Genomic DNA, 240,443 nt, shown 5'->3' with positions numbered 1-240,443 from the left:
AAATAAATTCTACTCTCTGAACCAATGAAGTTAGAAGTCATAAAATAGAAACTTTTGTCAGGTTTCAAAAAATAAATAAATACCTGATTCTAAAATATTGATTGAGCACCAACCATTTGCAAGATGAAGTGCTACAGGAACTAAGAAGAAAGATGAGATCAGCTTCAAAGTCAAGAATTCAGAAAGTCCTTTTCTGACCAACACACAGTCATCCCCTTCACATATCTTATTTTATTTTCACCATGGAGTTTATCACTACCTGACATTTGCTCCTTTATTTCTTTATTGGTCTCTCTCCCCATGAGAAAGTAAGCTCCATGATTATTGAGACTTTGCCCATTTTGTCCACAGCTATAACCCCAGGGTTCTGAACAGAGCCCAGCATGTCGTAGACTTTCAGCACATTTTTGTCAAAGAATGAGTAAATTCCCAAGCCTCAGAAGGAGCGTGGACTCACAAGGGGCAGAAATTGAAACCCCAAATACAAATAATATTCATTTATGTATTCATTTAAAAAGAGAACAAACAGCAATAAGACACAAAGAATTGAAGGATCTTATGGAAAGAATCAAGTTTCCTAGAGGAACTAATGATATTGGGCTTCAATTCCCTGGGCTAGTGTGGGGCTGGGGGACAGGGCAAAGTGTGGAGTATACACAGGGAATATTGGTTCCATGCCTATAACTTCATATAAAAAGAAGGATTGCTAGCAAAGACTTTATGATAGTCAACCAATTATTAAGCCTTTGTTCAGTATATTTCCTGTACCCTACATCATGTGTTAGTCAGTCCTTCCTAAATATGGGTGTCCAGATGATTCCTGGTTCTGCTCTCTCAGCTTAGGTCACACCCATAGCATCACCAAATAAAAAACCCAGTCTTTAAAAGGAAGGCAATCTGTAATCTTTAAAGAGGCCTCCACCTGGTATGAGCTCCCAAGAGCACATTTTAAGTATGTAATCTACATGATTTCAGGTTACTCTGTGATTGTCTTGCTAGGGCCTTAGGGACAGACCATATGCCTGTGGATGGGTGGATGAACACTTCCTAGAAGGGAATGAATCTTTCTTTTCACTGTCGTTCTAGAAGTTATCAATACTGGGCAGAGAATAAGGGCTCTGGAAGTGGGCCTTACACTTGGGTCAGAGATTATCTTTCTCCTCTTTTATGGGGGGGAGTGGGTAGTCATATTGTCCAAACTCCAGGAAGTAGAGCTTCTCTTGGCATCTGGAGGCAGGTACCCAGCCCCAAAGGGGACCCTGAGGCCAGTCCGGGATGTGTTGTTCTATTTCTCTTCCATTCACTTCCACCTTTCAGTAATGTCTTCTTGTATTTTATCCTGGTGTTAACTGTCTTGGAGATAGAGGTGGGACTCTGTCTCACATTGGTTGGAGTGACAGAAGGGAGAAGAGCGCCCCTTCCCTGTTACCCCCAGTGAGGTTGTCATGGGGTGAGCTGCAGTGGTCACCAGCAGACGACTGATGAGTTCAGAAACATCTCGTGAAGGTCACTTGTAGCAGTGACAGCTGGGTAGAGAGAACAAAAGGAGGCTCTGCCTGCCTTGCTTATGCTTGAGATGGCCTCTGAAAGCACCTGGAAACCTGGAGGAATAGCTGAGGGACAATTAGAGGAAGAATTATCCCTGGCAGTCAGTTTAGTCACTAAAATTAATAAACTTGTTCCAGATAAATTCTTAGTAAAATTGAAATTTCATACATAACTTTTTTTTTAACATCTTTATTGGAGTATAATTGCTTTACAATGGTGTGTTAGTTTCTGCTGTATAACAAAGTGTATCAGCTATATATATACATATATCCCCATATCCCCTCCCTCTTGCATCTCCCTCCCACCCTCCCTATCCCACCCCTCTAGGTGGTCACAAAGCACCGAGCTGATCTCCCTGTGCTATGCGGCTGCTTCCCAATAGCTATCTATTTTACATTTGGTAGTGTATGTATGTCCATGCCACTCTCTCACTTTGTCCCAGCTTACCCTTCCCCCGTCCCGTGTTCTCAGGTCCATTCTATAGTAGGTCTGCGTCTTTACTCCTGTCCTGCCCCTAGGTTCTTCATGACCATTTTTTTTTTTAGATTCCATATATATGTGTTAGCATACGGTATTTGTTTTTCTCTTTCTGACTTACTTCACTCTGTATGACAGACTCTAGTAAGGAATTATCCATTCTAATTTTTTTCCAAGGCAGCATCTTGCTCAATAGTGAAATACAAGGTTTCCCTTTAAAGTGAAGAAAAGGCAACATTGGTAACGTATTTCACATATAATATTGTTCAAGTACTACCCAATTGGATAAGAGAAAAATATATATAAATAATTGAAAAAGATGAGCCCCAATGATAACTATTTATAGATGATATAATCACATAGTTAAAAGCGAGCCACATGGAAAACTACTGGAAATGATAAGATAATCCAGGAAAACTGGTTATAAAATGCAATAATCTATAACCAGTAACTTTTCTACATAAAAACAAGTTAGAAAATGTAATGAAAAAAATTCCCATTTACAAGAGTGCTCAGAATAGTAAAATACTTTACAAGAAAAATAACAATAAATGTTCAGGATGTTTATGACTTGGAGGAATCTTGAAAGAATAAAATGGCATTTTCAATGTTTAGATTAAAAATTAAGTATTATAATGATGTCAACTTTCTTTAAATTAAATTATTCATTGAATGTAACAGCAACAAAAATGCCAAGAAGTTTTTTTGGTTATTGTTTGAAATCACATGTCTCAAATAAAGATATTCATTACACAATTATTGTAGTTGCCATAGCCTGGAAACAATATGAATGTACATCAATAAGAGACTGGTTAAATTATAGTTTATTCCCAGAGGATACCATTATGATATCCTGCTATTTTAAAAAAATAAGGGAGGGAATTCCCTGGCAGTCCAGTGTTAGGCCTCTCTGCTTTCACTGCCGAGTGCACAAGTTCAATCCCTGTTCAGGGAACTAAGATCCTGCAAGCTGCATGGTGTGGCCAAAAAAAATTAAAAATAAGATAAAATGAAATGAAATGAAATGAAATAAAGTAAAACAAAATAGTAAAGTAAAATAAAATAAAATAGAATAAAGGGAAATCTGCAGGCCTGGATGTGGAATAATCTCTAAGTGTATTGTTAACTGAAAAGCTCAAGTTGCAGAAATACATACACACACACAAATGACATACTATATCTATACATGTGTAGATATATAAAGATATACACACATAGATATACATACACATATATACATAGATATATTATGATGTCATGTGTAAACACACACACACACATAACACGTGCTTCAAAGAGCACTCAAGAAGCTTTGCCACTGGAGATAAGGAATGGGGGAAGGTGTAGAAAAGACTTACCTTTTTGCTATATATCCTTTTTATGCCATTTGGTGTTTTTACTATACGTATATCTTAACTTTTCAAGAGAAAAAAAAGTTTTGTTTTTTTTTTTTTTTAATTTTATTTATTTATTTTTGGCTGTGTTGGGTCTTCATTTCTGTGCGAGGGCTTTCTCTAGTTGCGGCAAGCGGGGCCCACTCTTCATCGCGGTGCGCGGGCCTTTCACTGTCGCGACCTCTCGTTGCGGGGCACAGGCTCCAGACGCGCAGGCTCAGTAGTTGTAGCTCACGGGCCTAGTTGCTCCGTGGCATGTGGGATCTTCCCAGACCAGGGCTGGAACCCGTGTCCCCTGCATTGGCAGGCAGATTCTCAACCACTGCGCCACCAGGGAAGCCCGAAAAAAAAGTTTTTAAGCAATAAAATGAATAAAAGCATAGACCTGAAAAAGATACTTGTTCAGGTTAACGGTATCAAATGTAAATGGGCATTCCCATCTACCCGCTGTCAACTTCTACTCATATCCTAGAGAAATTCCTGCCCATGTGCACAAGTAGACACGTACAAGGAGAGAGGGGCATGGCATGGAGGGGGCAACTAAAACATTATCTACCTCTATAGTATCTATGACTTAGAATGTGAATACATATTCATAATAAAAAATTGGAAACAAATATCCATCAGTGGGAGATATTTAATAAATTTTGGTACAGCTAAGGACTATGCAGATGTTAAAAGGAATGCAATAAGTCCATACATAACATAGAAAGTTGTTCATGTTATAATGTTATTAAGTGGAAAATCAAATTGTAGCACTATGTATGTAGTAGTAGTAATTTTTGTGTGTAAGCATAAAAAGTGTATGGAAGGAAAAATATCAAACCATAAATAGTAGATGCCTGAGTGCAACAGTATTTTATCCACTTCCTCCGAGCCAAGCCTGCTCCTCTGTATTTCCTTCCAAGCTGCTTCCTGAGAGAGTAAGAGGTTTCTGGTCTGGGCTGTGAATCCTGGTGAGCTGGGTCACTGATATAGTCCTGGTTCCAATCTGGCCTTTAGCAACTCTTTAGTGGGGTGCAGAGCTCTCTTACAGCCACCAGCAACATTATACTCTGGTTCCTAATCTGCAGCTCCTTGTGCGTATTGGCTCCTGGGGGATTTTGCATGAGGGGGGAATGATGGCGTTGACGTGTTCCTGTGGCTCCACCATAACCCCTAAGAGATACCTCCAGGCGTCTCTAGAGGGAACTTTCCCTTTTCACTTTTTACAATTGGCATCCATGGATTTTTGGAAAAAAAGTTTATAAAACTGTAAAGCAAACGTAAATTGCAAAAAAAAAAACTTTGACATTCCTAAGAATAAGCTTAACCTTAAGCTTGAACATAAAAATAACACACGTAAAATGATATATCTTTACTGATGCTTCTCACCATCATGTGCAAAGGATTTGTGACCACAAGAGGATTAATAACCACTCTACTCAACCTGTTTAGTTTATTTTGTTTGTTTGGTTTTTGTTATACTCATTTTTTCTTTTCCAAAATGGGTAATATACTATTACTTGATATGTATTTAGTTAAAAAGAATATTAAATAAGTTTGATCAAGCTACATCTTTACTAGATAAATTTTAGTTTACACTATTAACATTTTATTAAGAAAAAAATTTATTACTTTCCTTTAAGCATTTTATTAAGTTTATTAAGTCTTGATTTATTTACACATTCATTTGGAATCACATGATCTCCTCTCCCTTTCTTTTCCCTTCTCCCATGAGAGAAATTCTCTGAAATAATTTTAGAAAAGAAAATATGATTACTGAGTCAAAAGCTACAAAAATATTAATGCCTCCTGATGCAAGTTTTCAGTTTGCTTTTTATAGCTTAACTTCTTTGATTTTGCAATACCTTATAAGGTATAAATATATTCATTTAATACAAGCCTCAACAGCTTTAAGCAATACATATAATTTTTTAACTGCTAGTTAATTTACACCAAAGTTTCCCTCTTTATTCCTAAAATAAGCCCATCCTCTGAGACATATCTGTTTGTTTACTGATAAACATTATCAGATTTAGAATCTCTCGCTGGAAGTCTTCCCACTTAAGGAAACATGTTTGTGAGACATCTTTCCTGAACATCACTATCACATAATGCTTTATCCTTACCAGGTCCACAAATCATAAGATATTCAGTGAAAATGGACATTGTAGGATATCACTTTGACGTACAGTCAGTTCAAGGGCGACTGAATGGTAGCTCAGGTGTGTGGCGTGTGACACATGCAGGCCCCACCCCCAGGTGCGGTGAGTCACTCAGCTGGCAGAGAGCTCCCCTGGGATAATGGCACCATCAGAGAATCTCTTGACACTAATCTAGGCTGATAGCGTTGTTTAGACAAACTAAGAGCCAAAAGAATGCCAAGGTCAGTGTTTTTGTAGCAAGAATTAATTTTTATTAATTTAAAAGTGAAAATGGTAAATAACATTTAAGACAGTCTTAGAGAAATCATATCATAGTCCAACACTATGAACTATACAGCTATTTTCAGTTTTGCATATGGCCTTCCATTTCTTATAGATAGTTAGCTACTCACAATCATAGGTATTTTATCTTCTGTTTCTCTCAGTTAACTTTATATCACAAGCATGGTTCCATGTTTGTATAGAGCTTTCATAATTATTATTTTTAATGGCTGCATGAAGGCCATTTGATTAATTTTATTACTCTGTCTATTCCAGTGCCTATTATAATAGGCACTGATGAGAGCATAGGATGATGTTAGTCTAAGTGCTGGTGCCAAAACACCTCAGTTCAAATGTAAGTTTATTAACCTCTGTGCCTTAGTTTTCTGGTCTTTAAAATGAGGTTGATGACAATTCCAACCACACGGGTTTGTCATGATTAAATGAATTAATTTGCATAAAGTACTTAGAACAGTGCCTGGTACATGGTGAGCAGTCAATAAATGTGAACTCTTATTATTGATGTATAAATGACTTTGGAGCCTTCAAGTCATCTCTTGCTTTTGCTATTGCAGACAGCAGTGCAATGAACATCTCTACTTATCAGATGTTTTGCTTCTGTATAATTATTTCCTTATATTAAATTTCTAGGAATCAGATTGCTGGGTCAAAGAGTTTATCACAGTGATTACTTTTAAAGAAATTCCTTGAACCTTTGCCCTTGAAGAAAATGTGATGGCATGGAAAACAAATACTAGTTGCTATAAAAGAGATGATCAAGAAGAGAAATCATGGCTTTATTTGATAACAATAGTTTAGTAAAACCCCATTTTATTCATAAAACTGGGTAGGTAGACCTTATACAAAGAGCCTGGGTTCCATTCAACTGATTTAAGCCAATAAGTATTTCCCAGTCTGCTCTATGCTTGTTCCATGCTAGGTGTTAAGCAGAGTATGGAAGGATATGAAGTGGCCTTTGTCCTTAAAGAGTCAAAATCTATGTAAGAAGGTAAGATATGAAGGTAGTATAAGACTATAGAATTAGGGGCCAAATTACATGTTTTTTCATCCAAAATCTATGGTACAGACACCAAATATTAGGCATAGTCAGCTGGCAATAAAGAGACAATATTCAGTTTCTGGTGAAGAAAAAAGTGTGTGGGGGAGAGAGGGGCAATGATACAGATGAACTTGTATACAAAACAGAAACAGACCCACAGACATAGAAAAACTTACGGTTACCAAAGGGGAAGGGGGGGTATGATAAATTAGGAAGATGGGATTAACATATACTCACTACTATATATAAAACAGATAACCAACAAGGACCTACTATATAGCACAGGGAACTCTACTCAATATTTTGTAATAACCTATAAGGGAAAAGAATCTGAAAAAGAATATATATATATATCTGAATCTCTGTGCTGTACACCTGAAACTAACACAACATTGTAAATCAACTATACTTCAATAAAAAATTAGTTCATTGATTAAATATACAAAGGGAAAAAAAAAAGAAAGAGAAAAGTGTGTGACCATCCAAGTGATAACTAAATTGAGCTCCACTTTTTTTCTCAGAATCTAACATTTTATAATTGCTTTCAATACACCTCAAACCAACAGGCCAGACCTGCATTTGAATATCAGCCACAGAAAATGTTTGCTCTTGCTAAAACACATTCTTATCCCTGCCAGTTAAGATAAAAGCACTCAGACTTCAACTGTGGGCTTTAGCCAAGGGGGCCCAAAAGGGGTGCTGAGGAGTGGAGATGGCTTTGGTGGAGAACTGGGTGGGTGTGTGTCTGTTTAGGAAGGGCCTCTGCTAGCTGAAATAACAAAATCATCTCTATCTCGCCTGTTTTTAGGGAGCAATGCTAACGTGCCTGAAACAACCAAAATCTCCCACCACCACTCTGCTGTCCTCTCTCTTTTGTCTCAGTGTCGAAGGAAAGGGGTCCAACTGCGTCTCCTCTCTGAGATGAGCAAGATCACTGATTTCCAGGAAACCAGACCTGAAATAGAAGCAGAGCCTTTTCTTGTCATTGAGGAAGACTTCCCAATCACTGTAAACCCTTTCCGTAGGGGGCAAGCCCCATATAAAGGGTTTTACGGTCTTTGAAAATGGCCTGCCAAACACCATTGTTGTGCCTTATCCAGCAGTTATCAAACTGCCTACTATGTACAGATCCTCTCAAACTGACAGGTACCAGATGCCCCCAGAAGGCTTAAGCCTCTGCAATGTCCAGAGAAGGAGCTGCTTTGCCCAAACAGGTCCCGAAGCAGACAAGTGAAACTGTCTTCCTTATATGGTGAAAAGTGCCCTGTCGCTTTAAGGCCAAGAGACTTGGCTGCAGATGGTCCCTGGGAAGTTTGTGGGCAGCCCCATCCTGTGTCTGAGCCTCGCAGCTGTGCAGGTGAGTTCCCAAACCTTCTTTCCCCAATTTGCCCCCTGCAGTCTCTCTCCTGGCGTGGCTGTTACAGAGGGCTAGGGAAATTCAGGGTCAGTAGAGATGGTGTGGTTTGGAGAAGTTTGAGTTGAAGGGAAAAAACAAGGTTACTAGGGAAATGTGCAGTGATGCAGCCAGTCAGGAGGCTTCTAACTTCCAGTGGGGAGGAAACATCCAGGTTACCAGAGGCCCTGAGGCTTTTCGGGACAGGGCAGGGGAAACAAATTCAGCAGTGGAAGAGGGACAGAGGCTAGGTAAGACCCCACAGGGCTACGTTTGGAATTCTGAGCTATAGAACCTGGTCAGATGCAAGTTTAAACCAGACATAGGTGGGAGGAAATAATGCTTCTGCAAATGCTGAAGGCTTTGCAGAGCTGCAGGGCTGACTGCAGAAGAGAAAGTGGACGCGAATGTTTGCAGCATCTACTGGAATGGAAGGCTGCAGCCTTAACCCTTCGTTCAACCTAGCTGATTAGCAAGTAGGCTTTGACAGCACAGAACACAGGGTGAGGGTGGGGACGCCTGCGTGGAGTATTGTGGTAGAAGACTAAAATAAATGGATAAGACTGTGATCGTGGTATCGCATCTCTGGTATCCCCACAGTCCCACCTGCAGAGAAAAGAGATTTTTCTAAGCTCAGAAATTCTGTGTCATCCACAAGCAAAGAACTGGAAGAAGAAGTCTCATTTAAGCTGATTACTGCTCTGTCATTTACTAATTCAGTTTCCTGACTTATTTTATCCTGTGGCCTGGAGCCTCCTAAAATATTAATTTGGAATTAACGAATAGAACTTTTTAAAGGCTAAAGATGCGCTAGCAAAGCCCTTTGACTGAGCCCACTCATCAGCTACAACCAAAATAGAAGTCCACCCAGGAATTTAAAAAGAGAGATGCCAGATTATAGGACTGGGCTTGTTTTCCCTCTTGGTTGAGTCTGGGGCCATTCATCATTCAGAGGCCAGTGGTTTCTCTACAGTTGTTGTGTGGGGAGTGAACACGGAGGCTGGATTAAAATTCCTTACATACCCCATGCCTTTAAAAAATATTCATTCATCTGGGTAGTCACTGAAGAATTCGTTTTATTATTAACTAACAAGTGCTCTATCTACTTGTTTTCTGAAGACAGAATGTTCATGAAAAAAGATTTGTTTTATCAACAGGGATTTGTTAGTGCAAGGGTTCCCCTTTTCTCACTTCTGATGGCTGGGCCAAGTGGGGATTATAGCTTGCTGAATAGGAAGATCTGTTCTTGACTCTAAAAACAGCAAAGGGCTCTACTTGGGCCTTACCCATTCAGAAACGCGGATGTTCTGAGCAAAAAGTTAACTTTTGAGTTCATAATTTGGAAGAGAGCAGGGTGCGTGGGTATAATTTTGCTTCCTTTGTTTCAAGTTAAATCCAGAAAACGGTGTCAAATATACTGCTTTCAAATATGAATGCTGCCAAGAAAAATAAAATCCAATCCCCAAAGCTGGAAAATCTCTAAAAGTAGCAGACTGTGACCTTTTATAAGCTAAATCAAAGTGTTTAAAAGGAAAAAGGATGTGGCTTCCTGAACATTTCACATAGTGACCCTCAATCACATACTGACTGCACAACATCTCTTAAGCTATCTCTTATTTATTTTATCTGTGCTTCGGTTTCCTCACCATTAAACTGTGCATTGTTGGGAGGGACTTTCCAATGAAGTGGAAAGATCCATTGGAGATGGAATTGAGCAAATCCGGGTTAAATTTTCAGTCCCTTCATTTATTCCATAACCTTAGACAAGTTACACAGCCAGTCTGAACCTCGGTTTCCTTATTTGTAAAGAGAGTAAATAATTAACAATGTCATTAGAATTAGAGGAACCTACCAGTACACAGGCTCAGGCCTGCGTGTCCTTGGACTTGGAGAGCAGGATGTCCTGATCACAAGCAGGAACCTTTGTATCTTGCATGAAAAATGGACGATCTAAAAATGGGTGATGTTGGGACTTCCCTGATGGTGCAGTGGTTAAGAATCCGCCTACCAATGCAGGGGACATGGGTTCGAGCCCTGGCCCGGGAAGATCCCACATGCTGTGTAGCAACGAAGCCCGTGCGCCACAACTACTGAGCCTGTGCTCTGGAGCCCGCTAGCCACAACTACTGAAGCCCGCAAGCCACAACTACTGAAGCCCGCATGCCACAACTACTGAAGCCCGCGCGCCTAGATCCCGTGCTCCACAACAAAAGGAACCACGGCAATGAGAAGCCTGCGCACCACAACAAAGAGTAGCCCCTGCTCGCCACAACTAGAGAAAGCCCGTACACAGCAACGAAGACCCAACGCAGCCAAAAATAAATGAATAAAAGTAAATAAATAAATTTATTTTTTTAAAAAAAACAAAATAAAAAATAAAAAAATAAAAATGGGTGATGTTGAGAAGGGCAAGAAGATTTTAGTTCAGAAGCGGGCCTAGTGCCATACCATGGAAAAGAGAGGCAAGCACAAGACTGGGCCGAATCTCCATGGTCTGTTTGGGCAAAAGACAGGTCAGGCCCCTGGATTTTCTTACACAGATGCCAGCAAGAACAAAGGCATCTCTTGGGGAGAGGAGACACTGATGGGGTATATGGAGAATCCCAAGAAGTACATCCCTGGAACAAAGATGATTTTCACAGGCATTAGAAGGAGCTGACTTGATAGCTTATCTCAAAAAAGCTGCTAATGAGTAATAGTTGGCCATTGCCTTATTACAAAACAGAAGTGTCTCATGACTTTTTTTTTATGTGTACCATATTTGAATCGGCCTCATACACCAGAATTCCAATCATGAATGGCTGGTAAGATATTTCTTTTGGACGGCCCTGATTTATATAGATTGACTCCTAGTTAAATTAATATGATCAGCTTTTTGAATTTTGACACTAATTCCAGCTCAGCAAGTGCTATCCCTGTTTTCCCCTTCTAAAGATATGATTGGACTTGATGTTCAACTCTTCACAGAGATGGTGAACGCCATCTCAAAACCTACAGGAAATTGGTTTTATATTTAAATTTATATAACTGGTTATATTAATACATTTAAATACAGAGGATATCCCTTCACTGTCTCATAGAACAGTAAGACTCACTTGCATTTCACGTTGTGTTCATTAGCCTGCTAAAGGCAAGGGCTGAAGATAAGCTGGCAATGTCCACTTTATCTTTTTGGTCTTAACTATGCCAATTAAATTAAAATTCCCTGTATCTAAAATGTTGTCTTTTATTTAATGAAAGGCATTTTAGTGTGGTTTATGTATAATATCAAATAAAGAATATTTAATACTTCTCACATTTCATAGGTGATCTATAAGATCAAATGCTTTTAAATTTTAGCATCACAAGCTATTGCAGCAAACTTTGCTTATGAATTCTTTACCAAGTCAAACTAAGTTATAATTCAGGATTGTCTTTTAAACAGCTATTCAAAAACACATGCAACTGTAGAATTACCATATATGCATGATTGGCAATGGTGCTTTTGCCAACTCGTTAGAAAGATTAGAGGAGATATACCATCAGCACAAATTTGTAAATTATGTGATCCTAAGGCTGGAGATAATTAAAAACAAAGTCACGGATCAAAAATAAATAAACAAATAAATAAAGAAGAAAAATTATTAAAGGAACTTTAGAATCCAGTAGAGTCTCCATAAATATTATTTTACAGTTCCTTCTTTTTCTTTATGACTTAGGAAACTATATTGTTCCTTGGGGGAGGAAATGAGTTTTGAGAGTGGAAACCAGCTCTGTAGCACAACTTTAGAACCACTGCTAGTTCACCCCCTTCTCCCCACCCTCCTTCAAAAAAGGATGCCCAACTCCCTTGGAAATCCATTCCTAGTTATTAACCAGGGTCATTGATCAGAAGTCCTTCTTAAAGCAAACCCACTTCTACCTATTTTGAGTTCAGAAATACAAAGAATTGTTGGTTTTCTTCCTATGGTATAGTTATTCCATATGCGTGAAGAACAATAGTAAGCCACCTCAGAATCTCAATAAAGGTGGGCTATCCAAAAGCAAATTTAAACAGCATTTTTAAAGGAACTTTTTTTTGTTGTTATTAGAAGCCGCCTCTTACAAGTGGTTCAATAATAACTAATTGCTACCTTTCTGTAAAATCTCCTAACATGTTCACACAGCTATCTTTAAGAACGTGGTTAGTGCTACTCTCAGAATTTTCATCGTTCACTTCAGGCCACTGTAAGAGCAGGGTTGCCATACCTGCAACGGGGCTATGTGTAGGACACATTTTTAATCTGGAAACATTCTCTCCACCAGCTTAGAAAGGTGGTGATAAATTTCAGCAGCAGAAACATTCCATTGGAAGCACAAATCGCAGCACATGCATCAGCTGGGAGTTGAGAGCTGTCAATGACAATGACAGCTGTCAATGACAATGACCTAAGGGTAGGTCACCCCTGTAGCCAATCTTCTAGTGGTGGATTAACACCGCCTCTGTCAGGAGACTGGTGTTTAGGATCCACACTTGGCCACTTAAAGTAGCTGTGGGACCTGGCTTAGTTCCTTTATGTGTCTGAGCCTCAGTTCTGTGGTCTGCCTCATGGGAATGATAACAATTCCCACGTATGTGGTCATGGGAAAGACAGGAGAATTGGCAGTGCCGAGCTCAGTAATTATGTTGGATCCAAATGCCTGATGGTCTCTAATAAGGTCCTTGTTCTTTACTAATAAGACACTGGCCATAGACCTTGTCTACACCCTTTAGACCAATCTGCAAGTATGAGTATGTGTCCAAGAATGTGTGACTTAAACTTTTAATAAAAGTTAAGTTTCAAGTTAGGTGGAAGCAAAGAAAAGTAGGGGCTGAGGCCATTCTACATCGTACTGCAGGGGTTAACTTTGGAAACAGGTTTAAAATCTGCTGGGTCACATAGGGCTTTGGATTGATTACATTCTTTAAAAATATTTTATAATTTTTGACCCCATGGGAGGTACTTCTGTGTCTGGTACACTGGAAGAAAGAGTCGGAATGGGGGAACACGATGGTCTAGATTGAGCACATAGAGTAGAGAAATCCTGGTGGAGCTGAATCTCTTGACACATCTTTGATGCCCCCTCCTCCCCACTGCCCCCATGCACGTTGAACTTGTCAGATGCAGTCCTTTCATGAATTCACCAAGCTGGGGAAGCTTGAGAAAGTGTCTAGATCGGCTTCTTTTGCCTTCAGTCAAAGCTGCTCTTGAAACAACCAAGAACAAGGGCCACCTACCTCTGCTCAGGGAAGGAGCCTTTCAAGTTCCATCTGTTGTCTACTTGCACTGGGGCTGCATTTGGGAAGTTATCCTTATGCCTTGTGCTACAAGCCCATTTTCTCCTAACGAGCTCTGGGTCTGTCCTTTGTTGCAGCAAATTGCTATCCTGCCTGTGGAAGCGGCCACTAGGGTGGGGCATGCTCATGGTCACAGCCTCTGCGAGGGGCGGCACTTCTTGTTTCCTCTCTGATTAATCACCAGGTGAGCAGACATGCTTCTGCCTTGATTTTGTCACCTCTATTCCCCCTCCACCTTCCCTCTCCCTACTGCAGTGCTTCCCAAACTAGAGAGAGCGTGCATCAGGAAGGCTTGTTAACACACACAATGCTGGGACCCATCCCCAGTGTTCTGATCCGTAGGTCTGTGCTGGGGCCTGAGTATTTGCAAGTTGTAATAAGCTCACAGGTGGTCTCAGAACCACACTTTGGGAACCACTCATCCAACACTCAGTCTCACTCTAGTGTTTCCAGTAACTTGCACCGCCTCCTACATATCAAGATAATACCTCCTCTCTGTTCTTGGGGACGGGGATGGGGGTGTGAAATAGAGCCTTCTCCTTACCACTGTTCCGTGCGACTATTCAGTGAATTCTGATTGTAACAAGCATGGTACTAAATACTTTACAGACATTATTTGCTCTTTCCCAATAACCCTACAAGTTTGATGTTATGAAACAAACGGAAAGAGTGTGAGAAACCAAGATCTCACCAGTGACAAAGAGCAGATATGGTATTCAAACTCAGACTGATCTGGAAAGATTTGCTCTTTCCAGTATTCCAGGTCTGGCACATAGATGTTTAAGTTGTATGTCAACTCCGGTTCACTGGTAGCTGCTGCCTGGAGCACTGTGTGGAGAGTCCCAGGTGGAATGGGTTCTCAGCAAGAGGAAGGACTAGGATTGGTGAGCTGTACCTGCCGAGATGCAGGAGTGGAGAATGAGAACCCAGGTGCTGTGTATTTGCCATCCCCACATGATGCCTTGTTCGTGAATCAATTTTGTCAGCTACTGAAATCAGATGAGAGATGGGTATTCAAATTTGTTCCACAGAGAACAGTAAAACTTATTTCCTTTTTCATCCCCTTCTCTAAAGGGTGAATCTAAATTTTTTTTAATTAATTAATTTAATTTATTTATTTATTGGCTGTGTTGAGTCTTCGTTGCTGCGCGCAGGCTTTCTCTAGTTGTGGCGAGCGGGGGCTACTCTTCGTTGCTGTGCACAGGCTTCTCGTTGTGGTGGCTTCTCTTGCTGTGGAGCATGGGCTCTAGGCACACGGGCTTCAGTAGGCGTGGCTCGCGGGCTTTAGAGCGCAGGCTCAGTAGTTGTGGCGCACGGGCTTAGTTGCTCTGCGGTATGTGGGATCTTCCCAGACCAGGGATGGAACCCGTGTCCCCTGCATTGGCAGGCGGATTCTTAACCACTGCGCCACCAGGGAAGCCCCTGAATCTAAATTTTTGAGGCTAGACTTGAAAAGGTATAATAACTTGTAAAGTAAAATGAAATGCAGCTAGTATATAGATAGTGGACATTTAGCCTTAAAGTGACAGGGATGAGATAATTTATTAATTATTTATGTCTCTGTATGTTATATGTCTTTCAGTGTGACCTAATAGATCACCTTATACTGAAATGATCCACTGTGACTTAATAAGGAGGCAATGACATTTCTGGTTTTGTTTCTCCCTCCATCACTAATATTCAGTGTGAAATTTGTTATTTTTAGTGTCTTAGTGCTTTATCTAAAAAAATGAGTTTCACAATGCTTTTCTGCTTCTTCCTAATATGTATTATGTACATGATTAAATGAAAAAATAACTTTATGGCATCTATTATTCAATCAACAAATATTTATAAAAATTTATCCCCAGGCTCTGGGGATATAGCAAAAACAAACAGACTGCTCTCATGGAACTTACATTCTGGAGAAGGGAGACAGACAATATACAAGTAAACAAAGAAGAAAATTGTGTATTGTGATAAGTATACATAGTGAGAGTGACTCTGTGTGTATGCGTGTATGTGTGTATGTATTGCTATTTTAGATGGGGTGGTCCAGGGAAGGGCTTTCTGAGGTGGTGGCATTTAAGCTAAGACTTGAATGTGGAAAAGGAGCCAAACTGGGTAGTCTGGGAGTGCTTCTTTTCCAGGCAGAGAAAAGAACCCATGCAAAGATCCTGAGGTTGAAGATAGGTAAGGGCCAAATCAAGTAGGCTAGGAGGGATTTTCAGCCGGGGGTGATGCAACCCTCCTTCCCCTACCTAGGTGGTGTTTGAAGATGTGCAGCTGGTGATTTGGGTGCAAAATATGGAGTTGAGGACAGAGCACTATTGGCTTTTGTGGGCAGGACCAGGGATGCTAAACATCTTGTACTGCTTTGGATGGAGGCACATGAGAAGACTTGTGCTGCTCATACTGTCCTGAAGATATTGTCTCTGTTGAGAAATCCTGAAGGATCTCCAAGGCCAGGGTAAGAAGTTTGAATTTTATCCTGTGTACAGTGAGAAGCTCTTGGAGAGTTGTAAGCTTTAAAAGATGATCTTTAAAAGATCATTTTGGCTACTGAGTGGAGAGTGAACTGTAAGAGACAAGGGTGAAAGCAGGGAAATTCAACAGGCAGCTATTTCAGTAATCCAGAGTAGAGACAATGGTGGCCTGGGCACGGGGGTCATGGTGAAGGTTTTGAGAAGTATTTCTACCTTCAAGAAGAAGGCTGCTTAAATAAATATAAAATGCCATTTCTCATGACACCCTATGTTATCGTTTGTTTCCCTTTAAAGATTTTACAGTTTCGGAATCCACTGGTTTCCTCTGCAGCCGTTTAAGAGAATCTTTGCGGCACCACAGACCTCGCTCTTTCCAATGCAAGTCCTTATCCTCTTTCTCTTGAACCTCACAGATCTGTGTGCATTTCAAGTTGTTCATAGCTCGGGAAGGTAATCTATTTGATATGGGCTTGTAAAAAGAGAGAAAATTACATGCGCTTCTTGAATAACAATATGTGATTTCTCTCTCTGAAGGGTCAATAGGAATTAGCCTACATATATCATTTTAGGAAACCGGTTCCTAATCACATGAATAACAGGGACCAAGTCCACATTTTTTCTGCTGAAAGAGGAACGTGAAGTGAACATCAAAATCTCTTGAAGAGATCGCAGGCATCTCAGTACTAATTTTACTCGGGCATTAAAGCCTTGTCAATAGTTTTCAGGTGCATCAGCTACTCCCCAACAAAGGCAATTCAGCTTCCACAATTTCAGAGAATCCTCCTCGCTGCTATCTTCCTCTCTCATCGTAGCCATCTCTTCTTCCTGTCCCCCCCACGGAAGTGCCCCTACACTGTCCTCGGAGTGTCCCTGCCAATGCAGAGATCCACAAAGCAACAATGTGGGAAGCTATTAGCTCACCTGCAGAAGAACCCACTTCTCAGATTCCTGGGGGGAGAAGCCTCCTGGCCCCCAGGCTGAGCTGCGGCGGTGGCAGGAGATGAAGAGAGAGGAGACAGCTGGCTTCAGGCCACCGCGCACGGGTGAATGGTCCCACTGAGTGTGGAAGTCAAGAGGTGGGTCTTCCCACCAGAACCTTGCGTCCTGAGAGCGGAGTGGGGGTAGTCACCAGAGAAACGCCGGGGACTGGATGCAGGCAGGCGAAACAACACACCACAGCCTCCAGCTAGAGCTGGTGGAGCCAGGTACACACCCAGCCACATCCCGCCTTCCAATTTCTAGATAAAGCTGAAGAAGAGACACAGAAAGTGGATAGGACCATCCCCCCCAAGACAAATTATTGAAACCCATCACCTAATCTATGTAAGCCAAGCTCCCAGGAATTAAAAAAGCAAGTGGTCTCACTGAACTGTAAAAACCAAGGAAGAGGAAGCTCTGCCTTCACCTCTGGGCACAGGTGTGGTCCAGCAAGAGGTGGGTCACCTCACTGCTGACCGCAAAGGGGGAAACCAGGACCACGTATTGGAAGGGAAGGAGCAAACGTTTCGCATTAGCAGATCCAGCTACCAACTAGCCATGTGAATTTGGACAAGGTCACCTTCTTGGGCTTCCAAAATAGAGTTGATCAAAAGCTCTTTCCGACTCTGATGTGCTTTGAGGCTGTAATTCATAATTCAGCTCAAGGTCTTCATGGCTCCCCTAAAGCCTCTTGCAAAGCAAACCTCCAGCTCACCCAACTCCTATTTCTCTCTCTGTCTGAATTAATAACTGTCCTCATGCTGCCCCCGTTGGGTCCTTAGAACGCTCCTGTTAGCACACCTAGAACACTACTGCTTTTCTTTCTTTCTTTGCATCTCTCTCTCTCCACTAGCTCTTCAACGCCCCGCCCTCAAAGGGAGGTACCAATGTCAGGTTTTTTCTTTGAATCTCCAGGGTTTAACGCTATACCTGACACTCACTTACTAGATGTTCAATAAATGTCTGTTGTTGAATGAATGGAAAGGGAGGATATAAAAATAGAGAAGAACGAGCCCGAGCCAATTCAAAGCTCAAGAGCCAGCTTTTGCTAAAAGCCATATATTCTGCCCATAAGATCTTGGACTTCTTGGAATTAAAAAGAGAGAAGAGGGAATTTTAGAAATTATAGCAATAATTTTCAGACCTCACAGTTTCTAATACCCTATGTCTCCACCGAGATATGCCAATTTCACAGGATTTTAGAAATACTAGAGTTTTACCTAGCCTTTATGGAATGTCTTATATTTGTAAAAACCTAGTATAAAATTGCTGAGTAGGAATTTCCAGATCCCTTACTTCCTGACTTCATGCCTCTTTAAGCTGTTCTCGGGGAGAAAAAACAATCAGAAAGTTTAAAACTGACTACGTCTTGTCTTCATAAACTTTGATCCTTTCACTTATTTAAAATTCATAACCACGCTGGCCTAATAATTAGAATTGCTAAAGTACGTAGGGAAGGCCACGAGGGATGAACCCCCTGGTCTGTCTAGACAAGTCACCAGAAATGGTGAACCCTTGCTGGTATGGTGCTGGGAGGAAAGGAGGGGCCTGAGGCTGCCAGCAGAGGTGGCCCAGAGCATGACAGACCCAAGCTGGTCCAGTTCCAGGAGTTTGGATTTGAGGGGACTGAGATCCGGTGCAGCGTCAAAACTTTTGGGCAGCGGTCAACTGTTTGATGAGCTTTGGCCTCATCAGGGAGGACCACGCACGAGTGATTCCAGACTCAGGAAAGGGGTCAAAAGGAAAAGGGAAACACAGTTGACCGTGCCTCTTCCTTGTACCAGGCCTGCTGCTGAACGGATGCTTCCGCAGGGTGGGGGCAGGGAGATGCTGTCCCCAGAAGTGTGGGTTCGCCAGTGGTGTCCCCGAGGGATACTGAATGAGGGTTTCTTCCAGAATGTTGCCCACAAGCAAGAACAAAGTACATCTCCAGCTTCAGTGTGGTGATGTGCGATGTATGGTTCATCCATCCATTTGTCTAAGCAACTTGAGTAGCCAATGTCATGAACTCAATTATTTTTAGTTTTTCTGTTCACTGTGTAAAGAAGTGAGTCCCTTTGGCCCTCATGAGTGCTGTCCTGAGACCGGAGAAAAGCATACCATGAGACCATGATACAACCAGAGGTGTAATGACAATAATAAACCTTATTTGAACCAAAAAGAGCAGGGTTTTGGTAGGCTCCCAGGGGTCTTATCTAAGGGGTGCACAAGGGGAAGGCCCTGGGAGGTGGGAGAGACTATTTATCACAGGGCTGCCGGAGGAGTTATATCAGGAGCTCACATTTGCTGTGACTCCGCAGGCTGTTATCTAGGGCATGTGCTTGATAACATGAGGGGCTGGCATCAGTTTAAGTACCCCACAGGCCTCTTGGCCAAACACATTGGATGCTGAAGCAGCAATACCATGGAGTAGCTTAGCTAAACTCTCGACTATACCTTATTGTAAAACTTTAAGGAAAGGCAAGGGGTTAAGCTAAATTTTAGGATAATGTTGAGGAGTCAGAAGGAGAAACAGAGGGAGAAATGTAATTAGGGTGAGACACCCAGAGGGCTTCAAAGGTACCAGAATAATCTGACTTTAAATGGAGAGGTGGGAAATGCTGGTGTTCATTTGATCATTATTCTTTAAACTGTGCATTTATGTTTTTATACCCTGATTTGTATGTATGATATATTTTAAAATAAAAAGGCGTTTAATTCCCTCCCAAAAACTAAAGACCCAGAGCCTGAATGAAAGCAACTGATCAAGAACTAAAAAAAGTTGCCAAAATAAGGCCACTAAGACATTAAGTGAAAATTTAATCTCTTTCTCTCTCTCTCTCTGCCTTCACTGGTAAAATTTTTGCTGACTGGAAAAATCTCTGTGGGAGTGAGAAGCATTAGAACTTATCTATGAATTACATTTGAGGGAAAATACTTTTTCCCCTCCCTTCCCATCCTGCTTGTCAGGGCAGGATTGATTCAGCACACGTTCTTTTCCAAAGTTGAAAGGTTAAAAATAATGCCCACCCTCTGGAAGCCATTGGACAGAAGCCCGCTTGACGTCAGAATGTGTTCAGCTGGGCTGTCCCTCTGTCCTGCCCTCGGCGGCTGCCTTTCCCTGGGTTTGTCCGAGGCTCTCCATTATGCTCTGTGCACCAGCTCAATACTTCTTATTTTGCTTCACTCTTTACACGCCTTGAATAGCTCTTTTATTTTTTTGCTGAGCCCTGGCTTAGCCAAATTCCTTATATTTGGTTTCTTTGATCTTTCTGATCAAATTATTTTCTGTTCCACTCCTCTGAGCCCCTTCCAGTTCCCTCTATTTCTCAAGAAGCCAGGTGTTTAATAAAGAATCTGGATGAGGCTCAGGCAGAATCGGGTGTGTGCAGCTTCTTGCCCCCAGGTCACTTGCTGCTTTCTCCTTAAGCAACGAAGATGGTTTACTAAAGGCATGTGACATTCCGGAGACACCACAGTGCCCTGCACATGGCAAGTGCTCAGTAATTACTGAGTGGAGGAACTAATCAGGATCTCTTTTAAATGAGCTAGCCTATATTCCAATTTACACTTAACCTGTTGCCCCATCCCACCCTCGGACCAGCTTTCTTTCTGCTCTCAGGTTTTCCTTTCCAGTCTAATAGTTATTTCATACCTTATTTCCTTGATGCTTTAGTTTACACATTTTTAAACTCAATTTTCTTTTGTTTCCTGTTCATATATTTAACCCCATTAGTTTAATTCATGTCGTAGGATTTTGCTAGTAACTTTGTTTACCAGATTAGCATTATTTCTAAATTATTGTTTTACCCATTTCTCTAAATAACTGAAAATCACGTTCATATTGTCTTATTAATTTCTCTTTATTAGAAAGTAGACTTTACTTACATATTTATGACTTTTCAGTGTTTTTCTAATTGGCCACAGCGCAAAGTTCATTATATCCTATGATTCTGACACAGGTTTGGGTTAAGAGTAAAGATCATTGTCTTAAAATGATATGATGTCTGGGATTTGCTTCAAAATAATCTAGTAGAAGGATTATAGGTGAAACAAGATTACCGTGGGTTGATAGTTGGCCGAGCTGGGTGATGGATACATGGGGTTCATTGTACTATTCAATTATGTAAATGTTTGAAGTGTTTCCACATTAAAAAGTTTTTTAAAAAAGAAAAATATAGATATATAAATAAAAGTTGATCCAATGGATTATCTTAAGATACACAGAGAGGGAATGCCTCCATCATTCTCCAACCTTCCCTGTCATTGTTACCTACTGGAAGTTCAGCCAATCCTCTGCATTCATTGTGAAGTTTAGCACTTGCTCCTCCCCTTCCTTTCTTTCCAAACTCTTGTTCTCACCTGGGAGATTTCCTTGTGCTGGTGTGTGGCTCTTCCAACACCTCACATCTGCAATGCTAATCGTCTGCACCTTCACGCCCTTTCAGCAGCCCACTATCCTATCCCTTGATTTAAATGGTTTCTTACATGATGCAAATCTCTATCTGCTTACTGTCTAGCACTTTGGCTAAGGCCTTCAGGTTATGTTTTGATACAGAATTTACTTTTTCTCAACATCAGTCAACACATAAAACACATGTATAATCCAGCCACTTCTGGCTTAAAATCTTTCAGGTCTCTCTCTGAACTTCAAATTCAAGTCCAGTAAACTTCGCATCCAGTTCATGCTTTCCTACCATTTCCAGACTCTTTCTCTACCATCCTCCAATATTCACTCTCTTTTCCAGTTATATTAAAGTGTCTCATTTGTGGGTAACAGATCATGCTTTCTTAACCTCTCTAAACTTTGACCATACTGTTCTCTGAGATTCAGATGTCCTTCTGTCATTCGGCCTCCGGAGGACTTCAGCAACTTTTGTTTATACCTCAAGACTCAATTCAAGCATCACTCCTTTTGGAAGACTTCCCTGAGCTGTCCACATTGAGTTAAATGCCCCCTCCAATACTTTTTTCCATTACACTCTTTGACTACGCCCACCCTAATACTCTGAAACCCAACTGTGATCACTGATGTTCTTCTTTTCCTTTCTAGACTGTGAGCTGTTTGACCTCTTCCAACTCCTTCTTTCCAAAGCCCAATCCAGTGCCTGGCACAGGTATTTTAATGAATGAGTAACTGAATGAACAGAGGAATGGAAAAATGAATGCTGTTGTCTTCTTGAGGTAGCACCTCCCTACCCAAGGGCCTTCTCTAGAGGTCTGGGTCAATGCTCTTGGTCCTGGGCAGCCCCTTCAGGCTTTGCTTCCTAACTGCCTTCTTCAACCTACCTGACCCACCTGGTTCTAGCTGTAACCCAACTGTCCCTTTCTCTACTGAGTCCTTCATACTTGGTGCTCCATCTGGACAAGTGTTGCCCAAAGTGTGATACCCAATAATTTTTAGGTGATACTCAGACAAATGTATTTTGACAGTCTTGTATTTACATTCATATATCTGGCAGCAGAGAATGAGCACATAAAACCTGTAATTTCATAGAGAATATTGCTCAGGATGAGACAAATGTAGTAGTGCCATGGTAATCAACCTTACCTGGACCTCATAAATCAGGGGTGGGATGCTCAGGTATAATCATAAGTGTTCCAAGCCCTCAATAACTGAACCATTTGAAGCACAGACAGCCAGGACTCACACCAATAGGGAAGAACTCCCATTCACTGAATTCTACAGGCACCTCTGTGTTTTATTCAGTGATATGTTGAAATATCACTTCCTGAAGTTGAGTATGTAATATACATTTAAATAATACAGATAAAACAGTAAATATCTTTTGAGCTATCTAAATATATCCTCATGGGAGTTCAGCTTTTTAGTGGGTTACTATAGAAACTGACAGATTTGTCTCATTGATGTAGATCCTCATCTTTGTCTGAAACTATCAATTAGAATTTCTAGCTATTTTGATCCAAAAGTTCCATTGTCATCAACAAGAAACTTATATTCAGCCATACATTTTATACATTTTGATTTATTATATTTTTCATTTTTCATTTTTAAAAGTTTAATAACTTTGTTTTTTATAGAATTTACTATATTTCATCAAATCTAATATACCACTGATAAGTAAAACACATCATTATTTCATGTGCTACTATAATATGATGATGCCAATTACAATTGCAAGATGCCATTGATTCTAAGATACATCCAAATTTCAGAGGCGTTAAATTATTTTTAAAATTGATAAAATGTAGTTTGTGTATACTTCACTTCTATTTTAGCAGATAATACTTATATTCCATTTATCATAGTGATATGAAGCTTCCCCTTCGAATGAATTTAATTTAAAAACAATTCATTTAAAGAAAAATATTATGTAAATAGGAGTAGAGGTGGTATACAGTATGGCAAAATCCTGGAGGTGGTAGCCAAGTGACTGTGACTTGGACAGAAAGCCTAGACCCAGATACTGCCCCTTGCCCTACCTGCCAGCTCAGGCCAACCCGACCACCCTCCAGCACTGTGCCCAGATCCACCTGAGGGAGAGCCTGGGTCCTCCACTGAGAATGGGAGAGGAGTTTGAGGTGATCCCTATGCTCAGGTTGAGGAATATGGCTATCATTCATTGAAGGTATTTTATGAGAGTGAAAAGAAATTCCTAGGAAATAGACTCATTATAGGTACTGGAATAATGTGGACTTGCCTCTATTTAAATAACAGCATACTCGGAGGTTTCTGTTTTGTTTTCTTTTGAACCCAAGAAATAAGTAAGGAGGGGAAAAGGGCACTTTAGTCTCTGTTGCTTGGCAATTTATTCACTGATCATGGCTACCTAAACCCTAAACACTCAGTTTCAGTGATTATCAAACGAAAGAATGGTCAACTTAGTTCTTCATAATAGATTTATCAGTTGAGAATAACTATGAATAACTTGAAGCAAAATGTATTTCATTGAGAGAGTAGAGAAGTAGCTGATTTCCTTATTTCAGAATAGGAAAAGTGAAGAGAAATCACTTTAGAGGGAGGAGGGAAAAATGGTTAAGTTTCCATTGGGGAAACTCTATGTTTTGTACAGCAGCTACCTGGCTATTGCAGATTTGTGTTCATCATGCTTCCAGCTCTCACTCTGTGCTAGATCCAGCCCTTGGACTGCTGTACACATTTCTCTGAGAGCTATGCACAGAAGGAACCCTATGACTTACTCAGTGCTTATTTTTGAAGATTATTATGAATTATTAACCAGATGCAATAGTGCATGAGGTCACAAACCATATAGGTGCTACGGCTCGCCTGTTTTTGCAAACTTGATTTTGAAGTTTTTAATGTAGGTGTAATTGAGAAGATAAATTGAATACATATGCATATTCTAATAAAGGTATTCTTCCGAGTCAGCAAATAATCACATCATAGTAAGCATCAATGAACCCATTACAGTATAATAAAATGGGAAAGTCTTATAATAAAAGATTATTTATAGCCTATTGGTTATTAGTATAATTTTTTAAATGTAATCAGAAACAATTAGCAAAATTGATAATATTGGAGATGCAGCTGTTTCTACTCACTAACACAAATAATACTAGCAATAATTCTATATAGTAATGTCAATTGAAAGCTAAATCTCTTCCAAGTTCTTTGTTTATCTTTATGGGTGTTTTTGTTTATCAGATCATTGCTGCATTTTTTTTTTTTAAGACTCTACTGAGTCAGTTTTATTTATTTATTTATTTATTTGTTTGTTTATTTATTTATTTATTTATGGCTGTGTTGGGTCTTCGTTTCTGTGCGAGGGCTTTCTCTAGTTGCGGCAAGTGGGGGCCACTCTTCATTGCGGTGCGCGGGCCTCTCATTATCGCGGCCTCCCTTGTTGCGGAGCACAGGCTCCAGACGCACAGGCTCAGTAATTGTGGCTCACGGGCCTAGTTGTTCCGTGGCATGTGGGATCTTCCCAGACCAGGGCTCGAACCCGTGTCCCCTGCATTGACAGGCAGGTTCTCAACCACTGCGCCACCAGGGAAGCCCCCATTGCTGCATATTTTACAAGAACTACTTCCTGGTATTCATAAAAGTTACTGACATCATACAGTAAATTTTGAAATTTATTCTAATTTTTGAAATTAGAATAAAATTTTAAGAATAATCCAGTCCTGTATCCTTTCTCCAAGCAGATGTAGTGGTCAGAAAGCCAAATATATTTAGAAAGTAGAATCACTGGGATTTGGTGTCTTAGGTCAGGTTCCCTAGAAGCAGAGCCTGAGACAGGGATTTGGGTGCAAGTGGTTTATTAAGGGATAGGCCTGTAAGGAAGTGAGAGAAGCAGGATGGGACAGGAGAAATGTCAAGTAGGATGTGAATCAGATGGTCTTTCCATGGCCTGATGAAGGTGGAGGGATAAATTGCACTGTAGAGGATAGCTGTGAGCCTTCATAAGCCAATATTCACAGCAGCTGGGGGGTGGGTGTAGTGGCCAGGAACAGGGATCTGCTTGGAATACTAACAGCAGTAAATACATCATCTGGTGACTGGAGGCAAGGCCCAGGTGGGGAGGGACAAAGATGGCTCCCAGGTTTGTGGCTTGAACAAGTGAATGGATTCTTGTATATAACAGCAACACTCCCCCCATAATACCAAAAATCTAAGATTATAGAATTGTGAAAAGATTCTTCATTTGTAAAGAAATTTTCCTTTAGCTTTTACTTTCTGGGTAAAAATAACAACTTCTTGACATATTTGCATAGGATCAGTTTTCCATTAAAAAATATATAAACTTTTAAAAAATGTTTGCTCTTTTAGAACTTTTCCATTTATTCTGCTTCCTGTTGAAAATAGATCCCAACCGGTTCTAGGACTCTAATAATTGAAGATTCACCTAGGTTCAATCCCAGTATTATGTTAGCTTTTAATGAAAAAGTAGTTATGTGTTGTTCTTATGTATTCATCCTTTACTCCAGAGGTCATTGAACTATGGTCTGTGGGCCACATCCAGCCTGCAATCTCGTTTTGTATGGCCAGAGAACTAAGAGTTTTTACATTTTTAAAGGGTTACTTAGGAAAAAGAAAAGAATATTCAACATAACTGTATGACTCACAAAGTCAAAAACATTTACTACTTAGCCATTCACAAAAAAAGTTTGCCGGCGCCTACTTCCCATTCATTAGGACCTCAAACTTTTTTCAGAAGTGTGCTGACTCAACCTATATTTTAAAGGAAAATCTGTTATTCAGAAACTTTAAATTAATAAGTGATTTATGGAACCATAAAATTATTTGTTATAAAAGGATTCATCACAGAATATATATACATTCTAGCCCATCTGAAAAATTATCTTAATGGACTTCTTTAACAAATTTAGAATCATTCATTTTAGGTAAAATATATATGCATAATTTGTTCTCTGTTTTATAAAATATTCCCACCTGTTTTGTGATGATCGTAAAGAAATTGAAAAATACAAATAGATACAAAGGTTAAAAAATCACCTGTAATTTTGCCATCCAGAGTTAACCACTGTTAACATTTGGCTACATCTTTTTCTAGGCATATAACCATCTAATTTTTTAAATGTGGATCACATTGTATGTATAATAATATACCCTCTTTTATTCATTTAATGTTATAATTTTCAAAAGCATCTTATTTGACTGCATTTATTCCACAGACTGAATATGTCACAATTTATTTAAATGTCTTCCCATTTTTTGACATTTAGGTTGAAGCTAATTTTTCACTATCGTAAATTCCACAATGAGCATCTTTATGCATAAATCTAGATCCTCATTTCTGTGTCCTTAGGCTACACTTTTAAAAGAGTAACTATTGTCTCTCTTCCCATTCTGTTCCTTGTCTTCCTTATAAACACATTCTTCTTCCTCCTAGATCTATACATGATAGGGCTCCTCAGGGCTAGAGACTTGGCCTTCTCTTCCCACTCTATTTGTCTCCAGAGGATGTCACCTATACCCAAGCTTTCAAATACCATCTATATGCTGAGACTCCCATGTTTACATCACCAGCCCCAGATCATTCTCCTAAGCTCCAGACCTATATATCCAAATACCTTCATGTCATCTCCACTTGTATGTCTTATACCACCTCAAACAGAAAATGTCCAAAAAGGAGTCAATATTTCCCTTCCTTCTGCTCCCCTGCCCAAACTCCCTCCTAATTGTCCAATTCAGTAGAGAGACATCACCTTTCCACTAAGTTCCCTACAATAACAACCTGGAAACCATCAGTGACATCTCTCTCTCCCTAACCACCCCCATCTATTCAGTCTCCAGGCCCTGTTGAGTCTACAATCTAAATATATCTTTAATATTTCTATTTCGCTCCATCTCCCCAACTCTCACCTAAGCCACAGCCATCTCTTTCCTGGACCACTATATTTGCTTCCTAATCAGTCTCTCTGCATCCACTCTTGTCCTGCTCTAGCCTCTCCCCACGCAATTCTCCACCATGGAGAAAGTTTCTAAAATGTCAGTCTGCTTTTACAACCTCTAAGTAGCTGGTAGGATGAAGATCTTCATGGCAACCTCTCCTCACCTTTCCACCTTCATTTTGCCACTTTCCCTGAACTCTTTTGCTCCAACCTAGTGGTTTCCTTTCAGTTACTCAATTGTGCTAAGCTTTTTTCAGCCTCAAAACCTTTGTCCAAGATGTTCCTTCTGCCTGTAAGACCCTTCCCTCCCTCTTCAGCTGACCAATCCATCTCCTGACCTTCCCCCAACACACAACACTACCTCCATGTGCCTCTCGGTGTCATATCTGTCTACTTTTTGGTACTTATTATAAATTGTAATCTAAATTGTTACATATTTTTTTCCTATGTAATGTCTTTTTCTCCCATACAATGAAGTTCCATTTTGGGGCAAATAGTATTTGTCTCTTTCACCTCTATATCTCCCAGTGCCTGGCATGTAATAGGTGCTCAATAAACATTTGTTGAATTAACAGATCATGGAGTATGAACTTTGTAAAGACATTTAAAAGATATTTCACATAGTATTTCAGAAAGGTTGTATGAACCAATTTATAAGCCCACCAACAGTGTATGAGTGTTCCTGCGATCACACCCATCCTGACACTGACTGTTGTAGTTATAAATAATTTTTAAACATTTTTACAGGCAAAATTTTACCTCATTATGATTGAAATTGCCTTTCTTTGATTACTAGTGAAGTTGAACACTTTACACAAATTGATAGCCTCTCATATATTTTCTGTGATTTTTAAAATTCATGACATAATGCTTTTATTGAACCATTTTTGTTACAATATTTTGGAAACTTATTTAGATTAATTATCTTTCTACCTATAAAACAGTGCCACCAAACCTGCTTATCTTCATCTGAAGGTCTGGACAGATCTAGGAAATACTCCTCCACAAGGTTTATGTTTAGTCATTGATGATTTCCCCTTACCTGGGATGCTCATGTAATTTATCATGGAAACTGGGACACTTTTGAGAGTGAGGGAGGGTGCCATTAATAATTATGCCAAGACAACAGGTATAAAGCAGGACTGTCCTGTACAAGCCAAGATGTTTGGTCTCTCTAACTCATTTTCATATAGACTTAGAACTCTAAGGACATAGGGCTCAGAACAGAGGTCCAAGTGGTGATCCAGGGATAAACTGAGGATAAACTTGCTTTTTGTTCTGGATTTTAACCCAGATGGCCCTGTACTGTGCTGTTCAGTGATTCAGTGGCTCACCCTGTGACTTCCTGTTGTCCCTGCTGCCAACTTCACTCATTTACCTCACCTACCTGACCCTTGGAGGCATCTGATAATTTCATACAACTCTCCTTTCATGATGAGGCCAGTGGCCCAAAGAGCTACAGGGACCACCTTGCCCATAAATGCAGAGCTGGTCAGAGGCAAAGCCAAGTCTCTTGGAAGAGTTCTCTCCTATCCCACCTCACCGCCTCCTTCTTCACTTTGAATGAATTCCCCCTGCTCACATTGCACTGACAATGCCAGCAGCTATTTTCTAATTTTAGAGTGCTTCCAAAGTTATGTCAAGAAGTGACCAGAATAGAGTTTTCACCTCCTAGAACATCCTGCGAGGATGTTCCTCTTTGACAAGCATAACACATCAAAGTACAAGGCACGCAGTTTCTGAGCACTTCGTCCCGTATCGGGTAATGTGCACGTGCGCTTCAGTTCCCATCACTTGTAACGCTTCCCTGAGCTCATGCAGTGCGTCTACAGACTTTCCCAGCTTTTCCTAAACGTCTTTTTATGTAATTTATACCCTTCAATAAAGCTCAAAAAATAAATTCAGAGTTGCTTGCAGACTTGCATTTTCAAGAATTGTGAGGAACTTACGGAAAGTAGAACCTGATGACAGAAAACTTCTGGAAAAAGATGGAGAGTTTAGACAAGTTGAATTTGTGTCAGTGCCATCCAATCTGAGGTATGACTTGATTAGTAAAAGAACAGCAGCCTTCCTCTTCCAATCTTGTCAACAGAGAACAAATTTCCTATCAGTGGAGTTCCTAATAGAGCCTACGTGTACTGCTGTGCACTGAACAACTCCAGGGGGCATCATTTACATTGTCATCTATGCAAATGGTGCCAAGTGGTCCCTCCTGGCAAGGACCTGTGGTGCAGTTCACAATCCTCCTGGCACTGTACAGGGCACATTCTGTGCGGCCCTATGCTAAGGTCCTGACTGACATCCTCTGTGTGACTTTTCTCTGATAAAGATGCTGTCCCTTTGTCACAGTTAGAGTTGCTTTCTTCACCAATGCCTACAGATTTTTCAGGGTAATCTTCATTTCAAACATGCATTCACCTAGTTTCTGTAAGTGCTGTAGTATTTGTCAAGCCAAGTGTCCTGGTTTCAGGTTTAGAAAATAGGTCATTGGAACTCTCTTTTAAGGGCTGAGTTTTGCCCACATTTTGCTATTTCATTTATATTGAGGAAAACGTAGGAAATAAATGCAATCTCATGGTTTGCTAGAGAATCAAAACATTTCAGATGTTAATGTTTTTTTAAAGTTTGTTTTCATTAAAATATAGCTCTATAAATGGAAGAAAGAAAAAAAAATTATTTTAGGTGTGTATAGGATCCATCTCCAAAATATCTACACATACAGACTAATAAGTTAAGATCAACCCATTTGCTCTACAGAAATAAAGGAGAAACACCATGTATTCAACCTACCTAAGGGAGATAGACCTTGGTTTTGAACTAGTAGAGGAACGAACTTTGTATCTCCCAAGAAGGAACATGATAAAATGACGCAGAGACATTTCCAAAGGGTTTTTAAGCTGGAAGAAGCCTTTTAGTGCATTCACTTATTCATTCATTCAATTAATTCTTACTATTTGCTTAACACCCTGATCATGAAATCCAGCCCCTTCATGAGGAAACTGAGGTCACAAAGGCGGTTAGAGACAGGGCTGGAAAGAAAGCCCAGATGTTCTATATCAAGGACACTTCACCCCATAGTCCTGTTAAATATTCCCATGTAGTTACACTCAGGTGATGAAATAGGAGAGCATCTGTGTACTGCGTGTGACTTGCATGTAATTCATGTAATAAAGATAAAATACAAACCCCTCTGCCAGCCATTTCTTTATTACTCTAAATGCCACAACTTAGAGAAGGTTTAGCATTAAGGCTAATATCTTCAGAATTCGTTTGGGAATTTTGCAAATATAGTAAATCTTTTTTTTTTAACATCTTTATTGGAGTATAATTGCTTTACAATGGTGTGTTAGTTTCTGCTTTATAACAAAGTGAATCAGCTATACATATACATATATCCCCATATCTCCTCCCTCTTGAGTCTCCCTCCCACCTTCCCTATCCCAGCCTTCTAGGTGGTCACAAAGCACCAAGCTGATCTCCCTGTGCTATGTGGCTGCTTCCCACTATCTATCTATTTTACATTTGGTAGCGTATATATGTCCATGCCACTCTCTCACTTCGTCCCAGCTTGCCCTTCCCCCTCCCCATGTCCTCAACTCCATTCTCTACGTCTGCGTCTTTATTCCTGTCCTGCCCCTAGGTTCTTCAGAAACTTTTTTATTTTTTTTTTAGATTCCATATACATGTGTTAGCATACGGTATTTGTTTTTCTCTTTCTGACTTACTTCACTCTGTATGACAGACTCTAGATCCATCCACCACACTACAAATAACTAAATGTCATTTATTTTTATGGCTGAGTAATATTCCATTGTATATATGTGCCACATCTTCCTTATCCATTCATCTGTTGATGGACACTTAGGTTGCTTCCATGTCCTGGCTATTGTAAATAGAGCTGCACTGAACACTGTGGTACATGACTCTATTTGAACTATGGTTTTCTCAGGGTATGTGCTCAGTAGTGGGATTGCTGGGTCGTATGGTAGTTCTATTTTTAGTTCTTTAAGGAACCTCCATACTGAACTCCATAGTGGCTGTATCAACTTACATTCCCACCAACAGAGCAAGAGGGTTCCCTTTTCTCCACACCCTCTCCAGCATTTATTGTTTCTAGATTTTTTGATGATGGCCATTCTGACTGGTGTGAGGTGATACCTCATTGTAGTTTTGATTTGCATTTCTCTAATAATTAGTGATGTTGAGCATCCTTTCATGTGTTTGTTGGCAATCTGTATATCTTCTTTGGAGAAATGTCTATTTAGGTCTTCTGCCCATTTTTGGATTGGGTTGGCTTTTTTTGATACTGAGCTGCATGAGTTGCTTGTATGTTTTGGAGATTAATCCTTTGTCAGCTGCTTCGTTTGCAAATATTTTCTCCCATTTTGAGGGTTGTCTTTTCGTCTTGTTTATGATTTCCTTTGTTGTGCAAAAGCTTTTAAGTTTCATTAGGTCTCATTTGTTTATTTTTGTTTTTATTTCCATTTCTCTAGGAGGTGGGTCAAAAAGGATCTTGCTGTGATTTATGTCATAGCGTGTTCTGCCTTCTGCCTATGTTTTCCTCTAAGAGTTTTATCATGTCTGGCCTTACATTTAGGTCTTTAATCCATTTTGAATTTATTTTTGTGTATGGTGTTAGGGAGTGTTCTAATTTCATTCTTTTACATGTAGCTGTCTGGTTTTCCCAGCACCACTTATTGAAGAAGCTGTCTTTTCTCCAATGTATATTCTTGCCTCCTTTATCAAAGATAAGGTGACCGTATGTGCATGGGTTTATCTCTGGGCTTTCTATCCTGTTCCATTGATCTATATTTCTGTTTTTGTGCCAGTACCATACTGTCTTGATTACTGTAGCTTTGTAGTAGAGTCTGAAGTCAGGGAGCCTGATTCCTCCAGCTCCATTTTTCGTTCTCAAGATTGCTTTGGCTATTCGGGGTCTTTTGTGTTTCCATACAAATTGTGAAATTTTTTGTTCTAGTGCTGTGAAAAATGCCATTGGTAGTTTGGTAGGGATTGTATTGAATCTGTAGATTGCTTTGGGTAGTATAGTCATTTTCACAATGTTGATTCTTCCAATCCAAAAACATGGTATATCTCTCTCTCTGTTTGTATCATCTTTAATTTCTTTCATGAGTGTCTTATAGTTTTCTGCATACAGGTCTTTTGTCTCCTTAGGTAGGTTTATTCCTAGGTATTTTATTCTTTTTGTTTCAATGGTAAATGGGAGTGTTTCCATAATTTCTCTTTCAGATTTTTCATCATTAGTGTATAGGAATGCAAGAGATTTCTGTGCATTAATTTTGTATCCTGCTACTTTACCAAATTCATTGATTAGCTCTAGTAGTTTTCTGGTAGCATCTTTAGGATTCTCTATGTATAGTATCATGTCATCTGCAAACAGTGACAGCTTTACTTCTTTTCAGATTTGTATTCCTTTCATTTCTTTTTCTTCTCTGATTGCTGTAGCTAAAACTTCCAAAACTATCTTGAATAACAGTGGTGAGAGTGGACAACCTTGTCTTGTTCCTGATCTTAGAGGAAATGGTTTCAATTTTTCACCATTGAGAACGATGTTGGCTGTGGCTTTGTCATATATGGCCTTTATTATGTTGAGGTAAGTTTCTTCTATGCCTACTTCTGGAGGGTTTTTATCATAAATGGGTGTTGAATTTTGTCGAAAGCTTTTTCTGCATCTATTGTGATGATCATATGATTTTTCTCCTTCAATTTGTTAATATGGTTTATCACACTGATTGATTTGCATATATTGAAGAATCCTTGCATTCCTGGGATAAACCCCACTTGATCATGGTGTATGATCCTTTTCATGTGCTGTTGGATTCTGTTTGCTAGTATTTTATTGAGGATTTTGCATCTATGTTCATCAGTGATATTGGCCTGTAGTTTTCTTTCTTTGTCACATCTTTGTCTGGTTTTGGTATCAGGGTGATGGTGGCCTCGTAGAATGAGTTTGGGAGTGTTCCTCCCTCTGCTATATTTTGGAAGAGTTTGAGAAGGATAGGTGTTAGCTTTTCTCTAAATGTATGATAGAATTCACCTGTGAAGCCATCTGGTCCTGGGCTTTTGTTTGTTGGCAGAGTTTTAATCACAGTTTCAATTTCAGTGCTTGTGATTGGTCTGTTTATATTTTCTATTTCTTCCAGGTTCAGTCTCAGAAGGTTGTGCTTTTCTAAGAATTTGTCCATTTCTTCCAGGTTGTCCATTTTATTGACATATAGTTGCCTCTAGTAATCTCTCATGATCCTTTGTATTTCTGAAGTGTCAGTTGTTACTTCTACTTTTTCATTCCTAATTCTATTGGTTTGAGTCTTCTCCCTTTTTTTCTTGATGAGTCTGGCTAATGGTTTATCAATTTTGTTTATCTTCTCAAAGAACCAGCTTTTAGTTTTATTGATCTTTGCTATTGTTTCCTTCAGCAAATATAATAAATCTTTTCCCCACTTCTTCTTACTCTTTATGATTTAAATATTTCAGTCATGCCTTTTCTCAAATGTTGCCTTTACAGATTAAAATCCTATAAATAGCACTGACCCCTAAGGAAGATGATCTCATCCATACCTTTAGACTATTATTCCAGTTTCCTATCCATGCCAAAATGAATACCCCTATCTCAGGGTGGCTACCTTCTTAAAGGATTTGTTTTGGGGGGAACTTAAGTCATCTAATTCATAACAATGTGAAATTCATTTTCTGAGGTGTCTATACTCTTCCTTTAGACAATGAAATCCCTCAACTTGCTGATTATTGCTGAACTTGTTGACAGTTGAGGAGGTTGACTGGAGTACCTATGAGCAGAGGGGAACAGCTGCTCTTGCCAGCTGCCTTTTCCTCTGCATAGACATAAATACTGCCCAAAGAGGCTCTGCAGGGCAGGAGACAGAGAACTCATTGAGGTTGCTGCAAGGAGACCCTGTCTGATATTTTTGCTTAGTCAGTACATCTGTATGCATCTGGACCAACGGATGCTGAGCTCTTAGCTCAATGACTAAGAGCAAGGATTCTGAAGCCCATCTACCTGGGTTCAAATCCTGGCTCTGCCACCCGGCTTTGACATTAGTTACTTAACCTTACTGTCTTCAGCTTCCTTACCTATAGATGGAGATACTATTTTTTTTTATATATACATATAGGGTTTTTGAGGATTAAATGTTACTATTAATAATTCCAGCAACAAATATCAAGTTCCTATTCCATTCCAATTACCATGAACAAGATAGAAATGGCCCCTTCCTTCATGGAATTTAGAGTACTTTTTCATACTAGGAACCCTGACCCATTTAAGGTTGTGAAGTCAATGGTGAAGTGTGACCACATTTTGTTTTCAGTGACTTAGGATAGAATTTTACAAAATAAGAGTTTTAGGAAACTTTAAAAATATTTTTATATGTATGTGTGGCCTGGGTCTTGATATAAAATGGATTTCTTGATTCTAGTAAAGAAGATAAGAAATTAAACAGCAACCTGGATTCAGCATATGTGATAAGTTCAGTGAGTGTCATGGTGACACAGGAAAGTCACATGATCCCCTTTGGGTGGGTATGAAGAATCAGTGAAGCCTTCCAGGAGGAAGTGGCATTGAAACTGAGACTTAAAGGATGAGTAGAAATTAACCAAAAGAAGTTGGGGGAATAAACAAATACTTTTTTTTTTTTTTTTTAAACATCTTTATTGAAGTATAATTGCCTTACAATAGTGTGTTAGCTTCTGCTTTATAACAAAGTGAATCAGTTATACATATACAATATGTTCCCATTTCTCTTCCCTCTTGCATCTCCCTCCCTCCCACCCTCCCCATCCCACCCCTCTAGGTGGTCACAAAGCACCGAGCTGATCTCCCTGTGCTATGCGGCTGCTTCCCACTAGCTATCTATTTTACATTTGGTAGTGTATATATGTCCATGACACTCTCTTACCCTGTCACATCTCACCCCACCCCCTCCCCATATCCTCAAGTCCATTCTCTAGTAGGTCTGTGTCTTTATTCCCGTCTTGCCACTAGGTTCTTCATGGCCTTTTTTTTTTTTTCCTTAGATTCCGTATATATGTGTTAGCATACTGTATTTGTTTTTCTCTTTCTGACTTACTTCACTCTGTATGACAGACTCTAACTCCATCCACCTCATTACAAATACCTCCATTTCATTTCTTTTTATGGCTGAGTAATATTCCATTGTATATATGTGCCACATCTTCTTTATCCATTCGTCTGTCGATGGACATTTAGGTTGCTTCCAGGTCCTGGCTATTGTAAATAGAGCTGCAATGAACATTGTGGTACATGACACTTTTTGACCTATGGTTTTCTCAGGGTATATGCCCAGTAGTGGGATTGCTGGGTCGTATGGTAGTTCTATTTGTAGTTTTTTAAGGAACCTCCATACTGTTCTCCATAGTGGCAGTATCAATTTACATTCCCACCAACAGTGCAAGAGTGTTCCCTTTCCTCCACACCCTCTCCAGCATTTATTGTTTCTAGATTTTTTGATGATGGCCATTCTGACCGGTGTGAGATGATATCTCATTGTAGTTTTGATTTGCATTTCTCTAATGATTAATGATGTTGAGCATTCTTTCATGTGTCTGTAGGCCATCTGTATATCTTCTTTGGAGAAATGTCTATTTAGGTCTTCTGCCCATTTTTGGATTGGGTTGTTCGTTTTTTTGTTATTGAGCTGCATGAGCTGCTTGTAAATCTTGGAGATTAATCCTTTGTCAGTTGCTTCATTTGCAAATATTTTCTCCCATTCTAAGGGTTGTCTTTTGGTCTTGTTTATGGTTTCCTTTGCTGTGCAAAAGCTTGTAAGTTTCATTAGGTCCCATTTGTTTATTTGTGTTCTTATTTCCATTTCTCTAGGAGCTGGGTCAAAAAGAATCTTGCTGTGATGTATGTCATAGAGTGTTCTGCCTATGTTTTCCTCTAAGAGTTTGATAGTGTCTGGCCTTACACTTAGGTCTTTAATCCATTTGGAGTTTATTTTTGTGCATGGTGTCAGGGAGTGTTCTAATTTCATACTTTTACATGTACCTGTCCAATTTTCCCAGCACCACTTATTGAAGAGGCTGTCTTTTCTCCACTGTATATGCTTGCCTCCTTTATCAAAGATAAGGTGACCATATGTGTGTGGGTTTATCTCTGGGCTTTCTATCCTGTTCCATTGATCTATATTTCTGTTTTTGTGCCAGTACCAAACTGTCTTGATTACTGAAGCTTTGTAGTATAGTCTGAAGTCAGGGAGCCTGATTCCCCCAGCTCCATTTTTCGTTCTCAAGATTGCTTTGGCTATTCGGGGTCTTTTGTGTTTCCATACAAATTGTGAAATTTTTTGTTCTAGTTCTGTGAAAAATGCCAGTGGTAGTTTGATAGGGATTGCATTGAATCTATAGATTGCTTTGGGTAGTAGAGTCATTTTCACAATGTTGATTCTTCCAATCCAGGAACATGGTATATCTCTCCATCTATTTGTATCATCTTTAATTTCTTTCATCAGTGTCTTATAATTTTCTGCATACAGGTCTTTTGTCTCCTTAGGTAGGTTTATTCCTAGATATCTTATTCTTTTTGTTGCAATGGTAAACGGGAGTGTTTTCTTAATTTCACTTTCAGATTTTTCGTCATTAGTGTATAGAAATGCAAGCGATTTCTGTGCATTAATTTTGTATCAACAAATACTTTAAAAAAAAAAAAAAGAAGAAGTTGGGGGAGGTTGGGCAGGAACAGTTCCTTTAAGGGCAGTGAGGAGCCCTGGTGTGGGAGGAGGCGTGGGGGGTGGCAGTTGGTTAATGAAGCAAGGAGAGACTTGCTCAGATTTGCATTTTAGAAAGGCACTCTGGCTGCTTGCTGAGAATGGGCAGAGAGAGTAGGGAGACTGTTTAGTAATTTCAGGACACAGTGGTCTAGACTAGGGTGGGGACAGTGGGTATTGAGAGGGACAGGACCTGGTGATTGATGGGGAAAGGTGCTAGTCTGGGATGACACCCATCTGACTCACATGTCTGACACCTAATTTACAGAGGTTGCAGGGGACAAATCTAAGTCTGTAAGCCCCAAGCCCCTGACTTGAGGAACTGTTCCTGTAAACAGGAAGACAGGGCCTTTCAATCACTTTGCAAATCATTTCTCCATCCCGCTGGACATATCTGTAGACTATTGCTGGCCTAGCAGTTGGCAGGGCTTCCTGTTCCAAAGTGGGACGGTTCTTGGCAGGAGATGGAAAGCTGGAAACAGAATGCGAACTGGGCTAGCCAGGCACCTTGCATAAAGAGAAAAGAAAAGAAAGGAAACCTGGTACTTACCCATCTGATCCAGAATATCTGGTCAGAAAATAATTTAAAAGGGCAGATAATTCAAAGATGTTTCTATTTGGCTTTGAAATGCCATGCATTTTTGGCAGTGGATTTACCTTGCCAAATGTTTTTCTAAGGCGTCATTTTGCATTCTCTGAACACAGACCATCTGGGCAGCAAAGGGCTGAACCAGAGCCCAGGAGGGAGTCTGGGTGGCTGGCTGAGGAGGTACTGATACTTGAAAATTGGACGGAGACCACAACTCTCCCTTATCACCCCAGTTGATCAATACTTGTCTGTCTACCTCTGTCCTGCCACAGAGCAGGGAGCTTTTTCTGACCTAAGCCTTGCCAAGTCACGTGGTGACTTGAAAAGCAGCTATCTAGTTCCCAGGACGCACCCAATGCTTTCTTCCCATATCTCTGAACACTCACAGGGCCACCTCTATTCCACAGGGGGGCAGCCAGCTGACCCAGGGCTCCACAGCAACCTCAAAATCAAACCATATTTGGAGCACGGGGCAGGCTGTTTACAGATGTCACCATAAAAGATATTTTAAGTTATAATCAGTCCTGTTTTATAGAAGGGCTGTAAAGGGGCCAGACCAGAAGACCCCCTTTCCTGTTATTCATAAGATAGCTGCTTCCAGACAAGTTAAAAGATTAGTTTATCTTCCCTGGCTCAAGCCTACCTAAGAGAGGAAAGGGACGCACTTCACAGAAATCACTTGAACAAAGGGTCTCTCCCATTTAGGACCTAGAAGAAACGTCAGGGTGGCAGCCACTCCCTACTAAAGAATTCCAAGCATTCCCCCATTCCTCCATCTGGAGGGTGCCAAGCCAGGGTGGTGGCCTGGTCCAGACTAGAATTCACTGGGAATAATCAGTAACAGGCCCAAATCTGGAAGTTCAAGGAAACTGGTTTTCCCCAATCTGTAGTAAAATTAAGCGGATTTTGTTTTCCCTTCTTTTTCTTAAAAAAATTTTTTTTGGCTTTATTGAAATATAATTGACATATAAAATTGTAAGATATTTAAAGTGTCCACTATGGTGAAAAAATATACACACACACACACACACACACACACACACACACACACACACGTATATATGTTGTGGAAGGATTCCCCCCATCTAGTTACATCCATCACCACACATATTTATCATTTTTTGCCTGTGGGAGGACATTTAACTTCTAAGTGCTGTTTTTCATAACCAGAGAAGAGAGCATTTCCTACTTCCCCAGGGTTGGGTAACAGTTTCTTCACAGTAAAGTCTTAATCCTTAAAAGGTGCTCTGCGACCCATATCCGTTTTCCAAGTGTTGGTTATCTTTCCCTTCATGGAACCTTGTTCCTAAAGCTGCCAAACTAAGGCCGTCGCTGTGTTTTGAAAAATCCAGCAGAGGTTTTTTTCGACTCGGTTTCCTGAAAAATTTAAGGAAGCCAAGCCAGCGTCTGTGCCAGGAGCTTGTGACCTGACACCCACCTCTTCCCCTCCTTTAATGTCCCCTTGATTGGAGGTGGCCAAAGGGGACTTTGGAGGCTCGCCCAAACCTTTAGCTCAGATTCCCCACCTCCATGCCAGACAGCAATCGCATCTCACACTCCTCCATTCCTCATACACACACACCTCTCATAGGTCATCCTCGGCGCGCAGCCGGGAGGGGAAAGAAAACGTGAGCTAACGCAACAGGTTCCACCCACAGCCTGAACTTAACAAGGGGAGACGGCCAGGCGACTGGAGCTGGGCGGTGGAGGGAGAGGAAGCGGCGAGGAGGAAGGTGGAAGGGAAATGATGGTGCATGACCACCGAGCACACGTCACTCGGACTCCCACATGGGCTTGTGTATGTGCGCATGTAGCGGGAGGGAGGTCCTGCAAGGGGTCACTTGGGGACTTCCGCGCGGGTTTGGGAGGCACCGGGCCTGCGCTTTGGGATGCGCGGGGGTTTAGGCTGGGTAATGAGCCCCGCAGAGAGGGCTTGAGGCTCTCCCAGGAAATATGAGTGTGTCTGGGGGTTAAAATTCACCACCCTCCCCAGGGCGCCGCCCCTACTAAGTGGTCCTGTCTGCGCCCCTAAAGCCCCGAGTCCCCTTCCCTCGGGCCTTTTCCCGGCCCCTCCAACGCGATCCCCGCCCGGCCTCCCGCCCCAGCCTGCTTCCGAGAAAGCCGGGAGAGCGGACTGCGCCGCGCCCGGCAGCCTCTGGGCATGCTCGGTGGCGGGACCGGCTCCGTGCCGGCAGGGCGCGTCCTCCCTCCCCCAGGGCGGCGGCGGCGCCTGCAGCTACGGCCGCCGCGCCCCGGCCCCGCACACCTTTGGGGGCCGCGGGGGCCACCCTGCCCGGCGGGAGCCGAGAGCGGCCCCCACCCCGAGCCTTCCGGCGAGCCGAGGAGGGGCCGGCCGGGGAGGCGCGGAGGCGGGAGTGAGACCTCCGAGCTGCCTGCGGTTCCTTAGAAAGTAAAGCTCGGCTCGCCAGCGGAGCCGGGCTCCCGGCCGCCGGCGGGGGCGGGGCGGGGCCGGGTAGGGGGTGGTCTCGGCGCCCTGCGCGAGGTGCGAATTTAGTAGCCGCCCACCCTCTTCTCGGTCCCCGCCCCCAGGGAGTTATAATTCTCTGGGAAAGTGTCTGGTTCTCGGAGAATCCCTGGGGCGGGGTGCGGGGGCGCGCCCGGCGCAAAATGGTTAAAACAAAGTCCATGTGCGCCCCGGGGTGCCTCTTATGGAAAGTCTACGTGCCGGTGGCTGGGCACCCCCTTTGCTGATTTGAGGGTTAGTTACCCGGAGGAAGTCTGCCTGTCGCAGGGGAGGGGATGGGATGAGGAAAGCCTCAGGCTGGTGCCGGCTCCCCCCCCCGCAGGCCTCTTTGGGGGGCGCACCTCCAGCCAGGCGGGCGCGGGGCCCTGGGCCGGGGCGTTCGCGGCGGGCGGCGGGCGGCGGCCGGAGCAGGCTCGGCCCGGCGGCTCACTCTTTCTGCCTCCTCCCCCCAGGATTACCGAGAGGATGGGATGGATCTAGGCAGTGACGCCGGCAGCAGCAGCAGCAGTAGCCGCGCCAGTTCGCAGTCCAACTCCACCAAAGTGACCCCTTGCTCCGAGTGCAAATCCTCGTCGTCGCCGGGGGGCAGCCTGGACTTGGTGTCTGCCCTGGAGGACTATGAGGAGCCCTTCCCGGTCTACCAGAAGAAGGTGATTGATGAGTGGGCGCCGGAGGAGGACGGGGAGAAGGAAGAAGAGGAGGAGCGCGGCGAGCGAGGGTACCGGGATGACCGCTGTCCTGCCCAGGAGCGGGGGGACGTGAGCGCCAGGACCCGCAGCGGCGGCGGCAGGGGCGCCACCACCGCCATGCCGCCCCCCGTGCCCAACGGCAACCTCCACGCGCACGACCCCCAGGACCTCAGGCACAATGGCAACGTGGTGGTGGCCAGCCGGCTCAGCGGCTCCCGGGGCCCCCGCCGGGCGGTCCAGAAGCCTCAGCCGGCGGGGGGCCGGCGCGGTGGCCGGGGCCCGGCGGCCGGGGGCCTCTGTCTTCAGCCCACGGACAGCGGGACGTGCGTCCCGGAGGAGCCCCCGGTGCCCCCTATGGACTGGGAGGCTCTGGAGAAGCATCTGGCTGGGCTGCAGTTCCGGGAGCAGGAGGTGCGGAACCAGGGCCAGGCGAGGACCAACTCCACCTCGGTAAGTTGCCCGGGGTGCGTGCACACACGTACACACCCCGCGCACAGCCCGCACGCGCCCTACCCGCGCTCCCGCCCAGCGGCGGCCCCATTCATCCTGCCCCGAGGGTGGGTGCCGGGCAGGAGAGCCTGACTTCTGCTCTCCTGGGGTACCGTTGCTCAGTCTCTGAGCTGTCTGGGTTTGCAGGATGGGCGGGGAGGAGGGAGGGGCAGCCAGAGGGCAGCGGAAAGTCGGGTTAGTGGAACCAGCGACTCATTTTAATGGAATTACTTATGGAGACGAGGTTGTGAGTCACTTGCCTGGAAATAAATCCGGGGAGATTTTGGCACCGAAGTCGGTGGCCTGTGTGTGGGTGATATCTTAGGTCGTAATAGTTGTGGCTTTGTCAGCCGTGGTGGGTGTCCCTTCGTTGCCACTAATGTCTCATCCATATACAGGCTGTCCCTACGCACAAGCACGCATTCGCCTGCCCACACCTCCGGTGAGGCAGCAGGGATTGTTCCCTCTTGGCGTCTGAGCGGATGCTCCTGAATTGTAATGGGTTGACCGCCCTCCTCTGAGATTTTTTCCTTTCTGAAACCCGATCTATTGTTGACCTGAGGGAACGGGTGAATTGACCTGCTAGGATGAGGGAGTGGTTCTTTCCTCTGTGGGCTGACTCACCCCCTCTCCGCTGAATCCCGCCTAGTTTTGATAAGCAGTTCCTTACCGGAGGCTTGCGCCTCAGTTCAGGAAACCCAGAGAGGGAACGGTGCTGGAGTGGAAAAGAGAGAGGGAGGGAAGGAGGGATACATCTATAATAAGAAGCTCTGGCAGGTTCACACTTGTCTCAACATCTTTTTTGCCCCTGAGAGGAGAGCAGATAAATGACTTAAAAGAAAAGCGTCATGAATGTAGCTCCCCTATTTATCACTGTCTTGAGATAAAGCAACAGTTGTAATTTGAAATCATTAATGAACAGATCCTAAATGGGGCTGAAGGGCATACAGTTTAAATGAGCTGCTTTCTGTGTGTGGCAGTGTGGGAGAATGCCTGCTTGCAGGTGTAATTTTTCGGCTCCAGGGCCCTGGGGCTACTGGAAATTGGGCGCATGCACTTCTGACTTCAGGGGTAAGGACAGTTGATTGGCACGGTTTCTATCAGAGGGAGCCCTTGGCTGACAGGGCCCACTGGTTAGTGTCCCTTGAGAAACTACCTATTCAATTAACACACTCATTTTAATACCAGCTGTTTACCGTGGCCACTCGCAGACACGGAATCTTTCCATTACAGGTAGTACTCTGTCTTGTACCTTGCAATTCAAAACATACTTTTCCCACCTAGTGCTGAGAAAAATACCTGATTAAGCTCCCTGGACTTAAACAATGACTTGAAGATACATAAGATTCCTTTACTATGGCCAGACATTTTTACATTCCAGGAAAATGTAATAATTGGGTATACATACAAAGTTAGGGTTTGATGATGACAATGAGTTCCATTATTCAAAAAGTTCTTGAGCGCCCATGTGCTCTGTGCTAAATTCAAGGTGTGATTCTCAGCGCTGCAGTTACACATCTGACCACATGGGCCTGGAATTACGGTGAGCGAGGTAGGGATGCAGACTGACTCCCCGCCCCCCACCCCAGGAACTTACAATTTAATGGCTAACCTAACAGACCAGCCTACCCCAACACACACACACACCTTCTTCCTTATTGAAGAATAAGGACTGAATCTTTCCTTCTTGGGCCATCTTTGAAACCTGAGGGTGTCTTGTCTCCTCACCTAGTGAACAGTTTGCATTGTGGGTTCCTCCCCTCTCCTTCCCTCGCCCTCCTGAAAATGTCCCCCCCTGGGCATTTCCTCCACAAGTCACACCGAATTTTGGGTTCCATTGCTTCAAAGTAAGTATATGTACAGGAAAAACGGGAGAAGGAAGTGGCCTGTGAGGTTGTTTAATATTGAAATTTTCCATATTTTGGTTTGTATTGAAACAAAATTACTAGCTGCTGTTAGTTTAGAATAGTGTTTTTCAAACTGCAAGTTCCCCATGATATCACCTTATCACTTTTTAAAAAATAAGATAGAATGTACTGCAGTGTGTTGCAGGTAGTCACAGTAAGATTGTTTTTTTTAGAAAGTTTTGTTTCAGTTTTATGTAGACGCTGGGTTACAGTGTAAGATTTCTTTCCCACTGTGGGTCGCTGTCATAGAAGTTTGGAAAACACTGGTTAAAATCCTGTTTACTCCTGCCTGGAATAAGTGCAAGAATTTACAACCCTGAGGACAGAAGTTTGAGAGTAACAAAGGAGTTGGTGTAAAAGAAGAAGTCTGTCCTGAAGGAGTTGCTCAAATCGAGCGGTATTTTTGCTCCTCCTTAAAAAGTTGTGTGTAAATACATTTAGGTGAAATTAATACATAGTACTGGGAGGAGGGGTATAAAATGAAAAAGGCAGGTACAGCTCCTTCACCTGTGAAGAGACCCAAATAAGCTATTCCCACCACATGACTTTTGCCCGTGCTGTTACCTCTGCTTGGAATCCAGTGGCTGGTTCCTCCTGGTTCCTCCTCATCATCCCAGACTGTGCTCAACTCACCTCCTGAGAGAGGCTGTCCCCGGCCCCCCTCCCTGATACAGAGTAAGGCACTCCACCACCTACCAAGGCACTCCTCGTGTATTAGTGCTTATCACTGCCTGACATTATCATGTTCAGTTCTTCATTTTTGGTTCTCTAGAATCGAATTGGAGTGCAGGGGTCTTGCCTGTGTCGTTTCATTGTTGTAACCTAGAGCCTGCGACAGTGTCTGAGAAGTAGTAGGTTCTCAAATACTGAATAAATGAAGTGTTTATAAGACTCACACGGCCCAGACCTAAGCCAGCCCCCTAATTGTACAGTTGAGAAAATTGAGGCCTAGAGAGGTTAAGAGATTTGCCGAAGATCCCAGTAAGAAAACTACGAAAGGGTTTTTGTCCTTCCTTCTGATGCCAGACTAGGTTTTTTTCCTTTTGATGCTCAAAATTAGTTGAAACAAGAGGAAAGGAAAGAGCTTCCATGTTCCTGAAATAACTTAAAGGGTTTCCTAATGACAGGTCCTCTCTTGGATTTCCTTAGTGTTAAGGACAGAAGTAAACTAGGAAATAATCAAAATCCCATGACTTTACGGGTCTCTTCTCACAGACGGGGTTTGGTGTGAATGGAAACACGTTGAGTTCTGCCCAGCAAAGCAGCAGCTGCCTTCTCATCCCTGTCCAACGCCCCTTTCTTCCTCTTGGCTACAGCGATACACTCCAAACGAAAGACTGAGATCGCAAAGATGTGCTGACGATCAGCTGTCTCCAATCCAGGGAAGATTTAGAGGCATATTTAAAAACACGCAGCGTTTGGGTAGGACGTTTGGGTAGGACTTCAAACCTAGGGCTGACCTTTACCTTGTGAAGCTGTGAGCAGCTCATTTCTCCCTTGGTGCCGGTGGAGGGGCATGAGCTTGGATGCTCCTGGGAACCACCTTTGGTGTCAGAGCAGGAGGTGCCTGGGGAGTCTTGAAGGAAGCTCTGGTCGCCTGACTTCCTGCTGTCTTCTCAGGGCTGCTCCATCACAAACCTGCATCGCCTCAGGTGGCCCACCCCCTCCTCAACGTCCCAACCCCTCACCTTGACGTCAGAGCCTTGAGGGCAGCGAGGTCACTTTATCCCACTGCCTTATCCCCAGTAGCTCCCTTGTGCCTGACACACTCTTTGGGGGGGGGGGCGGACGGGGAGGGGAGAGGTTTCACCCAACAACCAGAACTACTCCTGGAAGTGCCCCCTCCAGTTGGCCAGACCCCTCCCCGCCTCCATCCCGTGTCCCTGTGTTTCTCATGGTCCTGCCCTGGGCCTGCAGGTGTGTGAACGCCACTGGTAAACTCAAGGGCCACACACAACCCAGGAGTGAGATTTAGAACCAGGGTGCCAAGTTACGTGAGTCCTGCCCCCATATGTTCGCATTCATCCTAAATTCTCTTCTCCCTGCCTGCTCTATGGGAACTGGCGCAGACAATCCTGAGGGGCGGTCCTGAGGGAAACCTGGAACTTCTCTTCCCGTTTCCCTCTTCTGAGCGCAGCCCCAAGGCTCTGTCTTTCTCCTGCTTCGCCAGGACCTTAGTGTGTCACAGTACCATTCTTCTGCCTCCCCATCACCAAGTGGAGGGGGGTACCCACTGCCTCAACCTACTCCTCTTCCTAAGTGGAGTATAACTTCACCCTTTTTTCTCCCTCCTACTTCTCCCTCCTTTTGATTCTTTATTTTTTAAAAAATAGCTCCATTGAGGTAGAATTGACATACAATTAACTGCACATTTAAAGCCAAGGTGATGCGTCTATCTCTCACCCGCAACAGTATCCTCTTGCTGCTTTGCAATCCTTCCCATTCTGTTCCTTGGCAACCACTGATCTTATTTCTATCACTATAAGTTAGCTTGCATTTTCTAAAACTAATGTAAAAGGAATCATATAATATGTACTCAATTTTGTCTGGCATCTTTCAGTCAGCATATAATTATTTTGTGATTCATCTGTGTTATCGTGTATGTCAATAGCTCATTCCTTTTTATGGCTGAGTAGAGTTCCATTTTATGGATATACCCTACTCCCTGGTTGATGGACCTTTGGGTGGTTTCTAGTTTTTGTCTATTACAAATAAAAGTGCTGTGAACATTCACGTACAAATCTTTGTATGGACATATCCTTTCATTTCTCTTGGGAAAATACCAAAGAGTGGAATGGCTGGATCCTATGGGAGCTGTGTGTTTAACTGTTTGAGAAGTTGCCTGTTTTCCAAAGAATTTGCACCATTTGATGTTGGTTTCCTCTCCCACCTGTTGGTGTATTCCATCTGTGTCCTTGGGGATTTGCAGGACATCTCTCTTCAGGTGACTGGGGTGACTGATCCCCTATCTTTTAAGAGAAAACAACAGCAAAGTACCAGGATCACATCTTATAGCCAACCGAAGTCATTACACCCATTGCTCAAAAAAAGGAAAGGACTCTTTTTTAAATTAGAGAGGAGTTCTAGTTGTAGACCTGACACATTTTCATTGCAGTTTTATTATTTTTTACTGCCTGTGACAGGTGCATTTTCCTCCATTAATGAGAAGATAAGAATAATTTTAATCAACATGTTAATTGAAAACAAGTGCTGATGAAGTTATTTTCAAAGTACTTGAAAGCAATTTGTCTTTTTATTTGTTTGTACTATTAACTAGTAGCAAACTTTAAATAGCCTACACTTCTTCCTAGAATGGTACTAATTACAGGTTATTTTCAATGTATTATTCTGTAAGAATTATAGCCCAGTTACTCCTTCTCCGTCAATGACACTACTAAAGTAGCTTGAATGGCTGAGTAGTTTGTTTCCTTAGTTACTCAGGCTATGTTTAAATTGCATGAATTCCCATTTTTACAGACTGAATTAAGAGGTCTTTATTATTCCTGCAAAATATAGTAAAGTTTATAAGTTTAATAAGTTATGTGATTCATCAGCCTGGGATACTACAGTGAAAACATTCTGAGTGGTTTGCAGTTATCACTTATCCCTCTTAGAGAGCACGACATGACAGTGTTAAAATCACTTTTTTTTTTTTTTACCATAACCAGAAATTACCGGGCTAGCTATATTCTTTGCTTCAACCTTTACCTTGAAATGTTTAGTGTCATCATCGTCTGCTTTTCTAATTTATGTTGATTTCTGTTTGAGAGCTGCAAAGGCTGCTCTATGTATTAGCATGTACTCAAGACTTTAAAGAAATATGGTTGGGTTTTCCAAAAACTTAGGTTGCAGGTAAACCACAGGTTCTGAGGCTCTGTTTGTGTATTTCAGCTACCATCAGATAGTTCATCCTACTGCAGAAGAGCCTTTTGAAAATATTGTAGTTGGATTAAAGGAAATCTTTGCCCACCAAGTGGTTTGTACATAGTGGTCCTTTAGAACATTCTAAGGATCACTGTCGTGCCGCAGATCTGAAAAACAGATACAGATATTCTCACCACACATTCATTGAGCTGTTTGAACATCTCACCGCCGACATCACGTCACCATCCTCCATCCCTTTCTAGCTCAGAATGCACTTTCAACTCTAGAACCTTTGCCTGGCATTCCTTGTGACTTCACTCCCAGGAAGGCCCAGCATGAGCCCTTTGCTCTGTAGCAGGTCCCGACGCTACTGTCCACCAAACCGCCCAGCACTCTCTTCCCCAAGGCGTGCTCTGATTCAGCTTCTTTGGGAAGCTGTACCTGATCATCTCGGCTCTAAGCAACCTCTCTTCCGAACTTCTTACTCCGCTTGTGTTCCACTTCCTCATTCTTAGGTTTTTAAAAGGCTCATCCCTGGCAAAACTCAAACCAGACCTGTCAATCTCTGGTTTCAGGCTCTTTCAGTGACATTGTTTGCATTCTCTTTTTGTGGGTATGTCTCTTATCTGCCCAACTATTTTAAATCCCTCCTCCCTTTCAAACACATACATATACAGGCTCGGGCATTTCCTGAGGACTGGACATTTGATGAATGCTTGTTACCTGGTTAATGTATTTTGTACCACGTTTCTGTTTAGTTTTTAAATTTGCTCAAAGCCGGTATACTATGAACTTTATTAATACTAATAATAGTAATTACAGATCCTTCCTTAAAAGTTTATCTGAACTCTGTGACATTACATTTGCATTTTAAAATAGAAATTTGTTTTTACTCCTGGACCTTTGCCCCTGAAGACATGAATGGTTTTGTTTTCTTACCTCTGAAACTCAGTCCTAAGTTTTTTTTTTTTTTTTAACAACAAGGACCTTTGCAAATGCTTTTCTTTAGCTGCTTTATGTTCCCTGAGCTGTTGGGACAGATGACACTTTATACTGTTGCTGCTTTATACTGTCAGTGACTGGGAGATTATTTTGCACACAGCTTTTGTAGAAATTCAAGTGCCAGTTATGAAACTGAGCATTTTTCATAGAAAAGTAATAGGATTTTAAAGATAGAAAGGATCTGAGAGGTCATCTCATCAAACCCTCGCCACTTTCAAAGGAGGAAGCAGGCTTATGAAGATTAAACGTCTTCACCCACCTTCCTCAGCCCAGGTCTGACCCAGCCTCAAGTCACCTGACTCACAATTCCCACTTTTAATGAACTCGGCCCCCTTCAGCTACCTTTTTTAAAAAGAGTCTTTTCACAACTTAACTGGAGGATAGATCCAGCCTCATCACTTAAGAGCTTCAAGACTGGAAGTAGATTCTAATTTTTATCACCTGATAGAAAAGTTTCATTTTATTGTTTATTTCTTTTTCTTTTTTTAAAACCCATGTTGGAATACAATCATAAAATTGCCTCCTTCCATTCGGATTTCAGCTCATCACCGTATTTCTGCCAGCAGAAGAGCACTCTCCCTGGGTTGACAGATTTTTTTTTTCTGTCCTTTCTCCTTCGCCATCTGTAAACACCTTTTCCTGGCTGTCCACACTCCTTTCCAGCACTGGGCAACACGCAGTCCTCTCCTCTCACAGGTTCAGGGCCCACTGGCCCTTGCGGACCGTGCAAGGAGCCGCCTGAGTACCAGGAGGCAGAGGAGGGAGCAGCGAGGGTGAGGGCTGACCGTTGTGCACTCCCCTTCCATTTACAATCCGTCCATTGACTGTCAGGCTATGAGTCCGTGCCCGGGTTCAGATAGACAGGGCGGAGAAGATTTCCATGTGGCTCACCGCACAAGGGGAAACATTTTGTTCTAACTAGACAGAGTTTTAAGTGAATCGTTTATTATAAGCCCAAAAAAGAGCAAAATAACAAAACCAAGAAGAGACTAGAAAGAAAGGCATTTGTGGAGTTCAGGAGAGGCCCATAAAGTAGTCCCTATTAGGACACTGGCTTTGTTAGAATATGGATGAAAACTAGGAATAGAAAAATGGACGTCAGGGAAGGGAGATGTGTTTGGGTTTTTACGTTGCCTGTATGGCGTTTCTGAGTTTCCCAGTTAAATCTGTAGAAGTGAATCATCACTCTTTCTTCTTGTCAGGTCCAGGAGAGTTGTAATAATCACTCTCCTTCACTTACCAAGTCTTATCAAATCCATAAGAGCGCTCATTGTTTCAGATGTTCTGGGTGTGTTTGTTTTGGTTTGGTTTGGTTACTGCTATTCACTTTTGTGAATGATTCTGTTATTTTCCTTATATATTTGTTAAATAATTATGTCAAGCATGTTCTATCACTAATTTTCATCACTTGTTTTTCTCTGTTTTCATTCATGCATATATTTAACCTAATTTTATTCTCTCCACCTGACCTGTTTTTCAATATTTGTGTTATTATAGGTTATTCCCATTTTTTCCTACTTTTGTGGTATTTTCTCTATAAAGTATCAATATATGCGATTCAAAGGTGATGGTTGGGAATTCCCTGGCCGTCCACTGGTTAGGACTCTACGTTTTCACTGCCAGGGCCCGGGTTTGATCCCTGGTCGGGGAACTAAGATCCTGGGAGCTATGTGGCAGAGCCAAAAAAAAAAAAAGAGAGAGAGAAAAGGGTGATGGTTTAGACTAGGAAACACCCAGGTGATAGGAATGAACTCGACCACTGCTTGTTCAGTACGAGGTTGATGGTTTTTAAAGTACTTGTAAAATATTTTTTAGTTATGTTTTACTGACATGAGGTTATACTTAAAGCAAAGCTTACTGCAAGTGAAAAAGTTACCAGTTTTCTTCAGTCTAGCTTTGTATATCAGATTTCCTAATAATTGCCTCTTGTATCTGTACGTTTTACTGATACCTCTGTATCTCCATCCACATATTTTATATTTACTTGTAATTGAGTGAACTTTTTGGTGTATCCATCATCAGCAATATCATGTCACCTTTCTCTCTCTTTTTTTTCCTTCCATTTCTCGAAGTCTCTCCTTAATATTTGTGGCTCATGAAAGTGATTGTGAATCTTCCTTGGGATACTAGCATAGTATACCAAAAAAAAAATTTCAATTTTTATGGATTACAAGGAGCAGTGCATTAGTCAGCAGCTGATTTCTGCAGATTCATCAATTCAAGAGTTTTATTACCCGTGTCCTAATAGAGATGATTGATTCTTCAAAACTCTTCCTCGTAGAAATAAATGTCTTAGTTATTCATGAATTTTTTGTTTTGTTTTGTTTTGTTTTAAATGTTACTAAAAGCTTCTATCCAGAAAGTGGTGGCGGCGTGGGGTTGGGGGCTTTTCCAGGTGATGCTCCATTTGCCCAGGTGGATGGGGTTGTTTTCACGGTGCTTGAGGAAGAGCAGAGAACAAAGCAGCATCTCTGCAGCCTTACAGTCAGGCCTGCAACAGGCAGATTTTCTACTGGCGCCTTCTGGACACACACCAGCCAGGCTGGTAGGTCGTTGTCCCCGTGGCAGCACATACCCATTGCTTCCTCCCCTCGGATCCCCCCGCTGTGATCCGCAGCCTGCCTCTGTTTCCCGTTTCACTCCTGTGTGGGTGACCTGTCTGTGAAGAGAACCAATACAAAGTCCATAAGACAGTGGCTCCTCTAGTACTGGGCATCTCTGGTGGCCAGAGCCCCTGGCCAGGCTCCCTCGTGGACCTCTTAGTGATGGAGAGCTGAGGACAGGCACTCTTCCGAGGCCAGCTAGCTGTGGCCAGGGACCACTCGCTCACTAATAGGCTGTAGACATGCCCTGAACAAAACAACAGGTAAGTCTAGACAGCTACTTGGTTCTGTAACTTGATTCTGTTTCCTTCTTGGTCTGCCATATATGGAAAGAACTTCGCTGTCTAAAAAAGTTGAAAGGGAATGAGGTAATTTCCTCGTAATTCCTGAGATCTCCAGCCGTGTTTTAAATTTAGATTTGAGGTTAGAGCATTAAAAAAATAAAAACAGAAAAGCTGCTGTGTTATGAAATGCTAGGGCATTTTAAATGTCAAGTCCGTCAGCATGATAGCTTGTACCCCCATTTTCTCCATCCAAAGAAAGAGTAGTGTTAAACTTCTTTCTAAAATAAGAAGGGGCTGGACCTCTGGGAACCTGGCACAGTGTCTTCTTAGAAAAGAACGTAAAGCCTAATCTCCACTCCTATAAAAATAACATGTTTTCAAATAGTTTCAAAACCAACTTAGCCTTCTGTTTTTCTCCTCATGGCACCAGTGGCTAAAAATTATGCCACTTATGAAAATTACAATTTTTTTCTTTGTGCAGTCTTACAGAATTTTGGTCCATTTTGACCAGGTCTGACATTTTATTATAAGCAACGACATCTTAAGTGCTCTGTCCTTTTTTTTTCCACTGTAAAATTGCTTCTGTGAGGAGTAAGAGAAGACCACTGGGATTTTATTTTTCAATACTTAAATTATGTAAATTATGTAATCAATGATCTCCTATTAGAGTTGTTATCCGGCCAACAGTGACCCCACCGTCTGACCCAAATAGCCCTTAAAGTAAGATCTTGTTCTAGAAGAACAACTTTAGGCAGCAGTAATTTTAAATTTTTCTGAATACTGGCTCTACTATGGTATGGTGATTTCAGTATTAGATGTATTTTTCTTGTGTTTCATACGGAAACTTTCAACAAAGCAAACAAACGTACAATGGTTGTGCTTAAACTAACATGCAAGACCTCTGCAGAAAGTCCAGTGCACTGGAAGCAAATTAAAATTCTCTTTTACTAGTAAACAATCACACTGAGAATGTGAATATTAGAGCTGGAAGGCACGCCATAGCAAGGGTGGCAAACTCAGATGCTTCCAGAGGCCACGGAGGAAGCTAATGAGAGGAGTGGAGGACAGGTCCCAGGGACAGAAGACAGCTGTTCTTTCATACTACTGACTTGTTGCTGTTCCAGAACGGAGTCTCAGAGTTACGATATGTCAGGAGAAGCCCAAGACCCAGGTTTTTATGAGAAGTATCTTGAATACTAAATGCACTGCAAATAACTTTAAATAAATGCAGTTTTGTGGAGCTAAGAAACAGGTCTGTGGTTCAAAAGATGGTCTTGGGCTACCAGTTTTCCATCCCACACTTAACCCAACCCCTTCATTTTACAGGTAAGAAAACTGAGACCCAAAGATGTTAGATCACTTACCTGAAGTGGGGATGAGGTGGGATGACTTGCTAAGAGGTTTGGTAAGAGTCTAGAAATGAGAGATCTCAGGGAGGAAAACACCTGAAGGAGTGTTGGTCTTATTTACTGACACCAGCATAACATTTTTCCCCCTTTCAATGCTTAAAGTAATTTGAAACAATAACATCCAGAGGAAAAAAATAAGAGATGCCTTACATACACACCTTCCTCTATTTCACTTTATTTTTTTATACATTCCATTACTTAGAATTTAGTTTTCTGTTTCATCTTCAAAGCAGTTCAAAAATTGATTTGTTATTTGGATTTGGGGTATTTCGTTATTTATGAAGGATGAAAAGGGAAGGGCTCTTTAAGAACAGATTGTCTTAAACATAAACATGCGTGTGCACACAGACACACACACACACACATACAGTGCAGGATATGTGGCCTCAGTTCTTTTATCTGCTGGAAACTCATCTGAGACCATTTAATTCCAAGGGGTGGTGGTAGGGGTGAGTTCTAATAAAATTTATTGTTATATAGAATCTAATGAAACTTTAATATTGATGAATTGTATTGTTTTTATTTAACTAAATATATAGTATTTAGGAGGACTTATTGAAAGTATAGAGATTGGGAAGTTTTTTTTTTCTTCTTTAGAACTATTGGCTATAAGTCCAAAGTCAACAGATTTCAAATAAATGAGACAAGTTTGGGGTGTTAATTCACTTTCCTTTGGAAAAATGGGAAACGTTCACTTAGCTTTTTTTAAAAAAAACTTTTTATCTGGGAATAACTTTAGATTTACAGAGGTGTTACAAAGATAGTACAGAAAGTTTCTGAATATCCTTTACCAACCTCCCCTGATGTTAACATTGTATATAATATGTATATTATATATAATATACACATATATAATTATTAAGGGAAATATACTTGTTTTCTGATATTTCTTCAAATATAATAAATAGTTTGAGTATATGTAAATGTGTGTGTGTTATATATAACTGTGGTACACTTGTCAAAACTAAGAAATGAACGTTGGCACAGTATTATTACCTAAACTGGAGGCTTTAATTGGATTTATATTAGCTTTTAAAATTAAGAAGGTTGTATTAAAACTACCCAACAAAGGTAATAAATAACACACAGGTTGTGGCTTTTGAAGAGAGGGGAGAGTTGGATCCTTCGTGCTGTCTCTCGGCTCCCCCAAAGTCATCCCAAGCGAACTTGAAACCAGAACAGAAATTCTGCTAGTGTGTTTGCTTTGTAAATGCATTTTGAAGACTGCTACCTCCTCTTCCGACGAGGCTGGCTTCCCTCAGTCTCTCCCCTGCAGGAGGAAGCGTGTGTTGTGAAGGGGCAGGAGAGGCAGGTGAAGAGAGAAACTCCACAGGCCTGTGGAGGGAAGGCTCCTCCCAGCAGGAAGGCAGGAGTCAGGGGGCTGTGTTTTGAGCCATCGTCTGCTTTCACGGGCTGCGGCCAGCCACAAATTGTCACTGTCCTTTGGAATGATGTTTGGCTTGCCAACATCTGAACCATTTGTTTATTTGTTTTTTAATGATTTTTTTAACATCTTTATTGGAGTATAATTGCTTTACAATGGTGTGTTAGTTTCTGCTGTATAACAAAGTGAATCAGCTATACATATACATATATCCCCATATCTCCTCCCTCTTGTGTCTCCCTCCCACCCTCCCTATCCCACCCCTCTAGGTGGTCACAAAGCACCGAGCTGATCTCCCTGTGCTGTGCAGCTGCTTCCCACTAGCTATCTATTTTACATTTGGTAGTGCATATATGTCAATGTTACTCTCTCACTTCGTCCCAGCTTACCCTTCCCCCTCCCCGTGTCCTCAAGTCCATTCTCTACATCTGCATCCTTATTCCTGTCCTGCCCCTAGGTTCTTCAGAACCATCAGAAAGAGAAAAATAAATACCATATGTTTATTTGTTTTTTAGTGAGGAAGCAGCATTTTGGCCTGGGAGTCTCCTTCTTTAAAGTTAAGGGTCTGGTGGAATTGTGAAGGCTCTGTGAGCCTGTGGCGTGAAAATTCCCACAGAAGGGAGTAAGTTACAGTTGACTAGAAAGAGGTGTAAGTGGCCTGGGGGACAAAGCCCACTCAGGCTGTGAAATGAGGGCTAAGTCATGAGGAACACATTTGGGAGACTTCACAGACTAGAAATGGTGAGGAAAGAGGTTTGAGACTCTCGTGAAAATGGAAAAGGAAAGGAACTTGGTATATCAGAATGTTCAGTATTTGCTGACTGATTGAATAATCCAGATTTTCAAAGCTAAACTGGTTGTGGGCTCCAGGCATAGTTTTATCAGCAATAGAAGGATGTCCCCATGACTCAGTGACTTCTCATAAGGAGCGTTCCCGGTTACCCATTCCCTGCCTTTGGGTGGCCTGGTTTGGCTGGCGGGATCAGTGATTTCCTCTTAGGACTTCTTCAAATTTCCCAGAATTCTTTTACTAATTACATGTTCAATGTATTGTGGATTATGATACTACTAAGTAAACGTTTCTTTCAGTAAAACCCATATAATCAGGTTGAAAACTGTGTGTTCTCCAGACCAAAATGTTTTTTTTTCTTTTTTTTGTATTGAAGTGTAGTTGATTGACAATGCTGTGCCCATCTCTGCTGTGCAGCAAAGTGACTCAGTTATACACATACAGACATTCTTTGTTTTATATTCTTTTCCATTATGGTTTATCACAGGATATTGCAGACCAAATGTTTTGACTAGCTGCTTCAATTTATATACGCCTTTGAAATTCACTAGATGCTATGCTCGAGGATGGGACGTATGCACGTCACTGACATCTATACTCTTAGGTTCTTCCTCCTGTGGTGGATGTGCATGGGGTTTCTGCCCAGCATGGGTTTACCCTTCCTAACAGCACCCGGGTTCTTTTTAGGGAATTACCTCTTTTCTGCTGTGTGCGATTTTGGTGGGAGGGCAATTGCAAGTGGCTGACTCCTGTTCGGGCAACCTTACCCCAGGTTCTCCCTCCCCTGACTCTGCCACAGGTGGAAGAGCTCCCCTGGGACTTTGGGTCTAGAGCGTTCCCTGCGAGGCCCTCAGGAGCAATGGGAGGCCTCCTCGCGGTGGTGACTGCTGCCGAATCCTTCCCATGAGGGGACCACGGCCGTGGCTTCTGCTTCCCAACCTTCCCTGCCTCCCCTGGTTTCTCAGTGCCCACCTCCTGTTGATTCTCTGAGCTTAAATCAGCCAGGGTTGGTTTTATTGCTTTCAAAACAGGAACCTTAACTAACAGCAGGCAGTCTCTCGACTTATGGCTCAGATTCAAACATGACAGTTGTAGGCCCAATAGCACTAAATAGAGACCTTTAAGGTTTTTCGAGTCTTTCACAGAATCATTGAATATCAAAGGTGGAATGGGGACTTCCCTGGTGGCGCAGTGGTTAAGAATCCACCTGCCAATGCAAGGGACACGGGTTTGACCCCTGGTCCGGGAAGATCCCACCTGGCGCAGAGCAACTAAGCCCGTGCGCCACAACTACTGAGCCTGCGCTCTAGATCCCGCAAGCCACAACTACTGAAGCCTGTGCTCTAGAGCCCGCAAGCCACAACTACTGAAGCCTGTGCTCTAGAGCCCGCAAGCCACAACTACTGAAGCCCGCGCGCTTGGAGCCCCTGCTCCACCACAAGAGAAGCCACCGCAATGAGAAGCCCGCGCACCGCAACAAAGAGTAGCCCCTGCTCGCCGCAACTAGAAAAAGCCCATGCGCAGCAATGAAGACCCAACGCAGCCATAAATAAATAAATTTATAAAAAAAAAATAAAGGTGGAATGGACCTTAGAGCTAGAAGGGTAACTCATGCTGGGTACAGTCCCCTTCTTTTTTATAGGTGAGGAAATAACCACACAAAGTGAAAGTGACTTTCAAGGTGTCATAAACAGAACATGCCACATTGACACCCTACACTGAGATCTCATGAGTCCTCTGCCCAGGGCATCTTGACCTCACACCCTCCTTCTACTTCCCTGACCCTGTGAGCCATGGTACCCATTTATAGGGTGACTGGCCAGAAGTAAAGACAGCCATCTGTGGCCTTGGAGAAGATCAGTGGCCTTGGAAAGGAGCAAAGCTAACTGGACCACATAGGACCTCAACCTATGGCTGGTGGTGTTATAAACAATATTCAAACGCTGAGCTGAAAGGTGCCCTCGGATGCCCGTCCAGACGTGTTCTCTTGATGCAGCTCAGACGTTGCATAAGGAAGTGATTATCAGCAGCCTCCGGAATCGGGTAGACCTGGCCCAGAACAGCAGTAGTGGCATCCTTATGATTAGGGGCGCAAAAACAACCAATGTTATGGTATAAATCTCATGTTTTTAATGTGGATTAGAGATTGTCTTCTAGACATCCCTTAGTTTATAGAAATTGTGCTTTTATGTTGTAAGTGTAGCAAGTCTCCGAGCTTTGAGAGGGTAAATTTTCTGAATTCATTTTGGAGCAAAAGCTATATTTTTAAAATTGCTTATGTGAAAGTTTTCAGCAAAGTGAAAAGTGTGCAATATGATGTCTGCCAAGACTTTCCTTAATATATGTCATTATTTTTTCTTCTTAGCTTTATTCAGTCAGTGACTATATATTTGCATATCTGCTGTGTGTTAGGGATGGCGGATAAAGATGAGCAGAAGCCCATGTGCGGCTGTCATGTCGTGGGGCTTCTTGCCCTCATGGAGCTTGCAGTCAAGCAAGGGAGACTCACATAAATCATATAAGGACACAAATGTGCCAGGTGCTGCTGAAGAAGGCCATGATGCTGTGAGAACTGCAGAGACATGCCCTAAACCTGTTTTAATGAGAGAAACAAGCTGTTGCTTATTGAGTGCCTACTGGGCACACACTGATCTGGCTGCTTTTCATTTATTTGCCTAATGCATGATAGGGCAAGTTGCTGTTACTCCCATTTTATAGACAAAAAAACTGAGGTGTGTGGTGGGATCACAGAGCTAGTGCAGGTCCCTCTGGCTCCAAGGGCCATGTGCTTTCCACTTCTACTAGAAACCACTACACCAACTATTTGGAATTTAGCCCCTCTGACTTTTCATCACACAATAACTGCTTATTTTTGCTGGTGGCTATGGCCACATCTGAATATTTGTGATCTCTTGATATATAATATCCACTTACACCCACGTGGTTCTATTTGAGAATTTTTCATAAACAGAAACTTTAATTAATAATTAGAAATTCACTTGACCTTAAGTGCATGGCTTTCTGTTTGTTTTCTCTGTTTTGGAGGTCCCCGTCACCACCCCTATGCTTACTTTTAATCATCAAATCTATCCAGTTGTTAAGGCTCAGTCAAAAACTCACCCTACGTATTGGCTTGAAGGGAACATAATGATCCTCTGGTTGGGTGGAGGCACATGGAGATAAAACTGTGCATTCTCACTCCCTTGACGCCCAATCTGGAGCTGGCTGCACCTCGTAAACTGTTTTGTGCATAGAATGGGACAGTGGGTCCCTGAGGTTCCAGGCAGCCCTGAATGGATGGAGCATGCCTCGGGAGCCCTTACCATCCAGTGGGCAATGCACTCAGAGAGCTTTCCCCCCAAAAGTCCTGGGACCACATTCAGCAATGGCTTCATCTGTGCCAGTAGGTCTAACAAAAGAGACTGTCACCTGAGGGACCAGGAAGAGGGACAAGGTTGGGTAGGGTGAAGCAGAGGGGCTCAAGCTGCAGCTGAACCCACTGCCTTCTGTGATTTTTATTTTTATTTTGCCCATTCATGTACTTACTTAATAGTCATTCACTCAGTAGCTGCACTGTGCTAGACACTAAGGAGACAAGATAGCTGTGATCTTGCCCAAAGGGCATAGTTATTCTGGTGAGGGAGGTGGACATTTAACAGCTTCCTCGGTTATTTATTGAATGCCCGAGGTAAGTGCTGTGAAGGAGAGGTCCAGGAGGCAGAGGCAACAGGGGGACAGCGGAATGGAGATCTGGAGAGGAAGGAGCCCGGCGCAAGGTGGGATGGCAACAGTTTCCTGGAGCGGAAGGGCCATGGGGCAGGAGGGAGTTTGGAAAAGTTTGTGGAAATCAGCCGGGGGATCCCTAACCAAAATCACTCTCTTTCTCAGCACACACATCCCAGGCATTTGAGTCTGTACTTCACTTTTGGAACTTTCTACCACCACTCTTAAAGCCATCTTTTTCACAATAAAATCACCTTGCAATTTTCCTATAGTAAATTTTAAAAATGTTTATGCTGCAAGGAGTTTAATAATAGAGGCAATGCTTGAAATGCCATTTCCTTGTACCCAGAGAATTGGGGTACAGTGGGGAATAGAGCCTTTTAGGAAAATAAGAGGGAAGAAGCTATTTGAATTCAGAAATGAATTCATGTTAAACTTCTCAGGCGCCAGGAACTTCTTGAGTGTTTTGGTTTAAAGGAGTTGGCATATTTGTGGGGTTTTCTGCTCAGGTCTCCTGGATGCTGTGGGCTGGGAATATGTTAAACCCAGAAGTCCCAGCCTTTTTCCTAATGAGCTATTTGTGCTTTAGACACACTAACCTAGGATGGGGCAGAGATGTCGAAATGCCAGATGCTGACAGGATTGGGGACAGAGCGTCAGGCATTCTGATGCCGGCCATGTGAGCGTTCCATCCGGGGACTTCCTTTCAGAAACACCCACAGTGCTCTGTGGGCAGGTCCAGGGAGGTTAGAGAAACCCCTCACCTCCCCCATCCATCCAATTCGAGATGATTGGATCTGAAGTCTTGGTTAGGAGCTAAAGGGTAGTTTCTGGGTCAGAGCAGGACCAGTGAATTGTATGAGCTGAGGTAAAGCTTAATCCTCTCTTCTACCCACCCACAGTGAAAAGATGTTGAACGTCAAATAGGGTTGGCAACTTTGAAGTGAAGACATTTCCTGCCGCATATCATCGAGTTGAACAAGTCCACACCTGTTGGTCTGGTCGTTGGTTAGTAGAAGGAGTGAAAGAGAAGAACTGTGTGCCTTTGAGTTAAGGCATTTTAGATACTTATTACTCTGATTCACTTTCTACCATTCCCCTTCACTGCAGTTTTCCTTTCATCTTGATATTGTAAGTAATGCATCAGCCTTCCCTATGGAACAGTGCAGATCTCATTTAAATGGTAAAAACGTCTCCAGCTCAGGCCCATTTGCTACACAAGAAACGGGAAATATTTTTCTCAGGTTGGAGCCTAAGGATTCCCTGTAACGTGGGTACCTCCCATTGGTTTCCATCACTATATTCCTTTAACCAATGGTTTCTGTTCTTTCAGTTATCCTGTAGACGAAGTGGAAAAATAAACGGCTTCATAGCATTGTGCTGGGTCTGAGAAAATTGTTTATACATCTCTATCAAAAACCAAACTGCAAATTACTAAGTAAAAGTCGAAAAACCAATCGGAATTTCCTCCTTAGTATGGCTCCTTGGCTTTATAACCTAGAGACTGAACTAGGGCCTAGAGGTTATGAACTAGACAAGTATTGCATGTTTTTTTTTCTTTTTCCAAACACCCTTACCCGTTAAAAAAGAAAAAAGGCTTTAGGGTGAACTCTAAGGTCTGTATTACTTTTTAAAAAAATCACAACTATGTATTATTCGGGTCATCCACCTACCAAAGGCAATACACTTAAAATGCCATATCAGAGCGGTTGTGCAACTTCTCAATTTGATAGCTTTTCTGAAAAGCGTAACCGTGCATCCATAAATGTAATGAGAGCTTTTTTCATATTAAAGGCATGTTATTGGGAGATGGAATGTTTCCTTCTACCTACATAACTGCACAGTGATTAAATATTGACTAAGAGCCAGGAGCTGACAGCCCTCGGCCTCACACTGGTAGATGCTGATGTGTGAGGCTGAATGTAAATACAGAGCCATCCCCAGCAGGGCCACCGTCTTCTGTTGGGAAGTGGGGAGCAGCAAGTTGTGAGTTATGCACGTCATGCGGTGTCAAAATTCAAGTGCTCAATAGAAGGATGCAATTTGAAACAAGTAATTCTGTAAAAAGCAACCCAACTCTGTCAAAAGAAAAAGATATTTTCCTAATCAATCTGAATAATAAAGAGGATGTTAGTCAGAAGTTTTAACAAAACATCCAGGGTATCCACTGAACACTGCTGTTTGCAGAAACAAAAGAGCTGTCTGTCACTGGAACGGCTTATTCTTTCACAGACAGTGATTACTTGGTTTCTATGAAACAGACTGGTTGAAATCATCAGATTTATTTCTGTGATACTCACTTGATTAGGAAATTTCAATACATCGTCTGTAGTTTTCTTGTGTGTATATTTTCTTATTTATTGTTGTTTTAAACAGTCTGACCATTTAACACACACAATTAGCTGTTTCTCTCCTTCTGTGGGGGGACGGGAGGGGAAATACGATGTTCTGCTTGGTTTCTGAAAGAAAATAGTTTTCATTCCATCCTTCTGTTAATAGGATTCATTATATATCTAATTATTTTTAGTCTAAGACTTTTAAACGCTGCAACAAATACCTGGAATTTGTTTCAAAATAGCTCCTGTCCAAGCTGAAGGTAGAATATGAGCTTCAGCCTAACCTCCAACCCGTTTTGTTTGTTTTGGTTTGGGTTTGGGTTGTCTTTTAAGCACTAGAAGTTTCTGAGGCACCTTCCTCAATTTTGCAATCCCTGTTCATCCCTCACACATTCACACCCACTTGTCTGAGGCCTGTACGTTCCGACTGCAGAAGCTGAATGACAGTGCCTGCCAGGGCCTTGCCCCAGAGTCTGCCCCTCGCTGAGTACTTAGTGTGCTGAATGAATTCATGGCGAAATGATGAAATCCCCTTCCTCAAATTCTGTTTTTAAGGTGAGTGGAGAGCAAATCCAACAGACTAGTTCTTAGTGTTTTTCCCCTCCGAAAAAACACCTTTGTGGTTGAACAGGGCTTTCAAAGATCCAACCCAAGGACTGACTGCTGTGTTGGAGAGGTCAGCTGTCAGCCTTGAGTCCTCCTTTCTGCCGGCCTCTGCCCCTCCACTGCACTGGAACCAGCTCCCCTCAGCCCTGCCTGAGCCGGTCAGCCAGCACAGAAAATCGGCTGTGGTTTCCACGAAACTTGACTTGGGCTTCAGTAGGTGGAATGGAGAAGGTTAGCCGAGGAATGTTTATTTTTTCCGATTTCGTGTGGCAGATAGAATGACCATCCCTGAGGTTTCAAAATAGCTTAGTGAAGATGACTTGACCCATGCTGAGAGCAGTCGCCTCCACCTGGAGACCAATCCCTGCCTTTGTTCTTCGTTAGCTGCCCCACTGAGTGGCTAACACGGAAGGGAAGGGGAGCGTCCTTGTCCCTGAGTTCTGTTTCTGTCACCCAGGAAAGCACATTTTTTTAGATTTTTTTAGATTACCGTATTGGGGCAGACATTAAAATAGATAATGTTTGAGACTAAGTTTTCAATTTCACTCTTTCCAGAAAAGCAGTGTACTGATAACCGAAGTGACAAGTTGCAGTCACCATGCTCATGACACTTAAACCAGTGGGTCCTGTGGATAGAACAGAATCTTAAGAATGGCCTGCTGAGTGCTGAGCAGGCTTTCACTTGTAAGAAATTAAATTCAGAAACACTAAACACAATTCCTTGATGTGATTTCCTGTTGGTTCATCTATATACTCTAGAAGATTCCTGAGGAGAGGTTTATTGCTCACAGGAATTTAGTGCAAGTGTCCTCCAACAGTGTTGACTGTTTTCCAAGAGCCCCCTCTCAGGGCCAAATTATCCACTTCCCTTTCTTAGTGAGTTTGCTGCAGATCATACATTTACCAAAAATATAGAGAGAGCCTATTATATCCTGGGCGCTGAGCATACAGTACTGGAAGAAACCGGTAGAATCCTAGTCCTTATGTAGACACATACATTAAACCTTTGAACCCACCTGTGTTAGTGAGGGTTCTCCAGAGAAGCAAAACCAATAGGATGTGTTTGTGTTTGCCTGTCTGTCTGTCTGTCTATCTATCTATCGAGAGAGATTTATTTTAAGGAAATAACTCTTGTCCAGGCTGGCAAGTCTGAAATCTACAGGGCAGGCCACCAGAAGTTGATGCTTCAACTTTAAGTCCAAAGGCAGTCTGGAGACAGAGTTCCTTCCAAGTCAGGGGACCTCAGTTTTTTTCTCTTAAGGCCTTCAGCTGATTAGATGAGACTGACCCACATTGTGGAGGGTAATCTGCTTTACATAAAGCCTATGTAAAATCTTAGTCACATCTAAAAAAAATATCTTCACAGCGACATCTAGACTGGCATTTGACCAAGCAACTGGGCATCATGGCCTTGCCAAGTTGACACATAAAATTAACCATCCATCCCCTACCACCACCCCCAAATAACTATGTCATTTCAATTTAATGGCTCTCAAACGTAAGCAGGTATCAGAAACCCCTGGAGTGCTTGTTAAAACAGAATGCTAGCTCCTGTTCCCTTGACTCAGGAGGTCTGGGATTGGGCCCAAGAATTTGCAATTCTAACAAGTCCCAGGTGACGCTGATGATGCAGGGACCACACCTTGAGAACCACTGGTCTGTGTAATCCAGGAGCTGTCCCTTAGCCTCATGGCTCAGAAACTGATTTTGTGATCATAAGAAAGGTTGTTTTATTTCTCAGGGATAGACGCAAACAAACCAAGATTACAAAGCTGCTGTGTAAAACATCAATGCAAATTTATAGATTTATGTTAAGAACTAAAACTACCACAAGTGAGCAGAATAATCGTATCAGCTTGGGAGGGATCGTCTCCCCTAGGGCCACGCCATGGAACGCTGAGCCACGATCAGAAGCAGCTGGAGAATCAGAGCCAGGGAATGGGGATGATTGACTGTCTTCTGCAACTACCACACCACAAGGTCGGTCCTGTTCTCAGGGGCCCCTGGCCAAGGCCCTCTCTCCTTGGACTTTGTACATGGATTAAGACAGGGCTGTTGTTTGGGGGATGGATGCTCTAAGTGGACAACTTGTTTGTACTGCTCTGAAAGAATGCTTCTCTCTGCACTGCAAACTCTACTCAGCAGTGGGGCTCAAAGTCCACAGAGATTGGAAATACTTTCAGTGAATCATTTAAAGTTTAGTTTTTATAGTAACTTTTCATTAGGTGTAACACATACCGTTTTTATGAAAGCAGAGATTGGGCAGCATTAGAATTTGTTAGTGTGTGCCCTTTATATGCTGGGTATCCTTTCTTGGTTGTAATTTGAGTGAATTTATAATCTCCCCTTCAAAGGCTATTTTCATCTTTCTTTGCACATTAAGGGGATTTGGCTTTGAAAAAAAGTTATGCATTTCATATTTTCAAAATGTTCCATGTCCGTTTAGAAGCCATTTTTCTCTGAGTTTTAGCTTTCTGCCTCCATTGGGCTATTTTTAGATTTTTACATTAAGAATGGGATTCTTAATACAGACCTTTGAAGCAAATTGTGTTGCAAAAAAGTTATATTATTTGTTTCAGTGTTCTCTTTTTAAGAATCCTGCAGTTGCCTTCCTCAGTGTGAAAAGTTTGGCCTTTTGAGTAAAGATAGACCCTTAAAACTGGTTCTGAGAAATCTGTGGGCTGTCTCCGTCACCCCTCCCATCCGGCCTGCCTTGAACTTCTCGTGAAAGACAATTGAATAAATAGCCTTCGGACATAGGGATAGGTGGCCGTGGAGCTGCCCCTGGGTTACCGTACCCGGACCTCAGTGCCGATAAGAAGTAGATCTACACCGGTCTCAGGGACACGGCAAAGGCAGGTGCGTTCTCACGCCTAACCTTCCAGTCTCATTGCCCTACCAGTGCAGGGTCCAGTCAGCAAACAGAAGCCATTCTAGGAATCTCAGGGAGCTGATTTAATATAGGGAACTTGTTACACGAGTGAAGGGAGGCTGAACGAGCCAAAAAGTGGACACGGAGGTAACCTAGAGACATGTAACTGTGCAAGAAGCAGCCATCACCCCTAGAATTGAGGCAACAAACGGGAAGAGATGATATGACCAGACTCTTCCTGGGAGGTGCCTCGGGTGGTCAGGGCACAGCCCCTGGAGGACATGGCAAAGCTTGGGGAGCATCCTGGGGGGTGGGCATCTGGCAGCCACAGTCAGGTCACAGAAGGGTCACCCCAGGGCTGGCGCTCTCTGCAGCTGCTGAAGGAATGGACCTCCCAGAACACATGCCTCTCCCCTCCACTGGCCAGTCTCCCACTGGTGCTTCCCATGGGCAGGGTCTAGCGAGGAGCCAGGTGGCAAAGGAGCCTGAGTGTGGTTTGCAGAGTCCCAGCCTTGGCATCGTAGAGCAGAGGCCTTCCTTGGCTTTCTTTGCTTTCCTTCCTTCCTATGTTGGTCTCTGCTCTCAGTTTTATTCACTTATTTCTATAAAAAACTTAGTATCTCAAGTGAGGGTAATGTCAGTGATAAAGGGATCTCTAAGAACAAGGGAGGAGATCTATTAATCCATTCAGGTGATCCTACAAGGTGCTTCCCCGGTCGTTATTAGGAAATACTTCTGTGTTAATGAGGGAAAGACAAATTTCAGCTTATTTTTAATATTACATTTAAGTTTCCCAGAGACTAGAATGACTGTGTAATATTATCATTTCACTTTTGAGATTTTAAGTCTTGTTTTTATTTGGGGATAAAAGTACGTCCTCATAATAACCATTCTTATGTGCATGCCTATCTTGCATCTAGAAAAATTGATTCATTTTTCTCCTAAAGATCAGACTTTCATGGGCATGACTTTTTGCTACAATTCTTTTATTTGTTCATATCAGAGATAATGGAGTTGGCAATGATAATGCCCTCCTTGTATTGGATTCAGCTCAGTTCAAGGAGCCTTTTGAAGGGCTTGTCCAATGCCCGGCTGTTCCCCGAAGGCAAGGGGGAGAGCATGGCTTTGGGCTTAGGACAGACTTGGTTTTGAGTTCCAGCTCAACCACCTAAGTTTCTTACCCTGTCAAGCTCAGTTTCCTCATCTATGATATGAGGATAAACACGAGTGTCGCAGGGCTGTTAAAGGATTATATATGACAACACTTGACATCATGTCTGGGACATAGTAAGTGTTCTATAAATGGTAACATGTTTTTACTGTTATTATTATTATTGGCAATGATTCATAGTTTGGGTAGGCTTTGTAGACATTGTTAAATTTAATAGTAAATTTTTCATTGCTTAGATATTTGTGTTTCATCTGTACAGTTAATCAGCATTTTAGTTGTCATTGGCCTAGAAGGGAATTCTTCTTTTAAAATTTCTATAATTTTAAAATCTTTAAACTCATAAGTTTGTTTAGGATTTATACAACACACTTTCCTACCTCCAGAAAGGATTTTAGGTGGCTGGCTTGTCATTTATAAGGTTTTAATAAGAGAATTAAAAATAAATAACTCACATGCTTAAATCATATTTTAGGTCTTTGGCTTTCATACTTACTTACAGGTTGACTGTTTGTTAATCAGAATGGAGATTTGATGTGGACTTGGGTGGGGAGATGTATTCTATTCCAGTGACTAGAGCACTGAATTGAGATTTTAGAAAGAACTTGGATTCTATTTTTAACCATGTCAGAGATTTGCCCATAACTGCAGGCAAACTATTTTATTCTCTCTGCTTGTTTTCATTTTGTATTCGCCATCTTCTTCACTTGATCTTAGCCAAAAGGCCGAGAAGCGATCGCCATCTTCTTGATTCACAATGGTCTTGAAAGAATTAATGAGAATGTTTATAAATAGTATATAGCATATATTTACCTTGGATGAAAAGGGCTGTGTACAAACTATATCTTACCCTTCTTTTGTTGGTATGGGGCAAGGTTCTTAGCTCTCCCTGAGTATCAAATCCCTTAGAGCCTTCAATATATTCAGATCCAAGGCATCACCCACCCTACCCTAAGATTCTGATTCAGTTGGGACCCTAGCATTAGAGTGTGTGTGTGTGTGTGTGTGTGTGTGTGGTCTATCTATTATCTATTTATCTATCTATCTATCTATCTGAGGAGGTTCTGACATGCCACCAGGGTTGAGAAACACTGGTATAAAGGATCAAGCCAACCTGTGTGCTTGGTTCTTTCTCTTATGTTATATCTATTGGCCATTTCATTGCTTATTGCATATGGGCAGATGCATTAGTTTCCTCCTGCTACTATGATAAATTACCAAAAACTTGGTGGCTTAAAACAACACATATTTATGATCTTACAGTTCTGGAGGCCAGAAGTCAGAAATGGCCTTACAGGGCTAAAATCAACCTGTTGGCAAGGCTAATTCCTTCTGGAGGCTCTAGAGGAAAATCTATTTCCTTGCCTTTTCCAGCTTCTAGAGGCTGCCTGCACTCCTTGGACATCATTCCTACCTCTGCTTCTGTCATTACATCTCATTCTCTGACTCTACCTGCCTCTCTCTTGTAAGGGACCTTGTAATTACATTGGGACCACCTGGATAATCCAGGGTACTCTCCCTATCCCAAGACCTTAACTTAATCACATCTACGAAGTCTCTTTGGCGTGTAAGGAAATTTATATTAGGACATGGACATATCGGGAGAGACCATTATTCTGCCTACCACAGCAGGAAAAAAATTCAAATCCCCCCATTTTTCTTGAGTACAGAAATCTCTGAGTTAGCCACAGCTTGCCTTCTCTACAGTTTTGATAGGCAAGAAAAGAACACTTTGCAAAGGCTGGAAGAGATGACACCATGTTCAAAAATTTGATTTTATTGACTTTTTAGAAGGCTACCAATTTTAAAATTTTCAATTGCCTTAGGAATTGTTTCAGAAATAGATTGCATAACATTTGAATTTCATCAGCTCTGAAATGGTGCATTGCTAATGTATCCCTCAGGTGGGGTACTTTCCTGCTACTAAAACAGTGCTTCTCAACTTATTCTTGAATTTATTCCTCCAATGAGCAATTATTGAGCCCCAAGTGTGTGTTTGATCTCTAGACACAAGAAGACTGCATTCCTGACCTCAAAGTCAGGGTCAAAGAAGTCACCCCAAGTGGTCAATATTTTTGTATTTTAATGTAATTGATTTCTTTGTAATCCTATGGTTTTTTTTACTATATGCATGTGAAAAACATTGTTCTAAGAGGGGGTCCACAGGCTTCGCCAGAGTGCCAAAGGGGTCCTCTTGACATAAAAATGATGAGCTCCTATGAGAGGCCAACAAATAGGATTCTGATAGAATGGTAGTTCTCACCAAAAAGATGATCATGAGACACAGGAAGCTGCCCAAGGGAGGGGGAAGCTCCTGGAAGTGGTTTTCAACTCTAGCTGCTTATTGGGATGATGGTCAGAAGGTGGGTGGGTGGTGCTGCTTAAAAATACCAGTGCCTGGGACCCACCAACAGAGATTCTGACTTCCAGGGAAGGCTCCAACATCTGACCCAGAAGTGATGTTGAGTTCAGTCTTGTAGAAGTGAAGCAAAACGGGAAGACCTGGAGAGTGTGGTAGAAGTCAAGGGTAAAGGCTCTGTAAACAGTTCCATAGAACTGAGACGTGGACACGGCCAGTAAGTCCATTAGCTCATCCCGCCACCAGCCCGACACCCCCCTGCCCGGCCCAATTCTTCTGCCAAACACTGTCTGCTGAAGGCTCTGTGACCTTGGAGCAAGACAGAACCAAACTTAGACACTTGGCAGCTCAACAGTCCTCTGTTCCCCCCTTCGCCAGCTCATTTGGCAGCTCAACAATCCTCTGTTCCCCCCTTAGCCAGCTCATTTCCTTGTAGGGAAGACAGGTTTCCAGTAGTTAAGAATGTGGGCATGAGCCAGACTGCTTGGAGGCTAATCCCAACTCCTCCACTTAAATAGCTGTGCGATCTTTGGAAATTTACTTAATCTCCTTGCCTCAGTTTCCTCACTAATAATAACTTCCTAGGATAGTTACCAACAGCTGAGTGGGGTAGGTACTTTTATTGGCTCTATTTAACAGATGAAACTTTGAGATATTAAGTAACTCGTCCAAGATATCACAGCTGCTGTTATGGCCTGAATGTTTGTGTCTCCTAAAAATTCATATGTTCAAGCCCTAACTCCCAATGTGATGATATTAGGAAGTGGGGCTTTGGGGAGCTAATTAGGTTTAAATATGGATGAAGCCCCAGTGATGGGTTTAGTGCCCTTATAAGAGGAGTAATAGAGACCAGAGCTCCTTTCTCTGCCATATGAGGACATGGCAAAAAGCCAGGAAGAGGGCCCTTCAAAGAATCAAATCTGCTGGCACTTTGATCTTGGCCTTCCCAGCCTCCAGGATCATGAGAAATAAATGTCTGTTGTTTAAGTCACCCATTCTATGGTAGTTATAACAGCCCGAATGGGCTAAGATAGCTAGCAAAGGGGCAGAGCTGGAATTGGAGACCGTACCTTTGATTCCCAAATAGAGATGCCTCACAAAGAGGCTAGTCAATGTGATAAAAGTATGCACTAGGCACAGTGGTGGCCCAGAGGAAGGATTCACTTCATCTGAGTAGGTTAGAGGAAAAGAATCTTTAGCTGGGTCTTGAAACAAATGAATCCTCCTGGATTTACCGGAGGATATGGGAGAAGGCATTCCAGGAAAGGGAAGAGCACATGGAAGATTATGGACACATGGAAGCGAGGCTGTGTTGGGGAGCATTTGGCCATGGAGTAGGATATATGGAGGGAAGGCAGCAGCAATAGGGAGTGCTGTGGAGCAGGGTTTCTCCAGGGTTGTGCTGCATCAGGTATATATATTAGAAGCACTGGATATGCAGAATCCGGGCCTCTCCCGGGAATAATGAATCAAAATCACTGAGGTTAGAGCCTGGCCATCTGCATTTTAAATGAAGCATGTCCTATGCATCTAAGAAGACTAAAGTTTGGTGAACCACACACAAGGATGTAGGGGAAAGATAAGTCATAGAGGGTCTTCTGTGTCATCTGAGGTGTTTGGACTCGGGCAGAGCCACTGCAGGTCAAATTTGAATTTTTAGGAAGATCAGTCTGAACACAGTGTAGAAGAGGAAGCTGAGCGCTGTGCAGGGGGATGGCATCTGGTGTGGCGGGAGTGCATTCTAGCAGGGGGATAATGGTCCTAAGTGAAAACACTCCTGAACTAAGATAGCGGATGGCAGCGGAAGAGAAAAGGGCAGAAATAGAATCCATATAAAGCGTGGAGGATCATCGGAACGTAGTGAGAGGTGGTCTCTGTGTGGAGGCGGATGGGAGAGGGGGTGGGGGTATCAGAGAGGAGTCTGGATTGTTGGTGGGCACGAAGTGACTGCTTGGAATCCACTGAGTCTTTGATGTGCTACTTCTTGCAAAAGAGACCTGCCAGGGTTGAGTGTCATGCACCCATCCTCCCCAGATTCCCCAGAGGAAAGCAGAGATGGAAACAGAGCATGACCAGGTGACAGCATCTGGAGGTAACGGGGAGAAAGCCATTTGTGTAAGCACCGTCCTCCCTCTGTGTGACACTTGTAGGTAATGATAACCATAGTAAAGGAGATTTGCAGTTTTGATTTGGGATAGAAGCTGTGATGCAAAGAGTTGAGAGTCATTGTGCTAAAGCAAAGTGCTGATCTAGAGAAATACTTGGTGACAAAGAAGCCTTACATTGACCATGGAAAAGAATCACTCTGAGAGCATACCAAGGCCATGAAATCATGAAAGGGAGCTTAAAAACCAAAACTATGCACTCTGTATGTCAGGGAGGGAGAATGACTGAAAGTTTCTGGACAAGCACCACTGTGTTTTTCTTCCAGATGATGTCATTCAGTTAGAACAAGGACTTAACGACCAGTGACTGGATTATCTATTTTTCCAAGGCTAACTGGCTTCTCCCGTTGTGTTTGGTGTTTGGATTTCTGCTCCTCGGGAGATCCACATATACTATTTCAACCTCATACCCTTCAAAATTATTGACATGAATGGCTATTGTTTAATACCTCTAAGTTGATGGGAGGCAATGGGGTACCACCCATTTCTGCAGCATGGAACTGATAAGTGGTAAGGTCATTGTATGCTTTTGACCCTGGATGTTTATTTTGCCCCTGTTGGTAACAATTTCCAGCAGGTCATTATAAAACTTGATTTTATAAGATGTCCTTAAATTTCTCTTAGGTTAAAATGTAGAGTCCTACAGCCCCTTATTTCTTAAGACCTTCCTTCAGATTTTTCCTCCAAGGGATTTTTCTCTTTCTTCCCTTCCATTGTTACCTTAAAAAAAATTAAGCATTATATCAACTTTGCGAAGTTTCTTATTGTAGACAACACATTTATAAGATACAAATTAGTATTGAAGTGTTTTTAAAGTAATTCTGTACTACATTGTTCCTAAAAAGGTAAAACTAAGTATTACAAAGTGTAATTTATATTAGTATTACACAAACTAGAAAGTTGGTATTGCCTAGAGCAAGTTTTGGAGGCAGCTGGACTGGGTCTAATCCTTTCTGTCCCATCTAGCTGTGTGACCTTGAGCAAATCACTTGACCTCTCTGTGCTTTGACGTCTGCATCTGTAAAATGGGGGTATTGATAGTACCTAACTTCAGGACTGTTAGAGGATTAATTTGTGATGTGTATACCTGACCCATAATTAAGGTTAGTTATTTTTCTTTATCACCATCATTTACTCCATTTTCATAATAGCTAAACAGGACATATTTTTCCAGGGACCTACTGCAGTTTTCTATACCTGGTTGGCTCTTAACAAATGAACGAATCTGAACTTTTGAATTAGAATGATCATGAGATGAAACAGAAAGTGATTTAAAAATCTTTCCTGGATTTCACGAGCCTTTGTTTTTAATGATAGTCACAGAGCTCCTGGAATTTTCCATTTAGCTATCTTCCACTTGTGGCTTCACATATGCAATGAGAAAAGTTGGGTAAAAGAGGGAGACGCTGGGCAGGGCAGTTATTTGACCTACATTCCTTTGCTCTGGTGTTCAAGAGGCTTTATTCACAGTCTTGAGTAACAGCAAACATTCCATCTTCTGCGGGCGGCATTCTTTCTTGCTGAGGTAATAGATGCAATCACCGTGGTGGGCTGCTCAGACACAGGTGAGCTGCCTGGGCTGCTCTCCAGGAAAAGGAGGTGCCAGGTGCCACCACATGGCACCATGCAAAGGAAGCAGGTTCGGGGCCACAGACTTGCACTTGAACCCTAACCCTGGGCAATGACTTAGCCTCCCTGAGCCTCAGCTTTCTCATCCATGAGATCATGAAATGGAGGATTACGAAGAGCACGGCACCAAACCTGGCACAAAATAAAGCATATTTATCCAGTGAAAGTCTCCTCACTGCCTCCTTTGTGCCAGGGACACAGGTGACCCAGGTCACAAGACAGACAGTCTGACAGTGTTAACTGGCCAGCAGACAGACTGTCCAACAGAGAGCCATAGTAAGCGCAGTGTGGGAATAAAGGATGGTGGTGAGAACACATGGAAGACAGAAACTGAGACCTGATGGATGAGTTGGGAGTGTGCCACCCAACCTGGTGGGAGATGGGAAGGAAGGGTGTGCAGGAAAGTGCTGGGCACACAGAGAGGTTCAGTAAGGCTAGCCAGGGCCAGAGGGATGGGGCGGGTGGGGTCTCATTTAAAAATTTGGACTTTATCCTAAGAATAATGAGAAACCTACTGCAGGGTTTTAAGTGGAGAAGTGATCCCAGAGATTTGGATTCTAGAAAGATAACTCAAGGTCGAGATTGGATTTGAGGGGGAGCTGTGCTGAGGTCTGGAGTCCAATTCAGTTGAGAGGCATTCGAGGTCTTCCAGGTGAGAGACGATGGAGGCCTGGTCTTGGAAAGAGGAGGCTTCCAGGGAGAATAAAGTGGTGCTTTCATTCAATCACTTACTCCACACGTATTAATCGATTATGTACCATGTACTGTTCTAACTGCCTAGGATACTGTAGTGAACAAAGTCTCTTGCTCATGGAGCTGCGTTCAGCACATAACACAAGTGAATATAAATGAAATGCATATAACACTCTGATTTTATGACCAAGTTGATACCCACCTCCCTGATCCCACTTTAAGAAGGAGAGGTCAAGCAGAGCTGAGCATGTTTCAGGCCAGCCTCCCGGTGCACAGGATTAGTGCACATCTCTGACCAGGAGAATGGCACACCTGAGTCCCAAGACCCAGAGTCTTCTGATCTCCTCCGGGCGCCCCCCTTGCAGCTGCCCCTCCGCCAGTAACAGATACAGAAAAGGGACCAATTCAAAGCTACTGAATACCAGCCAGGGTCACAAACTCAAATGCCTTCAGGAGCAGAATATCATTATTGGCTTTATGTTACACAGATGGTGTCTGGTGCTAGAAGGTGAACTTTGCAACGAGTCCGTTGGGTCTGAGGAGCACAGACCGCCATAGTAATTGCTGCTGTGAGGCTGTATGGCAGTGGTTCTCCAAGTGTGGTCTTCAACAACTGGTGGGCCAAGAGGGTCCCAGTGACAGACGGAGAACTGAACATGCCAGATCTTTCTTTTGTTGCTCTTGGCCCATGACCTACAGCTGCATGACGTTCCATTTTTACACAGGGCAGAGGTGCATGTGCAGACCCAGACACCTTAAATCATATGTGCAAATTCATACGTCTTCAATACAGGCCAGGCAGGTCTCTAACTAAGGGAAGCTCCCCACAGGTGCCGAGAGAGTAGACTTCATCTAAGGGGGCCCAGATAGCGCTGTACACGGCCAGCTGTGTGTGGCTATGTAGAAATGCCGGTCATGGGATTTTTTTTTTTTTTTTTTTTTAATTTATTTTTGGCTGCGTTGGGTCTTCGTTGCTGCACGCAGACTTTCTCTAGTTGTGGCGAGCGGGGGCTACTCTTCGTTGCGGTGCACAGGCTTCTCACTGCGGTGGCTTCTCTCGTTGCAGAGCACGGGCTCTAGGCGTGCAGGCTTCAGTAGTTGTGGCACTCGGGCTCAGTAGTTAGGGCTCACGGGCTCTAGAGCGCAGGCTCAGTAGTTGTGGTGCACGGGCTTAGTTGCTCCACGGCATATGGGATCTTCCTGGACCAGGGCTCGAACCCGTGTCCCCTGCATTGGCAGGCGGATTCTTAACCACTGCGCCACCAGGGAAGTCCCTGGTCATGGGATTTTTATGTGAAAATCCTCATTTTTATTTTTATTTTTTTTCAGAATGTAAAATAAGTGTCTGGAAGAAAATCCTCATTTTTCAAATGTTGGCAGCTGAGTCCATTTTGTAAGCATGCAATTTGTAATCGTCTGTGGGCTGGATACTCCCTTGATCTTTTCCAAGGCTGCCCTGCGGAAACCTCCACTTCTGGCAGCTACTTTTCTACCCTTTTCACTCCCCACTGAGTCCTTTAGTCCCTCATTATGTCCAATAGGAGTGACCCCAAATTGGCCAAAATATTCTTGCATTTATACAAAAGTTATATACAAAAAGAAGTTTGTGTATACAAGGATTTTATATAAGAAGGAATTTTCAGTTGGGGGAAGTTAGGTGGTACTGTTGTAATGTTGTAAATGTTGTTTCTCTAAGGGGAGAAATTTCTGAATTCTAGTCAACTTACAAACACATGTTATGGAACACAAACATTTATTTATAAATAAAAGAGAGAAAGTGCATGCAGATGTGTTCAATATATATTAACACACACTACGTGTAAGTACATAATACATTTTTCTTAGGAATTGTCAGATACTTTTTCCTGAATCAAATGAATCAAAGGCCTACTTAAAGTAAAAAAGAAAGAAAATCAATATATTCTGTATGGATATTTTATCAGTTTTATGGTGAACAATTAGGTAAATAGGTGCCTCTATTCTGGCCTTACGTAGCTTTAGATTATTTTTTAAATTAAATACAAATTTTAGGAAGGAACAGATGTTTTGCACCTCCTTTTATGATTGAAATCTTTTTCTTTCTAAAATTAAGGTATTTTCTTCTAAAAGAAATAATCCATTTGATCAATACTACTACTGTATTTGTGTGCACCTTACAACTTTATAAATTTCTTTCATGCACAGTATGTTTACTTTTATTCACATCCTTAAAAACATCTCTAGGAGGAAGAAAAAACAGGTTTCACTGAAATAATAATAAAAAAAGGTTTAGTGCAGTGCCTAACACTTGATAATCATGCAACATGCCAACAGTTGTTATTGCTACAATTAATATTATCCCTCTTGTTATAAGCCTGATTGACAGTCGAAGAAACTGAGTCTTGAGTAACAAGTCCACTAGGGTTATAAAGCTAGGGAGTTTTAGAGACTAAACTTATTAAGATATGGTTCTACTGATCTAAACTTTATAGACTTTCATTTATAACAAATAAAAACTAAAGAACAAATGAAAAGAAGCTTTTGTTACTAGAGCACCTATTTATGTCCTGGGTGCGTTGCACATATTCATTTGTTTGATTTTTTTTTTTTTTTTTTTGGCATGTACTGTTTGAGGTTTCATTTTATAGATAAAGAAACTGGAGCTAGTAAGGGGTTAAGTTACTTACCAAGGTCACATTGCAAGTAAGTGACAAAGCCAAAAAGTGCTCCTAGGTCTGAAGCCAAGGCCCCTGACCACCTTCCAGAGCACACTGTCTCTTACTACATTGTATCTAATTGATGCTTGCAAGTAACAAGTATTTTATTTTTAACTGATAGTAAGCATTTGTGTCACTACGAAAATAGTCTTCATGTCATAAAATTGCCAGCTAAAGTAGGAGAAAGCAGTCATCTTGAATAGATAGGGTTTTCTGTAAAATAAACGAAAAGGTTTTGTTCTTGTTTTTTTTTCTTTTTTTAAAGAAATCTTTATTTCTTTCCCAGTCTGGGAGATGACCTTTCCGATGTTATACCGTGGATAGAATTCATTCTGTAGGATGTGAGTGGGATTTGGGGAGTATGACGGAAATAACTGATGAATCCATATCCCATTTGTAAGTGGCTTGTCACGTTAAAAACAGTGCCATTCTGATATCACAGATGCATGGAGAAAACATAAACAATGGATATAGGGAAGTATCCATTCAGATTAGGTTTTGCAATGAGTAACAAAACAAAACAAAACAAAATGCCAGTGCCTCAGATAAGATAGAATTTTATTTCTCATGCATGGAAAAGAAGTGTGGAGGTCAGGAATCTCAGGCAGTTTCAAGATGACTGAAGATTGTTTTCTGTTTTGCTGCTCCATCCATCCTTAATCCTCAGTACAAGGCTTTCTGCCTTGTGGTCCAGGCTGGCTGCTTAAACACCTACTACCATGTCATAATCTGGCCAGTGGGAAGGAAGAAGGGCACGTCTCCCTACCTTTAAGGGCACTTTCCAGAAGTCATACATGACATCTTTGCTTAGATCCATTTAGCCAGAATGTAGTCCCATGGTTGTGAACGCACACACCTTGTTGCAAGGGAGGCTGGAAAATGTGGTCTTTTGCGGGAGGGGGCAGGGGGATGCGGGGACATATGTTATCAATCAGGAATAGGGAGAGAACAGATATTGGTGGACTAGTAAAGTCTGCCACAGAAAGAATGGAAAAGAGATATAGAGAAAGATTGACTCTGATCCAGCCTCTGTTCTAGAATACCTTATGTGCACTTGCCTTAGGACAGGAATCCTAGAACAGATGTGCAGATGTGGGTCCTAAACTTTTACTCTTTGAATGAATGATAGAAATCTTTAGGAGCCCGTGTCTTAAAAAAAGAATCAAAGATGACAGTAATCTTTATTTTTTTAGTAGCTCATTTGCACACTGCTTCACCACAAATAAGATCTGCCTGGGGAATTACATCATTAATGAATCCCTAGCTCCAAACCTACAATGAGTATCTGAAGCTTTCGACTTCCATTTCAAAGTCTCTGCTGCCTGACACAGATACAGACTGTGGACAAGGGACACGGATTTCAAAGTTCTTGGCCCACTGCTCTCATCAATAAACATTCACCCAGGGAATCTCATCATGGGTGGGAAGTAAATACAGTTGTTCCTCCATATCTGTGGGGGATTGGTACCCAGGACCTGCCACGAATACCAAACTCTGCAGATGCTCAAGTGCCATAGCCATTTACAGTGAATCATAAACATAATACAAGATCCGAGGATGTGGACCCCATGGATGTGGAGGGCTGACTGTAAATACACTGGGGAGAATGTTAAGGGAGCTGGCTGCTTTTCTGCCAGAGTGCTCCTTTCCTCTCAAGGAATATTGAAATAATAATGCTAGCAACTATTCTTTGAATGCCAAACCCATTACATGTTACTACACTTAAACTTCAGAGCAACTCTGAAAGGTAGGGTTTTATTCATTCTCACTTTACAGACATAGAGGCTCAGAGTCACGTAACTAATATGGGGAGTTACTGAGATTTGAATTTGGGTCTGATGGACTCCAAAATCTATACCCTTTATCACCAAGAAGGAACAAGGACCCCTTCAATGTTTTTTTGGTGTAACAGCCTAAGGAAAGTAGGGACGTGCAGTCAACTTTTCCTGGTCCCTGGAGCTGTGTTAAGGCTCCCTCGACCCTCTCATTGGTCCTTTACTGAACCAGTGGGCTATAGGTAAAACCGCAATGCAGTCAACTGTAGGAAATGCCACTGTTTTAGAGCTGTGAGGGTAGAGATTGCTTAGGGCTGAGCAGGTGAGAAGGTCAGTAGCAAAGAGCTGGGGCTCTGTCTGTCCCCATTTTTTTGCTTTTCAAATGTATACTTTCACCACTGTACTCTTTTTTTTTCCAGTCACCTTCGTCTTATAGCTGTTCCTCCACACCTGGTGGTTGCCAGATGACTGTCTATATCTCTAGAGCTTTGGGTTTCTTCATCCTAATCCTTGGAGAGAGAGGGAGAGGGAGAGAGAGCGAGATTTACAGAAGCTCTCCCAGAAGAGCAAGGAAACAACTTGCTGCTATCCTCAGAAAATTTCTTCTCAATCTCTATTGGCCCACATAGGGTCACCTGTTTATCTCTGAGCCAATACTGTGGAGTGGGGTGGGGGGGGGTAGGATAATGCAAATTAACTTAGGTGGAGCCACAAATCCCACTCCCAGATCAACTTCCCCCAAGAACCTGGACTTTTGCAAGAGCAGCTGAGGGTAGCCAAATAAAAGTTAAGGCTGTTATTAAAAGACTGGGAGTGGGGTTTGGGAAAGCATCCACGGTGTCTTCTAGACTTTCCCTGTTGTGAGAATCATCCCCCACCCACCCCTAGCAGCACCCCAGGAACTGGGGCTCTTAGCTGACTCTCGACTTTTGGAAGGCTGCTGACCCCTAGTGTTTGGAGTAGAGCATTGGAGGGGGAGAATCCAGAGATTTGAGTTAAGCTGCAAAATGAGAATCACAGTGCCACCCGCTCCCCTTCTCACACAGTGAGGGTGTGAGCAAAACGAAACTTCTAGAAGTAATTTAATGAATATGTGATTTTAGTTAGAACCCTTCCAAAGACCTTCGAGACCCAGTACACAGGCCCTCCCTGACCTTGCAGACCTGCGCCTTCAGAGCACACTCTGGAACCCTTGTCACACCTGTGAATAGTCACCCAAAGTATTTCTTCCTCCCTCAGTGGATGCTGTGCTCTCTGAGGTCAGACCTGGCTGCGAAGACCCCAGCCCTGAGCACCCAAGCCTCGAGACTTAGTGAAAACTTGTGTAAGTAAATGAAGAGCCCAGATGTTGCTCAGCTCTCCTGTCCCCTTTCCCAGCCACTACTTTCACTTATAAAGATCCAATAGATCAGCCTAATTGTACTCACAATAATAAAAAGTAAATAAATAAGCAACCCATTGTGTTTGGAATATGTACGTATAAATATGAAAATATGCCAACAACCCAAAATACACGTGCTTTGTGATGGTAGGATAGCAGACAAGACTGATTCGACTTCTGTGCAAATCAGCAGGCACCACTGCTGTCAGCTCTCCTTTGATCTGTAGACAAGCCGTGTTAGATGGGGTCCTTCTTTGGTCTGTGCATTTGGGGTAACAGGACTTTTCCTGCGTTCCATGCTTTGGGATAAGGGTGGAAAGGAAAAGCAAGAACATGGTAATGATAATATAGGATGGCTTTCAAGAAGATAGAATAAGGTTTGGTTTGGTTTTGCTTTTAATTGACTTCTAATTCAAGCGTAAATGTGACAGCTCTCAAGATAAGAGAAATTTTGCACAAACCCGTGAGTAGAATGAACTGCCACTAAGCCGTGGAGGGCACCGAAGGGCAGATAGGATTTCTCAGTCGGAGTTCAGGGAGAGAGTTCTGGGAAATGGCGGCAGCCACAGCTGTGGAAGCCCTAACCGCTGTTCGGTTCTGTTTGTCAGGGCCAGCTGCTGTGCAGGGAAGGAGCTGTGCTGGCCCAGTGCAGGGCCCTCTCCTGACACACAGCCTGCGAGGTCCCCTCCGGGAGACGAGTCCCACACCGACCTTCTCTTCCTTCCCCTTTTCACACGGAGAAACAAAATGGGAAAATGGGTTATGGGATGGGGAAAATTAAATCACTGATACAAAGTGACTGGAAAAACCGAACTATATCATCGTGTCCTAAAGTATTATATCCGTTTTGCTAGCCTGCTCTTATCTCTTAATTAAGTAAAGGAAATGCTGTTCATTGTCAAGACTGTTACCATTAATACAATTTGGTATTTTGGAGAGAATGAAGATAGGTACTAAATACTAATTCTGGTGTTCAGTTGACAAATTTCACCATTCCGCTTTGGATTCATTCTTCTCCTTTGAGATAGATACTTAGTGTTCTTACAGAAATATGGGTGTTATTCAGTCAGTGTTTAACTGACTTCTAAAAAGCCACTAAAGTTGCAAACTGATCCCAATCAGCTAGTTTGAGCAGTCTCCTATTTTACACTGTATTTGTGCTTCAGGGAGAAAGTAACGGAAAAGGGTCCATGTTGGCTTTGTCAAACCGATGTATGAATAATGGACAAGCAATGGATGACGCGGGGCTCGTGCCTGCGGAGCCACTTGCACACCTGCTTTCCCAAGCACTTCACATGGTCCCACACTTTTTAATGTGCCAAGTACATAAATTTAGTTGGTGTGTTTTTCTAAGTGCTGGCTCTAAGTCTGTATGAATTACATTCCTAATTCTGTTAGGAAGGTTGCAACACTTTGGGTAAGAAAAGAGAAGTATTTTTAGAAATTTGTTCTCTACAGGTTAACTTTTATCTCCAGGGTGTTTTCTTTGGTTTTGTTTTTGTTTGTTTTATGTGTGTGGTTTTTTGTTTTTGTTTTTTTTGCTGTTCCCCTCCCTTTCCCACCCCCCCCCACGCCCTGCAGTTATAATTGTGTGTGTGTGTGTGTGTGTGTGTGTGTGTGTGTGTGTTTTGAATAGATGGTATCTAATTAGGAATTCTCTTGAGAAAAATTTTCAGCCTGAGAAATATGGGGAAACCATGGCTGAAGAACTCTAAGGCGGCTGTTTAATTTTGGCAAGAAAAAAATTAGGTCTTAATCTTCTTTGTTGGGTGTGTGAGGCACCGTTGTGCCACTCTGCAGTGTGATCTGTGAGGAGAGAGGCTAGTGGACAGGCAAGTGCTTTACACCTGCAGTCTCGTTACATCCTCCCAGTAGCCCTTTAAAGCAGGTATTATCATTCTACTTGAACAGGTGAGGAAATTGAGGCTTAGATAAATTATGGGATTTGCCCAAGGCATAGGCGCTAAAGGGTGTGGCCAAGTGAATCCACGCGTTTGCAAACTCAAGAACTCTGTTCTTTCTACTATTCCAAGTGGCTCAGCTCTCAAATTTTTGTTTTAGAAATAAAAATACAAATAACAACAAACATTTGTTCAGCTTTAGTGTTTCTCAACAGAGTAACAGACAGTTTCTCTGGGACCCTTATGTTTTCACTGAGAATTTGATTGTTTTTGTTTTCATTTGGATGAGAAACCATAAGCATACTCTGGATCATCCGGATCATCCCTTTATAGCAGAGTACTCCTCTATTACGTAAGCAGTGCTGGTTTTATTTGTGTTTCCATTGACCCCAAGAAGTGTTTCTCCACCCCAGAGATTGCTAGCTGCTTTACCCAATATCCACTCTTTCTTTCTTCCTTACTAACAGGACCCTGATTTGACAATATTCCTACATTTCCCAGCCTTCCTTGAAATTAAGAATGGTCACATGACACTGTTCTAGCCAATAATATGCAAGAGAGTTATTGGGTGGGGCTTCCCAGAAAATTCCTTAAAGGTGGCCGATTTAGCAGGCCTTTTACACTCTGTTCTTTCTCCTTTTGTAGCTTGGACGAAAGTCAAGCTATGACCAAGAGGGCAAGAACACGTGCTAGGGATGGCTGAAGATGGAAAAGGCTGGGTCTCTAATGACTACAAAAATCATCAAAACAGCCCTGGACTTGGCTATCTACAGCCACCTTATTATATGGGAACACTAGCTCCCTAATTTTTAAAGTAGCTTTATTGAGATATAATTTACATACCATAAAATTTACCTCTTTTAAATGTACAATTCAATGATTTTTAGTAAATTTTCAGAGTTGTGCAAATATCACCACAATCCAAATTTAGAACATTTCCATCACCCTCGAAAGATCCTGCCTGCCCATTGACGGTCAATTCCCAGTCCCACTCCCAACCCCTGGCAACTACTGATCTGTTTCCTGTCCCTATAAGTTGGACATTTCATATAAATGGGACCATACAATATGCAATCTTTTGCATCTGGTTTCTTTCACTTAGCTTATTGGTTTTGAGATCCGTCCATGTATCAGTAGTTCATCCCTTCTTATTGCTGAATAAGGTTCCATTGTACAGCTGTCCCATGTTTCGTTTATCTCTTCACCAGTTGATGGATATGTGATTGTTTCCACTCTTCTGATATAATGAATAATGCTGCTATGAGCACCTACAGGTCTTTTGTGAGATACGTGTTTTTATGACTCCTGGGTAGATACTTAGGAATGGGATTGCAGGGTCATACGGTAAATTTATGTTTAATTTTTTTTTAAGAAACTGCCAAACTTTTTCATAATGTTTGCACCATCTTACATTCCCATCAGCAAAGTATGAGGGTTCTAGTTTTTCCATATCCTCACCAATAATTATTTTATCTTTTTGATTCTACCCATTCTATTGGGCATGAAATGGTATCTCATTGTTGTTTTAATTTTCATTTCCTTAATGACTAATGATGCTGAACCTCTTTTCATGTGCTGATTAGCCCATTTTTAAATTGGTTTGTTTGTCTTCTTATTGACTTGTAAGAGATCTTTATATATTCTGGATATCAGAAATAATATTTGCACATATTTTCTCTCAGACCGTGGTTTATCTTTTTTATTATTGGTAATTTCTTAAGCACAACAATTTTAAAAAATATTTATTTATTTGTTTGTTTGTTTATTTTGGCTGCTCTTGGTCTTAGTTGCGACACACGGGATCTTCGTGGTGGCATGCGGGCTCTTAGTTGCGGCATGCACGCGGGATCTAGTTCCCCGATGAGGGATCGAACACAGGCCCCCTGCATTGGGAGCGTGAAGTCCTACCCATTGGACCACCAGGGAAGTCCCTAAGCACAAAAATTTTAATCTTGGTGAAGTCTATTTTTTCTTTTTTTTTTTTTTTTTTTTTTCTTTTATGGATCATGCTTTTGGTGTTGTGTTTAGGAACTCTGTCTAACCCAAGTCACAAAAGATCTTCTATATTTTCTCCTAGGAGTTTTATAGTTTTAGCCCCTACATTGGTCTGTGATCAATTTTGAGTTTATTTTTATATATGAGTGAGGTAAGTGTGTAAATTCATCTTTTTGCATGCAGATATCCAGTTGTCCCAGCACCATTTGTTGAAAGACTGCAGTTTCCCCTATTGGGTTACCTTGGTACCTTTGTCAAAAATTGGTGGGCTATAAATGTAAGGGTTTAAGACAAATATCGTATGATATCACTTATATGTGGAATCTAAAAAATGATACAAATGAACTTATAAACAAAACAGAAGCAGACTCACAGACATAGAAAACAAACTTATGGTTACCAAAGGGGAAGTGGCGGAGAGGGATAAATTAGGAGTGTGGGATTAGCAGATACACACTACTATATATAAAATAGATAGACAACAAGATCCTACTGTATAGCTCAGGGAACTATATTCAATATCTTATAATAAGCTATAATAGAAAAGAATCTGAAAAAATATATATATATTATAACTGAATATATGTATGTATATGTATAACTGAATCACTTCTCTGTACACCAGAAACTAACAGAACATTGTAAATCAACTATACTTCAAAATAAATAAATAAATTAATTAATTAAAGGGTTTATTTCTAGATTCTCAATTCTGTTCCATTTATCTATATGTCCATCCTTATGGCAGTGCCACACTATCTTGATTAATGTACCTCTGTAGTAAGCTTTGAAATTGGGAAGTGTAAGTTCTCCAACTTTGCTCTTTTTCCAGATCACTTTGGCGTTTCTGGGTCCTTTGCTTTCCCGTATAAATTTTTGGATCAGCTTGTCAATTTCTGCCAAAATCCTATTGAAATTTTAATAGGAATTGTGTTGAATCTATAGATCAGTTTGAGGAGAATTGCCATTCCAACCCATGAATATAGAATGTCTCTCCATTTATTTCGGGTTCTTTAATTTCTCTCAGCAATATTTTGTAGTTTTCAGTGAATAAATCTCATACTTCCTTTGTCCCTTAAATTTTAAGGTCATTGTTTTATGGACTTTTCTTCTGCTAAATTGAAATCCTGCTGTATGTCCTAATGGCCAAATAAAATAGAAAATTAAAGGAATAGAAGTGGACTTAACATACATAAATGATTTTTTGTTGTTGTTGTTACACTTTATTTATTTATTTATTTATTTATTTATTTTTGGCTGTGTTGGGTCTTTGTTTCTGTACGTGGGCTTTCTCTAGTTGCGGCGAGTGGGGGCCACTCTTCATCGCGGTGCGCGGGCCTCTCACTGTCGCGGCCTCTCTTGTTGCAGAGCACAGGCTCCAAACGCGCAGGCTTAGTACTTGTGGCTCACGGGCCTAGTTGCTCCGCGGCATGTGGGATCTTCCCAGACCAGGGCTCGAACCCATGTCCCCTGCATTGGCAGGCAGATTCCCAACCACTGCGCCACCAGGGAAGCCCCATAAATGATATTTTTACGTGAAGGTCAAATGATGTCATGGTTCATTGTATAAATGACAGGTTTCACAGTGGATAAAATGGAGACAAGTGTTGAGAAAATGGAATTATTGCATGGCACACAGAATTTAGGCATCTCCAATCCATACGAACCTTTGCCTTAAAGTTAGTATTGTATGTGTAAAAGCTAATAAAGCAACATCACCTGTCACAACTCCATATTTGTTCATTGAAATTGATTGTATATCATTTTTATTTATATTTGTTTATAAATTTGTTTGTATTTTATGTGTTATCAGCATAAAAAATTTATACCTAGTTTTACATTTATTGGCCCAATATTTTTTCCCTTTAATAAGTATCTAGTATGCAACACTGGAAAGCACTGGTTTTAGTTTATTAGTGTACAAAGCATTTTCAGTTCACCATCTTACTGTTCTCACAGCAACCCTGGAGCTTGGGTAAAATAAGGATTCTTAGTATCCCACATTATAAATGACTAAACTAAGATTCACAGAAATTAAGTGACATGTATAATTTTATACATCTATACCTGGCAATTCTGGGATTTAAAATTAGCATTTCAGGCTCCAAATCCCTTACTCTTTTCGCTACATATATCATTGATTATTGATCACTTTCTTAAACCCTGCCAAGGATACAAGAGAAATATAAAATTTAGGTAGGGAGGGAGATAAAACCCATGAAACATGCTAAAAGTAAAGTTAGTATAACAGAGCCCACAGTGCAGACACAAAGTTGTTTTGGCAGCTACAGAATGCAGACAGGTGCATGGACCTGAATAATTGAGTAGGAACAACGCAGAGGATACCTTCAGGCAGCCCAGATCCATGACACCATGCACCCCATTCAGAAGTGAAGCAGTCATTCCCTGCCCACCCCCCGACACTGCTGGGAATGTTGGCGGCTGACAGATCTCATCAGAGACTCTCTTTGAGGATTGCCCTAGGTGCCTTTGCCCGAAGAGAGCTGCCTTGCCCAAGGTCATACCTTCCTTAGGGCAGCCCATATCCAGCGTCTGGTTGAAGCTGAGAGCCGATTTTCCCAGCTTGGGTCAACTGTCAAGGGCCAGCCTCGCTCCGAGCTCCCTTACAGGATCAGTGAGGCCTTTGCTGCAGCTGTGTCAGAATTCAGCCTCTCCTTCTGCCCTGTGTTGCTGCCTTTATTCCTTCACAGGGGTTGATCCCCAGAGTATTCCTCAGTAAAGGTCCTTCCTGCTGGTGATCTTCACTTCAGAGTCCGCTTCCTGGGGAACCGACCTGCATCAAACGATCTCTTGAGGTTTCCAGGCAGCAGAAACAACACGAACAAAGGCCTAGAGGCCGCAATTCCTCTCGAGGATGTAGCAGAGAGAAAATGGAATAGTGTTTTTAAAAGCCTAGAAAAAAATGGCCGGATGGTGGAGGACTTTGAAAAACACGGTGAAGTGTCAGCCTTGATAGAGAACGCTCCAGAAAGCCTGGTTGACCCACCCGCTATAGATGTTGCTCCGTGAGAATATTGGAGCTCACCCTGACATTCCTTTTGAAAAGTGAATGCGTAACCCAGATACATCAGCGCTGGCCTTGGGGCAATAAGCGCTAATCCATCAGTGATCCTGTGAATCGGGCCCTGAAGCTGGAGAGGAAGATCTGAATTTAAGATCTCCCTTGCCAGCTTTCTACCTGTGTGATTTTAGAGCTTCTGTTCCTCATTTGGAAAATGGATATGCTGTGAGGATTGAAATATTCCTAATTTCACTGGCATTTCATTGGTGTCATGTGACAGGAGGCTTCCCTGGCCAAAATAACTGGATGCTACTAGGCTAAACTTCATTCAATGGATTTCTTTACTGTAAGATTTCTCAGTCTTGAATATGCTGCTGTGCCTTGTGATCTCAGAGATGGGGATGAAATTCAAATCATCTTACCTTAACTTAACAGAAAGATCTTTCCACACTCCTGACACTTTCCAGGGAGCATCTAATAGGCTTGTGTCCTACTGAAGTCATATTGAGAAACTGGCCCGTCACAGAGTAGGCAGTTAATAAAAGATAAACTGGATTCTATTGATCACCATAGTCTGCCCTGCCTTGGCCTTAAACTAAGTTAGGAATCTCTCAGGAATATGTTAAGACTTCTCAGTGACTCTGATACTCAAGATCAATGTGGTCTTGCTTATTTAAATTTGGTAAGGTATAATTCACTTCAAGGGTACCTCCAAATCATGACATGTATCTTTTTAAGAATGATACTCTCTCAAGCCTTTAGATTAGGGGGATTCATGGGTTTCCAATGCCTGCACTCTCCATTGGACTGGCAGTGGCCACCATGCTGTGCTGAAACATATGGCGGCTGCCTCGTGGGGACAGAGCAACTTGTTGAGAAGGATGCTGAAGCTGTGTCTGGGCTGTGTGAGCAAGGATGCTCTGATGGATTAGTGATGTCATCTGCTGTCACAGCCTTAGTTACCTTTATTTCAGACCATAGTTAAATTTAACTTACACATCCCTTTACTTTCGGAAGACAATGGGAGAATAAAGTATACAAACTATCTCAAGTGTGGCATGTTCAAAACCCAACTCATCATCATCTTGTCCTCTAACTTGAGTCAGTGCCAGTACCTTTCATCTCAGCTCACGGCAATGGCCACCACCAAGGTACACGTGATTCCTCCCTGCTCTCCATTTCCTATAATCAATCAGTCACCAAGTCTCGTCAATTTTACCTTCTAAATGTGTCTCAAATCATTACCCTCCCCATTGCAGCTACTGCCCTAATCCTACAAATGCTATTATCTCTCACCCCAACTGCTACAGCTTCTTCCATCCGGTCTCCCTGCCTCCAGCCCTGCACCCTTTAAATCCTCCCCCAATCTACCTGTCTACCTGTTCAGGTGGGCCTCCTTCTCAAATCCTTTAATGACTTCCTCAGGGTAAAGCCTAACCTAAATGTGGCAGTAGAGGCCCCCCATATCTGGGTCCTTCCCTGGTCTCATTTCATGCTACTGTCTGATGCTCTAAGAGAGCAATCTCTCTGACCTGCCTGATTCACATTGTTTCTAGCTTCCATGCCTTTGCTTCTGCTGTACCCTCTGCCTGAAATGTTTCCTCCACCCTGTTCACTCTGCCCGTTACTTGCCCAGTTAATTCCTACTCATCGCTGAAACTCAGCTCAGCCATCGCTAACTACAGAAAACCTTTCCTGACCCCTCCTTCCTCCAGACTTGGTTAGGTGCCCTAACCTGTGACATCTATTATGTATAAATAGTATAAATCTGTAATGTATAGTATGATTGTCTGTTTATGTGTCTGTCTGCACTTTGAAAATGGGGTTTGTGTTATTTCATCTCTAGTCCTTGCACCTGTTAACATAACTGCTTTATCTAAAACATTCAATAGATAATGTGTGGACCAAGTGAAGGAATTAAATATCTGTGATGAATAAAACTAAGCTAACAGCAGCCCATGCACATCAAAAATATAAGCCATACTCAGGTAAAAAATTTTCTTTATGAATTAAGAACGATTGCCATGCCTGGCTGGTGAGGTTTGAGAGAGGAAAGCGAGCAATGGGTTTCACGAGTGAGAGTAGCAGAGTCTCATACATTAAGTGTCACATAAAGCAACGTGGACACTGAATTGCATCTGGTTTCCAGGGAAAGAAAGTCACTCTGAGAAGTGCTTAGCCGGGTTTAAAGTAATTTTCCCACTTTTGTGTGGCCGTTTTGGTGTTGGACCCTATCTGTACTTCGTGGCTGACTTTTTAAAAATGCCTACAATTCGGCTCATTTTTCTCGTGGATTACTGTAAAAAGAACACCTTCTTACTACTGATTAGATCAGATTTAAGTTAACTCGTGTGACCCTATGGTGAATGACCGAGTGGATTAAAACGTGTTTTCAACTAAAGCATTTTTTATGACAACAGAGGAGGAATTGAGTGTAGCCTGTCACCTTCTGGTTAAATTCCTTATTGTACTTTTGTCACTGTATTTTTACTATGGCCAGGATTTCTGCCAGTGACGGCCTCTAAGCCTTGATTTTTGAATGGCCCAGGGAATATGGACTTCCAGACTCTCTCTAGCGCCCTCATTTGTTTTGATTTTCCTTTTTATACGCATACACCCACAATATGCCACAGTCCAGGAACTCGAATTTAAAATAAACATGCAGTCCCCTCACACTCGTCTGATGGTGAGACCCTCAGCAACTGTGGTCGACTGAAGCCTAGACACACATCCTAAACTCAGACAACCCACTGAATGGTCAGCAGCAAAAGAGGGTTTACAAAGTCGTATATGTCACACTCAAGTAGGACAGGAGTGTGTAAAGAGGTAAGCTACAATTGTGTGGCAATTTCACTCATCCTCAAATGACGCTAAATGAAAAACACACTTTACACCAAGGTAATAGTTTCAGTGCTCTTATCGTGTGGCCCCCAGGCAGAGCACTAGTGTCTCATGCTAAAGTTCTAGGGATAAAAAGCAATTGAAAAGCTGTAAACAATAGCTGGGTATACTTTCAGCTGGAGACAATAACACTCTGAGATTCAAAATCAAAGTGGACAGAGTGTGCAAATAGTGCAGCAAGTCTGAGCACTCTTACGCCTCCCGAACATTTTGTCATCAGCATCTCTCCCTGCTCCCCTCTTGTTTCCTAATCACCTCAGGTTCGTGTCCTCTTCCCCAGGAAGGGGCAGCATGGCGCCGTGGGCAGAGCACTGTCTGGGAGTCTGCTGGGCCTTTGTGTGTCCCTAGGGCAGCCTGCGGTGGGGGAATCACTGCCACCACCATCAGCCTCCTCAGCGCCAGGAGCTGTGCCAGGTGCTTGGCACTTGCAATTTTGTGCAGCCCTCATAACCACACTGCAAGGAGGCACTGAGGCTTGGAGGAGCCAAGCTACCTGCCCAAGGACACAGAGAGAGGATCAGGCATGGCTGGCCCAGAGGCCTGCTCTGGTCTGTGCTAACATCATAGATCCTTTTCCTTCCTGGCAACTGAAGACTTTTTTTACATCAACAAAATTATATGTTATAGGCTCATAATTTAAACATGAAAAAAGTTTAATTGTGTGGTCCTTACATGTCCTTATTTGTCTTAGTTATCTATTGCTTTGTAACCATTCATTATAAAATTTAATAGTTTAAAACAACAAACATTTGTTATCTCACAGTTTCTGATGGTCGGAAATTTGGGAGCTGCTTAGCTGGGAGGTTCTGGCTCAGGGTCTTTTGTGAGGTTCAGTCAGAATGTCCGTGGGGCTGTAGTCATCCAAAGGCTTGGCTGAGGCTGGAGAGTCCTCTTCCCAGATGGCTCACTCACATGGCTGGAGGCTGGAGGCCTCAGTTCCTCACCATGTGGCCCTCCCCATAGGCTGCCTGGGTGTTCTTGCAACTTGGCTGCTAAGTTCCCCCAGTGCGGGTGAATGGGGAGAGAGAAGAGACAGAGAGAGAGAGAGAAAGCAAATGTATCTTTTTTAACCTAGTCTCTGAAGTAGCTGGTGTGTCACTTCTGCTTTTTTTTTTTTTTTTTCTATTCTATACTAGAAAGTCACTAAGTTCAGCCCACACTCAAGAGAAAGAGAATAAGGCTCCACCTCTTCAAAGGGAGAGTATCAGACAATTTGTGGACATATTTTAAACCACCCCACTCTCTCTAACCCATATCCATACATCTTTTAAGCCAAGCAAAACAGAAGAAACCTCCATCACTAAAAAAGCAAATTGCTTTGCTCTTTCTCTGTTTGACTTTGTCTTGCATGTTCTGACCACCCAGTGCCTCCAGTTTCCTATCCCTAAACTGCTATCTAAGGAAATGGTTGTTTCCATAGCAGAGAAATCTTTACTTTTCCAAGGAATTTACAAGGACTGGGAAATACGGAGATACAGCTTATCCTCTTGATTAAGCCCTGACTCTGGGGGCTATCTCGAATCTGTCTCCCACTCTTTGTCCTGCAGGCCAGTGGTGTAAGGGGGGCTGAGCTGGTGCCTGGGGCACCCCACAGATTATTCCCCACATGACTTTCTCTTCCTGTCTCCTAGGTGAGGCCTGGGGCTCAGGGTGGGGCTTAGTCACACACCCCCCACCATGACCTGGTACCCCCCCACCCTCAGGGCAGATGGGGCTCAGGTAATCAGGTCCTGGGAGCCATCTCTCTCTGGGCCAGTTGGTCTTAGTTGGGATTGGTCAGTTATTTCCAGGTTTGAATGAAGGCTGTGTTGGTTACCAGGGTCACGCGCCAGGCAACCTGCACAGCTCTCTGCCCAGAGTCCAGGTGGACCTTCCATAAGAAGACTTCAGTGGTCCTAGAAGGGAAACCCCACGGTTAATTCTATATTTTAAAGTGATTTTCTCAGAGTAAGAGAGCAGAACCAGTTCTAGGATCAAGTTGTTTTTACCTTTCCCCTCTGCACCTACCTTAATCAGAATAAGTATTAGGAACTTCTGCCACTTAAAGGTAAATCAGACACCAAGACTAAACACTTGAAATTATGATTTCTTCCTGTGAGAGGAAATGATTAAAATTTCTTAAAATTATAATTACAGACAAGTTATTCTTAAAGAAACATGTATATGTATATATATTTTCAAATGAATTTATCAGTAGAGTATAGCCTGTTTTAAAATCTTTAGCTTTCATTCCGTCTGAAATTAAATGAATCTTACCCTAAAGCAGTACAGGCAGTTACTAGAGCAAGGTAAATGAAACGTGAAGAAAAAGAAGAAAAGAAGGAAAGTGTGTGCCTCTGTTGGATCATTCATTCAAGAAATGTCTATTAAGGTGACTGCTATATGTGAGGCAGTTTTCTAGGTGCTGGAGACAGCTATAAACAAAACAGTCCCTGCGGCCCTAAAGCTGAAATGATACCAGGAGTTAAACAATAAACAAATAAGCACATATATAGTATTTTCAAAGTGGTAAAGTACTATGGAGGAAAGTAAAGCAGAGCTGGGGGTGGGGAGTGCAGGGGGCAAGGAGAGGCATCGAGGTGGGATTACCACGACTTCAGACAGGGTGGTCAGGGAAGGCCTCGCTGCTAAGGCAGCATTTGAGGGGAGATCTGGAGAAAGTGTGGGAGCAAGTCACAGGCTGTGTGGGGCAAGAGAGTTCCAAGCATGAGAAGCAGAGTGCTTAACTTGATCAAGGGCTAATGAAGAGGGCTTTGTGGCAGGAACTGAGTGAGTAAAGGGAAGAACAGGCCCACGAGTGCTGGGAGGCCGATGAGAGGTCTTTGTGGGCTCTGAGCAGGGATCTGGTTTCCTACTCTGACTGAGATGGAGGCTATGAGAGGGTTTTGAGCAGACCTGAAAAGTGATGCAATCAAATTATCTGTTAGAAGAATTAACTCTGTCTATTTTGTTGAGGGTAGACCAAGGTGGAAGAAATTGGAAGGACAGAAGCAGAACATCTGAGTAGAAGACCTTTGTATGATCCAGGTGGGAGATGGTGATGGTTCACAGTAGAATGGTAGGAATGGAGGTGGTGAGAAGTGAGCAGATTGTGGATATATTTGAAGGTCCAGCCAAAGAGGATTTGCTGGCGGGTGGTGGGATGTGAGGGGCAGGGAAGAGTCAAGGATGATCCCCAGAGTTTAGGCCTGATGAACTAGAAGCATGGAGCTGTCAGTTACTAAAATGGGGAAGAACAGGTGGAAGAGTTGCAGGAGTTCAGGGTTGGGAGAGATCAGGAGTTCGTTTTAGGATTGATAAACGTAAGATACTTATGAAACGTGCAAGTGGAAATGGCGAGTGGGCAGTCAGATAAAGGAGTCTGGAGTTCAGGAAATGGTCCAGGCCAGAGGTGTAAGTTTTGGAGTCACCAGCCAAGAGACTGGTTGACATTTCCAAGAGAGTGAGTTCAGATAGAGAAGAAACCCAAGGACTGAGCCTTGGGTATTCTAGTTCAGCACTGCCCAGTAGAACGTTCTGTGATGATGGAAATGTTCTCTATCTACTCTGTCCAGTACAGTAGCCACTAGATGTGGCTATCGAGCACTTAGGAACAAAGGAACTAAAACTGTAATTTAATTTAATTCAAATTTAAATTGCCACACATAGCTAGTGGCTACCATATTGGACAGTGCAGCTCCAGTAGGTTAAAGTGGAAGAAATGAGGAGGGATCTGCAGAGGACAGGCCTTTAATGTAGGAAAAGAACCAGGAGAGAATGTTGTCTAGGAAGCTGGCAGTGTTGACTATTGTTCATAGATCTAGTATGAGAAAGACTGGGACTTGTTCTTGGGATTTAGGAAGGCGTAGCCATTTCAATGGCATGGGGGAGACGAAAGCCTCCTCGCTGGAGGGTGTTAAATAGGAAATAAAGGGCAGAGAGAAATTGTAGACAGTGAGTCTGGACAGCTCTCTGAAGGAGTGTTGTGGTTGTCTAGGAGAGTGTGGGAGTGAATGGATGGAGAGATATAGAGGAGACCAGGCAGCGCTGAGGGCGCCCTTGGGGTTAGTGGTCATGAATTTAAAGTGAGATCAGTTAGTATGGTTGTGTATTTTTCTCCAGCCGAGCATATCAGCCTGGGAACAGGCACGGAGTAGCAAAGAGCTGAATTATCCACAGTTGGACCTTAACCAGAGGAGTGTGAAGGGAGAGGGGCAAGTGAGAAGCAGAGAGAGAGTTGGTGGTTGCAGCGATGGGCCATGGAGTCTTCGATGTTGTAGAGAGAGAAGGGAGGACATGATGGGAGAGAGGGATGGTAGAAAGGTGGGCAGGAAATGGGGTATAGGGCCCAGTGCAGTTGAAGAATTGTTGGAATTAGAATACTAGGGAGAGTTAACCGGAGTGATGAGGCGAGATTGATGGAGAATAGGAGGCTTGATCAGTGATGGCAAGGTCAGGAGAAGAGCATGGGAGCAGGTATAACTGAGATAGAATGGAAGAAGAAGGAGTCAAGGAATTTACAGGCCAAGGTATTAGAGGGATTGTCTAGCAAACATGGAAACTCCTTGGAATTGTAACAGGTCTCACATCGGAGAGGGACTCCTCAAGGCATGAGGCAGAGTAACCTGGGGAGGAATAGGTGACTAACTAGGAGGGCTAGCTAGGGGTGACTGAGGGCTCTGATGGTGGGAGAGTCAGAGCAGGGTGTTAGGGAGAGCAACAGTGGTCTGCAAGCAGGAGATGAGTAGGGAGACGCCCCCCATCCAACAGGCCCTTTAGCAAGAGGGAGGTGGGAAGGAGAAGAGCTGTAGGGGAGACAGTGCCTTCAGGGACTGTTAGAGCAAGACAGTGAAGCGGGCCCCCTGGAAACGCTGTGGAGGACTTTGGGAGCCGGAGGGGGGTTTACAGAGCCATTGAGGGAGCGTAACTAAGGGTGAAAAGACCTTGCGGTAAGGTTGATGATGTGTCTCCAAGACAGACAGTGAGGGGAACGCTGCTAGTGTTGGAAGCAGGGGGACGGTTCTTGCCCAGAGCACACAGACCTCTGGGGTCTTTGGGCTGATAGCAGTGGAGGATGAGTGGTCTTAAGCGGAGGATGTGGGTCAGGAGAGAAATCCCCTCCAGAGTTACAGGACAGCCCCAGGTGTCCTGTGGTGTCTGCATCCCTTACCCCGCTCTTTCTAAACTTAAGGCAGTTAAGCTTAAACTCATCATTGACCTCAGTTAGCTTCTGCTTCTTCAGTGTGGACTTAATCCCACGCTGGAGCAAGAAAGAATAGCGCCAGTGTCAGGGCCAGCTCAGGGCCCGGCAGCTGGCATGTGGTGGGCGCTTGGTAAAGGTCATTTTCCTCTTCTCCTCAGCAGACTCTGAAATTCCATTTCCTCTCCTACTGAGGGAAGTTACGTCTTTCCATTGATATTCGCATGCCAAAATCAAAGATACTTTTTCTTTGTATCTGAGAACCCATGTAATTCGCAAAGGAAATGTCTGTATGTCTGGTTCTCTCTCCTCCCCCATCTGCCACCCAGGACGGGTGTCGTGGGCATGTAACCTCTGCAGTTAGCAAAGGGCCCTGGACTTCAAGGGGACCAGCTCTTGGCTTCACGCTCTGCTGCTGCCATCCTGAAATTCTTAAAAATTTTTGAACAAAGGGGCCCCGTTTTCATTTTTCACAGGGCCCTGCAGAGTATGTCGCTGGCCCTGTACTTATTCCAACCCCTAAAAGAACAAATAACAGGTAAAAGTGACCATAGAGGGGTCAGGCCATTGGATTTATCATGCCGTCCACATGTTAACATTTCAGTGATGAAGGGTCATTTGCAAATAATGAAAACACCCTAACCGAATCATTTGTAAATAAGAAAATAATTGAGTGCATCTGAAATCTTATGAATGCCTAATTTTTAATCATCTATTTTTTTCAACATTAAGAACCAGCATCACTTTCAGAAGGATTCTTCATTTATTGTCATTACCTCCATGTATTAATACATTAAAAATCTGAAAGTTATTCTTAACTCCAAGTGAAGCATGACTGAATTATTATCACGCCAAACAGAGCATTGAATCCTTCCCTTGGAGCCTTTCTTACCTGCTTGTAGGAACTCTCTTGTCTTTACAGGAGACATCCATTTCCTATAGTGTGTACAGTCAAGAGCAATAGCCTTTGGGGAAGGAAAGAGATAACGGGGCAGGGCAGGTATGCATACCAGTTATTTATCTGGGGATAGACGCCATACCTGCCTCATCTTCTCACTGTCTGGGAAAAGCAGAGTCCCTACATAGGTTAAGGCATCAATCCTGGATTATGGTGACTTGTGCTAAATGAAGAGACCTCTCGGGTTCCCCAGATTCAGCAGTGCCAGACCTGTGCTCTTTGCATCCTTTGACCGGATTCATGATTAATTTATCATCGAGACAAGGCAAGCGAGTGCCTGGAGTCCTAAAACTTGGGTAGCTCCTTTACTGTGGAGATCACCATCAGTGATGGCGCTGTGCTGTAGAACAGTAAGTATTTTCTATGGAGATCACGCATTAGGATTAGAGAGACTCCAGCCACATCCAGCATTTCTTCTTCAAACAGTAGAATACTTTCTGGAAAACCACAGCCTAAATTGTAGCTTATTGCTTGTTTTTAAGCTGTCATTTTTGTTTGTTTTCCTCTAAGAAAACAAATGTGCTAATTTTTTTCTTTTTATGCCTTTTTTTTTTCCAGCCTAAATCTCCGTGGGAGGCAGGCAAATTTTTAAATGTCAGTCATTCACAAACCCAGTTCATCTTCCTACCGGTCATTTTGCATCTTATTCTTTTGATTAGAAAACTAGTTGGGACTCTCTATCATCCTTAAATATAAGAATTCTGACTTCGTACTCTTATCAATATCCTTTTTTTTTGGGTGTACAAGTTGCCGGTGGTAAATTGAGAAGGGAGGAAAAAACCCCACTAGGCTGTTTCCTTTTTTTTCTTACTAATTTTGGATTCAATTGGAGGCGGCAGTCTAGTGAATGCACTTTAGTATGTGTTAACCTTACATGGGGAGCTATAAATGATTATTTTTGCCCTCAGGTCCAGCTGACAGTCAGTCCTGTCTCTGAGGCAAATCTACAGGGTGAGGGGCCCCTCTGAGCCTGCCAGAGCCACAGTTCATAGCGAGGAGGGAAATGCAGCCAGAAGGCCTCACCCGGCTGACAGACTGGCCATCACCCACTTAGCTGTCCAGGTGAGGCTTCCCCTGCTGTCTTGAGATGAGGAAGTGGCTACTTGACCAGCTTTGGCACAGTGATGAACTAATAGCCGCTGATCGCAGGCACTGTCCTGCCCTGGGTCCCAAGGCCTGATATGAAAGAACTTCAAGGATTTCATTCATTCATTTCTTCAAATATTTGTTGGACACCAGCTATATTCCTGGCACTGTGCTAGATGCTGGATGGACAACAGTAGACATGATGGATGAAGCATACTGTCTAGTGGAGCAAAGCAACATTATACATCCCACAAATTAACAGACACACATTGTGGTAAGCGCTAAGAAAGAAAACGTAGTGTGATAAGTGAACCTGAAGCAGGTCCTTATTTAGCCTGGGGGCTAAGGAAAGGCCTCCAACTTGAAGCCAGAGATGTTACTCCCTCGAGGGGCGTCCAGGTTGAGAAACACCTCCTAAGAAGTCCCTGAGGCAGCAGCAATCTTGGCTTTTCTAGGAAACTGAAAGGCAGCTAGTGTGCCCAGAGCTAGGTAAGCAAGAATGTGACAGGCACAAAGGAAGCCTAGAGGGTAGAGCAGAAGCAACGTTAGGGAGTTAGGATTTCAGCCTAAATGTTGTGGGAAACCACTGAGGAGTTTTAAGCCAAGATGTGACATAATCTGACTTATGTTTCTAGAAGTATTTTTCATTCACAAAAGGGAAGCCTGCCAGCGCTTAATTTTGTATAACAACTTGGGAACTAGATCGAGAAAGCATGCAGCTACGGAGACTATCAAATCAGGGGCAGCTGCGTGAGTGAACGAGGCTAAATTTCTTTTAAAGTGACATTTTATAAATTTATGCCATCTAAAATTAGGGTCATAGGTCTGATTGCCTCAGTTGTAGTGACAGCTCTGCTGAAGAAATCACTTCGTCCTTTGGAAAACGAATTTGATTTTAAAGCCCTCAAAACAAGACCCAAGTAGCTTAAACCATCTGTATAAACTTCCACCACTGTCTGTCTGCAAAGCAGACGTGAGCGTTTTCAGCGGGCTGCTATTCCTCAAGTTACACTGGTGGTCAGAGGCGATGAGAGGAGAGGAAGCATGGGCGTCTAGGCAAAAATGGATTGTGTTTATTTTCCTTTTCTTCCTCCTCTTTGACTGAATGGCAGGAATGAGAGCAAGTGAACTCTACCTTCTCATAGCATCATCTCTGATGAGGGGAGAGAGGGGAGAGGAGTGAGGTAAACAGGTATTCTAGGAGGCACCAGACAGCAGAAGGACTGCTAATTTCTCTCTTGGCTTTCTTAGTAAATAATGAAAAAGCGCAAGCACTTAACGAGCAGCGGACGTTTGGTTGACCCAGCTTATGTGTCTGAAAGAGGCTCTCTTTGCTATTCCCAAAGGAAAACTGGTTAAATTAGGGAGTTTTAGAACACTTGGGATTAATGTGCAGATTAACTTTACTGCTTATGAATAACCCACGACTGATCTTTTTTTAAAAAATTTTATTAAAATATAGTTGATTTACAATGTTGTGTTAATTTCAAGTGTACAGTAAAGTGATTCAGTTATACATATATATAAATATATATTCTTTTTTACATTCCCTTCTATTATAGGTTATTATAAGATATTGAGAAGAGTTCCCTGTGCTATACAGTAGGACCTTGTTGTTTATCTATTTTATATATAGTAGTGTGTATCTGTTAATCCCAAACTCCTAATTTATCCCTCTCCCACCCCTTTGGTAACCATAAGTTTGTTTTCTATGTCTGTGATCTGTTTTGGAAATAAGTTCATTTATATCTTTTTTTTTAGATTCCACATATAAGTGATATCATATGATATTTGTCTTTCTCTGAACCCATGACTGATCTTAACCCTTAACGAGTTCACGCCTTGTCCACTGTTTGGAGTAGCACAACTTCCTAACCAGTACCTTTATATTGTGAAAGAATTTATTTCTAGAAGATGAGAAACTTTCTTAATTCAGTAGCTTTAAGATAAAGCAAGTTAATGAAAGTATTCAATAATATTCTGACATTTTTATTATACTTCAAAATACTTTTTAGACTAGTGTTTTATCTCCTGCCTTTTAGCAACTAAAATCACCTCTTTTGAGGAGCGAGAATGAGAAAGATTATAAAACCATTCCAGATTGCTGTTTAACTGGCCCTGGGAAAGCTGGTTAGAGAATTTACCTGAGGAAGCTCTTAAGTACTAAATCCCATTATAACTAGTTGCATTTCAACACTGCTCTTGTATTGAGGGGGGGAAAAAAGATTTAAAGGCCACTAAAGAATTTTAATAGTTCCTTAGAGATTATGTTGAGTTTAATCCTAAATTATTATGCCTCTGACCTGTGTTCAGTGATAAAGTAGGAATATATGTCAGTTGGTGAACAGGTAGTTTTCAGAAGAGATATATACTCATAAATTATGATGTTTCCCTTCTTGTCATTATTTTTGTTTTCTATGAAATAATTTTTGAAAATAGTAGCTCTAACTTTCATAATAAACTAAAATTTCATAATAAACTCATAATCTATGTGTTTAAGTTTTGAAATACTTTTTCCCACAGTCAATGTAAAAAGAAAAGTTGAAAATCATTGCCTTTCATTACATTTATATTAGGAAAGACCTTAAGTTGAAAGCAGATAGTTTTTGTGGACCTACCAAGTGCTAATATATAATGTGATATTTTGCTTTATGGTTGATGTTGTTGCTGATTTGGAAGCCTCATCATGTAAAATAAACTTGATTTTAAAGGACAACCATATGGTAGCCTGAAAGAGGGGGGCAGAGTGGGGGTTACAAGGAGATGATATTTTGTGAATAAACCCATTTTATAGATTAGGAAATAGAGGCTCTTACATATGAAGTTGCCCAAGAGAATACATCTAGTCAGAGGCACAGTCGAGCCCAGAACCCAGGCCTATGAATCCTGGTTCAAGGCTCCATCCATTCTGGAACCATCAAAGATGGCCTAGATTGTAATTTTGGATATATTAGCATTAGTGTGACTTTTATACTCTTTTATTAATGAAGACTTATGTATTTATATTTATAACTGGTATTAAAAATATCATTGAAATGTCAGTAGGACAGTGGAGCATATTTTTAACATTATTATTGTTCTCTAATCCTATTCATAGTTTGAACTGATTGCAAAACGCAGTTGTCCACTAGAGGTCACCTTTCTTCAAGATGAGGGTCGGTTCCCTTCCCTAATACTCTTGAGTCTGGTTTTAAATCAACCACCACCTGAGAGAGATAAACAGCCTTTACTGTCGTCAGGGATTTCATGTGTTGCTTTAGCTAAATGCACTTATATTGGTAGGTAAGGCTATCAGTGGGGATGAAGGGGAGGTGTGCTCCCTTCTTCCCCTATACACACACACACACACACTTTGTGTGAGGTCTGGCTTGGCCCCTCTTGACAGACCAACTTATGTTTCTTTGGAAACTCTTGTGTTAGCCCTGGCAGGTTTATACTACCTTCCACTTTTTCTGCCACTGCTCTCTCTGACTACAAAGCCAGAGACTAAATGAAGACTAAAAGAAATGGTCCTTAAACATTGGCACAATTGGGGATGAAACCATGTAGACTTCACCCAAACTTATCTATGAGTCAGTTACTATTTTTCTGCAGTGTGTGAATTTCAGTCAGGGTTAGCCAGAGAGTACTATGGGGAGAGGGCTAGGACTGTGTCCAATAAACAAGCACTTTGGCAGATTCTATTGAAATATAAACCATCTCAATATTCTGGAGGGAGAGGGAGGCCACGGCTACAGCACTGCCTGATGCATCAGGTTTCAAACTATCTGTAGAAACCCAGAGCTGCTGGAGGTATTTTTAGAGGTTCATTTGCACCTATTATATGAACTGCTAAACACCTCAGCCCCTAAAAAATCAAAGTGGAAATTAAAGAGTTCTGAGATGTGAAAGCAATTCAGAATAGAGATGCAAATGAGATTGTGAGGCTCTGGGCATTTGGAGAAGAGTTGTCCTGTAAAGCCGTGGTGAGAAGCGTATAACAACATTCCAGCCCAAATGGTAGGGGTTCATTCCTTCATATCTATGCAAAGAACTTCTCTCTGCCCCCTTTTCTGACATCAGCATATTAATTTATCCTGCCAGGTTAAGTAGTCTTTTACAGTTCTCAAAACTGAACTTGTAAATATGTCATTGACCGTGGAGGTGGTCGCTCTGTACTGGTCTTGCTGAAAGTTCGTGCCTGTGCATGTCCAGGTGGGAAAAATGATCTGGGCTGTCCCAGAGGCCCAGCGGGGTTCAGTGCCAGGTTAGGGGCGGCACATCTGTTTGGCACATTCCACATCAAGCCTAACAGGTGGATTGTGCAAATCACAAGTGAATGCCCAATGTATCAAACGAGGAGGTCTGGTTCCTGGTTGATGACGTATTGTCAGTTTCGGTAGTCTGTCTTTTCTTATCTTGTTTTTAATAAGAAATGTGAGCAGTTGCTGTATGTTATTAGTAAACCAATTTTGAACTAAATTTCTTGTGACTTTGCTTTCAAGCTCCCGGACATGTTTAATGAAGAATATCCGGAGATTGCAGCATAAGCTATTATAAAGGACTGTTACCATTTCCAACCACTTATCTGTGCGAAACAGGATTCTCTTGGTGTGGCACAAACAAAATGAAGACATAAATGTAAAACTACAGTGGGTATAAGACTGTAACTGACTTCTGTAAATTCTGTTTTCAAGTGTTTGTGTATAACAAAACAGCCTCATGTTCCCTGTGAGGGATTTAATAAGTAAATAATATCAATTGGAATGAAAAATAATTTTATTTTGATTAAAAACAATTTTGATTGTTTCATACATTAGTTTTCACTTGAAAAGCAGAGTCTAATACTTAAAAAGTGCCAGCCATTGACTCACAGTTGACTCAGGCAACTATTTTTTAATATCTGAAAGGATAAACACAGGTGCAACCGTCCGTAGATTGGTCAAAACTTCTGAGTAAATTAGTTGACACATACACTTGTAAGATTCTCAGGTAATTTTGTTATAAGGATAAAAAATTACAACCTATTTTTACCCTTCTCTCTCTTTCCATTTCTGGGGCTCAGATTATGTGGGAAGAAGCTGTGGGACTATACAAATACCAAGCATCCTTTTCTGTGGGAAATGACCTTGGTGCAATAGTAGCCTCCGAGTCCACTACCAGGCACTCCTCCGAGAAGTCTCAGACCAAATTAAGATACTCAAATCACAGCTGATTAAATCAATTTAAAATGTGTATCAAGATGCAAGGGAAGGAGATGGGATGAGCTGCCATACTTAGTGTGATATTGTGATGTGGTCTTCGTGCCTGCTTCTGTCACAGAGCTCCTAAAACGCTTGGAATTTCCTAAGTGATAGGAGCGATAAAGGTGTCTCTTGCTATGTTAGTCAGGTGACTTTTGAACATACCTCAGGATGGGGACCAGTTGCCTGAAGGGCCAACCAAGGGATTAGAGAGTTGGAATTTTCAGTCCCACCCACCCCTGACCTCAGAGAGGGGCCAGAGGTTGAATCAGTCGCCAGTGGCCTGTGATTTAATCAGTCACGCCTATGAAATGAAGCCTTCATAAAAATCCAAAAAGGACAGGATTCCGAGAGCTTCCAGGTCGGTGAGCACTTGGGGGTTTAGGGAGAGTGGAATGCTCAGGGAGAAGGCATGAAAGCTCTTTGCCTTTCCCCCATACTTTGCACTGTGCATCTCTCCCATCTGGCTGTTCCTGAGTTATGTCCTTTTATAATAAACCAGTAATCTAATAAGCAAAATGTTTCTTTGAGTTCTGTGAGCCACTCTAGCAAATTAATTGAACCCAAGGAGGGGTTCGTTGGAACCTCCCATCTATAGCCTGTTGGTCAGGAGCACAGGTAACAACCCGGAGTTGCAGTTGGCATGTGAAGTGGGGAGGGGGGACAATCACATGGACTGAGCCCTCAACCTGTGGAATCTGATGCCATCTCCAGGTAGAGAGTGTCAGAACTGAGCTGAATTGTAGGACACCCAGTTGGTATCCAAGAACCTGTGTTTTCATGTAGGGAAAACCCCACCTCCACATGAATTGGAATTGGTGCCAGAATCCTACTTGGGATATGGTCCAGGAATGTGAAGGACCGCACTACCTGAGTCTTGGGTTATGCAGTATTTACATGTCCAGCCTTTCTGCCACAGCCACCTTCCCTGTTGATGATATGGTTACAAGTCAGCCTTGAGGTTGTAGAAGGGAAGCCCAGTTAGACAGAAGGTGTCTGCCAATGACACACAACCTGCTTTATCAGAGACACAGGGGCAAGTCCCTCAGGCTCCCTCTGTAGCTTACCCCCTCACCTGATGAGCAGCTATGGAATTGTATTTCTTGGGCAGAGGACACATAGGGCCAGAATGGGTGTCACCAATGGGCAGTCAGTGTACCATCTAATGAATATTGAGTGCCTAAGGGTTATTTAGTGTGTCATGAATATTAGGCGCTTCTTTAGTCTTTCCATCCCTTTCTATGCTCAGCTTGATCTAGGTCTAACACATCCAGTTAACTAACTTCCTTTTTTTTTTTTAATTTTTATTTTATTTATTTTTGGCTGCGTTGGGTCTTCGTTGCTGCGTGCGGGCTTTCTCTAGTTGCGGCGAGCGGGGGCTACTGTTCGTTGCAGCGTGCAGGCTTCTCATTTCAGTGGCTTCTCTTGTCGCAGAGCATGGGCTCTAGGCTCGCGGGCTTCAGTAGTTGTGGCCCACGGGGCTTAGCTGCTCCGCAGCACATGGAATCTTCCCAGACCAGGGATGGAACCTGTGTCCCCTGCATTGTCAGGCAGATTCTTATCCACTGCGCCACCAGGGAAGCCCCTAACTTACTTTTTAATACTTCACATCTCATGAACTCTGCTTCATCGTCTAAATCTTGCACATTTCACTTGTGTCTGACAAGCCACTACATATTCATTATCTATGCTTAACACAGCTTGTAAGTTTCATCTAGCCCATTTGTTTTTCTTCTATAGCATTAATCAGCATTACTCAAATATTCTCAAGTAATACAGCAACACCTTCTACAAAATATCTTAGAAGAGCTTCCCCCACACTGCTCCGCCTCCCTGATTCCATTCTAGCCAGCCTCCCAGTCCTTGAGGTCTTCACCATCCTTCCTCCTTCAAGGACCCAATCAAGATACTCACCCATGTGTGCTCCTGCATCTTTCCCCATCTCCACTAAAATCTCCTCTTTCCTCAACGTTCCTTTATAATTTCACTGCCCGTATCTTCAGTTCCAAGGCTGAATGAAGCCCTGTTACGTGATCCTGATCTAACTTGTCCAGGACCTGGCCCTTCCAGTTATTTCCCACCCACCATAGTCAGTTTCTCCCGTCTTGCTGGCTCCTTCCCTGATGCCCACACAGACGTTTGGATCTCCTTATCTTAAAGACCAACCACCTCTCTGATTCCATTATACACTCAGGCTACCACCCCAATGCTCTAATTCATCCACAACCTTCTTTACAGACTGCTCTCTACACCGTCCCTCAACTTCTTAACCACTTGTAACTCGGCTTCCACCCCTAACACACTAGTATTCTCTCAAGGGAAACTGATGACTTCCTAATTGTCAAAACTTATGGCTTTTGTTTGTGTTTCCCTTTCCACCTGTTAGTCTTTTCTGCTTCCCTGCGGTATTTGAAGCCTTGACCCCTCACTCTGTTGGTTTTCCTTCTCCTCTCACCTTGTTGGCCACACCCCCTTTGCTTCCTCTTGCCCTCTGAATGCTGGTTTTCACCCAAGGGGATTGTCATTTTCTATTGCAGCTATAAAAGATCACCCCAGGGCTTCCCTGGTAGCGCAGTGGTTAGGAATCCGCCTGCCAATGCAGGGCACACGGGTTCGTGCCCCGGTCCGGGAAGATCCCACATGCCGCGGAGCGGCTAGGCCCGTGAGTCACAACTACTGAGCCTGCGCGTCTGGAGCCTGTGCTCCGCAATGGGAGAGGCCACGACAGGGAGAGGCCCGTGCACCGCGATGAAGAGTGGCCCTCGCTCGCCGCAACTGGAGAAAGCCCTCGCACAGAAACTAAGACCCAACACAGCCAAAAATAAATTAATTAATTAATTAATTTAAAAAATGTATATATTAAAAAAAAAAAAAAAGATCACCCCAAACTTAGTGACTTAAGTCAATATACATTTATTATCCTACAATTCTGGACGTCAGAAGTCCCTAACGAATCTCACGAACTAAAATCAAGGTGTCAGCAGAGCTACAATCCTTCTGGAGGCTCTAAGGGAAAATCCACTTCCTTGCCTTTTCCCTTTTCTAGAGGCCTCCCACATTCCTGGGCTCGTGATCCTTCCTGTGTCTTCAAAGCCAACAACGCTGGGCAGAGTCTTGCTCACACTGCCATCTCTCTGATTCTTCCTCTGCTGCCTCCTCTTTTTACCTTATAAGGACCCTCGTGATAACATTGGGCCCGCCTGGATAACCCAGGATAATCTCCTCATCTCAAGGTCAGCTGATTAGCAAGCCTAATTCCCCTCCCCCACCCCCAGCCCCCGTGGGGATCGATGTGCCCACCACAGTGGTGTCTTTGTTTCTGATCAGTCCTTTCTCTACAATCTCTCCCTTCATCTCATCCATTTCTGCAACTATCCTCTCCCCGCAAAAGACCCCCACGTTCTATCTGTTGACCTGACTTCTCTTTTGAGCCCCAGTTGCTTCCTGCACCTTCAACTCAAAACTTTATGGTGAAAAATAAAAGACCTCATTACTGCAACCCAATCCCTCAGAATCAGTTCCTCCTTCTAACTGCCTGTTTCTTTTCACAGCACCAAGTTTACTCTGGCAGTGGTCTCGAAACCTCATGACCCCGTGTCCTGTTCACTCTTCCAGGTCGGATCACTGGCTAGGTGCTGTCAGTTTATTTTTCACAGTCTCATGGAATACCTTCCTCTGTCTTTAACTTTCCATTCCCACTATCATCTCCATCCTTCAGGCCTCTCTTTATTCCTCGGACTGTTGATATTGCCTTTAATTAGGAGAAGGGGAAAAAAATCCATTTCTGTTCCTTTCCAGGGCACCTAAGAGCTGTTTTACATGTTATTCTCATTTTATCCTATCATCAACCCAATAAACCAGGAATTAACATCCTTAGTTTATAGATGAGGAAACTGAGGCTAAGAGCCATGAAGTAACTTTCTGAAAGTCACAATCATGTATTCATTCATTTAAAAATATTGAGAGCCTATTATATGCCAGGTATTATTTCAAATGTTGGGGATAATAGCACTGAATTAGCCAACCACGATCCAAGTTCTAAGGAAATTTACATTAATCTAGAAATAGAAAAGACAGACATTCAAGAAGTAAACAACCAAATGAACAAGATTATTGCCGTCTCCTGGCTAACCTAGCTAAGAGTTCTCTTGCTCTCCTGAATTCCTAGTGAGCAAACAACAAAATCTCTTTGGTAGCACTTTACTCATTCACCACTCTATGCAGTCATTTGTATACTGCCTTATTTCCCTTACCAAACTCCTTGGGGGCAGAAACACTTCCTCACGTGGCACATAATAGGAATTTCTTTCAACCACAAGGTTGTAAGGGTCAAAGGAGATGTTGGGGAAAGTACTTTGTAAACTGTAAAGCCATTTTCTAAGGTTTGTCATCATTGGTGACGCTGACTGTGATCTTCTTTGGGCAGGTTATTCAAGGACCCGATTCCCCTTGATGTGAACAGGATTAATTTTCCTCATAATTCCTTTTCCTCCCTTGCCTGGTAAAGAAGCACAACATAACGCTATATAAAATGTCTACCTGCTTTCCACAAATTCCTAAGGAAAAGTTTAAAAGTTATTGCTTAAAACAATGACTTTCTTGCTCATCTTCCCCACCCCCAATAACTTCATTTTTCCCCAATATTTCATTACAAACTGTTTCAAACTGAAAAGTTTTTAGGCGAATCTCCATTTATGCACCATACAGATTCTGCAATTACTGTTTTACTAAACTCCCTTTGTCAACAGCTTTCCATCTATCCATCCGTCAATTCATCTCATTTATTTGATGCATTTAAAGTGAGTTGCATTGTGACCACCTAGAGGTGTGGGATAGGGAGGGTGGGAGGGAGGGAGATGCAAGAGGGAAGAGATATGGGAACATATGTATATGTATAACTGATCCACTTTGTTATAAAGCAGAAACTAACACACCATTGTAAAGCAATTATACTCCAATAAAGATGTTAAAAAAATAAAAATAAAATAAAAATAAAAAATAAAATAAAATAAAGTGAGTTGCAGACATCCCTAAGCTATCCGCTAAATACTTCAGCTGCATATCATTAACCGGATCTTTTTTTATTCTTTTGAGGTAAATTTTACATACAATGAAATGCACAAATCTTAAATGTATTATTCAATAAGTTTTGACAAATGTAAACTCCTCTGTAAACCAGGCCCTTTCAAGTCATACAGCTTGTGCCAGAAAGTTCCCTATGCCCTTCCCAAGTCAGTCCCTGACCCCAGTAATTCATTTTTGAAACTGTATTCTCAGAGGACCTGCAGATGTGACTTTTTAACCACTATATTTACTACCCCCCGCAAAAAAACCCCTTCATTCTGTTGCTATTTCAAAAATTTATTTATTTTAATCTTTTTTTCCAGCGTTTTTGAGGTATAATTGACAAAATTTGTATATATTTAAGGTGTACAATGTGATGGTTTCACATTAATATACATTGTGAAGTGATCACCACTATCAAGCTAATTAGCATTCATTACCTCACATAGTTACCTTTTTTTTTCTTTTGACCCCTCGCCCCCTCTCCCTGGCAACCACGTGTTTGTTCTCTGTATCTGTGAGTCTGTTTCTGTTCAGTTATGTTTGTTCATTTGTTTGTCTTTTAAATTCCACATGTAAGTGGAATTTATGCCATATTCCACAGTGGAATACTGCAGTGGAAATCATGCAGTATTTGTCTTTCTCTGTCTGACTTATTTCACTTAACATAATACCCTCTAGGTCTATCCATTTTGTCGCAAACGGCAAGAGTGCCATCTTTTTTTATGGCTGAGTAATATATATATGCCACATTTTCTTTATCCATTCATCTGTTGGTGGACACTTAGGTTGCTTCTATATCTTGGCTATTATAAATAATACTGCAATGAACATAGGGGTGCATATATCTTTTCAAATTAGTGTTTTTGTTTTCTTGGGGAAAATACCCAGAAGTGGAATTGCTGGATCATATGGTAGTTCTATTTTTAATTTTTTTGAGGAATCTCCATACTGTTTTCCATAGTGCCTATACCAGTTTACATTCCCACCAACAGTGCACAAGGATTCCCTTTTCTCTACATCCTCTCCAACACTTGTTATTTGTTGTCTTTTTGATGACAGACATTCTGATGTATGTGAACTGATATCTCATTATGGTTTTGATTTGCATTTCCCTGATGATTAGTGATGTTGAGCATCTTTTCATGTGTCTGTTGGCCATCTTCATTCTGTTGCTATTAATTGCCACAAATGAAAAAATATTTTTCTGGATTTAAAGACATAATAGTTTGCTTGGTGGCAGAAATAGGATCATTAGCTTAATGAGGAAATGCTCTAATATTTCTTCTTTTAAAACATACCTTGGATTCGGATTTAGGTAGAACCACACTGCAACCTCCCTCTTACCTTATGATGGATTTTGATTTCAAGGCCAGCCTACATTGGCTCAGTCAAAGGGGGTTTATTTCTCCAAGTCTAGTGGCCCTCAATTTAGCAGTTTTTATATGAACACACTCACAAAGAAAATCTGGAGGGTTTTTTTTTTTTCCTCTTACTTTGAGGCCTTTTTGCTGCTGTTGGAGGATTTACGTTCTTGGGCATGTCACAACTCTCTTAGGCCTCAGTTTCCATATCTGGAAAATAACAGTTTATCTCTTGAGGTCCCATCTAAATCTGAAATCCAATACTTTTTATGGGAAGAGAAGTTGTGAAGACCTGAGAAGAAAAAATAATCTCTATGCTACATAGATCACACTACTTAAACAGTTCATCAATATTTTTTAGTCCAAAAATAACAAATGTCACTGTAGCTTGGTAAGTTATTCTAGCTTAAATGTTCTTGGAACAGCTGGTTTCTGTTTAAAGTTTTTTGTACTAGCAAATCATAATTTAAATTATAACACAAAGTCCTTTCCAATGAATGACTATAAAGGGAAGCTTGCTTGACATATTCCTCTTTTTTTTCTTTTTATCTTGTTTACACCTCTTGAGAGGTTTTTTGACAGGATTTAGGATACAATTGTCAGAAGTCTGTTCTCCCCAGAGCCAGCTCTGAGTCACTTCCACTATTTATGGAACAGCAACTGTGAAGAGTGGGATCATGTTTAGGCTTTTTTTTTTTTTTTTTAAACAACACATGATAAATGTCTTTAGGAGTTTATGTAATATATCCCAGAGCCTTCAGTTTTCAGAAGAGAACAGAGTCCAGGAAGCAACTTCTTAGACCTTGTATAGCTTGAAAGCATGCTCCCAAGCCTTAAGGTCATAGATTGTCAAAGTAGTAACTTGGATAAAGTTTTAACAGCCTTTCAAGTAAAGCTGTTCTGTCTTGGAAAGTTGGGATTGTGTTTTATGTTTGGCATAAAATTTCCATTTGATCTTATTTGCTACCTTGCAAAAGGAACTTTTACTTCGGCTTACTTTTCCTTGCACATACTTCGGATTCCAGAGCCTTCATCTGGGCAGTTGTATAGCAAAGCACTCCACAAAGAAGTCTGTCTCTGTCTCTGTCCTGTACGGATTACTCAACAAGGAGGGATGAAATTTTGGATGGGGATATGTTGCATGTTATTTCCTTTCACTGAAGAGTTTCTGTCCTCTTTTCTTCATCATCTTTTTAAGAAGACTCATAATCTAGCTCAGGCTTCTGCTTTGTTCATCAAGCTCTCATTGTGCCACCCGCCAACGAACAGGCCTCAAAAGTCTTGCACATGTTAGGTGGCCTAGCTCTCTCCTAGATTCCAGGGAGAAGGCCCGTGAGCTTTGCAGGGTGCATGTCCAGAGTGCTTTTTCCTTTGAACCCATTGGACCAGTGCTGAAATGCCAGCCTGTGAGATCATCAGCTGGGCCTTTCCTGCCACCTTTCCACTGTCCTAACCAGGAAGCTGAAGCCAGGCTTGTGAGTGTGTCTCTGGGGTTGAACTCAGAGGGCCAACTTTTCTCCTGTCAGAATCTCAAATCACGAAAATTAAGAATATTTAGAAAAATAGGTTTGTTTCTTTCCAAGAAGCAGAGATGTTATAAAATTAAAAATATATCACCAAATATTCCTAACACAAATTCTCAGCATTCCTTAAGATCGAGCTGGATATGAAAACTTGTCAAACATGTTGACTCCATTCATCGGGCAAAAAGTACTTGTTTTTCTCGATTAATAGCATAATGAAGACTTTGCAGTTATTAGTAAGATTATTTAAGAAGATAGATATAGCTATATCAAAATAGCTTAAGAATAATATCTCTATTGAATTTTTTTTATTTGATGGTTTAAATTCAGTCAAGATTTTATTGAATACCATTGACTTGCTCAGAGCCATTTTATTAAGAAATAGCAAGATGAGTTGCCCTATGGCAACTAAGAAATATAGATAAGAAAATTTTATTGTGTTTAGTTTTTAAATTATCTATCATTAAATTAGCTTCACAAATTTATAAGCCTAGTCGTTCCTCTTTATATATCCTAAAATCCTAGAACCACCCTGAAGTATTTTAGAAATTCGCTCCTCTTTTTACCAGAGACATGTATGGTCCAACTTGTATGTCCTTTGATTACTATCTGAAAGCCCAGAATCCTTTCCATTACTGTCTCTTAGGTGGAATGGTCTGTCTCTAGAATCATATTGTGCTATGTTGGGGGTGTCTATATATTCAGGTCACAGCATTGGGCCATATATATATATGGCCTTACTGGCAAAAAAAAACTTGCAGTTTCATTTCATTTTCATGAAATGAATGAATTATACTGACTTTAATACTTTAATAAGCTCCCTCCCTAAAAAATTATAGGAAAATTATTTCATCGTATTTCTGTTTGACTTAAAAAACATGCTGATAAGAGCCAAAAATAAGTGGGAAATCAAAAGAATTACAAAATAATATTTTTTGAAAGAATGAAGGCCCTCCTTTTAGTTATAAAGTTGACAAACACTTCAGACACTCAACACAGAGAACATCCCTTCAGTGTCAATATTCAGAACGGATTGTTTTCCCTTTCGCCTGTTAAAAGTTATGAAATGATCCTTAAGGCCTCTCGTTTCATAAGCACCATGCAAGCAGCATCTGCGGGCAGGAAGGATGATGCCGGAGGTTAGAAATGTTCAACTGCAACATTGATTTGTGTCTGTCTCTCTCCTTCTCCCTCGCCGGCCTTTTTCCCTTTAATGAGGACTAGAATGTTTCCACATCAGTTAACTGCCTTCATAAAGCACCAGAAGGTCACACCAGCCCCAGACTGATCCTTTCCTTTGTGCCTATAATATAATTGGCTGATTGTGCCAGTGATGAGCGCGCCCCCTCCCCCAGCCCGGTCCTAGCTCCATGTTTGTAAGCCTCACTGCTGCTTTCCGAGGAGAGCAGCTCGGCTCGCTGCGCGCTTCCCGGCACAGGCAGTGCCACTGCGCAGGTTGATCAGCGAAACAGCATCCATTTTAATCTGCGGGGAGCCCCTGCCTTCCCAGGGCTTGCTCTCCGCCAGTGGGTGCTCCGCGCTTTCCCTCCGCAGCTTCGCTGAGCAGTCCTGTTTGGGGTCTGCGCCCTAGGATGCACTGAGATGGTACATCAGGAGAACTGTTCGTATCAGGTAAGATTTAAAGCCTGATTGTGAGGCCGGCATCCTTTGGGAGAGGAGGCCTTCCTCTTCCAAAGCAGCAGGTTGCCTCTTTCCGGATTTTCAAGGGATTTTGCTATCCTCCACTCCTGGCCTTCATCGCATACAGTATCTGAATTGTAATTAGATTTTCTGGGGAGTAATGGGGCAGAAAACACTGCTTCTTTGGCCTTTAAAGCATATGTGAAATCCACTGAGGTGATCTGTGCTTTGCACATTCTGTATGTCTGTGCAAATGAGACGAACTGCTTTGAACTCTAATTGAATTTCAGGGGCTTTGGAGAAGGAAAATCTATCTGGAATTTCACGTAGATAACAATGAAAAATACGATTTTTGCTCATTGCGTAGGGTTGCGACTTGCTTCACATACAGTTTTTAGGATTGTCTTGAAGGATATTAAATAGGAAGTAATAATTGATGATCTAAGAATTTTCAAAAATTAGCTGGCATGCACTTGACGTTTAAAGTTGCACTTGTATGTCTCTCCAAACTTATTTTTACTAGTGTGTTGTTTTAAATGACTAGTAAATAAGAATTAAGGTACCAACATGCATAAAAAACTCCAAATAGAAAATTTTGAGTAATACATACTCATCTGTGTGCTAATTTGCTCTCTGGAGTTTTGAAGTAAACACAGACGATTTCAGAAGACCAGTTCTAGAGTGTGACTGGACTGTGGAGGCAACATTGAAAGTATCCTCGTTGTCAACAGACAACGAGAATGTTCTCAGAGAAATTGCTCTTTGCAGCAGCAAGCAATGGCTAGTCCAAGTCCTGGATAGTTAATATCAGGGTATCACTCAACTGACCGAGTTTAGACGCTCTAAGGGACCATTTCTCTAATCTAACAATACCTCTTCCTTGTGTGAGGTAGGTTACCTGAGACCAGCAGGTGTTTCTCATAAGGTCGGGTTTCACAGTGGTGAATATATGCAGGCAGAATAGTACATCTCACAAGACTCAAGGCAGTCATTTCTCAGCCAAGTATTGTGTGCCTAGAAAGTGTATTTATCCACTTTTTCTCTGCTTAATAATTGGAATTTTGTAACTGTAGACGTCTTATAGTATTTTTATTTTATAGTACATTTAGGGCCATAGATCCTAAATATCAAGATTGTGCTTCGTAGGAGCTCTTTCCAAGAGAAAAGGGTCATGATCTGAGGAAACAACCAAAACTTACACAGAATACCGTTTGGGAGCGTAGTGTCAACATCCATGGAGAGCCTAACCTACTTATGGCCTGGCTCCAGGTGATTAAATTACTATAATAATTAAAATCATTTTTCTGCTCAGTTTTCAAAGATGCTATGTAATTTAATTTTTGAAAGGCAAGATACTATAAGATTATCCCCTATATCTTTTCATTAGGTTGAGCATGGAATCACTGGTTTTACAAGTCAAAAATTAGTCAAATATCAGCAGTTTCATCTGGAGAGGAGAGATTTTTTTAGCCTACTGCTTCCAGAGGAAGACAAATTGATTTTATTTTATATGAACTACAACATATAACAGTCGTTATGTGTTCGATAGTTTTGAAGTATTTATTGCTTATTTTCACAATAAAATTACGTGCATTAGGCAGATAATAATAGGCAATAGATTCTGCATCTCCATGGAGTTTTATAGGACTATCTTCATGTGTATGTTCTTTTGAAATGCTCTACCTTTATTCATAACTCAGCATAAACAAAAACATTAACCTTGAAGCCACGTCTCAATCCTACTTAGAAACCTTAGTTTTAGAACCCACTGGGCACCATGTGCGTTTGGATTCAGAAAGGGCAGTTTCTCTAAGTGCTTGGCTTGATGTTGTCATGGTCACTGGTGATATCTACAGTTCGATGTTTTTCAGAAACTTCCCCTTTTCTGATGAAGGCTTATTTATTTATTAACTTATTCTTAAGGATGATAATGTAGTGGTTAAAGCAAATTCCTCAGGGTTAGCATCTCAGTGAGTAGAAGGAATTTATTTGTAGGACTGATTTCTTTCCTCCATAAATGTGTACCAAGGTTTCTTAATGGAGAGCCCGTGAATGGGGCTTCGGAGGCCATTCCCCTCAAACTTACTTGGACATTTTGGTGCACATGTCTAGACATATGTTGTTATTACTCTTGTTCCATCATCGTCGTCATCATCAGAGCAGTAACGGCCTCCTGACTGGTACTGCTCCTGCCCTTGCCCCCATTCCGTAGTCTGTTTTCAACACGTATCCAAAGCGATCTTTCAAGACCTAAGTCAGAGCCTGTCACCCATCTCAAAATTCTCCTCCTCGACATAAAAGCCCATGTCCTCCCAGGGCCCCCAGGGCCTTACATCACCTCACCCCTGATTCCTCTCCCACATCCCCCTCCCTCCATCCCTTCCTCCCCTCCCCCCATGCTGGCCTGGCCCTGCACTTGCTGCCCCTCCTGCCTGACGTGCTTCCTCCAGGTACCCTGTGTAGGGTTGCAGATTTAGCAAACAATCTGCAGTGTTTGGGGCATGTTTATATTAAAAAATTGTTCACTGGTAATGTGAAATTCAGATTCACGCGGGCATCCTATATTTGTCCTGTTGGTAACCCCCATGGCTTTCTGTCTCACTTTCTTCAGATCTTTGCTCAAATGTCACCTTCTTGTGAAGGCCTTCTCTGGACTTACTATGTCAACTTCCAACTCCCCAGTTCTATCCCAGTATTTCTGTTACACTTTATTTTTATATTTGGCATTCATCACCAGCCATGAGACTTTTACTCATTTGTCTATTTTCTGTCTCCCTCTCTCCATGGAAGCTCCATGAGGGCAGCGATTTTCAGGTTTATGTCCATCTGCTCTCCCAGTGCTAAGAACAAGCTCTCAAATAAAATGGATGGATGTGCCTACTGTATATAAAATTGACTAAGTAGAAAGACACTGTTAACATTCCATAGCATTGTGGTTTATTACATTTTGATGGCCATTGGGGTGACTTTCAATCCTATTCTAACCTCCTACCATTAATCTGCCCTGGTTTCAGTGTTTGTGGGTCAGATTATCCCCTTAATTCTTGTTCCTTTTCTCATCTGTGAAACGGGATTTTTCCTAGTTAACATCCTGGCATGAGAGTTGGCAGGTCCCTGCCAGAGGCCACCTTTCTGCATCAGCAAGTCAGTTACTGTGAATTAAGAGACACCTTCTCCCAATGCACATAAAGGGCTCAGTGAAGATTATAAGCAGCCCAGGAAAACCATGCATCACTTCACTTCCCAATTATTTATTACTAATATGTAGAAATATAGCTGATTCTCATGTATTGCTTTTCCAAATAGATGACTGTTTTGAAAAAAAGAGTGTCACTGCTTCCAAGAGCTTGAAAACCACTGCTTGAGGTGGATGGATGCACTGTGCTTTGAACAACTTAATCCAAGGAGGGATGATCAGAGAGAAGTTCTCAGGCAGAATTTTTCATGGTTGTTTTGTTTTAAAAGGTTCTCACATTGTCATCATCTTCGTGTACTTTCCTCCCTCCCAGGGTTTACATTAGCACAGAGGTTACTGCGGCATGTGTTGTCATTTTCAGTTGTAGCCGTGTTAAAAGATAGAGCTATCAACCTCCATTTTCCAGTCTTGGGAGGAAGCCAGTCTCTTCAGGAAAGAGGCTTGCCCACAGCTTCAGTCCTGGCAGCCTTCAAGAGGTCAGATTCTTCTAAACGATCTCTGATAGAAAGCTTTGAAATATCGTTAACTTGAAAGTACACGCTTAGGTCAAAGGGTCCATTTTGCTTAAAAACTCCCAAATATTTTCTCCTCTCTCCCTGCAGTTCATTTTGGAGATTGATGTGAATGTAAAGCCAATGACACGCTTTTATCCCTTTCTTTCCGTTGCTTAAATTCCCTTATCACCACCCCAGATACAAACCACACCCTCACGTTCTTAGCTACCATAGGAATAGAGGAGAAAGAAAGTAAAATGGTATGTGAATGACTCTCGTCCTTTTCCTCCCTTGGGAGCATAAAGAAACTCTTCTTCAAATACACACCTGGTCTTGAAAAAGCAGAGTAGAAATCTTTGATGCTTCCCCATTTTCTTTAGGATAAATTTCCAACCCCTTTGTATGGCAGTCAAGGCCTAACCGTGATCAGAACCCTGGGCAGAAACACTCCTCCCTCCAAACCGCTATACTCCTGCCCCCAAATTGCCATCAGTCCTTTTTCTTTGCTGTGATGCCTCAGCCTACAAAGTCTGCCACCCACACACCTGCTTCTACCTGTTGCAAGCTGATGTACTCTGAGGCTCAAATGTCACCTCCTTCAGGAAGCTTTCTCCTTCTCAGTGCATTTTGCTTTTACTTCTGTTAGAACCCATTTACAGCTAGTGACATATAAGTCTGTCTCCCCCATTAGACAACAGGCTTCTTGAGAACAAAGACCTGATTTTCATTTCCTGCCCTGCAAACATAGTATGTGTTCAATAAATGTGTGTTGGACTGAATTGCATCTTCTACAGTTGGTGCTGTTCCGAGTCCCCAGGACGAGGCTTTTGCATCATAATACCAGAGAGAAGCTCAGATCTGTGCACTGCAACAGGGAGTTGGTGAAGCTGATCCTGGTATTCCGTATACCTGGCTTACGAGCCTCTTTCCCAGTTGCCAGCATCCCATATGCCGAGATGGGAGACACAGTGCAAAGAAGAAAATGAAAGAGACAGACACCCCCCCCTTCCCAGAGACAATGCATTAAGAACACACCTCCATACCTACTTCTCCTTCACCAAGAGAATTTTCCCAAGGTGAACCTCATGGTCCATCCCCAAGTACTTTTTCAAAATACCTGTGGTCAGTTGAGGCAAATACTCATCCTCAAGCCACCTTTCTTAATATATTGAATTTTGCGAAGTTTTCAGAAATCTTTTTACCACATAGAGGGATAATTTTACTGGCTCCTGAAACACCAAATACCTCTTGGACAAAATGTTTCAGCCCAATTGAAGTGTCATACCCAGCACATAAAAGATGTGGTATTGTGTATGTATGACTGATTCACTTTGTTATGGAGCAGAAGCTAACACACTATTGTAAGGCAATTATACTTCAATAAAGATGTTTAAAAAAAAAATAAAAAAAAAAAAAAAGATGTCCTATATTGGTCTCAAATGATAAAACTAGGGATTATATCAGTTTAAATAGTACATTAAAAATTCTTGCTGGAGAAAGTAGTAAATAGCCTTTCATGCCCAGATTCTAGTGGGTTATTTCATGGTTAACAAAGGAAAGGAAATATAGTCTGTCCCTATTGACACCAGGGCAAGGGAGGGCTCATTTCCCAATTCCCTCTTCCTGTGAATGAGAAAACAAGGTATCAAATTTGACTTCATTTAAGATTCCACTCAATTTAAGCCTGGTTTCATCCATAGCAGGGAAAAAATATATTGACCTAATGGAGAGGGGAATTTCAAAGCATTTAGTGCACTCTTTGATACAGGCTTTTAAATATAAGTTCAATGAAAAATAAATAAAGTTCAATGAAGTTATTTTTCCATCTTGTTCTATAGATTTTTATTTGATTGGGAAATTTTTTTCCCCATAGTTAAGTGCTGAAGAATACTTGTTTTCATTGTTTTGCCTGGTTGGGGTATAGTTGTGTTTTGCCTTGTTGAGATGCGGTGTGTTTGTCTGAGGAGAGAGTAACATGTCCATCACCTTAAAAATTAAGAAAATAGTTCTGGATGTAAACTCGTCTGCACTTGTTTTTAGGCTGTATATCTGAAAATCTAATGTTGTATATTTTTTACCACAAAAGGAGCACAGTGATAGGTGCCCAAATGGGGGGAAAAATCATGGATTTTTTCAGTATTCATACAGGATTTCAGTATGGGCCTGATCTGAAATAGAAATTTAGTACAAGCACATCATTCCTATTTAAAGTAGCACTGGGCGCCTCAAACATCACATTTTAGACATCAAGCGATTTTAAGAAATAAATATGCATATGCATATTTTAAGCCAAAAGTCTAGTATTTTCTCTTGGAAAGGGGCTGGGGATAGAGGAGGGGAAGGAAATGGAAACATCACTATGATACATATCAGTGCATGCATGATTTTTGGAGAGTAGAGACCCCACCTTCACACACACACACACGCACACACACACGATCTTAAACTAAGATTTCACATGCAGAAGCTCAACATCAATAGCGCCGTATTCTATCATTTATTTATATTCTCTATACCAAGGGAAAATTTGAAACCTTGGTGTACTTAGTATTCCCCTGGGCACTATCTAGAAGCATCAGAAATTACCAAGCTTCCTGAAATAGAAAGTACTTTGATAAAATTGCTTGAATTCAGAAGAAAACAACCATCCAAAGGCCTAGTGACAATCAGCGTAGGAGAGCCATTAAGGGGGAGAGAATGCTAAGAACACAGAAAAACATAATGAGGGCATTAATCCTGGTCTCCCTCGGAAGCTGTGCCGCCGTCGTCCAAGTGACTGCAGTTGAGTTTCTTGTACTCAGTTCTTCAGCTGGGCAGAAAGCTTGACGTCTGTGGTTCTCAGTTTTTCTGATGTGGGTCAACGACTGGCACTCTGTCTCCTCCCAACATTTTCACCTCCTCCACTCCATGCTCCCAATGCCATTAGTTTAACTTTTTAAACCTACACTGAAAAGTCCACTGCAAAATTGCACGCATATGTTCGTGGTTTATCTAGCTATCGGAATACCTTAATTGAAAAGCAAAGCAAATTTAGACGAACATTGCACAGAAGAAAATAGTTTATTTGAAAAGAGATTATAAATCAGGTGTCGGTTTGTATAGCACATGGAATTTGGATATTAAGGTAGAAGGAAAGGCGGTAGGAGGCTAAAGGGTTAATCAGGATGAAATAGTTTCCATCAATAGGAATAGGAAAATCTTTTGACAATGCATAAGTGATTTCCCAGTAATGCGGTGGGTGTTCGCACAGTCAATAATTTCCACCAGTGGCCGATAATGATCATTTAAAAGCATTAGCTCACGTGAGCAACGCACCTTGCAGTTCAGATCATGGCTTGACAGGAAACTGAAGCTCTCCGTTCTAGTCCTTGAATTTCAGGGCAGTGGGGTGAGCAGAGGCCCTTTCAACCTCAGGGACTGTAAGTGGCTCTGTGTACATTTTCTAAGGGGAAGCATTAGTATCTGGGCCCATGTTTTGCCAGCACAGTTCATTTTAGAGAGGGCAGCAGTAGAGGAAGGAACCAGGAAAAATTCTCTGTAGGAAAGACATGAGTGACTGTTATCCCCTTGTTTGTGCGTAGCTGCTACAAAACCACCAACCATTATGTTCAGCTCAAGCCTTTTGAGGTCGTGTTTTGTTTTGTTTTTTCCTTTCCTGCGTTCATTTGGACCTCTTGGAAGTGAAATTAATTACAGCGTTGATCCCAGGCGTCTAAAGTCAAGATCTTGCTACCATGCCTAGAAATATGATCTAAAATAATATAATCTCTTATAATGAATTTTTTCAAGGTCTAGAGCTGTGCTTCTAAAATTTAAAGCGCACTCAAAAAATCCTAGCGCTCTTGTAAAAGTGCATTTTTTGATTCAGTAGGTCTGGGGTGAGAGCTGAGAGTTTGCGCTTGCAGTCTGCTCCCAGGTGATGTGCGTGCTCTGGTCGGAGGACGCACTTTGAGTAGCAAAGCTCTAGAAAGCATCGAAGATCAGTTCACATGTTAGGAAAATAGCAGGTATTTTAAGCCGGCACAAGCCATCCAGATAGCGGTGGTACAGCTCCTTCTGGAAAGGGTCTGGTCTACGAGTGTATGTGTTGAGCACTTCTTTAGGGAGGGTACAAAATAAATTCATCACCACTGGGGACCAAGTTTCAAGAGGAGATGTTTTATCACTTGTCTCTATATTAGTACTTATTAGAGAATCACTTATGCCAAGAAAAGATGTAGGGGGTAGAGGAGGGGAATGATCTTTAGTACTTTCTTAGTACTAATCCTTGCTGCTGTTGTATGGCTGGGGAATTTCCATCTTGGATTTTGAGGTGCCCTTCTCCAAAAGGTAATATATTATTAATGTATATGCATATGCATTTATATGTATGTATGTGGTCAATGTATTATTGGTGTATGTAAATTAATTTGAATATGTTTATACATATACGTAGTTAATAGTGAGGGTTCAGTCATTTTAACTGTATATTTAAGACCACCCTGTTAAAATTAAAGTCAAAAGGTATTAGTAATTAGGCTTATAGTTTTATGTACCTTACTAAGTCTTGTACTCTCTAAGTTTTTATTGGGAATTCCCTGGCAGTGCAGTGGTTAGGACTCAGCACTTTCACTGCGGTGGCCTGGGTTCAATCCCTGGTCGGGGAACTAAGATCCTGCAAGCCGTGTGGCACAGCCAAATAAATAAATTTTTATAGCTGCATCCGTGTTAGCTCTTGATTATAGACTGCTAAGTGGGCTAGGATGCTAGCCTAGGTAAGAGGCTGAAATCACTGAAGTTCACGGTAGGCCCCCTCCTTCAACCTGAGCAGACCCGTGTTTACCTTCTAAATGTATGTGGTTTCCACAGAAGATTTCGGTTGAAAAGCACTCATATGAACTATTAATGTTTCCTTCTGTGGACAACGTTCCAAGGACAAGGGAGATCTCTGCTAGAGAGAAGCCCTTCCCAAAAGCAAGTGTGGCTCGGGAGATACAACTTCCGTCAAACTGTCTGACAAAGGCACAAGACATTCTCTTGGGAATTGAGGTGGAGGATGAGGGTGGATGGAGTTAAAGGGGTGTTTGGATGTGGGTCATGGGGTGCAGGGAAAATATTTGTTTTAAGGAAGTAGGGCTACTACAGTGAGACACCTTGATGCTACAAGTCTACCACGAATTGAATTTTTTTTAATTTGTGGAGAGGAAGGGTAGACAAGTGAATGTGAGCATGTCAGCAAAGGTTCAGATGCCAAAAGCTGTCTTGAACAGCACTTTTGCTTTAGAACTCTGTTCTTTTTTTTTTTTTTTAATGCTATTCTTGTCTGCTTACATTCTTTTTTTTATGTATGTATGTATGTATGTATGTATGGCTTTGTTGGGTCTTCGTTTCTGTGCGAGGGCTTTCTCTAGTTGTGGCAAGCGGGGGCCACTCTTCATCGCGGTGCGCGGGCCTCTCACTATCGCGGCCTCTCGTTGCCGAGCACAGGCTCCAGACGCGCAGGCTCAGTAATTGTGGCTCACGGGCCGAGTTGCTCCGCGGCATGTGGGATCTTCCCAGACCAGGGCTCGAACCCGCGTCCCCTGCATTGGCAGGCAGATTCTCAACCACTGCGCCACCAGAGAAGCCCTAGAACTCTGTTCTTAACAGCATTGAGGTTGGTCAGGAATTCACACTGGAAGAAGTATTGACTGGTACATTTGCTGCTTTCTGTCGAAGCATGTCAGACTATAAGACTGTGCTGCTGAACGGAGCCTTGGCCTTTGAATTCTTCTTTGGTCCATTTCTCCCACACACAGTAACTTTTAAAAAATACTGGATATAAGTTTTAGTTTATGGCAGTAGTAATTCGATAACAAGGAGTGTGTGTGTGTGTGCACTTCTGTTTATCTGCTTCTTGCATCAAAACATCCTCCAGCTGTGGCCCTTTTCCTTCTCTGTATGTAAAGCCAGCAAACAAAACCAAAGCCATGGGAAAAGGGTAAAGAGAGCAGCAGAAAGGAACGTCCTCTTTTGTGAAAAAGCCTGCCACCGGCTTTTAAAGAAAAGTTGATGGATCTTTTTCTCTTGCCTACATTAATAGAACAAAGCAGCGATCCTGGAGCAGAAATGAATTTGGAAATGTGTTGGAAATGAATTTCATTCTTGTGCTGGGGTTTCTCCCTGAAGATGAGACTTTTACATCTGATTTTAAGGAATGATTGGTTATGGGAAAAAGGAAAAAAAGGCAAGCATCTGTCTTACAGGTTAACTTTTAAATTATACTGTTCGGTTTTGGCACGGGAGACCCGGCTTTTAACTTACCAGTGAAGTCTGCGAGGCTGGGCTTTGCATCTATTTTTATCCCATACACTCTACCCCTGGTTCAGAAAAAGGTTGCTGGATTCCTTACAGAACTCCTACCCACATTCAGCCCTGAAGGGGGGAGTTGGGGAGTTGAATCAGCTTTTCCTTGACTTGGGGTAGAAAAGGTGCTGGGGAGAGGAATCCAGGCAGGATCCGTCAGGGTAAGGTGACAGCAGACGTGGGAAGGCTGAACTCAACCAGCTGAGTGTCAGGGCAGAGTTAGTCAAGGAGAACAGCAGCTGCCCCCGTGCTGGAGCGCAGGACAGACCAGGGAGGCTGGGTGGGGCGGTGTCTCTGGGACAGAGGGGGGCAAGGTTACGTACAGCCGGACACAGACTCTTAGCTGGCTCTCCATGTCAGCATGAGCGGTAACCAGGGTCCTGGGCAACTGCACGTCAGCCTATCAGAATTCATGGGAGGTTATTTCTTAAGTGAAATTCTAAAGAGTTAAAGGATGAATTTGGACAGTGATGGAATGGATGACATCATCAGTCAAGAATCCCCATTGGATCTGGAGGGGGATTATAAAAAGGTAAGGGGGGCGAGCTCTTTTGTTTGTAAACAATCGGACCATTTTTCTAACCGGGAGAAAGATCACCCTTGAGGAGTGGCCAAATTCCACACTCAGTGGCCATTGCCATAATATATTCAGGAAGGCTAAATGCACAGAATCGAATGCATTAAGCTGGGAGAGTTCTTCTTTCTGTGTTTCCCAGTTTGTATTCATTAATATATTATAGCAGTAACTGGAATACACATGTTGTTATTCTGAAGTTGAAAGACATTCTATTATGCATATAGTTTCTAGGCAGGCTTTTTATGTAAAGGAATAATTTTTAAATTACTGACATGTTGACAGTTCACCTGCAAGAAATAATTACTAGCATGTTTAATCTATCTTTCTAAGTTTGGCTTTTTTAAACAATGAAAAATATAAAGTTTTACTAACAGAAGTGTGAGGTTTTAAAAAAAAACTGATACAGTATCTTCTAATTCTTTGCTTGCCTTTTCTTTTGAAAGTCAGTAAATATATTTTTGGTATGTTTTTTATGGTAATTGGTAATAACAGCCCCAAGTAAAAATAGCTTTAGTTATATGTGTGAGGTCATGAAATTAAACTACAAGCGTGTGCTTGTCTGTCCACAGAAGGCTAAACACTATGTCCTTCCCCCTTATTATTTCCTATAAGTCAAGTGTAGGTCACAACACAGCCCAGTATGAAGAATCAGGGACCTTCCGTCATGGACCTGGAAAGAAAGACCTGTTTTCCCTCAAAGGCAAATATCCTAAAACAGTAAAACTTGCTCCTAAATTTTTAATTTGATCAAATACGTCACTAACTTTTTTTCCCCTAGATTGAGATAGAAGCTTCTGTCTTGATAGATCTTTACGTATAATAATGTAAAATATGGCAATTTAAATCTTATATACATAATTGTGTGTATGAGGCCTGTTTTAAGGACATACTTTATTTCTTAGAGCAGTTCACAATCGTTTATGTTCTTTCTCCAGGAGTTGAAACTTAAATAGGTTTAAATGACCTGCCTTGTTGCTCTGTGTGTTTTTTGTCCTTTGTGATCCCCAAGAAGGAAGTGAGGGCCCGAGGGGATAAGTGCTCAGAGTCTTGAAACCCTGACACCTCTCCGATGTCCCCTCCTGCCGGAAGTGGGTGTGCAAAAGATACTTGGGACACTCAGCAATCAGAGTCGGGCACTTACCCAACCCAGTAGAACAAGTGCACAGTTCTCATATTGCCTCTATTTTCAGTGCCAAAGGACTAGCCACGGTTTTCTTTGTCACAGCGTTTCTCAGCTAGGAAAGTGCAGGTCAGTTTGCACTTAGGAAAATGAAAGACATACCACTGCTAATGCAATAACAATAAAAGTAATGACCACTGTAGTTTCATCCTACTTAGAAACAGAGAGAGCCCAGATGCCTGGAATGACTGAGCCATGGTATGCGGGCAACCTGATACAGCGTTGACTAAAGTGACAAACATGTAAGGCTCAAGTAGCTTTAAAACATCAACAACAACAAAACAGAGTTGAATTGTACAACCCTTAATCTCACTAAGGCAGTAGAACACCACATGTGACTTTAAGAGAAATAGTATCTGAGAGGTTAGTACCAAAGACCACTAGATGAAACTTTTAGATGTGAAGGATGCCCAGATATCAGTGTATATTGTTGTGGACCCTAAACATGGAAGTCGTTCTGTTGTCATTTCAGCGTTTAACAATTTTTCTCAGGCAAAGTGCTTTCAAATGTATGCATATCATGATAACTACAAAGGCTTCCTTATTTTTTTTTTTTTAATTAATTAATTTATTTTTATTTTTGGCTGTGTTGGGTCTTCGTTTCTGTGCGAGGGCTTTCTCTAGTTGCGGCGAGCGGGGTCCACTCTTCATTGCGGTGCGCGGGCCTCTCACTATCGCGGCCTCTCTTCTTGCGGAGCACAGGCTCCAGACGCGCAGGCTCAGTAGTTGTGGCTCACGGGCCTAATTGCTCCGCGGCATGTGGGATCTTCCCGGACCAGGGCTCGAACCCTTGTCCCCTGCACTGGCAGGCAGATTCTCAACCACTGCGCCACCAGGGAAGCCCAAAGGCTTCCTTTTTGAAAAACCATTATTGATCATTTCATTAAGAACTTCTAGTGAAACAGGGCAACATATGCTTTCTTTAAAATACAAAGGATAGAAAATAATTAGCTAATATAAAAATCACTTTTCCTAAGTAGAATCTTTCTTTTCTAAGTTTTTTTTCTCTGTTTTGTTTTTGCTGTTTGGCTGACTAACTAGAAAATTAAATTAGATGCCATAAAGCAGTGGTCTGTAGGTTTTTTCACCTTGTATTCATCAGTAAAATGTTTTTGAGCCCAAGCCTTTAATATACATATATTCTATTCATAAATTACACATATATACCACTGTAAAAATACATCTTGTATGTATAAAACATATACAGTCGTCCCTTGGTATCCACAGGGGATTGGTTCCAGGATCTCCACAGATACCAAAATCCCAGGATGCTCAAGTCCCTTTTATGAAATGGCATGGTATTTGCATATAACTCACACACATCCTCCTGTATACTTTAAATCATCTTTAGATTACTTATAGTACCTAATACGGTGTAAATGCTATGCTATGTAAATAGTTACTGGGTACATGGCAAATTCATGTCTTGCTTTTTGGAACTTTCTGGCATTTTCCCAAATATTTTTGATCTCTGGTTGGTTAAAGCTGCAGATGCAGAACCCAGAGACATGGAGGGCTGACTATATATAAGTAGATATTTTTAAGAATAAGAAGTTTAAAACGTAAATAAAAATAAAAGTTTTAATAACTTCTTCTTTCATCTCCTGTCACTCTGAGGTCAGTTGTCCAAAACACTTGGAAAATTGGTATATCCCTGCCTGGGTACAGTAGAATTTTTTATACCAGTTGCACTAATAAATACTGCATGTATATAGGGATTATTTTACAAGGTTGTGTTAAAGTCAGGCAAACAGCCTTCAGGGGAAAGGTCACTTTATGATGACTAAAATTAGATTCCACCCAGGCAAAGGAAGGAAAGGAGTACACATCTGTTCCATTTCCTTGGGGAAGGTCCTGATGTTTCATTAAGGACCTCTGGTTTGTTTAGGAATAGTAGTAAGACTGTACTCAACCGAAAGCACATCTTAGTATCTAGGAAGGAAAGCCTGCACCTTGGCAGAATCCTAGGTGTGTAAGTCCAGTCTATCATGGCCCTGCCTTGCTCTGAGCAACCTCTGACCCTCTGGGTCCCACAGCCCATTGTCTTCAGGACACGGAGGCACATAGCCTGCCAGTCAAAGTCCTGATCCCGTCAGCCGTCACTCACCAAGAGCCTTCCTGTGTCCCTGGCATTGTGTGCGGGGCCAGGATCACAAAAGGGAGGCTGGGCTTTCCCTCAAGGAGCTCACAGTCCAAATGGGGAGGCGTACAAACAAATAAGCTGCCATGGAATTGACGCCACCTGGAAGGACGTTCAGATGGTCACTGTGGCCCTAGAAAACGCACAGCCTGCACCATCTCAGGGCTGGGGATAGATCCACATTATAGCAGTGGAGAGAGAGAGGAAATCAAGAATATTTAACATGAAGCACAGTAGAGGACTGGTTCCCACTTTGTCCCAGAGCAGAGCAAACACCGGCAAGCTGGCCTTGCCTTCTGTCCCCAGGCTACTCCTGGCAGGAGGAGCTGCGGACAGGGCCGTGTGTGGTCGGAGGATGGGCAAGCCCGCTTGCCTGGCTTTGTTTCTCCGGGGTGCTGTCTCTCGTGTGGTGCATCCAATTATGGTGAAAGATTAGGGAGGAGCCCGTGAAAAAATTAAAAGGCTGGAAGGAACAATATTTAAAGTGAAGCCACAGCTGCGCCTCATGTTTTTTTAAAAAGGTGAATGGAAATGACTGCTTGAGATAAACTGTAATAAACAGGAACACAGAATGCCAGCTGCCATTCCAGACAAGAGCTCTGCCCTCCCCACACAATTACTGAGGAAAAGCAGCCGTCGACCTCCGTGAACCCTCCCGTCTTCCTGTCTGTAAGGGCTGAATATGCTTGAGGAACTCCGTTAAGTTACTGAACCCCGGAGCCCAGCCCCACCTCAGCCCCCCGGGACAGTCTCTTCCTTTTCTTTCAAGGGAGGAATGGGCCCGGTTGGTTTTAGGTCTTGTAAATATGAAGCCTCATAACTCCCAGTTCAGGCCTCTTTGCATCATATAACCCTGTTGGCGCACCTCGGTAAGCCAGCGTGGTAGGGAGTGGGTTCTTTCAGATAACTAGATTTTCCAGATACATGGTATGTGAATTATACCTCAATTTAAAAAATAAACACACACACATTTTGGGGGGAGGGTGCGGTTTATTTTTTAATTGAGATATAATTCACATACCATAAGATTCACATGTCCAAGTATATACTTTGATGGTTTTTAGTATATTCATAAGGTTCTACAAACCACTAGTATCTAATTCCAGAATATTTGCATCAGCAGCCCCCAAAAAAAGCCTGTCCCCATTAGCAATTACTCCTGATTCCCACCTCCCCACCACAATCATCAATGTACTCTCTGTCTTTCTGGATTTGTCTGTTCTGGACATTTCTGTATCTCTTTCATCCTTTTCTCTACTCTTCTCAGCAGGTTACCCCGCCCCTACCTTTAATATTAGCAACAAGACCATTTCATGAATTTCTCTGTGGATCAGACACTGTGCCAAGTACTTTCTATATAGTATTGTATTTAATCCTTAAGACAACCTAAAAAATAAGGTATCTTTATCCCTTTTTTCAGAAAAAGACACTGGGGCTTAAACTGTTTCCGTAACTTGCAGTAGTAAGTGTCAGAGTGAAGAGGTTAACTTGGGTCTTCTCGGCCCCGATTGCCCTGCGCCGGGCTCCTGCTCTCCTTCCTGGTCACACACCTGTGTTCAGCTCCCCCAGATCCTCAGCCCACCTTGACATGGGAGGCGGGGGACACCAGCTTCCTGGTGGTTGATTGTGGTTTGGCTGTTGCATAACCTTGCAGTAGGTGTTTTGGACTGTTGTGTTCTGACAGTGATACTGAATGACTGAGATGGTTTTACAGACTTGCAAAATGGCACCTGTTAAAAATAGAGTCCCCAGATAACACCGTCCTGTGATAAAAGTAGTCTCTGAAGGCAATCGTTTGAGAACCCGAGAGAGCTCAAGATGCACCCAGCAGTTCATGTTTTGGCTATGCTGCTCAGAGGTGAGGAAAACTTTAATTTTCAACTGTGTCCCTTTAGGATTTGACATTGAAACACTCCCACTACAGAAGTCATCCTTGTAGATTGCACCCTGGGCTCCTTTACCTCCACCAGAGTTCCCATTCAGCCAGGAAATGGCTACTGAACTTCAACCCTAGGGGTTTGTTAAATACTTTTGCTCCGGTCCTTAACAATTAGATGTTCAAGTGTTAGGGACTCTGCAGGACAGCACTTCTGTCTGCCTGCTCATGTTTATCTCCTCTCCCTATAGCGTGAGGAGAAGGAATGCAGTCGATAGGCCAAACAAACCATCATCAGGGTTAACTAATTGTAAACAAACATCTCCATCCTCTGAACTGGCATCCCAACCCTTTTGATGTTGGCAAATCCTTTAGTAAAACAGGTGTCAGAAGGCCCCTGGACCCTCCTTGGATGCCCGTCCTGGACTTCAGGTATCTAAAGGCAGCTGTCCCGTGATTCTGATGCTGAGCAAGCCTAACCCACGTCTCAACATTGCCCAACAGCCCAGCCTGACGTCTAGTCCAGAGGACTTGTTTAGGTAGATGGGTGCGAGGATGCAAAGATAAGAGATTTCAACAGCATTTCAGGAGACCTTTCTGGATTGTTTAGTGTAAGTATCTGAAATAGAAAATGTCAGGAAAACAAACTGAAAACAAAACAACCAGACTTACTATCCACTCAGTGATACAATGGAAAGATACTAGGTTATTTAACTTTCACTTCCACTAATAATTGAAAAGCTCTTCCCAGGAAGCTTGCGTCTTGAAGTAAGATGCAAGAACTTGAAATAACCTGCACAGAGCAAGTATTTATGCCCTTGACATTCAAAAGCATACAATCCGTATTTTTACAGAATGCTGTTTTCATATTTTGATCTTGTGATAAACCCATAGTGAGAAAATAATTAGAAAGTACTATCAGTATATTTGGGTTTTGTTTTATTTTTTGTTTTAAAGAAAATTAATAAAATTTGCCTAATTAACGAATAAGTTCTGTCCTTGTGGTTCCTAATGTTTAAAAGCCTCAGACTCCTCCACACTAGAATGCTGCCTATAAATTTAGAGTAAAACTTTCTTTCTTAAGCCGAGGAGAGAAATAAGAGTGACTATTATTTTACTAAAGGAAGAGTTCTCTTCCACCGGGAGCTGCAGAATCCCAATTGCGTTCCCTGGTGGATGCCGCTAATGGCAATGATGCCAGATATCACTAGGCAATAGATTGCACTGAAGCAACGGGATCATTAATTGCTTCAAAACAGGCATCCTGGCAAGGCCTTTGGCAGAGGCCAGACGACTGCAAATGCAATGCACCTGGATCCAGAGTCTGGACGTTCCACAGGCAGCAGATCTGTGCTCAATTAAAGAAGAACCAACTCTGTGTTGCATGTAGCTCCTTGATCTGTTCAGGTGTTTAAAGCCATGGTTCTCAGGGTGTTTGAGCCAGCAGCATCTGGGAACTTGTTAGAAATGCACTTTCTCAGCCCCACCTCAGACCTTCTGAATCAGAAAAATAGTCTCTGGTTTTGCAAGCCTTCCAGGTGATTCTCATGCATAATCAAGTTTGAGCACGACTGGTTTAAAGAAATTTGTGACCAGAGAGAGAGAGGGTCACGTTGTGCGTGCACCCACCCATGCGATTCTCCACTTGGCACACCGATGGCACAGCAACCTCCCTGCATCCAGAGTTTCTTCCTGGGCCTTGGGGGACCAGGGTATTCATCAGCTTCTAGAATAATGCAGCCCCCAGCCCTTAGGAAGTTTTTCCTCAATGGCACATTGTTTTCCTTTTTCCCATTAGTTATCATTGCTTTAACAGACATGAGGCCTGTGTGAGACACCCAGGTAGAAGATGGAGAAAGAAAATTCAAGGCCTGGAGGCTTCTTCAACTTAGAGAGAGAAACTTCTGGTGAAATAGCTAACCCCTCGCAACTTCTGGGGCTTGTTAGAAATACAGGACCCCTGAATCAGAATCTGCATTTTAATAAGATCCCCAGGGGATTTGTATGCACCCTGAAGTGTAAGAAGCACTGACGGAGGTAACAGCTTTAGCAAGGCAGAAAGGAGGCTGCTAGAAGTGGTATTTTCCTGGATTTGTAGTGAATTGTACTGAGGCAGGATTATAAAATAAGCACATCCAATAATATAACAGGCTATTTCAGTTCCCATGGTGCACAGGTAACAGTAAGAAACCGTGGAGCTGGGGAGGAGGGGAAGATCAATCCAGGGAAGAGATGGAAGACAGGAAACCTGGGAGGAAACATTTTCCTTTCTCCCACTTCCCTTCCCCACAACTGAATCCCATCCAGGCCCCGGTTGTCCCTGCTCCCAGGCTTACATCTGCTTTTGTTCCTAGAGCACTGCTGTGCCATTCGCATCAACTGCGCCCCCTGACTCTCTAAGCCAAGCTTCCTTAAATGTCTTCTTCCTTTGGGGAGTTTAAGGAACCCCTTCCTCTGGGTCAGGCAGGCCCTCTCCTTTCCAGCTATGTGGGGTCAGCATCTGTGCAGGAGTCAGAAGGAAGCAGCTGCTGGCAGTCTCCTGAGCACCAGCTGGCTTTCGGTTTAGGCTCAGGATGTTATGTTCCAAAGTGTGTTTCTGAGAACCTCAGTGGGCCCGCAGCTGCCCCCAAGAAAATGCAGTTTGCCAATTAAATTTTAGAAATGCACAAGACACACAGTCTTCTGCTTATACATTTATAAGACCAGCATGTGAAAGACTAGGTGGCCCCTGCTTCAGAGACACAAGGATGCTTCGAGCAAGGTGAACGGGGTGCCAGAGGGACGAAGGCGGGACCCAAGGAGGGTCTCGGGTAACCGGTGTGTAAGGGCCGGGTGCAGCCGTGTCCCAAAGAAAGTATGGAAAGGACTTGGGGACGGACCAGATCTGGAGATAGCCGATATTTACCCAAGCAGAACATTAGCTTGGGCCGTTTGCTTTTTATTTCTTTTACGAAATCCCCCCTCTTTCTTCTCGTCGACTTTGGGGAATTGCAGCAGAACGGTGGCACAATGGGAAAGGCTGAGCACGGGCGTTCGGGGTCTGAAAGGGCTCAGTGGTCTGTGTTCTGAGATCGTGGCTCACATGATGCCCTCAGAAGCCATCGTGAGCCTTATCTGCCCAGGCACAGGGGGTGGCAGCAGGGAATTCGTCGACAGGCAAGGACAAAAAACTGCCTGTGGCTGGTCAATGGTGAGTTTGTGAGGACATTTTCACTCTTGATAATGGTCTTTCTGTCTCATAGTGACGAGCCGCTCCTCCTCAGGCGCCCTCTTGCTTTTTGCCTGCAACATCAATTTTAGACGTTTCACTTTTGTTTTATGACAATATTTCCCAAGACCATTTTAGGAGGGGACATGGCTCTGCTTGCCATAAACACAGTTGGCGAGTGTAGTTTTGAGTCCGCCTCTCCCTTTTCCTGTGCACTTCGCTGTTCCTCGCCCTGGGGCATGTTTGGGCTTTGGGGGTTTGGAGGACGTAATTGCCCTGCAGGTGTAATTCCTTAGAGAGCAAAAGAATTTTGAAACTACACATACATACACACACACACACACACACACACACACACACACACACACACTCATACTTTACACATGTGGGCAACAAGAAGGAAATCAGGTTCCAATTGTTGAATTTTAAGAGAAAAACTATTTTACTAGTCAGTCGAATCATAGTTACTTGAAAGGTTAGGGCGGTTTGTTCCAAAAGGAAGATTGAGCAGTGGTGTCCAATGAGTGGCTCTGATAAGAAGACATTTGTATTGTAAGTATTTGCGGTTATGATTAGGCATGTGGTGTGTATGTTTTGCAGTCAGGTGTGTTCTCCTTTTCTGAGAAAGCATCACATCCATCTCAGGAAAGAAGTCGATCTGAATCTAAGTCCCGCCTCTTATCTTCAGCATGGTGTCCACGTGGACGCCTTACTGATGGATGTGGAGGAGTGATGTGGAAGAGGAGCAGGAAGATCTGGCACCGGAAAGAAGGACTTGAATCCTAGCTCTTCTATCTAACAGTAGAGTAACCTTCCTTCACCCTCTGTTTCCTCATCTTCAGACCAGGAATTGTTGGAGGATTAATCATAATAGCTACCGCTTATTGCAGATTTACATTACCATAGGGCAGGTACTGCCACTAAGCAATTTACATAAATTTTCTCATTTAGTCCTCCAACATCAAGTGGGATCCTTTACCTCTGGACTGGGAAGGGCTTTCCAAGCACAGAGCCAGCAGACACTTCAGAGGGAGTGAGCTATTGACTTAACTGTATAACATTTAGATTCCAAACTCAAAAGGACTAATCATATGCTTACTATAAAATTTTCAAAACTCTCAGATCTTTATAGAAAAATAAGCAAAGCTAGGAGTGAGTAGAGGAAAGCAAGTACATTAACTGAAAAAAATTAAACATTTAATCTCACTGGTAATCAAAGAAATTAACATAAAAAGAATAGCACTTTTTGCCTATCAAATAAAAAACACTAGCATTTTTTTTTTTTAAGTGAAAATACTCAGTGTTAGCCAGGATATAGTGAAAGCTGCACCCTTTTTCGTTGCTGGTGGGCACGTACATTGGAACAGATTTCCTCTTGAGCAGTGTGACAGAATGTGTCAGGAGCCTCAACAAGTGCTCACACTCAGCTGATCTGGTAATTCCACTTCCAGGAACTTATCCTGAGGAAATAATCAGACATGTGGGCAGGAATTTATGTAAAATGCTAACTTCTCTGTAATTTTTAATTGGATACAACCTAAATGGGTAACAATAGAAGATAACTCCAGAGGAGAGAATGATAATGCGGCCATTCACAATTGTATTTTTTAAGAATTTTGAATGAAGGAGGGAAATTCTCATAATATAAACATTATGATCTCAATTTTATAAAAAAGAGAAAAATACACACATAAGGTAAAAAACTAGAAGAAAATATACCAAAATGTTAGCAGCGATCTGCGTCTAAGTGGTGGGATTATGGTGGCTTTTATATGCTTTATACTTTTCTTGATTTGTTCAGTGGGATCCAGAGAGAGAAGAGGAGAAGAGGAGAAAGTCTGTGTATTACAAAACAGTTGTCTTTAAACTGTTAATGAAGTATTCCGGTATAAAAATAGTAATTAATGTAGATAGAAATATTTTTAAGACCTTCTCCACTATCTATAGCTTTAGCGTACAAAGTAAATCAGGAAAGATAGACATGAAATCAAGTGTGTGTTCACACCTCACACCTGGGATAGGTGTTTTCTTTAAATAAAACCTCTTCCAGACCCCAGGCTAATGTTAGACAACATTAGTCATTAACACTCATGTTGTGATCTACCGATTTTATATTTGAATATTTCATTCCACTCAACAGTTTTCTGACTGTAGAGGACATTGAGTGAGATTCTCTTTTGGCTGTTATATGGATTAAGAAATAGGTTCACTGACTACATTGAATCTGTGTGGCAGATTTGGGGATTTTGAAATGAATTTGTTTTAAATAAAGATGTCAAGTGTTGTGGTTCTGTTTTGGCAGGACCATCACCAGTACCAGTCTTACATATTTGGAAGGGTGGGTTGCTTTAATTAAGGTTCCCAGCAGTACAGTTGCAAATAGTTAGTGAAAATAAAAGCATTCTTACTTCCCTTTACAACTTCATGGTTACTTTCTCAGGGCTCAGTGCTGCGCTAGCCCAGTAACAATATGAGATCAGCATCACGTCTGTAACTGTATAGAAGTAGTCTTTCACCTTGTGGCTGTATTAACACATACACACAAATACAGGAGCTCCTAGTATGACACAGTTCCACTGGTACATGACAAAATGGGGGGGGGGATATCTATATAGACAGATAGATTTAAATATAATTGCTAAGTTTGAAAGTTGGAAGAGTGCTTGTAGTGTCCAAGAATGTTAAAATGTTAGAGAAAAGGAGAATAAAGATGAGCTTTCCTTCGACCAGAAGTTCTCAAACCCACTGAAACTAAATACCCAGTGCTAGAGTCTAGGGATGTGTATTTTACACTTGATCTTAGCCCAAAGGCTCAGAAGCAGTGGGAATGTGCATTTTAAAGTCTCTACAGGAAATTCTGATGCAGACTGTTGAAGCTGACGCTGTCTTAGCGGTGCTGCGCTGTCGTATATTTTATTCTGTGCTTCCCATATGATATCTACTAGCCACCTGTGGCTCTGGAGCTCTTGAAATGCAGCTAGTATGACTGAGGAACTGAATTTTTTATTTTAATTAATTAATTTTTAATTTGAATGTAAACAGTTACATGTGACTAGTAACTATCATATTAAACAGCAGCCTTAACCTGTAGTGTATTGCCCTTCACTTGGGGATGAAATGAAGCCATTTTTCAGCCTGCCTTTCCGATAGGTTGTACATTTCATTACTGTGACACAGTGAGGCCCAGAGGATGGCTCAGAGCCTTCACTGTAACCTGTGGGTACTGGTAGCAGCCAATGTGGCTCCAGAACCTCCTACTGAGAGAATCAAGGCGGTCGTGTGTTCCGTAACCGCACCCACTCGCGTGAGCTGGGTTTCATTATATAATTTGTTCTGCAGAGCCTTCAGCCCCCTGCTCAGAACATAAAATGGTGCTTCTCACAGTCTCCCTCATCCCATGAAACAGAAAACCAAACTCTCATTCTCACCCCAGGATGTCTAACTCATTATTTGTTTTTTGTAGTTGTTTTATTTTTAACTAAGGAAATCGTGTCTCATCTTCTGTTGTTTAAAGGGTTTGAAAGTTCAGCATGGTGAGTTTTTATGGGACTTTTATGCGAAGCCAAGTGTTGTAAACGTATCCAAGTTATCTCAGTAGTGTAGTTTACCAAATCCTTTTCCTATGCACACCGACCTGACTTCCCTTCAAAATATGAAACAGATGGGTCCAGTGAGAATCCTCCAGCTATTCCAGGCACTAGGTTAGGATTTCTCACAATCTAAACCTGGTGAGATGAGCTTGAATGGAAACAAGAGTCCCCGTCAAGTCTGTAATGGGTGGAGGCAGGGGCTGTGTCTATCCGTCCTGGGCCGCCTTCTAGCGTCACAGTGTGGCTTCTGCCTCTCAGAGAGGCTTGGTGCCTGTTGGTTGAACGAATTAATGTTCTTGCCATAGAGAAAGTGGACTGAAGGGACCATGTAAAGAAGGGAAAAGAACCAGGGAAGGGCCACATTTGAGATAAAAGTGATTTGGTTTAGGACAAAGTGCTTGCCCTCCATGACTTTACTCTGTTATATTTAGCAGGTAAGAAGAAGAAAGATTATAGTGCCAAATAATCTACAGGTGACCCTTTAACAACCCCTGGGGATAGGAGCACCGACCCTCTACACAGTCAGAAATCTGCCTATAATTTATAGTTAGCCCTCCGTCTGTGTGGTTCCCCATATGCAGATTCAACCAAGTGTGGGTGGTGTAGCACTGTAGTATTTACTGTTGAGAAAAATCTGCTGTAAGTGGACCTGAGCAGTTCAAACCCATGTTGTTCAGGGGTCAACTGTGGTTCTATCTTGATGACGATCATTTACTACCATAATGGTGATTTCCGAGACTAGTGATCATAAAGGACTCCAAAGAACTGAAAATGCTCACAGACGTGGAATCAGGAAAGACTGGTTGAATTTCAGTCTTAATAATTCACATGCTCTTGTGCTTTGGCCTGTTTATTTTTTGTCTAATATTGTAGTTCTAAGAGACTTAGCAGTTAGATTGCCTCTGGTTGTGACATATCTGCCTGCTTATCGGCATGTTTTATTTTTCTGAAATTTTAGGCACAGAAAAATGAAAGAGAATCTATCCGACAGAAGTTGGCACTTGGAAGCTTCTTTGATGATGGCCCGGGAATTTATACCAGCTGTAGCAAAAGTGGGAAGCCAAGCCTTTCCTCCCGGTGAGTGTTTTGAGTTGATTTTCTGATATGTACCTAATGGATTTTGTCATCTGACTATGTATGTCTAATAAGAGATATCCTTTAAATCCTTGAGTATTTTTTCCCCATAATACTGCCACCTTTATTTGCGTGCTAGACAGATCCCTCTCTACCTGTTTGTTGGGTTTGTTTTTTGGGTTTTAGTTTTGGGGATTTTTGGCCCATTTACCCAGCCATTTGAGGTCAGATTTCTATATTTCATTTTTTTTCTAGACACAATTCTGATTTTGCATTGTGAAGGGGAAATCAAGCTACACTCTTAAGCAAGCCGACTGGTGCTTGGAGAAGTGTGGCAGACCACCAGATTTCCCATTAAGCAGTCCCAAAGCATCCAGCCTAACCCCCCTGATGCATTTGATTGCAGTGGATACTGGTAACTGAGAAATACAATTCCCACTTTGATCATTGAATGTTTATTACAGAGCTTAACCTGTCCTGCAGGTGGGTTTGTTTTTTTTTTATCTTAATTGATTTCAGGGTATCGTTGATCATTTGCATAACTTCTAATTCCAATTAAAATATATTAAAATTATAATTCTATCTAGAAAATAGGATTGGAGACCAGAGCTTCTCAAACTTTAATGTGCATATGTATCACCTGGGAATTGTGTTAAAATGCTGATTCTGATTTAGTAGGTTGGGGTGGGGTTTAAGAGTCTGTATTTTTTTTCTTTTTTTTTAAAATTAATTAATTTATTTATTTTTGGCTGCATTGGGTCTTCGTTGCTGCACTCAGGCTTTCTCTAGTTGCGGCGAGCAGGGCCTACTCTTCATTGCGGTGCGTGGGCTTCTCATTGCGGTGGCTTCTCTTGTTGCAGAGCGTGGGCTCTGGGTACACAGGCTTCAGTAGTTGCAGCACACGGCCTCGGTAGTTGCGGCTCTCAGGCTCTAGAGCACAGGTTCAGTGGCACACGGGCTTAGTTGCTCCACGGCATGTGGGATCTTCCCGGACCAGGGCTTGAGCCCGTGTCCCCTGCACTGGCAGGCGGATTCTTTACCACTGCACCACCAGGGAAACCCCAAGATTCTGTATTTCTAGCAAGCTCCCAGCTGATGTTCATGCTGCGAGTCCATAGGTCACACTTTGATTAGGGAGGGTATAGACAATCTGCAAAATTAACTGTTATGAGTACAGGTATTCCAAGTGATTAAAGCACATAAAACATTGTTTTAATAAAGATGGTAGTAACTGAAGACCCATCAGCATTCTCTTGATCCCTCCCCAAATATCTATTTCTTGTCAGAATGTCTGGCTCTTCCTTTGGGCTCTCTAAGAGCAAACATCCCCTGTATAAATACTAGGTATACTTACCATGTTAAACCAGGCGTGGGAGACAAATGATAGCATTCATACATTCATTCAGCCAACGGATTTCCACTCTTTCCTTCATATGAGGCCCAGAATTAGACACTTTAGTATCTATTTTATCTGGCTTTCAGTAAGCCTCATACTTCTGTCTGATCCTTACAGATTCATCTAAATCAGCAAAAATCAGAAAGCACACACACACTCATATATGTGCGTATTTAGGAGTCACTGCTGGTGGGTTAGTGCCTGGGGACAGGAGCTGTGGCCTGGCCATGCAGTGTTGAGGCCACGGCGTGTCCTCCTCAGCTGGGTGTGGGCCAGCTCAGGCTCAGAGGATTCCCGCGCTCTCCGCATATGTCATTCCAGAGCTGGTAGGTCAGCCTTCCCCTCTGCCGTGGAAGCGCCTCTTTCTCCTCCTAGTGGGATGTGGCAGGAGGAGCTCGGGCCTAGGGACCTGGACACCTGAGGGTTAGTCCTAGTCAGCTTCTAATTCTGAGACTTGAGCAATTTACTTAGTTTTTACCATGCCTCAGTTTCCTCATTTTTGTAAAATGAGTAGATTGGACCCCATAGTCTTATGGATCTCTGCTACTGCCTCTGCCCTCTAGTAGTCCCCAAAGCACCAAAAAGTTTTCTTCTAGAAACCCCATCTCTTTGCTCAGCCATGTTATATCCATCTGGTCCAAACGGGAGCTGTGGTTTTTAAAATCAAAGTTGTGTGTGTGTGTGTGTGTGTGTGTGTGTGTGTGTTTATTACATGACTTTGAAAGTAAAGTAGAATTAACTACAGAGTATATAATAACAACATAAAATAAAAGTAACAGTCCCCGGTCCCATCCCTCTCTATCCTCATCTCACTCTCCAGAAACAATAACTTTTAACTCCTTAGTTGTTTCTGCCGGTATTTATATCTCTGAGTAAAATGCTTATCTTCTTACCTTTTACTTTTAAACCATTTACTGACTGCTAAATACAGAAGGTTGGGATTTCACTCTCTTTTACAGCCGTCCTACAGACATATCTATATATCCCTCCCCGTCCTCCTCATATAATTACTTTATAATTTGGGGTCAAATAACTGTTCAATTTTACATTATTAAGATCATATATTATTCACCTTGAACCATGTAGTAAACTATGATTACTTGAGAAATTTTATTGTTTGTTCTGAAATTTAAATTGCCCCATTTTCCCCTTTGCCAGTCCCTGATTTGACTGCTGTATTACATTCCACCATGTGAATGTATCACAGTTCATCGAGCCACTCTTCTGATGATAGGCATTGGGTTGTTTCAGAGGTTCTGCTCTTATAAACAGTGCCGCTTATAAACATCCTCGTACGTGTCTTCTGCTGTCTGTGTGCAAGAGTTTCTCTCTGGTGTGTACCTTGGACTGGTATTCCTAGGAAAATACATGAATGTTCCTATTTAGAAGATAATGCCAAACTGTTCAAAATAGTTGCACAAGTTACACTCGTACCAGCAATGGTTCAGAGATCCTGTGGATCCATAGCCTTTCTAACACTCAATATTGTCAATTTCTTTCACACTTTTGTTAACTGAATGGGTATTAAATGATATTTCATTACGTTTATTAGCCATCTCTGTTTCCCCTTCTGTGAAATGTCTTTTTGGGCCTCATGTCCAAATTTCTATTGGATTCTTTATGCTTTTTTCATTGATTTATGGAAGTTCTTTAGTTATGATACTAATCCTTAATATGCTGTATGTATGGCAAATATCTTCTCCCAGGTTGTAACTTGTCTTTTCACTTCCTCAGTGTGTCTTTATGACCAGAAGTTCTTAATTTTAATTTTAATGGTAATTTTTATCTAACTTTTCTTTTAGAGTCAGTGCTTTCTGAGGCTTGTATAAAAAATCTTCTTCTACCCTAAGGTCCAAAAGGCGTTAACCTAGATTTCCTGTTAAGAGTTAAAAGTCTTGTTTTTTTTTTAAAGTCTGTAAGCAATCAGGGGTTGGTTTCCTGATATGGTATGGAGAAGTCTAATTTCATCTCTTTCCATATACATGACCATTTTTTCCATCATATTTATTAGTAACAATTCTCTTTTACTGACTGATCTAACAGACCACTTCTGTATGACTATACATTAATGGGAATACATTCTATTTCACTGGTTAGTGTTTCTATCCCTGCACCAGTACCATACGGTCTTAATTACTATAGCTTCAAAATAAGTCCTGTTATCTGGACTCTTTACTCTTTTACTGCCTATTCTTAGTTTGTTATTCTTCCATATAAATTTTGAATCATCAAATCAAGTTCAGCAAAATACTGTCTTGGGATTTTTGACTAGAATTGCATTGAATCTGGAAATATTGGGTTGGCCAAAAAGTCCGTTCTGGTTTTTCTGTAAGATGTTACGGAAAAACCCAAATGAACTTACGGAAAACGAACTTACGGAAAAACCCAAACGATGTTTTTGGCCAACCCAATAATTTAGGGGAGAATTACATTTTCACAATATTAAATTTTCCTATCCCTGTTTTCCATTTAGAGATACTGCATGTCTTTTGTTATATTTATTTCTAGATATTTGATATTCTGATATTATCTTAAATTCTCTTTGATAATGCTTTCTTTTTTTTTTAAAGGAATTCCTTTATTTTATTTATTTATTTTTGGCTGTGTTGGGTCTTCGTTTCTGTGCAAGGGCTTTCTCTAGTTGCGGCAAGCGGGGGCCACCCTTTATCGCGGTGCGCGGGCCTCTCACTATTGCGGCCTCTCTTGTTGCAGAGCACAGGCTCCAGACGCGCAGGCTCAGTAGTTGTGGCTCACGGGCCTAGTTGCTCCGTGGCATGTAGGATCTTCCCAGACCAGGACTCGAACCCGTGTCCCCTGAATTGGCAGGCAGATTCTCAACCACTGCGCCACCAGGGAAGCCCGATAATGCATTCTTGTTGTTTGCTGCAGCTTACTTTGTACACTAGTCGTGTATCCAGCCATTTCGTTATTATTATACCTAGTATTTCTCTACTCTCCTATCATTTCCAGTAAAGTTGTCTGTACATTCTTTGGAAGTTTAAAACAATATCATCTACAAAAAATAGCAGCTTTTAAAATTCCTTTCTAATCCTTGTACTTCTGGTTTCTTTCTTTGTTTTACTGCACTGGATAGGTACCCTAGTACACTGAGGATTAAAAGTGGTAGTAGTTGGAATCCTTAGCTCATTTCTCATATTAAATGGAATGCTTCTAATGTTTCCATTTAGGATGATGTTAATTTTATGTTTTCTTTAATTTTACTCTTTATGAGATTAACATTGTTCCCTTATATTCATAATTTTAAAAACATTTTTATCATGAATGGGTATTTGATGTTATCATGTGCTTTTTCTGCATCTGTTGAGATGATTGTATGATTTTCTCTATTAATCTATTAATGAATTACATTTATAGGTTTTTAAAATATTGAACAATCTTTGCATACCTATTATAAACCAAAATTGGTTGGGAGTATTATCTTTTTTTGAACAGTATTGGATTTTATACATAATATTTTATTTAGGGTTGTTATACTTATATTCATGAGTCACATGAATGACTGTTGTATTCTTTTCTTGTAACTTTTTTTTCTGGTTTTAGTATAAGTTTATGCTGATGTAAATGAATTAGCTACTATTCCCCCTTTCGTATTGTCTAAGAAAAGTCTACATAATATTGGAATGAGCTGTTTCTTACCAGTATAACCATCTGGGCCCGGTGTCTACTTTGTATGTTTGATTTAACTGCTTCTGGTTTTTTTTTGTTTTTTTTTTTTGTTTTTTTTTTTTACTGCTTCTGTTTTTTAAGTGGTTTTAAGATTGTACACACTTTTGATTTCTTCTTGAGTCAGTTCTGATGAGTTGTTTCTGATGATTTTCTAAGAATTTGTCCATTTTGTTTATGTTTTCAAAATTTTTCCCATCATACTTTCTCATTTCACTGAGGGCATTAATTTTAGTTAAATTATTCAAAATGTTTCCTTCTGATTTCTACATTGTCCATGATTTTTTCTGAGTTTGTTTTTTCGTTCATTTTGATTTCTATTAATAATTAAGTGTAAAACACTAAAAGCTGTTGTAAAGTTTCTGGTTGGGGCTTGGAGACATATATTGTCTCCTCAGAGAGACCTTCCCTGACCACCCAATTAAAAGGTAAACTCCCAACCTACCTACCACTTTCTCTTCTCTTACCCTGCTTATCCTCTTACCCTGATTTGTTTTTCTTTGTGGTCCTTATCATTACCTGATGTTGTATTATATATATTTTTAATCTGTTCCTTGTCTTTCTCTAGTATGAAAATAATTAACCCCAAGAGAGCAGGCCTTTGTCTGTTTTGTTCACCACCATAACTATTGCTTAGATAGTGTCTAATACATAGTCAGTCACTGAATAGTTGTTGAATTAATGAATGGTGAACTTCACTTTAGAATGGTCAAATAAAAACACAACTATTTTGTAAGGGTGCACCCAACTAAAAGTGCCCAAAGTTCTTTTCTCTTGGGCTGTAAGTTGTCACAGGGAAGAACTCTCCAACTTCATCCTAAGGAATTTTAAGCCTGGCTGCCAGTGTAAGACTCTAGCAGGGGAACGGTTGACGATTCAGCACGTAGAATTTCACTTAATTCCCTTGATTTCAGTAAGGCGCTTCATTGCCACCTCAGCTGTGCCTGAGGGAGCCCTAGCCCAGAGCTCCCCTGATGCAGCCTCTCTAGATAGTAAACTTTCTCATTCTGCCAGGCCACACGTAGTCAGGGCAAGTTAGAAGATCTAGGTTTTCCTTTCAGTTGTTTAATCAGTCTTGGTTTGTACGCAGCCTTACCCCACTCCCCTGCCTTTGGATGCACCTGAGTATTTCCAGGATCCTGAAGTGAAAATGCATGTGCCTTCTCCACCAGCCACCCCTGCAGACACCTAGCAAATTGAAGTAGTTAAGTCAAATACCCCTCATCCATCTGCATTTTGTCTTTCAAAATTTTTTCAAACTCTCTTGTGTGCCACTGTCTCCTTTTCCATTTCCTTTGTCCATGTAGATTCATACCTTATTTCTTCCTTTAATATTGTTTTAGTAGGATTTCAGAAGAGAGAGAAGATAAATTCCTGTGTTCCATATGCCATGTGTAACTAGAAGTCTCATGAAGGTTTTTGTTATTTTTAATAGCAGAAATATAAAATCCTTTGCAGAAACCATGGGTGTAAGACAAAGCAGACCTCTGGTCCAGGAGGACTGAAGGAGAGGGGTTGGGATACCCCCGCCCAGAACATGCCATCCCCCACCATTTCCCTTCAATGCCACTCTACTTCACATTCAGTGCCCCTCACCATCCCTCCCCTATAAACCCTCAAAGCCCGCCTGAAACTCTTCTGGCAGAGCAGAATTTGAGAATCACTTAGTCATCTACCCCCTTTGGAGAGACAGCTATCTAAACACATATGTATTTCACAGTAGCTCATAACAAGCTACACTTGTTGACTCGCCATAAGGAAGATTATTTATATCCTGTTCTTTCATATGTTTTCCTCTCCACATTCAGGGATGAGATCATCCTCTCTGAGAACACGATGACTTTTTGGATCCCCCTTAGGATGATGGTTAATAATGAGACTTAACGTTCCTAAGAAATGTCACTTTTTCCCTGTAAATTTAAAGTCTGCAAAGACTGACTGCCATTCTCCTTCCTCAGTAATAATGTAGGAGAAAAGCCTTAGGAAATGTTTGATTGCAATTGTGTAACCCATATTCTCCATCCCTATTAGAATTAGTCTTTCTCTAATGTATTACAATTCCTGAAATTCTTCATTGAGCTAGAAGTACCTTACCTCTTTCTTACAAAAGTACTTGAGGGATGTTAGAACTTTGAGGTCACTGATGTGGCACTCCAAAATGCTCCATAACACACATGTTGAATTAGTTAAATAATCAAAACCAGGTAAATATTAGCTGAATTTACTGCTTTAAGGAGCTCAGTACTCAATTTTAAATGAGGCTGAGGACTTAAAATTAATTGCCCAAGCAATGGATTCTGAAGTGCTAAGCTTACTTTTAAGGCAGGGCCTACCCAGGTAAGTAGGATCCTTTGGCAAAATAGTGGACTTCTATTTATGCATTTTAAAGGGTGTGTGTTTACCTGTAAAAATTAACTTCATATTATGTGAGAAATTGTGAAGTAGCGGGAGGGTCCTTTGGGAAGACATGTTTAAGCTGCTCCTGTGAGGGTAGGTCCTTCTCAGTTGGCCTTTGGGTTTCAGCCCCACTGAATTTTTCTAATTGGTGCTATCTCCTAAAGCACTTTTTAAAAGAATGACAAGCTATTAAATGTAAGCTAGACTTAACGATAATCCCATAAAGACATTTCATGCCCAATACTTCAGCAAAAGAATTTTTGATATTGCTTCATAACTCAACTAATTAAATTTGACTTATACTGAAATGTGGCAAGTATAGGAAGTGCCATATTTTTCTTCAAAATGTGCTAATCCACACATAATCAGCCTTTTCAAACTGAGATCATATGACCTTTGTCAGTTTTCTCTGTTTAAAAATGTTCCAGCTAAAAGCTTAAAAGGAAATGAGAGAAATGAATTACCTATTTTTGAAATAAGTTTCTAAGAAATGTTAGATTTACTCATGTTCTTAGAAAAATTAAATATTCCTTTTCTCTTATGACTAGTATAATACTTTGCTATAAAATATTTTTTCATTGACCAAATTAATCTTGAATCAGCATTATATTTCAGATTCTGAGTTTATATAGCTTAGTGTTATTAAAGGAATGGAAACTGGCTTGGCTGCTATGAAAACACAAGACAGAGTGGTCATTAGTAATAGACATCTAGGAAGTCTTTCATTTTTCAAACATTACCACCTGATTTGACATCATGGAGAAAACTTTTTCTGCCATCTCCATTCTCCTTTTCTCAGAGTAACACAAAATAAACCTGACCCCCAACTTCTCTTCTTCCCTTACCCCAAGATAGAGTTTATTTACATGCATATAAATATAAATACAACATAATACAGTCTATTCACAAAGTATGCAATGTAATATTGTAACCTAGAAAAGGCTATATACCCTTCTCTCCATGCGTTGTGAAGATTGTGAAAAACAGAAATTCCCCAGAGAGCTTTTGAGACACTGGTTTGAATAATGATTACTGTTTATTTATCTCAGCCATTCCAACATCCCCAAATCAAAACTCATTTCTTTCATGTTCTTACAGGTTTATTGGTGAATGGCTGAGATAAGACCAGTAATAGTTACCCACCACCTCCTCTTGTGTTTGGGCTGCGTGGAGAGAAGGGGGCGGGGAGGCAGCATGGCCCAGGGAGTTGTATCGATAGGACAGATAGCAGTGATCTAGAGAGCCTTTAAAGAAATTGGATTCATAGGAGCTTCGAATGTGAGGAACTGAGAATCTGAATATATAATCTGCCACAGATCACAGGTCAAACCAACCTCATTTTGCCAGGAAAATATATCATCCTTTTGTCTCTGACAGTAATAATTTTTGCATAATTTCCTGGAAGAAGTGAGCACAGTGGTCATATATACCCAGCATGGGTGAGAAGAGGTTGTCCTGTTTCAACACAATGAAATTTGCTTTCCTGAAGTAAGAGGTACATACTACAACAACCTATTTGTAACATGCAACATACCTTTTGAACTTCATATTAATCTCATACATGTGTACTATTAATTTGCTTAGAAAATCCTTCATATGAGTAATTCCAAAGTACCTGTCATTGCAAATGGTAGTTTGCAAATTCTTTTTTTATACTATTTGAAAATTCGTCGGGTAATCTACAGAAAACCTATCATCTTTATGCCCTCCTCCAAGAATTATCTGCAGTATTCTAAAATATTACACAATTTTTAAAGTGAAACAAAATTTGAAGTGGATCTTTTGAAGAGTAATAAGATTAAAATGGCAAAACAAATTTAATCATGTAAGCAATTCTTCTCTTTTACAAACCTGAAAGAAAAGCAAATTGGCATTTGTGAAATTTTCTTTGTCTAATAAATAGCCTCACTTTACAATAAAGCCAATGACCCCAGTTTAATTAGGTGCAATTAATTTTGTGCAAGTGAAATTTGACATCTTGCTAGAGGCATATCCAGCTGTACTCTGTCTTATGAATTTTATTATTATCGCCAGTGAGAATTCAGTTGTCAGAGCTACTGCAAAAGGGTGGGAGACAGGGAGAAAAAGGCCACAGGGCTGCATTTTATATTTAAAAATGGCTCCAGTGGACAGCCAAATGTTTAATTAAAAGAACTTCTAGAAATGATTTTTCATTGGTGCATCATCTTTGACAAGTTATCATGACTTTATTACTGAAATCTGCACTCCCTTTAGACAGTGGTCTCTCACATGTGTCTGGACACACAAAACTCATATGAAGACCGGCTCCTCTGAGAGTTTACATAAGCACTCACTGCTATGAGAAAACAGCCTCACTGACTGCACGTGAGCTCTGTCATCTGGAGTTTTAACACAATCCTTTTGTTCAGTATTTTTGTAAAATTTTCTGTGCCCCTCAGATTATTCTCATTCAGATTATCACATGCATTAAAAACCCATGGGGCTTCCCTGGTGGTGCAGTGGTTGGGAATCTGCCTGCCAATGCAGGGGACACGGGTTCGAGCCCTGGTCTGGGAAGATCCCACATGCCGCGGAGCAACTAGGCCCATGAGCCACAACTACTGAGCCTGCGTGTCTGGAGCCTGTGCTCCGCAACAAGAGAAGCCGCAATAGTGAGAGGCCCGCGCACCGCGATGAAGAGTGGCCCCCACTTGCCGCAACTAAAGAAAGCCCTTGCACAGAAACGAAGACCCAACACAGCCATAAATAAATAAATAAAAATTTAAAAATACGTTTAAAAAAAAAAAAACCCATAGAAGATATTTCAGAAAACCACTGCCAATTAAATGGTGACACATGCCTCCTTAACACTTAGAATTTTTTTTGTTTTTTGTTGTTTGTTTTGGTGATGTGCCTTGCGGCATGCGGGAATCTTAGTTCCCCAACCAGGAATCCAACTTGCTCCCCCTGCAGTGGAAGCGTGGAGCCCTAACCACTGGACCACCAGGGAATTCCAGAATTTTTGTTTTAGTTATTGAAAAGTCCTTTCAGGTTTATTTGGGTATATATTTTTATCACATGTGTCTTTTGTGCATACAAAAAAATAAGAAAAAGTGAAATTGGTTAAGGTAGTCCTACACCCTTTTCACATTCACAATTCAGTTCTCCATTTAACCACTTTCCCTTAGAGTTGTCCATCTTTGCTTTTCCCCACAGTGTCACCCTTTGTGCCATCAGGAGGTGCTGTGCCTCACCTTCCAAGCCACTGTCCCCCATTCTGCAGGTTTCGATGCTGGCACTTTTTTGTTATCAGAAGGCATGAATGGTCAACTACCAGAGCCCACCTCTTCTTCAGTGGTCCTTATATGGTTTGTTGGCCGACAGAGTTATAGCTCAGTAGAGCAGTCATGCCACCAGCTGCATGGGTGGCTGAGATTGTGAGACATGTCCCGACGTTGAAGATGGCCAAAGATGAATAACCATGCGTCATAGGATTAATGCAATTCAGTAAATCTACTGCATTCTTTTTAATGACTGAATAGAATCAAATGACCACAAATTAAGTCATGTAACAGAAGGTCTTTGACATGAAGCTTACTATGGGACCAAGCTTAAATGGCAGCCCCAACATTATTTTAAACATGAACCATAAGAAGTGGTGAAAGCAGTGATTCAGTGTTCAAGACAGTAAAAGAATTTGCAATTAAGATTTTCACCAAATCTAACCATACCCCTCAGAAACATCCACAGGCACTGACTCTTCAACTGCCGTATCTTCAAGCACGTGTGTCCCGTCAGTGACACTGACCTCAGGCATGAAGAGACGCGGTCCCCCCGTGAGGGATGCGGTCAGCGGATGAGGCTACGCTGAGTCTCCACGGGCACATGCTGACCATGATCATTACGGTTTGTCACTCTGGCATTTGGGCCGTGACGAGCTCAGTGTAAGCCTCCATTACGGAACTCTGAGAGCCAAGCTAGAACCCCAAGGGCAGCCTCTCTTTCCTACTTTTTACTTCTGTGATATTTAGGAGACCTTACACACCTTATCATCAGTCCGGAAGGGGATGAGCCTAACTTCAGCTCCAGCAGCTGAAACTCATCAGCAGGTCGGGCAGATACAAGTTTAAAGTCTGTCTGGGCTGAGCAGAGTAAATAGGCAGGCTGGCTTTAAAAATACAAAGAGTGGGGCTTCCCTGGTGGCGCAGTGGTTGAGAGTCTGCCTGCCAATGCAGGGGACACAGGTTCGAGCCCTGGTCTGGGAAGATCCCACATGCCACGGAGCAACTAGGCCCGTCAGCCACAACTACTGAGCCTGCGCGTCTGGAGCCTGTGCTCCGCAACGGGAGAGGCCACAACAGTGAGAGGCCCGCGCAGCGCGATGAAGAGGGGCCCCCCGCTTGCCGCAACTAGAGAAAGTCCTCGCACAGAAACGAAGACCCAACACAGCAAATAAATAAATAAATAAATAAATAAATAAGGAGTTAGTTGTATTGTGGAATGTGAAACCATATCAGCGAACTTTAAAAAAAAAAAAAAATACAAAGAGTGAAGTGTATATCCCTTACTTGAGAGTCTATCATCTATGCAGATCCAAAAAGGAGAATGAGATTGAGACTGGGTTGAGGAGGGATGGCAACAGTTGAATCAAAGAGTCCATCCACAGAAATGTTTACTTATAAGAAAATTTGTTTCTTACTGCCCTCCCCTGTGCTGGGGGCAGGATCTCCCACCCCCAGCACCCTGCCAAAAACAAAAGCCCAGCCTGACTCACACGTGAGTCATGGTCCCTGCATAGACACCATCTGAGTCAGACACGCAGCCATCCTCTTCCAGCTGTCAATTACTTAATCCTACTCACCTTTCTCCAACACACAAGCGCTAATCAACTCACCCATTTTCTCTCCTTTTCCTTTTTTAAATTCCTGCTAAAGGCCCACACATAGCAGCTCAGAGACACTCAAAAGAGAAAAATTTGAAGTCAACTGAATTTCTTCCACGAAAAAATATCTAGGTATATTTCCTGCCACTTTTTCTGTACAGAAAGCTCCACATTTTTGTTTACAAACTTGGAATCATAGTATACCTATTGTTTTAGAGCTTGGTTTTTGTTTCTGTTTTTGAGTTAACAATACCTCAGGAATATTTGCCCATACTCATAACTGTTCCATTATATATGTTTTTACTAGCTGCATAATGGCCCGTCATATATTTCACCATAATATACTTTTTTTTGTAGTTCTATCAATCTTTTTTTTAAATTGGGGTATAGTTGTTTTACAATGTTGTGTTAGTTTCTACTGTACAGCGAAGTGAATCAGCTATGTGTATACTTATATCCCCTCTTTTTTGGATTTCCTTCCCATTTAGGTCACCACAGAGCACTAAGCAGAGTTCCCTGTGCTATACAGTATGTTCTCATTGGTTATCTATTTTATACATATCAGTGTATATTTGTCAATCCATAATATACTTAATCTCTTATTGTTAGACATTGAAGTTGTTTCCAATTTTTTGTTTTGTTTTTGTTTTGCTTTTTTTTCATCTTCTCTTCTATTCTTCCATTCATGAATTTATTCTAGCCTTCTTATAGTGCCCTGGCTTCTCACCACACTCTCCTAGAATAAAATGCCAGCTTTGTGACCTTGTATAATTTAACCTCTGGGCCTTAGTTTTCTCATATGCTAAATGGAGATCATAATACTTGTTTTAGGTGTATCTGAGGATTAGAGGTAATATATATGAAGTGCCTACAGTATAGTAGATGCTCAAAAGTGGTAATTCTTTTTATTTCAGAAAGTAGATTGCTGAGAAATCATTTGGCTTTAATTAAGAGAAAGTAGACCACATTTGGCACCTAGGAGAGATGGCTGTTTTGTTCCATTATTATTGCAGTATCAGAAGAGTACTCATTCTGGTCTTCAATTCGTGCAGAAAATATTTCTAGTGAAAATGCATTTTTTAACATTAAGATCCTATAATTCCAAATTTAATTACATAGAAGTGGCCATTATTGAAGGAACGAGACACTGATGTGGAATTAGAATCAGCAGCTGTCTGAGGAATGCCAGTATTTATAGCTCCCTAGAGAATCGGGTTAGGCTACAGGGGCTGCTGCTTCACCAGAGAAAAGCTGGTGAACGCTAGTCCGCTTCTCTATCCGTCACTTAAGTAGTGAGAAGATTCTGTGGCCATGTGGAGTCGGATGCCTCCCAGCCCTCACGCGAACACATACAGATGGAAGGTCCAGAACTAACGAGCCTTAGAAAAGGAAGCAGACAAAACGTATGCGCAGGATTGGGAGAAGAAAACCCAGAGAGGGCCATTCACACTCCAGCCGTCTTTGGAGCTACCTTCCGTGGCTTTCGCTGAGGAAGCCAAAAGCCTGAGTCCTGTAAGATGTGGGGACAGGACAGGACATGAAGAGACATGGTGCCCCCCTTTCCCCCAGTCCTCTCTCTAGCACAGAGTTTGAAACTGCCCTTAACTGCTCTGGGCACATAACAGTGGGAGAGCCGGCTTTCCATCCCTCTTCTGCATTTGCTTCCCTGACCCCGCAGACCGCTTTTCTACTGCAGTTAGTTCCCTGCTCATTCACTCTTCTTGGTTAACACCTTACTTACTAATTAATGTCCAGGTAAGTGGAAGTGTTTCTTTTCTCATCTATAAGATAGGGAGTGTCTAGTAAGTGTTTTTTTGAGTTCTGTTCCAATGCTCTATAAAGTCCACATTTCTATTTGTATATTGTGATTTAATGATGCAAGCATTTGATACCTGTTAGAAGACCTGATTTCTGTCCCTGGATCAACTACTACTATACATCCACTTAATATAGGGGTCGTGAACTGTAACATGCCTGCAGGGGCCAGCAAGAAACATAAAGGAATGAAGTAGCCCAGATAAAAGGCAATAGGTGGGACCGTAGTGAACTAGAAAGTGTGTGCCCTGGCCAAAGGGGAAGCATCAGCTCAGCACTGGCCAGTCAGTGCCGTGGGGTTTGCAGAGATGTTATTGCCTGATCATCAAATGAACAAGCAAATGAACAGTTAAACATCCCCTTTCTTTCTAATATAGTTGTAAAAATCATTTATAGTACTTCTGTGTGTATGATCATATATGTTAGACCAGCAGTGTTTGCACCTGTTATGTGAATATCACTCTTTTTTAAAAAGTCAGCTCAGCCATAAAAAAGGAATGAAATTTTGCCATTTGCAGCAGCATGGATGGACTTGGAGGGCATTATGCTATGTGAAATAAGTCAGACAGAGAAAGACAAATACTGTATGATATCACTTATATGTGGAATCTTAAAAAATACAGCAAACTAGTGAATATAACAAAAAAGAAGCAGACTCACAGTTATAGAGAACAAACTAGTGGTTACCACCTTTGGCACCTAGGAGAGATGGCTGTGGGGAAACGGAAGCAGGAGGAGCAACATAGGGGTAGTGGAGTAAGAGGTACAAACTATTAGGTATAAAATAAGCTACAAGGATATATTGTACAACACAGGGAATATAGCCAATATTTTGTAATAACTGTAAATGGAGTATAACCTTTAAAAATTGAGAATTACTGTATTGTACACCTGTAACTTATACAACATTGTACAGCAACTATACTTCAATTTTTAAAATTTTTAAATTTTTAAAAAGTCAAATTATCATCCCATGCATTGCACACTCTTTAGCAAAAGCAAGTTAACACAATCCCTCTAAAGTAAAATAAGAAATAGCAGTATATTTTCACAATAACAAATATTGGGAAGCAGAAACTTTGCCTTTCCTTTTTTCTTTCCAATAGTAATGCTGTAACTTTCATGGTAAATGTCAATACAAAGCAGTCAGTAGGGAAAAGAAGAGTAAGGAGCAAGGTTTGGGAAATGGGAAAGGTATTTCACAATTTATTAAGGAATAGCAGCACCTCATTTTAACCCACCTCAGCACATTCTATAGAGACACCATCACACACGCAGTACACTTACCCAAACCTCAATTGTTCCCACGTTCTTTCTTCACGACAAATCCTTAGAAAAATGAAATGTGTTTACAGCTACCCTTGGGTAATTACAATCCACATTTTATATTCCGTCTCCTTTGAAATTCTCATGAAACAGGAAAAGATAATGGGTGATAATATTCATTATGTAGAAAGCCTTTGAATAATGCATCGGAGATCCATTAAAATAAATAGAGATAATATATTTTAACAGCCCAGCCACAAACTAGTTGGCAATACTGAATAATGAATGGATGGCATGGCAGGGCCAGAGGCTCTCACAGCCACACTGGTTTTGGACAGAAGATGAGCAATGCATGTTTGAAATCCATAGGCATTTCAAAGTTTCCTCTCACTCTGTTTCTTAAGGAAACCATACAATTGCCTTGAAATTATAAGCAACTACAGGAGGCATTATGTGCTTAAAATTATATTGCCATCACAGGCAAGACCTAATAAATCCAAACCTAAGGTTAAGTGCAGTATGGGGGAAAGGCCACTGGATTCAAAAACCAGAGGCCCAGCCTATAGTCTCTTGCTTTGTGATCTTGTACCATTTATCTGTTGCCATGGTGGTGATGTGCAATAAAAACCCACCCACATCAGTGGCATCCGATGATAAGCACTGATTTCTGCTGCTGATCAGAGCTGGGTTCCCATGGGGCTTACTCGTGTGTCTATGATCGGCTACGGGCTGGCGAGGTGCCGCTAACTGCTCTTGGCTGAGCTCCGTCAGGTGCCTGGGGCTTCAGTTGGGACAACGGCCGATTGAGTTCTGTGCTACGAAGTCCCTCCTCTGCCAGCAGGCTGAGCTGGGCTTGTTCTGCGGGCAGCGGCAGGGTTCCCTGGGGCAGCGGGGAGTGGGGGCGCGGATGGAGGGGCTCGGAACCGGAATACTGTCATTTCCTCTGCATTCTGTTGGCCAAGGCAAGTCAGGAGGCCAGCCCAGGGGTCCGGAAATAGACTCCACCTCTTGATGGAGAACCCGCAGTCTTATTATAGGGGGACCAGATAGAGAGAGGGGAAGAATTGGGACCATTTTAATAATCAGGCTGTCACAGATCTGGGGCAAGTTATCTGACTTCTTTGAGTAACCGCTGCCTTGCCTGTAATCCACAGGTGGTTGTACAGCCCAAGGAGAGAGTGAAGTGAACACACTTTTAAACTCAAATTCACTGTAACCGTTCAAGTGAAGTTAACTAAGGCGTGGTGCAGGGGATAGAACCAAAGAATCTTCAGCTTTTCTCTGTGGATGCTGGCGGTCTAAGCTAGTGCTGGGAGATTCCTGTTCTTAAAATCAGAAAACACCAAATAGTTCTGGGATTCGGAGCTGGCCGTCAGACCAGGCCACTCCCCGTCACTGCAACCCAAGGCCAAGAACAAAGGCCAGATTCCCAATGCTGCTGCCCCACTAGAAGTCACAGCAGACTTTAAGATCACCCCATCACTTCTCCCACGGAGTAAACTGGTCTTGTCCCTGTATTTTGAAAAAGGTATTGTCTTTATACCAAATCATATCACCAGGTAGCTAGGTTTTTGAGATATCCTCTTAGTAGTTAAGATCTTTCCATCTCTGTCATTCTCTCAATTCCGAGCATATTTTCATAATATCCCTGCTGACAGTAGTTGGAGGTCAGCACACGTGTTTTCTAAGTAAGTTTTCCTCACTGTAAATGCCAAGTGGACACTGGTGCCGAACAGCCTATCAACTAAATGCTTTCCCGATCCTGGCCAACAGGAACTGTCACTCAGAAAGCCACGTCCACTCACCCTGAGATGTCCAGGAAGCACACTTAGTCTCTGTCTCGTCATGTTTCTGAGCCTTCTCCATCCATGACAACCCCCTCTCCATACCCTTGGCTCCCTGTCAGTAACTCTGGGATGCAGTGTGGTTTTTCGTGGCATAAGGAGAAGAGGTTCCCGGGGTGACCAGGACGTAGACCTTCCCGTAATCAAATCCACAGGCGAGGCAGACATCAAGCAGCATTTTGCTCATAGCCCTCTGCCGAACGCCGTTCCAAACATCAAGCAACCCTGAACTGGATACCTTAAATGATACCACTAATTAACAAGAAGAGGATAGTGTTGTGTTTTCACCTCAGACGGTGCTTGAGAGCTCCAAGCAAATTAGCCCCCGGCTGCTGGGATTTCGCCAGACTGCGTAGCCTGGTTATAGGCGAGACGCCGCGGTGTGAGGGGCAGGGGCTCTGAGTGGCTGGAGGGAGAGCCTCAGAGCAGCCACGCCTCCCCGGGATGGGAAGGGGCCAGGAACAGGGGCTATCGTTCCTGGACGCAGTGGCACAGAGGCCCTCAGCAGCACTGGCCGCTGCTTGCGAGCTGTGGTCGAGTTTCCCCAAGGCCGCCTTCATCTTAAACCCTCTTAAAGGCTAAAGGCAAACAAATCCTTCTTGAAACCTGAGTCCGTTTTAAGATGTCTGTACTAAAATCCCCGCTGAACTATTAGCTGTAATATCATATAATTTCCTTTTCCTGAGAGTAACACTTGGCGATTACTGCTATAAGGAATTATAAGGCTCACCCTGTAAGAAGCTCTGCTCAGTTTCCCACGGTGATAATGTGTTACTAAGGCGATTTTCTGAATTTCTACCTGAGGTGTTTTTTCATTTCACTCCGACTACTAGATCCTTCCCTTTTTTTTTTTTTTTCTTGGCCTTTCCTGAGTTAGAAACGCTGCGTGGGATAGTTGATTTAGGTCTGAGTTGATCCTTAGCACAAAGGTCAGTTTGGGGGCAGAACAACAGAATTTATGATCAGACTTTCTTCATAATGAAAATATATATCTTTGGATGTTTTAAGCCTTATTTTGCAGTGGTATCATGTGTTATATTTTTATAATCTGTGTATATAGTGTCTTCTTTCTTCTTTTCAAGACTTTAGTTATTCAATAAATAGGAAATACTACATAATCCTTGATTTGAATTAAGTTTAATTTTAAATGTCTTTTTTATTTTAAAGTATGACTTTAAAATATGTCTGTTTTTAATTTGCACTTTTTTAATTTCCACTGTTGTCCAATCCATGGATCTTGAGTTTTATTGTTAAAAATGGGTTGATTTGGGGTTTTTTTTTACCAACTACAGACAATAAATTTTAAAACTTAATTTATATGTGATCAAAGGGTAACCTGAACATATTACATTTCTCCAGGAAAAAAATATATATATTATAATGGTAGAAAGTTAAAAGGAGACAAATTCCAGCTCAATAAATGTTCAAGCTGCCTAACAGTGAAAGTCAGCTCGGGACGCTCCCAGTGAGTCAGTTGTGCATCAGGAATTGCTGTGACCAGGCCAGGTATTCAAGTAGGTGACTGTAAGGATCCCCTTACGAAGTCACATCACCTTTAAAATTCTGTGGTTTTTTTGTCTAGGCTTTCAGAAAGTAGAGAAAGGAGGATAATGAACAGAGCACCTGCCCTGTGCCCATCTCTGAGCTCTTTTCATCCTTTCTACAAACCACTGAATTATTCACCCTATTTTACAGATGGGGAAACTGAGGTTCATAAAGTAATGTGCCTTGGGAAAGAAGTAAGGATTCAAACCTAAGTCCTACTGATTGCAAGCACCCTGAGCTGGATCACAGCAGAACCTGTCCCCTTCTGCGGCCAGCCCTAGGCCTGGGCCTGCTTGCCTGCACCGGAGGGTAGTGGGGGAATGGAACTGGACCTACAGAGGGAAAGGCTGCGTTTCTCTCCTGGGGAAAATAAGCTGGGACTTTCAGTCATTAGAGAAGTTAACAATAGGTGGCGGTACATACCCATAACAATGATGGTGCCTGTGTTAAATCAGTACATTTTCTTTTTCTGAGTTCTGTATTGTTTTCAATCAAAGTGCTTTAAATGAGTCATTTGAGCAATTTATGCAGAGCATCTCTACCCATTTGAATAAAAAAAATAAAAAAAAAAAGCAAATGGGAATGTCAGCTATCAGACGAGTTGCTCTTTGCATTTCTCACTGTGACAATAATAACGCCAGAGCAGATTTGGTGTCCCCTGTCCTAAACCTGGCTTACGGGAGCCTCCTTATGACCCCTTGCTGCTTAGGAGTTTCTTTCTGCCTTTTCTTTCTCTAAACTTACAGACTGGGGCTACTAGAGATGCTAAGAAAGTGCTTCTTGAAAAACACTTTGTTGTCAAACAGCAATGAAATGTGTTCGACTTCAAATGAAGGTTAGGACACAGAGTTGGATCCACAGCCTGGTTGCGTGTATAGCGGATACACGGCCGGCTGGCCCTTTGTGACCACATTTCCAGCAACATCCCTCTGGAGCTTCCCGGATTCGCCACACACATAATGAGCTCCCAAGACATCTCTGCCTCTGAAGCTCTGTACGCGAGGCAGTCTGTAGAGCCTTGCTGTGTTCCAACGTTCTGCTTTTCTGACTAAGCTGGAGGTTTCCTTAAGTTTCTCGAGGGTGAACCTCTGGTGTGTTTTTTTCTTAATGACATAAATGGGCTCCCTTGGTTGGCTTTTGACAACCGCCTCAAATAAGATTTTCCTTCAGACGACCTTATTCTATTTGGGAAAAAAAAGGAGTCTTTCTTCGGAGAGCTCTGGCCCCAGGATGCGGGATCTAATGAGCATCATTGGATTGTCCCCGTGGGGCAGGACACTGGATGACACCAGGCAGCCTTGTTTGGCTGGGGACCCATTCCTCTTCATCGACAAAAAATGCAAACTCAGCGTCTCAACGCATTTTTCTTGTGTACCAACTATGTGTTTGGTATTGTGCTGGGGGCTATAACGTGGCCTGAAATTACTTTTCTCCCAGCGTGAATTTGTGTGTGGAAAAAAACCTAATACAGTATGAGTTAAAAGTTATCATCTTATCATTTATCGACTTATCAAGTTATCTTTCTTATCTTCTAGTAAAAGTGATCATTTATGAGTCGGGAGTAATATTGATCACTCACTGCTCCCTGTGAAGAGCACATTCAACTACTTTCTTTAGCAAAATCAGGCAGTTCTTTTGGATGCTACCAGATAACAAATAGCTGAATGGAATGAGTGTCCTGTTTGCTTGTGCCCAGCCTGCAGAGTGGGATGAACCTGCAGATATGCTTTGTCAACGACAGCGGCAGCGACAAGGACAGCGATGCTGATGACAGCAAGACTGAAACGAGCTTGGACACCCCCTTGTCTCCCATGGTGAGTCCCAAAGCTGCCACTGGGGCTCAGAGTGTGCTTTCCTGGTCATCTAGCTTCTTTTCTGTTGTTAGTCAGAAGCAAACATTTCAGAGAGTAAAAAAGAAATGTCTCATGACATTTCTTGACATGGCATGCTCCTAAAATTTGACAGTGATTGGAAAATCAAAACTGTGATCCAAGAAGGATACATAAGCTCTGTTAAAGTTAGCGACTACTTTCATATTAAATCATAAGAGAAATCACATAGGCCCTATACCAATCCTTCCCCACTGGGCTTAGAAATATGAGCACAGACTAGCAATGGGACACATTTTAAAAGGCAGGGGATGGGGTCCAGGCAGAGGTGGGAAGGCTAGCACATGGATGTTGCTCAGAGAAACCAGCAAGGTAATGTGGGTTAAACATTGGTTACTATTCCTTGCACACATATTACGGAAGATGGCTTGATGATCCTGGGTGCTTGTTGCTGGATTTATTTCCTCTCTGGGAGGTCTATCGCCTTTCTTACCAAAAACTAACTAACAGGAAACCGTGTTGGTTGTTGAGTGCAATGCCGCGTCAGAACTTCATTGGATATCTGAGATCCTGTCCGCTCCAGGGAGCAACGCACCGCCTTAGCTCTGGGTTAAATATTTTCCTGTGTCTGTTCACTTCAAGAAAGTTTTGAGAGTAAGAATCAAAGAAATGTCTCAAGTTTGTTACAAATATATATTCTCCCTATTATTAATTATGTTACTTTTTATGCTAAAATCAGAGTCTGTCACTGACTGAGGAAATAAAGTAGCTTTTAAAATGTTACTTGCGATTGGTACAAATCAAATCAAGAGTTGAGTCCCTTGATGGAGGGGACTCTTGGCTGCTTTGAGAGAGGGCTCAGGGAAGACTGTAGCTCATCTCCAAAGATGGTACCCGGCACGCAAAGCTCAGGGCTGCTCTTTTTCCCTTCACAGAGCAAACAGAGTTCTTCCTATTCCGATAGAGACACTACTGAAGAGGAATCCGAATCCCTGGATGACATGGATTTCCTCACAAGGCAAAAGAAATTGCAAGCCGAAGCCAAAATGGCCCTTGCCATGGCCAAACCAATGGCCAAAATGCAAGTAGAAGTGGAAAAACAGAACAGGAAAAAGTCTCCCGTCGCTGATCTTGTAAGCAGCGAACGCTGAAACGCAAGCGAGTGTTTGGTGGCTGCAAATGGTTGAGGCTGTCCCAGTCCTTTCCCAGAGTTATGCAAACTTGGGTTTTTACAAGGCAGTGTGTAAAACGTACTGTCATTGAGAAATATTTAAGTCTGTTTCTTTTTCCTTCCTACTGTATCACTGAAGGATACACACGCAACAGATTTCACAAAAGTAAACTTTGCTCTTGATTCATATCTACTGTGTTTCTTAGGGGCAGTATTAGCTGTCATGGGAATATTTTAATTCCTTTAAAGCAGTCTCAGTTTAAGAACCCATTGCTATGGCAAACTCACTATTGCTTTAGCTCTTGTTCCCCCCTTTTCGATGAAGACAGTATGGCAGAGTGGATGAGAGCCCTGGGCTTTGGAGCTTAAGACTAGCTCTGCCATTGACCTACTGTGGGGCTCTGGACACGTCTCAGTTTTCTCATCTATAAAATGGGAATAATAATAATAGCTGTGTCAGAGCACGATTGTGGAAAAAGTAGTCAAAGCACTTAGTACAGTGCTTGTAGCGTGCTATAAGTTAATGAATAGCTGATATTATTAATTTTATCCATGTCACTGACATTACTTGAGCTCCCTGGTAATTCATTTGTGGATGTAATAAGTGACTCTCAGTTGTAGACCAGTCCAAAAGCTTTTGATTTGAGTAGTGTCCCATTCTGATGCCAATAGTGTTTCAGATGATGTGCATATATGGAGGGCCTCACATTGGGAAAGTCAGATGGGGAAAGCTTTTAAGCAAGGAACCTGAAGTGGGTGAATGAAGGTGGGTCTTTTAGGAGAAAACTGGGTCGTACGTTCAGTGTGCTTGCTGCTCACCCCTCCATTTCTTCCCTTTCTGTCTTCAGCTGCCACACATGCCTCATATAAGTGAATGCTTGATGAAAAGAAGTTTAAAGCCCACTGACCTGAGAGACATGACTATTGGGCAGCTACAAGTGATAGTCAATGATCTCCATTCCCAGATAGAAAGTAAGTGTAAGATGCTCTGGAAAATGGGATATTAAGTGTAAAATATCATGGGATGGATAGTACTATTTCCTTGATTCAGTTCCTTGGTACGTTTCATTGGGGTCCTCCTGTGTACTTGCAAGGAAAAGAAGAGAATCACAAGGCTCTCTTTTTGTTTTTGTTTTTTTTACTGTAAAATGTTGAGAAACTTTAAGACTTTGTCAAGGTTCACAGAGGTTAGGGATCCTTTTTATTCATCTGAAATCCCCAGCTCCCAGCACAGTGCCTGGCATATAGTTGGCTCCCAACTCCTGTTTGTAGAATACAATTTAGTAGTTACAAGTCATTTATTATACAGTTATACGCTCAGCTTTACTTGCACGTACATTCATTTTAGGTCATCAAATTCTATTCGACTTATGCTGTGGGACTCCAGGTGGTGAAAGTATATGTGACCGATATGTGAAAATTATAGGGTGAGAAAGCGTGGGCCTTTTTCCCCCAGAATGAAGAAGGACCTCTACTGGAAGTGTGCAGGGCGGGTGGTGAGTGAGTGGCATTCACTCGAAGTGATTGGTTACGCAGAGAAGGGCAGGTGCTGGACCAATGAGAGAGCTCACTCACTGGGAAAGCGTGCTTAGCCCAGGTGAACTCACGAGCCCTCCAGCCTCTGGAACATACAAGTCCATAAAGTCCGTAGGCTGATAGATTAAAACCACCTAAGAGACATGCCAACCAAATGCAAACCAACTATAAAAAAGCATTGAGGTTGAGGTCTATCCCGATGGGGCTTTTTCTGTAAACCTACATCGTTGGAAACGCCTCATAGATTAACTGTGCGGTTTCCTTTACTCATAGAACTACCTGTTAGATCTGTGGGAAAGAACTACAAGACAGAGCTGCCAAGTAAATTATGAAAAACCTAACAAACTTTTTATCTTAGGTATTGGCATAGCCCAATGATCTGTACTGTTCTAGGGTGTGATGGCTTAGGAGTGAATATGATTTGAACCTAATACATTTTTAGAGGGTGTCAAATTCAGAACCAGGCAGATCCATCGCCTGACCCTAAACATGGTCCTAAAGTAAATCGCTTGAGGAAATTGGATCCCAAAGATTACAGGTGGGGAATTTTGAAGTGTGTCCATATTTCATTGGAGATCAAAGAAGCCTAACTAAAAGAATTGTGGGCTGACTCACACGATAACTTCTTTTTGAAAGGGCTACTTTATCTTGAAGATTATGAGTTTGGAGGAACTAAGGTGATTGGCAGTGGAAAGAATCAGAACATGTGAAATTCCTTAAAAATTTATTGACTTAAATAACTTTGTGTTACACATAATTTAAAAAAACCCTTTACACTTAAAAAACAAAAACAAAAACAAAACAAAACAAAAAAAAAAACATTGAGGAGCCAAGCGGGGAAATTCGAACACTGACTAAATGTTTTATTAAAGATGTATTTACTTATTCAGGTACAATAAAGGTATTGTGGTTATGTTAAATTTTTTTAAAAACGAGCCCTGTCTTTAGAGACACATACTGAAGCATTTACAGATGAAATAATATGATGTCTGAAATTCGCTTTCAAATGATCTAGAGGGAGAAGGGGTGATACATGAGTCAAGACTGGCCATGAGTTGATAACTGTTGAAGCTGGCTGGATGCATGGGGCAGGGGGATTCCTTCAACAATTCTCTTTACTTTTGTATCTCTTTGAAAATGTCCATAATAAAAAACTTAAAACTTCATACAGAAAAGACATTCCCACGCACTATGCAGGCACTCTACTGAGTACTAGTATAAAAAGCTACCCTAAGAACCCACTAGAAAAAATAAAATTGGATGTATTCAGTGGCAGGTTAATACCTTCAGCATTTTAAAATCAAGAGAAAGGATTTAACATTTTAATTAGGAAACCATAGATTCACAGGCTTTTTAAAAATTCTACTACATTTTAATCTTAGTTGAGCATAAATTACTAGGAATTAAGGACTTAAAAGGCTTTCTGATCTTTTACCACTGAAACATCTTCCTTAGACTTTTAAATAATAACATTGCCAGCTAGTCCTTTTCAGGAGTAGATGGAGTTTTAGACCTCTTTGTATGACTTTTTTGCTCCTTTTTTAAATTGAAAACTAATCTGAACTAAAGGCAGACAAATGCATCGTTTGAGGTCAGGATCTCTGAAAACATTTCCAAGGAGGACCTCGCTGAATACCCCCTTCCTTTCTTTGGTTTTTGGGCCCAGAGCTCTTGCTAAATGAATGCTATGCCTCATGGGTCCACATGTCCAGACCTAGAAGCTTTCATTCTTAGCTGATGTGAGGGGGAAAAAACAAGAGAGAGCCCCCTGCTTGTTTATATTTTTCAATGGCAGAAGCCAAATTAAACCCAGTACACTGATTTCAGGAAGACTAGTTATGTTTCCATCTATTTTATGCCCAGTATAAATCCTAAAGAATATTTTCCTCAGCACCCATTGTCTGGAGAACTCAGGGGTTATTTCTTCAGGTCTTACACATCTGGTTCTCCCACAGCTTTAGATATTACTGTTTCCTAGAACAACCTGCACATAGGGCTGCTTATCCCCTCGACCCCGAGGAGCCTTTGAGCATCCTCAAGGCGCCTTCCTCCCCAGCGGGGGGTCTGATGGGGCTCTTGTCGGGTGCAGTGGCCCCTCCAGCTCTCCGTGTGGCAGGAGCACCCTGAAGATGAACGGTGGAAAACTTAACGTGCCCCAGACTTTTGCGTTCACATTTCTTGAAAACAAAATCCGGCTTCTTCTAACAAGCTCTTTTCCTAACAGCTAACAATTTCTTTTCCCACTCTAATGTGAATGTAATTGGATATACTTTGTACTCCTTTTCTTTCAACACTTCTATAAGTACGCAAGCTAGTCGTGCTCTCAAATTGGTGACTTCTCCTGGGCTTATGAGAAGCTAATGTAAGAACTCTACATTTTAGCAAAGATAGTCTCCTACTGTGTTTAGCTATTTGTATATATGTATGTATCGTACGTACGTATATAATGGTCCATAAGTAGTTTCACGTCCCGACTTAGATGCAATTTTATCTATTTCTAAACGCTTTCGTTTCTTTGCCCCAGGCTTGAATGAAGAGTTGGTCCAGCTGCTCCTCATCCGAGATGAGCTGCACACAGAGCAAGACGCCATGCTGGTGGACATCGAGGACTTGACCAGGTCAGTGGTGCCTCCTCTTTCCAAAGAAGGGAAGAAGCCTGGGATGGTTGGAAGTCTAAGAATTAAGGCACGAGCGAGCTCTAGAGAACTTCTTTCCTTACTTCCATGAGTAACTCGCCTAATCTCTGCTGGTGTCAGCTGTTTAGATGGAGGGGAAGCGGCCAAAACTGCTCCCATCCAAATGCATGGCTTCTTCACAACCATCTTCCCCTAGTGATGGACTGTAAGTGCATTAGAACTTCGTCCACCCCCGCTTAAATCAGGTCAGCAGTTCTGGCCTAAGGACTTTATCCTGAAGGACTGTCCCCTTGAGAGTCGTCCCTAAGCCATTCCATGCTGGCACGATTCCAGCACGTGGTGGGTGCCACCAAGTGGCACTTGCTGTTATATGACCCGACTCTTGATCGCATCTGCCATGCCCGGAAGGCAAGGACACTGGCATCTTTCCACAGCACCAGCGCCACCAGATTGCTCTCACCATGGGGACACTCCAAGACTTGAGTTTCTAGCTGGGCCTGGTTCCGAGCACCTGTCTGTAAAGAGGTAAAGAATGCTTCCTTCCCTGGGGGATAAGGAAACTAGGCTAATGCTGGTCAAGATCTTGCATTTCTTCATAGTTTTCCTTGTGGAAAAGCCTCTCGCCATAAGTATATAAAGTATATGAAATACCGTGAGCGTTCCTATGATCCTATATTGTATTTACGACGCCACCTTTTCTGAGACAGTTTATAGGAAGTCTTTAAACCACAAGGCAACAGTTACTATTAATCCCAGAAATGGTATTCAGAGAGTAGAAGCTCCCAAGGAGAGAAAGAAAACTGCTTATCACGGTAACATAAGGAATTAACCACGTGATCCAGAACCATCCAAGAGAAGTTTGAAAACATATGTAGTGAAAATGCTCTCAGCACTCACCACAGGGACCACTTCTCAATGTGTAACACTGGGTAAAATATTTTTCTAAATGCAGTGTTATAAAAATAGCTTGGGTAGCAAAATAAATGCTGCAGAACTATGTTTAAGTTTGTGTTTAAAGACCCATGGGCAGCACTCTGTTTTGTATGCTTTGGATGTTATATTGCCTCACCCCTAACAAAAAAACAAAAACAAAAAAACCCAGAAGGTCTTCTCATACCTTCTTAGCATATTTGCCTGCATGTGAAATACAGTAACACTCAAATACTATTAGTGCCCCCTACAGCTGTATACAGGCACTGCACCAACAATTGTTAAGACACCTGCCTTTTTGTTAGGCTAAAAACTTTGCATATTAGGGATTAAGATTATGGGAAATCAGTAGTGAAATATACAACCAGGACATGCATCTTCTGAAAAATATATAGACTCTTTCGTCAGTTCTGTGGCTTGCCTGTGATGACAGAGACCGTTTCTCTGCCCGTCAGAGCGGCGTTGGCGCCCCTCGTTGCAGACACGACATTCAGAGCTCCTCCCTTCTCTCAGAATGTTAGGCTATTACTTAGGTTTGCAGTGAATTTTGCTTATCCCTTCAGATGGTGTGATCATGGGAGACAGGGTGGGCAGAACCATGGGGTTCAAAGGAGAGGAGTCACTAATATAAAGGTACTAGAGGATCCCTTTAAATTAGAGCAGGTGGGGAGAAGTTTCTATGCCCATTCCTGGCTGCAGAAATATAATTTTGCTCATGGAGGGATCTAAGGATACTTAAACTTCCCTAAAGGTAGCAGTGCCAGAGTTTTGCAGCCAGATCCCAGAAGGCCGAGAGCATGGCCGCTGGGAAGCCCTGTTCACCTATTCCCTTTACCTGTGCAGCTCCTGCCATTCAGGTGTCAGTTCAGATCTGTGCTTCTCAATTTTGGCTGCACATTGGAACCACCTGGGGAGCTTTTAAAATACTGATGCCTGGGTCTCACTCCCAGAGATTCTGATTTAATTATTCTGTGAAGTAGCCTGTGCATTAGGAGTTTTTAAATCTTTCCAGATGATTCCAATGCACAGCCTAATTTGAAAACCACGGGTTTAGATACCTCTTTGGAGAAGTGCTCCCTGATCCCCCAAGACTGATGTAGGACCCTCTGTGCTCCTGGCAGCCTGACATCCCTCCCAAGTAGAGGCTAATCCTATTGTGTTATATGGTTGACAACCAACCTAGCTATAAGCCACCTGAAAGCAGAGACAACACTATTTTCACTCATTGCTGTGTCCCCAGAACCTAATACAGCGCCTGCCAAGTACATAGTAGGTCCTTAATAGGGATTGTTGATAAAAAGAAGTCCTTGTGGGGCTTGAGTGAAATAAATCCTAATAAAGACTTTATAAATAGTTGACGAGAACCTTTTGGTTTTATGGACGGAAACCCTTTCCCTCCTTTGTTTACAATTTTAATGAAATTCACCCTTGTATGTATGTCTCAAAATAACACCCAGCTTTCAATATTTTCTGAAGCTCTTGCCTGCCTGTTCTTTCCTTCTCTCTCAGAAAACCCCTTGTTGTTTGTATGCACGCGCACACACACACACACACACACACACACACACACAGAGATACATATTTTAAAACTGCTATAAGAACTATACTTTAATTAGCTACCGTGGAATCTTAGTCACTGGGCATCAAAATATTTCTTGAGCTGAATTTGTTCAAGTGAGGCCCATGAGTTACTTTATGAAAATGATAAAAAAGATGGTCTGCTAGAAGGCATAATTTCTTTTTTAGGAATAGGGTGCTATTGATGTCTTTTTCCTGAGTCCCTTTGTTGGTAAATGAATATCAGAATATTCTTTGTGGGCTGCTGCGTGTGGCAGGGACGCTGCTGTCACTTCTCTGTTTCTGAATGTATTTGTGGTCTTCCCTGTAACACAGATGGGAGACATTCTGCATAATACCAGTGAGTTAAACTTGATGTCACTGACTACCCAAGTCTAGGCAGCACCCAGAAACTGCCCCTGGACCTTTGATGACAGCTGGAAACCACACCCTTAGATGCTTTTCTCTTGCCAGATTTATAATTTCCTAAGATCCTCCTTCAAAACATTTGTTTCTTGCAGCCTTCAGACCCTGCCACTCTCTGGGAAGACGTTTACTTAGTGCCGGATTGAGTGATGTAAGCAGCTTGGCCATTCCTCCCACTCCGTCTCCACTGGCCAGCTGCTGGTTAGCCCAACTTTGGGCTCACAGGCCGTAATAGGGCTTGATGAGTAAGACTCACCCCGCCCTGTCCCCCCCTCACTGCCGTGATCATGCCCTTGGGACTAACTGTGGGGGAAAAAATATGCAAATGTGGGAAATCTTGACATCCACAAAGACCTACCGTTTGTTTGGAAGACATTAGCCTTTGTAAGAATAAAATTGAACTATTGTATTATTAACAAGAGCCTTGTTAATACTTAGATTTGCATCTATGTGCGTGTTTGGATAAAGTAGTCACGCAGTTACTTTCTATCACAACACCTTGTTTTGACTTTTTGCTTAGCACTTAATCTTCTATCTGCTATCTCCTTGCTTGCTGTCTGTTCCTTTCTTGTCTCTTTCCATTAGCATACATGCTCCATGAGAACAAAGATCATTGTCTGCTCACCACCAAATCCCCAGCACCAGGAGCACAGAGAAGGCACATATTAAACATTTGTTGAATAAATTATCCTAGTTTCTTTCCTCTTTTCATTTTTAAACATGGCACTTTTCTTCTCAAAGGAATGTGACATCTACATGTCTCAGGTTAATCCAGTGGCTTACTAAACAAAAGGAATCATACATAGAATATAAAAATTGGAAGAGGGCAATTCCATTTGAATTAAGTACCGTTTCTTGATTCTCTCGATTTCACTCTGAGTAACTCCGAGCCTCCGTTTGGAGGATATTTTAGCAGTTGATGGGAAAGCAGTTTGGCTTTCTCCTTAGCACTAAATAATTGTACTATTCATTTTACAGACACGCTGAGAGTCAGCAGAAGCACATGGCCGAGAAAATGCCTGCAAAGTGAAAAGAAGCCATCCAACCAGAGGACAAGCTAGAATTTATTTTGCTTCTGTGGTTGTAAAAATGCTGTTGCTAAAGGTGGCACAGAAACAAACAAATATCAGTGTTAGTCATCGATAATGTCTGAAGCTTAACGTCCAGTGATTGGCCTTTGCTTCTTAATTTATTTTAATTTTTTTACTGTGCCACTAAATATCAGGCATTTTAATAAAATATTGTTACAAAAAATGTACAGTACTTACACCATCACAAATCATGGTTAATCAAAGAGGGTAGTTTTAACTTTATTTTTATTTGTTTAGAGATTCTGAGTTGGAGCAGTATTTTACCATTGACTGCTTTCATTCTTCACTGTAGTTTTAAAGAAGAACTGTAAATGACGGTGCTATCCAAGTCAAAAAATACATGCCTGCCTCGTAGTGAAGTTGTAGGTCTCCGTAATATGTATATTTTAATCAGTTTTCAACATTTTGTGAATGTTGACTACCTGAAGTTCATTTTTAGATGTGCTATTAACATTCTGTTGGATTCAGAGGGTTCCTTAAAAGTTTTATGTATAAATATGTAAAATAAAAATTAAAACTTTGTTTCATAGGATATGTCTTTTTGCTCACTAGCAAGCTCTACACTGGCTGTACTTCTTCCCTCTTCACTCTTCCTCAACTGAAATCCCCACCGGGAAGCTTTTATCAGTGAAGAAACAAAGGGCTCCGGAGGACAAAAAAGGCAGGGAATCGCCAAGAAGATTGTGGAGAGTATGGGAGTGTGTGTGTGTGTGTGTGTGTGTGATCCAAAGACGACAACATCAGGCACATCAAAGCCAGCACTGTTACTGCTCAAAGTTATCAGTCTGGAATTTCAATACTTTATTATTTAATAGCTGCTGGTCTTGTCAGAGCCAATGACTGCATCCAAACTGCATTTCCCAATTTGCCACGTGAACAGATGATGCCTGCATTTACACTTTTCCCAAGGCCGGTTGGTGCCATTTTTCACATTTTAACCACTTATGTTGGTCTCATGAAGAAAAATGCCAAGTCTAAAGCAGATTACAGACTGTTCCTCAATAGGTAGAGAGTTTCAGAAAATCGATGTAATTAGCAAATGTCCACGCAGGTGTTAGAGAACCTTAAACTAAAGCTGAGATGAGCAGTCAACATTCCAGAACCACCCACAGACCACCTGGTTTCACTATAAGGTCCGTGATGTAATCTGAAGCTAGAAGGTTAGTCAGTTTCCTTTTTCAAAAATACCCAGATAGATATTTTAAGTAATTCAGAGTTGCCAATTTTCATAGCCTTCTTATTTTAGTAAAATAGTCCATCTTACATTGAAACACTCATCATTTCTTTATGGGCTTCAATCAAGTTATTTTCATTTGGAATAGAAAAATAATGCAGCCCATAAATATATTTTGGTTTTCGACAGTTGGCTACGGAGCAGGACAGGTTGCTCGCCACTGGGCTGAAGGGTGGAGCCCGAAGTCCTCTTTGCACCAAGGTGTCTAACTGAGCCCCGGAGTCCTGCACCAGCTGTCAGTGCTCCCCTGGGGTGACCCCAGCCCTGAAAATCCAGGCACAGCTAGTGGAGCTTTGTTGCTTCAGCTGGGTGAGAATATTGGTCACTAAGCCAGCGGTTCTCATCTTCAGCGACACAGTGGAATCACTTGGGAAACTTTAGAAACCACGGGGACCTGGGTCCCACCCCCATAGACACTGATTTAATTGGTCCGGGGTGTGGTGTGGGCAACAGGATTTTTTAAAGGTCCCTTGGTGACACTAATGTAAAGAACCACTGCCTTGGACTTCCTTCTTTTTTAGCTTTTCTTAAACCATTTTTTAGTATCTATTTTTTTTTTTCTAATTGAAATATATTCCTATTAATTTGGAACTTTGGGGGAAAGCCAACCTAGGAACAGTGCCACGAAAATGCCTGAGCCCAAGTGAGACTGGTAACGTGACCGAAACCTCCTACAGTGACATCTGTAACCTGAAATCCTGACGCTAAAACTCAGCCCACCGAGAAAGACGATCTTCATTTTTTAAATCCTTGCCAGAACTGCCAACTCCAGTAAGAATTTAGAAATGAGTTTTCTCTTTGTCTTAAGCAATGCCGCCTCTCTGGTTTGAAATATGTTCTGAAGAAATCCATGGCCTCGAAACGCTTCAGTTGTCTGAAACCCATACTATAAGTGAAGAGCCCTAACTCGAGAAGGAAGGAAGTGAGATTACACCCACAAGGGCCCCTCAAAACACTTCCGGGGGCAAAGCCAGCTGAAAGAAGAGCAGTTCTCCCCACCACCCCAAGACCATCAAAGGAGATTATACCAGTGTACCCATGTTCCTTTCACATGTCCCTGCCTCTGGTAGAGATGTCACCAAGTGACTCACCTCCAAGGGGATTCTTTCAAAATTGGGTCTTTCCAGTCCCTTTGATTAGCTTTTTCAGCAAAGATTGGGATTATTCCCAACAGGATTCTTATCTGCACTAGATCACCCTTCCATACGTTAATTAGCACCCTCACTAGTTTACCTGGCTTAGTTAGATGCTAGAATTCCTGTAGTTAAAAAATAGGGCCACCTATCCTCCCAATGTTAAGAAAGAGGTGTGAGCAAGAATGCACAGGCTCTGGGGCCGGAAGGGACTGGGCCCAATGCTGACTCCACCATCTTCCTAGTGATTTGACCTTAAGCAAGTTACTAAAGCCCTACGTTATCTTGTTTTACCTTCTGCAAATAAGATCTCCTGGGATTATTCTAAAGATTGAATAAAACAGTGTCCGTGAAAGCACTGGCACCCAGTAGATACCCAATAATTGTTGACAGGAGAAGTAAATGATCACAGTTTAGGTGGAGGAGGCATTCGGTATTTTACCAGTTTCTGAGGTTTAACACATCCCTGTAGGCTTTTTCTTGTTTATTAATCATTAACTTACAAAACAGATGCTTAAGGGAAAAGTTCACTTCAATCTTCAAACTCCCCTCCCTCCTCCAAATATTGATGTTAAAACTTAGAGTGTATTCTCACACACCTTTCTCCACACTTATACAAACAGATACACACATACAGGTTTTGTGTTTCAATTTGTTTATGCAAAGGTGGGAGCACGTAAAACTCAGTGCTTTGCAACCTGCTTTATCCGTGGACACCCTTCCAGGTCAGTACATACACACCTAAGCCATTCTTTTTAACAGCTGTATAGTAATGCCCAGTATGCTGGAACATACTTTATTAGTCATTCCCTTTACTGATGGACATGAAGGATCTTCCCAGATCTCTGCCACTAAAAACAGCAATGCAGTAAACATGCTTGTACTTACATGTCCTTGTGCTTTAATTCTGTGATGACCTCATTTTTTTCTTTAACCATTACTTGGTATTTGTTTAGATAATTCAAACTACAGAGAGCTAATTAAGGTAGGGAAGACCAGGTGAGTCTACTGAAGAGAAGTTCAGTTTCTTAAAACAAAATTAGACCAACTCCCCTTATCTGACTAACACCAACTCATTTCTAGAGTGTAGGTGTTACTTCCTTGATGCAACTGTTTCTTTCTCTCTATTACACACACACACACACACACACACGTAACTTAGCCTCCAAGGATTGTCATCTGCTTCCTGAATACAGATTTTTCTCTATTTCCTGTTTGAGGGTAAAGGCAAACCTCAGCCATCTTTGTAATGATAGCTCTCAGCACAGAATGCAGAGTTTTCTCTTGAAGAGAAACGCTGATCATTGGGACCCACCCTTTTGACACTTCCACTAGCTGGTGGACCCTACTCTTCCTGATGCCTGACACCTCTTCTCTCAGCTGCCAGAAGAGCCCCTCAGCCTGATTTTCACTCAGGTTTAATCTCATTGTTTTCAAGCTTGAAACCCTGTGACTGGCTGTCTCTTCTTAAGTCCCTCCCCTCTCAAAATTTTTGATCTATGATCCCGGAGACTTTCCTTCCACAGAATGTCATCTCTGCTGTCTCTGACAGACAGCCCTATGGCAGGTATAGCTAGCCATCTACTGAAATTCATCCCTCTCCACCATGTTCTTAGTTACGGAGTTGTCCCTGGGAAGTGGCTAAACAAACAGGGACTGCATTTCCCACCCACCATCCATTTGCATTTAGATGTGACCCATGACCGATTTTCACCAACAGAGTGAGTGTGATGTGTCTTAATTCTAGCCAAGGCTTTGAAGAAGGGGTTTGCCTTCTCCATGGTTTCTTTTTCTCCTTGCACCAGCTGCTATCACAAGGACCTAGAGGAAGGCAGAGCCACAATATGGAAGGAGTTTGGGTCCCTGAGTCCACTGCATGAGGAGAGCTGCCTGCTGTCCAGTAGGGTTTGCCCCATACAGTTGCAGAAGTGAGAAATAAACTCTGATTATGTTTGAGCCATTATACTGCATTGAATCTCTTTGTTACCATAGCTAGCATTACCATAACTAATGCAAGTCCTTAACAAAGACAGCCATAGTCCTTTAAGAAAGAGCTGGAACACAAACCCAGGTCTCTGAAGACAAACCCTGTGTTCTTAACCACCAACCCACACTGCTAGAGGCTGTGCCTCTTCCCTCTAGAAAATCTTCTCTAGGTCAGTGACTCACCCTTTTTCACTTCATGGACCTCTTCAGTTTAGTTTAAATCCTAACCCCCAGTCTATATTTTCCTTTAGCCACTGGGGCAGAAACTGGATAAGGTCAAAATAAGATTTGTCATGAGCAAACAATCAATTCATGCCAGAAACAAGAACTTGGATTTTACTATAATGTCAGAAACACAAATATTTATCAAGTGACTACAGGAGACTACTTTGGTGTCCAACTGGAAGAGCCTTGGGTATCTGCAATCCTCAGCACCAGGCTTTGACTATTACCACCCCAGCTGAATTCTGATGCTTAGAAATGCAATTACCTTTTGCATTGACGTTCATTTATTTTTTCTAAATAGGATACGACACATTCATTATGAAGTAGGTTGATGGGTAATGAGTTTTTCAGGATATTTTAATTGAGGCTTATAGTCAATTGTTGGTATAAATTAGTATTATATTAAATAATTTATGAATTATGGTCTAGCTGCACAGAATGAAAAGAACGTCTCACTCCTAATTTCTGAGAATCCAAAAGGTCTTTCATTTAGTAGCTTTGGTAGGAAATGATTTACCAGGACTAATTAATTGGCCATAAGAAATGCTTTGCCTGAGCATCCTTCTCTCCGTCCATCCCCCTATTCTATAACAACGCTCTGCCTATGTTTGTAACATGGCCCTTGTTTTTAAGACTACTGAATCCACTTCCTTGCACACTGTACAAGAGCACAAGGTAGAAAAGTGATACTTAGTGAAAAGCAGTTTTATTTTCACCCTCCAGACTAGCCATTCAAACTTTCTTCATGATTATTTACTACCAGAGTCTCTCTCCTTTTATATTCAATCAATACCTTATTTGCTTTCTGGCTTTGCAGAAAATAGTGGCGTGTATCCTGACTCTGGTAATGCATAGACAAGGCTGGAAGTGAGTTCTTTAATTTTCTGCCTCATAAAGTTACTTCCTTCCAGATGTCTGTTAGTTCTCAGTAGAAATTACAGTCTGTAATGACGTGTTCTTTCACCTTGTGAGGGGGCTTTTTAGGTCACAGAGCACCCCCATATATTAGAAATAGCATTTGAAAGACAACCAAGGGTTCACCTTGGGAGCAATTCAGATGTGAGGGTTCAAGGTGAAAACGGTGTGGACTCTTATAGGCAACAGGGAGGGAGGACTTTCCTGTTTATCACAAAGCATCCGTTTCCTCTTTCCAGTGATGTCAAGGACTCCCGTCCCTGCTGCTTAAGAAGGCCGATTTTAAGATGTGTCATTGTCTCCGATGCAAATCAGGTTGAGAATGGAGCTCCAGGCGACTCTGTCAGGCTAAGTAATTTTTTTAAGGGAAGTAATAAATGCCTCAGGAGCAATAATTTGGTGTGGGGATATTTCGTATGGGAGGAATAAATCCGTCTTCCTGCAGTTCTGGTTAAACTAAGAGTGGGAGGAAAACAGAACATGGGCCTTTTCGGAGTTCCCAAACAGTCTGACCACACTGCAAGTCGGGGTGCTGGGTCTTTAGGGAGACAGCAGTTTTCACTTCCCGGACCCGAGGCCAAGAGCCGGGGAGGCGAACGTGCGGACTGGGGACGTGGACGCTTCAATGAGCGGCCCAGGAAACCAGGCCACATCTGCAGACCAGGGCACCTCTGCTGCAGGACTTCACATGATGGCCACATCCTCCGCGATGGCATTTTGGTGCTTGGAACCCGTTTGCCAAGCAGCTCCTGGTGCTGTTGCCTCTGTGAGAGTCAGAGGTAGAGACCTCCCAGCGTGCCTTTCAGGGACCTGCAGTTTCCCATGAGGACGTTATGTTCTGCAGTCCCCAGTGGGACCCCATGAAGCTCTGAGGCAGGCCCGCCTCCAGGAGGTCTGAGGCCTGGAAGGGGTTTGGCAAAGGCAGCCTTGAAGGGGCTGAACAACTGAGGTGTTATGAGTTTTGCAAGCAATATGTAAACAATTAAAAACCTCATTTGAGTTTCCTCTACTTCCCAAGCTGATCTGAGGGCTATCTGCCCCAAACACTCAGGCAAGAATCACTCAGGAAATGCAAATTAATGGGCTTTAGAAGGAAGGGGTAAATCCAATAATAAAAAATAAAACATAAAAGTTTAGAATTATGCCCCTTTTGGCCACACTTGAAATTTGTTGTCCATTTGCCCCTTACAAGAAAGAGTCCTAGATAAATCGTTGTCTTGAAATCTAAACTGTATCTCAAGTCTTATTTTCTTGGTCTCTTGTTTCTACTATAATCAGCCCAGTCCCCTGATTTGCATAACTGCTGCGTCAATGTAGTACCAACAATGCCCTCCCCAATCCACTAAACTAAAAAGTCTCAATGCCCACTTCCTCTTTTCAAAAGTACACACATGTGTATCACTTCCTAAATTACACTCATTGTCAAGAATTTTGGCCTATAAAATCATCCAAGAGTTGTTTTTATCTGAGGCAGTTAACCGCTCCTTTAAAACATCGCAGTTGCCTTCACTTCATATCTTAAGAGCCTCTGTACATACAAGTTGGGGCCAAATATACTTACTCATCCTCAGAATTTTGAATTTCAAAGAAAGCAGGAAGTTCACATACAAATGACGTTCATTTCAGGTGCTTGCATGGATTTTCCTCTACCACCAATTAATTGGGCAAGCAGCATTGCTTTCACATCACACCAGAAAGTGAAAAACAAATCTTAGGGCTACTTCAGATTTCTGAGACAATACTTATGGTCATTCCCAACTCAAAGTTACTCAGGCTTCTTGGCTCAAGATGAAAGCATTTTCATTGGGAATTCCTTTGGCTTCACTTTCCAGGCCAGTCATGCAAACCATCCAAAACATAGACCAGTCTCACAACAACTGCAAGGGGGGGGGGGGGGGGTGCCAGGTCTTTATGAAAATGGTAGCCTTACCTTCCAAGTCCTGAAGCCAAGAGCACAAGAGGGTTGACCATGAGGACTTGTCCAAAGGAGATTGGAGGAGAATGGAAGAGGTATTTGATAAAACCAGTATTAGAGGCAGCTGGGAAGGGGAAAAGAAGACACTGAGGTACACTAACATGTAGGTTGACCTGTGTAGAGTGGCAAGGAGTTGGACTACTGGTTATGTACATCTCTTCCAGAGATCACACGTGCTGACCTATTTAGGAGCCAGATTGGTAATGAAAGTAACTGAAACAAGTTGAGTACAAAACAAAAAGGAATGATGGAGAGCACATATCCTGACTAAAGGGATTCACAGCTAAATAAATGCTAACTACACACATAACTGTTGAGCTGAGCTGGCTTCTGCAAAACTTTTCTAGGATTTAAAAATATCCTGGATTCAGTGCAGAGTACATCACTTCTACTAACTAATGTTTTAGCTATATGACATTATTAGCCACCATTGAAAGTCATTCTAAGAAAGGGCCCCACAAAACGTACTATTATGTTTACTGACAGAAAGATATTACTATAACATTACACCATGACAACTTTATGAGGGCCTGGGGAGATATTCCTTTCAGGTGTCAGCACCAATATTAGTCAAGTTTCTCTGATGATCATTGTCAATTTTTTGACTGATAATGTTGCCCTCTTTGCTTTGGCTTCCACGAAGCAAAGAACTAAATTTGCAGCACACCTATGACAAATTAGTTAAGAACTTGGGGTGATGTAACTGTTAAGTGACTGTATTATCCCTATAAGTTGCCTCAAATTCTTTTGAGGAACCGAGAAAGGTGTCATAAGCAAATAAATATATCTCTATATTTATTTACATTTATATATATATATTTATCTCTATATATTTATTTAGCCCTCTCTAGCTAACAACACCTGGAAACTTCTCACAGTGGTAGAATCTCCAGGTAGCTGCCAAAGACAGAAATCTCTTTTGTTTTAGAAGATCAAGTAAATAAAAACAAGTCCTGATGTCAACTATACCCCACCCCAAATCTCTTTTGTCTGTCTTCTCTTCCATATTTCCACTATCATACTGTAATCAGATTCTGCTATTGTGATCAGTGATAGCTATTGTCTTTGTATTCTCAGTGCATGTTACCATTCTTCTGGTTTCTTTGGGGATCTCTTTCCAACTCTGTGTGGTTCTGCCAGGGCTGGGAGACTTGCTGCCTACCCTCTCTATCACAGGAGTGACCCAGGCAGTCACCCCAAATGGAATACCCATTCCCCCCACCCTCCATTAATAATTGGTTCATTAATGTGCATGTGACCCCAGCAACACCAATCAGAAGCTTCCCTGGAATTGGTATACAGATACTGGACTTGCTCCACTGAGAAAATAAGAGCCTGGCAGCCCTCTTGTATACTATGTGGAGAGAGAGTTTGCATCAGAAGCTAAGGAGAGCAGCAGAGCCAAGAGATGGTGGGGGAGAAAGAGAAAACCTTGATGACATCCTAGAATTTGGATTTAGTCTGAAGCCAGATCCTCCCCTGAACATTTTGTTATAGCAGCCAATAATATCCCATTTTTCTCATACTAGTTCAGTCAAGTTTCTGTCAAGACTGAAAGAGTCCTGATTGTACTCTGTCTTTGATCTTATGGCCTTGTCCCTATCACCTCAACCCACCCTCCACACAGCTAAGTGATCTTGTAACATTTCTAAGAAACATCTGACCTTGACATGTCCCTGCTCAATGTACTAAAACCTGTCACCCACAGGATAAAATAGAAACTCTCTGCATGATGTTCAAGGCTTATTATGTGGACTGACCACCCTCAGTTACCTGAATAGGTGTTAATAGTGACAATACTATGTTCTCTGGCTGAGTCAATGTTCTCTGGGCTAAGATATATTTGGGAAGAAAGTTTAGTCTTGTTGGCTTTCCTGTTGTGTAGTCAGTCTGTGATTTCTCTTGCTGACCATCAGAGTAGAACCTTGGACTGAGCCCTGAAATAGAGTTAGGTCCCTCCTTGCTAACCCTGTGATGCAGTGACACAGAAACTAACCCTATGATATTAGATCTCTCTAGTGAAGTTCCCAACACTGAATCAAAACTGGGGGAAAGTGGAGACCATAGTAAAGTAGAGGTAGTAATAAGAATACCTTTCATTTATACTTTCTGGAGAACTAACAGTATCCTGTTAACCTGAAAAAGTTATTGAAACTTCCCAGAGGTGTCCAACTTGCCCCCAGGAAATAATCTAGACTTTTCACATTAGTTCATTATCTCGTATGATCTCAGAACATTCCTGAGAATAAGGGAAAGCAAGCAGGTGTGCTTTTTATTTTGCAGAAAGAGAAATGGACACAGAGGGATTAAGAAGGGCATTTCCCGAGGCTTGACAGTAACTGTGCAGCCAGGATTAGAATGCCACACTTGTAGTATTAGCCCAGTGGTCTTCAGACTTTTTGTTGGCATAGCCCCCAGAAAAATGTTCAAAACTCTGCACTCCTCAGACATTTCTAAGGTGACTTCAAAATTTGTCCATCCTATATTTAAAGAACTGCAAAAAATATCATTTCCAGAACTTTCTAAATATAAACATTTAAAAATATATCTGATGTGTCCAATGGAATGCATCTTTTAAATGTCTGATAGAGGACTTCCCTGGTGGTGCAGTGGTTAAGAATCCACCTGCCAATGCAGGGAACACGGGTTTGAGCCCTGGTCTGGGAAAATCCCACATGCTGCAGAGCAACTAAGCCCGTGCGCCACATCTACTGAGCCCATGTGTCACACTACTGAAGCCTGCGCGCCTAGAGCCCGTGCTGTGCAACAAGAGAAGCCACCGCAATGAGAAACCTGTGCACTGCAACAAAGAGAAACTAGAGGAACCACTCACTGCAACTAGAGAAAGCCCGCGTGCAGCAACGAAGACCCAACACAACCAAAACAATAATTAATTAATTTTAAAAAAATAAATTAAAAAAAATGTCCAATGGAACTTAAATACCAAACCAATTTGAGTATCACATCCATTTTTTTTTTTTTTTTTTGGCCGCCACGACGCGGCTTGTGGGATTTTAGTTCCCCGGCCAGGGATCGAACCCAGGCCCTTGGCAGTGAGATTGCAGAGTCCTAACCACTGGACTGCCAGGGAATTCCTTATCATATCCTGTTAAAAAAAATAAATGAGGGCTTCCCTGGTGGCGCAGTGGTTGAGAATCTGCCTGCCAATGCAGGGGATGCGGGTTCGAGCCCTGGTCTGGGAAGATCCCACGTGCCGCGGAGCAACTCGGCCTGTGAGCCACAATTACTGAGCCTGCGTGTCTGGAGCCTGTGCTTGGCAATGAGAGGCCCGCGCACCACGATGAAGAGTGGCCCCCGCACCGCTATGAAGAGTGGCCCCCGCTTGCCACAACTAAAGAAAGCCCTCGCACAGAAACGAAGACCCAACACAGCCATACATACATACATACATACATACATTAAAAAAAAGAATGTAAGCAGACAAGAATAGCATTAAAAAAAAAAAAGAAAAAGAAAGAAAGAAAGCCCTAGAATTAATTATAAAAAATAAAAAAATAAAAAAAATAAATGAGTGAGCTCTAATTTATTTATTCTTATTCTATTCTACTTCCCCCTCAAAATTTAGTACTAATGTAATTTTATTTAGTTTTTCAAAATGGTTTATTGATCACCTTATCAAACTTCTTTACACATAAATATATATATAACTATCAATTTACATTTTTAAGTTTCCTGTGACCATAAGGTTCTAAGTAAAAAAGTCTTCTATATTTGTTACAGTTACTATAATTAATCATTTGACTAAAACAACATACATATATTATAAACTTTAATGGACAATTATAGAATAAGAAGGGAAATTGTATTGGAAATGCACCTTTTATTGAGAGGATGGGTTTTTTTTTCCCCAATTCATTCATGTATCTGTCAATGAATATTACTTATTGACAGAATGAGACAGAGTTCTCCATTATTTCTATTCCCATTATTGTATTTATAGATGTAAATCTTGGAAAAACCCTGCTCATAATTAAGTAGGTGGGAATGGAAAGACCCTTGTACAGTGACATCAATCAATTCTTTGAGTTCCCTTTGAATTATATGCCAAAAACATGTTGTGATCTACCATCAAAAATTATTTTTAGTGATCTTTCAGATGACAACTCCATTAGTTCTTGAGTTTTGTGACAGCAAAGTATTGGAAACCACTTGACTTGCAAAAATATATTAACCAGTCATTAGAGCCATTTACTGTCTCACACCTGTCCCTATACCTCCCAGAGTTTCTTCACGGGTGTTTTTTTACCACCTGGGGGAAAGCATCTCAGTAAGACTGGAGAGAAAAGCTATTCATTTGTGGAGTAAGAGAAAAGGATTGTAAAACGGAAGATGGAAAAGAAACCAGCAGGACACGTTTCTCAGTGCATTCTCAGGCAGGTCAACTTTGAGAAATAACTCATACAGAAGTTGAAGATCTGGAAATTGATTCCCCTAAAGCTATCCATCCCATCCATCTCTTGGAAAGTCTTTGTAAACTCTTTCTGGATAAGCATACTGCAGTTTGAAGACCACTGTGTTAGCTTCTATCACCTTTTAAAATATCCTTCAAACTTGTGACCCATGCTTACACCTTGTATGTCAATCACCAATAATATGTTGGGCATTCTTCCAGTTATTGGACATACAACAATCAATAAAAGGGACAAAATTCCTGCCTTCCATGCTAGTGGAGGAGATAGACAATAAATTATCAGAGTTTGACTCCATTTTACACTGAGCGTGACAATGACATGGACATGCATGGCAGAGCCAGAAATAGAAAGCTCAGGCAGCTGCTGATCTTAGAACACAGCTGTCTTGTCTCCTCTGTAGCCTGCAAGGGCAGAGGATATTGTGACCTTTGTCCTAAGTTTCCCCAGCACCAAGCAAAATGCCAGGCACATAATAGGCTCCTTCATACAAATTTGTCTAATTAATTGAGTGAAGTTGCAAGTCAAAGAAATTGTATTTCTTTCTAAAGTGTCTGACACAATTGTCCTTTAAAGGAGGAATACTGTAGAACCATTCCTAAAATCAAAGCATTTTTAGATCCAAAAGGAAACTCAGTAACCACCTGATCCCATTTCTCCTTTTTTTTTTTTAAGAAATTGCTTATTTTCCATCGACCTTATTTCCATCTTCTGTTTAAGAGTCTGTGGAAGAGCAGCTTTGAGACCACTCTGGTTGTTTCTCCCCATTTAGTGGTCTGAGCAGCGGCAGCTGCAAACCGGCCTTCAGAGGCTGGCTGCGCGCCACGGTCCTTCAGGAGACGCTGCTGGAAGGTGCTGAGGCCACCTGCGCCTTCAGACCCGTCTGCAACTTCGGGTTGAGTAGCAATAAGCTCGGGACCTGGAGCGGCTCATTCACCCCGAAATTCCTCCGGGGTCTCAGCCTTTTCAGCAGCCGCCTGCTCTTCCTTTTCAGTCTCTTCACGATCCCTGTAGAAGCAGAGATGGGACCTGACCTCCCACGAGCGCACACCTGAGACGGAGCCGCGCAGGCGCACAATCCCCAGGCCAGCATCACCACATCAGACCCGCCGGGAGCGCCCCTCGCGCTGCAGGGATGGCGGTGTCCACACAGCGCAGGGGGAGAGTCTGTGTGACGTGGAGCAACCGTAGGCGGGTTACCATAAGACGCCTCTGTGAGGCTGGTGGTCACCCTGATAACCACACAACACACAGCGGAAGGCTGCCTGGATCCGGTTAGTGAAGCTGCCAGGAGTGGTTGGAGCACCTGCAATAGAGAGGCTCCCGTGGCAGCAGCAAACTTCAGCACAGATCGCTGGCCCGCATTCCTGGAGGGCATGACACTGGCATCTGCTGGGTTTTCAGTGTCGACAATGGCACGAGCTGCTGGCAGAAGCTTCTCCAGGGTTCTCTTCAGATTTATAAGGTAACGCCATCACTTTTCCTTTGTTCCATTTGGAAGTCAGGTTGGTGCCACCTAAGTGGGCTCTGCTGTGAGGGATTTGAGGACATCCTCTTCCTTCATCTGCAGGACATCAAGGGCTCCGGTTATTGTGAAATTTTCCCTGTAAGTTACAAGGGGGAGCCCAGACTAATGCCGCCATATGGACCCCTCTCTGGCTAGTGTGGAAAGACTATTTTGCCTTTTCTTGAAGAAGAAAATTTAAGCCTGGAAAGGTGAAGCAATTTGTCAAGGTCATGAATCTAGACAGTGACAGATACTGTATTTGTGGCCAGTGGAAAATTTCTAGATACCTTCAATCCAGGCAAATTCTGCATCCAGTTTCCTTTAACGTTGCCGCAGTTTGATAGTTGCCACTGAGAAATGTCCCTGCCCCATACCCATGTAACCTCCCAACGCAACCTTAGTGTCTATATAAAAAGTGAAATAAGAAAATGTTTCTCCCTTTATTTCATGAATTCCCTTGGAATTCACACAACATATATATATCATAACAGAAACAATAGGTCAATTGGGTCATTTAGAGTGGCTACTTCTACAACCCAAAATGTGGTTTCTGGTTTTTAGCTTGGAGAGTATGAATGGAATTTCTAATGAATGGGAGTCTTGTACAGTTTCACTGTGAATTTAATATCTGTAAACGGAGCCCCAAGGCCAAATTTCCCATAAAGGGTTAGCAGGATTATTGGTCAGGAAGATTCCTTAGACAGAGAAATAACAGTTCAAGTGGAAATGCAGTTGCTTCTGTTCTGAGGCCTCTGGGGTAAGTCCTTGGGGTGGGTGCTGCCCCTACTAGAGGGAAGTCCCAGGTGGCTGAATAAAGAGGTTCCAAGTAAAAGAAAGAAAGAGTTGTTTTATTACCCTGGCACAAATGGAAACCAAACAAGTAAATAAAGGAAGAGTTTCTGAGAGAAGAATTTGTTGGTTTGGTTTCTGGGTGTGTCCCCAGTGGTTTCACTTTGCATTTCTGTAGCATTTGATTGAAGTGATATGCTGTGAGAAGTTTCTGCTCATGGCTTTCCAATAAGAAACTCTGGAAACCACACTCAGGGGGAGGGACCAATGAAACCCAAAGAAGAGATCACTTCATAGCTATCCTTCAGCCTCCACTGGTGACTCTCAGGTAATGAGCTCCATCCCCATGCTCTCTTCTGTGTCCTAAGCTGGATTTCTCACTCCCTTCTGGAAGTCTTTATTTGAGGGTTCCCAAAACATCTCATATGGACCCCTCTCTGGCTAGTGCAGAAAGACCATTTTGCCTTTTCTTGAAGAAGAAAATTTAAGCCTGGAAAAGTGAAGCAACTTGTCAAGGTCATGAATCTAGTCAGTGACAGACGCTGTATTTGTGGCCAGTGGAAAAATCTCTAGAAACCTTCAATCCAGGCAAATTATCTTCATTATCTTTGCCCCTGAAACTGCTCCTTCTCCTATTTTCTCTTGTTCAGCAAACAGCCCTACCATTTATCCAGGTACCCCAGTCTGAAACTTGGAACTTCTTCTTGACTCTTTCTCTGAAACCACTTCAAATTCAAATTCATCATCAGGTCCTCTCATGGCTGCATTCTAAATACATTTCACACCTTGCTCGTCCTCAGCAGGCCTAGGGCCAATGCCTTACTGGAGTGAGTCACCAGTTCTTACCAGAGCTGCTATGAAAACCTCCTCCCCAGAGTCCCAGCCTCCACAAAGTTCCCTCCAATCCATCCACCACATCATTCCTCATGCTTTTTCAGAAAAGCAAATCCAATTACCTACCTTTCCACTCTGCAAAGTCCTTCAGTGGCTCTGGCCACAGAGGCATCTATGAAATATGAAACAAGGAGGAAACCTATAAGTCTGGATGTGTGAGCAGGAATTCTAGCCCTGCTACTCATCTTGGGCAAGTCACTTGGCCTTTATGAGCCTCCATTTCCTTACCCATAATACAAGGTATTTTGAACTAGGACAATAGATTTAAACTTTTTAGTCCAGGATCAACAGTAAGAAATACATTTCAACCATCACACACACACACACACACACAGAGACACTTATGCATAAACACACAGCACACACAAAAATGCACACACAAAAAACACATATATGCACATGCAGACCACACGTATACACACACGAACTCACCTGCTACACACAAATACACATATGTACACACAAATCGTATTGTAAAACACAAAGTTTCTCAATATGAAATGTAGCCTTTCTATGTACAATGTACTCTGATACTTTTTGTCCATATTATTTAATTTTTAAATTTTTAATGATTGAAGTAATGCTAGTTGTGACCCACAAAACTGATGACAGGACTCACTAGGAGGCTGAAACCTGCTGTTAAATACTGAGCTACATGATTTCTAAGTTTCCTTCTAACTCTGAAGAGGTAGGTGGGCCAAGTCAGAAAAAAGAAGAGCTTCCAGAGTATAAGAAGAAAGGTTAGGAAGAATTCCTTCTAACTAATAAAACCCTGAGCACAATAGCCTTTCCATGTCCCCTGTTTACTGTTTGTAGGAAAAAGGCTTCAGCCTCTTAGACCTTCCCTGATTTCCAAAGGATGGATTCAAACAGTTACTCATTAGGGGAGTGAAGGAAGGCAGAAAGAAACAATAGTACCGCAATGGGACAGGGTCCTGGTTCCTCCTGGGGTGGGGTGGGGGATTGGGGGAGAACAATCTGATATACATCTCTGAGTTCTTCTACGGAAACTAAGGCCTCCACCCAGGTGGAGGATGGTAGCTTCAGGCTGAGCACATGTATGTGGACCCCAGACAGATTGGAACCAGAAGGCTGATGACTGAGATTCCTGGAACACCACCTAGCTACCTCACCGTTAACCAATCAGAGGAAGGTTGCACATTCTGCAGCCCTCCCCCCAAATTTGCCACCTGTTCTCCCTGCTTGGACCTTCAATAGACCTTTCTCTGCTCCAAACTCCGACATTTCGATTTGTTTGGCCTCACTATGCTGGGCACACAAACTTGAATTTAACAACACTAATACCATAAAAACACTCACTTCATCACAAGGCAGTCCCATATCCTAGTCAACAGCTCACTATTTTGCTAATTGCAAATATGGAAACCACAGCCACCAGTTAAAAATTAACCACAGACCTCAGTTAAAAATTGTGTAATTGGCTCATGATAGTATCCACAATTCCCCATTTCTCAGTCCCTTTTAAAACAACACACAGAAAGTGTGGGGAACAGCTTATTTTTAGCTTAATAATTATCTTGCAGACCATTCTACTCATATATCTATATTCAGATGCATCTCTTTCTTAATGGCTACATAGGATTCCATTTTATGAATTGAGCCTAATTTAACTAATTCCTTATTGATGGCCATTTCTACTCTACTACAAACATCCTAGAAGTGAAATTCCAAAGACAAAGAACATATGCAGCTGTCATGTGATAGGTATGGCCAAGCTATCTTCCACGGAAACTTTACCAGCTTACACCCTACTTACCAAATATGAGTGCCAGTTACCCCAGATCCTTGCCAACATTTGTTTGAGAATCAGACACATGGATTCTAATCTCAGCTTCTGCTTGATGTATGTGGCCTTGAACAAGTTGCTGAACAACTCTGAGCCTCGGTTTCCCTCCTTTTGGCAAAACCCACAAGGTTGTAATGAGGATTAAATGCAATAGTGAATGCAGTAGATCTTTTATAAATTATCAGGTGTGGTTGGCTGCATCTTTTTTTTCCAGCCCCATCCCAGTAATACTAATATAATATTTAACTTTAACATACTATTGTATGTTAACTTACAATTGTAACAGTGTACATTCCTTGAGGGTAGTCAAATTTAAACAGCATGCCTCCTAGCTTCTGTCTGTGGCAAACTTCTGTGCTCAATAAACGTTGACACATCATGAGCACATCTTTTTTTTAAATATATGGTTTTCAAGTGAGTCTTGCTTATTGATGATCTTGGGTATTTAAAGTCTTCTAAGCTCTTTTGCAGGACAGAAAGTGCTGAAGAACTCATTGTAGATGATCAATATCTATCACCAAAAATAGTTATTTATTGTTCTGACAGAAGTTGGTTTTGTAGTGCCATAATATAACCAAAGAAAAATTAAAACAACATTTCTTAGAGCTGTTTATTAGAACTTGAATGTTTTTAACAGATTTATTGATGTATAATTTACATACCTTAAAATCAATCTGTTTTGAGTATAAAATTAGTGATTTGGGATAAATTTACAGAGTTGGGCAAACATCACCAGAATTCAGTTTTAGAACATTTCTATCAACCCCGTAAGATTCCCGAATGCCCATTCACATCTCTGCAAGTTCATGGCATCAGTTAGCCAGGGATGAGTGAAGAGCTTGGATCATCTCTGGTCCCCACCCCGCCCAGCACGTGCTCAGAAGGCAGCCAGTGGGTGTGGGGTAGTTGTTCAAGCTGTTCTGTAGTTGTCTCATTTCTAGGATCTCCTAATTAAATTCCTAGCTTGTCAACCATAATACTGCTTTCCCCAACCTGGACTGCAGCCTCAGGGGAACAAAGTGCTGGCTTTCCTTATTCGCTTGCCACCAGGATCATTCCTTTAACTGACAACACAACCAGGGGTGGGTTTTCTGCCTTCTGCTAAAACTCAGTTGCACTCTCCCAAGCACTGAAGCTGCGGGCTTTATCGGTATGTCCCATCCTTCTAGAACCTTCTCACTGACTGAGCTGGCACTGGGCTGGGAGCAGTCCAGGGAAGAATGTCACAGATTCCCACTATTCTTAATGAAATATAGCAGTTCTTTATGAAAAAACAAAAAAACACTTCTCAGTTTGTTGTTTGCCTTTGGTCAATTTCCAGAGCCCTGAAATTGATGTGCTTTACAATGTTGTCTCAGTTTATCATTATTTTCTAAGGAGATGATTTGCTGACTTGCTTACTCTGCCCTATTGGAAGTCTGGAACTTGGGTTTTAAGGCGAGTAGTTTTCCTCTATTTGGCTTCTCAGTGTTCCAGCAGCTTTGATCCTTGGCCTCAGTGGACATTCTCCTATAAGTGATGCCTTCAGAAGGCGAGTCAAGACTCAACGTCACCATGCCAGACCTGTCAATCAGGAGGTGGCTGGCCATCACTCAGCATACACAGATTGTCTTGGTTCTTCAGGAGCAACTTGATGGGCAAAATGAGCACAATAGGACAAGAAAGCAGCAGTAAAAAGACGTACTAACTATTCATAGAGTAATAAAACCTCCTCTGTGGTTTAAAATCCGAGAACTGAACCCTTCCCCAGCCTAGAAAATCCAGAGGCGAGGACCTTTGGACAAATGACAACCCAGTACAGGACTGTGCACAATTAGAATTCTAGGAGAGGGCTGTAGGGCTGAAAGAAGTTGTTGTTTTGGGCCTGACATATTTTATTCTATGCAGTGTAGCAAATTCAGGGCTCCTCTTATATCCGGAGAGAGGAATCCCCTTAATAATATACCAAGAAGGCATATAGCATAATAGTTGATATGCAGGGTCTGGAGCCAAACTCCCTCAGCTTGAACCCATTCCCCCTTTCTGCCTGCCTCTTTTACTGCAGGGTGACCTTGGACAATTTTCATAAGCTCCCTTGGCCTCACCTGCCACAACCATAAAATGGGGAAGAAGGTGATATAAACAATACCAGCCTCAGAGGCCTGGTACGTGTGGAAGTTCTTAGAATCATTCCTGACCCATCGCTTGAGCTCAGGAGATGTTAGTTCTTATTAATATTTTTAAACATCATCATTTCTAGGGCTCCCCAGTATATGCCACATGAGAGGCTATTGGCAGTGAAATCTCCTTACCAGTTCTGGGATAGAGCAGGGGAATGAGAGCAGGAGCTTAAGAACAGTGCTGCTTTCAGATGAAGAATTGTGCCCAACAAAACGGCACTGAATCCAGTCAGAATGACCCACTGGCTACCACATTCCTCAGACTCGTGTTCTGAGGCTCCTTGGGACCAGTGCACCTCCATCCCCTGGGCCATCTTACCTCCACTGTGCCTGGGCCACACCCCTACTGCCCAGCACCGCTTTCCCCAAGCTGTGCATCCAAGAGGCAAAGGTGCCTTCACCTGGATTCCTTGCTCTTCCCTTCGGCTCCTGTGGCCAGGGCCCTGGCAGCCTGCACCACCCAGATCAGCCTGCTAGCTCGGCCTGGCTCCAGGCGATGGCTAACATACCCTAAGGTGACACTTGGGAGCCCCATAACCCTGCCAGGACAGCAGGTATCTGTCTTTCTGATCATCTGAAATAACAAGCCACCAGACTGATAAAGACAAACTAAGTGACATATATATATATACACACATATGTATGTGTGCATGTATATATGAAACATATATACACACATATGTATGTGTCTGTATATATGAAACATATATACACATATGTATGCGTATATATGAAACATATATATACACATATGTATGTGTATATATGAAACATATATATACACATACATATGTGTATATATATGACACATATATACACACATACGTATGTGTATATATATGACACATATGTATGTGTGTATATATGAAACATATATATATACACATATGTATGTGTGTGTATATATATATATATATATGCCATATTCTGCATATGGGTCAAAATTACAAATATTCCAAAATCTGGCTTCAATTCTTGCTTAAGACTACATGAAACACCATAGAATATTTTCAGTGATTCTTAATCTCTTAGAAATATAGGCCAGTGCTATTTGGAGAGCTCAATATTAAACATGCTAAGAGTCTTTACATTGAATTCCCACTTTCATGCCATATTAACATAAAACTCAGATCTATACCATATGGGTTTAAGTGAAAAAAAATAAAGGTGAAGACAACCAAATCAAAACAAAATAAAACTTGGGCTTCCCTGGTGGCGCAGTGGTTGAGAATCTGCCTGCCAATGCAGGGCACACGGGTTCGAGCCCTGGTCTGGGAAGCCCTGGTCTCCCACATGCCGCGGAGCAACTAGGCCCGTGAGCCACAATTACTGAGCCTGCGCGTCTGGAGCCTGTGCTCCGCAACAAGAGAGGCCGCGATAATGAGAGGCCCCGCGCACCGCGATGAAGAGTGGCCCCCACTTGCCACAACTAGAGAAAGCCCTCGCACAGAAACGAAGACCCAACACAGCCATAAATAAATAAAATAAATAAAATAGTGTTAAAAATAAATAAATAAAAATAAAACAAAACAAAGCACTAAGAAGGCAGCATGTGTAGTGGATTCGAGTGTAGCCAGCGAGCACAGCCTGCCTGCGTTCATACACTCTTCCCCAAGTAGCCACGTGAGCTTGGTCAAGCTGATTGACCTTCCTAAACCTGCTCCTTCATCTGGAGAACAGGGATAATCATAGCACCTGCCCAACAGGGTTGTTTTAAGAAATAAAGCATGTAATGTGTGTAGCACACTTAGGACAGTGCCTGACACATTGTTGATGCTTATAAATGTTCGATGTTCATTATTTATTCTAATTCTTATCCTATTATTTACTGGCCAGATAAATCAGCATTTCCTAATTGCTGGTCCAGGGAACTCAAAGAGGCCACAAAAACCTACCGCTAAATGGACTTAGTTTTTAAGACCAAAAACTCACATGACTCATAATCAATAAGATAAATAACATATAAGTCAATGTGTTCAATGCAATTTGTATTTTCAGTGGTAAAATAAATAAAGGAAAAATTATTATTCAAATGTTTTACTCTTTTTATTGAAAATGTTAAGAAGAATATAGTCTATGCTTTCAAAGATTTAACAGTCTGTGGAGGAGAATTTTTATATTTTACCAATCCACACTAAACCAGTGCGGGGACACGCTGCTAGAATAAGCACTTAGAAAGAGCCTGCTACGCTCTTTCATTAGGATGTAAATTATAGATGCGGTAGATTAGTGACTGTCCCAGGACACACTCAGCATCAATAACAGCACTAAAATAATTAGAAAATAGTTATTTTAACGAGAATGTTTCATTGTGCCTAAAATGTGCAAGCAGTATGGCTTATGCTGAGTACTTGCCTTCCTTTTAAGAGTCTAGAATTCTGGTATGTACTAGGCAGAGTGTGCCTACATGACCAGCTCCCAGTAAGAACCCTGGTCACTGAGTCTATTTTTTTTTTTGGCTGCTTTGGGTCTTCGTTGCTGCACATGGGCTTTCTCTAGTTACGGCGAGAGGGGGCTACTCTTCATTGCGGTGCATGGGCTTCTCATTGCAGTGGCTTATCTTGTTGCAGAGAATGGGCTCTAGGTGCATGGGCTTCAGTAGTTGCAGCACACGGGCTCAGTAGTTGTGGCACACGGGCTTAGTTGCTCTGTGGCATGTGGGATCTTCCCGGACCAGGGAGCGAACCCGGGTCCCCTGAAGTGGCAGGTGGATTCTAAACCACTGTACCACCAGGGAAGTCCCAGGTCACTGAGTCTTAATGAACTTCCCTGGTAGACAGCATTTCACACATGTTGTCCCAATCTGTGGTTGGAAGAATTCAGTGCATTCTGCATGACTCCAATGGCAATAAACTCTTGGAAACCCGCACCTGGTTTCCTCTGGTCTTTGCTCCATGTACATTTCCTCTTTGCTGATTTTGCTTTGTATCCTTTCGCTATAGTAAATCATAGCTGTGAACACACACAAACACACAAAGAAAACAGTTATTTGAAACAGGGTGCTAAATATATTTATAACACATATAACAAAGGCATAATATTCACAATACCTTTTTTTAATTAATTTTTTTGGAGTATAGTTGCTTTACTATTCACAATATCTTAAAACATCTTACTTATCAACTAGAAACAGACTAACAATTCAAATCATAAATGACAAAAGAGAATGAATAAGCAACTTATAAAAGAAATACAGGGCTTCCCTGGTGGCGCAGTGGTTGAGAATCTGCCTGCCAATGCAGGGGGCACGGATTCGAGCCCTGGTCTGGGAGGATCCCATATGCCACGGAGCAACTGGGCCCGTGAGCCACAACTACTGAGCCTGCGCGTCTGGAGCCTGTGCTCCGCAACAAGAGAGGCCGCGATGAGGAGTGGCCCCTGCTTGCCACAACTGGAGAAAGCCCTCGCACAGAAACGAAGACCCAACACAGCCAAAAATAAATAATAAATAAATAATAAATAAATTAAAAGAAATACAAATGACCATATGATATGAAAATATTCTTAACCTCGTTAAAAATGAACAATATGTAAACTGGATATATTTGCTCCTAACACACTGGCAAAGAGAAAAATAAATAATTGGTAATACCTAGGATAAGTAGCAGTTTGGTGGCAGTGTGAACTTGTACAGCCTATGGCAGGAATGCTACAAGACTTTTCTTCCTCTTAGGTTCAAAGCCAGCTGGAAGAAGTTCCATCAAAGTCACATAGGCTCTAACTGAGTCTAATGCTCTTCCCTAAACCAATCTCTGTGGCCACAGAATGCAGTACCATGATTGGCTTAGCCTGAGCCAGAATTGGAACCCCTTCCAAAAGAGACAAAAATTTGGGGGTCTTCAGCATGAAGACATGTAAAGCCACTGAAATGAATAAGATCACCCAGGAAGAAAATTTAGAGAGGAACCCCAGCACCTAACCTTGAGAAACTACAGTATGACCACAGATACTGTGAGTACCTTTCCAGTTATTCTGTGCCCTTACGTTCATATTTATGTACATCTATTTTTATTTTGTCTGTTAATGCACAAGGGATTAGCTCATGTGTATTGTTCTACAGCATGTTTGTTTGCTTCACTTACTATTATATCCTGGAGAAATTTCCATGTCTGGCATCCCCAAGTTAAGAGCATCCCTGACCCATTTTTCTGAAGAATTAACCCTTGACTGGGGCCAGGAAAGTGGAAGTGGTCTGCTCCCCAAACACATCTGGTTTATGCCCCCACCCACCTCCCCCCACCTTCCTGGACAATGGTACCACCATTTCCTGAGACTCGTTTTATGTTTTATTTTTTGTTACCCTTTTCAAAATTTATTTTCATGATTTGGTCTCTTTAGGGATACTTTTGTGCTGTCATTTCAATGAGATTTGAGAAGGATAAGTGTGTAAATCGTATGGTCAGCCTGCTCTAGCGAAGCAAAGTCTTCATAATGTAATTTTAAGGGATAAAAGCAAGTTGCAGAAATATTTACATATACATGTATAACACATATATATTTACATATATTACCATTTTCAAAATTAATAAACGTATGCTCTGTATGTTTAGAAATTGAGCAAGAACTTTCCAGAGTATACATTTCTATATTTTTAAAAGTTTTTTGAATGGGCAGAGATCGATACTTTTTAAAAACAGTAAACTGGGACTTCCCTGGTGGTGCAGTCGTTAAGAATCCGCCTGCCAATGCAGGGGACACAGGTTTGATCCCTGGTCCGGGAAGATCCCACATGCCATGGAGCAACTAAGCCAGTGCATCACAACTACTGAAGCCCGCACGCCTAGAGCCCATGCTCTGCAACAAGAGAAGCCACCACAATGAGAAGCCCGCGCACCACAATGAAGAGTAGCCCTCGCTCACCGCAACTAGAGAAAGCCCGCACACAGAAATGAAGACCCAACACAGCCAATAAATAAATAAATAAATACAAATTAAAAAAAACAAAAACAGTAAACTGATTTTTAATTTTTTAATGTTCACTGAAGAAATTATTGAAAATTCAACAAACAAAACTAATTAAAAAAAAAAAAAAAACCTTCCACTGTCCTTTCACTTTGGTTATAACTATCTGGCAGATAAGTATTTGGGCTTACATCCCCTTCATCTTTTCTCCCTGCAGGCATGCACACACTTGTTCTCCCCAGTGCAATCATTGTTAACATGATGTTTTCTCTCAACAATATGTCATAAGCATCTTTCCAAATCAATAAAAGAAGTATCAACTGATCTCAAAGAATAGATTTAATATCCTCTGTCCACAGAGCAATAAAATCAATCAGTGTGAGATCAATGTGAGAAGACAGGGAAAAATACATTTGGAATTTTAAAGACATCATTCTAATAATGTATGGGTACAAGAAGAAATTGCAAGAAAATTTCAAAATATTGGTAACTAAAAGGTAATCAAAGCTCTAAAACATCAAGATGCAATGAACGTTGTATTTGTATGGAAATGTGTAGTCTTAACTGCTTTTATTAAGAAATACAAGAAATATTTAGTAAATAAGATTTTAAAAATCTGGGTATCATATTGTGATTTATAGGAAGAAATATATATTTGGTCTTTCGGATTTCTGGCACAGAGCTCCCAAAACCCTCGGAGTTTCCTAAGTGTTGAGAGCTATAAAGGTGTCTTTTGTTATGTTAATGAGGTGGCTTTTGGAAAGCCCCTAGATCATCTGAGGATGGGGACTGGTCACCAGAGGAAACAACCAAGGGATTAAAGGGTTGGAACTTTCAGTCCCACCCCCGATCTCCAAGAAGGGGAGGGGGCTGAAGGTTGAATAAATCGTCAATGGCCAATGACTTAATCACTCATAACTACTTAATGAAACCTCTGTAAAGACTCGAAGGACAGGGTTCAGAGAGCTTCAAGGTTAGTGAGCACATGGAGACTGGGGGACAGTGGTGTGCCTGGAGAGGGTAAGGAAGCTCCGAGTCCTTTCCCATACCTTGCCCTATGCATCTTCTCGATCTGGCTTTTCCTGAGTTATATCCTTTAATAATAAATTGGTGAGCTAGTAAGTGAAATGTTTCTCTGACTTCTGTGATCTTCTCTAGCAAATTAATCAAACCCAAAGAGGGGGTTTTTGGAACCTCCCACCAGAAGCACAGGTGGCATCTGAAATGAAGGGGGAGGCACTCTTGTGAGACTGAGCCCTTAACCTGTGGAATCTGACGCCATTTCCAGGTAGACAGTGTCAGAATTGTATTGAATTGCTAGACACACAGTTGGTGTCAGAGAATTGCCTGGTGCCATGGGAAACCCTCCTCCCAGTTTCCCACACATTCGAATTGGGTGGAGAATTGTTCCTTGGTTTTAGTTACATTGGTGTCTATTACATATATATTAACTGGGGGGTGGGGAGTTGTTTGGTTTTTGGTTTTCTGGGTGTTCAGGATATCTCATATATTAAAACTTTTGAAGAAAAATAAAGGAGTTAACTCAGGAAGCATTTGACTCAAAGTAAACTCAAAGAAAGCAGGAAAGAAGAAATAAATACAAAAGCAGAAATTAATGATGATCAATAAAAATAAAAGCCAGTTCTTTGAAGAGACAATAAATAAATTCCTGACTACAGTGACCAAGAAAAATGAGAGAAGCCATGAATTCGGCATGGCATTAGAAAGGAAGGGGAAGACATAAATACAGATGCGGTAGAAATTGTTAAAACTATGAGAGAACAACATTATAAATTTGAAAAATATAATCATATAAATAAATTTAAAGCAAAACAGAAGAGTTGAATAAGCCAACAATATTTAAGAACTTAAGTAAGTTCCAGGGGAGAAAAATTCCCCTCGTCCTCTCACAAATGGCACAATGTGGTTTCATAGGCAGGTTTTAACACCATTCAACAGATTATTGCTATCCAATGCAACAATCTCAGCAAACTAATTTTAAAGAGAAAGAAAGCTACCAACTTACTTTCTAAGACAAAACTGTCTTCACCTGGGTTTCTCTGAAAACAGAGCCTGAGATACAGGCTTGCATGTAGGTAGTTTATTTGGAATGGGATCTCAGGAAGCAAAAGTGAGAGATAGAAGGTTGAAGCAAGGAAGGAAAAAGGTTAATGTAAGGATGCATCTTTGAGTCGGCTTCAGGGGAGGGATGGATTGAGGACTGATGACTCAAGGATAAGCAGGGTTATTTTGTTTTTTGGGGTTTTTTTTAGAGACTGAGTATTTTTATTTTATTTTATATATTTTCCTTTTTTTTTTTGGCTGCGTCAGGTCTTAGTTGTGGCACACAGGCTCTTCGTTGAGGCCTGCAGGATCTTTCGTTACAGCACGTGGTCTCTTCATTGCGGTGTGCAGGTTTTCTCTCTCTAGTTGTGGCTCACGGGCTCCAGGGCACGTGGGCTCTGTAGTTTTCGGCATGCGGGCTCTCTCATTGAGGCGCGCCAGCTCAATAGTTGTGGTGCGCTGGCTTAGTTGCCTCGTGGCATGTAGGATCTTAGTCCCCTGACCAGGGATTGAACTCATGTCCCCTGCATTGGAAGGTGGATTCTTTACCACTGGACCACCAGAGAAGTCCTAAGGATAAGCAGTTTTTTACAAGGGGTGATGAAAAATGTCCTAAAATTGATTGTAATGATAGTTACATAACTGTAAATATACTAAAAGCCATTGAATTTTACAATTGAAATGGGTAAATTGTATGTGAATTATGTCTCAATAAAGCTGTTACAAAAACAAAAGGGGACTGACCTTCAAGATGGTGGAGGAGTAAGATGTGTAGATCACCTTCCTCTCCACAAATGCATCAAAAATACATCTACATGTGGAACAACTCCTACAGAACACCTACTGAACACTGGCAGAAGACCTCAGACTTCCCAAAAGGCAAGAAACTCCCCATGTACATGAGTAGGGCAAAAGAAAAAAGAAAAAACAGAGACAAAAGAATAGGGATGGGACCTGCACCTCTGGGAGGGAGTTGTGAAGGAGGAAAAGTTTCCACACACTAGGAAGCCCCTTCACTGGTGGAGACGGGGGTTGGGTGTGGGGGAAGCTTCGGAGCCATGGAGGAAAGCGCAGCAACAGGGGTGCAGAGGGCAAAGCAGAGAGATTCCCACACAGAGGATCAGTGTCGACCAGCACTTACCAGCCTGAGAAGCTTGTCTGCTCACCCGCCGGGGCAGGTGGGGGCTGGGAGCTGAGGCTCGGGCTTCGGAGGTCAGATCCCAGGGAGAGGACTGGGGTTGTCTGCATGAACACAGCATGAAGGGGGCTAGTGCACCACAGCTAGCCGGGAGGGAGTCTGAGGAAAACACTGGACCTGCCTAAGGGGCAAGAGACCATTGTTTCAGGGTGCGTGAGGAGAAGGGACTCAGAGCACTGCCTAAACAAGCTCCAGAGATAGGCACGAGCTGCGGCTATCAGTGCGAACACCAGAGACAGGCATGAAATTCTAAGGCTGCTGCTGCAGCCACCAAGAAGTCTGTATGCAAGCACAGGTCACTACCCACACCTCCCCTCTTGGGAGCCTGTGCAGCCCACCACTGCCAGGGTCCCATGATCCAGGGACAGCTTCCCCGGGAGAACACACAGCGTGCATCAGGCTGTTGCAACGTCACACCTGCCTCGGCCACCACAGGCTCACCCTGAATTCCAATTATAACTACCATACCCCTCCCTCCCCCATGCCTGAGTGAGTCAGAGCCCCATAATCAGCCGCTCCTTTAACTCCCTCCTGTCTGGGTGAAGAACTGTTGCCCTCAGGCGACCTACATGTAGAGACGGAGCCAAATTCAAAGCTGAACACCAGGAGCTGTGTGAACAAAGAAGAGGAAGGGAAATCTCTCTGTGCAGCCTCAGGAGCAGCAGATTAAATCTCCACAATCAACTTGATGTACGCTGCATCTGTGCAATACCTGAATAGACAACAAATCATCCCAAAACTGAGGCAGTGGACTTTGGGAGCAACTGTAGACCTGGGGTTTGCTTTCCGCATCTAATTTGTTTCCGGTTTTACGTTTATCTTAGTTTAGTATTTAGAGCTTATCATCACTAGTAGATTTCTTTATTGATTTGGTTGCTCTCTTACTTTTTTTTTAAATATATATATATTTTTCTCTTTTTGTGAGTGTGTATGTGTATGCTTCTTTGTGTGATTTTGTCTGTATAGGTTTGCTTTTACCATTTGTCCTAGGGATCTGTCTGTCTGGTTTTTTTTAATATAGTTTTTAGCACTTGTTATCATTGATGAATTTGTTTATTGATTTGGTTTCTCTCTTCTTTTTTTTAAATTACTTTTTAATTTTATTTAAATAATTTTTTTTATTTTTTATTTTAATAACTTTTTTTTCCTTTCTTTTTTTTCGCTTTTCTCCCTTTTCTCCTGAGCCGTGTGGCTGACAGGGTCTTGGTGCTCCAGCTGGGTGTCAGGCCTGAGCCTCTGAGGTGGGAGAGCCAAGTTCAGGACATTGGCCCACCAGAGACCTCCCAGCCCCTCATAATACCAATCAGAGAGAGCTCTCCCAGAGATCTCTGTCTCAACATTAAGATCCAGTTCCACTCAATGACCAGAAAGCTCCAGTGCTGGTCACCCCATGCCAAACAACTAGCAGGACAGGAACACAACCCCACCCATTAGCAGAGAGGCTGCCTAAAATCATAATAAGTTCACAGACACACAAAAACACACCACCAGACACAGTCCTGCCCACCAGAAAGACAAGATCCAGCCTCATCCACCACAACACAGGCACCAGTCCCCCCCACCAGGAAGCTTACACAACCCACTGAACTAACCTTACCCACTGGGGGAAGACACCAAAAACAACGGGAATTACAAATGAGCAGCTTGTGAAAAGGAGACGCCAAACACAGTGAGTTAAGCAAAATGGGAAGACAGAGAAATACACGGCAGATGAAGGAGCAAGGTAAAAACCCACCAGACCAAACAAATGAAGAGGAAATAGGCAGTCTACCTGAAAAAGAATTCAGAATAATGATAGTAAAGATGATCCAAAATCTTGGAAATAGAATGGAGAAAATATAAGAAACATTTAACAAGGACCTAAAAGAACTAAAGAGCAAACAAACAATGATGAACAACAAAATAAATGAAATTTAAAATTCTCTAGAAGGAAGCAATAGCAGAATAACGGAGGCAGAAGAACAGATAAGTGCCCTAGAAGATAAAATAGTGGAAATAACTACCACAGAGCAAAATAAAGAAAAAGAATGAAAAGAATTGAGGACAGTCTCAGAGACGTCTGGAACAACATTAAATGCACCAATGTTCGAATTATAGGGGTTCCAGAAGAAGAAGAGAAAAAGAAAGAGACTGAGAAAATATTTGAAGAGATTATAGTTGAAAACTTCCCTAATATGGGAAAGGAAATAGTCAATCAAGTCCAGGAAGCACAGAGAGCCCCATACAGGATAAATCCAAGGAGAAACACTCCAAGACACATATTAATCAAACTATCAAAAATTAAATACAGGGCTTCCCTGGTGGCGCAGTGGTTGAGAATCTGCCTGCCAATGCAGGGGACACGGGTTCGAGCCCTGGTCTGGGAAGATCCCACATGCCGCGGAGCAACTAGGCCCGTGAGCCACAATTACTGAGCCTGCGCGTCTGGAGCCTGTGCTCCGCAACAAGAAAGGCCACGATAGTGAGAGGCCCGCGCACTGTGATGAAGAGTGGCCCCCACTTGCCGCAACTAGAGAAAGCCCTCGCACAGAAACGAAAACCCAACACAGCCATAAATAAATAAATAAATAAATCCCATTTTTTTAAAAAAAAATTAAATACAAAGAAAAAATATTGAAAGCAGCAAGGGAAAAGCAACAAATAACATACAGGGGAATCCCCATAAGGTTAACAGCTGATCTTTCAGCAGAAACTCTGCAAGCCAGAGGGTGTGGCAGGACATATTTAAAGTGATGAAGGGGAAAAACCTACAACAAAGATTACTCTAGCCAGCAGGAATCTCATTCAGATTCAACAGAGAAATTAAAACCTTTACAGAGAAGCAAAAGCTAAGAGAATTCAGCACCACCAAACCAGCTTTACAACAAATGCTAAAGGAACTTCTCTAGGCAGGAAACACAAGAGAAGGAAAAGACCTACAATAACAAACTGAAAACAATTAAGAAAATGGTGATAGGAACATACATATCAATAATTACTTTAAATGTAAATGGATTAAATGCTCCAACCAAAAGACATAGACTAGCTGAATGAATACAAAAACAAGACCTGTATATATGCTGTCTAAAAGAGGCCCACTTCAGGCCTAGGGACACATACAGACTGAATGTGAGGGGATGGAAAAAGATATTCCATGTAAATAGAAATCAAAAGAAAGATGGAGCAGCAATTCTCATATATATGACACAAAATAGACTTTAAAATAAAGTCTGTTACAAGAGACAAAGAAGGACACTACATAATGATCAAGGGATCAATCCAAGAATAAGATATAAGAACTGTAAATATTTACGCACCCAACAGAGGAACACCTCAATACGTAAGGCAAATGCTAACAGCCATAAAAGGGGAAATCGACAGTAACAAAATAATAGTAGGGGACTTTAACATCCCACTTTCACCAATGGACAGATCATCCAAAATGAAAATAAATAAGGAAACACAAGCTTTAAATGACAAATTAAACAAAATGGACTTAATTGATATTTATAGGACATTCCATCCAAAAGCAACAGAATACACTTTCTTCTCAAGTGCTCATGGAACATTCTCCAGTATAGCTCATATCATGGGTCACAAATCAAACCTTGGTAAATTTAAGAAAACTGAAATCATATCAAGAATCCTTTCCAAACACAATGCTATAAGACTAGACATCAATTACAGGGAAAAAAAGTAAAAAATACAAACATATGGAGGCTACACAATACACTACTTAATAACGAAGTGATCACTGAAGAAATCAAAGAGGAAATCAAAAAATACCTAGAAACAAATGACAATGAAAACACAATGACCCAAACCTATGGAACGCAGCAAAAGCAGTTCTAAGAGGGAAGTTTATAGCAATATAATTCTACCTCCAGAAACAAGAAAAATCTCAAATAAACAACCTAACATTACATCTAAAGCAATTAGAGAAAGAAGAACCAAAAAAACCCAAAGTTAGCAGAAGGAAAGAAATCATAAAGATCAGATCAGAAATAAATGAAAAAGAAATGAAGGAAACGATAGCAAAGATCAATAAAACTAAAAGCTCGTTCTTTGAGAAGATAAACAAAATTGATAAACCATTAGCCAGACTCATCAAGAAACAAAGGGAAAAGGCTCAAATCAATAGAATTAGAAGTGAAAAAGGAGAAGTGACAAATGACACTGCAGAAATACAAAGGATCATGAGAGATTACTACAAGCAACTCTAGACCAATAAAATGGACAACCTGGAAGAAATGGACAAATTCTCAGAAAAGCACAACCTTCTGAGACTGAACCAGGAAGAAACAGAAAATATAAACAGACCAATCACAAGCACTGAAATTGAAACTGTGATTTAAAATCTTCCAACAAACAAAAGCCCAGGACCAGGTGGCTTCACAGGTGAATTCTATCAAACATTTAGAGACGAGCTAACACCTATCCTTCTCAAACTCTTCCAAAATATAGCAGAGGGAGGAACACTCCCAAACTCATTCTACAAGGCCACCATCACCCTGATATCAAAACCAGAAAAAGATGTCACAAAAAAAAGAAAACTACAGGCCAATACAACTGATGAACATAGATGCAAAAATCCTCAACAAAATACTAGCAAACAGAATCCAACAGCACATGAAAAGGATCATACACCATGATCAAGTGAGGTTTATCCCAGGAATGCAAGGATTCTTCAATATATGCAAATCAATCAATGTGTTAAACCATAGTAAAAAATTGAAGGAGAAAAACCAAATAATCATCTCAATAGATGCAGAAAAAGCTTTTGACAGATTTCATCATGGATGTATGATAAAAACCCTCCAGAAAGTAGGCATAGACGGAACTTACCTCAACATAATAAAGGCCATATATGACAAACACACAGCCAATATCATTCCCAATGGTGAAAAACAAAAACCATTTCCACTACAATCAGGAACAAGACAAGGTTGCCCAATCTCTCCACTATTATTCAACATAGTTTTGGAAGTTTTAGCCACAGCAATCAGAGACAAAAAAGAAATAAAAGGAATCCAAATCAGAAAAGAAAAACTAAAACTGTCACTGTTTGTAGATGACATGATACTATACGTAGAGAATCCTAAAGATGCTACCAGAAAACTACTAGAGCTAATCAATGAATTTGGTAAAGTAGCAGGATACAAAATTAATGCACAGAAATCTCTTGCATTCTTATATACTAATGATGAAAAATCTGAAAGAGAAATGAAGGAAACACTTCCATTTACCGTTGCAACAAAAAGAATAAAATACCTAGGAATACACCTACATAAGGAGACATAAAACCTGTATGCAGAAAACTATAAGACACTAATGAAAGGAATTAAAAATGACACAAACAGTTGGAGAGATATACCATGTTCTTGGATTGGAAGAATCAACATTGTGAAAATGACTCTACTACCCAAAGCAATCTACAGATTCAATGCAATCCTTGTCAAACTACCAGTGGCATTTTTAACAGAATTAGAACAAAACATTTCACAATGTGTATGGAAATACAAAAGACTCCGAATAGCCACAGCAATCTTGAGAAAGAAAAACGGAGCTGGAGGAATCAGGCTCCCTGACTTCAGACTATACTACAAAGCTACAGTAATCAAGATAGTATGGTACTTGCACAAAAACAGAAATATAGATCAATGGAACAGGATAGAAAGCCTAGAGATAAACCCAAGCACTTATGGTCACCTTATCTTTGATAAAGGAGGCAAGAATATACAGTGGAGAAAAGACAGCCTCTTCAATAAGTGGTGCTGGGAAAACTGGATAGCTACATGTAAAAGAATGAAATTAGAACACTCCCTAACACCATACACAAAAATAAACTCAAAATGGATTAAAGACCTAAATGTAAGCCCAGACACTGTAAACCTCTTAGAGGAAAACATAGGCAGAACACTCTATGACATAAATCACAGCAAGATCCTTTTTGACCCACCTCCTAGAGAAATGGAAATAAAAACAAAATTAACAAATGGGACCTAATGAAACTTAAAAGCTTTTGCACAGCAAAGGAAACCATAAACAAGATGAAAAGACAACCCTCAGAATGGGAGAAAATATTTGCAAATGAAGCAACTGACGAAGGATTAATCTCCAAAATATACAAGCAGTTCATGCAGCTCAATATCAGAAAAAACAAACAATCCAATCCAAAAATGGGCAGAAGACCTAAATAGACATTTCTCCAAAGAAGATATACAGATTGCCAACAAACACATGAAAGGATGCTCAACATCACTAATCGTTAGAGAAATGCAAATCAAACTACAATGAGGTATCACCTCACACCAGTCAGAATGGCCATCATCAAAAAGTCTACAACCAATAAATGCTGGAGAGAGGTGGAGAAAAGGGAACCCTCTTACACTGTTGGTGAGAATGTAAATGGATACAACCACTGTGGAGAACAGTATGGAGGTTCCTTAAAACTCTAAAAATAGAACTACCGTATGACCCAGCAATCCCACTATGGGGCATATACCCTGAGAAAACCATAATTCAAAAAGAACCATGTACCACAGTGTTCATTGCAGCACTATTTACAATAGCCAGGACATGGAAGCAACCTAAGTGTCCAATGACAGATGAATGGATAAAGAAGATGTGGCACATATATACAATGGAAAATTACTCAGCCATAAAAAGAAACAAAAGTGAGTTATTTGCAGTGAGGTGGATGGACCTAGAGTCTGTTGTACAGAGTGAAGTAAATCAGAAAGAGAAAAACAAATACCGTATGCTAACATATATATATGGAATCTAAAAAAAAAAAAGAAAAAAAATGGTTCTGAAGAACCTAGGGGCTGGACAGGAATAAAGACGCAGACATAGAGAATGGACTTGAGGACACGGGGAGGGGTAAGCTGGGACGAAGTGAAAGAGTAGCACTGACATATATACACTATCAAATGTAAAATAGCTAGCTAGTGGGAAGCAACTGCACAGCACAGGGAGGTCAGCTCAGTGCTTTATGTCCACCTAGAGGGGTGGGATAGGGAGGGTGGGAGGGAGACACAAAAGGGAGGGGATATGGGATATATGTATATGTATAGCTGATTCACTTTGTTATACAGCAGAAGCTAACACACCATTGTAAAGCAATTATACTCTAATAAAGATGTTAAAAATAAACAAATTTTTTAAAAAACACAAAAGGAAAATAATTATTTGAAAATTATTCTCATTATTTAAAAATAAGAAAATAAGGGGCTTCCCTGCTGGCACAGTGGTTGAGAGTGTGCCTGCCAATGCAGGGGACACGGGTTCGAGCCCTGGTCTGGGAAGATCCCACATGCCGCGGAGCAACTGAGCCTGTGAGCCACAGCTACTGAGCCTGCGCATCTGGAGCCTGTGCTCTGCAACAAGAGAGGCCACAACAGTGAGAGGCCCGTGCACTGCAATGAAGCGTGGCCCCCGCTCGCCGCAACTAGAGAAAGTCCTCGCACAGAAACGAAGACCCAACACAGCCAAAAATAAATAAATAAACAAATAGAAAAAAATTTTTTTAATTAAAAAAAAAAAAGAAGAAGAAAATAAGACCAAAGTAATAAAAAGAAGAAAGAGAAAAAGAAGGAGAATGCAAAGAAGGTTGTGCCCAGGGAGAGGGAGAGGGAGTGAAAAGGAAGAATAAAACTTCTTTGAATCAGTAGGTAAATACAAAATTGTTAATTTCTTGCGATATAATTGTCTATATAGAAAAGTTGACTCTTAAGACAAACCCTTTAAATGTTGCTGAATCCAAGGTTAACACACCAAAATCAATAGCAGTCTGTAGCAGGCTTATTAATGGCCCCCAGTTATATCAGGTCCTAATCCTTGGAATCTAATAAATGTTGCCTTATTTGAAAAAAGGATCTTTGCAGATGCGATTAAGTTAAGCATCTTGTGAAGAGGAGATGATCCTGAATTATCCAGGTGGATATATTTTTGTGTGTGTTTATTTTTTATTTATTTTTTCTCATTAGTCATCCATTTTGTACACATCAGTGTATATATGTCAATCCCAATCGCCCAATTCATCACACCACAACCCCCACTGCCCGCCACTTCCCCCCTTGGTGTCCATACGTTTTTTCTCTACTTTTGTGTCTCAATTTCTGCTCTCCAAACCAGTTCATCTGTATCATTTTCTACGTTCCACATATATGTGTTAACATACGATATTTGTTTTGCTCTTTCTGACATACTTCACTCTGTATGACAGTCTCAAGGTCCATCCACATCTCTACAAATGACCCAATTTCATTCCTTTTTATGGCTGAGTAATATTCCATTATATATATGTACCACTTCTTCTTTATCCATTCATCTGTCGATGGGCATATAGGTTGCTTCCATGAGCTGGCTATTGTAAATAGTGCTGCAATGAACATTGGGGTGCATGTGTCTTTTTGAATTTTGGTTTTCTCTGGGTATATGCCCAGTAGTGGGATTGCTGGGTCATATGGTAATTCTATTTTTAGTTCTTTAAGGAATCTCCATACTGTTCTCCATAGTGGCTGTATCAATTTACATTCCCACCAACAGTGCAGGAGGGTCCCCTTTTCTCCACACCCTCTCCAGCATTTGTTGTTTGTAGATTTTCTGATGATGCCCATTCTAACTGGTGTGAGGTGACACCTCATTGTAGTTTTGATTTTCATTTCTCTAATAATTAGTGATGTTGAGCAGCTTTTCATGTGCTTCTTGGCCATCTGTATGTCTTCTTTGGAGGAATGTCTATGTAGGTCTTCTGCCCATCTTTGGACTGGGTTGTTTGATTTTTAATATTGAGCTGCATGAGCTGTTTATATGTTTTGGAGATTGATCCTTTGTCCGATGATTCATTTGCAAATCTTTTCTCCCATTCTGAGTGCTGTCTTTTCATCTTGTTTATGGTTTCCTTTGCTGTGCAAAAACTTTTAAGTTTCATTAGGTCCCATTTGTTTATTTTTGTTTTTACTTCCATTACCCTAGGAGGTGAATCAAAAAATATCTTGCTGTGATTTATATCAAAGAGTGTTCTTCCTATGTTTTCCTCTAAGAGTTTTATAGTGCCTGGTCTTACATTTATGTCTCAAATCCATTTTGAGTTTATTTTTGTGTGTGCTGTTAGAGAGTGTTCTAATTTCATTCTTTTACATGTAGCTGTCCAGTTTTCCCAGCACCACTTATTGAGGAGACTGTCTTTTCTCCATTGTATATCCTTGCCTCCTTTGTCATAGATTAGTTGACCATAGGTGTGTGAGTTTATCTCTGGGCTTTCTATTTTGTTCCAATGATCTATATTTCTGTTTTTGTGCCAGTACCATATTGTCTTGATTACTGTAGCTTTGTAGTACAGTCGGAAGTCAGGGAGTCTGATTCCTCCAGCTCCGTTTTTTTCCCTCAAGACTGCTTTGGCTATTCGGGGTTTCTTGTGTCTCCATAAAAATTTTAAGATGATTTGTTCTAGTTCCGTAAAAAATGCCATTGGTAATTTAATAGGGATTGCAATGAATCTGTAGATTGCTTTGGGTAGTATAGTCATTTTCACAATACTGATTCTTCCAATCCAAGAACATGGTATATCTCTCCAACTGTTTGTGTCATCGTTAATTTCTTTCATCAGTGTCTTATAGTCAGTCTTCTGCATACAGGTCTTTTGTCTCCCTAGGTAGGTTTATTCCTAGGTATTTTATTCTTTTTGTTGCAATGGTATATGCAAGTGTTTCCTTAATTTCTCTTTCAGATTTTTCATCATTAGTGTATAGAAATGCAAGAGATTTCTGTGCATTAATTTTGTATCCTGCTAGTTTACCAAATTCATTGATTAACTCTAGTAGTTTTCTGGTGGCACCTTTAGGATTCTCTATGTATAGTATCATGTCATCTGCAAACAGTGACAGTTTTACTTCTTCTTTTCCAATTTGTATTCCTTTTATTTCTTTTTCTTCTCTGATTGCCATGGCTAGGACATCCAAAACTATGTTGAATAATAGTGGTGAGAATGGACATCCTTGTCTTGTTCCTGATATTAGACTAAATGTTTTCAGTTTTTCACCGTTGAGAATGAAGTTTGCTGTGGGTTTTTCGTATATGGCCTTTATTATGTTGAAGTAGGTTCTCTCTATGCCTACTTTCTGGAGAGTTTTTATCATACATCAGTGTTGAATTTTGTCAAAAGCTTTTTCTGCATCTATTGAGATGATCATATGCTTTTTATTCTTCAATTTGTTAATATGGTGTATCACGTTGATTGATTTGCGTATATTGAAGAATCCTTGCATCTCTGGGATAAATCCCACTTGATCATGTTGTATGATCCTTTTAATGTGTTGTTGGAGTCTGTTTGCTAGTATTTTCTTGAGGATTTTTGCATCTATATTCATTAGTGATATTGGTCTGTAATTTTCTTTTTTTGTAGTATCTTTGTCTGGTTTTGGTATCAGGGTGATGGTGGCCCCATAGAGTGAGTTTGGGAGTGTTCCTTCCTCTGAAATTTTTTGGAAGAGTTTGGGAAGCATGCGTGTTAGCTCTTCTGTAAATGTTTGATAGAATTCACCTGTGAAGCCATCTGGTCCTGGACTTTGGTTTGTTGGAAGATTTTTAATCACAGTTTCAATTTCACTACTTGTGATTGGTCTGTTCTATTTTCTATTTCTTCCTGGTTCAGTCTTGGAAGGTTATACCTTTCTAAGAATTTGTCCATTTCTTCCAGGTTGTCCATTTTATTTGCATAGAGTTGCTTGTAGTAGTCTCTTAGGATGCTTTGTATTTCTGCGGTGTCTGTTGTAACTTCTCCTTTTTCATTTCTAATTTTATTGATTTGAGTCCTCTCCCTCTTTTTCTTGATGAGTCTGGCTAATGGTTTATCAATTTTGTTTCTCTTCTCAAAGAACCAGCTTTTAGTTTTATTGATCTTTGCTATTGTTTTCTTTGTTTCTATTTTATTTATTTCTGCTCTGATCTGTATGATTTCTTTCCTTCTGCTTACTTTGGGTTTTGTTTGTTTGTTCTTCTTTCTCTAGTTCCTTTAGGTGTAAGGTTAGATTTTTTGACATTTTTCTTGTTTCTTGAGGTAGGCTTGTATCGCTATAAACTTCCCTCTTAGAACTGCTTTTGCTGCATCCCATAGGTTTTAGATCGTCATGTTTCATTGCCATTTGTCTCTAGGTATTTTTTGATTTCCTCTTCGATTTCTTCAGTGATCTCTTGGTTATTTAGTAATGTATTGTTTAGCCTCCATGTGTTTGTGTTTTTAAGTTTTTTTCCCTGTAATTCATTTTTAATCTCATAGTGTTGTGGTCAGAAAAGATGCTTGATATGATTTCAATTTTCTTAAATTTACTGAGACTTGATTTGTGACCCAAGATGTGATCTATCCTGGAGAATGTTCCATGTGCACTTGAGAAGAAACTGTAATCTGCTGTTTTTCGATGGAATGTCCTGTAAATATCAATTAAATCTATCTGATCTATTGTGTCATTTAAAGCTTGTGTTTCCTTATTAATTTTCTGTTTGGATGATCTGTCCATTGGTGTAAATGAGGTGTTAAAGTCCCCCACTATTATTGTGTTACTGTCGATTTCCTCTTTTAGAGCTGTTAGCAGTTGCCTTGTGTATTGAGGTGCTCCTATGTTGGGTGCATATATATTTATAATTGTTATATCTTCTTCTTGGATTGATCCCTTGATCCTTATGTAGTGTCCTTCCTTCTATCTTGTAACATTCTTTATTTTAAAGTCTATTTTATCTGATATGAGTATTGCTACTCCATCTTTCTTTTGATTTCCATTTGCATGGAATATCGTTTTCCATCCCTCACTTTCAGGCTGTATGTGCCCCTAGGTCTGAAGTGTGTCTCTTGTAGACAGCATATATATGGGTCTTGTTTTTGTATCCATTCAGCAAGCCTGTGTCTTTTGGTTGGAGCATTTAATCCATTCACGTTTAGGGTAATTATCGATATGTATGTTCCTATCACCATTTTTTTAATTGTTTTGGGTTTGTTTTTTTAGGTCCTTTTCTTCTCTTGTGTTTCCCACTTAGAGAAGTTCCTTTAACATTTGTTGTAGAGCTGGTTTGGTGGTGCTGAATTCTCTTATCTTTTGCTTGTCTGTAAAGCTTTTGATTTCTCCATCAAATCTGAACGAGATCCTTGCTGGGTAGAGTCATCTTGGTTGTAGGTTCTTCCCTTTCATCACTTTAAGTATATCGTCCACTCCCTTCTGGCTTGTAGAGTTTCTCCTGAGAAATCAGCTGTTAACCTTATGGGAGTTCCCTTGTATGTTATTTGTCGTTTTTCCCTTGCTGCTTTCAATAATTTTTCTTTGTCTTTAATTTTTGCTAATTTGATTACTATGTGTCTCGGCGTGTTTCTCCTTGGGTTTATCCTGTATGGGACTCTCTGTGCTTCCTGGACTTGGGTGGCTATTTCCTTTCCCATGTTAGGGAAGTTTTTGACTATAATCTCTTCAAATATTTTCTCTGGTTCTTTCTCTCTCTCTTCTCCTTCTGGGACCCCTATAATGCGAATGTTGTTGCATTTAATGTTGTCCCAGAGGTCTCTTAGGCTATCTTCATTTCTTTTCATTCTTTTTTCTTTATTCTCTTCTGCAGCAGTGAATTCCACCATTGTGTCTTCTGGGTCACTTATCTGTTCTTCTGCCTCAGTTATTCTGCTATTGATTCCTTCTATTATATTTTTCATTTCAGTTATTGCATTGTTCATCTCTGTTTGTTTGTTCTTTAATTCTTCTAGGTCTTTGTTAAACATTTCTTGCATCTTCTTGATCTTTGCCTCCATTCTTTTTCCGAAGTCCTGGATCATCTTCACTATCATTATTCTGAATTCTTTTTCTGGAAGATTGCCTATCTCCATTTCATTTAGTTGTTTTTCTGGGGTTTTAACTTGTTCCTTCTTCTGGTACATAGCCCTCTGCCTTTTCATCTTGTCTACCTTTCTGTGAACGTGGTTTTTGTTCCACAGGCTGCAGGATTGTAGTTCTTCTTGCTTCTGCTGTCTGCCCTCTGGTGGATTAGGCTATCTAAGAGGCTTGTGGAAGTTTCCTGATGGGAGGGACTGGTGGTGGGTAGAGCTGGCTTTTGCTGTGGTAGGCAGAGCTCAGTGAAACTTTAATCCGCTTGTCTGCTGATGGGTGGGGCTGGGTTCCCTCCCTGTTGGTTGTTTAGCCTGAGGCGACCCAGCACTGGAGCCTACAGGCTCTTTGGTGGGGTTAATGGTGGACTCTGGGAGGGCTCACGTCAAGGAGTACTTCCCTGAACTTCTGCTGCCAGTGTCCTTGTCCCTTGGTGAGCCATAGCTGCCCCCCGCCTCTGCAGGAGACCCTCCAACACTAACAGGTAGGTCTGGTTCAGTCTCCTATGGGGTCACTGCTCCTTCCCCATGGGTCCCGATGCACACACTACTTTGTGTGTGCCCTCCACGAGTGGAGTCTCTGTCTCCCCCAGTCCTGCCAGAGTCCTGCAATCAAATCCTGCTAGCCTTCAAAGTCTGATTCTCTAGGAATTCCTCCTCCCGTTGCCAGGCCCCCAGGTTGGGAAGCCTGACGTGGGGCTCAGAACCTTCACTCCAGTGGGTGGACTTCTGTGGTGTAAGTGTTCTCGAGTTTGTGAGTCACCCACCCAGCAGTTATGGGATTTGATTTTATTGTGATAGTGCCCCTCCTACCATCTCCTTGCAGCTTCTCCTTTGTCTTTGCATGTGGGGTATCTTTTTTGATGAGTTCCAGTGTCTTCCTGTCGATGATTGCTCAGCAGTTATTTGTGATTCCAGTGTTCTCGAAAGAGGGAGTGAGAGCATGTCCTTCTACTCTGCCGTTTTGAACCAATCTCTCCATGTGGATCTTAAATGCAATCATATGTATCATAGGAGGGAGATTTCACACACACACACACACACACACACAGACACACACACACACACACTGGAGAAGGCAATGTGAAGACAGAGCACAGAAGGATTTGAAGACTGACCTTTAAGACTGGAATGATGTGGCCACAAACCAAGGAACACTGGCAACCACCAGAAGCTGGAAGAGGTGAGGAATGGATTCTTCCCTGGAACCTCTGGAGGGAAAGCAGCCCTGCCGACAGCTTGATCTCGGCCCAGTGGTATTTTTTTGTGCTTCTGGCCTCCAGAACTGTGAAAGAATAGATTTCTGTCGTTTTAAGTCATCAAGCTTTTAGAAATTTGTTATGGCAGCCATGGGAAACTAAGGCACAGTCCTATAGCATCCACCAGAAGAAACGAATTAAAAGGTATAATGAACGAAAGTTCCTACTCATAAAGCAATAAACACTTCAAGATACTTAGGAACAGATCTCACACTCTACAGCACTCGTCACAGACTTTCTGTATGCACCCAGGTCTGGCTTCCCTATCAGAGCAAAATTCCTCTGAGATTGGAGAACACGTCTTTAGGAATGATGTGTGAAGTACAGGTGCTAGAGATTTAAAAATAAATAGACATAGACTCTGTCTTCAAAGCAGACAGACAGGTAATAACAGTAGAATTCAGTAAGTATCTCAATGGTAACAAGAGTTCTGTGGGAATTTGGTAGGGAAGAGGGTAGGAGCAACTAGCCTTGAAAACTACCTTGAAAAATTAAGAACGTTTCAGAAAGGAGATAGCACCAGAACTGGCTCTTCAAACTTCAGACCAAGAAGAGGTGGGGAGGTTAGTGCAGGTCGAGGGAACAGTGAGTGCAAAGATAAGGAAGTATCAGGAAAGAACCTGACATGTTTGGGGAAGGGTACAAAGTGCACTCTGATTATTTACACTGCGAGCGCTATTCCGTACGTATTATATACTTCATAGGAAAAAAGCTAGGGAGTCAGAAGAAGCCAGATCAAAAAGGAAAATTTGCCTTAAACCAAACAAAAGTGTTCCTTGGTGAAAAGGGAGATAGAGAAAGTCTTCAGCTGTGGAGCAGATTTGATTTTTTCTAGTTCACTCTGGTGGCGGGTGGGAGCAGACTGGTATCAGGCCAGTTAGGAGACCATGAAGCCATCTAGGTAAGAGGTGATGAGAGCATGAGGAAAGCAGTGGGGGTGGGGGACAGGGGACAGATTGGAGAGGTTTTAAGCATTGAGGACACGGAGACCAACTAGACATGGAGGCGAAGGGGAAGGAACAGTCCTCCAGAGTGGCAGCCCCACAAGGACAGGGAATTTTTATACCCTGCTGTATCCTTGGCATTTACACGAATTCCTGGCACATGGTAAGTGCTCAAAAAAGAACCATCTAATGAATAAATGACGTATGATTCCCAGTTTCTAGGTTGGAAGATAGATTCAATGGTGACACAAATAAGCAAAAACATGGGAGGGGGAATCAATTTATGGGCAGAAGTGCAGTGGCTTATTTGAGTCCTATTGGTTTACATGCCTGTAAGTGAGATGTGGGTTTGGAGCTGAGGAAAAAGTTTGAAACCACTGGAAAAAGATGAAATTTCCCAGGAAAAAAGTACCAGAGCAAGAAGGGATAAGATCAAGAATGGACCTTCCCCCTTACTCAGTCCGCTTGGGCTGCCATAACAAAATACCATAGATTGAGTGGTTTAGACAACAGAAGTTTATCTTCTCTCAATTTTGAAGGCTTGAAGTCCAAGGTCAGGGTGCCAGCATGGTGGGGTTCTGGTGAGAGCTCTCTTCCTGGCTTGCAGATGGCTACATCCTCCCTGTGTCCTCACATGGCAGAGAGAGAGAGAGAGAGAGAGAGAGAAGGAGAGGGTTCCCTAGCATCTCTTCCTATAAACTCACCAAGCCCATCATGATGGCTCACCCTCAGGACCCCATCTAAATGTAATTACCTCCCAAAGACTTCATCTCTAAATACCATCACACTGGAGGTTAAGGCTTCAAAATGTGAATTTGGGGGGTTGGAGGGGACACAGCTGAGTCTGTGGCAGAGATTGTTAATGCCCTTTGAGAGAGCTGCTTCAGAAGAGTGGGAGGAGCAGAAGCAGATGATAATGGTAGAAAGTGGATGGAAATAACCTACATTTTTAGCCCTTTGTGCCTGGAGTATAGTAGGACCTTAACAGACATTCCTTAAATGAATGTTTGGGGGGATTTTCTGAACCTGAATCTGCCCCCTTCCTAACCTAAAATATTCAATAATTACACCTTATCTTGAGTTTCTCCTGCATCCTTCCATCCAAATCCCTCTGGACTAACTTTTGCTGTAGATTTCACAGTTGTTCGGTGAAAGCACCCGATAAACATGCCCCAGTGGAGAGTACCAGTCCGAGACCCAGAAGCAGGCTTCACACTGGGAAGACCAAGGCTGAGACATGCTGTGCTGAATGTCTACAAGATCACGGCTGTGATCGTAGACCTCAGGGTCCAGAATGCTTTGGGAAGGCTATTCCTGGGCTTACAAACTAAAAAAAAAAAAAAAAATTAACAGCTGAGCAGGTAAAATAAATGAGTAGAGCCAGCTGCATGTAAGGCAGCTGAGAGTGGGGACGACTGGGGAGTGTCCACAGGTCTGCATGAGGCGAGCTCAACTCAGTTCCAGCCAACTAGTCCACGAAGAACTGTGGTCCAGACCTGCCGGATATTTGTATCTTCCAAGGGAGGCCATCATCTCAGATTATTCTATAAAACTGCCCAATTTTTAATCTTGGCAACTAATTCAAATTAGTCATGGGGGTTCAACAGGGCACAACCTGCAGGGCCATGAGACACTCAAGTCACAGGAGACTATCAAGTTGCCTGCGGTGGCCCTGCCTTAGATCTTGCAAGAAGTAAATGAAAGATTCATGAAGAAAAGTTTTACTACTACATTATAAGTCATAAAGTTAGAAACCTGATTAACCCCCAGGGTATGATTTGGGTTGAAAATAAAAATAAAGTCTCATTAAATTCATGGAAACAGAACCAAATTTGAAGTTATGGAGGACACCCCGTGATGTCAGGCACGTCCCTAACTGCTCAAGAAGGACAAGCAGACTGTTGACAACACAGCCTGCCACGTCCCCATCAGAACAGACCCTGCGAGGAACGGCCCACAGGGCGATGATGTCGTGCAGATCCTCTCTCTCATTAGGAGCAGATGGGAGTAGCAGTGGGGAGGGGCAGTCAGGAAAAACAGGACAGGATCAGCTTTCTCATTTATACAACAAAGGGGCTGAGCCTGAGATGTTCTCTCCCGTCCCTTCTACTCTGCAGTTTGCACAGAACGATGGGCTGACTCATTGCTGCTCTCCTGCCCCGACACTGTGCTATTTTCTGACCGGCAGGAAGAAGCTGTGCCTCCTAGACTTGATGAAAAGCTGTCACCACAGACCTCAACAGTCAGCACACTGAACGAACGTCTTGGGGAAAAAAAAAAAAACCAGTGTCAGAAATTCATCTTCATAACCAGTAAGTGAAGACTGGCCAAGGAGAAAGACAAGACTAGCAGGAATAATCTGGTATTTTTTGGTTTTCCACTCAGCATCCCTTCCCTTATGAGAAGGAAAGAGACAACTTCAGAAAAAGTCTTGCTCTGGGAGAGTAAATTACACTCGTTTATCCATTCAGTCACTCACTCAACAAGTATTTATTGAGTCCTCCAGGCTCCAGCCCCTGTGTGAGGCTGCGGGGCACCTCAGTGAAGGCCAGGCGCGCTCCTGCCCTCAGGAAGCTCACGTGCTCCCAGGATGGGACAGACCTCAAATAAGTAAGCATAATAAACCAAATTTAGGTAATACAGATTTTATATTTTTTTTTAAAAGATTTTTTGATGTGGACCATTTTTAAAGTCTTTATTGAATTTGTTACAATATTGCTTCTGTTTCATGTTTTTGGTTTTTTTGGCCACAAGGCACGTGGGATCTTAACTCCCCAACCAGGGATCAAACCCGCACCCGCTGCACTGGAGGGTGAAATCTCAGCCACTGGCCTGCCAGGGAAGTCCCAAGATTATATAGTTTTAAAATTTATTATTATTTTTTATGAGCTATGAAAGAAGGCACCATGTGCTGTGATACAGTAACTTCAGGAGTTGTGCAGAGGCCCCTTTAAAAATGATATAATGGGGGCTTCCCTGGGGGCTTCCCTGGTGGCGCAGTGGTTGAGAATCTGCCTGCCAATGCAGGGCACACGGGTTCGAGCCCTGGTCTGGGAAGCCCTGGTCTCCCACATGCCGCGGAGCAACTAGGCCCGTGAGCCACAATTACTGAGCCTGCGCGTCTGGAGCCTGTGCTCCGCAACGAGAGGCCGCGACAGTGAGAGGCCCACGCACTGCGATGAAGAGTAGCCCCCGCTGGCCGCAACTAGAGAAAGCCCTCGCACAGAAACGAAGACCCAACACAGCCAAAAATAAATAAATAAATAAATTTTTAAAAAATGATATAATGATATAAAATGATAAGCTGGAATTTGGGGGAGGAGCGGGTGGCAGGAACGGCTCAGGGAAGGATGTTATAGGAAGAGGACATAGAAGTCCAAAGTACTGAATCAGAAAGAGCTTAGCAAGTCCTAGAAACCATCAGAGGGCCGGCTGGCCAGAGCCTGCTAACAAGAGGGTGAGTAAACTGAGTCTGAGATTACGGGAGAGGTGCTGGACCTCCGATAGCCACCATGAGGAGTTTGGATTTTGTCTCAAGGGCAGTGGGGAGCTGTTTTTAAGGGGATATAAGGAGGGACTTGACATTATCTGAATTTTTTCAAAGATCCCTCTGGCTGCCGCATGGAGATTAGATTGCAGGAAGGCAGGAACCTCATTACAAAGCAGATAACAATCATCCAGGCCAGAGAGACGGCTATGGAGAGCAATGAATGGACTTGGGATACGTCTTAGAGGCAGAACAGAGAGAACTGTTGATGGGTTGGATGTAGGTGATGCAGGAAAGAGAGGAATCAAGGATGACCAATAGATATTTGACCTGAGACACAGACATTTGTGGGTACCGTTTACCACAGTGGGGAAGGCTAGAGAAAAAGGGGGTTCAAAGAAGAAAAAATGGTTACATTAGTAAGTAAGTGACTGGGCTTGGGAAACACTGTCCTGGAAGATCCCACAATGTCCCACGTCACAGTGCTGATCATGCCACTGCCTTGCCTGAAACATACCAACAACTTCTCAATGCCATTGAGACACATTGCGAAGTAGCAAGGAGTCTACAATGCTTTATGGTTTGGGCTCAACTTTATTTCATCAGCTTTATTTGCCAGCTTCATCTGCTTCCACTTGCTACACACATTCTACCCTCTTTTCTTTTTTTTTTTTTTTAACATCTTTATTGGAGTATAATTGCTTTACAATGGTGTGTTAGTTTCTGCTTTACAACAAAGTGAATCAGCTATACATATACATATATCCCCATATCTCCTCCTTCTTGCATCTCCCTCCCTCCCACCCTCCCTATCCCACCCCTCTAGGTGGTCACAAAGCACCAAGCTGATCTCCCTGTGCTATGTGGCTGCTTCCCACTAGCTATCGGTTTTACATTTTCTACCCTCTTTTCTTCATTATTATTATTTTTGCCATTCCACATAATTTGCAGTTGCTTGAATATGCCTTTCTCTCCTCACACCTCTTAGCCTTTGAACTTATTGTTTGGTTTCCCTAGAACAGGCTTCCTTCTTCATTCACTTGTTGAACTCAGCTCAGCTCAAAAGTAATACCTCTTCTAAGAAGCCTTCCTTGATTGCTCCAGGCGGACTTGCCTGTTTTCTAACTGGGCAACATAGTATTAATTTAGAACATAAGAACAGGGAGTCAGAGGGCCTGGGTTCAAATCCACGCAGCAGCTGGGAGTTCCTCAAGGTCAGGGACTACACCTGGATCAACTCCGTACCACCGAAGCACCTGGGACAATCCTTGGCACAGAGTGCGGAGTTGCCTGGTGAAGATCTGGTGAAGAGGTGTAAAAGACCTCACTGTTCATGCTAGGCTTCTAATCCTCAAACCATGTTCTTAAATCTTCCTTCTAAACTGAGAGGATACACTCCAGAGACACCTATGTCTGCACTACTAAAGGGCCCCAAATAAGAAGTGATTGCACTCATTTTCCTCCAGTGCTTTCTCTCCCCTGTGACTTTTTTTCTCATCCCAGCCCTCCAGGCTCACCTCTGTAGAGCCAATCCTTACCCCAACCGCCAAGACCCCAGCCCTCATCGGGAGTGGAGGAGGTCAAGCGGTGGTCTGCAAGATTTCCAGATACACTTCAAGGATCATTTAAATTTCCCAGAACCTATTGACCGAAAATTAATTATTGAAAGCCTACTATGTGCACACTACCAAGCTAAATGTATTGGTGGATCAAAGTTTTATATTATGGGGTGTGAAACATGTACAAATGCTGGGGTCTTTTAAGAAAAATAATATAAAGTGACAAATGCAAGTTTAGGAACAGAGTCCGGAAAAGCATGGTAGAGTGAGGGACCTTGAAGCTTAAACTTTATTAGCTTCACATAAATCTGCTTCTAGCTTAAAAGCTCTTAACCTATTTTGTGCTATTTGATAGCCTGGTAAAAGTATAGATCTCTTCTACGTTTTTAAATGCATAAAATAAATTACAGAGCATTACAAAAGAAACTATTTATATTGAAATACATCTGGGAAATACATTCGAAAAACAAATTTGTGATATAGTCATCTGTTTTTCTTTATTAGGGCATTAAACATCAAGATCTTGCAACAGGTCAAAGAACTAGTGCTTTCCTTTCTTTAGAATTTCCCTACTGTGAGTTCAGTATCTACTTTGTCTCAGTAACCAGCACGCTCTTGGGTGCCTCGCACATGGGTGAGCTGAACACCCTCCAGTGTTCACAGCTGTGTCAGCCAGCTTACGGGTCCTCGTGCTCTGTCTCTAGTAACCAGTAGTGGTGGAGCCAGCTTGAAAGTTGGAGCCATAATCACATGCACCCCACATATATGTTCTCCATTTCTTCCTTATTCAACCATCCAAAAGATCTCATGTTAGTCTGGAGATTTGCACCACTGGCTGGGAGGCACAGGAAGAAAGAAAAACAGCAAGATTCACAGTCTGCAAATCTGGGTTCAACTAGTTAGGTGGTCTTCGCAACCACGCTGAATCAAATCTCCAAAATGGGCAGAAGGAAGGTTTCTGCCCTGCAGGGGTGTTCTGCATACGGGAAGGTACGTTAAAAGCACTTTGATAACTAAACATTTCCGGGAAGAAGTTATATACTTTGACATCCTGAAAAAGGAAGAGAGAATATTGAATTTAGTGATGCTTCCAGCCATCCATTCTCTCAGTATTGTGAGAAGCGCTTTAACATTCATTCCCAAGTTTATTAAAATTGATTGTCTGACATAGTATGTGCTCTGCCCCAAGGCACATGACAGAGTAAAGCAGGGCTGGGTTCAAACTCAGGTCCCTGGGTTCTGAGTCCACTAGTTTTTCCATTCTGCTGGGTAGCTGGGTTCCAGGTCAGCTGGGAGCCAGTCTCCGTGCTCAGGGGGCCAGACCATAGTGTACAGTGAGTTTCCTCACATATTCCTCTACTTAGGTCACCCAAATTCTGGTTGTCCCCCTTTTCTTCATGGCTTCAGTACTCCTCAAGACCACGAATCCATCTGTTAAGACAGAGGAGACCTCTTCCTCTTCCTGAAGGCCTTGGCCCCTGGGGTGAGGTCCAGCTGTTAGTACAGCTGTTAGAACAACACTTATTGCTTCATAACAAGTCTTTACTCCCCTTCATAGGACCCTCATGAAGCAATTCATGCACACATTTAAAACGTCTTGAATACCTACAAGGTGTTAGGCACTGTCCCAGGCCCTTTGTGGGGGGACAGATTTGACCCAGGTAGAGTCAGTCCCTGACGTTGAGAATCCCCAGATGATGGAGTTAGGATTTGAACCCAGGCAGGTTATGAGTTTTGTTTTTTTTTTAATTTTTATTTTATATTGAGTATAGTTGATTTACAACATTAGTGGTTATGAATTTTATATGGAAAGTGTTCTCAGAGTTCACCGGATCCAATCCTCCCATTTTACAGATGAAAACGCTATTTCCATATTTACTAGGTGCCAGGCAGTATTCTAAGGACTTTAAAAATGTGAAATAGGTACAAAAGAAAAAATGAAGGCAAGGAACTTTTAAGTAACTTGCCTAAGATCACATAGCCAGGAATAAATGGCAGAGCTGGGCTTCAAACCCAGAGAATCCAGCTTCGGCATTCACACTGTCAACCTGCTTTACTGAGGGAGGACTAGGATGCCGGCCCCTGTGCCGGGTTGCCAGCCCTTCCCCCCCACACCTGTCCGGATGCTCCCCCAAGCATCTGGCAGGCCAGACCTGACCCAGTCTTGAGTCAGAGAGCAGAGATCCAATCAGTGACAACCCTGAGAACAAACAAGAGACGACTTGTTCTCTGCTATTTTTTTCCAGCCGTTAGTCAGCCTGGAGTGGTTAGTTTCCCAGCATTTCCAGTCACAGAGAAAAGCCCCCAAGACACAATGGAGACGGAGCAAACAGTGGCCCCCACCCACCCTTCCAGCTAAGCCTTCTCTACTCTTCTCTCCCAAATCCTGCAGCCTCCTTTGCCCTTGACCCGACTTGGAAAGGACAAATCATCAGTCTCCCATTAGGGCTGACATTTGAGTGGAGGAATATCAATAGATGTGTTGAGAGAGATCTGCTGATTGGATCCAGGCAGCTCATGAAATGTGGCATCAAAAGCCCCTCCGGGGGCTCCCAGGCAAAGTGCTCCAGCTGGCCCTGGGCAGAGCAGACCTGCAGAATCTAGACAGAGACCTCAGGCCTGCCAGCCCTGAGTCTTGGCTGCAGAGACACTCTTCCCCGCCCAGTACATTTTTGCAGCTCCTTCCTGCTGCCAGAGAAGAACAGACTGGTCTCCTCTGCGCTGTTGTTTCCAGGTCCCAGCTGCTGTCAGCATCAGCCCCTCTCATACCCCTGCAATACAAGGAACCTGGTCTGAAAACACCCCAGACTCTCTGGCTGGTTTCAGGGCCTCACAACTGCTTTCAAGCCATCATTTACCCCATACTTATTGAGCATCTACTATGTGCCAGGCATTGTGCTCCATGCCAGAGATCAAGTAGTAAATAAGGCAAATATGATCCCTGCCCTTAAGGAACTTACAGTCCAGTGGGGACAAAGGCAATCATGACAGGGACTAACAAGTACAGGACAAGAGGAATGTAGCCATTGTCTGGGTGGTCAGGGAAGGCTTCCTGGAAGAAGAGGTATCTAATCTAAGATCTGAAGAATTAGTGAGGCTTAACTAAGCAGAAGTAAGAGGAAGGAGAACTGGGTGAAAAAGTATTTGAGGTAGAGAAAGGAACATATGCAGAGGTCTTCATGAGAGGAAACCCTTGGCTTTCAAGAAATGAATGTTGTGAAGAACGTGAAGGGCAGAAAGGTCATGGAATGTGGAGAAAGGCTGGAGTGACTACAAAGGGCTACAGACCGAGGTAGAAGTTAGATTTATGAAGATAATCAAGGCCATTATTGGGTTTTATGTAAGCAAGAGTGTGTCTGGCTGACCACTCATCATTCCTCTGGCCATGATTTAAGTGACCTGGCCCTTCAGCTCATATGTCAGTTCCACAGAAGGGCTGTCCTTGAGCATCTAGCTTGCACAAGGAGGGGGGTCAGAGCTCTGGCTTGAGTGAAGGTTGGACATTTTGACTGAGCTCGGCTGTGACTGAGAAGCTATGAGACCTGGCTGGGCAGAATCCTAAAGAGGGATTCAAAGATCTCAGTCAGCCACAGCTCTTGGAAAACTAAAGCCTCCCAACCTATAGTCAAAGGGTAGAAGCTCTTCCCTGAAACCAGTTCCACAAGGTCAGGGAATCCCTTGCGACAGTGAACGCCAGAGGGAACCAAAGCCGGGCCTTTGAGGAAGAGGTTTGAGGAGAATGTGGGCGTTTCTCATAAAAGGGTAAACAGGATCTTTCATTTTCTCTTGGCCTCAGGCAGGTATGAATTGCAAAACCAAAATATTGAGCCTTTTCACCAGAAACAGTGCTACTCTCACAACAACCCACCCTGACAGAGTCTCATTACTCAGCTCTAAGGGTTTAAAAACCCCACAGGGCTTAGCAGCAACGCTGAGAGAAGTGAGAGAAGGGGAGACCTGTGAGCTCATGGGGTGAGAGCGGGACCCTCTGCAAGGGCAGGACCTGCACCCATCTGAGAAACCAAAATAAAGAAGAGGCACCAACACAGAGTGCGTTGGAAGACAGCTGGTCACCTCCAAAAGAAGGAAATGAAAAATCCCACAAATGTGAGTGGAACCAGGGTGAGCGGAATTTCCTCCTGCTGTTCAGGAAGGAGGGTTTCATGAGGCAGGTCTCCAAGACAGAAAGCAATGATTCATGAGCACAGAGCTCTGTGTCTGCCTGGGCTCCATCCTCAGAAGACCCTCAGGAAGAAATGAGGTCTTAGTGCTCAAAAGTTCCCATCAGTCTTTTCTCTTGAAAGGCCATTGTGAAAAGCCTGACGAAAACTCGGCAAGTGTAAATATTAACCATGTGTTGAGTGAAGAGAACTTCTCAAGCAAGAAACTAGCCGCTATTTTTACAGATGTGTGTAAAATAAATATCGCCCCCTGGAAACACGTCTTCCTATCTTTAACACCACATCTCAAGTGGTGCTTGAGGTCCACCCAGGCTCTGGGCTCTGAGAGGAAGTGTTTCTTGATGCAGGTGAGACTTGCATGGACCAGCTTTGAGCAAGTCTGGCTTCTAAATAAGTTCGGAAACCGAGGGACTCCTTGGTGATCAATGAAAATGATAAATGGGCTGGAAAAATGACCATTATGTGGGAAGGCTACAGAAATTGAGGTCTTGTATTAGTCTGAAGAAATAGGTTGAAGAAGAAAAGCCTGGGGAACTGGCGGGGCTTGGGGAGCAAAGCACTTGATAGCAGTCATCAGATATATGAAAAGCTACGTGTAAGATGTGAGTAAGGTCTTCTCAAACGCAGTGGGGAAAAATGAGAAAAAGCACTTAACTAGCCACTCAGTCCTCTAACCCAGTTTGCACACTCCCTTTTCCCCCAACTACTATCCTCTCCTCCAAAAGCTATTTAGAGAACCTGGGAGCTTGTTTGTGTTTCAAGACCACATATACTCTTCACTCGTCCTACAGCTTTATCTCTGCAGCTATCGTTTTTCAAAATAGCTGCCAAACAACTATGGACCACTGTTTGACAGAATATGAGATCATTAGTAAAATACAAGATTTCATATGAGTAAGCACACTATCTCAGCTATCACTTCTGTCCTTAAAAGTCCCCTCCTTACCCATGGCCAAAGTCATAGGCACCTTATAAAAATAATGATAAAGAGGCTTTAAAGATTTCAAGAACTCTTGGCTTCTCTCACATTTGGATTCAAGCCCTCTCACTTTAGTCTGGTTTCCTAAGATACCATTCTGTTGCCGCAAACCTGGAGTCTCCACAGGGCCTCTGGATGGATGACTCAGTTGTCCTGAAACATTGGTTTTGTTTTTTGTTTCAGCCCAATTTCATTTACCGTCTTATCTTCGGTTTCGTAGTTTACAGTCTATGGGCAAATCCCACCCAACGTTATTGGTCAGCTCCACAGTTCAGCTCCCTGAGGAAGGCTCCTATTCTCTAGAGGAAGGCGCCTACAAGTCCTGTCGGCGGGAAGGTTAACATAAGCTCAGGAAGACCCAGCCAACATCTCACAAATGGCATTCTTTAGAACAAGCCATGTTATTGGATTACACTAACATCAGGACTGCAGAGTCAGATAAGTGGGGAGAATGCTGGGCTTAAGTTTATCACTCTATCCCAGTGCCTAGAACAGTACCTGACACACAGTAAATATGCAAGAGTTGTTGATTGAATATGTGAATTAAATACCTATTGATAGGACTTCTCAAAAGCTTTAAAGTGCTGGTGTGCATTATAAACCTGCAGGAGGGTGACAATTTGCTCAAAACTTCCTCAAGGGACCCCTCTCTTATTTTTCACCAAATACCAATTAACATCTCATGGGACACAATTATACTGAGGAACTCAGTTTGGGAAATGCTGACCTAGTTTCTTTTTCCCCTCCAATGTGATTTATCTACTGTTTTAGCCAGTCATATCTTTGAAGCCAAAGCTACCTAAAAATAAATAACTATTTTTTATAATGCATATTTTCCTCCAAACCGCAAAAGAGAGTTTCCTAGCTGTGGAATCAGTTTTTTATGTAGTTCCCCAAAGGAGCAGCACAGGAGAGAATGACTGGCCCTTTAGAGGAGCCATATGCGTTAAAGATCTTGAGTGACTGGTCGAATCCCAAGAAATAGAGGCTATTTGGTGATTTGCTATTGTTATTTTCTGGCCAAAAATACCTGATTCAAATAAACTTAGGTAAAGTTTTAATATCGGTATGGTTTTCATGCAGTAGGTTTAAATTAAGGGTCATTTTTCCTAGAAGTTTGAGTGCCAGATAGCATTTAATGTAGCCGTGCCTCAGTTTCTCCTGCTTCATGAGACATCCTCCTCCTCCTGCCTTCTGTGTATGCTAAGAAAATGCCTGAGTCACCCATAAATTCAACAACAAAAAAACCAAACAATCCAATTAAAATATAGGCAGTGGATCTGAATAGATTTTTTTTTTCAAAGAAGACATACTGATGGCCAACAGGCACATGAAAAGATGTTCAACGTCACTAATTATTAGGGAAACGCAAACCAATACCACAATGAGATAACACTTCACACCTGTTAGAATGGCTATTACTGAAAAGACAAGAAATAACAAACGTTAGAGAGGATGTGGAGAAAAGGGAAGCCTCATCCATCGTTGGTAGGACTGAAAATCGGTGCAGCCACTATAGAAAACAGATCCCTCAAAAAATTAAAACGGAACTATCATATGGCCTGGCTATTCCACTTCTGGGTATTTATCCAGAGAACAAGAAAACATTAATTTTAAAAGATATATACACTCCTATGTTCACTGCAGCATTATTTACAGTAGCCAAATATGGAAACAACTTAAGTGTCCATCAATGGATGAATGAATAAAGAAGATGTGGTATACATACACAGTGCAATACTACTCAGCCATAAAAAAGAATGAAATCCTGCCATTTGCAACAACATGGATGGACCTTGAAGGTACACTAAGTGAAATAAGTCGGAGAAAGACAAATACCATATGATTTCACTCATATGTGGAACCTAAAAACAAAACAAAAAAAAGAACAAACAAGACAAAAACTCATAGATCAGAGATCAGATTAGTGGTTACCAGAGGGGAAGGGGATTGGGAGTAGGTGAAATGGATGAAGGGGGTCAACTGTTTGATGACAGATGGTAACTAGACTTGTGGTCTAGTGTGGGAATCACTTTTTAGTGTATACAGATGTCAAAGTATAATGCTGTACAGCTGAAAAGATATATATATATAAATGCCTGAGCCAACAGAGGTAAAGAATCTACAACTTTTCATACATCTGTGCTTTGTATGTATTCACAATTAATTATAACATTTTATCTACCATGCAATTATTTATCAGGAGCAGACAGAAAATATGAAGTTGGAATGGTCTCAGAGTGGCCAAAAGAAACATCTATTTCATGATTTTGCCCTGAAGTTTATATACTTTCCTCACTGTAGTGATTCTCATATTTTCACTCAGAGCCATCTTTTCTTTTTTTTAATCACTTGGACAACTTCTCAATTTTTAAAAATTAAAAGAAATTTTAAACATTTTAATACAATTTTTAAAGGATACATTTCATTTGCAGTTGTTATAAAATATTGTCTATATTCCCCATGTTGTACAATAATATATCCTTGAGCCTATCTTACACCCAGTAGTTTGTACCTCCCACTTCCCCACCCCTACATGCCCCCACCCCACTGGCTACCACTAGTTTGTTCTCTATATCTGTGAGTCTGCTTCTTCTTTTGTTATATTCACTAATTTGCTGCATTTTTCAGATTCCACATATAAGTGATATCATACAGTATTTGTCTTTCTCTGTCTGACTGATTTCACTTAGCATAATGCCCTCCAAGTCCATCCGTGTTGCTGCAAATAGCAAAATTTCATTCTTTTTTATGAGAGCTAACTTATTTTCATCTCACACATAATGCTATCAAGTTTAAGAACTAGTTTAAAACTTTAAGAACAAACTTAAGTTTCTGAGAATTAAAAAAAAAAAAAACAACAACAACAACCAAGCCTGGGGCTCTTCAGCATGATGGACAAATGATCTTACTGCAGTGATCTGTTTAACCCCTTGTCCTGGCATCCCTTTCATTCTGATGGCTGCGGGCTCTATCTCTTTACATCTGTAAGTCTGGCTGATGTCTCACATCCGGAAGCAATCCTCCTTGGGAGGCACAGGAAGAATAAGGTGCCACCAGTTCCTCGGTGGCTCAGCATCACACTGGCTTTAGAGCCCTGCTCTGACAGTAGTACCCCAGCTGTCCATCACTGAGTTCTGCCATGTTCTGGAGATATATCCCTGCCCTATACCAATCTGGTCCCCGATGAAGTCAGTTTTGGGCCAGTCTACTTTAGGACACTCTAATTTGAAGGCTGATATTTTTTTCCTTTAAGAATGATGACTCCATTTTTCAAAAACAAAACTTAGGACAAAATCTGATGACAAATAATTTTCTGACTTGGGTCTCACATTCAATGGCACATTTAATACATTATCATTATGGAAGCGAAATCCAAAGACAGAAATAAATTCAGCTATTTACATCTATATGTAATCAGCTATACAATTATTAAACATTAGAAATTGGAATTTTCTTTGAAATCTGGGTTACATGGCCACCTTTGTTCCAGATACCTGTAGGTAGACATATTTGTTTCTTGAATTAACTTTATTTCTCTCTGCTATGGGAATATTTCTACATATAAAAACAGACTCAAGCATTTTAGTTTCTATGGCACTAGGAAAAAATGAAACCTGTTTTCTTTATGAAAAAAAAAAAAGAAAAAGGAGCCCATTTCTTTGCGTGTAGGCATATGTGTCTCCCTCTGGCTTCCTGGCCAAGTCAAACAGGTTGGTTCAGCGCAGAGGCCTTTTATAGTGTGGCGATCTGGGCTGCACGTGTCTCATCTGTAAAAATAAAGTACAGAACGAGGGTTTCTGTCAGTTTCAAATGCGATGATATGCATGCTAGTGCTTTGAGAGGGGCTATAAAAATACAAGGCATATTATTACCAGTGGGGTGGGGATTCCAGCCAGGTACCAGGGTAAACGTGGTCAGGAGATGGGGGCAAAGACTCTCAGGAAGCCCCTGAAGGCCTTGCCCACCTACTCCTTAAGCTGCAGAAAGGCCTCCACCCTGACCCTGGCAGGGTGAGAGAGAGAAACTCAACCTCTCCTTTTCTGCTTCTTGTGGTCCTAGAACTCTGCTTCCTTCTGACCACCCTCTGCAGAGAGAAAGTAAAGTAAAATAGATGGCAATAGAAGAAAGCAATGTGTACGCATTCTTATGAGCCTGGCCATGTTAATACCAATCCTTTCCTGGGACAACTGCTTCATCCCTGTAAGTCTGGCTGATCTCTCAACTCTGAAACAATCCACCTTGGGAAGGATGGGGCAGGATAAGGAGTTTGTTTTTTTTTTTTTAATTAATTTTTATTTTATTTTTTTGGCTGTGTTGGGTCTTCGTTTCTGTGTGAGGGCTTTCTCCAGTTGTGGCAAGCGGGGGCCACTCTTCATCACGGTGCGCGGGCCTCTCACTATCACGGCCTCTCTTGAGGAGCACAGGCTCCAGACGCGCAGGCTCAGTAGTTGTGGCTCACGGGCCCAGTTGCTCCACGGCATGTGGGATCTTCCCAGACCAGGGCTCGAACCCGTGTCCCCTGCACTGGCAGGCAGATTCTCAACCACTGCGCCACCAGGGAAGCCCAGGAGCTTTTATATTGCTCCTAAAAAAAGTATTTATACATAAGATATATACATATATAATATATGTATGACATGTGTATAAGATATAGATATAAACGTATAAAGTCGGGAGTTTGTATCGGTATCCAGCCAGTCCTTTCACTGGAATCATGGACTTTCATTAGAATCACTGTCCTTCTATCAGAGGTCCCCAACCCCGGGCCACAGCCCGGGATCAGCCCTCCTATGATACAGGGCAGAGCTGTAAATGTTGAAGAATGGATCTAAAAGTAAAAACGCCCAAGACTGGCCCAGGTATTAACAGTTCTGAAATGTGAAAATTGGTCTTCCAGTAGCTGGAGCTAATGGGCTTCAGGAGGCAATTCACTGGGTAAATAAAGGCTTGTTCTCTAAATCTCTGGTCACTCTAACAAGGGGGAAATCCTCTTTTTTGGTTGAAAGAATTCGTAAGTAAAATACTTCATTCTACAGGTAGCAAAACCATGGTATTGTTACTCAAGAGAGGTTGAAAATATAAACAGAGTTATACACTTAGGTAAATTAATTCCATAAAAATGCATTTAGCACCTATGATGTTCACGTTGCAAAGGCAGAGATTCCTAAATGATGTGGCCATGGCATTCTGGAGTGCTATAAGCCAGGGGTCCCCAACCCGCAGGCCGCAGACTGGTACCGGTCCTCGGCCTGGTAGGAACTGGGTCGCACAGCAGGCGGTGAGCGGCGTGCAAGCCAGCAAAGCTTCATCTGCCTCTCCCCATCTCTCCCCATCGCTCCCCATCACTCCCCATCACTCGCATTACTGCCTGAACCATCCCTCCCCCCCACCGCCCGCCATAGAAAAATTGTCTTCCACGAAACTGGTCCCTGGTGCCAAAAAGGTTGGGGACCGCCACTTCTATAGCTCCTTTGATGTCTTTCTATTGATGGGCCAACCAAAGTATCAAACTAGTTATCTACCAGGACAGTGTACATGGAAACAACATAGCCCGCTTGCAGCAACTTCTCCAGCCATAGAGCAGCTTAGGTCAAGACTGGCTTTCTTAGTGTTTCCCTGTGGACAAAACTTACTGCAAATGATAAACTCTCTCTCTCTCTGGATTGTATGTCTGTTCCCCTATGTTCGTGCACTGCTCTATACCTGGGTACATGTTCTTTAATCACTCCTTCATTCATTCATCTAGTATGTATTGATCTCCTTCAATGAGTCAGATTTGCCTAAAATGCCTTTTTTAAAAACAAAGACCCTTTGCCTTCTCTCCTCCAGAGCCAGGCCACATACCACCTTATTTGTGAAGAATTGCTCATTGCATTTATCACACTATATTTCACCTGCTCACTGCCTGCCTCCCTCACCAGGCTATGAGTACCTTCAAGGCAGGACCAAATCTTGATCATTTTTTAATTCCTAGTTCCAAATACTGGCACATAGGAGACAGTCAATAAACGTTTGTTCACTTTAATTCTATGTGACAGATCCAGGGTCAGGCATGGCAATAAAAAGATGATTAAGACAAGGACCTTGGGACTTCCCTGGTGGCACAGTGGTTAGGAATCCACCTGCCAATGCAGCGGACACAGGTTCAATCCCTGGTCCAGGAAGATCCCACATGCCACGGAGCAACTAAGCCCGTGAGCCACAACTACTGAGCCTGCGCTCTAGAGCCCCTGTGTCGCAACTACTGAGCCTGCATGCTGCAACTACTGAAGCCCACGCGCCTAGAGTCCGTGCTCCACAAGAGAAGCCACAGCAATGAGAAGCCCGCGCACCGCAATAAAGAGTAGACCCCGCTCTCCACAACTAGAGAAAGCCCATGAGCAGCAACGAAGACCCAACGCAGCCAAAAAAATAAAAAAAATACAAGGACCTTTCCTCAAGGAGCTCACAGCCATCCCCTCCCAGTTCACCTTACATAAGCCTGTGAAGTATCCATGCCCTTTCTTCTTTTCCTCGTTCTTTCTAGTCCTGCATTAAATATTAAGCAAAATAAGCACGTGCTTACTTGTTCAAGGGGAAGGGGCACCTTGGCATTTTCCCCTACCTCAGGCCCTTAACTTTCGCTGCTACTCTAGATAGACCTGAGCGGAATTTTTTTGTAATTGTCATTATCCGCTTATATTCAATTCTAATCAGCACTGTTAAAAACAATTTTCTTTGGCACACTGACTAAATTTTCAGTTTGATTTGAAGGTGTCGTCAGATATCTCATTTGTTTCCACCTCATGGTGTGAGAGTTTCACTTCCATTCAGTGTAAACACAAGGGCTGGGTCTGACTAGCATTTAACTCATCAGCTGACTTGTGTAACAGACCTGTATTTGAAGTGATGGACCAGCCAAGGAGGCAGCATTGTTGGTCTGTGTTTAGGGTATCAGTTGACCTTAATCTAGCCCTGCTCCTTCCATTACTTGTTAGCAACTGTGGTGAAAGGCTTGTTGCAGGAACATGAAACATCTGGATAAAAAGAGGCACCTTGGGTATCAAGTCCAATCTGGCCCTGGTCTAACTGCTCAGTCTTTTTTCTTACATGTACCCAGCCCTGTGCTCCATTCCACATCTACTGGGACCCTCAGTTTCTCCCCAAATCACACCCCTCCACAATATGGACTTCTTCCCCATCCTATTCGCTCATCTAGAGTTTACCCCTAGGAGGACTCAGCTTCAGTCCGGCCTCCTCCACGGGGCCCGTTTGGAAAATGCCTGGAACTCATAATACATCGTGGCAAGTAATAGGCATGGAGCATCTTTATCCAACGTCCCATGAGCTCTTGTGTGTCATTTTTGAATGTTCACTTATAAATAGTTTTTAACTCTCAATTAGCAAGTTCCTGGAGGTCTGAGTTTGTGTTTTTTGGTACAGGGTAACGTGAAGAGTAGGTGTACAATAAATGTTTTGTATTAAATACTTCCCAGATTTCAGTTGTTCATGGGACCCCCATCTCTCCCCATTCTCCCCTTTCCCAAATCACAGATCATGGTTGTCACTCCTTAATCCAAATTTGGGCACATTTAAGAGTCTTGTCTGCATCTCTCCCTTAAGGGAGGACATCCCCACGAAAATTCAAATAAACATAACTATGGGAAGTTTGAACCTGACACCCTCATTTATGTGTCCTCCTGAAGAGCAGTGGAGAGTTTCACTTCCTTATTGTAGTAAAGTTCTCCCCTGTCTTTCAACAAGTGAAGGAGGTCTCCTGGGAGGGATTAAGCAGGATCTAAACAAGGAAATCTCAGTATGTCAAGTACCTACCGTCAGCAGAACTGTCTGTCTCCTGGAGCCATGGGCAGGGACTGCTGACCTGAGCAAGGTGGGCAAGGTGACAAGTTTGGAGTTGAGCAGGATGGCAGCACCAGTAACCTCAGCTGCTGCTCTGCATCTACCATAAGCCGGGTATTCTGAGAAGAACGTGACAGGCACACTATCCTTTAATCCTCACAACACTCCCATGAAAGCAGGACTGTTATTGCCCCCATTTAACAGATGAACAAACTGGGGCTCTGTCTATCTAATGACATGCCTGAAATCCAGCATCAGCCCAGCCACTACACCACACTGAGTGGGGTTTTCTAATAACTACTTAGGCTCAAGTCCAAGAAATAAAAATGTTAAACCTGAACTGAGTATTCTTTATGAGCATGAACTGATTCTGAAGTTGAGGCTTCTAAAATGGCTCCAAATATAATTTGAAGTAATTTCCAAGTGTTTAGATTTATTGGGTCCAGAAAGCTCTGAAGATTATAGAAAAAAGGTTGTTATATGACACAGCAAGACCAGCTGCCCGCTCTGGCCAGTCTTGAAAGCTTCACTAAACACAGGCAAAAATATAAACTCACCTGACTGCACAAGAGCAGAATGGTGCTGCAGGTGACCCTTCCTGACCCAGCTAGGGATCCCACCTTGACCTCTAATTGCCTTTATTGTAGACGTGATGGGCAGGGCCAAAGATATGACAATAGCCGTTTATTACAAGTCACTCAGCTGCTGGGAGGGGATGATTCAAGGGTCTTAGTGCAGTGTTCTGGAGCTGAGCTTTTAAAATGCATTGGTTGTGGTACATGTCTCTTTTTGAATTATGGTTTTCTCAGGGTATATGCCCAGTAGTGGGATTGCTGGGTCATATGGTAGTCCTATTTTTAGTTTTTTGAAGATCAGCTCAGTGCTTTGTGACCACCTAGAGGGGTGGGATAGGGAGGGTGGGAGGGAGTCTCAAGAGGGAGGGGATGTGGGGATATATGTATACATATAGCTGATTCACTTTGTTATACAGCAGAAACTAACACAACATTGTAAAGCAATTATACTCCAATAAAGATGTAAAATGCATTGGTTATCTGTTAAATGATTGTAGTGAGTAGTTACCAGCATGAGAGAGAGAGAAATGGGGGTGGGGGGAGGAAGAAGGAAAGAAAGAAAGAAAGAAAGAAAGAAAGAAAGAAAGAAAGGAAGGAAGGAAGGAAGAAAGCAAGAAAGAAAGGAAGAAAGAAAGAAAGGAAGGAAGAAAGAAAGGAAGGAAGGAAGGAAGGAAGGAAGAAAGAAAGAAAGAAAGAAAGAAAGAAAGAAAGAAAGAAAGAAAGAAAAAGAAAGGAAGGAAGAAAGAAAGGTGGAGGGAGGGAAGGAGAGAGGAAGGGAGAGAGGAGAGAGGAAGAGGGGAAGACGGATGGGGAAGGGGAAAAAAAGAGAGAAAATGGAGTGCATTTCACACAGTTTAAGTATTGTTTTGTTGGAAATCATTTTTTAAATATATAGGTTTACTGGAACATGATGTAGAAATCATAGTCTAAAAACACATGAGAAACACTGGCTTTGATCCTTGAAGTAAAAAGTTTCTTCAAAATACAGACTATTGAACTTCCACAATGACTGGACTAAATGGAAACCCTTCCAAAGTTTTCCTTCCTTCCCACCTAGCTTAGCTCGCTGGAGACGTTTGAGAACATTTCACATTTGTTTAACGTGTCCACAAGATTCCCTCCCTATCCTCCATCCTTGGGAGCTAAGAAAACACATGAGTGACTATTTCCTGAACCCTTTTTCCTAGCCACCTAAAAAGGTTTCAAACTGTCTTAAGTTTCTGAGCATTTCTTGGGCTGGGCACTGAGTGTAGGATTCAGACCCCCCATGAGCCCAGGCTGAGTGAGTGACCCCACTCTGCTCCCATCTCATCTCTTCCTTTGTCTCTCACCAAATTGGGATGCCTTGTGCTTAGAACTATTTACTGTCTCTGCATCCCAACAATTCAGTGCGCTGTATGCAATAGACACTCCGTAAATTTTTGGTGAATAAAAAAAAAAAAAGAGTGAATCTGCTATCAGTAAAGATCAGCTAGGTGAAGTACATTTAGCTTTGTTAAGGCCTTTCATTGACCAAGAGGTTAATGAAATTTGCTTGCATAGTCAGTGTCTGGTTTTGAACCCAATTAAAATTCATCTTCCTCTGATTAACGGGGTTAAGTGAAGGTCTCCAAATTACAGTAAAGGATCTAGGAGATGTGTGTTCCCATCTCATAAATGGTGGCCCCAGAGAGCATTGCCAGGAGACCAGTTATTTGCCTAAGAAAGCAAATAAATAATACCTGGAAGAGGAAAAATGCTTCTGCATTTGGGATACAGACAGGTGAACAAAGGAGAGAGAGGAAAAGGCAGACTCGGCCTCACAGGGAGAACCCTGGTGGATCAGGAACTCACCCAGAGGCCAGAGAAGATGCTGGGTGCCACACTGGAAACCAGTGAGGACTGGTGGGGAGAGACGTTTCTGGGTGCCACCCACATGATGCCTTTCAGTTGTCCCCCAACTTTGCCCCAAGGGAGTTAAGTGTCAGTCCTTGAGAGAGAGGGCTATTAAACATCAGACCATACAGCACCCTTTCTGGGCTAATTCAGGAGCTGTGTCACTAGGGGGGAGCGACTGTCCCCCACCTCAGTCCACACAGGGTGAAACCCCAACAGTAATGGCGTCACAGAGATTGCCTCAGGGTGAGAGACCATGGCAGCAGGGGCTCCTGGTCAGACTCCCAGCATGACAGTGTGAAGCCTACGCCCGTAGCAGACATACTCTGAAAGGCATCACGGAGAACTATGGAGTCGCTCAGAGACTGAGGAAAGGAGAATCCTGTGTGTTCTGGCCCAGGCTGTTGGGTAGCTGCTCAACGCTAAAGTTAGCTTCCCTTCCTGTCACCATGATTAGCCAACCCTTCATCTGACCCTTCTCAGCTGATGTGGCTTGGCAGAAAATAGGGCTACACAGCACTGTGGAAAATTCTTCAGCATCAATCAGCCTTTTTCCAAAGAATTCAGATATCTGCCAACCCAACCCTGGGGAGCTCATTCATGTCCAGGAAATGTGCTAGTGAGTCAGGCCCTGGGAGCTTAATTTCATTATTAAAGAAGGTTCCTATCCTATGAGGAACTACAGATCTGGACTCTGTCTCTCTCCGCATATTCTAAACTTAGGATACGGGTTTCCATTGTGCAAAGCACACTTCTCTACAAAGCCACAGAAATCCCTTCTGAAATTACAGCCAGGCAATACTCTTTTGTTTCTATTCCATTATCACATCAATTCACTGACAACATGTACCAAAACATCTAGGAAATTTTCAAGCTTTGTACAACTGTTGAAGAGACTTATACAGAGGAATACTGTCATTGACTCATGATTTCCAGTAAGAGGGAAAAAAACCAGGCTCCTTATTTCTTAAGAAAAATCTATCCATTGAAATGTCATCCGCTTGTTTTGTTAAAGACCTTGGGTGCTCACATGCCCTATAAGCTCTTGAGGTGGAGACAGTGTGTCCTCATGTTAAAGGAGAGAGAAAACATTGGTGGGCTGAGGGGTGTCTCACGTTTTTAAGATTTAAGTTTCTACATTGCACGTTCGATTGGAAAGCTACCAAAACCAGCTGTAACAATAATAGCTGTTGTTTATTCTGTATTTACCATATGCCAAACACTTTCTATGCAGTGTCTTATTTAATCCTCAAAACAACCCAATGAGCAGAGCTGACATTCAGCCTGTGTGCATCAGTAGGTTTATAAGCTACTGAAATATTTCCTTACTGGTTGGTAAAATATTCACTGCCCTGGGACCCCTGTGTGACAGCTCCCACCCTCCCCACGTACACAGCATGCTGTCTATCCTTACTCTCCTCTGAGGACCTCCAGGACTGTTGTTCTCTACACTAACGTGTTAATGCTGGTGATGTTGTGATTGGGCAGTGTCTAGGCTGTACTCCTGATTAAACATCTTCAGTGTCTCCCCTGCCTTATGAGGTACATATGGTTATCCTCATTTGCAGATGAAGATCGGGAAGCTTTAGACAGTATGGCAGACTCTCTTTTCCAAAATTAGCTCCAATAATATTTCCAAGCACACATGCTCTTCAAGAACCTTGTCACTTCCCCATCAAAAGTTGGTATCTATCTCCCCTCCCCTAGAAACTGGGTGGGCCTGTGGGGCTGTCTCAATGAACAGAATGTGGCAGAAGCAATGCTGTGTGACTTCTAGGGCTAGGTCAGCAAAGGTGATCCAGTTTCCACTTGGCTTTCTCCGGACACTCACTGGAAGAATACAACCACCATGGAGAAGAAGCCCTGGCCACTTGAAGAGGCTGTGTGCAGGCGCTCTGGCTGACAGTCTCGGCTGAGGTCCCAGCTGACAGCCAGCATCAATAGCTAGACGTGTGAGTGAAGGAGCCTTCAGGTGATTTCAGCCCCCAGCCTGTGAGTTTCCAGCTAAGGCCCCAGACATAAGGGAGCAGAGACCAGCTGTCCTGCTGTGCCCTGTCTAAATTTCTGACCTAAAATGTGTGAGTATGCCAAATGGGAGGAATTTGTTACATGGTACTACATGATCCTAACAGAGAGATTAAACAATTTGCCCAAGGTCACACAGCTAATAAGTGGTGAAGCCAGGATTTCTACTGCAAATCACCTGACTTTGAAAGTTGGCGTTCTTAACCACCAGGTGACACTGATCCTGTGGCCACAACACCAATTGGCAACATGGTAGGGCAAAGATGCCAGCTGGACAGTCTTTCAGTGGATGCATGGTGTTGAAGGATGGGCCAAGCTCTTTTTATCCTGTGGCTCTGTGGTTCCCATTTCCAACATCATCTCCCAATCCAAGATGGCAGCTCCAATTCTCGCCATCACATCTGCATTCCAGGCATTAGGAAGAAGGAAAGAAGAGAGGAGCATGCACTGCTCCTTTCAAGAAGATTTCCTGGGAGGTGCAGACCCTATTTCCGTTTAACATACCACCATCCAGACCTTAGGTACATGGTGCACCTAGCAGCAAGTGATGTTGGGTGACCTTGTGTCCAGTTAAAAACTAGGGGCATATTTCTGTATATTCTACAGAGTAAAAGGAAAGATCTGACATTGGGACAACTCTCAATCTCTGCCATAGAAAATAAAGGGGATTGGGTAGGAAAAGTGATTTTGAATTTGGAGCTATACTAATCCCTGTCTGTCTTCCTCTACTTTCCCCAATCTTTTGGCTTAAAAAAATTATCATCTATTAGTAAATGTTTTGTAGAGGATTTAAGCTGACTTTACTGTAAGAGTTTTGAATACCTTGAGACAACAGGAATCCCCTGGCTGTGTTGCAAGGGGAGATCTGCCCCGAAGATAATCTGGGCTCAATCTACTATATGGTCCATCGTGCTCCGAAAGAGTGGAAATGCTGGGTGGACCAAGAACCTAAGAAAATGGTGTCCTATTCAGGCATCACACCAGAGAAAGCCACACATGGTTGGCTGGTGGTTCTGGCATGACTGAGAAATAAATGTTACAGTGAACTTTGAAGGAGCCCATTTCCAGTTTTCAAGGTGTATTTCCTTCCCTCTTAAGTGTACATCTAGAGAATATTTCAGATGATGGCTGCTCAGATGAATACACTGCTGAAACTGATTTCACTGATTACTCTCTAAAATCTGAATGTCTACTGTCTTCTACATTTCCAAATCCTTCCCAACATGGAAAGCTTTTAGGTAGGTGAAGGTGGAAATCACAGGGTCCCTTGGAACAAATACATCATTTGATCTCATTACAAGCCTCTAAGCTTTGCATTTTTCAGGGCTTGATGACTCAAACACAAAGAATTCTTTAAAGAAGGGACCTGGAACGCCATAAACAACAGAAGTGAGTTTAAAGGAAAGAAAATCATAGCATCCCCAATACACAAATCTGTCTTTACATAATTTTGATGAAAATTTGCCACCATGTTACTAAATAAAACAGAAAATCAAGTATGGCTTAGCAGTAGGGAGAAAGGGCTGCAAATAAAATGTTCTGTTGGCACAAAAATGCAACATCTGTTTCTGAAGTGGAGTCTATCTGATCTTAATTAGAGATGTCTTCAACTTGTTTCTACAAGAAATAGGACTACAGCCTGTATAGAATGTTTCACCCAGGCCTCCAGAGGAACTCGGGAAAGGGTACATAAAAAGAAGGCTTAACCCCATGAACTCCCTGAAATCTAAAAGCCTGATCCTGAAATAAAACTGGGTAGGAACTCTGTGACCAGCAGATGAGAAAGGGGCAGGGGTTTGTGCTCTGCCCACAGAGGAACAGGGTAAATTTTGCTATGGATATTTCCCTCAACCACATGTAAAGCCAGCCTGAATATAAAAGCAGTGTAAGTCTGCATAGCATTTTGTGATATACAAATAAGTTTTCACACACATCACCCTTAGCCCTCTATAAGACTTTCTGCAGCTTGTAGGGAAGGCATACTGTCCATTTAATTCTGATAATGGAAACTAAGTTTCAGAGCACTTGTGATTTTCTAGGAGTCACCAGCTGGCGAATGGAAAAGCCAGAACTCAAGCCAGGTCTCTGTTCCCAAATAGATTATTCTTTCCACTACACCACATTTCTCTCTCTCCACTTTTCCAGGAGTCCAGACTGTGTAAATACATACAGCACAGATATAGTGGTTTTAAAATATGTCCACAGAATTCTTCAAAACTCCTTCTTAAAACAGTAGGGCATACTCATTCCTCTCGCTTTCAGCATGGACTGGACTTAGTGACTGTCATCTAACAAATAGAATACGGTAGAAATGACTGTGTCATGACAAGTTCATAAAAAGCACTGTGGCCTTCTCCCTGCTCTCTCTTGGATAACTCATCTGGGAGAAGCAAGTGGCCACGTTGTAAGGGCACTCAAGCAGCCCTACGGAGAGAACTAAGGCCCCCTTCCAACAGCCGGCAAAGAACTGAAGCTCCTGCCAACAGCCTTGTGAGTGAGCCACCTTGGAAAAGGATGTCATCCCAGTCAGGTATTCACATGACTGCAGCCTCATCTGACATCTTGACTACAGGCTCGTGGGAGACTATGAGCCAGAATCACCCAGCTAAGCCACTTTCAAGTTCCAGGCACATAGAAATTGTGAGATAACAAATATTTATGGCTTCATACCACTAAGTTTTGGGGGCAATTTGCTACACAGAAATAGATAACTAAGATATTAGGGAATACTTTATTCTGTTCCTTGACTCCCAAGGGTGTGTTCTTTCCACTATACCATACATTTTCCTATCTTACTCCACTTTTCCAGGTTTCCAGACTGTGAAGTACATACAACCCAAGAAACTCCTCATTCAGTTCCTTGGCTCCCAGAAGCCCTACCTTTTGGGCACAATCACCCAGATTCTTATTATCCTTTAGCTATTCTATTCATCTGAGTCAGTACGTTAATATTTAATAATTTAATAATAATCATCCCTTCCAGATACTATGTCTGTATTTTAACAGGGAACTTCATCATCTTAAGCTAAAGGGCAGTCTCAGCATAAGGTAGAGTGGGAGGGGAATTTCTGGCCCTTGAAGATCCCTAGAGCTGTACTCATAGTGTTCCCTAGTCTTTCTCTTTGCGTGGATACCCTACAGGCTATGCTCACTGTATGACTACCCACGACATCCAGGGACCCAAACCCTGAATTTGAAAAGGGTCCTACAAAGGAAGTAATTGACAGATGAAAAGTAGAAGGTGGAATCTGAAAAGGCTACACACCGAATCATTCTAAATGCTATGACATTCTGGAAAAGGCAAAACTATGGAGACGATAAAAAGATCAGTGGTTGCCAAAGGTTAAGGGCAAGGGAGGGATAAATAGGCAGGGCACAGAGGACATTTAGGGCAGTGGAACTACTCTGTACAATACTGTACTGACGGACACATGTCATTATGTACTTGTCCAAACCCATTAAGCTGTACAACACCAAGAGTGAACCCTAATGTAAACTATGGCCTCTGGGTGATCATGATCTGTTGATCTAGGTTCACTGGTTGTAACACATGTACCACAGTGGTGCAGGATGTTGATAGTAGAGGAAACAAGGGCATATGTGGGGACACAGGGTAGATGGGAAACCTCTGTACTTTCTACTCAATTTTGCTGTGAATCTAAGATTGCTGTTTAAAAAAGTCTATGAAGACCTAAAAAATAACATCTAAAAAAACAAGTAGGAGGTTAGTCTAGATTCATAAATTGTACAGAAGAGAGGCAGACAGCAATGGAGAAGGCCACAGTTTTAAGGAAGGCCTCCATCCAACATCAGAATTCTTGATGCCCATGTAATGAGGAGTCAATATGGCACCTCATCAACAGCAGAATCTATTTCTGAGCTATTTGTTTCCTGCCCAGCCTTGGGCTAGATCCTGGGAGTACAGTAGATGACTTCCCAGATCTACATTCTACTTAAGGAAACAGCATAACACACAAAAAGGAGAACAAGCAAGAGCAATGAATACAAACCAGCATGATATTGGTTGCTGAAATGCAAGGCAGTGAGGTCAGGTGTGGATTGGCTAGTAAGATGGGGGATGAGAAGTGGCTGAAGTGGGGTTTAAATGATGCAATGCACAGAAGATAAGATAAAAGGTAAAGAATTGGGTGGGAAGAGTGGCTATTTGGTGGGGATTCGAGTGAAGGTATCTTAGAGGAGCTGGATTCTGGGTGATGTTTTGGGGGCACTGTTTTGGGATTTTCAAAGAAGTAACTCTAAGTCTATGGACTTGATGTTTCTCTCCAAAGTCTCGGAAGATGCAGAGCGCTCCCGATGGTGGAAATGGAACGTGGATGAGCTCCCTCTGCCTCCACAGGGAGCCCTGCCTGCTGCTGAGTGGGGATTGCGCATGGGGATGCTAAATCTGCTTTCACAGGAGGACCTGGTGTTCCCGCCCTGCCCCGTGCTTTACTCCCAGAGCCCGGCAGCCTGCGGAACTACTCACTCTGACCCCAGGCAAGGGTTCCAGAGGCCAGCTGGGTGCTGGGGTAAGGCGGGGCTGGCTTGTGGGCTGTGGGTACGAGCCCAGGGCACTCAGACAGACAGAGGTCAGAACTGACTGCCAGACACACAGTGGAAATGAAGGATTAGGGTGCGGGGGCCCCCAAGAGGGCGGCCGATCAGGAGGCAGAACCAGCAAGACTCTCTGAGCTGGGAAACCGAAAGCCCAGACATTGTTACAAAACTTCGCTCTCAAATGGGAAGAGGACCCCTAAGGTGCAGCCCTGAAACTGTGCCTGTCTTTATCTGGTTCCTATCTGTGAAATGGGGATGCTAAATTGTCCTTGCCTCACAGGGACGCTATGAGGATTAGGTGAATTCGTACATGCACGATCACTTAGAGCAACGCCTCGCACAAAATAAGTGGTTGATAAGGATTAGTTGTCATGAAACTTGGACAGAAGCATCAACAGCTCCTAGAAAGAAAGTGCCAGAGGAATACACACACCACTTGGTGACAAATACACATCTTGACAGCATGCTAGAAACTCTTTCTGAAAGCATTCTGCTGAGCTGACTGCCCTCTGCTTTAGGGAATGGTACATCCGGCCAAGCCCCCAGGATCCTGCCTCACTCTGTGTGGAAAGCCGCAGCGGGGCTGCGCAGTATCGGGCCCGCCCGTCTCTCACCGTACGCGCAGTGCGGACCGTCCCGCAGCCGTGCAGCCATCCCAAGCCTCAGCCCCCAGCCTGTGGTCAGCAGAGCAACGCTGCTTTCTCCTTTCAGGGGGAGATGTGACCTGGGAAAATCAAGTGGCCATTATCTCGGGCACAGCCCACCCTGAAGCCCGCAGTAACTCCCTCGATTTCGTGAAGGAGCAGTTCCCAGGGTTATCTTTAGAATTCACACTCCAAATGCTGTAGCAAGGGAAGAATTTTACTGATGAGTGAGGAGATGAAATGGCTTCGCTCAGTCGTCACAGTCACAGAAGGAGGGGCCTTGGCTTGTCGGTAGGACAGAGAAAGTGTTTCAAAAATGTCCATGGCATCTCCCGAGAACTTTCACTTTCTCCCCACTGAAGCAGCTTTCCTTGTCACCATGTGTTGGGTGTCACCAAGGGTGAACGATTCAGAAGTCTTGGGATCTTCTTCCCTTTCTTTGTGGAGACCCCCCTCCCCACTACTCTTGTGCCAGCATCTGTGTTTTATTCCTCGGCTCAGCTGTCTTCTAGACTTGGAAGCATCTAGCAATGTCGGTCATTCATTCAGAAATATTTCTTAAGGACCCATCATGACCCTGCAGGTGAAAAGATGGATATGATAAATTGTCTGCTCTCTAGGGTCCCTGTCTACTTGGTAGGGTGACAATCAAGAAAAAAGCAATGCGGTAAACTCTACACTATAGGATCGTTACATTATTATAACAGGGTTACGTGTATTGTAACAGTGTATTATAGCAGTGTACCTGAAGGTCCGTACCCATAACCCACCCCCTGATGAATGTCTTAGAGTCCATCCCTGTCAGGGAGAGTTACGTTTTAATAAAAGTACTGAAAAGCAGAAAAGCTTTCAACACAAAAGAATTGATCTGTGGGGAAGAAGAAACTCCTTGCCAGTGAGAGAGAATTGGGGGCAGGAATTTTCCTTGCACTTTTCAGTCATTTGAATGTACCTTCCTTAGACGGTAGTCCCAGGACCTAAGATGGTAACTCTGATGCCCCACCCTCATGCCAAGTGCCTTAGCAAAAGAATCACCTAGGAGTAACAGTTTTTCTATGGAGAGGGGAAGGTTTGTCTGCTGTGAAGAAAAGCAAGATTTTTTTCACCATGTCTTCACAGTGAGGACATGATTTCTTCCAAGGCTCAAACCCCTTTCCAGGGGAAGGAGATGTCTGGAGTCGGTTGCTAATGCATCATCATTTATCTGCAAAGGATGCTAACGGGTCCCTGGCCATGGAGGGGGGACTGTCATGGTCCAGGATGCCCAGCTGATGCCCAGCAGCATCAGCTAAAATTAGGCTTCATCTCAGCTGGAAAGATCTCCCTCTTTTGGGAAAAGCTATTATGGGAGCTAAAGGGATCTAGTTGTTGCCTTTTCATAACCCATTTCTGGCTAAGAATGACTTCACGGGATCTCAACCACAAGGAAAAGGGGAAGCACTCTACTATTTCAGGCATCTTGGAAAGAGCCCCGGCTTTGAACTCTGCCCTGCCCACTGCCACTGATCATGGCCAAAATTAGGGGCACACTGTCCTGGGACCCCACCACTGCTAAGAGTTGACACTCATTTAAAAATAAACAAAACTGGAGAAAAAGCCACTGGAGTTGGGTCTGCAGGTCAACAGAATACCCATAGGACAAACACAGTGTGAAAGGGTCCAAGACAGAAGCCCAGGAGAAATAAAGGGACACAGATCCTCATGCTGCCTTCAAAGAGTTAACAACCCACATGCAAATTCCCCCCAATAGAGCAGAGATTATCTAATAGCCACCTCTCCCCAAGGGCTGCTGAGTGGAATACTCAGTGCTATAAAAGGAGGGGGGAGCTAAGGAGGAGAGCAATTCTGTTGGTCAAAGAAACTTAAAGAAAACACAGGACTTGTGTTGGGTTCTTGAAGCCCAGAAAAAAGGCAAAGTAAGTCAGTCTCAGGACTAGTAATTGTAACTCAAATGACGTTTTCAGGTATCTGAGTCACAGATCTGAATTGTATATATGAGGGGTAGAGCACACTAACTTACAGAAACTTGAGCTGGCTCACATAGCAAATTTTTATTAAACTATGAATTGATTTTAATTGGGAAAGATTTGTTTTTACAAAATGACTGAATCAATTCAGATGGAAAGAAACCAACATATTTTTCAAAAATGACTGATCCAAATGAAAGCAAAGGCATTTATTCATTCATTTTCTCATTCAAAAAACATTGAGTGTCTGTTAGTGCCAGCCAGTGTTCTACGTATAACGTTCCTGCCTTTGGAGCTTACAGTTTGGTAGGGGAAAGCCAGACAGTAAAACAGATTGAATAAACAAGGAAATATCAGGAAGTAATAAGATGAAAGTAAAACCAAGTTATGTGCTCGAGCTACTAATTCAGATTGGGTGGTCAGGGAAGGATTTTCGGGAGAAGTGATTTTTAATAAGAAATGGAAATGACCAGAAGGAGCTGGAAAGGTAATGATAGGGCGTTGGGGTCATTCCAGGCAAAAAGGAACAAGACTGAAGGTAGAAGGAAGCTTAATATGTTCAAAAAACCAAAAGGAAACGAGGGCTGGAAAGTGATGGGCAAGGGGAGGGTGGTACAAAATTAGTTAGGAAAGCCAGGCAGGGCCACATCATGGAGGCCTCATAGGCCAGGGTTAGGGGCTTGGACTTTATTCTACGTGTGACGAGAAGCTATCAGTGATTTCAGGTGCTGTGTGGAGTGAGCAGCGGTGGTAGGGAGACCACATCAGGGGCCAGAAGCCTGGTGGGGATGGCCATGGCTTGGACTGGGCATGCATGCCAGCTGACCCAAATCTTGACTTTTCCATTGCCCATTGGAAAGCATCAACAAGTTGTACTTGTGTGTGGCTGAAAAACAAAAACAAATTCTCCCAAATAAGATTCAATCAAACCATATAGGGATGCTTTTTTCCAACAGGCCATCCTAGAGTTCAGTTAGAGTCTCAGACAAAAGCACAGACCAGACACCGCTGTTGAGGTGTCCGTGAATCTGTAGGAGCCTCGGAATTTGGTGAGAAGATGGGTTTGAATTAACTGGACTGGGTCTTGGACAGCTGATGTGGAAAGGGGTTTGGCTGCCGTGGTAAAGAGCAGGGGATACCCCTGGATCGCCATCTTCCTAAAGTAGCAATGGTCTGTCCCTCTGGTGTAAGATGATTTCACGGAGACTCGGTTTGATCTCGAAAGGCATCATAGAGAGTAAGTTTGGAGAACACGAGATGGGACTTGAATATGAATTTCCTCTGGTACCTTCTGAGCTTTTCAGCATATCATTCACTGGTTCTTCTTGGCTGGGCAGAAGAAAGGATCAGATTTCATCACTCACTGTGCGCACAGAGTATTATATAACGTTCTACAAGGTACACGGAAACTTTAAAAAGCCTATTATCATTTGCCAGATGCCAGCTGTGTTTATATAACTTGATTTTCTTGGTTACTGGTCTCCATTTTGTAAATTAGTTCAAACCAATAAATCAAACTCCATTTCATCCTACGAGAGAGCTTCAGACTAGGCTAGCAAGCCCTGTGTGGGAACTCTTTATAAAAGAATAAGAGAGTCAAGGTTGTGTTCTTAATGCCCATTTTATATGCATGACTTGAGTTGAGCCCTTATGCATAATTCATGCAGTCATTTACAGGCTTTTACACGAGTTCTTCCTTTAAGAGTTAACTAACAGAGGACAATATCAGCCATGGCAACCAGGATGTTATGTAAATCTCTGTACCAACAGAAGAGGGGGTGGGTTGAGAGGAGGAAAGGGGGGTATACATGCCTCCTGATGTTACTCATCATTTATTAATGTATTTAACTGAAAAGAATTCTGCAGGGTAAATATGTGTTTGTACATTACCTCTGGGTGTGAGGGCACTGTTTAACCCTGTGAGCAACCATTTGAATAAATGGAAAATAACTGATTTCACTCATTTCATTTCCTCTCCTTCCAAGGAACAGCATCATGAGAAGGTGAACAAAGTCTTGGATTTGATATCAGGTGACACAACATTCTTGTGCCTATAGCCCATTATACTAATCAAGTTACTTAACTCCTTTGAGTCTCAGTTTCTTGTATATACAATATAAATAAAAATACTTGTTCCCATTTATTTACCTCATACAGGGTGAGAGGGGACTACACAAGGGTATAAATAGGAAGAGGAAGGAATTATTGGGGGTCATCTGGAAGACAAGTGACCAGATGTCAGTAGTAGATTTTCCCAGAGTCATTGGGATGATACAGAGCCAAGCCAAAGCAAAGGTCTAGCGAAGTCTTTCTACGACAAAGGTCCTGACATAACTGCTGTTCACTGAATTGCTGGAGGGAACCAAAGTGGGACCCTCTATCTTGCTGAATGGGACTTTGAAATTTTCATTTCCAAAAGCTGATCCAAAAGCAGTGATAGGGTCTGACCCATGAGTATTTAAAATATTTACCCTTTACCTGACGAGCAGATGTTTCCTTCAAGTGCAGGTATAACGCAAGACTAAGTCAAGAAGCAAGTTAGGCGCTCTCTGTCTCTGTGTGTGTGTGTGTGTGTGTGTGTGTGTGTGTGTGTGTGTGTGTGTGTGTGTGTATCTCCTAGGCTTTCAGTACTGAGACCAGGCCAGGGCTCCTGTCCAGGAGAATCTTCCAGACGGACTGAGTGAAGCCATCACAGTTCTTTCTGGGTTTCATACACAGTCCTCGGGTAGCTTCTAACTAATGGGTGATGACTCCTAGACTAACAGAATTCCTGTAGAAAGACAGCAGTCACATTTCCCTGTGAACAACTGGCTTTTGACCTTATTTCCAACACCTGAGAACTGAAGACACCTTCTCGTATATCCCCAGTACTTACTCTTCAATATTTCCTATTTTTAAATTATGGTGTAACTGCATTCTTATCCCCCATTACAGAGGATTTGTGGATTGTTCTGATTCAGCTGTGGAGTAGACAGTACTGTGTTTCTGTTCCAAAATAACCTGTTATTTTTTATTATAAAATAATATATGCTTATTATATACATTTCAGAAATCAAAGAAACATCTGAATGAAGAATTAAAAATTCACTGTCAATATTTGATGTCTTAGGAATTTTTTTTCTGTACGTATGTGAATATACCTTACATTACAACATTAAGAAACATGGTCTATTTTCCCATAGGAAAGTTCATAATTGGGGTTGTCTTCTGTCTGGATTTCATCATTTCATACATCACAGGGGCCACAAATGATGTGCCATAAAACATAGCAACAACTATAAACTTCTATAACTACTTAAAATTATAAAATGAATAACAGGTAATGAATAAATGGGTAATGTTCATAATTCCTACCATAGATAGCATCCCAAATTACAACGAATGCACAGAGGATTCCGAGCCACTGAGCACCACTGCTAATTTCTCAAGAGATGAGCATTCTTGGAACCAAAGAGTTCCCTTCCCAACCTTCCAGGAAGAGGAGTCTCCAGGATCACCAGGACAATGGATTCTTCACAGATTTGCTGTATTCCCAGCAAAGGTGATGCCCATAGCCCCAGTCTCTAAGTATGACCAGTTATTGGGCTGATGTCACTGGGGTCTTTGCCTTTACTCTCTGGAAACTAGAGGCCAGTTCATCCCATAATCCTTTATATCCCTAAACCATAGTCCAAAAGGCAAGCCTCTCTCAGTTTCTGGTATCTCGCATATCCTTAATTCTGTATTCCTTAGAATATCTTTCTCCATCTCCTGCCATTATGATGTTTTCTTCTAAGAAAACTTCTGATCATTCCCTCTGGAATCCTCACTCCATGTAAAGAAACTTCCAACGCCTCCTATTTCTGGTAATATCGTAGGTTATTTGGAACAACTTCCTGCTGGAAACAACTAAAAACAGCTGAGTTCATCTGCACTCTCTCAACACCTCCATTTCCATTTCCAAAGGATATTGAAACAGCTCGCTTCACTTCAAATGTCAGTGTTTATTAACACCAGAGCAGGGAAGATGCACTTCTGAACTGTCAGAGATTAAATAGTTGAGACAGACATAAAAGCTTTTTCATTTTTTCATAAAAGCTTTTTATGTTGATGTTCTTACATATCATTTATTGACAATCCAATCCTGTTTAACGCTTTCCCATCTCATTTCAGGGTTTGTCAAGAGCCTGCTGGGACATTTTTCACAAGCCATTTTGGACCAATTCCTTGGCAAGCAAATGAAATCTCTTTGGAGGGTGGCAGGCCAATGGTGGCCACATCAGGAGAATCAGACTGTGATTCTCTGTCTGGTGCCAAGAGGGCCCATGCTCCCCTTTACACTTGGTTCAGATGGCTCCCCTCTTTGTGTATGAGTGCGATTTGATCATTGCCTCCCCCTCTGAGCCCCTCCTGCTCAATCATTTTTCCTACTTGCAGTTTGCGTGAATGATGGGCAGAACTTAGGACTGGGATGGAACTCTGTAACAAGCAGGCAAGACAGACATGCTCCTTGGTCGATGGGAGCATGCAATCAAAACCAGACATCACCATATGGTAAGTGGAAGACCTACAGATAGAATACTAAAACCCCACACAAATATGAAAGCAGTATTTACACGGCACAGCCAGTCCAGGGTCAAGTACGTCTGAGCATAAAGAGAGATCCGGAGCTGGGAGAAATACCAGGTGTGTGTACCTGCATTCAGAGAGCACTTGGGCCCCATTAACATACCTACACTGAACGTCTAGTATAGAAATCGTCGAGACATCATTCTCATATCTGATACAAGATTTCTTCACCTTTAATGAGAGCGCATACAGCACAGCAGTTAAAGCCCAGGCTTTGGATCCAAAAGCCCAGGCTCTGGACCCAAACATATCCAGGCTCAGATTCTACTTCCCTGAACTATACTTTTCTCAAGCCCAATGGGAAAAATAACAATACCTCCCTTCCTAAGATAATTGTATAAATTAAATGAAAATATGCACATAAAGTACTGAATATAATGCCTAGCACATCCAGAGAACTTAA

The 240,443-nt window shown here is 42.1% G+C and overlaps 1 protein-coding gene, 1 long non-coding RNA gene and 2 pseudogenes across 14 annotated transcripts; 3 read left to right on the top strand and 1 right to left on the bottom strand.

The window, feature by feature from the left end:
- Positions 1 to 8,182: 8,182 nt before the first annotated feature.
- Positions 8,183 to 164,006, top strand: SCHIP1 (schwannomin interacting protein 1). 11 transcript variants are annotated; one of them, XM_082394078.1, is made up of 8 exons: positions 8,183 to 8,244; positions 40,627 to 41,313; positions 133,398 to 133,516; positions 154,000 to 154,117; positions 155,068 to 155,265; positions 156,152 to 156,275; positions 159,364 to 159,457; positions 163,367 to 164,006. In XM_082394078.1, exons 1-8 carry the CDS (start codon positions 8,185 to 8,187, stop codon positions 163,416 to 163,418), a joined length of 1,452 nt encoding a protein of 483 aa, XP_082250204.1. In that variant the 5' UTR covers positions 8,183 to 8,184; the 3' UTR covers positions 163,419 to 164,006. The 11 variants fall into 11 exon arrangements, with proteins under 11 accessions (XP_082250204.1, XP_082250205.1, XP_082250207.1 ...); XM_082394079.1 differs by lacking the exon at positions 8,183 to 8,244 and adding an exon at positions 39,357 to 39,487; XM_082394081.1 differs by lacking the exon at positions 8,183 to 8,244 and adding an exon at positions 39,980 to 40,099.
- On the top strand, positions 8,258 to 14,854 carry LOC309629786 (cytochrome c pseudogene; annotated as a pseudogene). The gene has a single exon. The product of its transcript is annotated as a cytochrome c pseudogene (transcript).
- LOC309629829 lies at positions 89,666 to 99,828 on the top strand. Its single transcript, XR_014245250.1, has 2 exons — positions 89,666 to 95,016; positions 99,525 to 99,828. It is a non-coding gene; the product is annotated as an uncharacterized lncRNA (long non-coding RNA).
- Positions 164,007 to 174,595: 10,589 nt separating the features above from the next.
- On the bottom strand, positions 174,596 to 182,847 carry LOC309629524 (small ribosomal subunit protein uS2 pseudogene; annotated as a pseudogene). Its single transcript has 2 exons — positions 182,666 to 182,847; positions 174,596 to 176,981 (listed from the first exon to the last, which is right to left on the bottom strand). The product of its transcript is annotated as a small ribosomal subunit protein uS2 pseudogene (transcript).
- Positions 182,848 to 240,443: the final 57,596 nt, after the last annotated feature.

Source organism: Balaenoptera borealis (assembly GCF_965194805.1).
Source record: "Balaenoptera borealis genome assembly, chromosome: 5".
Classification (NCBI taxonomy): domain Eukaryota; kingdom Metazoa; phylum Chordata; class Mammalia; order Artiodactyla; family Balaenopteridae; genus Balaenoptera; species Balaenoptera borealis.
The sequence above is the reverse complement of the archived record's forward strand: the minus strand, read 5'-3'. Positions and strand labels throughout refer to the sequence as shown.

Excerpts from the sequence above, each read along its gene's own strand:
- SCHIP1 (XM_082394077.1), top strand. The coding sequence starts at position 40,645 with ATGGATCTAGGCAGTGACGCCGGCAGCAGCAGCAGCAGTAGCCGCGCC. Across the intron at positions 41,314-133,397 it reads CGAGGACCAACTCCACCTCG|GCACAGAAAAATGAAAGAGA; the intron begins GTAAGTTGCCCG and ends CTGAAATTTTAG. Across the intron at positions 160,001-163,366 it reads GAGCACCTGTCTGTAAAGAG|ACACGCTGAGAGTCAGCAGA; the intron begins GTAAAGAATGCT and ends TTCATTTTACAG.